The 251,724-nt window shown below is 43.2% G+C and overlaps 2 protein-coding genes across 6 annotated transcripts; one reads left to right on the top strand and one right to left on the bottom strand.

Moving 5' to 3' along the window:
• The first annotated feature begins 35,623 nt into the window (after positions 1–35,623).
• Positions 35,624–58,984, top strand: EIF4A3 (eukaryotic translation initiation factor 4A3). The gene is made up of 12 exons (XM_077486129.1): positions 35,624–35,895; positions 42,560–42,632; positions 44,743–44,809; positions 47,505–47,567; positions 48,323–48,455; positions 48,554–48,634; positions 49,372–49,513; positions 56,040–56,178; positions 56,878–56,993; positions 57,986–58,093; positions 58,182–58,309; positions 58,755–58,984. The coding sequence occupies exons 1-12, from the start codon at positions 35,721–35,723 to the stop codon at positions 58,769–58,771; spliced, it is 1,242 nt and encodes a 413-aa protein (XP_077342255.1). The 5' UTR covers positions 35,624–35,720; the 3' UTR covers positions 58,772–58,984.
• A 6,386-nt stretch (positions 58,985–65,370) lies between these two features.
• Positions 65,371–208,463, bottom strand: ATL2 (atlastin GTPase 2). Of its 5 annotated transcripts, XM_077486127.1 has the most exons (15): positions 208,302–208,463; positions 149,335–149,588; positions 138,083–138,217; positions 116,052–116,156; positions 110,993–111,043; positions 107,379–107,435; positions 105,781–105,873; positions 102,107–102,245; positions 98,828–98,955; positions 94,636–94,692; positions 94,490–94,561; positions 87,156–87,587; positions 70,353–70,367; positions 67,004–67,080; positions 65,371–66,580 (listed from the first exon to the last, which is right to left on the bottom strand). In XM_077486127.1, the coding sequence occupies exons 1-15, from the start codon at positions 208,381–208,383 to the stop codon at positions 66,574–66,576; spliced, it is 1,704 nt and encodes a 567-aa protein (XP_077342253.1). In that variant the 5' UTR covers positions 208,384–208,463; the 3' UTR covers positions 65,371–66,573. The 5 variants fall into 5 exon arrangements, with proteins under 5 accessions (XP_077342253.1, XP_077342250.1, XP_077342249.1 ...); XM_077486123.1 differs by lacking the exon at positions 65,371–66,580 and having other exon boundaries at positions 66,587–67,080; XM_077486126.1 differs by lacking the exons at positions 65,371–66,580; positions 208,302–208,463 and adding an exon at positions 155,036–155,114 and having other exon boundaries at positions 66,587–67,080.
• Between the last annotated feature and the right edge of the window lie 43,261 nt (positions 208,464–251,724).

Genomic DNA, 251,724 nt, shown 5'->3' with positions numbered 1-251,724 from the left:
GCTAATATTGTGAATGTTGATCCACCCCGGATGGGGTCCTCCTTCTGGTGAGAGCATAATAATTTTAACACCCTTTTAAGCCACCGAATGTGAAGAACACAGTTGGAAAACATCACCCCCCTCCTTTTCTGCACCTGCGGTTTTTTCCGCCACCCAATAGAGACTTGCTCCATCACGTCCAATGTTTAAAATTTGCCTGCATTGTTTGCACATTTCCTTGCACTAATTTTGCACGTTTTTTTTTTTTTTTTTTTTTTTTTTTTTGGATTTTTTAATTTTATTTAATTTTTCTGTGTTTTATCATTTTAGCACATTTATGCTTCATGTAGATGGTATTTTAATTTTTAATTTTTAATTTTCATTAATTTTATACTAATTTATGTAAAGCATCACTATCAGACCAGTTTATGCTACCACCGTGATATTTCATATATGTTTATTTATTATAGTTTGGCACCACAGTATACGTAATATACTTTAATATTCTTTTTTCACGACTAATCCACCAGCTATCACAATTAGTCTTCACCTATAGGTCTGTAAGAATTTATTTGCACGCGCACTTTAATAACTGCATATTGCCATTTAGATTAATACTTTAATAACTGCATATTGCTATTTAGATTAATAAGTTATATGGTTTGCTACATTGTAACCTGTTGCCATTGGCGTGCACTTTGAGTTTATTGTATTTTTATTTAATTTTCATTTAATTTTAAAATTTTGGGTTTTGAACCAGCACGCTGGAAAATATATATTATATACACTTTGGCCCAAAATTAGTCAGCACTTTAAGAATTATATATTGCCACACATGTGAAAATTGACCTATACAATACAATATTTTTACATATTGCACAGGACAATTGATACACGGACTAAGGCCTCGTGTACACTGCTGCTGGTAAACAGATGTTTAGGAGCAGTTGGGCATTTTTTTTCAACTGAACTCTCCTCTGTTATCTTATGAGTACGTGTATACAGGGTCCTTTATAGTCATTTCTAGGCAGTTGAGTTTAGAGGCCTTTATTGGAAAGCAAAAAAATGAGTTCAGACACTGAGTTTATCGGCATTTTAACCACTTAAGCCCCGGACCATTTTGCTGGCCAAAGACCAGAGCATTCTTTGTGATTTGGCACTGTGTCGCTTTAACTGATAATTGCGCGGTCGTGCGGTGTTTGAACCCAAACAAAATTGACGTCCTTTTTTCCCCACAAATAGAGCTTTCTTTTGGTGGTATTTGATCAACTCCTGTGGTTTTTATTTTTTGCGCTATAAAAAAAGAGCGACAATTTTGAAAAAAAACAAAACTTTTTTTTTTACTTTTTGCTATAACAAATATCCCCCAAAAATGTATAAAAAAACATTTTTTTTTCTCCGTTGAGGCCGATACGTATTCTTCGGCGTATTTTTGGTAAAAAAAAAATCACAATAAGCGTTTGGTTTGCGCAAAAGTTATAGCATCTACAAAATAGGGAATAGATTTATGGCATTTTTATTAATAAATTAAAAAAAATATATATATATATATATAAAAAATATATATATATATATATATAGTGTCCTGTCACTAGGCAGAACGGGGAGATGCTGTGTTTACATCGGCATCTCCCCGTTCTTCAGCTCTGTGACATAATCACGTGTATCCCCGCAGGCATAGAGTCCGCGGGCACGGTCATGGAGCCCGCAGCAGGCACACACAGCGGGAAATTCAAAGTAATGTATGGGTACGTTACTTTGCCCAGCCGTGCCATTCTGCCGATGTAAAAGTACAGGAGCCGGTCGGCAAGCAGGTAAGCTCCAAACGCTTCTAAACCTGGTAATTCGTGTTCAGCCTTGTTTTGTTTAGAGCGGTTTTTCATTTTTGGCTGTTTTGAAAAAAAGAAAATGCTTCTAAAACGCAAATGCGGCAAGTAAAAGTGTCAAAACGGACGGACGGACGTTTTAGACATGGGTTACTATCTGTCAAGTTAAATAGTTCAGGAGAGGTTGTAAAAAATGTCCTCTGTACATTAAGCCTGAGATTGGATACAGTTTATATCACATTATTGTACATTTGCACATTTTGTATCTATCTTGGTATTGCACAGCAATATTGATACACCAAGAGTTTGGATATATTTTATATCGTTAGTGTAGCATTATTTGTTTTTAGTTAAGTGATTAATAACGTGAAATAAAATGTAGACATTTGCTATGTCAATAGCATGGAAAAATTGAAGCTTAAAGAAAAATCTACAAGGCGGTCATCGATTTGAGAGAAATGCCTATCCAACTGTATATAATAATAAATCAATATTTAAGATAACACAATTAAAATATAAAGAAAAAATCAATACGACATAATTACCCTTTCCAAAATGGCTACTGGTTTGAAATGATAGTTACCAGAGTTTTAAAATGGCTGCGGTGGTTTCCAAGATGGCTTCTGCCTAGAGAGGGATTACGTCTCGCATCCTCCAGAGTTTCAAAGTATAAGGTGTCAATGAATCTTTATAAATGTGGAGATATGAGTTGATGAATAAAGTGTGTGTGTGTGTGTGTGTGTGTGTGTGTGTGTGTGTGTGTGTGTGTCTGAGTGTCCTTCCATGGCATCTATCTTGATCCCATATAACATTTTGGACAATAAGCTCATACAAATTTTATAATAAGCCTAGCCCAGAAGGTGTAACTTCTTTTTCATTGGTTGAAAGACCTATTGATTAACTTTTTGTAGATTTAGGTAATACCACTTTCTCTTTCAATAGTTTTTATTGAATTTTAATTTTTGACAAATACATCATGTATCATCAAAATCAGACATAAAGCAAATACATAAAATAAAATTGAGTCTGAGCAGGATTCATTAACCAAAGAAAAACAAGTTATAATAGTACCTTTTACGCCTATACTTGAGACTATGTTATGACATGAAAGACTTGGAATGTAAAGATGTATTTCTTTTAGGTGTACAACCCCTAAGTAAAAAATATTATTAAGGGTCTAGAACCAAAGTGAAGAAGCAATAAGCTACCTAAATCGTAATATGACTGTACTTGGCCTCTCGAGACCATAAAAGAAAGGCCACAAAAATTGTATAAAAGGAGAAGCCAAACTCTATCCTGAGCTATGATAACTTGTTATGAACGAAAAGCCTTATAAGGGAAAGAAATTTCCATCAAAACTTCTTTATGGCAAGTGGCAAAAGGATAAGTAGAGAAGACCTCCAACATATAGCTAGAGTCAGGTCTGCTCTCCTTAGTTTTGGTATCTATCGCTATAAGGCATCGGTATATACAAAGCTCAACTTTATAGTAATGATAAAAATTAAGGCCTAAGTGGGAGGATAGAAAGTTTTATTTGTAAACAGGGTGGAGTCTCCGACGGGAACCCCCGAGATCACCACTCCACCCCAATGGGCTCACACTATGGAGTGGGATAGCTCGGGGAGCGCCTGCCGGAGAACCCCCCACCTCCGTCCCTCCACTCCCCCCGGGAGCACCCAGAACTTGTGCTCCCCAGAGGGAAGTAGACAAACATACTCTAGAGCTCCCAAGCCCTTTCCGAATATCCTTTGTTGATCTGACCGGAGTTTACTAGTTCTACAAAGGTTAACTGAAGGCGAAGACACTAGGATAAAGAGAACATCAGACCTAGGTAATACCACTTTCAACCACTAAGCATGTCCAAGGACAGCAATGCTTGTTCTGAAATATCTTCCAAGTAATATGTTCAATCTTCATAATGTGTGTCTGCTTGGTTAAAAAAAAAGCTTATGTATTCTGAGTGGGAGCACCCAGATAAACATTTTTTTCCTCCAAAAAAGTTTTCTATACTTTATCCTATGAAGGAGGAATTATATAAGAAATGGGGGATTCCAGCAATTGATGCTGCTATATCCTCTGTAAACAAAAACCTGACTTGTCCTGTAGACAATGTGCAAATGTTGGAATTTCTTTTTAAGTACAACATTGTTCTTGCAGTTTCAGTCGTTCAGCCGGTACTAGTGGCGATTGGTGTATCTGGGTCCATAAAGGACCGGTTTGTAGAGGTACTCAAAATTATTCCTGATTAGCAGGCCCAGCAGATGGCTGGCATATCAGAGGCACTGTGTTTAACAGTGGATGCTATGAAATAATTCTAAATTGGTCAGCCGAAGCCCCATGTAAAAAGCTCTTGGCCAGTTTCCCATTTCATGGTGAACGGTTGCTTGGAGATGATCTGGATAAGTATATCCAAAGAATTTCTCATTTCTAATATTTTTTATTCATATTTTTCACAAAGAGAAATACAATTTCAGTATCTGACATCATTGATACACAGAGGAGAAAGAAAATAATAAAAATAAAATGAAGGGAAGAAAAACTGGATGTACATGTGCATAACTTTAAAGGTTATTTGAAGAGTAATTGGATCACAATATACAGGTGACTATCGTTTGTCTTACTCCATATGGGGGTCAGAATTGCAAGCAACTAGACCCCTGATAACTATCCCTCTGCCAAAGAATTTCTCATGGGAAAAGTTTTCTCTTTTACCAGTAAAGAAGTTTAAACGTTTTTTGTTTTAAACGTGCATCTTCTCCAGTGCCAGGAGCATCTGCCTCCAGGCAGTCTTGACAGACTCCACGTCAGGTTCAAGAGGAAGACCTTAAGGGCAGTCCCAGGGCCAAAAGAGGACTTGGGGCAGGAAGCCCGCAAAGCAAAATACTAAAGCCTCCTTATGAGGGGGGGGGGGGGAGGCTTCTTCACCTTTCAAAGATCTGGCAGGAACATTGTCAGGAAAGATGGGTGGCTTCCTCAATTTCTCTAGGTTACATACTAGAATTCCGAGAATTCCCGTCTCCACGTTTTTTAAGATCAAACGTTCCCAGAGACCCAGGGAAAAGGAAATCTCTCTTTCTGGCTCTGGATCATCTCTTGTCACAGAAAGTGATATCAGAGGTTCTCACAGAAGAGCAGGGATCAGGGTTTTATTCAAACCTGTTCACGGTACCAAAACCAAAACGGGGTGGTAAGACCCATTTTAGATCTCAAGGATCTAAACCGGCACTTGAATATCCATTCCTTCCGCATGGAGTCAATCCAATTGGTTTTTATTCATTCTACGAGGAGAATTTTTGGCATCGATCAACATCAAAGATGCCTATCTCCGTGTGTCAATTTTTCCCACTCATCAGAAATTTCTACGCTTCGAGGTAGAAAATCGTCCTTTTCAGTTTGTGGCTCTGCCTTTCGGTCTAGCCACCACACCTCGAGTGTTCACAAAGATCTTGGCCCCTCCTTTAGCCAGGTTAAGGGCTCAGGGTATAACAATTCTAGCCTACTTAGGCAATCTGCTCTTAGTAGATCAGTCAGTTACCTGTCTAAACCAAAGTTTAGTCTCAGCTGTGAGTTATCTAGAATTTCTAGGCTGGATTCTCAACCTAGAAAAATCCTCCTTAAAACCATGAATGAGATTGCAGTATTTGGGGCTGATCATGGATACAGTTAAAAAGAAGGTATTCTTACCCTAGGGAAGGATTAGTTCCATAAAGGAACTGGTTTAGCTATTCAAAACAAAGAGAAATCCTTCCATTCGGCTTTGCATGAAATTGTTAGGAAAGATGGTGGCCTTCGAGGCCATGCCTTGTGTGCAATTTCATTCTAGACTGCTGCAAAACAGTATTTTGTCTACTTTGAACAAGAAGGTCCATGCGCTTATCCCCCGAGGTGTGTCAGAGACTCAATTGGTGGTTGATATCCAGCAAACTTCAAAAGAGGAAATCCTTTTTAACAGTATCCTGGAAAGTAGTAACAATGGATGCCAGCCTTCTAGGCTGGGGAACAGTCCTGGAAGCAGCATTTGTCCAGGGGAAGTGAACCGAGTCAGAAAGGACCTTGCCCATCAATATTCTAGAAACTCGGGCAGTACGTCTGGCCCTAGAGGCCTGAATTCTCAGATTACGAAATTGTCCTGTCAGGATTCAATCCGACAATGCCACGGCTGTGGCCTACATCAATCGCCAAGGGGCCATGAGAAGTTGTGCAGCCCAAAAAGAGGTGAATCATGTTCTATCTTGGGCAGAAAGCAACATTCCTTGCCTATCTGCGATTTTCATTCCAGGGATAGAAAATTGGCAGGCAGACTACTTGATTCACCAACAATTGTTACGTGGATTAATCCTCCCGTCAGGACAGCCCCGGACCCTTGGGATTTGAATTTCGTCTTGTCAGCTTTACAAAAACAGCCTTTTGAGCCTATACAGGATATTCCCTTGATCCTCTTGATGAGCAAGATAATTTTTTTGGTTGCCATATCCTCTGCCAGAAGAGTATCGGAGTTGGCGGCTCTTTCTTGTAAAGAGCCATATTTGATCCTTCATAAGGATAGGAGGTATTACGGCCTCATCCTAAATTCCTACCTAAGGTAGTAGCAGGTTTTCATTTAAACCAGGATATTTTCCTACCTTCTTCTTTTCTCCAGAACCTTGATCTATGGAAGAAAGGTCACTACATTCCCTTGATGTAGTGAGAGCGGTCAAAGTCTATTTAAAGGTGACCACGCAGATTCGCAAAACAGTTGTTTGTTTGTGTTGCCAGAAAGAGGACAGGCATTGTCAAAGTCTAAAGAGGAAAATTCCTCCTTTTTTTTTATAAATAACATGTTTATTTTTTTTTTCAAAGAGTGCATTACACGTCATGCATTACTACGTCATAGTAAAACAGTAAGAAAAGAAATGAGTAGGCTGCAGGGACCTCCCACCCATTGGCCCGTCCCAGTGGGCCCCCCGGGGCAGCAGATACCAGACCGGGGGGGCCCCCCCGCGAACAACCGGGCCGACCCTGAGGATTAAAGAATGGCGTTACCCACCATAGGGTCCAGTAGGGTAGCCCCGCCCTTAGTCATGAACATCTACAAACAGTATTAACCTCTCATGACAAGCATCTTCCACAAAGTAGCATTCTAGAGGAGCAACAAGGCACGTAAGAGCACCAGCCAGGCTGAGTAGAGAAAAGAGAGGCTGACAAAAAGAAATAGGAATACCAAGCAGTAGAGAGAGAAGAAAAACGAGAGCAGAGATGGAAAGGATAGGAGATGAGAAGGATAAGGAGAAAGAGAGAGAGTATAGCAAAGGAGGAAAAGAAAAGAAAAAAGAGAAAGGGGGGGGGGAGGATGTGGGGAAGGAGGGGTAGGGAAAGGAAGGAGGGATAGGGAAAGGAAGGAGGGGTAGTCACCGTGTGTGGTCCTTGCGGCCATTTCACATCTGGTCCTCCCGGGAGTTCCATGGACTCCAGACCACATCATGGGCCTCGAGCCGGTCCTGTATCCTGGCGGTCATCCTCTCCATCAACTCCACGTCCTTAATTCTAGCATGGAGTGCTCCGATAGCGGGGGGCAGCACCTTTTTCCAATGTAGGGCTATTAGACATCTCGCCGCTGTCAGGATATGTCGTGACAATTTCTTGCGGGGCTTCGTCAGTTTAGGGAAAGGGATGCCCAACAAGAAGGTTTTAGGATCCAGGACCACTCGCCGATCCAAGAGATCAGACAAGAGGCGCCGGACCCCCTCCCAGAAGGGAACCACAAGGGGACACTGCCAGAAGATGTGGAACAGCGTACCCTTATGGGTCATGCACCGCCAGCATCTGTCAGAGGTGGTGGGGTAAATGGCGTGAAGAACGTCCGGAGTCATGTACCAGAAAAATAAAATTTTGTACGCGTTCTCCCTATAGAGCGTGCATAGAGAGCTTTTGGAGGCCTGGGACCATATCGTCTGCCAATGCTCATCCGTAATCTCCTCACCCAGCTGTTCCGCCCACTTGAGCATATAAGCATGTTTGCCTATTGGAGCTAATGGGGGGGCATTAAGTATTTTATATATAGCTAATATCAATCCCCTTTGGGCCGCGCCCTCTAGGATTATGGTCTCAAAAGCGGAGGGTGGGGAGAAGCGCAAGTCAGAGGATATGGTCTGGGCGAAATGCCGTATCTGCAGATAGCTGTAGAAGCTCTGTCTCGGGAGGTTGAATTTGGACTGAAGATCAGCATAGGACAACATTCTCCGCGATCTGGGGTCCAGTAAGGTCCCCAGATGGAAGAGATTCCGGGATGACCATGGGTGGGACATCGCATACGTCAGGCTATCTGGCATCTTAGGGTGGTACAGGAAGGACGTCAGGAGCGATTTGTCCAAAGACAGGACATATATCTTAGAAAGCTTGCGCCATAGGCCCTGTAGATGGGACATAGATCCTAGCAATTGGGTCCGGGGGGCCAGTGCTGGGGCACTCCATAGCATACTATTAGGGTGAACTGGAGCCAACCAAAGCTTCTCGATTTCCGTCCATCTGTTGTACGACCTCTGGGTGAACCAGGAGGTCACTGCACGGAGCTGGGCCGCTTGGAGATACTTTACAAGGTCCGGAAACGCCAGCCCCCCGTCTGAGCGAGAGGCTGTCATCACCGAGCGGGGGATTCTATGACGTTTGTAGTTCCATGCGAAATCCAGCAGGTCCGCTTGTAATTTTCGCAGGTGGTAATATGGTACTGGGATAGGAAGGGTCTGGAAAAGGTAGAGGAGTTTCGGGAGAATCGTCATTTTCACCGAAGCTATCCTACCAAAGAGGGAGATCTGGTGCTTCCGCCATTGGGAAAGTAATTGCCTAATAACGCCATACAGGGGCGGGAAGTTTGCCTGATACAGAGAGTCGAAGGTCGGGGTGATATGAATCCCCAAGTATTTCAGGGAAGCGGTTTTCCAGTGGTATGGAAAAGTGGCTTGGAAATGTTCGACCTCCAGGGGCGGCATATTTACCTGGAAGGCTTCCGATTTGGAAGCATTAATTTTATATCCCTATGTAAGTTAGGCAGGGATATCCTGGGTTGGGTCAGGGTGAGGATAACATCGTCCGCGAACAACGATACCGAACTGGGACGCCCCTGATATCCGGATTCCGCCGAATGGACGCTGCCGGGGGTTCCACACAAATAGCAAATAATAAGGCGATAGGGGACAACCCTGGCGCGTGCCATTGGAGACCGAAAATGCTGAGGAGGTAGCGAAGGGGGTCTTAACCTGGGAGGACGGGTTGGAATAAAGGTGTCGTATAGCCTGCAGGAACGGTCCCCTCATCCCCATGTGCTGTAACGTGGCGAACAGGAAGGGCCACCCCAGTCTATCAAATGCCTTTTCCGCATCCAAACTCAGAAGCAAAGACGGGATGCCCCCCCTATTCGCCACATCGACTAAATCTATGACCTTCCTGGTGTTGTCGCCGGCTTGGCGAAGAGGGACAAATCCCACCTGATCTTTATGAAGGAGGGAAGGGAGGACCCTATTGAGCCAGAGGGAAAGAAGTTTCGTAAAGATCTTCAGATCTGCATTCAGAAGTGCAATGGGCCTATAATTGGCACAGAGGATTGGATCCTTATCGGGCTTGGGTATCAGGGTGAGGAAGGAGCGTTGCATATCGGGAGGGACCGGGGTATTTAACAGAAACGCATTGAACAATCTGCCCAAGTATGGGAGCAGAAGGGGCAGAAACGTTTTATAATATTCGTAGGGTAAGCCGTCTGGACCCGGGGATTTATGAGCCGGTAGCGACTTGACGGTCAGTTCTATTTCCTCCTCCGTAATGGGCGTATTCAGGGAGGCTAGATCCTGGTCTTGGATGCGGGGGATCCCTCTGTCTGTCAAGTATTGGTGCATGCGTTGGGAGAGCTCCGCCGACAGGGGGGCACTGGGTATGTCGTCGCAGTTGTACGGCTCCTCATAGAATTTCGCAAACGTGTCTGCTATCTCCTTAGGGTGAGAAACTACGGTGTTGTTTTTAGTTTTAATCTGATGTGGGGTGGACAGGAGGGTTTTATCTTTAAGTTTCCTCGCCAAGAGTGAGTGCGCCTTGTTGCCCCTGTCATAATACATCTGCCTAATCCGCAAAATGGTCTTTTCTACCCGGCGAAGCGCCAGGTCCTTAAGCACCATGCGAAGCCTAGTGATCTTCCGGAGGAGTCGCAGCGACGGAGAGGCCTGCATCACCCTTTCTAACTGCCCAAGCTCCCTTTCCGTACGCAATTTAGCGGCCTCTGCATCTTTCTTCAAAGCAGAAGAAAGGGCCATGCACTTTCTACGGATGACCGCCTTGTGGGCCTCCCACAAAGTGGGGAGAGCAATGTCCGGGGTTGCATTTTCAGCGAAGTAGAATTTCAAGGTTGAGACCAGTTCCGCCTGTGATGGGGAATATTGCAGGAGAAAGGTGTTGAGTTTCCAATTGTAGGGTCTAACTGCAGGGGCTTCTAGATACAGTGTTAGTAGGATCGGTGCGTGATCCGACCACGAGATTGGTAGGATATGGGCCCGTCGGGCCACTCACAGCGTGGTATTGTTGGTAAAAAAAGTAGAGTGCAGCTGGTGCGGGCCGAGTAGAACGTGTACTGCCGGTCCGCCGGGTGAAGAGCCCGCCAGACATCAAAGAGAGCGTGTGTCACGTACCTTTTAAGCAGAGCCCGGAGTACAAGGAGTGGCCTCTCGTAGACCTCTGACTCGAGAGACCCTGGTAGTGGTGACAGGGGCTCAGGAGCACAGAGGGGCACAAGTGCCTGACTGGATAGCAGGTGGTAGAGGCAGAAGACCGTTGAAGGAGGAGGTGTGTTGTAGTCCGGTGTCAGAATGCAGGCAAAGGTGAGATAAGGTCCAGCAGACAGCAGAAGGGTTCCTGTAGTCCAGCAACGGCATACAAGTGATTGCAGGAAGTGACAAACAACGGAGGGGTATTGTAGTCCAACAACGGATGCAGGTGCAATGGATAAGCGGAAGTGGAAGAGTCCAGTAGTCTGCGGCCAGAGGTAGAAGGCTACAAACGCAGAAGGAGTACAGCCAAATATTGCGGAGGACTGGGAGGTGTCCTGTAGTACAACAGCAAGCAACTTACAGTTGACGGATGGTGTAACAGTCCAGGTCAGGCACAGGCGGGCAGATCAGGTACAGAAACGGAATCCAGAAGAGTAGTCGGGTACAAAGCCAAAGTCGGGGGGCAGGCAGCAAACAGCAGAGTCGGGAACAAGCCGGGTTCGATACGGATCAGGATACAGGTATAGGTACAGGTTCAGGTTCAGATTCAGATACGGATCACCAGGAAGCACAGGAACGCTGTTGATCAGGCAGCAAAGCACTGAAGCATGGCTCCAGTTTAAATAGCGCTATTGGCGCCAATTTGCGTCAAACGGCCGCGCGCGCACCCGCGTGCGCGCTCCCGCGCACGTGCACACGCACGCGCGCACCGCTGATCGCGGTAACGCTCCTGAAACTGGGCAAAAGATCTTCTGCGACTTTCGCCGCTCGGACGTCCGTGAGGAGGATCTTCCTGACAGCGTGTCTGCGGGTCAATTGGTGAAATAGTTTCGAGTCCCTAAGTGCTTTAGCGGAGGGAGGCCGGGTCGACGTCGCCAAACGGTCCGCAATAGCGGAGTGAGCCAGGTTAAAATCACCCCCCACCACTAAGTAACCATGATCCGTCTTGAACAAGCGGGACAGGAGTTTGGAGAGAAAGCTATGCTGGCGGACATTTGGGGCGTACAGGGTACATAGGGTAATCGGCTGGGATCCCCACTTGCCCTTAAGAATCAAGAAGCCTCCCCCGGGATCACCATAGTGATCGAGGTAGGTAAAAGGGGCTCCATGACGTATCAGGATGGCCACGCCGGCCTTCCTGTGAGGTCCCGAGGATAGGTAAGCTAAAGGAAAATATCTAGAGGCGAAAGCGAAGGACCCCCCCTTATCAAAATGTGTCTCCTGGACAAGGACTATATCCGCTCCTGACTGCCTGAATTCCCTCAGTGCCAGATGCCGTTTCCCGTTAGAATTCAGTCCATGGACATTTAGGGATAAAATCTTAGCCATCAGTCACGTCAGGGGGGTGGGGATGTAAGCGGGGTCTTACCCATATTCCACCATGCAGGACGACCGCCAGGAGCCAGGAGTTTGCTTGTTCTGGAGAAAGGGCTCTAAAGGGAGTTCCACGATGCCCACCGACCACGACATGGTGGGATAACAGGGAGGGGAGAGGGAGAGGAAAAAGCAGAGAAAGAGAGAGAAAGAAGAGGTTAGAATCACAAACAAAGGTGCACACATTAAATAAACATCTGTTGTACATTACAAAATTGACTCATAGGAGACCATGAACAGGCAGATCGCTCAGGTCTGATCGGATTCCCAGGGGGCCACCAGAACCCGAACCCATTGGGCGGGCCTGGCGGCCGCATGGGCGTCCAGCTCCCCCCGTCAGGAGGTGTAGATAAAGCAGGTGGTGAGAGGCGGGGGGGAGCTGAGGAAACGCCCTTGCGACGATAGTCGCCAGACATTTCCCAAGATCCCGAATGCAACACCAATGCATCCGGGTAGGAGGGGGGTGACACAGAGACAGGGAAAAACCCATGTTCTCAGTCTCCCAGTTGTATCAGCCTTAAGAAAAACAAAACTCAACGTCAGCAAGAAGACACTGGAAGGGGGAAAAAGACGGGAACTCTTGGGGCAGAAGTAGAGGGCAAGTTCGGAGTGTCCGGACATCAGTCCACCGGCCAACCAACAAACAAAACGGGCCGTGATCCCTTGCGCCCCACGGGCCTACGGGATCAAAAAAGGAAAAAAAGATATACAAAAATTGCCGCCATGCATAACTTCAGCCCTTTCCTTGGCGGGCCGTTTTCTTAGGTGCCTCCCGGTTGCGAGGGCGTTGACGGGAGGGGACCTTCTGCCACAGGGTTGGAGCGGATGGCTGTGCAGCCACAAGATCCCATTCCGGCAGCTGGGGAGGATGGATTCCCAGGTCCTTACAAAAGGTACGTAGATCTTCCGGGTACCGCAAGGTTGCCGTCTTGCCTTGATGTTTAGCTGTAAGAGCGAACGGATATCCCCAGCGGTATGGAATATGAGCGTCCTGCAATGTGCGGAGCAACGGTTGAAGGAGTCTACGCTTCTGCAGTGTGAGCCAGGATAGGTCTGGGAAGAGCTGCACTTGGGTGTTACGAAAGGTCACCACCCGGGCCAGGCGGGCCTGTCTCATTATGTCCTCCTTAATGTGGAACGAAGTAATTCTACAGATGACATCCCTGGGGGTAGAAGTCGCGCTTTTGGAGCGCAAGGCCCTGTGTGCTCTGTCCATTTCATCAAACTTGGAGGGGGGTTCCCCAAGAAGGTCATTAAATATTTCTTGCAGGATAATTTGGAGATTTTCCAGCCCGTCCGCCTCTGGAATCCCCCTCACTCTTATGTTATGCCGACGCCCCCTGTTATCCAGGTCCTCCACATGACGCTGCATGTCCCTTAGGAGCATTCGATGGTTGGCACCTTGTGCTTGGGTCCTGTGGATCGCTATTTTGGTCTCCTGTATCTCCTCTTCGGCCATCTCCACCCGGTCCGCTAGATGCTTGAGACCGGAATGCAACATTTGTATTTCTGATCGACAGGTTGATTTAACATCCTCGATCAATTGCTTAAAGTCCTCCTTAGTGGGGATTGCTTGTAGGTATTGCTGCCACTGCGGGTGCAGGGGCGGGGGGGGCCATCCAGGGTCACCCCCAGCCGGATGCAGAAGGGGCGGCAGTGGAGGTCCGTGGGGTTCATAGTCTGTCTCCCGTGAAACTGGGGGGGCCCGGTAGGGGAGTCCCACACCCCGTGCCGAGGAGGCGGTGGATCCGGGGGAGTCGGGCGGCTCTGTCTCACCTCCCGATGCAGGTCTAAGCCCGGTCTATGCGCAACAGGGGCCTGGGAGCCACTCCGGCGCCGATGCGGGCTAGGGGCCCATGCGGAGGACAGTCTCTGGGACTTGGGTGGTGGGGACCGGGCTCCTGGGTCCATTCGGGGCTCCGCCACTCCCCCATGTCCCCGCTGAGGCCAGGGTAGCGGGTTTCCCGGGGGGAGGGCTGGAAAATCAGTTTCCTCTATGGAAGGAGGGGGTCCGATGTCGCCCGCAGCAACCTAGGGAGGGCCCTCGTGCATTGTGTGTCCGTTGGGGGGGAGGGGATCCGTGCCCCAAGTACTCCGGGTACTGACCCGGCATGATGCGGCCACTTGCCACCCCCCAGGCCTCCCCACTGTCCTGCTCCCAGTCAGGTGCCTTGCCCGGAGGGGACCTCTGGCCCCACTGTGGTGGGCTCAGGTCCCTCAGGGCTGTGTGCTGCTCCGAGTGCCGTGGGGGGGTGGATGCACATGCGTCCGGAGTAAGGGGCCTCGTAGTAGGCCTCGGGCCTAATCTGGCGGCCTGGTGCGTGGGCGGGAGCGGTGTATCACTCACCGCAGCGGGGGTCCAATCGGCTGCCCTGGATGGAAGAGGCGTCCCGTCCTCCTCGGTGCCCGCGCGGCGCCCGCTCCTCTCACTCGAGGCCGGGGATGAGGCCTGTAGCGTCTCCTCCATCGCGGCCGGCGCCATCTTGGAAGGCCCGCCGGCCGGAGTATCTGGCGGCGAAAAATATGCCCGGAGGTTGGCTGCGGGCCCCGGGGGGACGGCGGAGGGTCCCCTGGCAGCCGTGGAGCGGGTGGCCCTCGATCTGCCCATCGGATGGGTGCGGATTGTCCCCCTATGTGCTGCTGTAGCTAGGCTGATAGGAGAGCTACCTCAGCAAGCGTCCATGCAGGTCCGCTTCCGGTCACGCCCCCCAATTCCTCCTTTTTCATGTTAAAGCGCACTCTACCAGGGCTGTTAGTGCTTCTTGGGCAGTGCATCACCAGGCCTCCATGCCTCAGATCTGCAAGGCTGCAACTTGGTCTTCAGTCCATACATTTACCAGATTCTATCAAATCGATCTAAAAGGTCATGAGGATATCGTCTTTGGGCGCAGTGTACTGCAGGCTACAGTATGAGTACTCTAGTCTCTTAATGCCCTACTTTTTGTTGTGTCTCCCTCCCTTCAGTTGGCATTGCGATGGGACATCCCACATAGTAACTACTATGCTCCTGTGTCCCGTGATGTATGATAAGAAAATAGGATTTTTATAACTGCTTACCTGTAAAATCCTTTTGTTTGAAGTACATTACAGGACAGTGGGCCCTCCCTTCTTTGGTACTCCCAGTAGTGGGAGGGCACTTTTTATTTTAGGGCGTGCCAATGTCCATCACCTGATGGTGGCCTATAACCCACATAGTAACTACTATGGCTCTGTGTCCCATGATATACTTCAAAGAAAAGTATTTTACAGGTAAACACCCCAAAATACATTCTGCTACTCCTCCTGAGTATAACGATACCACATGTGTGAGACTTTTACACAGCCTGACCACATATAGAGGCCCAACATGCAAGGAACACCATCAGGTGTTCTAGGGACACATAGCATGCACTTACCAAGAATTACACCCCAAAATACGTTATGCTGAGCAAAGAGGAAACAAAAGATTACCTGTGGTTTTAGTAGCGTAGTTTTCCACAGGAGGATAGCACTGGTCCAGGCAGCAGGCAGGGACTTAGTCAGCAACAGCGAACACAATTTTTCAGGCAGCAGGCAGGGATACTGTCCATATACAGTCCAGGGTCAGTGCAGAGATATTGTCAGCAGTGCCAAAAATATTGGTCTGGTAGTAGGCAGGTCCATGATCAGTGCGACAGAGACATGATGGCAGTAAGTCCTGCAGAAGTAGGGCCTCGTTCGGGACGGGGTAGAGGCTTCTCTCACCTAAATCTCTTTGAAGCCTCCGAGTCTCCAGACCCTAATCTAGGAATGAGAAAACAAATAAAATTGTTTCCTTCATCCAGAAAAACTATTCTGGAGCTCCTCACATATGTGTTGATTACCATTAGTCCAGTTGCAGGGTACAAGATCAGTCCAAGAGGCAGGCAAATATCATGGTCAAACAGTCCAGGGTCAGTTCCAGATCAGGCAGCAGTATGTACAGAAATGGCAGGCAGAAGCTGGTCGAATAACAAGCCAGGGTCAGTTACAGAGCAGGCAGTGGCAGAAGGGGTTTGAAGGCAGGAACTGAGAATTACGTTTACCATACTTCACTAATAATTTATTGAAGTATGGTAACGGCGAAAACAGTCACCTATGCAGAGGCCTGGTTGGGAAGGACATTGTGCAAAATAAAAAGATGTCTCTTCTGACTCCTGCTCTGGTACACACCTTACATCCTTTTTGACCTGTTGGTTTGGGAGGGATTTTATCGGGAAAGTGGCGCTCGGGTGGGTCGACTAATAACATCTGATCAGATATTTTCTGGTGGGCCATTCGGGAATATAAGTGCAGTGAAAACTTCCTCCTGGTAGCCAGAAAAGCGTTTGGGGTTTTGGGTGGAGTTGCAGTAAATTACATATGAATTGTATATGGCCAATTGAAAAAAAAATTGCAACTTTTTTATACCAATGGTATGTCCGTCTTGTGGCAAGGTATGGTTCCATCATTTGGTCATTGAAGTCGACTCCCCCCATGAACAAATTATATTCATAGATGCATTTTGGTTTTTGTATGGGGCCATGACTTCTGGGGATTTCCCTTCTGTCCCTCCACTTCACTGCCAGAATTTCCTTGTTTCGCAGACTTGCCGTTTCTCCTTTTCTCAACTTCTTATTGACAAGACTTTGAGGAAAGCCCTTCCGCTTCTTTTATATGGTGCCACATGCTGGCGTCTTCTTCCAGTAAAGTTTGTGGAACAGAGGCAGAGATGTGTAGAAGTTGTCTACATACAGGTGGTAGCCTTTCGCCAGTAGGGGGTATATGAGGTCCCAAACAACTTTCCTGCTGGATCTCAAGTAGTCCGGGCAATTAGGGGGCTGCAGCTGGGTGTCCTTCCCTTCGTACACTATGAAGGAATATGTGTACCCTATGGCTCGGTCACATAATTTGTACACCTTCACCCCATAGCGGGCCCTTTTGCTGGGGATAAATTGCTTCATTTTAAGCCTAAAGTTCAATAGCGCTACACAACAGTTTTAAATGCGATTGTCCATAAAAAACAAATGTGGGTAAAGACAACGATTGTCCATAACAAATAAATGTGAATAAAAGAACTTTAAATGTGATTGTCCATAGACAGGTGATGGAAATCTTCCACCAAGATTCAAAGTACGTATATGTAGCACCCTCGTGCTCTCAATCTGCTTAACAGAATGAAAAGAAGACAGGCGTATAATCATGCAATCAAAGATGGCAGATAGCAAACTTGGGTGGCCCCCTCCAGACTTGATGGATGTATCACAGGGTTAACCAGGTACATCAGTGTCAGATGCAACATCAAAACTCACATCAGGGAATGGATTAAAGCAATTATCACCTGAACAGAAGAAAAGGAGCAACAATAGTGAAGCCCGTAAGGGTATGTATTGTAGTCTACTTACAAAGTGACAGCAACATCAGAACATATAAAAAATCTGCGGTATATAACGTGCTTGCATCAGCCAGCCTGACATGTTTCATCCTATGTGGCTATCATCAGAGGCGTGGCCAATGACGCAAGCACACCAAATTTATAGCAAAATGTCTAAAAAAGCTGCCCAATTCTGGGACAGCATGACAAACAAACAGCTGACAAGAGTCATCGGCGGCTGCACATGCGCATTACGGCCGCGCCAGGGAAAGGATAAAAACCAATCGTGAACGCACATGCACACAATGCAACCACTTATGCACAATACAAACACGCGCACAGATGCACAAATATTGTGGCCAAAAATGCGCGCAGGCACAAAGATGCACCCATATTGCGGCCAAGTATGGGCAATACAGATGCCCGAATGGATACATATGCATTACGGCCACACATGCGCAATGCGGGCATGCAATTCAAATAAAAATGGAAATACAACCAGAATTAGACACATTTACTTCCGGTGGGCGGAAATACATAATCGCCGGCCAGAAGTATCATATCAAAAGCAGCTCATGCGCACAACATCCCATGGCTCAAAACAGGGGAAGTGAAACCAAAAACGCAGCTGCGATAAAAATATTCTAACAAAATTAATTGCATGGATAAATTTATCAAAATACCCCAAAATTTAAAAATATATATTAATAAACTATCCACAGTGGAGGATAAGGAGGCTCATCACCAAGATATAAAATACAATATAAATCTATATATGTAATCAATATCCCGAAATACAATTCTCATATTGGAATCCTATGTACATATATTCACATAAATTATGTACCAAATAATATTAACATTTTATATAGGCGATAACCAGCCATGAACACTGCCCACTAGTGTCCAGAGGGGAGAATGCATACATAATAAAAAATGCAAATAAAATATTTAAAAATAAATGAAAATAAAATAAAAAGTACAAAATATATAAAAAGCCCCTAACCATTATTAATAAAACAATTTACATCCCATTTAACATTCATGCCGAAGGGGATGTAATACTTGAAGTCATATATCCAGCGAGTTTCAAGTTTTGAGATTTCTTGCTTGGATACACTACCGCGCCAATGAGGATTAAAACGATCGATAGCCACAAAAGTGGTTCCATTAGGATTTTTGTTACGGTGCTCTAAATAATGTGAGACAGTATGTTTTGGAAAGACCCTTTTCATGTTACCGATATGCTTGTTAACCCTCACGTGCATAGCGCGTGTTGTGCGACCCACATATTGTAGACCGCATGGACAAATTAACAAGTATACCACATTAAGGGATGTACAGGTAATGAAATTATTAATATCAAAAATCCGCCCAGTAGCATGAGATTTGAACTGACAAATTCTCCTACTTTTATCCTTATTGATAGCACAAACACTACAATAACGGCATGGGTAATAACCTTTAGATTTTTGAAAAAAAGAGACTCTATTAGGAGCATCCAGAATATTTGGTGCTATCTGAAGCTTCAGTGGGGGAACTCCTCTGAAAATAACCTGAGGCCTTTCAGGGAGCACAGGACCCAAGACTTTATCATTTCTCAAAACACTCCAATGTTTAGTCAAGATTTTCTTAATATCAAAATATTGTTGAGAGTACGTGGTTACCATTGAGAAATTGTGATCTATTGCACTTAGGAGCCCTCTTTTTATCTTGAAGAATAAGGGCACGATGCATATTTTCAACCTCACTAATCACCACATTTAAGTTATCAGAGGTGTACCCTTTATCAATGAATCTTTCTTTCAAAGTGGCGGCCTGTGCCCGAAAATCTTTTTTAAGAGTACAATTTTGTCGCAATTGAAGAAATTGACTCTTGGGCACAGATTTTAGCCAAGAGGGATGGTGACAACTCTCTTGCCCAATATACCAATTCCTGTCAGGGTTAACGAGAATATCGGTAACATAAAGAGGGGTTTTCCAAAACATACTGTCTCACAACATTATTAAGAGCACCATAGCAAAAATCCTAATGGAACCACTTTCGTGGCTATCGATCATTTTAATCCTCATTGTCGCAGTAGTGTATCCAAGCTAGTAGTAGTGTATCCAAGCGAGAAATCTCAAGACTTGAAACTCGCTGGATATATGACTTCAAGTGTTACACCCCTTTCGGCATGAATGTCGAATGGGATGTAAATTGTTTTATTAATAATAGTTAGGGGCTTTTTCTATTTTTTATATATTTTTTACTTTTTATTTTATTTTCATTTATTTTTAAATATTTTATTAGCATTTTTTATTATGTATGCATTCTCCCCTCTGGACACTAGTGGGCAGTGTTAATGGTTGGTTATCGCCTATATAAAATGTTAATATTTGGCACATCATTTACGTGAATATATATACATGGGATTCCAATATGAGAATTGTATTTCGGGATATTGATTACAGATATAGATTTATATTGTATTTTATATCTTGATGATTTACAGTGGGGTGAGCCTCCTTATCCTCCACTGTGCATAGTTTATTAATATATTTTTTAATTTTTGGGTATTTTAATATATTTATCCATGCAATTAATTTTGTTAGAATATTTTTATCGCAGCTGTGTTTTTGGTTTCACTTCCCCTGTTTTGAGCCATGGGATATTGTGCGCATGAGCTGCTTTTGATATTATACTTCCGGCCGGCGATTACGTATTTCCGCCCACCGGAAGTAAATATGTCTAGTTCTGGTTGTATTTCCGTTTTTATTTGAATCGCATGCCCGCATTGCGCATTTTTGCCTGCAATATTTGTGCATCTATGCGCGTTTTTGTATTGCACATAAGCAGCTGCATTGTGCGCACATTTGTGCTCATCTGCGTTCGTGATTGTTTTTTATCCATTCGCTGGCGCGGCCGTAATGCGCATGTGCGGCCGGCGATGATGACTTTTGTCAGCTGTGTTTGTCATGCTGTCTCAGCATTTTTAGACATTTTGCTATAAATTTGGTGTGCTTGCGTCATTGGCCATGCCTCTGATGATATCCACATAGGATGAAACATGTCAGGCTAGCTGATGCAAGCACATTATATACCGTAGATTTTTTTTATGTTCTGATGTTGCTGTCACTCTGTAAGTAGACTACAATAAATTTTAAGTATTATACCCTTACATGCTTCACTATTGTTGCTCCTTTTCTTCTGTTCTGGTGATGATTGCTTTAATCTATTCCCTGATGTGAGTTTTGATGTTCCATCTGGCACTGATGTACCTGGTTAACCCTGTGTTCCATCCATCAAGTCTGGACAGGGCCATCCAAGTTTGCTATCTGCCATCTTTGATTGCATGATTATATGCCTGTCTTCTTTTCATGCTGGTAAGCAGATTGAGAACACAAGGGAGTAGTGTGCTACCTATATGCACTTTGAATCTTGGTGGAAGATTTCCGTCGCCTGTCTATGGACAATCACGTTTAAAGTTATTTTATTCACATTTATTTGTTATGGACAATCATTGTCTTTACCCACATTTGTTTTTTATGGACAATCACATTTAAAACTGTTGTGTAGCACTGCACTATTGGACTTTAGGCTTAAAATTAAGCAATTTATCCCCAGCAAAAGGGCCCGCTATGGGATGAAGGTGTACAAATTATGTGACCGAGCCACAGGGTACACATATTCCTTCATAGTGTACTAAGGGAAGGACACCCAGCTGCACCCCCCTAATTGCCTGGACAATCACATTTAAAACTGTTGTGTAGCGCTGCACTATTGGACTTTATATTATTGTTTGATGAATTATCAAACTGTGCTAGCCACTGTGTGTGTTTTTTTGGGTTAGCACAGATATTTGTTCACCTTGTTATTCATTTTAAGCCTACTGCTAAATTTAACAAGGGACTCATCCACACATATGTGTTGATCTGGGGTAAACAATTGGGGGAATATTGAAAAATAATTAAGTATTGGCCTAATTTTGTAAAGCCTGTCATAATTTGGGTAATTTCAGGGAGGGCACTGGGTATTGTCACTGAAAGTTAGGAACCTCGTGATCATGAGATACCTGGTTCTGGGCTTTACCGCTGTGAAGAGCAGCATGTGGTGCAGAGGGTGGGTTGACCAATCGGAACGCAATTGATTTTTTTTGTTGAGTCCCATATTAATTGTGAGGCCTAAAAAAACCTTGAACTCCTCCACTGTTAGGTCTCTCCACTCGTAGGGACGGGCATAATAGGATGTTGGATTTTGCAAAATAAATTGCTGTGCATACAGGTTGCACTGGGCCACAATTGACACTAACATGTCCTCCGTAAAAATTAAATGAAAAAAATGTATTGGGGTAAAATTCTCTGTGTCCACCTGGACTCCTGGCTGGGCAGTGAAAGGGGGAACGTTGGCTTCTCCTGAATTAGGAGGAAGCCACAAGGGGTTCTGAAGGGCATAGGGAAGGCTGGCATGGGTCCTAACCCTTTGGGGCTGAGGTGACACCCCACTGGTACTTGGCCTTTCTTGCTGAGGGACTGCGGTGCTGGTGGGTGGCACTGCGGTGCTGGTAGATGCCACTGCCTCCTCACTAGAATGCCCTTGTTTGGCAGGCTGAATATCTTCCTCCTCTGAGTCACTGTGTGTTTCACTACTGAGGACTGGCTCATAATTTATGTCAGATTCAGAATCTGAATTTGAAAGGGAATCTGAAAAAGAGAGCTCCCCGTTACTCTCGTCGTCCGTGGAAAGAATTTGGTATGCATCTTCGGCGCAAAAGCATCTTTTAGACATGGTTGGTTGCAGGCGATGATGTGACTGCACAGGTGCACTGATGGGCGCTGATGAGGTGGCACTCCTATGCACTGATTTATGGCACAGATGTACACTGATCAGGCAGCACTGATCGCACAGATGTGCACTGATGTAGCAGCACAGATGTGCACTGATTGATTGCACACATGTGCACTAATGAGGCGGCACAGGTGGGCACAGATATGCAGTGATGAGGTGACACAGATGGGCACTGATATGCACTGATGAGGTGGCACAGATGTGCACTGATGAGTCGGCACAGATGTGCACTGATTGCACAGATGTGCACCGTTGAGGTGGCACAAATGGGCACTGTTGAGGGGGCACAAATGGGCAAGTTTTTGGAGAATATGAAAAAAAAATCAGTGTGGAGTATTTTTACAAACTGAGTCATTTTGTTATATTGGGAACATGGAAGAATGCAGTGTATATAAAAGTATTATGCTGGAAATAAAAGTACAGCCTACTCAATAAACAAAACTTGCTTCTCAAAATGTAATTTTTCTCATTACAAATGGAATAACACGGACTGTATATATTAAGGCCATTTAAACTATACTGTACATGAGAACAGGTAAACAACCCCCCCGCTTTCCCTTATAATAATTTATAAGCTTCCTGCCGGTATGTTTTTTCAGTTATTGACTATGCTGATTCAGAAGCATATACAGTGAATCCGGGGGAAAGTATTTTACAACGCTTCACTTTTTGCACATTTTGTTCTGTTACAGCCTTATTCCAAAATGGATTACATTCATTATTTTTCTCAACATTCTACAAACAATACCCCATAATGACAGATCTGGGAAAGGGTACAGAAAAATTTCTGCAGCTTTGAAGGTCCCAATGAGCACAGTGGCCTACATCATCTGTACATGGAAGAAGTTTGGAACCACCAGGACTCTCCGTAGAGTGGGCCACCCAGCCAAATTGAGTAACCAGGTGGAGAAGGGTCTTAGTTAGGGAGGTGACCAAGATAGATAGAAATTTTGTTTTAAATGTTTAGCACGGTGGTATATAACTCCAGATAAAGCCCACAAGTTTCAAACGGAGACCTCGCAGGGCTGTTGGAGGGAGTGAGGAGAACAGGGAACTGTGTCTCATATTTGGTGGACGTGTCCTAAAATTAGACAATTTTGGAGAGAGATAATTCAGAAAATAAAAGAGATAACAAAAGAGGAAGTCCAAGAAGATCAGTGGGAGTGTTTATTCCACCAGACGAAAACACCAGTTAACCAATATCTGAAAACCCTGGTCCCCTCACTCCTCAATGCAGTCAAAAGTTTAATTCACAGACATTGGCAAGATCCAGATAGCCCCACGCTGAGTAACGGGATTAATAGAGTAGATGATATCTAAAATTTGGAGTACCTGAGACTTATTGGAGTGGAGGGTTGGGCGGGATTTGAGAGAAAATGGAAGGACTGGCACTCATTTAAGCTTACTTTGAAGTTCGCAGAGATGGTAGGAGCCTGATTGGTTTAGGAGCTGGTACCGAGATAGATGTAAGCGACATTAAATGTCGGCTCCAGAGCAGGAGAGGGGAGGGGAGAAGATAGTATGGAGATGGGGGGGAGGGATTTTATAATAATTTGAGGTAATTTGTATCTAGCTGTAGAGAAGAAAGTTTTCGGGTGATGAAATGTATGTTATTAAATTGTATTGGAACTTTTTTGTACTTAAATTTAATAATAATAAAAGATATTGAAAAAAAATAATCCAGTGGGTGTTGGGACTTTTTCCAGAATCTGTACACCTGCAAAGGTACTGCTGCCATTATGGTATTTGTGGAAGTGTCTAGCAACACATGTGGATAATTTTTTCTCAATGCTATACAAATGTTCTTGAAATCTATCCCTGAGTCTCCTAGTGGTATGTCCGATGTATTGCACATTGCATGACTTGCATGTAACAACATAAATTTACATACCGTGTGTTGCAATTAAAGCGGGAGTCCGCCGGGACTCCGCGTTTTTTTTTTTTTTTTAAAGCCAGCAGCTACAAATACTGCAGCTGCTGACTTTTAAAATAGTAACACTTACCTGTCCAGCGCGCCCGCGATGTCGGCACCCGAAGCCGATCTCTAGATCGTCTGTCGGGTGCTGCCGCCGCCATCTTGGGTATGGGAATCAGGAAATGGAGCCTTTTGGCTTCATTTCCCGGTTCCCTACTGTGCATGCGCGAATCGCGCTGCGCAATAAGGACGGTCCCCGCTGCCTCTGGGATCTGTGTGTTTCCCAGCAGGCAGCGGGGCACTTGCGGAAAGGGGCGGGCACTTGCGGAAAGGGGCGTAATCTACGCCCCTTTCCGCAGAGAGCTATCCCGGGAAGTGGGTGCAGAATACCTGTACTGTAAGGGTATCTGCACCCCCCTGAAAGGTGCCAATTGTGGCGCTGGAGGGGGGGGGGTTCCGATGAGCGGAGGTCCACTTTAGGGTGGACCTCCGCTTTAAAGATGGATTTGATCTGATGTGTTTTTTCATTGGAGAAGGATCGTATTAAATCCCCTTTAATGATGTGTTTGCAAAACGAACATCCAGTCACACTGCAACCATAACTTCCTTTGAAGTGCAACCAAGTGCTGGACCTCAAGGTGGCAGGATCAAACTAGGGGACAAAGAATTGCCCAAAGTAGGTGCATGTCTGGGAATGAAATTTATTCCATGTTTCAAGAGGTCTGCGCATACACCATCTTCAAAAATTATAGCCAAATATCGATGTACAATGGTTTTGATCTTATTAAATTCCCTACTGAAGGATGTGCTCAAAGTGGGTCTCTCTTTGTTGAAAAATCGTTTTTTCTGTTTATCTTTTGTTCCATATTTGGATTGGCTCAAAAGTTCTGATCTGTCTTTGAAATCCGCAATTGCGCACGCTCTATCTAACATATATTTGGGATATTCCCTCTGTAAAAACCGTAAGTAAAGAGCTCTCGCTTCTTTCTCATAAGATCATTGGTCACTGCACAATCTGCGAATACTCAAAAACTGGCCAACAGGAATACCCCTGACAGTATGTCTGGGGTGGCCCGCCTGAGCCATGAGCAAAGTATTGCCAGACATGGGTTTCCTGAAGAAACTGGTGTAAATGCTATTTTCAAAGCCACGCAGATATATGCCAAAAAAAAATCAATATCCCTTGATTTACACTGTCCTGTAAATTGTAAATTTCTGTCATTCGAATTGAGATGTTGTAGAAAAAGCTCTAGGGAGCCAAGTTCTCCATCCGTAATAAAGATGAGGTCATCTATGTAGCGATAGAATAGTTTAATCAATGACCTAAAAGGATTGTAAACACTATATATGTGACGGCATTCCCACCAACCCATACACAGGTTAGCCAATGACGGTGAGAACTTGGCCCCCATGGCTGCTCCACACCTCTGGAGGAACCAGTCTCCACTGAAAGTGAAAAAATTTTGTGTCAAGAGATATTGTAGGACATCTAAAACAAAAAGTCTATGCACAATAGTGTACTGTGTGCCTCGTTCCAAATAGAACGCTATGACCTCCAGAGCTCACGTGGAATGCAGGAATATAGACTCGAGACATCACATGTGACCCACAGTGAACTGTTGTCCCATGTCATGTCCTGGACAATACTCAGAAGATGGTTAGTATCCTTGAGATAGCTGGGGAGACTATACACTAGAGGCTGCAGGATGCTGTCTAACCATTCTCCCAATCTCTCATTGAGGGATCCAATCCCTGCAATAATGGGCCTTCTGTGCAGCGGATTTAACCCCTTATGAGCTTTTGGGAGATGGTGAAAAATCGGGGATACCGGGTATTCTGGAATAAAATTGTCTGCCTTTTTTTTTTTTTATCAGAGACACCCCTTCATTCACTAGGTTGGTCAACGACATTTTGTATTTTTTGGTGGGATCACCAGTGAAAGAAAGGAAAAAAGACTGCGTTATACCTCAAAATAGTGAAAAAATAAGCTGCCAACATTCAAACCAACAAAGTCCTAAACCAAGCACAAACAAGAAATGTGGCGCTAAAATCTGTGCACAATAGGGTGAAGGTATACACCATACCAAAACACCCAAATGTATATAAATCAATACATACAATTAAATGTCAAAAATTATTATCTAAGAGATGTTGCAACATAAACTGAATCAGTGTCACAAACAGGTATGAAGGGTAGTTGCATATAATATGTACTACTGCCAAAATAAGTGTAATCAAATGTCCAGTGAGTAACAAATATTCAGTGGATGTCTGTAGAAGTCTCTACACAGTCAAACGCTGACACTCGAAGAGGCTTGCCAGAGGATATCTCAAAGAAGGCTTGACAGATGATATCACAATAGAAAAATGAGGTACTCTTACCAGAAACGTTGGACATATCCACCTTATAGCAGTGTGTCATACAAGCTTGCAGCGCTCAACCTCTTTCGCTGAGGTAAGTCGAACTCCAAAACCGGAACCAGGCGATAAGGCTAATGATGGCCCACATATGGAACAGCGGACGTCCGGACTGGTGACTCACGATACCATAGCTCGATAAAAGTCCAATGTGTAAGGAAAAAGAATATAGAAAAAAAAAAAACGGAAAAAACTCAAATGGTGCAGGTCAAAATTAAAATTTTTGTTTATTCACATCAAAGTAAAGATATGACAATAAAATGAGATCTCAATATATATAAAAATGGCAATGTGAAAAGCACAATATAGGCTGTCCCGACGCGTTTCGATTCTATGGATCTTCAACTGGGGCATATCTCTAGCTTCCCCACACTGCCCAAGTATTTATAAACTAAGCCTAATGAGAGCATAAGATGGCCCCACCTCCTCGGCTATAACCTGGAAGTAATACCACCAAAACATGTGGTAGGGGTCAAATCAGGCCCACATGGTATTACATACACAAACAATCTGTAATGTAAATTCATCCATAAACAATATCATATGAGCATATCATTCAATATGTAATTGAGGCAGGACTGACCATAGGACATAGACCTATACATATGATGCACTCAAGGCCAGGACACTGGAAGGTGGGCTAACATCATTGACCTCTAACCCTCAACTAGCTCGACATTACCCACAAGGCAACTCACCCACCTTCCCCCGTAGACAAATCACCCAACCATAGATTAACACGAGCAACCGCCATTGCCCAGGTCCGGCGGGAGCGCTACGAACGTCTACCATGTGCCGCCCCGACCAATGGAACCGCTGCAATACACCACGTGAGACGCCGAGAGGTCTCCCTCCAAAACGGACATCCGTTCACTCCACCCAGAGGCAGAGGCGCCGCACCGTCACTACGGCAGCGTCTACATCATGACGTCATCACGGTGTCAGTATGGCGGCGTCCCTGCATCATCATAGCAGTGGCACAATAGCGTCACTTCCTCTTCATCTAATATGGTGGCCTCAAGGGGCTAATAGAAACTATCCCAGGTGTAAGCAAGGGTATACATTACAAAACCCAGGGATGGAAAAACGGTCCCCGTCCAATGATCATGTCCTCCATCAAGAACAGGTTAGTGTCCCTCAGATCATACAAACATCAAATCCAGATCGGGGACATACCAAAACTCAAAATGTAAATAGTTACACGGGCACAAATATACAAAATCTAAAATATAACGCTCATTGCCATGTACGCTCATAACTATTCCCTCAACTATAAAATATCAAAATTAAAATTATAATCAAAATTAAATGAATAGTATTTGGACATATTATCCCAGAAATCTTCAGCTCTATAATGGAACCGAATATGCCCAAAAAATACTATATTTCTCTTACAACCACTTAAATAGAAAATTAAGAGACCATGAGAGAAGTGCCACTCACCCTTGGTTGATGAAACTGTTGATGTCCCATTCAACATTCATACCAAAGGGCGAGTAGCACCTCAACTCATATAGCCAATAGGTCTCGAGTCTTGAGACCCCTCGTGCACAAGAGTCCCCAATGTGGGACAAACTTATCAATAACCTGGAACCGGCTACCTGTCGGATCCCTGTTATGGTGTTCCAAATAATGGCATGGGACACTGTGTTTGGTACACCCCTTTCTAATTTTAGCGAAATGCTCATTCACTCTAATGGAAAAAGTTTGAATAGTACGTCCTACATATTGTAGCTTACATGGACAAGTGATCAGATACACAATGAAACTAGTGGCACAAGTCATGAAATGTCTCATTGTGTAGCTGCAAGAAGTGACCGTGGAAGTGAAAGTGTCAGTCTTATGCCTGCCCAGCATATTATGTAGGCAGACATTACACTTCCTACATGGAAAGTAGCCCTTACATTGCTGAAAAAAGGACACGGTCTTAGGGGGATCAACGACATTGGGAGCAATGTTGCCCTGAATGGAGCGGGCCCCCCCCCCCCCGAAAAATTATGCCCGCCCGCTCGGGGAGAGAGGGTCCCAAGATCCGATCACTACGTAAAACTTTCCAATGTCTGGCCATAATTTTCTTAATCTCATTATGCTACATAGAGAAAGAGGTAAAAAATTACCATCTAAATTTATTCACTCTTGGTACCTTAGGATGATCCACCAACAAAGAACTCCTATCTACCCTCGATACCACCTCTATATCAGCATCAAGGGTCCTTGATCTATAGCCCTTCTCCAGAAATCTCTGTTTGAGAATCTGGCATTGTTGCTGAAAGACAGTATCGGTACAATTCCTTCTAAGATGAAGGAATTGACCACGAGGAACCGATTTCAACCACTGGTCATGATGTAGCCATTCCTGTCATAGGCTTGAAGTAAGTCCTGAATTCGAGGCCATCACCAGTGGCCAAGATCTCCAAATCCAAAAAGTGGACACTGGCGCAACTGGCCTCATAACTCAGGACTATCCCACGGTCATTGTTATTCAAAGTGGCCATAAAGCTATCCAAAGACAATCTGTCTCCCTTCCATAGGAGGAGGACGTCATCTATATACCTAGCCAAGAGGACTAATTCAGGTAGCTCACAATAGGGCAACCTGGAGGATTGGTAGGATTCTTATGAACCTTAGGGAGGTAGTAAATGATAGGAATTTGTGGGGCAATTGGAACAAGATATTCCTTTTCTTTCTTATCCAAGATATTCAAAGAAAAGCCCTCTTCCACCAGCTCTATCAGAGCCTTCTTATAACAGTGGGATCTCCATGCAGAATACTATAGGTACTACGGTCATCTAAAAGTCTCATCATGTCTTTGTTGTAATCCTCCTTATCGAGTGCAACTATCCCGCCACCCTTATCGGCGGGACGGATAATGAGACTTTTCCTCTCACAAAGTGATTTTAACCCCAATGTGATAGCCGGATCTTGGTGCATCCTCTTTACAGGTAGGGCCTCAAGATCATTTAGTACTAAATTCCTAAACACATTAATAGAATGAGAAGTGGTATTGGGTGGGTTGAATAACGAGGGGTTCGAAAATCCAGAATGTACGTTCGAACTTTGTCCCTCTATTCTCCCACTCTTTGAGGGTACTGACAAAAAGTCAAAATATTCAACTTATGGATGTACTTATGTATATCAATAAATGTGGCAAATTTATTCAATTTGCGGGGTGGGACAAATTTTAAACCTTTGTCCAACACACGTTTCAGCTTCCGTAAGTGTAACTTTACTTAAATTAAAAATGCCTGCGCCTAATGTACTCTTTTTCTTTTTCCTTTGAAGGCACCACCCCCCTCTGGTGCCTCGTTTCGTTTTTGGCTTCTGGAAAAATTGGGGGGGGGGGGGTAAAAACCAGACGGTTGTGATGGCCCTTGGAAGTTGGAATTATAGTTATAATTGTAAGGGTTCCTCATAGAATCCTCACCACGAGATGTATGTGGATAGTGTTCCACATATGTTCCCTGAGGACCATCATCCCGAAGGGGAGCATACCGATTCTGAGTCCTTATCGGTGTACTTTGGGAATAGTTGTCTCTATCATTACGCCATACCCTAGAAAGGGCACCATATTGTTCAACGCGATGAGAGTCTCTCTTATCCCTCTGCTGATTCCCTTTACCCTTTCCCTGGTAACCGTTACCTCTGGGAGTATGTCTACCACGACTGGATTTGCCCTGATAATATCTATTCTATTTTATTTCTTTGATCCTTTTCTTCCTTTTCAAGGTGACTTCGTAGATTGGAGGAGAGAGAAACATATTCTGGAGTTCCGCTAAAGGCTGTCATTTTAGCCTTACGGTCCTTGATCTCCTGGTCTATAGCTAGCAACCTAGCTTGTTTTCTCTCTACCAAAAATCTGAGAAGCTTAATACTGGCATCGTTAGACTTTTAGATGACCGTAGTACCTATACTATTCTGCGTGGCGATCCCACTGTTACGTATAAGAAGGCTCTGATAGAGCTGGTGGAAGAGGGCTTTTCTTTGAATATCTTGGATAAGAAAGAAAAGGAATATCTTGTTCCAATTGCCCCACAAATTCCTATCATTTACTACCTCCCTAAGGTTCATAAGAATCCTACCAATCCTCCAGGTCACCCTATTGTGAGCGGTATCGACTCTGTGACCTCGAGGATTGGTAGGTACATCGATTCTTACCTCCAGCCATTGGTGAAACTTATTTTATCTTATTTGAAAGATACTAGGGATGCCATTAGGCTCCTTGAGTCGGTTCAGTTTCAGGAAGGCCTTATTCTAGTAACTGCGGATGTTTCCGCTTTGTATACCATGATTTCCCATCATCTTGGCGTTACAACGGTAGAATTGTTTTTGTCTCACGCCTTCATCTTAGAAGGAATTGTACCAACGATGCTGTCTTTCAGCAACAATGCCAGATTCTCAGATGGAGATTTCTGGAGAAGGGCTATAGATCAAGGACCATTGATGCTGATATAGGGGCGGTATCGAGGGTAGATAGGAGTTCTTTGTTGGTGGATCGTCCTAAGGTACCAAGGGAGAATAAATTTAGATGGTCATTTTTTACCTCTTTCTCTATGCAGCATAAGGAGATTAAGAAAATTATGGCCAGACATTGGAAAGTTTTACGTAATAATCGGATCTTGGGACCCTCTCTTCCCGAGCGGGCGGGCATAATTTTTCGGGGGGCCCGCTCCGTTCGTGGCGACATTGCTCCCAATGTCATTGATCCCCCTAAGACCATGTCCTTTTTTCAGCAATGTAAGGGCTACTTTCCATGTAAGAAGTGTTATGTCTGCCTACATAATATGCTGGGCAGGCATAAGACTGACACTTTCACTTCCACGGTCACTTCTTGCAGCTACACAATGAGACATTTCACTGAGCGCGCCGCATTCAACAGCGATATGCCGCGAGTGGCGGCTCCCGTGCGCATGCGCGGGAGTGACGTCATTGCGACTTTGCCGAATGACAGCGGCGGAGCAGCGAGACCCACCGAGAAGATGGATGTGCCGGACTACCGGGGACAGCGGTGACTTCGCTGGCTCCTGTGTCAGGTAAGTGACACATAATGGACTACTATGCGATGCATAGTAGTCCATTATGCTTTACCTTTGCAGGGAATGAAAGAGGAAGTAAACTCATCAGGGTTTACTTCCTCTTTAAGTGCCACATTCCTAATAAATGTATTAATGTTGGTTCTGAACTTTTAATACCCAATGAGATTTAGCTTTATACATCTATTTACATACACACTTATGAATGTTTATAATGTGTGCATTGACATTTTGCATTCAGTGAACACGTGTGTTTTTGGTTAACCCTTTTTGGGCATTTACAAGCTTGGATTTGGACACTGTGTATCTTTTTTCTAGGCTTTATTGTCCTTTTCTTTACTTTTCTCCTTTTTCATGATTTTCTTATGATTTAATTTTGGATAAATGACCGCAAGCTTACATATATATATTTGTATTATGACTGTTACTGTTTTTGTGTGCATTTGTTTAGACATATGTATGCATTTTAACCGGTTCCCGACCAGCGCACGACGATGTACGTCAACAGAATGGCACGGGCAGGCATATTGGCGTACAGGTACGTCCAATATTCAATGCCGCCCTGCCATGGGGAGCGCGCCGCCGGCGGCACGCTCCCGCGCTGGTCAGGACCCCCGTGAGTCCGGTCGCAGGACCCGCGGACTCGATCGCCGCGGGCATCCCCGCGATCGTCTCACGGGACGGCTGAATGGAGGAAATGCTGTGTAAACAGCATTTCTCCATTCTGCCTAGCAACTAGTGACGCTGATCTCTGCTCCATTTGATTGGAGCAGAGATCAGTGTTCACTAAATGAAAGCCCAACCCCCCCACAGTTAGTAACACACCCCTAGGAACACTTAACCCCTTCACTGCCAGTGTCATTTACACAGGAATCACTGCATTCATATAGCAGTGATTACTGTATAAATGACAATGGTCCCAAAAATGTGTCAAAAATGTCCAATGGGTCCCCCACAATGTCGCAGTCACAATAAAAATCGCTGATCGCCGCCATTACTAGTAAAAATATAATAATAAAAAATTATTAATAAAAATGCTATAAAACTATCCCTATTTTGTAAACGCTATAACTTTTGCGCAAACCAATCAATAAAATACCTGATCTTACTGGATCTAACAAACCCACAATATTTTTTATATATCCGAGCCGATACTGAACATTTCCACGTGTACCAGTAAGGAGTAAAACAAGGAATTGGTTGCACACTGGAACTCCAAATTATCTCAATGTCATCTTTATTGTCAAAAGGGTCAGACAGATACAGGCAATGGTAGACGTTTCACAAGCAATAGCTTGCTTGTTCACAACCAATGTAACACTAAACAGGCAGGCCTTTTAAGGGAATCCACCCATATTGGGATACACCCACAAACACACCTGACTCTAAAAATGCCACATACAAACAACACTTCAACCAACATTTTAAAAACATTGCAACGTTTAACCACTTACAGACCGGACCATTTTGCTGGTCAAAGACCAGACCACTTTTTGCGATTCGGCACTGCGTAGCTTTAACTGACAATTGCGCAGTCGTGCGACGTGGCTCCCAAACAAAATTAACGTCCTTTTTTTCCCCACAATTAGAGCTTTCTTTTGGTGGTATTTGATCACCCCTGCGGTTTTTATTTTTTGCGCTATAAACAAAAATAGAGCGACAATTTTGAAAAAAACGCATTATTTTTAACTTTTTGTTATAATAAATATCCCCCAAAAATATATAAAAAAAAATTTTTTCCCTCAGTTTAGGCCGATACGTATTCTACATATTTTTGGTAAAAAAAAAACTGCAATAAGCGTTTATTGATTGGTTTGCACAAACCAACTAAGGGATAGTTTTATGGCATTTTTATTAACATATATATTTTTTTTTACTAGTAATGGCGGCGATCTGCGATTTTTATCGTGACTGCGACATTATGGACATTTTTGGGACCATTGTCATTTATACGCAATCAGTGCTATACAAATGCACTGATTCCTGTGTAAATGACACTGAAGGGGTTAACCACTAGGGGGCTCGGAAAGGGTTAAGTGTGTCTTGGGGTGTGTTTCTAACTGTGGAGGGACGTGGCTACGTGTGACACGTCACCAATCTCTGCTCCCGATCACAGGGAGCAGAGATCAGTGACACTGTCACTAGGCAGAACTGGGAGATGCTTGTTTACATTAGCATCTCCCCGTGAGATGATCGTGGGTATCCCCGTGGCGATCAAGGAATAAAAGGATAAAGGATTAGAAGTGGTACATAAAGCACTTCTGGGTTTAACTAATATTTGTTTTTGGATAATTCTCCTTTAACCACTTGGGATCCGCGCTATTGCAAAATGACGGCAATAGCGCGGACCCACATTTTCGGGACTACGTCTATTGACGTAGTCCCGGTTACGAGCGGCCTGAGGGGCGCGCGCGGCGCGCTCTGTGATCGGCGAGTCCGTGAGACTCGCCTGATCACCGATCCGTGTAAGGGGTCGATCCCGACCCCTTATCACGTGATCAGCTGTCAGCCAATGACAGCTGATCATGTGATAAAACGGAGCCGGTAATCGGCTAGTATTCCTCCTCGCGCTGACAGCGCGAGGAGAAAAAAAAAAAGCCGATCGCCGGCGGCCGTGTTCGGGACATCAGTCCCGATCACGGCCAGCAATTTAAAAGGACACCTGCCCCCTGCCAGTGCCCACCTGCCACCCGCAGTGCCATCCTGAAATAAAGTAAGTGCCCCCCTGTCAGTGCCACCCAGCAGTGCCCATAGTGCCCACAGTGCCACCCAGCAGTGCCCACAGTGCCACCCAGCAGTGCCCACAGTGCCACCCACAGTGCCACCCAGCAGTGCCACCCACAGTGCCACCCAAAATCTGCCTCAGGTGCTGCACCCCAGTGCCGCCCATCAGTGCCCAGCAGTGCCGCCCATCAGTGCCCAGCAGTGCCGCCCATCAGTGCCCAGCAGTGCCACCTATCAGAGCCACCTATCAGTGCCACCTATCAGTGCCCATCAGTCCCATCTATCTGTGGTACCTATCAGTGCCCATCCGTGCCACCCATCCGTGCCACTTATCCGTGCCACCCATCCGTGCCATCTTATCTGTGCCCATCTTTGCCCATCAGTGCCGCCTTATCTGTGCCCATCGGTGCCGCCTTATCTGTGCCTATTAGTGCCGCCTTAACTATGCCTATCAGTGCCCACCAGTGCAGCCTATCAGTGCCCACCAATGCAGCCCATCAGTGCCCACCAATGCAGCCCATCAGTGCCCACCAATGCAGCCTATCAGTGCCGCCTAATCAGCGCACTTCAATGAAGGAGAAAAATGACCCGTTTGCAAAATTTTATAACAAACTATTAAAACATGATTTTTTTTTTTTTTTGCATCTTTTTTTGTTTGTTTAGCAAAAAATAAAACTCCGAGCTGTAACTAAATACCACCAAAAGAAAGCTCTATTTGTGGGAAAAAAATGATAAAAAATTCATTTGGGTACAGTGTTGTATGGCCGCGCAATTGTCACTCAAAGTGCATCAGCGCTGAAAGCTGAAAATTGGTCTGGGACTGAGGGGGGTTTAAGTGCCCAGTAAGCAAGTGGTTAAGGGGTGTGGAGGAAGTGTGTCCTATGCCTACATACTTTTACTAATAGCTGTCCCTTGTTCCTATCTCAGAAAGTTGGGAGGTATATCTTTTGAATATTCAGGGATGTTTCTGCATTTTTTAAAGCTGTCACAAATCCGTACCACACCCTTTTTTCTTCCTGTCACGATACAGTTGCAGTAAATGAATGAATGAATGAAATACTTATATAGCGCACAATGCGAACTGAATCGCCTCTAGGCGCTGTAAACCTAATGACTGCAACACCCATGGTGGTAACAACTATATATATATATATATATATATATATATATATATAATCCTCTTCTGCAAGTGATTTGCTGCTCTGTAAACCATGAAGCGAGGAGAAACCTCACTGAAACCCCCCAGTAATATTAACCATTTACTACCCAACCCACAGGCAGAAACAAAACACACTTTATGCATGTGCTGCCTTTCAGCTATACTTTTCCCAGGCATAACAACAGCAGAAGCCGGGAAGCGACCTAAAATGGCGCCTAATGACCTCCGCCGTTCTCGCGTTGTTTCAGGGAGCGCGGTTACGTGACGCGCTGACGTGTACGTTCTCCGTCTGTACGTGCTGGGGGCTGCTGGGAAAGGGATTGGGTCTGGGGTGCGTTGTTGGTTTACGGCACGTTTGAGTCTTGCTGGTATCGGGCCTGTGTGAGGAAGAATGGCGAGCGCCGCGGTAGCTGGTGGGGTGACCAGCGGGTCCAGCCGAAAGAGGCTTATGAGGGACGAAGACATGACGAAAGTGGAATTTGAGACCAGCGAGGAGGTGGATGTGACTCCCACCTTCGATACCATGGGGCTGCGAGAGGACCTGCTGCGGGGCATCTATGCCTATGGTGAGAGGGGGTGAGAGGCGGGGGGGACTCCATTGCCGGCCGGCAAGTCTGTAGTTGTAGTGCACGTGGTTGTGTGCATGTTTCTTAGTAGACGGCGAGGGAGGTTATCCCACTTGTGTTCTGCTATTGCCTGTATTCATGGAGAGAACTGTGTTTATGGGTTCCCAACACATTTCTCCCATTTGGATCGGGTTAGAAAGGGTTAAGTTTGCTGTAGTTTATATTTGCTGTTTTCCTGTTCACTGCTGGTGAAGGCAGAAGCTAGAAAGTGAGGCAAACCCACACCCCCCCCCCCCTCACATGGCCTGTACACATGATCAGAAAATCGTACGGAATAATCGCTTTCGAAGCGATCGTACAATAATCTGATAGTTAGTACTCAGCTTTCGAGAGCCAATCGCAACAGTTCATCTGATGGGACAAGCACAAAAAGTTTTCTCGTACTATATCGGATCATTCTAATATATATATATATATATATATATATATATATATATATAATTTTTTTTTAAGGACGAGCTGATTTCTAACACTTGTTGTTTACAAGTTAAAAACCTTTTTTTTTCCTTGCTAGAAAATGACTGAGAACCCCCGAACAATATATAGAGATATATATCTATCTATCTCTCTAAAAAATATTTTTAGCAGACATCCTACAAGCATATATTGATTGGTTTGTGCAAAAGTTATAGCGCAGTGATGGTGAACCTTGACACCCAAGATGTTTTGGAACTATATTTCCCATGATGCTCATGTACTCTGCAGTGTAGGTGAGCATCATGGGAAATGTAGTTTCAAAACATCTGGGGTGTCGAGGTTCGCCATCACTGTTATAGCATCTACAAACTATGGGATAGATTTATGGACTTTTTTGTTTTTACTGTTAATGGTGGCGATCTGCAACTTTTTAGTGGGACTGAGGCGGACAAATCTGACCCCAATTGACACTTTTTTTTTGTGGGACTGGTGACATTAGTGATCAGTGCTAAAAAAAATGCATTGATCAATGTATAAATGACACTGACAGGGAAGGGGTTAACACTAGGGGGTGATCAAGGAGTTAACTGTGTTCCCTGGGTTTGTTCTAACTGGATTGGCTTACTGTGACAACACAGAGATCGCTGTTCCTGATCATTAGGAACAGCAGATCTCAGTATTGTCCCCTGTCAGTAGGGGGATCCACCTTGTTTACATAAGCAGATCCCTGTTCTGCCTCTGTGTCACGGGTGGCTGGTGGACATCAAGTTCACCGGACCTGTGGGCACGTGCATGCCCACACAATGACGTGCACAGACGGACGTACAGGTACGTCTGTTTGCACAGCCGAGCCTCCTTTGCCGCAGTATATATGTGAAAGGCGGTTGGCAAGTGGTTAATCAGCTGACATCCGTTACGTGGGGGGGCCATGCAAGCACCCCCCGGCTTAACAGAAGTCAAAGGAGGGCAGAAAATTGTTGGACAAGTAGTACAGTGGTATCAGGTGCAGTCACTGTTTGGGTATTCTGACAACTGTTGGACTGGGGGAACTGAGTGATTTCTCTTGTTCAGCCTGTTGGGCTAAATGATCAAATTCTTAGTTCTTAAAGTAGAACTATAGGCAAAACATTTCTCCTTTTTGGAGTGAGTAAAGGCCCATACACACAATCAGAAAATTGTACGTAAAATACACCTTTCAAGGCGATCCTACTGTAATCTGACCGCTAGTACACAGCTTTTCGAGAGCCAATCAGGACAGATCGTGTACAATTATCCAATGAGACCAGCACAAAAAATGGCCTCGTATGATACCAGATCGTACAATTTTTTTAGATTTAATGAGTACATTTTTCATCCGAAAATACAAAACAACTCATTACATTGCTTCCGAATTTTTATTCTGTCGTGATAAAATTTTCATAACTTTACTAACCTCTTCATTTTTGATATGGAGACTAGTATGCAACAAAAAGAAAACGATTATCGTTCGTCTGATCTTATCTTGTGCATTGGGTTTAAGGGAGGTTATTACCCCATCAGTTAATCGTCCCTTTGGGGAGATTTCACTTCCTGTCCCATAGCCATAGAGGAAGTGAGAGGAAATCCCTGCATATTAAGAGAATCCCTTGGGGACCCCCAGGTCACCAGAACTAGTGTCCCCATTGGATGATTTCCCCTTTATTACGTTTATGGGAATAACTTTCACTTTCAATGATGATGGTAAATGGGAGGAATACAGAGGGTGACACTCCCTAACAGGGACATAGATGGCAATAAAAACTATGGTGTGCCAAGACATCTCTACTCTGTCCAAAACTTAGAACTGAAGGCAAGGGATTTTTATTTTAGATACAAAACCAAAAATGTAATATACAGTAGCATAAGAAAGTCAGTTTGAATCGCTGTAAAAGTCCCATGCTATAGCAGCGCTTGTTAGTCCATCAGAATCTTGACCATCCTATATATGGTTCCCGAAATAGGTGATACTGAGATGACACTTGGTGAATACAGCTCAGAAGATAGCGGGTGATCCTAATAATTGCACCAAACACCCAGATCTTCACCACGTGAGGCAAACTCCCCTATGGGGTTACACTCACCAGAGATTAGTATATCGCAAGCCTTAAGGATAATCCTTATATCACTTTAGGACAGTGATGACAAACCTTGGCACCCCAGATGTTTTGGAACTACATTTCCCATGTTGCTCAAGTACACTGCAGAGTGGATGAGCATCATTGGAAATGTAGTTCCAAAACATCTGGGGTGCCAAGGTTCACCATCACTGCTTTAGGGCAAAGTCATCCACAATGCAGGCCGGGTTAAAGATGTAAATTGCTCCAATAATAAAGGATCAGAGGAAAAATTCCAACATAGCGTGATCCTGTTTCACATAATTGTAGCTGACCCGAACCCCTCATATAAAATACATACAAGCTGTTCAAATCAATTGAGCATGTAACTCTAAAGCGTAGTCACCAGTCTGCCGTACAGGAGAGCGTCGGTGTGGGTTACACAGCTACTCTGTTTCCTCCAAGTTGTTTCCCGCTGACTGACACGCAAACCTCACTTCCGGTTGCCGTAGAGGTCACATTGGCGCATTTTGTCTTTTCTGACTTCAACTGGGGGCCTCTATAATGGCTAATATGATATGCAAAGCCTCTTATGTGACTATTGTTGATCTGTTGGTTTATTACTTATAAACAACTTTAGCGCTACGTGGTGTTAAAGGGCCTTTTCTTACACTAGGTTTAATAAAAATATAATATATCGCAGTTATCTTTAGATGTGGCGAATGCATTTAATTGTTTTTAAGCTTTTTTTTTGCTCCCATTAGTTCTCCTGTTGATCCAGACAGTAACACACTTCCTGCCTTAGGACTAGTTTACCCTAGCATTGCTCTCTGAAGAGCAATATGCGTTTGGATCACTCTTCAGAGAGCATTTAAAAGGCAGGATGCATTTTCTCATTGCCCGGTTTAACCCCCTTAATGCCACACTGCAGTACAGGCCCATTCACTTGAATGGGTCGCATTTGGCAGATGGTAATGGTCGCCAAATGTCACGGATAGCATTGTGGCTGCAATGCAAGGAGCCACAGCATGTATACATCCTCAGCCGCTGCCTTTCCAGCTAAAGGGGAGCAGTTAAGGGGTGGTAAAAACACAGCTCAACTATGGTTATTAATCCCCCCCACTGTAAACAAGCAATTAGGGTGTTTTCATTCTGGCTGAAGTAGTAAGGCATTGTTTACATGGGATGCACTTGGGGGGGGGGGGGGGGGCTTCGTTTACCTGCATAGGTGTTCTATCTCCCTGCAGGTAGTCCCAGTGATGTAAATTGGGACGTGATGGCTGCTGCACAGATAGATACTGTTACAAATCTGTTGTCTGTGTTGGTGCACATCCGGGGTGTGTTTGGGGCTGTGCACCAGCGCGTTTGTCTTAGTTCAGGTGCTGTGTCCCAGTTAACGTCAACGGGGCTGCCAGCACGGGGATGCATGGGACACCTGTACATCCCCATGCAGGTAAGCATTGCTTACCACGGGTGTACAGTTTAGTACGTCCTGTGTGGACAAGGATTTAAACTAACACCTTTTGTACAGTAGCATTATCAGTCTGGGTAGAGGGTAGTGTCAGACTAACAGATTTAGATAGACTTGAAGCTCAATTCCATCTAACACTTTATAAACAGTTGCAGTAACTTTTTTTGTGATAAAGGTTCAATCTCTAACTGCTACTTTGTCTGGATAGATTGCTTTGCTAAAGGAAGTTGAGAAATAACAGTATTGGCTGAATCACCTGGTGAAAATGAAAGAAAAGAAGCCAAAAAAGGAAACAAATGCAGGCACCACCTCCTATATATTGATGAGCTGTAATTTAAAACATTCTTGTTTTTAGGTTTAATACCGCTTTCAATTGTATTGGCTGGCTTTAGGCAGCTGTCTCCAGTTGAAGATTATCCTTCTTTCCCTGTTTTGGGAACAACTATAAATGTTTAATTTTCCATAATTTTCTGATTTGATGGTAATAGCCAACAGGAAAAATAGGTGAAATGCCCCCAATGGGACAGGTTTTTAACCCTTCCCAAACAAAGACGTTTTGGTTATACATACAAGTTAAAACAGACCACTGGAAATGGATGGCCAGGGTAGAGCATTTTTATAGTATGCAATGCATACTTGGATTTTTCTGTAAGCATTTGTAGTCCTATTTGACAAAGAATTGGAGCAGAAAGGAAAAATGTTTTCATGGGTCATAATAAGCACTGAAAGTTATTCAAATAGTTATTGTGGCCTAAAAAAACCCTGTAGTTCTGTGCAATAGAAGAGGCACATAATGTCCTTTTGCAGCCCATGTGTCCTACCTTCTGTCCTTTCCAGTGTTTAGCATGGGACATAGGCATTAGACGCCCCTAAAAGTGTGGGATGCTGAAGACCTTGATGGAATGTAGGAAAGGTGGGGGGGGGGGGCTACACTGATGGAGAGGCAAACATTAAGGGATATGCTGACCTTTAAAATAAAAAATTATATATATATATATATATATATATATATATATATATATATATATATATATATATATATATATATATATATATATATATATATAATTTTTTTTTTTTTTTTCAGGTAAAAAAAAATGTGCATTTATTTTTTAGGAGCCTGGAAAACAATGATCAGCAGATCACTGGTGCCATGCAGGTCTCCTGTAGACTTTCTGTATTAGCTGTTTGTCTATACATCGTACAGCTAGGCAGTTTCACACTGACAGGAAGACTCAATGAACTAGAACACCTTAAGAGCTACAAGCCGATATAAGCAAAGGATGTACTTGTAGTTCATTTATTCACAGAACTCTGAATGAAATGGCTGTGTGAGTGGAGCCCCACATGGCTGCGCTCTTCTCGAAAAGTAACAGCTGGTACAGGGTAACTTTCCCCGTACTGCTGTCGCAGGTAGAGGGTGGAGTGGCTGCAGCAGTGGGGACATGTTACCTGTTCCACTCCAAAAATAGGTGGAACATGTTCCCAAAGGTGAACTTATCCTTCAGCCCAGGTTTACACTGATGCGGGTTTGAGATCATGCGACTTCACCTGAACTCACACGATTTCAAACTGACAATGCAGTTCAACTTGGGGGGCGATTTGACAGACATCTGGGTTCATGCACAGATGTCTATTCAAATCGTCCCTGAAGTCACCAAAAGTAGTACAGAACTACTTTTGGGAATCGGTGGAGTGGCGCACCAGTTCGGACAGTGCTATTTATGGAAATGGCCAATGTGAACGTGGAAATGGCTCAATGTGAACCTGGGCTTAAGGATGTTCTGTTGCAGGGAACTTCATGTGTGAGACTGATGGGATATCTTAAAATTGCAAGTCCAGCTAAAACCCGTCAGTTTTTACTGCTATCCAGGGCATCCTTAGGCTTCATGTACACTGGCCTACATTTACCGTGACTGCGGGAAAACGTAGCAAGTTTTTGCCGCGTTTTGCATTTTTCCCTCGGCTGGCGGTCAAACCATTCTTATCCTGAACACGATTCTTCTGTGTTCAGGAGAGGAAGGTTTAACCTCGACTAAATGCAGCAGCTCCTAAACTCTGCTAAAAGCCTATGTGTATATGGACGCATAGGCTTTTATGGAGTTAGTTGAGTTTAGGAGCTTTTGCATTTTTTTTTAACCAAAGCTCCTAAACTCAAGTTTCAAAGATGCCAGTGTTGGTTAGTGTATGTGAAGCCTTAGAGTGGCTTCCTCGGGTATATTCATATCATCTGTGTTGACCAGCACAGATCAACGCAAATTAACATGAAGGGCCCATAGAAAAAGGTTTTCTAAGTAACTTATTCATGTGATTTGCTATGCCCACACTGCTCCATTATTACCTCACCTAGTTGGCATTGTTTTAATTTTAAAACGGTAAGCATGCTTTTGCACACTTGGCGCTGCAGTGAGTTATTCATAACGTTTAAAATCACTTCGCGTTAAATGAGATATACATGATATATCTATCTTGACTAGCATCAATCATAAGAAGAGATTACAACTTCTGAATAGAAATGTGTAAACTCTGGCCTTTTCAGTAGCCTTATGTCATCCATCACAGGTTCAATAACATTTTCCAATTGCTGAAATCTTGTTTCCTTTGTTCATTATTAGAATGCTATTAACAATTGAATTTTTTTCAGGTTTTGAGAAACCATCAGCTATCCAACAAAGAGCAATCAAGCAGATTATCAAAGGAAGAGATGTAATAGCACAGTAAGTGACAGACTTCATCTATTTCTTTTGTCTAGTGATACACAGGGGAAGAATATTGCTATGCAGCATTTAGGGCTGCATGACACATATCTTTAAGTGCTTTTATTCCCATAAAAGGTTACTACCACAGGATAACTTCCAATAATATGTATAGGACCCCAATCCCTTACAAGAAGTTATTTATAGGTGGAGAGATTGTTCTCTTAAATTTTATAATGCTCTGGACATATGGTGTGAATTTACACTTGAACTTTAAGATAAAACACACTAGCCCCCTTTTAATGTAATCTTAGAAATCCACTGTAAGTTTAATGTAATGATTGGTTAAATTCTTTAAAGCGGCACTTTACCTATAAAAACTTGATAAAAAAAAAAATTGTTCTTTAGCAAGCAACATACGTTCCACATTAATAATTGTGCTACCATGTGCTGTAAATTGCCTCCAGCATTGCTCCCGTTTCTTTTTTGCTGAAGCTCAGAGCCCATGAACAGCAGTAAGTCATAAAGCGGAACTAAACCCATCGATTTAACAATTTAAAAAGTTACATTCCTGGAATGCCTGGATTGTGAACTGCCACATTTGCTTGTTTCCTCAACCAAACTGTCAAATCATCAAATTGCTGGTGTCATAACTGATCAGATGTACAGCACCGTGGCAACTGCAGATCAAACAGAAGCAGTTTCCTTGGCTGTACAGGATAAGAGGGTTTAATTCCACTTTAAGGCTGTTAGCAAACTTGCCTCTACAGATTCTGTAGTGCCTAAAAATGGAGAGCAACTGAGCGTGTGCAGAGCAGGGCGTGACAGTGTATTACTGGATTTTAAATGGTGCAGACACTTATTTTTTTTATGTTTTACATAGCTATACCTGCAAAAGGGGCCATCCTGAAGTCATCCAGCAGGACTTAACTTTTGACTAAAGTTCCATTTTAAATTATGACTCAATGGATACTATTAAAACTTAATTTACTATATTTTCTGCGCTCATCCACTGCTATTTGTCTTTTGTACATATATATGTAAATATTTGTGACTTTTGTACAATTATTGTATTTAAAGGGCAATAAACAGAGTTAGAAGTTGGGCCATTTGCCAGGGTCCCTATGTTAAGACAGGAATTCCGTTAAGGAAACTGGATGCATTAGTAGTACAGCTAAAGTACATTTGGCTGTACTTTTCCTGTGGATCACAGGAGTACAGATCGTTCTGCACAACTGTGACCCATTTTCAGCTGACAGTGGGCTAAAGCCTGCTGTTCGCTGACGTCTGAGAGCCGGTCAAGGTTGGGGGAAAGATCGTGACCATATGGTTGGGCTCCACCCAGGAGTCTGGACTGGCACACTGGCTTAGCCTCTAAGCAAACTGCTGAGAGCTTGAGCCATCCACTCCCCGCCCCCTCCACAGCCCAGGGGCGCATAGCAGAGAGTGGTGACTGACAGTCATTCTGCTCAGAGCGACAGGGAGAACTGAGCAATCAGTGGTGTGTGTTCGCTCAGTTCTCAGCCTTGGAGCCAGCTGGGACAGATGCAGCATCGGATTGATGCCGCATCCACCTGGGATGTATGATTAAAAAACAAAATATACTTGCCTGCTCTGTTGCAGTGGATTCTTCTTGGGTCCCTCTTCTGGCCCCTCCCTTCTTTTGAGAGCCCCCACAGCAAGCCGCTTGCTATGGGCGCACCCGAGCTGAGTCACAGCTTCCTGTGTCCAATCGGACATTGGGCTGCGGGTCTCTGTGTCTCTCTCTTGTTAGCCAGTAGCGCCTCTGCTGTGTCTCAGCCAATTGGGAGGGAGAGTCATGGGTGGCCAAGACACTCATGGACTTTGCTGGACAAAGATTGAGATCGGGTAAGTATTAGTGGGGCAACTGCACACAGAAGGCTTTTTATCTTAATGTCTTAAGATAAAAAAAAAAGTCTGCTTTTACAATCACTTTGTCTGTGATACTGGCAGCCTCCCACGTTCTGCAAATTAGCTCCTGGATCTCTTTATGTGCTCTTCACTATCGTGGGTTTGCTCTTTGGTTTCTAAATAATGAATATTGCATATTTTTATTTTACTTTGATGACTTCTGTTTCTTTTGATTAAATGTATGCATTTTGTCTTTCAGGTCACAGTCTGGTACAGGCAAAACCGCAACGTTTTGTGTGTCTGTTCTTCAGTGTTTAGATATTCAGGTAGTTCTACCTTGCTACATTTTGGTTTCATTAGATTACACCTTTTTTTTTTTTTTTTTTTTTTTTTTTTTCTAGCATGTTTTGTATTGTGCATATATTATCCAAAGCAAAGTGTCTACTTTTAGGGGTTAATTATTGAAAGTATGTCACTCTCTGGCCATATGCATGGGTCCTTTAACCACTTCAGCCCCAGGATTTACCCCTTAACCACTTAAGGACAGAGTCTTTTTCAGACTTTTTTTTTTTACCTAACACCCTAGAGAATAAAATGGTGGTCATTGCAATACTTTGTCTTTGAACTCGCTCTACCGATTGTGGCTATACCTCACGTCTGGTTTGATCACCATTTTCATACGTGGGCGCTAATCATGTATGCGTTCGCTTCTGTGCATGAGCTCGGCTTATTTATTTTTGCACTGTTTAAAAAATAAAAAAATGGTGTCACTTTTATTCCTATTACAAGTAATGTAAACATCACTTGTAATAGAAAAAAAGCACGACAGGTCCTCTTAAATATGAGATATGGAGTCAAAAATACCTCAGATCTCATATTTGGACTTAAATGCAAAAAATTTTTTTTCGATGTCCCTTCCGCCCTGCTATGGTATGCAGACGGGTGGGGGCCATTTTCCCCTCGCTCGTCTCCATACCTGACAGGAAAACAGACGCGATCGCCTCTGCTGTTGCCGATGGCTCTGGTAAGCGGCGGAGGGCACTGGATCGTGCGCGCGGGGGTGGGGTCCGTTCTTCTCCCGCCACAGATTAAAAGTGATCTTGTGGCGAATCCACCGCAGAGACCACTTTTATCTTGTAGCCGGCTGAACACGGATACTGGGGTTATGGCAGCTAGCTGCTGCCATGACAACTATATCCGTTCCCAAAGTAGGGACCTACATCGGCGTTCAGCAAGTGATTTTAAGACCAGGCCTTTTTTTTTTTGCTGTACGTTACTGCGTCGTTTTAACTGACAATTGCGCGGCCGTGTGTTATACCCAAACAACATTTGTCTTTTTCCCACAAATGGCTTTCTTTTGGTGGTATTTGATCACCTCTGGTTTTTATTTTTGGCGCTATAAACTAAAAAAAAGTGACCATTTTGAAAAGAAAAAAAAAAGTTTTACTTTTCTATAACTATCCAAAAAAAATAAAACAAACAAATTTATTCATCAGTTTAGGCCAATATGTATTCAATAGATATTTTTGGAAAATAAAATAAAAAAATCGCAATAAGCATATATTGATTTGTACAAAAGTTTATAGCATCTTCAAAACGGGAAAGATTTAGGGACTTTTTAAATTTTTTTTTATATTTTTTTAATGGTGGTTTTAGCGGCACTTTGACATTGGGGCAGACAAATCTGACCCTAAGTTGCACTGATCATTGTGCAAATGGCACTGGCAGGGAAGGGGTTAACATTAGGGGGGCGATCAAGGGGTTAAACCAATCTTCTGTGCCACTTTTCTGCAGCTAATCTCTCAATGTATTGCACAAAATTAATGAAGCATCTGCAACACTTTTGGTTCTGATAGCGATTGTGCACCACATTCAGGTAGTTCTAAAATGTGCCACATTTACATTATGCATCAAATTCAAATTAAAATCACAGTTCGTATCTTATGAAAGTGGAACTAATTAAGACCAACTCTTTTTCGCGTACAGAGAGAAACTGGCATAGACATATTTTGCAAAAGTATCTTGCGTGCATTCTAAGTGGCGCAGCATGCACCAAGTTCTACATGAATTTGTTGTATATTGAGACACTTTTGTAAAATGTGATTCATTAGTCTAAACGGGTCAGGCCCTGGGCCTTTATTCATCCGGGATTACTATCTTCAATTGTGCATTAATCTTACTGGCACTAAACTGTGTTTGAACCTTGTATGTCACTGTGATTTACTGTATTGCTTTCCTGCTGTTATTTTAACGTCTCAATACATTTTTTATTTTTTTGCAAAACACTTTCTCTACACGGTGTTACAAAGTCACCCCCCCCCCCCCCCCAATTGTGGGTTCTCTACATGTAATACAGGGACTGGTACAGATGCACAGTGGGTATAGGAATATAATATCGGAGTAATGGGTGTAATCTTGTATGAAGTTATATGTATCTCCATAGTGCCATCATGCAATGCATTTTATAAACACCCTCTTCTCACAAGTTGGCCTGTATCGTGTCACATAAAAACTGCCCTTATGGAGCGGCCCCCACTGCTGCCCTGGTACTTCACGCAAGGGGTGGTGCATTGATGGAGATGGTGGAGAGTCAGGATATTTCCTACATGTTTCAAGTCGTTACGTAGTTCAACTGTGAAACTTGCACCAAATCCACTTCCTTTTTGCATTGTCACAGCTGGTGAAAATGCTTTTTACCTCACTACAAGAAGGAATGATAGTTTATTCATATGCCTTGGACCAGGGGTCTCAAACTGGCGTAGTTTCACAACAGCTGGAGGGCCAAGTCCCATCATGCCTCTGCCTATGGGAAGTTATGCTTGTAACTGTCAGCCTTACAATGCCTCATGGGACTTGTAGTTTCGCAACAGCTGGAGGGCCGCCGGTTTGAGACCCCTGCCTTAGACTCTGGTTAATGTACTAAAGGCTTGAAAAGCTTAAAACAAGTTTTAAAGTGCATTTTTTTTTTTTCAACATTTGAAAGTACATTTTAACTTTTTTTTATTTATTTTTTCCTTGTAGGTTCGTGAAACGCAGGCTTTAATCTTGGCACCAACCAGAGAATTGGCAGGACAGATTCAGAAGGTAGGGGAACAGGCTTTTCATTTGTTTTATACAAAAATGCTTAAAATGAACCTGTGAAGAATCTTGTTCTTGCTTTGAATAGCAGCTGCCACAAGGTGCTCCCCTGTATAGGATTATTGCACCTCTAAAACCTAAGATGCAAGCTCTGACCCTGGTAGCTTCATTAACAAATAGTAATGGAAAGGGGTGTGGCCAGGGCTAGTGACCAGAAAGCTGGAGGGTTATTGCACCCTGGCTTTTTAAGACCCCTTTCACACTGGGGCCTGCTCGAGCGTTGGTGGTAAAGTGTGGCACATTTTATCGGTGCTTTCTGCCCGCTAGCGGGTTGCTTTTAACATCCACTAGTGGCCAAAGAAGGGGTTAAAAGCGATAGTGTTGCGGCGCTTTGGAAGCACTGGGAATTCATTTCAATTTGCAGGGTGGTTTGGGAGCACTGTATACAAACTGCCCCAAAGATGCTTCTTGCAGGACTTTTTTCCGAATGTCCCACAAGCGCACCGCCCCGTGTGAAGTCACACTGAAATGATTTGGAGACTGTTTACGGATGCTATTTCTAGCAATAAAACGTATGAAAACTGCCTCAGTGTGAAAGGGGTCTGAGGGTTCTGTTTTTCTCTCTGCAGAGGATCGGGAGGTGGCTGCCATGCAAAGTAAACCACACTTCAGAAAAAATGTTTTCTGCACAGTACATTTTAATGCACCATCATTGGGGCTTTTATATTCGTGTCACTGTTAAAATTGTTTGATTTTTACAGGTGCTTCTTGCTTTGGGAGATTATATGAATGTCCAGTGTCATGCTTGCATTGGAGGAACCAATGTTGGTGAAGATATCCGAAAACTGGATTATGGGCAGCATGTTGTTGCTGGAACACCTGGACGTGTTTTTGGTAAGGATTATAATAAAATGATTAACCTTATGATAAAGTTAAAACATCTGTTTTTTTTATATAGCTAGTATGTTAATCTTTATTGTTGCTATGCACAGATATGATTCGCCGCAGAAGTTTAAGAACACGTGCCATTAAAATGCTGGTTTTGGATGAAGCTGATGAAATGCTTAATAAAGGTAACATTTTTAAGTATAAACAGATTTAAGTTCTATGAAACGCTTAACTTAAGGGATTTTTTTTTTGTAATTTTACATGTGTTATTGGGTGTGGTTTGCCATGATCTAAAATGTTATCTGGGTAAATAAATCATGTGCCCCTTTTATTTACATTTTCTAATTGCTATTTCTTAAAAGAATGAGACTACCCAATTGACCAATGTAGAAATCAAAGTTGTTTGTAATATTGGTTGAGTTGTAGACAAAAGGGAAAGGCTTTTCTATATGAAGAGCGAGATTCGGTGTATGATCCCCAAAGTAAAGGCAAAAAAATAGGACTGATGGTTCTGCTGCGTATGACGAGGAGCTTGGAAGGGTCAGAAGAGACGGGGCAGTCCTGTCTTTCAATGTTGATCAGTGAGATCAATTGTTCTGGTTTGTAACTAAGCAAAACAAAACGGTGTATATTTGTCATTACCTGATTTCTCACATTGTGCGACTGTTTGCAAAACCTTGTATCTCAAAGCTTCATACTGAAACGTTTCAAAAGCGCAGCCTATTTTTGTGAAATGCCAAGTTTGGCTACACTGAACTTTTACATACTTCTGTGTGAATTATTTTTAAAACCTGTTTTTCATGAGCTGGTTTGCAATGCATGTTTTGTAATGCTTTAACTCTTTGCTTTTCCTCAACCTTGATCTTTGTATTTTGGTATTTTTTATTTTTATTATTTCATTAACTTAGATGTTGTCTTCCAGGGTTCAAGGAACAGATTTATGATGTATATAGATACCTGCCTCCTGCCACCCAGGTTTGCCTGATCAGCGCTACGTTGCCACATGAGATCCTGGAAATGACCAATAAGTTCATGACTGATCCCATACGTATTCTGGTGAAACGGTAAATACTATTTGCCATACAGGCACCTAGATTTTGTTCCTTTTTAGTAGTAGTTTTTTTTTTTATATTACATTGTCCCAGGCTGTAGCTTCAAGAAAGGCGCTTCATGCAGAACTAAAGTTCCACTGTTACAAACTGGGAGCAGCAGGCTGTTGCAAAATACATGTAATGTCTCTTCTGCAGTAAACTACTTGCTTGCCTGCGCTCTGTTCTCCGGCATGTAAACTGAGCTGTACATGAGCAGCTCAGCTTACATCGCTGTCGGTCCCAGTGTGCCAGGATGAATGACTCCTGTATGTGTGTGCAAGAGTTGTGTCATCCCTCTTCGGCCAATCAAGAGGCCTGAAGACCAGCACTCAGAAGGAGATGCAGGTGAGGAAAGCTATGTTTATCTCCGCTTTTAATATTAACCACTTCCCGACCAGCGCACGACGATGTACGTCGACAGAATGGCACGGGCAGGCATATTGGCGTACAGGTACATCCAATATTCAATGCCGCCCTGCCATCGGGAGCGCGCCGCCGGCGGCGCGCTCCCCCGCTAGTCGGGACCCCCGTGAGTCCGGTCGCGGGACCCGCGGACTCGATCACCGCGGGCATCCCCGCGATCGTCTCACGGAGCGGCCGAATGGAGGAAATGCCGAGTAAACAGCATTTCTCCATTCTGCCTAGCAACTAGTGACGCTGATCTCTGCTCCATGTGATTGGAGCAGAGATCAGTGTTCACTAAATGAAAGCCCAACCCCCCCCACAGTTAGTAACACACCCCTAGGAACACTTAACCCCTTCACTGCCAGTGTCATTTACACAGGAATCACTGCATTTATATAGCAGTGATTACTGTATAAATGACAATGGTCCCAAAAATGTGTCAAAAATGTCTGATGGGTCCCCCACAATGTCGCAGTCACAATAAAAATCGCTGATCGCCGCCATTACTAGTAAAAAAATTAATAAAAAATTATTAATAAAAATGCTATAAAACTATCCCCATTTTGTAAACGCTATAACTTTTGCGCAAACCAATCAATCGCTTATTGCGATTTTGGTAAAAAAAAAAAAAAATATGTAGAAGAGTACGTATCGGCCTAAACTGAGGGAAAAAAATGTTTTTTTTATATCTTTTTGGGGGATATTTATTATAACAAAAAGTAAAAAATTTGTTTTTTTTTTTTTCAAAATTGTCGCTCTATTTTTGCTTATAGCGCAAAAAATAAAAACCGCAGGGGTGATCAAATACCACCAAAAGAAAGCTCTATTTGTAGGGAAAAAAGGAAATTTTGTTTGGGAGCCACGTCGCACGACCGCGCAATTGTCAGTTAAAGCGACGCAGTGCCGAATCGCAAAATGTGGTCTGGTCTTTGACCAGCAAATTGGTCCGGTCTGAAAGTGGTTAAAGGTGCATTTGGGGCAGTCAAAACTATTTTTTTTCTCAGACTTTAGCACCTCTCACTGCTACCAACTGTATTTAATCAGTGGCAGCAAAGGGTTTTACACATACTCAGCCAGGACTTTGTGCATTTTCCACAAGCCTACTATAAAGCCATCTGATCGCTTTCATTGACCCCCTTCTCGTTCTATGCTCCATTCGCTTCAGTGGAGGGCAGATGGGACATCAGAGTTCTAATAGGCTCATTAACTTGATTGGAAACCTTTTTAAAAACTTTTTTTTTTCATTTATTTTTAATTTTTGCAAACATTTTCTAGTTGCCTGCTCTGTGCAGTGGTTTTGCATAGAACAGCCCAGATCAACCCTCACCTTGTGATATAAACAACATTGTATGGAAAGTCATTTACACCTAAGCACCTGGGGAAAAAAAAAAATTTTTGAGCCTGTTCTGCTCCACGTGTACACACATACAAACGTAAATACACCAGGGGTGGCTATGTATGAAAATGTTGCTTAACCAGTTGCCGACCGCCGCACGACGATGTACGTCGACAGAATGGCACGGGCAGGCATATGGGCGTACATGTACGTCCCTGCCTTCCCGCGGGTGGGGGGCCCGATCGCCCCCCCCCGGTGCCAGCGGCGGTCAGAATCCGTTCAGGAGCGATCCGGGATGAGGGGGCGGCCATTCGTTCATGGCCACCCCCTTGCGATCGCTCCTGACGAATGGAAGTGCAGCATGACATCACTTCCTCTGCTGTAATGTAAACACAGGCAGAGGAAGTGATGTAATACTCGTGTCGGTATTTTTCGTTCCAGCACCGAGGAGAGAGGATCGGTGAGTTGCACAAACACTACACTACACAGTAGAACATGCCAGGCACACTCTCACCCCCCGATCACCCCTGCACCCCCAGACACAGTGACACCAAATGCATTTTTTTTTTTTTTTGCATTGGTGTCATTTGTGACTGTAATAACTGTTAGGGCAGTTAGGGTTAGCCCCCTTTAGTTCTAGGGTACCCCCCTAACCCCCCAATAAAGGTTTAACCCCGTGATCCCCCCCCCCCCCCCCCCCCCCCCCGTCGCCAGTGTCACTAAGGCTGGGTTCACATTGCAGCGGTTTATGAGAACGGATGTGATTCACACCGCACTGCAGTGCAAATCGCATCCGATCTCTGTGCGCTTCGAGTTCAGCCATACAGATAGTATGGCTGAATTCGCATCGCACCCGCCGCAAACTCGCACGGGACCCTTTTTTTGGTCCGCAGCAGAATCGGATCGCATGGGTGTTCACACCATGCGATCCGATTCCTGTCCGAGTTTGCAGATCGCACTGCGATATGCGAACTGATCTGGGGGTGTCATTAACATTTCACTGACACTCCCAGCAGTTTGCATAGGGCAGTGTGATGCGGGAACCCGCCGCGTATTCGTGGCGTTCCCGCATCGCTCCAGTGTGAACCCAGCCTAATAAGCAATCGTTTTTCTGATCGCTGTATTAGTGTCACAGGTGACGCTAGTTAGGCAGGTAGGTGTTTAGGTTCGCCGCAGCTTTTTATAGCGCCAGGGACCCCCATATACTACCGCATAAAGCCCCCTGATTGCCCCCTAGTTAACCCTTTCACCAGTGATCACCATATAACTGTTACAGGTGACGCTGGTTGGTTAGTTATTTTTTTATAGTTTCAGGGCACCCGCCATTTATTACCTAAATAAAGGTTTAACCCCCTGATCACCCGGCGGGTGATATAAGTTTGAGGGTCAGATAAGGTCTGCATCGCCCCAGGCAGCGTCAGGATAGTGCCAGTACCGCTAACACCCACGCACAAAGCATACACCTCCCTTAGTAATATAGTATCTGATCAGATCTATATTAGCGTCGCCAGCAGTTTAGGTTTCCCAAAACGCATTGTTAGCGGGATCAGCCCAGATACCTGCTAGCACCTGCGTTTAGCCCCTCCGCCAAGCCCAGCCCACCCAAGTGCAGTATCGATCGATCACTGTCACTTACAAAACACAACACGCATAACTGCAGAGTCAGGCCTGATCCCTGCGATCGCTAACAGTTTTTTTTGTAGCGTTTTGATACAGTCGCTGACAGCCTAGGTGCTTTTTTACCTGTGAGTCTCACTAGTGTACCCCTAAATTTAGGGGTGTCTACTTTCCAAAATTGGGTCATTTGGGGGGGGGGGGGGGGGTTGTGCCATCTTGGCATTTTATGGCCTTCAAAACTGCGATAGGTAGTGAGGAGTAAAATCAAAAATTTACACCCTTAGAAATCCTGAAGGCAGTGCTTGGTTTTCAGGGCCCCGTACGCGGCTAGGCTCCCAAAAAAATCCCACACATGTGGTGTCCCCATACTCAGGAGAAGCAGCAGAATTTATTTTGGGGTGTCATTTCACATATGCCCATGGCATGTGTGAGCAATATATCATTTAGTGACAACTTTGTGAAAAAAAAAATAAAAAAAAGTTTGTAATATTCCTGCAACTTGTGGCAAAATATAAAATATTCCATGGACTTAACATGCCTCTCAGCAAATAGCTTGGGGTGTCTACTTTCTAAAATGGGGTCATTTGTGGGTGTTTTGTGCCATCTTGGCATTTTATGGCCTTCAAAACTGTAATAGGTAGTGAGGAGTGAAGTCAAAAATTTACACCCTTAGAAAGCCTGAAGGCGGTGCTTGGTTTTCGGGGCCCCGTACGCGGCTAGGCTTCCAAAAAGTCGACCACATGTGGTATCCCCGTACTCAGGAGAAGCAGCAGAATGTATTTTGGGGTACAATTCCACATAACCATGGCATGTGTGAGCAATATATAATTTAGTGACAACTTTGTGTAAAAAAATAAAAAATAAAAAAAATTTTTTTTTTTGTCATTATTCAATCGCTTGAGGCAAAAAAATAAAATATTCAATGGGCTCAACATGCCTCTTATCAATTTCCTTAGGGTGTCTACTTTCCAAAATGGGGTCATTTGGGGGGGTTTTGTACTGCCCTGCCATTTTAGCACCTCAAGAAATTAGATGGGCAGTCATAAACTAAAAGCTGCGTAAATTCCAGAAAACGTACCTTAGTTTGTAGATGTGACAACTTTTGCGCAAACCAATAAATATACAGTTATTGACTTTTTTTTTTACCAAAGACATGTGGCTGAATACATTTTGGCCTAAATGTATGACTAAAATTGAGTTTATTGGATTTTTCTAATAACCAAAAGTAGAAAATATCATTTTTTTTTCAAAATTTGCGGTCTTTTTACGTTTATATCGCAAAAAATAAAAATCGCAGAGTCAGTCAAATACCTTTTAAAAGAAAGCTCTATTTGTGGGGAAAAAAAAGGACGCAAATTTTGTTTGGGTACAACATTGCATGACCGCGCAATTACCAGTTAAAGCAGCGCAGTGCCAAATTGTAAAAAGACCTCTGGTCATTGACCAGCAAAATGGTCCGGTCTGAAAGTGGTTAATCTACACGTGAATGAGAGAAATGTCCATTGTCATGTTAACGCTCATGTAATGGCATGTAAAGGTTTTTAAAATGTAACTACACTGCATCTGAGCTCCACAAACGCTATTTAAAGAGCAGCTCCAGGCTCCCCCAAAAAAAATTAAGTCCGCAGCTACAAAGACTATAGCTGCTGACTTTTATAATTCTGGCACTTAGCTGTCCATGGATCCAACGGTGTCTTCACCCGAGCCAATTTTTTCAATTGGCTATTGGGTGCTGGCGCCGCCATCTTGTCTAAGGGAAACCAGCAGTGAAGCCTTGCAGCTTCTCAACCAGTTTCCTACTGCGCATTCGCGAAGCGCCCTGCCCTTTGAATGGTTCGGCTGCTGGGGAAGAAGGGGGGAGCTGGAAGTGGCAGCGGGTACCTTAACAAACCAGGTAGGAGCCCCCCCAATGGTGCCAAATGTGGCAGTGGAGGGGGATGAGACAGACGAGCGGGGCTTCATCTTTAATCAAAACAAACTTGTCCACCCATGTCTTTATGCTTTATTTTGCTGAGCAATCACTTTGCAAAACACCCTTCTAGCATTTCTGGCAGTGGCCATCTTGAGAAGAGGAAGATGATTCATGGAATCCATCTGCCCTTAGCTCAGGCAAGTTTAAGACAAGTAAACATGATATACTTTCCTATCTTTTAACTAATGCTGGCAGCATGAGGATTGCAAATAGTCAGTGTTTGAGTTTTTAAAGTGTTGCCTAAAATATTGGATACTGATGTTTGTCATTTTTTTGTGTGGGCGTGCATAATTTTAAAATTTGACATGTTGGGTATATATACTCAATGTAACTTTATATAAAATTGTGTATTTTCTGAAATTTGCACTTGATAAACCATTGCACAAATATTAGATCTACTACTATTATCCAGGGTCTCCACTTAAAAAAATAAAAATATGGTTTGGGGTTTTAAAGTGTTTATAAAAGATAATGTTTTTTTGTTTTTTATCTTAATGCATTGTCTGAATTGGGGTAAAAAATAGCTGCACCCCCCCCCCGCTCCACTTAAATACTTCCCTAAGGCCCCTTTTACACTGGGGCAGTGCGGGCGTCGGCGGTAAAGCACCGCTATATTTAGCGGTGCTTTACTGTCGGTTTAGCAGCGGTATGCGGCCGCTAGTGGGGCGGTTTTTACCCCCACTAGCGGGCGAAAAGGGGTTAAAAGTGCCGCTGCCCCGCTTTGCCGGCGGTATTGCCGTGCTTCTATTGCTAGCGCACCGCTTCACTGTGAAAGCCCTCCGGCTTTCACACTGGAGTGAAAGGGGCTGTGTTTTTTTTTTTTTTTTTTTCAGGCGCTATTTTAGCGATGTAGCGCCTGAAAACCGCCCCAGTGTGAAAGGGGCCTAAGTCCTCTCTCAATACAGTGCCGTGCCCATATGCAGCACCACTTCTCAGAGGAGACTCTGCAGCAGCGGGGATCCATTGGCTCCTGCTGTTGTCAATCAAGCCGAGTGGGGGGGTGGGGGGGGGGGGCGGCACAGTGCTAGGGGGGCCTTTAGAACCACTTTAATGGCAAAAGGCTTTTTTTAACCTGTGTAGAAGAAGAAAAAATGCCAAAATGACTGGCAGGTAAAGGTTTAAACCTCCTTTATTTTATTTATGATCTATTTTATATTTTTGCTTTTCAGTGATGAGTTGACATTGGAAGGAATTAAGCAGTTTTTCGTAGCAGTGGAGAGAGAAGAATGGAAGTTTGACACTTTGTGTGATTTGTATGATACGCTTACAATCACACAGGCTGTGATTTTCTGCAATACAAAAAGAAAGGTTTGTGGGTTTTTGTCTTTAATTTTTAATGCTGCCAAAAAAAATGCTGCCAAGCAAACAGCAGAGCCCGTGTGAACTCTTTTGTATTAGGTCCATGTGCTACTTTGTCTTTTATGAGTTTTATTACTTTTGCTCCTTTATGCATCCACTACTAAAGTGACCCTGTCGCTGGAAAATATCAAACCAAAGCACTGTAGAGTACGTTTTTGATGTACCTAGTTTGGCATCTGCTAATGGAATCTTCTCTGCACCACAAAGCAGCCTGAAAAATCTTCACAGCCTTCATGCTTCCAGAAGTGCCAAATGCCTCTCTTCCACTGTGCCATGCGATTCCTCCCATCTGCTCTTGTATCACTATTGGGCAAGGGGTAGGCAACCTTGGCTCTCCAGCTGTGGTGAAACTACAAATCCCATCAGAGGAATTACAGTGCACAGTGGGGCATGTAGGAATCTGACACGCTTTAAAGAAATAGATTATTCAGATGTCTTTATGGTGCAGTAGAATGATGAACCTATAAATTGGGCAAAGCGTGTGCCTAAAACCCCTTTTCCTTTACTGAAGTTTTTTGGTTAACTTTTTTCCACAAACAGAACAGGGTCACGTTAAAAAAAAAAAAAAAAAAATGTAGACTATAAAGCGGTTGTTTTAGGATAGACTTTTGACCTCTTCTCTTTTTTTTTTATGATCTTTGTATTTAGGTGGATTGGTTGACGGAGAAAATGAGAGAAGCCAACTTTACAGTGTCGTCAATGCATGGTGACATGCCACAGAAAGAGCGAGAGTCCATTATGAAAGAGTTCAGATCAGGTGCAAGGTTTGTATTACAGTATTTAACAATCCCCTCAACATGTTCAGAATCCATTCATCTTTATTTTATTTTCCTACTGTTAAGACATTATTGTAGCACATGGCCAATTTAATACATGATGTAAGGCAAGACTAGGCAACCTAAAGCACAGGTACCATGGTCCGTATGCAATGGAATTCTATCTCTATCATCTCTATCATCTCTATCATCTCTATCATCTCTATCATCTCTATCATCTCTATCATCTCTATCTCTAGAAACCCATGCAGGCAGGTTGTGCTATGGTTGGGATTCAAACTGATGACCCTAGTGCTGCTAGGTGTATGTTAACCACTTAGCCGCCATGCTATTTGCTCTCCATTTATGCACTGCTGTGTTAGGTGCACTGTGGACTGCCTTCCTTAAAATTATAAATGCTCGTTATGTTTAAAAAAAAAACGAATCATATTTGCCTCCTCTGTGCAGCTCCTTTTGCACAGAGTGGCCTTAAACATCCTCTTCTGGGTCCCTCTGTGGCTTCTCCCCGCATCAGATAACCCCCTAGGAGAACTGCTCTCCCGGGTGGGGGGTACTTTGCGGGCCATAGACAGGAATGTCCGACTGATTGACAGCAGTGGGAGCCAATGGCTGTGAGTAAAACTCCAGGGCTCGGGTAAGTAAAACAGGGGGGCTGGGGTGCCAGTCACTGCCAGGTGTTTTTGCCAGCATAGGATGCATTAAGGTGAAAAAACACGAGGGTTTACAACCCCTTTAATAAGAATAAGGCTGGGGTGTATAGCCAGTAAAGCCTCAAAGTGCTCTATTCAGTGGAGCATTGAGAGCTCTGTGATTGCTGTCTGCACAGATGTCCGACATTTAGCAAATACATTTGCATGCAATTCTTCATAAGCTGTACGTTTTTTATTCAAGTAGTAATTTGCCTCCATTCAAGTAACTTTGCTTTATTGAGATGTATTCTTAGGAAGACTGACTTTTTTATATATATATTTTTTTTTCAGTCGAGTTCTTATTTCCACTGATGTATGGGCCAGAGGACTGGATGTGCCACAGGTTTCCTTAATAATTAATTATGACCTCCCCAATAACAGAGAATTGTATATCCACAGGTGGGTTCTTGTGTAATTGCATATCATTTGACTTGATCTAACATTGAACAGGTTTGAAAAGGTTGTTTTTTTTATAATTTTAATACAGGATTGGTCGTTCGGGACGTTATGGTAGAAAAGGTGTGGCCATTAACTTTGTAAAGAATGATGATATTCGTATCCTGAGAGATATTGAACAGTACTACTCTACACAGATTGATGAAATGCCCATGAATGGTATGTACCCACAGTATCTTTAATATTTAGGCCTCTAACATTACATGTTTATTACTTTTTTTTCCACGTTCATTACTATTCAAGCTTATTTAGTTAACTAAAGAGCTACAGTAAAGGAAGAGGTGTTTTCTGCACATGCTTTGTCCAACTGATGGGCTAGTCATTCTACTGCACCATAAAGCCATCTAAATTATCGCTACTTGAAAGTGTCAGATTCCTACATGCCCCACTGTGCACTGTAGTTCCTCCTGGTTTCTAGATCACTACTGTGCCCTATAGCAGGGGGTAGGCAACCTCGGCTCTCCAGCTTTGGTGCCTACCCCTGCCCTGTAGTGACATAAGAGCGGGGGTGCACACTGCTCACCTTTCTAGCATAGCATGCATCTTAATGTCTCACTAATTTTGTAGAATAGTTATTGTAACTTTGCATTCTTTCTTTGAACAGTTGCTGATCTCATTTGAAGAGTGAAGTAAGAGGACTGGATGGCACTAAAGAGGATTGGACAGAGCTATCAGACATAACCATTTACTTTGAGTCTGGTATATTTTGTAGACAGTTTTTATTGTGGACCTTTTTTAATGTTATCTTTTTATTTAACAAATTATTTCACAAGACAAGCAGAGCATTGTAAATATTGCATTTGGTGAATTTTCAATAAATACAAATCCCCCATGTCTTCTGTATTCTGACTTGTTTTAAAATCTACATACAGTTGCAAAAAAAAGGTATTTGAACCCCTTTTGAATGATATGGATTTCTGCACAAATTGGTTATAAATTGTGATCTGATCGTCATCTAAGTCACAACAATAGACAGTCACAGTCTGCTTAAACTAATAACACACAAATAATTAAATGTTACCATGTTTTTATTGAACACACCATGTAAACATTCACAGTGCAGGTGGAAATAGTATGTGAACCCTTGGATTTAATAACTGACCCTCCTTTGGCAGCAATAACTTCAAACGTTTCCTGTAGTTGCAAATCAGACGTGCACAATGGTCAGGAGTAATTCTTGACCATTCCTCTTTACAGAACTGTTTCAGTTCAGCAATATTTTTGGGATGTCTGATGTGAATCTCTTTCTTGAGGTTATGCCACAGCATCTCAATCGGATTGAGGTCAGGACTTTGACTGGGCCACTCCAGAAGGCGTATTTTCTTCTGTTTAAGCCATTTTGTTGTTGACTTCTATGCTTTGGGTCGTTGTCCTGTTGCAACACCCATCTTCTGTTGAGTTTCAGCTGGTGTACAGATGGCCTTAAGTTCTCCTGCAAAATGTCTTGATAAACTTTAATTCGTTTTTCCTTTGATAGCAATCCTTCAGGCCCTGACGCAGCAAAGCAGCCCCAAACCATGATGCCCCACCACCATACTTCACAGTTGGGATGAGGTTTTGATGTTGGTGTGCTGTGCCTCTTTTTCTCCACACATAGTGTTGTGTGTTTCTTCCAAACAACTCAACTTTAGTTTCATCTGCCCACAGAATATTTTGCCAGTACTGCTGTGGAACAGGCAGGTGCTCTTGTGCAAACTAAACATGCAGTAATTTTTTTTTTTTTGGACAGCAGTGGCTTCCTCTGTGGTATCCTCCCATAAAATCCATACTTGTTTAGTGTTTTACATATCGTAGATTCGCTAACGGGGATGTTGGCATAGGTCAGACTTTTGTAAGTCTTTAGCTGACACTCTAGGATTCTTCTTCACCTCCATTGAGCAGTCTGCGCTGTGCTCTTGCATTCATCTTTACAGGACGCCCACTCCTAGGGAGAGTAGCAGCAGTGCGGAACTTTCTCCATTTATAGACAATTTGTCATACCATGGACTGATGAACAGCAAGGATTTTGGAGATACTTTTATAACCCTTTCCAGCTTTATGCAAGTCAACAATTCTTAATTGTAGTTCTTCTGAGAGCTCTTTTGTGCGAGGCATCATTCACATCAGGCAGTGCTGCTTGTGAAAAGCAAACCCAGAACTGGTGTTTTTATAGGGCAGCTGTAACCAACACCTCCAATCTCATCTCATTGATTGGACTCCAGTTGGCTAACCCCTCACTCCAATTAGCTCTTGGAGATCTCATTAGTCTAGGGGGTTAACATACTTTTTCCACCTGCACTGTGAATGCTTACATGGTGTGTTCAATACAAACATGCTAACATTTAATTCTTTGTGTGTTATTAATTTAAGTAGACTGTAATTGTCTATTGTTGTGACTTAGATGAAGAACAGATCACATTTTATGACCAATTTGTGCAAAAATCCATCATTCCAAAAGGGTTCACATACTTCTTTTATTTTATTTATTTTTTGCAACTGTATAGCCTTTCTAATGGCTTCAGAGTATTGAGTGCATTGTAATGTCTATGAAAAAAAAGTACACAATTTATCTTGGCTACAGTAGGTTGAGTTGAGTGAACCACAACATGTGCCATGGTGAATGGACTCCTAAGCATGCATGGGATTTGTATTACCCCAGACTGGCCAAACAAGAGGTCAAAGATGCTAAACCCAGAAGACCGGGCAAATATGCCGGCAAGGATATTGTGTCATTGTAGGATAGGCAAGTGTAGTTCCATTTTAGCAGATCCTACTTAACTAAAGTGCTATGAAATGTACTCTATAGGTTTCTGTAAGCTACAATTGGCTTGGTATTTTAATCTCATTTTGCACAGGCATGCATTGCCAGATATTTGCGACGTGAAAAGCTAGTCGCTTGGCTGTCTCAATTCTTTGACCTTTTTAAATGTGAATGCTTAAAGGAACATCAGAACTGCTGCTCCCCCATACATTTTACAAGTATTGAACTTGTAGAGCATTTTAACAGCTTGCCAGCTAGCATTCTCAAAAGGAGCTCAGCAATTACACATTTTCTCAGTACAGATTTTTAAAAGCGATTTTTATATGCACTGGGTAAAACTTGACTTGGTAACTAGTTCTGCCATTTTTTTTCTCCCCTTCTGGTACCACCCAGTCACTCTTCCCCTGACCTCCAGCATCAGCTTCTGTTGTAAGAGAGGTCCCTCGCCCTGCAGGGTCCTAGTGAGCTCTGCCAAAGCAGTCCTCCTGTTGATGGTCCTAGTGTAATGTAATGACGTGGCCTGTGCCCAATATACACACATCTGGCAGATCACTGAAAGCAGCTTGTGATGATTTATGGGACTTAGTCCCAAAGGAGGGAGATCAGAAAACCCTGAATTCCTAGAAACTTGGGGGGAGGGACCTGGAGGCTGAGCATGTGACACGTTCGGCACAATACATGAATTATTGCAATGAATTGCTAGAATCAAACTCATGCATTTTGTGCAAAAAAACATCCTTTAGTACTACTTTGTAATTGTCACACACAAATCGTGGCAAGAGGGCCATGGAAAAAGACTTTCCTCTAGTGATGTGCTTCTTAGCATCATATCAATAGGTATGTGTATTTTGAATATTATTTAAAGGAATGACTGACTTATCTACTGAGGGGGGGGGGGGGGAAGTATTTGATCCCCTGCTGATTGTGTACATTTGCCCACTGACAAATGATCAGTCAATAATGTTAATTTTAACTATTAGGGACAGAAGAACAACAAAAATCCAGAAGAACACAATTCCAAAAGAGTTATAAATTTGATTTGAATTTTAATGAGTGAAATACGTATTAGACCCCTTCGCAAAACATGAATTGGTACTTGGTGGCAAAACCCTTGATGGTAATCTCAGGAGGTCAGACGTTTCTTGTAGTTGGCCACCAGGTTTATATACATCTGGAGAGATTTTGTCTTGCTCCTGTTTAAAGATCCTCTCCAAGTCATTAAGGTTTTGAGACTGACATTTGGTAACTCGAATCTTCAGTTTCCTTCTACATATTTTCTATGGGATTAAGGTCTGGAGACTGGCTAGGCCGCTCCAGGTCCTTTAATGTGCTGCTTCTTGAGCCATTCCTTTGTTGCCTTGGCCGTGTGTTTTGGGTCAATATCATGCTTGAATACCCAGCCACAACTTTTTAATGCCCTAGCTTGCCTAGAATTTGACAATACATGGCCCTGTCCATCGTCCCCCTTAGCAGAAAAACACCCCCAAAGCATAATGTTTCCATCTCCAGGTTTGATGGTGTTCTTGGGGTCATAGTCAGCATTCCTCCTCCAAACACTGCGAGTTGAGGCCAAAGTGCTATATTTTGGTCTCATCTGACCACAACACTTTCCCCCAGTTATCTGAATCATTCAGATGTTCTTTACCAAACTTCAGACAAGCCTATACATGTGCTTTCTTGAGCAGGGGAACCTTGCGGACACTGCAGGATTTCAGTCCTTCACAGTGTAGTGTTACCAACTGATTTCTTGGTGATGAGCTCCGACGTGTTCGCACAGCCCACCAGGAAGTCGGCCCTGCGCTAATCACAGACAGACATTTCTCGATCTCTGCAGCCACACATCCGGACAATGTCTCACTGCCTGTGATTAGCGCAGTCCAGACAGGCGGGCTCTGCACGTTGGCTGTGCGAACACGCTGGAGCTCATCCTTATTGGACACTGGTCCCAGCTGCCTTGATCATTGAAAGATTCTCCCATGTAGTTCTGGGCTGATTCCTCACCGTTCTCATGATCATTGAAACTCCATGAGGTGAGATCTTGCATAGAGCCCCAGACAAAGGGAGACTGACAGCTATTTTGTTCCATTTCTGAATAATTGCACCAATTGTCGCCCTCTCACCAAACTACTCTCTCACTCAACTACTTTTTTCCCCTTCCACTGTATACTGAAGTATTTTAACTCCATTTACAAATAATTGATACATTTGCAATAAATGTACATTTCCCCCATTGTTTTTGTTTCTTTAAAATGCTATAGGTGCAGAAAAATACCAGCAGATCCTTCCAGAAATTCAGTATGCCTTAACATCCTGTAGTGCGCAGACAGTGCTGAATCTGCTATACTGAAATCCCATTAGTTCTGTAGTCCAGCAGCAGGGCTGACACTATGTAATGCCGTAACCTCACCTCATTTCCATACACCTCCTTGTTTACATTCTTTGAATTCATAACACTTCCCTGTACTGAGAATTACTAACGAGGAGTGCAGTAGTCCAGCAGTAGAGAACTTTTAGTGCAGCAAAGTCATTTCACTACAAGAAGCTTTTTTCCTCAAGGCATAACACTGAAAAAAAAAAATTCACACATTATCTCAATCTATATGAAATCAGTATAATGCAGATGTGCATAGGTTGGATATGCATGACCATTAAAATAACTGGCAAATTTTTATTTTTATCCTTCTAAAGGCAGATCAGCCTCCGCAGTTACGAATGTTATGCTTTTCACCAGGACTGTGGTCAGTAGTATATTTAGGTTTTGTGCTGCCCTAAGCCTGACTAAACCTGTGTACCCCATAATTTAAATATGACCCACCCCTTGCTGTTTAAGACCTGCCCTGACATTTTTGAGTGGGGGCACTAGTTCAGAGGGCCTGGGGGGGGGGGGGGGGGGGGGGGCACACCACACGCAATGGATTCCCTTAAATTGCATAATTTCCTCACTTCCTGTTTGGCTATTGGGCAGAAAGTGAAGGGAAATCTCTGCAATGGGACGGATGGTAAAAAAAATATATATAAACTGACAGGGGCTAAAATGAAAAAAAAAAGTGTTGCCTATAGTTCTACATTAAGCACAAATTTCTGATAATTTTATGGAGAGGACTAAGATATAACCATGGCAATGGTGCAGCAGAAAACATAGCACAGCGAGGAGGGTTTGTGGTCCAGGATGATACGACAGTCAAAATTAGAAGTCCCCCCCTACCAGTTTCGGAATGCTGCCTGCATACCGGAAGCAGTGTGGCGCTAGACTAATTTGCCTTTTCAGCCCAGTCTGCCCCATAAGACTGGCGCAAGCTGATGGGGACCCTTTCCGTGCTGGCCTGGGCCTTGTCGGCCTAGATCAGGATACAGCGTTGACTGTGGTAGAAGATATATTTTGGGACGATAAATGTTCAAGATGTTTTTCACCTTACTTTGGAGAGACTATGTGGGAATTCTCTACTTCGTGTAACAAAAACAGCAATATAAACCTGACCGGCTCTAAGACCACTTTCACACTGAGCAGCGTCGGTAGTAAAGCGGTGCTTTACAGTCTTTTTTTTTTTCGGCCGCTAGTGGGGAACTTGTTAGGAGTGGTGTACACACTGCTGCTGCAGCACTTCGCCTCAAAGATGCTACTTGCAGGACTTTTGTGAGCATCCTGCTAGCGCACAGCTTCAGTGTGAAAGCACTCAGGCTTTCACACCAGAGTGAGAGGAGAGGCGCTTTGCAGGCAACACTTTTAGATATATAGTGCCTGTCAAGTGCCTCAGTGTGAAAGGGGGGGTCTAACACTACTTGAAATAATCCCCTTCCAAGCCTGTGCCTGGTTGATGAGTCAGTTAAGGCATGGAATGGGAATGGAGCTCTCTACCTGCCTGTAGGCATTTTAACTTTGTGCAATATGCAAAGCATTGTAGCTTAGATTTGTTAAAACTGCTGGCACTCTTAGTCTAATTGCTGTTATACGGAAGACTTATACCAAGCACTATTCTGCTCCATTCAGAAGTAACAGCTCAGGTGAGGCTGGTCCTGGAGAAGAGCATATAATTGTAATAAACTGAGCACATCTGTACAAGGGCACACAATATATTTGTATTTTACACACTGCTTTGGTTCATATTGTGCTCTTTCCCTCTGTATACTTTGCTACATGCTATGGACCAGGGTGTGTGTTGTAGAGTGCTTTAAATATAGCGGCTATCACTGTTACATACTCCAGATTACTCCACTGTATACTGTAAACTACATGTTATGAACCACCTCTCTGCCTGCAGGACTATTTTTATTTTATTTTTTAGATACCTTATCCTCATTGATTATCACAGTAAAAAAAAACACAAACTTTTTTTTTAATTAAAATTGTCACACTTCTGTAAGTGCACAATAAAATCCAAACCTATACACCTGTTTACATTAAACAACAAATGCACTTTTGTTATAATAAGCCACTTCATTCAAAAAAAGGAAGAAAAAAAAAAAACCCACAGACTGTTGCTGTGCCATATATACAACAGATTTTAATTATACTGAAAATAAATTACAGGAAACGGCTTTAAATTTTAAACAGGACAAATAGGATTCACAACAAAAATGCTTTTTTTTTTTTTTTCCAGCCATTGGGCTGAGACAGCAGTGCTCAAGGCAGGTAAATATCACAAATATATCAAAACTTGAGATTGGTTGATGCATTCACATTTACATGAGTCACAAACAGTCCCCAAGCAGGGACTTCACTTAGCCTACCACAGAACCGGGATTTGGCATGGACTACAAAAACTTGATACAAAAATTGGTATTTATATTATTTATATATCATATACATGCCCTATCTGATTTGTATAGAAAATAACAAATGCTGTACACGTGATCTGAGCTCCTAAAGCTGTAGCCTATGCTTCTGGATGGACTGTGCCCCACCCACCCCCAATAAAATTAATGGCATACAGTATATACATGAAGGCTGAACAGATAGGGGGAACAAAAATCCACTGCCCATCTCCCCTGATATGCTTCTATGTTATGGCAGGTCCTTGAATTAAAAAAAGGCATTTGTTTTTACAAAGGTTTCTTTGTATTAAGCTATGTATACTGTATGTGAAAAGGGAACATGTACCAAAGGCAGTGAATTTACCAGGAGATTGCTTTATAACCCAATATATCATAAATAGCATAACTATATGGAATATAAATATTAAAATTTATAAGTGGACACTACATTCATTCTTTTAGAAGAGCATAATTTAACATTGTGGTTACATGTACTTAGACAAGAGGGGAGACAAACTGATTGGAACAAAGCTAAGTTGTAAGGTCAACTGATGTCAAAGTGCAGAGGCACTACTGCTGCACTTACTGATTTTTGCCACTAGAGGGCAAAGCAGCATCCATAACTGTGCTAAAAATGTGTAAAAAAAAAAAAAAAAAAAAAAAAGCTACATAGATAATCCACAGGGAACAGATGTGTGGCAGCATGTCAATTATTCAGTTTCTATTCCATCTAACTGTAAACTTTGGTTTCCGTTTAGAGTTGTCATTGTACAAAACAAGCACAGGAAAGGAAAGGATGCAGTTGGAGAAATGGCCTGTCAGTCTGTCTTTATCCGGGAAGCTTGAGTCACTTGCTCTGTAAGACCTGCCTTGATTGAGTTTGTCACAGATTGTCTTATGTTATCTTCCATCAAATTATCACTCAGTGGCTTCAACACCTAGTGTACAAAATAAAAAAAATAAAATAAAAGCAAAAAAAATAAAAAGATGAAAAATAAGGCATAAAGGGCATGCAATGTAAATAAAATGAAAAAATAAACATAAAACTTGTGCTCTAAAACACCTCTCACCCTGTGAATTTGGTTGCATATTAAAAAAAAAAAAAAAAAAAAAAAAGTACACATAGCATAATTCCATATGTCAAGGGCAGGGAACCTGTGACTCTCCAGCTGGCAAAGCATGCTGGGAATAGACAGCTGGAGGCACACTGGTTTCCAGGCCCGGCCCTGTAAGAACTCAGGAACTTGTGATAAGCTCGTTACACCAGTTTTTATAACTGTCCCAGAAACAAAATGTCTCAAAGAAGCAAAAGGAAAGGTGAATGTATGCTTTAATTTTTCTTCTTGTTATTGTTTGATGACCTTCTGTGTCTTTGTTTGGAAATGAAAGCTTGGCGACCCAGACGACGTTTACAAACTTCATATAGTTTGGAAAAGACCTGGAACATGAAGTGGTTGATTAGGTACAGAAAGTCCATAGAAAAGGATAGAAGGAAGGTAAAAGAAAAATTTGAGGTACACTTCAGTCCTGAAAGGTGTCATGTGTTTGGCCACAGTATTCATCCCACCATTCGTTTTCTACAGGGTGATGGGACAGGAGCATGGCTCTTAGCAATATATTATTGCTATTTGGCATCTAGATTTACAGATGCAAGACCCTGCTCAAAATACTGAACAAACATGCACATGGCATTAATGCATGTTTGACAGGCAGTTTGCGTGTGTGTTAAAGACGTAACCCAAAACACCTGCTATTAAAGCGGAGGTCCGCCCATGGCTCCAGAAATTAAAAGCCAGCAGCTGCTGACTTTTAATAATCGGACACTTACCTGTCCTGAGGTCCCGTGATGTCAGCACCCGCAGCTGATGTTTCCATCAGCTGTCGGGTGCGGGTAAGGGAACCCTACTGAACATGTGCGAGACTCTGCTTCTCTCAGCTATTGGCCTGGCAGTGGGAGGAGGGAGCCGAGCAGTGAAGTCAATGGCCGCGGCCAGGCTCTCGGAAGTGGGGGACAGGATACCTGTGAAAGACAGGTATCCTCTCCCCCATCAAAAGGTACCAAATGTGGCACCGGAGGGTCAGTCAAATTCAGACTCCCCTAGACCACTGAAGGGATGCTGTGGTACTTTGTACCAAGTCATCAGTAAAAGCACCTACAAGTCCTGTAAGTTGGGAGGCAGATCAGACTTGTTTTTATGGCACATCCCAAAGATGCTCGATTGGATTGAGATGTGGAGGCCAAGTCAACAGCTCACAGTCATTGTGCTCCCAAAACCATTCTTGAATTCATCAGACCAGGCTACTATCCTCCATCACACTTCTGGACCAGTTCTAATGTTCACATGCCTTTCAAAGCACTTTTGGCTGTAAACACAGATCAGCATGGGCACCTTGACCAGTCTGTGGCTATCCAGCCCCATACACAACAAACGGCGATGCACCGTGTTCACACGCCTTTCTATTGGAAACAGCGCTAACCTTTTTCAGCAATTTGCTCTACAGTAGCTCTTCTATTGGATCAGACTACACAAGCCAGCCTTCATTCTGCATATGCATTAAATGAGCCTTGGCTGCCTATGACATTGTTGCTGGTTGTCCTTTCTTGGACCACCTTTGGTAGGTTGTGACCACTGCAGACCTGTATCCTCCAACAAGAGCTGACATGTTGGAGATGCTCTGACCTAGTCATCGAGCCATTATAATTTGACCCTTGGTAAAGTCTCTCAAATCCTTAAGGCCCATACACACGATCAGACTTTTTGACAACAAACATGCAAATTAGCTGTTTTGGAGCAACATCCGACCGTGTGTACGCTCCATCGGACAAACTTTTTTGGTTTTCATTGGACTTTTGTTGGCTGTGCGAACGGACAAACTTTCTGGCAACAAAAGTCCAATGGAGCAAAGTCTGATCGTGTGTACAGAAAACCATAAGACTTTTGTACAAAGTACAAACAGGCATGCTCAGAAGCAATGCAAAAGATCAGACAACAATCCAGAAGTTGACCAAAGGTGGCGGTAAAGAGCAGAAAAACCACATGATTTGGTGAAAGTTGGCTGAAAAAGTCCTACCGTGTGTATGCAATACCAATTCAGGGCCGACGCCCTTTGTACAAAAATCCAAGGGAAAGTTTGTACAAAGTCCTATCGTGTGTATGAGGCTTTACACTCAACTATTTTTTGTCTGCTTTTAGCAAAGCAGCTTCAGGGACATGTTCACTTGCTGCCTAATATATCCCACCCACTTTCATATGCTAATGTAGAGCGATAATCAATGTTATTCACTTAACCTATCAGTGGTCATAATGTTACGAACGGTCAGTGTATGATTTGTGGATAATTATTGCCATATACTATAATTAGCAATAGAAATTTACAAGAACAATGATTATTTGCATATAAAGGCCTAACCCCTGCTGATTAACTTTCAAAGGGGCTTGAAAATCAGGAACTTCTTGTTTGAACAAACCAGTTTTTGTAATCATTTTCGGCTTGCAGTAGATTCATACCAGGACCAGTGTTGCAAACTAAATATTAACTGGTAATATTCATTTTATAGGGGAAGTAATGCAATGCGATAAATCTGCTATAAGATAGCCGTAGGATTAATGAATTAGAAATAGCACCAGTATAGATTATGCTCTGACCTCTTACATGAGTGTGAAGCTGTTGCCAGTACCATGAGATAAATGCCTGACTGTTCAGACCACTGTCTAAGATAACAGATGGCGATTGCAAAATAATAATAAAGTTTTAAATTCTTGCAACCTGAATCAGTTATACTAGATAAGCTCATCAGGTGAAACAGATGATTGTGTTTTTTTTTGCATGCTAGTCTCTATATCTTAAATGAAGCGGTTACGCAGATTTTCATACACCAGAGTAAAAATTCCAATCTAATGTATTTTGTGTTTATGGATGAAAACTGTACCGAATAATTGAAAATCATACAATCTGGTCTCATACGAGAAAATTTTCCATGCTAGTCCCGGCAGATAATTTCACATGACCTGTCCTGATCAACGATCAAAAGCTGTGTACTAATCAGATTATTGGACGATCACTTTGAAAGCTGCATCTTTCTTTTCTGATTGTGTGTACTAGGCTTAATGCTGTCAGTAATTCTCTTAATAAATCCCACTGTCGCTCACTTTAGAGCTATACTAGAGGATTTACCTAGTCTTTAGACAGACTGTTTACACTTAAGCTACCCGTAGATGGTGCAAATTTGTTTCCTGCAGCCACAGCTTGGAGGAAAGAAATTCACACAATTACCCATCAACACAGACAGTGCTGACAGGGGAATCCCTCCTGCAAAGAGACATTGTCTGCTCCTGACAAGGGCAGGCAGGGGAAGCCGTCCCCACTAGAATACAGCGATTATCGCCAGCAGCTATAGCAGCCACTGGCAATAATCAGAAGCAAATCTGGCAGGCTGGTTGTACCCAAGTTGATTGATCTAATTAGTACATTCAGCCTGCCCATTAATGGTTCGAACCTCAGCTGGTTTCTGCTGAACCGGCCAAAATATGAATTGTGTATTGCCAGCCCTAGACATTTTGCCAGCCTTCTATTGTCCTCTTCTTAAGCAACTGCTAGATCAGAGAGATCTTCTGGTTAAATGTACCTCGTATAGGATCTCCTACCATGGCCAGAGCACATGCCATTCAGTCCTGAACTATACCTCAAAGAATGACAACAGCACCTCACCTTTTTGGGACTCCTCTGTGCAGCAGAGTAAAAAGACAAAGAAAGAGGGAAAGGGAGAATTGTTAAGTGATTAGAAAGGTTACAACATTAGCAGGAAAATAAAATAGAGACCATAGGGAAAAATATACAAAACCGCATCTCAGAATGAGCTGGCACTCTCATGCTTACCATGTAGGAAACACAAATCAGAAACTGCATGCATAGCGTTCAGGACTATTATGCTGTTCTTTGGCAGCTTCCAATAAAAAATTTTATGTGTCCAAAGTCACATGACAAATTGCACAAGTGTAAACAGAGCCTATATCAACAAAATGCATTCCAGGTGCAACATTTTAGTTTTCTTTAGAAAGCAGCTACAGCCTTAAAAAAAAAAACAAAGATCTATATACACACACAGTATTTCTGAGGATTCATTTAGTTATTGAACTACAGTGCTCTCTGTCAATCCAAAACGTTAAATATTCAGGTTTGAGGTTTATTAAGAATGTAAAAGTGAGGTTTTAGCCTTCTTAGGAGAATATCGATGTGCACAGTTATTGGGCAACTATAAGGCCCATTTCACATAGGGTGGATATGCTCAGCGCGCAGGGGGAAGGGGGCTCGCGCCGTTGATCCCTACTGAGCAGGAAAACAATAGGTTCATGTCTGCTCACTGTGCAGGGATGGACCTGTCAGAGCTCCGCTGTTCTCTATGGTGAGATTGGATGAATACAGACAACCTGTCCGTTTTCATCCAATCGCCTGAATGGATGGCAAACGATGCATCACCAGCCGTTTGTTGTCTTGTCAGATCAGATGGCAGGCGGGGGTCAACGAACACATTTCTGCTGACATCTGCCTGCCTATATAGGTCCGTGGCCCGCTCAGACCCACCTGAAAAACAGACAGGCTTTGCAGGTCGATCATGTGAAAGGGACCTTAGTGTACAGAATTATTATGCAACTCAATTAAAATTTTGCCATTTTACTTGTTTGTTTATTATTTTCATCTGTTAAAATGAAAATAAACGTGACATTTCAGGGGAGGGAAAAAAAAAAATATATATATATTATAAAAAAAAAAAAAAAAAAAAAGAAGAAGAATTGGTGACCAATATAGCAACTCTTCTTTCCAATAGCAGTCATAAGCCTTCCATTCATGTGGTCTGTCAGTTTCTTGATCTGTTGCTCCACCTTTTTTGTCCAGCACCAACCATAGGCTCCCAGACACTGTTGAGAGAGGTGTAATGTTTTTCTTCACCGTAAACCTCCTGTTTATGAAGGGCCCACAAGTTCTCAATAGGGTTTAGGTTAGATGGAGAAGGGGGCAATGTCATTCTTTTCATCCTTAAGGCCTTTACTGGCTAGCCATGTAGTGGAGTACTTTGATGCATGGAATGGAACATTATCCTGCATAAATATCATGGTCTTCTTGAAGGATGCAAATTTTTTCCTGTACCACTGCTTGAAGAAAGGGTCTTCTAAAAACTGGTATGTTTGGAGTGGATTTAGAGTCAATCTTCAACTCAAAAAAGGTCCAAACTAGCTCATCTTTAATACTACCAGCCCCTATCAATAAACTACCTCCACCATGCTGGTGTTAGAGTGGAAGTGAAGCTCTGTGCCCATTTCTGATCCAGCCCCAGGCCCATTGATCTGGACTATCAAGAGTCACTCTCATCAGTCCAAAAAAAAAAAACCTTTGAAAAATTTGCCTTCAGCTATTTCTTAGCCCATTTCAAATTATGTGTCTTGTTCAGTGGTGGTCGGGTTTCAGCCCTCCTTACATTGGCTGTCCCTGAGCACTGAACACTTTGTACCTCTGGCCACTCCAGGTAGGTGGCAGTTCTGGAATATGACAGCACTGGAGGATAATGAGTTCCTGGTAGCTTCATGTTTGATTCTTCGCAAATCTTTGGCAATTAATTTGCACCTCTCTCAACTGTGTGTGTGTTTGTGTGTGTTTTTAAAGTAGTAAAAAAATTTTTAAAAAATCAGGCCCATTTTGCCTGAGGAAAAGTAGCTGCCTAATAATTATGCACACTTAAATCCAATAAGCATTCAAGGTTATACAGCTTGGAGTTGGACAATATGCATAAAAATGACGGTTTGGTCAAAAGACTCACACGTGCATGCGTACAGTACTGGGCAAAAGTCTTAGGCAGGTGTGAAAAAAAAATGCTTTAAATTGAGAATGCTTTCAGAAATACAAGTGTTGATAAAAATAATCTATTAACATAATGGAAAGTAAAACAGAAAATAAATCAAAGTTTTGTGTGACCACCCTTTGCCTCCTAACCAAAGAATTGATGCTAGGTACGATTGCACGAGAACCTCAGCAGGTAGGTTGTTCCATCAATGACATGGGTGCTCAACCTGCGGCCCGCCAGCTGTTGCAAAACTACAAGTCCCATGGGGCACTACAAGGCTGACAATTACAAGATGACTCCCAAAGGCAGAGGCATGATGGGGCTAGTAGTTCTGCAACAACTGGAAGGCCACATATTGTGCACCCATGGCGAACCTTGGCACCCCAGATGTTTTGGAACTACATTTCCCATGATGCTCATGCACTCTCCAGTGTAGTTGAGCATCATGGGAAATGTAGTTCCAAAACATCTGGGGTGCAAAGGTTCGCCATCACTGATCTAGGATAACTAACCACAGATCTTCTGTAGAGGTATGTACTACCCAAAAACAAACAAGTATAACTACCACCACTATAGGATGGAAAGTTTAAGCGCTAAAAAGGAGTGCTGTTACTTTGCTTAATAGTAAATAAACAAGCAATATGTGTATTGCAAGACAAAGTGTCCAGTGCATAAATCAACAGTTCATCTGATGAGTAAATAAAGTGCATAGAAATCAGCAAGATTCATCCACTGCATAAAGTGCTGTTTCAATCATCCAATGAATAAATAAGAATGTATAAATTTCATCCAATTAATAAATTGTAAAGTGCTCTGTTAATATCAAGTGCTCTGTGCGCTCCTCCAAAGCCATGCTTCACTTCAGTCTTATGTGCTCAGTGTCTCCACAGCACACTTTCTACACTATGTCTCAGAGTGATTCCTTCAAGGTGATGTACCTGCATACTATGAGAACTTGCCACAAAACATTGATCCCTCTCTTTTAAAAGAAAAAAAGTTGAGTCAACAGATGCAACAATCGCCGCTTGTTGGCTCCACCCTCATCAGTTTCAGCTGGTGCAAAAGTATTCACCCCTTTGGCTTTTTACCTATTTTGTTACATTGCTGACTTTACTTAAAAATTTTTTTATCTGAATTATATGTGATGTCAGAACACAATAGTCTAAGTTGGTGAAGTAAAGTTAGAAAAATATATACATGAAACTATTTTTCAGAAATAAAAAAAAAACTGATAATTGGCATGTGCGTATGTATTCACCCCCTTTGTTATGAAGCCCATAAAAAGCTCTGGTCTGTTATTAGAAGTCACATAATTTGTGAAATGATGTCCACACCTTTGTGCAATGTCACATGATCTCTCATTACATATACACATTTTTGAAAGGCCCCAGAGACTGCAACACCTAAGCAAGAGGCACCACTAACCAAACACTGCCATGAAGACCAAGGAACTCTCCAAACAAGGGACAATGTTGTTGAGAAGTACAAATCTAGGGATCATCAAATATTTGGATATTTTTTTTAGAACCTAAACCTCGGAGTACCATCAAATCTATCATAACCAAATGGAAAGAACATGGCACAACAGCAAACCTGCCAAGTGACGGCCGCATACCAAAACTCACAGATCAGGCAAGAAGGGCATCAGAGAGGCAGCACAGAGACCTAAGGTAACCCTGGTGAAGCTGCAGAGTTCCACGGAAGAGACTGGAGTATCTGTACATAGGACGACAATAAGCCTTACGCTCCATAGAGTTGGGCTTTATGGCAGAGTGGCCAGAAGAAAGCCATTACTTTCAACAACAAAAAACAAAATGGCACATTGAGTTTGCGAAAAGGCATGTGGGAGACTCCCAACATGTATGGAGGAAGGTGCTCTGGTCTGACAAGACTAAAATTTAACTTTTTGGCCAAAGAAAATGCTATGTCTGGCTAACCTGTACCACTCTGTGTGCGATTTGTGGCCAAAACGGTGGTTCACCTTCCAGCAGGACAATGACCCCAAACAAACCACTCAAGTGTTCCTTTAGCAGTGTAAGGGGAAACGTAAATGTGTTGGAATGGCCTAGTCAAAGCCCAGACCTTAATCCAATAGAAAATCTGTGGTCAGACTTAAAGATTGCTGTTCACAAGTGCAAACCATCTAACTTGAAGGAGCTGGAGCGGTTTTGCAAGGAGGAATGGGCAAAAATCCCAGTGGTAAGATGTGGTAAGCTCATAGAGACTTATCCAAAGCGACTTGGAGCTGTGATAGCAGCAAAAGGTGGCTCTACAAAGTATTGTATTGTGTGCTCAAATTTGTGAGTGCAATATTTATTTTATTAAATGTGTTTTAAAGCACTAAAGGTTTTACACTAGGAGCATTTTTTATATATCCTTCCTGTGATTGGCCCCTGATGGTTATGCAATGTGGTGATAACAGCAGTAATAAAAAGATAAAGGCATAAAATATCACCCCCCCCCCCCCCCCTTGTTGAGTGGTCAATATTTTCTGGCGAGTTCTCGTAGGTGTGGATGCAGGTGTACAGCCTTGAAGGAATCACTGAAAAGTGCTGTGGAGACATTGGAGGAGCACAAAGCACTTTATTGATAATAATTGACACAAAGCATTCAGTGAATAAAATGTGTTTACGCATTAGTTATTTATTCACTGGATGATTGACACAGAGCACTTTATGGCACTTTGGATGAACTTTGCCGACTTCTGCACATTTATCAGATGAACTTTATGTATGAACTAGACACTTTGCTTAATATGAGTAAAATATATATACACAGCAATACATTGGATTACGAGCATAATTTGTTTCAGAAGAATGCTTGTAATCCAAAGCACTCGTATATCAAAGAGGGTTTCCCCATAGCAAATAATGGAAACTCAGATAATCTGTTCCACAGCCACCACTTGTCTATGCAGCACTGCATGTGGCCAGCAGTGCAGGGGCGCCATAGACACCCGGCAACACATTTTTTCCGAGTGGCTCTGGGTGTCACCGGCAGCCCTGCACCCCTGGCTAAGTACTGTACGTCCCAGAGGCTTGAAGCCTGCTAGTCTAGCGAGACAACGCTCGCAAAGAGAGTCAGAATTAAAAAAACAAAACAAAAAAAACTGCTTGTATTGCGAAACACTCATGGACCGCGTTACTTGCAATCCGTGATTCATTTATAGCACTACAACTTTACGTGATATAGTGATGGTAGATATACTTATTTATTCTGGGTAGTCTTGCATAAAATAGTGCTGCATAATGAGTACATAAATTTGCGACAGTTTTAGTGCTTGGTGCAACAACTGAAATTTATTATAAAAAAGGTGCAGGTATAAGAATATATGTCTTCTGTGGATGAAGGCTGCTTCAAATCCTATTTCTTCATGTAATCGAGGTTCTTCATGGACTCGAAGTTGAGATCAGGGCTCTGTGGGGGCCAAACCATCACTTGCAGGACTCCTTGTTCTTCTTTACACTGAAGATACAGTCAGGTCCATAAATATTGGGCCATCGCCACAATTCTAATCTTTATGGCTTTATACACACCGCCACAATAGATTTGAATATGAAACAAGATGTGCTTTAACTGCAGACTTTCAGCTTTAATTTGAGGGGATTTACATCCAAATCAGATAAACGGTGTAGGAATTACAACAGTTTGTATATGTGCCTCCCACTTTTTAAGGGACCAAAAGTAATGGGACAGATTAACAATCATCCATAAAACCTTCACTTTTTAATACTTTGTTGCAAATTCTTTGCAGTCAATTACAGCATGAAGTCTGGAACGCATAGACATCACCAGATGCTGGGTTTCATCCCCGGTTGCTCTGCTAGGCCTCTACTGCAACGGTCTTCAGTTCCTGCTTGTTCTTGGGGCATTTTTCCTTCAGTTTTGTCTTCAGCAAGTGAAATGCATGCTCAATCGGATTCAGGTCAGGTGATTGATTTGGCCATTTTTTTTTAGATGTTGTTTGGCAAACTGATCTGGCCTTCCTATTTTTGAGGCTCACCAATGGTTTACATCTTGTGGTGAACCCTCTGTATTTACTCTGGTGAAGTCTTCTCTTGATTGTTGACTTTGACACACATACACCTACCTCCTGGAGAGTGTTTTTGATCTGGCCAACTGTTGTGAAAGGTGTTTTCTTCACCAGGGAAAGAATTCTTCGGTCATCCACCACAGTTGTTTTTCGTGGTCCTCCAGGTCTTTTGGCGTTGCTGAGCTTGCCGGTGTGTTCTCTCTTTTTAAGGATGTTGATTTGGCCACACCTACTGTCTTTGCCATCTCTGGTGGGTTTATTTTGTGTTTTCAGCCTAATTGAGGGCTTGCTTCACTGATAGTGACAGCTCTTTGGATCTCATATTTAGAGTTGACAGCAACAGATTTCAAATGCAAATGGCACACTTGAAATTAACTCTGGACCTTTTATCTGCTCCTTGTAAATGAGATAATGAGGTAATAACACACCAGGCTATGGAAAAGCAGAGCAGCCAATTGTCCCATTACTTTTGGCCCCTTAAAAAGTGAGATGCACATATAAAAACTGTTGTAATTCCTACACCGCTCACCCGATTTGGATGTAAATACCCTCAAATTAAAGCTGAAAGTCTGCAGTTAAAGCACATCTTGTTCATTTCCTTTCAAATCCATTGTTGTGGTGTATAGAGCCAAAAAGATTAGATTTGTATTGTCCCAATATTTATGGACCTGACTATAGTTCTTAAAGTGGTTGTAAACCCCTTTTTAGAACTTGTACTTATAGGTAAGCCTTACCTATAGGTACTGTAAATATCTCCTAAATTTGTGGCGTTTAGGAGATATTTACCCTGTATTGCACCGATACACTTTGAAGAAACAACCCTTGTGCCCAGTGAGTGCCGTGACTGGCAGCCCTGGCGCACATGCGTGGGAATGTCACATGGCTCCAGCCAGTCACAGAGCCAGAGTCCACGGCCCCGGAAGAAAGAGGGGACGAGATGGATGCGGCCACCAGAGAGGACAGCGCAGGCTTCGTTTGCAGGTAAGTGCAGTGCATACTAGCCCATTACGCTTTAACTTTGCAGGGAACAAAAGAGGAAGTAAAACCCAACAGGGTAATTTACTTCCTCTTTAGTGACATTGGCTGCATGTTTGGGCCATTGTCCTGCTGCAGAATAAATATTTGAGGCCAATCACACTCCTCCCTGGTGGTATGGCATGATAGATTGGGGACACTTCTGATCCTGACCAAATTAGCAGAAATGTAGCCCCAAATGTAACCTCCTGCATGCTTCATTGTTGCCTGCAGACGCTCCTTGTACCACTCTCCCACCCTTCTCAAATAAACTGCCTTTTGCTACAGTCAAATATTTTAACATTTTGACTATTAGCCCGGAGTACCTGCCGCCATATTTCTGCACCCCAGTGTCTATGTTTTTGTGCATAGTTTAGTCGTTTAGCCTTGTTCCCATGTCCTATGCACAAAAACGATTTAGATTTCTCTTTTGTTCATTTACTTTCCATTTTGATAATTGATTAAATCAAAACTATTAACATTTCTATGTCTGAAAGCATTCTTACGTTACAGCATTTTTCTCCCCTGCCTCAGATTTTTGCACAGTACTATATTTATATATCTCTTGCATAACAAGATTCTCCCCCCCCCCAAAAAAAAATCTTTCCCTTTGCTGTGGGTCTGTCCGCACCTTGCAGAGGTTTGGCTTGGTCCCGAACCTTCAAAAAAGGCAGTGCTATGAACAGCTGGGTCTTATTCTAGACATGGCTCAAGCCAGGAGTTTTATTTCTTCCTTGCGGGACAAGTCAAACCAATCTGTATACAGACCGATTCACTCGATAGGTTGTCTCTGACCTGATGATTCAGGGATTCAGCTCTGGAGTTTGGGGAAATCCTTCCTTCCGGTCCCATGGAAGATCCTTACAACAAATGACAGCCTGTTGGACTGGGAAGGAGTCCTGGATTTCTTGTTGCAGAAGAGTTGGACATTAGCGGAATCGGACCACCTGATCAACATCATGGAGCTCTGGGCACTATGGCCGTCTATGCAATAATGTACACTTGACTGGCATTCATCAATCAGGAAGGAAAGAGAAGTCTTATCACAACAAGACAGGTAAAAAATCTTTCCATGAGCAGAAATTCATGTTCCAGCCTTGTCCTCCATTTCGTTCATGAACAATTGGCAAACAGACAGAATCTCTGCCAGCAGCACTTGAATCCAAAGTAATGATCTCTACACCCAGGAGTGTTCCAGGACCTGTGACAGTTGTCAAATGTGGACCCCCTGCCTCCAGGTTTAAAAAACAAACAAAAAAAAAACAAAAAAAAAAAAAAAAAAAACACAGTTTCGCTCCAGGTACAGGGTTCCTCCAGTGGAAGAAGTGGATGTCCTAATGGCTCTGTATAATTAGCACAGCTTGATTGAGATGGAACAAATTCCAGTGATCCTTATAGGTCTAGACTGGTCTAGGCAGGTGCGGTACTCCAACCTGATCAGACTTTTGGTGAAGGCTGGACTTTTCCAGATCTTCGGTTTCAGTTTATCATCATGCTTCAGTTTTGTTTTAATGGCATGGTTTGAAAAGCCCAGGTTCCAACAGAGGTATCTCTGATTCAGTAATCCTCATGATGCAAAAGGCTGGAAAGTCCAATTCTAACAAGGTCTACCCTTGCATCACAGGACATAAAGGTCAGATCTCAGTGCATGTAATCTTGTTTCAAAGGCCGCTAACTTCCTTTTTCCTCGATTATGACTGTCATACAGAGTGATGGTTCTCTGTGACTCTGTTGGATCTAAATTTGGTTCTTTTGCCAGAGACTGCCATTTGAACCAATCATGAATGGTCCCAATTGCCATAAGGCTGCATTTCTAATTGTCTTCATCGCCGCATGGAGAGTTTCTGAACTGGCAACAGTATCCGGTAAACACCATTTGGTCCTGAGCAGGGACAAGGTCGTTTTGAAGCCAAGAAACTATTTCTTCCCAAGGTAGTTTCCACCTTTTACCTCAATCAGGACATCAGTTTTCTTCTGTCTGGCTCCAGTTCATTAGGAGGAGATCTCCCTGTATTATCTGGCTATAGCTTATGCTGGGCAAATCTAACTTGGGGCCACTGCTTTTATTAGACAGTGACTTTTTCCATTCCGGTTGGTCCCCTAAATGGCAAACCTGCTGCTCATTGTGAGGCTAGGATTTTGATGCTGTATATCTTGAGAAACTTGGCTACAATAGGAAAGGTAGGACTTGTTCCCTGAGGGCATAAACCCTAGGGGAGAAAATAGCTTCCCAACTGGGTGTGAGAGCAAGGAGGAAATCTAAAGAGGGAATGTCCTGTGATGAACATAAGAGGGGTCGTTCACAAGGTAATATGCAGCAGGCAACTTTAGGTGACAGTCGTGACTCCACTTATAAGGGAATCATAGCTGGTTGACATGTCTTCAAAAGTAAGACATGGGAAAGGAGAAGACCTTCCCAGAGAAGTGGATTAGAGGAGCTCTAGGAAGCATCAAGGACAACATTCTTAGAGACCTTTTTAAAGGGGGTAATACAAGGCCTAACAAAGACCTGTAGAATACTGAGGGCTATTTGCATGGAAGTTGTAGGATGAAGAAGAATGTTTAGAACAAAGTTCCCCAACATCACACTAGGGGATTATTACCCAATAAAATCTAGGAGTACGGGGGAAGTGATCTGCATACCTTCAGGAAAGAGTGTCCTCACATTCTTGTTCAGTGTTCTGGAGTATCCCACAGCCTCCTTAAGCCCATCCAAGTTACTACGCAATAAACATGGGAGGAAAAAAAAAAAAAAAGAAAAAGAAGCAAGCAACCCCTAGGCTGTTTGAGCCAAAAAAAATAAAAAAAATAAAAAAAGGTGAATGTTGAGGTTTGCCTGGCTGCTGCTACAAAGAGGAAAAGAACCAGAGACACAAATCAGGATCTCCTGATGGGGTAGCACTGCAGAATGTAATGGAGTTAAACTCCCTACATGGTGAGGAGTAGCCATTCAGTGACTTTTAGTGGATGGGCACTGGCTGTCCCAAAGGAGTTGACCAGTAGCGCCTGAAGGAAGTTATCATGGAAGAAGCAACCGAAGAGTGCCAATGACATGTGCCTGGGGACAGCAATAGAGCAAATGTTTTGCTTAACAGAATCTGAAAAACGTCAAGATCAAACCCAGCTATCCCAAGCAATATAATGTAGGTAGGTGCCCAAGAATGATTCAGTATCAACTTGGGGGGGGGGGGGGGGGGGGTGAATACATCATTGTTTGTTTTTCAACAATTTCACTCAGAAGCTAAGAAAGGGGTCTGTAGGGTGCTGGGATATGAAAGCTCAGGGTTTCGTTTAAGAGCCCAATGATAAAATAAAGGAAGGAAGGAAGAAAGGAAGAAAGGAAGGAATGAAAGCAAGCAAGCAGAGATGCCTTTGTTCTTGGGTAGAGCAATTTTGGAGGAGGCATTCCTTTGCATATGACCCTCTCCAAGGGTAAGGGCAAACATTAATTGTGAAGGTTTACGAGTAGGTGTGGTGAGCTTAGAAGTGGAGGGTGTGCTACAAGGGGAAGGACCTGCAGTAGAGGATTATGCCCTGCGGGGGTGAACAGATCATATTCATACAGTAGAGGAGCACTTTTTTTGCCGATGGCAAAAGTTATAATCTTGCAGCAAGATTAGATCTATATTTGGAGAAAGCTGCCCATCAATTTCTCAAGTCCGTCTGGGCAGCTGACAAGATGGCAATAGCCAGATGCAGGTAAGAACATTTTAAAAGCAAAGGAGAACTTAAAAAAAAAAGTCTCCAAATATCCATCAACTGAATCCTTAAAAGAGGGAATGCCTTCAATAAAAAAGTAGATTGATGATTTAGTGCAAGAATGGCTGGGTCCACAGTGGAAACAGTCAATTTCCATACTCCCTTTCCAAAGGGTACAAGGCCAAAAAGTTGTCAGGAGTAAGAAATAAGCTCTCCGGAGTTGGACCAAATGGCTTTATCAGGAATAGAGAAAGGCTTTCTAGAAATAGCCCACATTCGTGTGCAGAAAAATATTGTATGGAGGACGAGCAGCACTAGGTGCATCTATTCCAGGACTACAACACTTGCTTCAACCAATGAATCCACAGTAGCCAGAAGTTGGCATAACTTCATAAAATTCTGGCAGTAGAAAGCCTTCTGCTGCCTCCACAACAATGTCAGCATCCTCCTTGCCTTCTACAAAGAGAAGCGCACCAGGCAGTTTAAGTTGTAATATCTAAAGATAATCAAAGGGGAGGAAAGGCAGAAGAGCATTTAGCGATTTTAGCAACAAACAATTCCAAAAGTGGCCATAGCCTTTGAAATAGACCAGACGCAATGGCAGAGAATTCTGCTTTGGTCAGACAGGCCACGTTACAGGTCTGTGGGGGAGCCTAAATAAGGGGGCTGGAGTGGTGTCAGTGTCATATTTTGCCTCTAGAACAAGGGAACTAATATCAATCTGAGCAGAAAATGCGAGTTTCTTCAGGGCTTGCAATGGAATATCCACCGTTTGTCCCAGGTGCTCTTGCACTTGTATTCGGCCATTGCCAAGAGAGAAGTCTCCCCCGTGGGAATTCAGCATGTCTGACATTAGGGAATCACAATAACTCATAACTAGTCTAATCAACTTCCTGTGGCTGTTTCTGAGGTATTAGAAAACAGGTGAGAAGATCATCAATTTGTGTCTATTGTCAGCAGAAATTGCATCTGTAAACGCACATGAAGAAGTCTTATGCACACTATGTCACTAGCCAGCAAAACAGTTGTCTATTTAATCACCAGAAGGTTGCAGCATATAATCCGCTTTAAATAAATGGTCTAAGCATCAATTCCTATGTCCTGTAATGTACACAAATTAGGAGCCTACATGCTTGGCTCAGTACAGGTCTAGTATAAGTTTCCCAGAGAGGCAGGTATCCTCCCATCACAAAAAGGGAGACAGCTGAACTCACCTGCCAGATTGAAGCAACATACTAAATGGAAGGTAAACTAAATTGTGTGGAAATTTTACATACTGGGATATATGAGTAACAGTCATCACCCCCTGCTCCTCACAGTGTACCTGTAAAATTACTGTATTTTTGCTCCTAAGCTGCACTAAAAGATGACTTTCATTGCGGTAGCGGGACTGCCTTCTCTCCTAGCCTCATTCAAACTATGATTTGTGATACCAGAAGTCATTGATGCACGCATTGTTTTTCACCGATGGTCACTCTACACACATCAGGCAGGCTGCTATTTTGAATGGGCTGACCTACATGTGACAAATGCAGCAAAGGTGCTCCTGCACCACAAGCACGCCATGCATTTTCTGTGCCTTTTCGTAAATGCAAGCAAAATTATGCATGTTCACAAACTGCTATAGTAGGAATGTAGCCTAAAGCTGGGCATAGACAGTTTGACTTTTGGCCAAATAATGCTTAATTGGCTCAGCTGGATGAAAATTACTAGGCAAATTTGAATAATTTAACATTCCTCCATGTGGTTTAGAGTGGATGGGAGGAATTGAGTGAATTTTTTGGGTCTCCTTCAGGCTGAGCAATTGGAATTTGAGCCTTCTATGTCTAGGCATAACACTGTAGATTGTGTTCCCTTCATGACATGGCTTTAAGGAGCTGCTCTTCCCCTAATCTAAAATGCCCACATGCTTTTTCTGTCAGGAACAAAGCCTGATGTAGGATCTATAAGTAGTTAATGCTCAGCCTTGTCCATTCTTTAACCAGTAATAAAACTAGGGTAATTTTTATTTTATTTTTAAATAAAAGGGGAAAGGCTAAGACAACTTTTTATAAATAGGTGCCAGAGGACTACCAAAAGAAGAAGAGGATCTTTTTGATTAATAAAAAATAATATGAAAATAAAGACACATATTAGGGGTTGTAAAACTATGACATACATAGTGCTGCAATTTCACTGTACATCAATTGCTTTCGATTTTCTGCTTTATATACATTTTATGGGTTACTCAGGATTAAATTTTCAGTTTTATTTAAAGAATCCAAAAAAATATATAAAAAAAAAGTAAAAAGTAAAAAAAAGGTGTGTTGCTCCACAGTGAAGTAAAGCAAAAACTTTTCACCTAAATTCAATCCTTACAGGCAAGTCACTGGACAAAATTACAAGCACAAATGTCACCATTTACGAAGTGAGGCGTAAAAATATAGTCACAACTTATAGCTAATTTTGTAAGTTATCTTCGGGGGAAAAACAAAAAAATCTCACATTTTTGAAAATTTTTCATACTTTTAGATAGACAAGAATATGGTTAGAACCTCTGTCACATCTTTACTTCAGTCTATGTCCCTATTTGAGGTACTCCCACCCACTTTGTCTAGATGACCACTGCTAAAGTCATCATTGGAGATGGTGTCCCAATTGGGAGTCCCCTCTACTTGCTGTTCCAGCACCAAAATGCCTAGAAAGAAATTTGCTTCAGGGAGATTGCATCTCACTTGCTGGGTATCTGGGAAAAGGCACATTGGAAATCTCACCAATAGGGACAGAGCCAAAAAAAATAAAAAATAAAAATAAAATTCTTGCCAGGTTCTAACCCTTCCCCGATTAAGATAGAATACGGCCAGTATAGGGAATACTGAAACTGCACAGCAGTATATTCTAGGTTCTTCAAGTTTGGCAAATATTTGGGCGTGTTGCTTACGCCCGTTACCTAAAAAAAAAATTCCCCCCCTTCTCTTTACTGGACACTGGAGATCTTGATTTCGGACCACTGGAATGTCCCAATGCTGTGTTTAGAGGGGAAGGAGTTGGGAAAACAACTCCTCCCCCAAGTACATGCCGTGTAAAAACTCACAGGCTGCAGAAGTGTAACCACCCCCCAATAGTCAGGTTCAAGAGGATAAAGGCCAAGCACAAAAGCAGTCAGGCAACCACTGAGATATAACCCTCACAGCACAAAAAAATAAAGGAAGAGAGGACCTCCACAAGAGCCATGGGAGCTGGACAGAAAGACAGGGAACCACATCTTAACTGAGGTAAAAGCCAAAAACAAGTTAGAAAGGAAAAAGGCTCCAAGACTCCAAACCATAGCATTTATGTGTGGAACTAAAAGGGGTTCTTTACAGGAAAAGGCCAACAGCCCAGAATGAAAAAACCCTGCAAAATAAAGCACAGGAGATCAGAGCGAAAACAAACACACAAAGTACAAAGAAGGGAAGGCCACCAGGCTCTGGAATAAAGCCAGTGCCTAGAAATAATCCCTTGATGGCCATCAAGGCCAAAAGATTGAATTTTCTTGGGAGTTAAAAAGTAGAATTCCAGCCTAAACTAAGCTATTAAAAATGTTCCCTTCCCAAAACCTATGCGGACTAACCTGTGTAAAAAAACACATCTGGTTCAGTACCTTGATCCCGTGTGCTAGCCAGTGACTACTGCAGGGGAGAGTAGAGAGCAATAGACAATGACTGAGAAAGCCTGGACCAGTAACGTCCTCCATAGCAAAGTCAAAGGCTTGCTCTGCTGAGCTAAATAGGTACCCATACCCACAGGGGCACCCATCTCAAGGTTGTCTAGGGTAGCTGTAAAATTATGCTGTCCTCAAAAGGGCATACCAGCAAGTTGCCATCCAAAATCTCCAATAACTGGGAGTAATCTTTCACATCGAACAGGTCCCTTCTGCGGACCCAGACAGTGAAAATCTGACACGCAAATATCACTGCCAAGGCAGGTTACATAACAGGACTTATCCAGTGGAACAAGGTCATTAAGGGCCGATCGCTCCAAAAGTGGGGTCCTCAGTGCATCCCCACTGAAAAGGGCTACATCCAGTAGGGACGATCCTTGCTGGATCCACAGTTATGGAAGCCAACATTTATGACACCCCAATGGGCACAATTACTTCTTAGGAAGGAGAAAACAAATGTCAGGGTTCTTAATCTCTGAAGGGAGGGAAGATGGAAAACATGGAAGTGAAGATTTTTACGCCATCAGGGACACTAAAAGGTGCCTATATTTGTGGATAATACTGGTAAAAACTGCAAGATTGAGTCATCAGTACAAACACGGTGTGAGGCTCATCAATACAGGAGAAGGTGCAAAGGTATAAATACAACTTCTGCGATCAGGAAGCAGGGTGGCATGCGGCATGTAAGCCTGAAGGAGTGTAGGGAAATCCTCCTGGGTTGAAGCCAAGGGAAACAGCCACATCCAACTCAAGTAGAAGACTTAATTAAAAACGAGTTGTAAGATGACTGCAGGGGACCCAAAGATGGGGAAGGGGCAACATTGTTGCTATTCAGCTGCTAAATCAGTGCCATGACCAGGAAAAAAAAAAATAAAAAAAAAATAAAAAAAAAAAAAAAAAAAAGGTGCCCAAACATGTTGTCCCCCTGTAGACTAAAAGGAAATGCTGTGCAGATGGCATCCCAGATGTGACAAACCCAGGAACAACAGCTAGCAAAGAACGTGTGCCAAAGTGTAACCACTGTCTTCTTGCCACCATGCTTCCCTGGAGAGCTGCAGGCCAAAGTAAGTGACCACCCCAGCTGTTTAGCTTGCTGCACAGTCACACCTGCAGATAGCGAGGACAAGAGAGTCTCCCCATTCACATCACTTCCACTTCAAAGTTTACACAGCATGGGGGTAGGGGGGTGGCGCCCTAGAAGGGCAAAGCCTTAGGGAAAAACATGGTAGTTGCGGCATTCAGGTCCATCAGGTCACAAACCACAATCTCGCTCACATCACTTCCACCTTCTACAGATGCAGAAGGAATGTCACAGAAAGGAAAAAACATGGTGGCCATGGCTGCCGGTTGCAGTAGGCTTCAAGCATTTAAGAAGTGAAGCCCCAATTAGGGAGCAAGCAGAGAGCTCTCTCAACTAAACGAGTCCCCCCTGTGTGCCCCCCCACAGCCCCACACCTGCCACCCTGGACCCACATGCCATGGCTACCAGGTTATCAGCACACCTCCCCTAGCCAGAACCAGGGGTCACCTGCTTGCCTGGGGACTTTACACTTGGCTGACCTGGACTACCAAGTATAGCCGCTCAGGGAAAATAAAGGGAAAAAGGAGAGTGTGATTTGCTCACCATATTCTGAGATGAAAGATTTTTTTTTTTTTTTTTTTAGCAAAAAGCTTAAACCCTTACTCCTCAGCTTTAAAAACTGAGCTGTATCTAGCAGTTGGGGGATTTGACCAGCATCATGGGCTGACTCTAAGCTGTGTTTTTGTTTTGTGTTCCACTCCTGGAGGAGGCAGTATAACACAATGGTCAGAGATCAAGATCTCAGCTATGTCCTACAATGAATGGAAGAGAAATTAAAAAAAAGTCACACCATTTAACTCTATACTACATCCTGCAGCAAATGATCTGAATGATAGTCAGAATAGACCAACATATACCTTTTCTGGAGTCACAATTCATGTGAATGTGTGTACCCCAGGTCACTCAAAGCCCAAATAGAATGACATTTACAATAAAACATGTGACATTACCATTTGGACAATGAACACAACAAAGAAACCAAAAAAATTCAATGGAAGAAACATTTTACATAAGTGCTGTAAGGCACCCTTATACCATAGCCAAAACAAAAGATTAATTTAAAAAATCAAAAGAAAAAAAACAAATCAGCAAATCTTTTTAGTCAACATTTGAGTAACAGCATTTACTGAACAGCTATAACTAGAAATATAGCTGGAGATACTAACCTGCTCCCATATAATTTCAGCAATCTGATCTATTAAGGTTCCCAGGTCCCGAAATTCTCCGGAGTACTTCACATAAGCCCAGGTGCAGAAGGACAGTAGTGCTAGTCCCATGATCAGGTTACAAATGTTTGCTATAGAGTTTAGACCAATAAAACCAGTTAGTCCTGAGATAATGTACATGGCAAACATGACAGCAAACAAAGTGGCAGGGGTGCGAGCAGCATAAAAGATGTTTTTGCCATCGTTGTGTTTCATGAAGTTTGCATAGGATTCTTCTAGCTCAGCCTCCAGTTGTTCCTGGTACCGGTGACAAAATTCCTCTCCACCCATCTTCTTTACAGAGCGGAACTGTTTTATACACACATCCTTTGCATCCAAGTGCTTCCTCTCTAAGTCTGCAGGAGCGATGTATGGCTTGTCTCCACCACAAACCTATTGGAAAACACAAACACAACCATTTATCTTTATTAACCTTTTGATCATCAGGAAGTCTTACCCCCTTTATGATGACCAGGCCATTTTTTTGCTTTACAGCACTGTATTATGGCAATTACTCGGTCATACAACACTGTACGCAATTTTTTTTTTTATAATTCCACCCCCCCCCCCCCCCCCACACACACACACAAATAGAGCTTTCTTTTGGTGGTAATTAATCACCACTGAGTTTTTTTTATGGTTTATTATAGAAAATGAAAAAAAAAAAAGATCATTGGAAAACAAACCAAAATGTTCTACATTCTGTCATAAAACATATCCAATAAAATCACATTTATATAAATGTATGTCAAAATGTATTCTATTACAAGTTGCAAGTGCTGGGGACACTAGTATACTTTTAATCTTGATCAAGCTACTGATCCATATAGTCAGGGCCGCTGATAAGGCAGTACAGCCGACCCTCCTGTAGGGGGTCCAAGCCCAGGCACCTGCAGGATAGGAGAGTTGAATGCTGCCTTGTGACTCCTGTGGAACCCCCTGAAGAGCTGCTGGCTTTCTCCCTCTGGCTGCTGTGCAGGGAATCAATGCTACTTACAGTTTCTGTATTTAGCAAGCTGTCCCATGCTGGCTTTGTTCTCAGGTTGTGTCCCGATTTTGGAGCAGCAGGGACAGCTGCAGAACCCCTCTCTCTGCCATGAAATCTCTCTCCTCTGGGTCCTCCCCCTGTGATCAGCAGTGTTCTCTTGCAAGGAAGATAGATAACTTCTACAAGAAAACTCACAAAGGCCTTTTGGGTCTGAAATTAACCCTGACCCAGAGTTCTTCTGTGTCCCCTTCTACTGGAACATTCCACTCTTCCTTTATCTTGTCCAAACCTACACATATGCTCCAGGTCAGTGACTTGCTACGTAGTTAAAGTAGAAATGAACTCAAAAATTTAAGACTTGCTACGTTAAAAAGGAACTTTGAGATAATTTTGCTTAAGTAGCACTCTAAAATATATACGCTTTGTCTTGAATTCATCTGGAAAAATAGTGCACCTCCTGGTGTGCAAGAGTGCCTAGGCACTCCTTGCCTACGGATTCATAGTCATATCTGCAGCGTAAAATCTAAGGTACTGTGGCCCTTGACTGTGACTGCTATAGTAGTTGAAGATTTAATGATGTCACTACTGTGCTACTGTGTTGTTCTTAATTGAGGCTCTGACATGAGGAAGCGCAGTCCCGCATGTACCAAGATGTCTGCCTCCATGCAAAAACACAGTGTAGAACAAGGCATGGTTTTTCCAGTAATAGACAAAGATCAGCTGCAAAGAGTATACAGCTAATAGTGGTAACTACAACACAGAAAAAAAAAAAACACATTTTGACCACGGAACTTTAAAGCGGGAGTCCGCCGGGACTCCGCGTTTTTTTTTTTTTTTTTTTTTTTTTTTTAAAGCCAGCAGCTACAAATACTGCAGCTGCTGCCTTTTAAAATAGTGACACTTACCTGTCCAGCGCGCCCGCGATGTCGGCACCCGAAGCCGATCTCTAGATAGTCTCTCGGGTGCTGCCGCCGCCACCTTGGGTATGGGAATCAGGAAATGGAGCCTTTCGGCTTCATTTCCCGGTTCCCTACTGCGCATGCGCGAGTCGCGCTGCGCAATAAGGACGGTCCCCGCTGCCTCTGGGATCTGTGTGTTTCCCAGCAGGCAGCGGGGCACTTGCGGAAAGGGGCGTAATCTACGCCCCTTTCCGCAGAGAGCTATCCCGGAAGTGGGTGCAGATACCTGTACTGTACAGGTATCTGCACCCCCCCCCCCCTGAAAGGCGCCAATTGTGGCGCCGGAGGGGGGGAGGGTTCCGATGAGCGGAAGGTCCACTTTAAGAGTCACACATCAGACAGTAGATGTAAAAATATGAAAAAATATGAAAAAATGTGTTATTATACATTTAACATGTGTACCACAATAATAAAGAAGACAAATGATGAACATGAATGATGCTGCATAGAGTCCATATGAATTTTTTTTTACCCATATATTAAACACCATTATGTTTCCAGCTTTGTGGCATTTTTTGCCTTCCTTTGGTTGCCAGAATGTCAGATCTGAACACACCACGTTGTTACCATCTCCCCGCCCCTTCACAGCTCCCATGGGGAAAAGGAGTTGACTTCTGGACACGCCCAGGGAGACCCTCTGTATGTTACCTTATATATTGCTAGACATAAGCTTGCCTTCTTTATCCAGCCGGATTACTTTTCCGGCGAGAGTTGACCAACATTTGGCACTACTAGTAAGAGAGAGAGAGATAGATAGATAGATAGATAGATAGATATAAATGGCTCTTCTCCTGCCCTTTCCCCTCCCACCCCTTCCTCTTTTATTTTTCCAATTTTTATATTATTATCATTCATTGATCCATTTTCATCTCCAGATACCTACCTACACCTCTCCTGAGGAAGCGAGAATTACCCTGCGAAACACGTAGAGATCAGTCATGCACCAGCTCTAGATTGATTGGGGTATCTGTATGGTGCCTTCAGGTCCCACATATCTAATTTTTTCATATGAACTCTGCAGCACCATTCACCCCCCCCAAGTCTATTATGAATAATGCTGCTAGACTAATAGTGTACACCTCAATCGATCTGTGACTGCTGCCCCTCTCTGCCAGTCCTTTCACTGGCTTCCCCTACCCCACTGTATAAAAATCAAAATGCTAGCCCCAACATACAAGGCCATCCACAACATCGCCCCCAGCTACATCACCAACCTCATCTGCAGATATCGCCCAAATTGTCCCCTCCGCTCCTCCCAGGACCTCATGCTCTCTAGCTCCCTTGTTACTTCCTCTCATGCTTCTCTTTAGGACTTCTCAAGAGCCTCTCCCATTCTCTAGAATTCCCTGCCCGGTATATCCCATCAGCCCCTTTAGGAGATCCCTGAAAACTCACTTATTCAGGGAAGCCTATCCCACACCCCTTCCACCATCAAACCATTCCCCGCATCTAATACCTTTTGTACCAACCCCCCTTTTAATGTAAGCTCTATGAGCAGGGCTCTCCTGTCCCTTCTGTATTGAACTGTACAGTAATTGTGCTGTCCCCCCTCTACATTGTAAAACGATGTGTATACTGTTGGCACTATATAAATAATAATTCATGTTCATCATTTATGACTTTATTATTGAGGTACACTTTTTTAAATGTATAGTACGTTTTTCATATTTTTAGATCTACTGTCTGAGGTGTGATTTACTTAAAAAGTCCTGTGGGCAAAAAAAATTCTGTGTTGTACATACCAATTTGGGATCGAGACATTACCTCAACCCTTCTCACATTAGCTCTCATTGTCTGTCTAATAGTGGCAACTAGTCCTTTATCCTCTTGCCTGTCCTTTTTGGACACAGCTTCTACAGGTCTGTTTGAGCACAGCTCCCAGAGTTCAGTATTGGGATGATGGCTCCCAAGCTTTTGCCTTTACAAACAAGTCAGCTCCCATATTTCTAATCTAGCAGATTCCTTTTATGTCCCAAGGCCCCCATTCACACCTGAGCGTGGCAGTTTTAGGCAGAAAGTTGTGCGATTTTTCAGCAGTTTGACGTGTTTTACTGAGATTTTGTACAGGTCAAAATGTCACCAAGGTAAAAATCAGAAAACCACCCAAATCTGCCAAAAAAAATAAAATAAAAAAATAAAAAAAAAGTTCCAGAACGTTTGAGCTTCAGGCTTTTGGAGTAGAGATGTGAACCATGCTCAGGTGTGAATGGGGCCTAAAAGATAAATTCCAGGTCTGCATCACTACCCTCCAATGCCCTCTCCAAGGGCTATACTGAATGAGAATCTCATTCTCCCTGTCTGATGTTCCATCTCATTTAAGCAGAATGAAAGCCTTTACTATACCTTTCCACATAAAAGATATATATATATATATATATATATATATATATATAAAAAAAAAAAAAAAAAAACAAACACACACACACACACACACACACACACACACACACAAGGTGTGTAGCCAAAATAGTGGGATGCACTGCACGTAGTGCACACACAATTCAAATTACCTTTGTACCTGATGAAAAAAATACTGGAGTGTGGATAGAGATATAGATATATATATATATATATACACACACACACACACACATACACACACACACACATATATAGAGATATAGATATAGATATATATATATATATATACATACATACACACACACACACACACACACACACAGTATTTATGGCTCTGAAGATAGCCTCGAGTGCATAAAACATGGAGGTGGAAAGTAGCAAAACTCTGGTTTCTGGAGTCCACCAGTGTGGACTTGGGGAAACAGCTCTTACATAAGTGGGATGCCGGCTACTGCTTGGAGCTTGAGGCTTTTTGATGATGAAACTAGCTCAGCTGGAATTGCAATGGTGTGACCAGTTTCTGACCTGTTACCAATGCCTTCTACTTTAAGGGTGAGTGTGTGCTTTTACCCATTCACCTTTAAAAAGGCATTCAAACAAGTGGTCGCTTTCAGAGGGCAGCCTCTTGATTTGCATCTTGTAGAGAAGTTCTGCCAATCAACACTTGATCCTTCTCATGTTGAGAGAAATGGGGCCCATCAGGGAAAGCAGACTTATGGAGTCTTTCAAGGAATCAATTGAGAACTCAATATTCTTGGAAAATCTTCCATAAACTGCCAGATGACATGACCCCATGGGTCCTATTCCCTTAGAATGGAGCATATGCTTTTGCCCAAATTTAAGGGCTTTGCAAACTTGGCAGAGCCACTTCAGAAGGATACCTTAAAGAGAGCCTCTAACCTCTTTCTCATGGAATTTTTAAAGACCAGAACCTCACCCACTGGGACTATCAGGGTCTTATTCTAGTAGGACATAGTCGGGTCAACAGTCAGCAAATCACACTTGTTGTAGAACTTAATTAGGTACTGCCTAGCAACATTTTTTGGAAGTGAAAAAAAACCTTCTCTGGGTGTGCTTAAATCGGCATACATCACTTCTTGCAAATGAGGGTGCACTAGAAATGATTTGGGCATTTTTCAGCAGCCGCCAGGACCCAAACCTAGTGAGCATTCTGGCAGAGGTAACTTCAATTCGTGTGCACAACGTCCACCAGGAAGCCCACTGTGGTCTTCCATGTCTGCGACAGCCCCAGGCCCCAAGATTCCTTTTGGCAGGGCTCCCAATCCTTGATAACTTCCTCCTTTTTATCTTTCCGATCCTAGGGATGTTCCGCTGAAGCCTCATCCTCCCGCAAAAAGAAAGGAGGGGAGGAAGAGCACCCACACTTGTCCCAACTAGTGATAAATCCTGCCAGCTGATCTCACAAACCAGAAATGGCAGCAAAAACCTTCCTCCCTTGACACAAAGGAACCCGGAAGATTGTGTTACTGAAACAGTGGAAATACCAGATAAGGGAAGGGGTTCTGCATTAATCCGAACCTCGGCCATAGATGGATCGAAATTCGGCCAGTTGAGCAGGAACTGGCTGAGTTTGAATCTGTGCAAAGCTCTCTTTGTGCAACAAAAGCCAGTCATTAGCTTGGCTTCTGATGAACCGCCCTGCTGAAAAACCAGCGTTCGCTCAGCGCACTCCAATGGTGGGGTAGTCCCGCTGTCCGAATACAAAGCCATAGCAGGGAGAATTACCCGATTCATCTAAAAATGTGTGCTTCTGGAAAAATCAGTTTGTTTTTTTCTGTTCAGTCTGCTGGCAGAAATAAAAAACTGTGCCATATATGGCTACATTTAGGGGAGCCTCTATAGAGCAAACTGTGCAAAGGGTTCTCCCATATAAAAGAGGGATTTGAGATCTATTCCACCCAGTGGGTTCACTGCTGTGAACCTGTAAAGCGCCCTCCCAGCAAGGTAACTTGATACACAGTACCCTGGGGATCACTGCCCACAGGATTCAGCACCTACTGGTGGCATTACAGGCCTTCCTATTCTTGTATGCAGGGACAGGGAACAGTCCCTCTTTGCCATATGGTTTGTAGGTGACCGATCTGAATGAAGCTCTACTTTACCCCAGCAGAGGTGTTCAGATTAGTCTAGAAAATAAAGGACTAGGTCCACAAATAAAGATCTTTATACAGACACCTGTAAGGACATCACCTAAGGACACTAGCTAAAAACTGAGGCTTGGCTTAGCTGGGAGGGGGTATATGCCTGGGCAGGGATTACTGCTTTTTTTTGCCAGTGTTCATTCACCTGAGGGTGGTGGCTTATCCCAAGTAGTCATAAATATTAAGTGTCTAATGTGAAAATACACGCAGCCAATAAATCAATCAAATATACAAAAAAATAAAAAATAATCAAAATTAAACCAAATCACAATACTCATGTCCCATCAGCATATACATAAATCAAATTGATATATGGGAAAGTGCAGCTAGCTCTGATTCTCAGATGCGCAAATAGCCTATATCTATATATCCATCCCTCGCTCTCAAGTGTCCAAATAAAAAAAAAATAAAAAAAAGTTATGCTCCACCAATCTACCTGATCGACAGTTATTTGCGTGGCTGAGAACCAGCACCAGCTGCACTTGCCCCCACCCCTGCGCTCCAGTAAGTGCTGGAGGAGCAGAACAGAAAGCAATGACTGATAGTCACTTGTCTCTGCTCTGATCAGACTGAGAAGTGAGCGATCAAAGGTCATGTGATCTCTCAATTAGCACCAATGTGGCATAGTTGCAGCACCATATTGATGCAGCAGCATAGGGGTGTGTGTGTGTGTGTGTGTGTGTATATATTTTTTTTGCAACCCAAAACTTCTCCTTTAAAAATTACCTTTCCAGTATTTTATATCTATAAATTATAGCGGGGGTACGGAAAGCCAATAAAAGCAAAACATCTTCAAAGTAAATTTCTAGAGAACAAAAATCTCACCTGCTCCATGTGTTTGCTATATGTGTCTTTGGCTCCGGCAACAGCAGCCAGGTTATTCGCTTCTGCCGTTGCCTGTAAAATAATGAATACAGTTAAAGTACAAACCGCAATCTCCAAAAAAAATAAAAATAAAAGTTTAAGAATACCTGAAGCATTGACTTGGGATGAGGGAGCTCTTCACCTTGATAGATTTTAATGTATGCCTGGAGGGGAGAGAAAGATCAGCCAACATAAGAACAGGAAATGTCAAACGATTTTAGGAATTACATTCTATGCATTCTGTATGCAGCAGTATACACAGTGTAAGTGAAAACATTAGATATTACATCGATTTACCATCTCCAGGTATATTATATCTTGTTTTTCATGCTAAACTGGGTCTTCATGTGATGGTAAATGGTGATAGCGATTTGCTTTAACATCAAAAGGAAAACTGGCCCAAAATAGTAAAAATAAATTTACCTGCATCTTTCTTGCCACCGCCATGACCCACCACAAACACAAACCCCCTCAGAAAAACAAAATACATTCTTCTATTTCTGACACCATATAGGTGTATACCATTTGTTGTTTGTACCTATAGTGGTGAAACAGTGATGAAACAGTGCACTTTGTATTTTTACCCAACCTAAAAACCATTACAATGAAGTTTGTATCCTACAAAAACATATTGACCATGACCCCTGCGCCCAACCTTTGACCCAAACATTAACCTAGGTCAAACCCTCATCTAACTATTTTATTTATATAGATTTCTTTCTTCTTTGGGAGTATATCACAGGACACAGGGGTGTCTTCATCTCCATTAGAATATGGATATGCTGCCAAATTCAGATGACTGGACACTGGCAAAAAGACAGGAAGTCCCCAACTAGGCATAACTCCTCCCCATTAAGCAAGGCTTCAGTGTTTTGTAGCAAGCCATAAACCACAAAAGGCAGAGGGATGGGAACCTTTTGTCCTGAGATGTACCCCAAGTAAAGGATTTTACATGTAAACAAAATTACCATTTCCTTTATCATACATCCCACGACAAAGGGTACCTTCATCTGCATTACGATAGGGATGTCCTAGAGCACGAACTATGAGTGCAACAGAGGAACCACAGTACTAGACCTCAGGTACACCTGATGGCACTAACCATACAGGATGAACAGGACAAAAAGAAAAGGAAGCAATGTCCTGGTTGAGAAGAAACAGACAGCCACAGGTAAAAGGATAGCGGAGAACCACCTTGTCAGGGTGAAACACCAGGAATAGCAGCCTATTCCAAAAGAGCAAGACTGGAAAGAGGATCACTTGCTTGGAAGGAATAAAGGGTCAGATGCAATATTCAAACCTTTGAGTTGAGATTAATGCTGACTTCTATAAGTCAAGACCTAGTGGAATATTGTATAGGTGGGTTCTTGTGATGGCACCCTTAAACCTTTAGGCCCATATTACATATACACTCGTCGACTTCAGGTGCTATTTTGATCACTGTATTTGTTGAGATCTATGATTCTATAGGCTTGGACGGGGGGGGATCTGTCTATCACAGTTCCCCGGACAAGGGGGAGGGGCTGTATGCGACGGCGCGCGACGGGGGAACACACAGCTATTGAAATTAAAGCTGTGAAGTTCCCGGCGCTCTATTGAACCAGACGGCGGAGGCGGCTCTCCTCTCTTTGCTGCATCACTGGCTGCACGAGGGGACACCACACTTATCTCTTATGACACCAGTCTCTGACCACCTCCTGAACCGTGTCGCCAGTCTCTGACCACCTCCTGAACCGTGTCGCCAGTCTCTGACCACCTCCTGAACCGTGTCGCCAGTCTCTGACCACCTCCTGAACCGTGTCGCCAGTCTCTGACCACCTCCTGAACCGTGTCGCCAGTCTCTGACCACCTCCTGAACCGTGTCGCCAGTCTCTGACCACCTCCTGAACCGTGTCCCCAGTCTCTGACCACCTCCTGAACCGTGTCCCCAGTCTCTGACCACCTCCTGAACCGTGTCCCCAGTCTCTGACCACCTCCTGAACCGTGTCCCCAGTCTCTGACCACCTCCTGAACCGTGTCCCCAGTCTCTGACCACCTCCTGAACCGTGTCCCCAGTCTCTGACCACCTCCTGAACCGTGTCCCCAGTCTCTGACCACCTCCTGAACCGTGTCCCCAGTCTCTGACCACCTCCTGAACCGTGTCCCCAGTCTCTGACCACCTCCTGTATAAAAATATTTTTTAAAAACAGTCATTTTCGGTATCGGTTTTCGGCCTAGTGTATTTTTCATTTTCAGTATCGGTTTCGGCACCAAAAAACCCATTCGGTGCATCCCTAGAAATTTTTGGACATAAAGCTGTCACCACCAGAACAAATGAAGCTTTTCTTGTCCAATGCATCATAAATACTGAGACCTCGTCCACTGAAAGTGTGAGGGTCTTTACTGGTAAAAGTAGCTGCCAGATCCAAAGGCATACTTTTCTCAGTGAACTCCTTTTCCATGGGGAATTACTAAGCGAACCTTGTTTGGCAGAACCAACATCTTGTCGGAGTAAGCCCAGTTCACTTGCAAAACATCTTAAAATGAGGATGTACAGGAATGGATTGAGAAGTCGTGGTGGCTACCATGATCCAAATCCTGCAACCTTTGGAGCAAAGAATTTGTCATGTGGTAACTTTAATTGGACCGTACTTCTGTGAGAAAACTCACCAATGCTGAGTTTTGGACCTTTGGATGAGGCTTATTCTGGGTCATCTAAGGGAAACCACTCATCTACCTCATCCTCCACTGGTTCCTCATTTGTTAACATAGTAGGGGGGAAACAATTCCACTTGCAACAAAGGCAGGCCAAGCCAGCAAGCATTTCAGAAAGCCACTACTGTATCTCTGAGCTAGCATATGATGAGGATAACTCCCTTGTCACAAAGAACCAACTTTACAAGATGATCTCCTTATGTGGCTTTAACACACATTTTAGCTCCTTGGATGGTTTAAAATATGCATTTTTAACACTGTTGTGACTTGTGTCTGTTCCTAAAGTTGTGACCACTTAAAAAGTCCTGCATCTTTTGGTTTATAGTTATGTTTCCAAACACCAATGCGTGGTTTGCCCAGATATTTGTTCCTTTCTAATCCCACAACTGCCACAAAGAAAAATGTTGTGTGACCCCTTTAATACTGGGATTGTGGCTCCACACAAACACAGCACTGCTGCGATCTGAAGTACCACAGTGGTGGGCACTCTGCGCAGCACCACATGTCAATATACAGGCCTAGTGGTGGCATGAGAGGTGCTGTACAAGTCCATGCTCTCCTGATAATCGCCCAAGAAATAAAGGCAGAAAAGTAATCATGCCATACCATCGGGGAGGCGTGCGATTGGCCCCAAACTTATTTTCCATCAGGACAACCTCAAACATACAGCCAATGTCATTAACTTCTTCCCACCACACCTTCCAGCTCTTTAGTGGTTCAAATTGCTGGGAGGCAGAGGCAGGCATTCCGATCATGTGACCACTGTGATGGACTGTCACAGCAGCCACATGATCAAAAGCCCCCAATCGCAAGTACGCATCATGAGTATACCTTGACAGTTTAGTTACCATGTTGGGAGCGCACTCAGCACAGTACACTGTTGTGTTAAATCCCACCCATCAAGAGGCAGCATATATGCATGAAGCCGGCGCGATGAGGTTAAGAACTGTCTTCAGCATAAATGAGAACAAGTCATGGATGTGATAATTTGGCCCCCACAGAGCCCTGATCTCTACAGCAAGGCTGTTTGGGATTACTAGATGAGACTAAAGGATTTGAGGGAGCCTACATCCACAGAAGATCTGTGCTTAGTTCTCCAAGATGATTGGAACAACCTACCTGCCGAGTTCCCTTAAAAACTGCGTGCAAGTGTACCTAGAAGAATTAATGCTGTTTTGAAGGCAAAAGGTGGACACACCAAATACGGATTTTATTTTCCTTTTGTGGAATAAAAACAAAACAAAAAAAATAAAAAATAAAAAAACATACTAAAAGACAAAACTATTTTGTACCACAGTTATTTGCCTTAAAATATTGACACGCATCTCCTAAACTATGTCATGAATATTAATCCTAATTTCTATTGCAACTTTTCCATAAACAAGGTCTATCCACTCTATTTGTGCTCGGTTTTTCTACAAGACCCGGACCATGATAAAAGGCATGATGTTTTTTTCTTTTTTTTACTCTAATCACAGCAATGTGTGCTCACCATCTCTTCTTGCACTTCTTATGCTTGGATACACAGTAATGCAATACTTTGCATAGATGGTTTATACATCCCAGTTTTATACCCAATAAAGGCATGTTGCCAGGTGAACGTACCTTAAAATATTCTAAAAGATCTCGACAAGTCACCTTGTTGCCACTAATTTCTTTTTCGACCAAGTTCTCAGGAGCAAGTAGTAAAGGAACTAGATTTTGAAGCTCTCTTTTGAACTCATCATCTATATCTATAAAGGAGAATGACAGGATTTCAGAAACATGTAAATGGATTACATGAAAATGTACAAAACTCGCTAAAAGCTACATAAACTATACATATTTAAAATTCCAGGTTTGATGGAGTGGGTTAAGGTTAGAACTGCTTTCAGATGGCCATTTCTTTCTAGACGTCCAGACGAAGCTACGCATTGGTGTTCGCGAAACGCGTTGACGTAATTTCCGTCCGGACGCCACACTGCGGAAGCAGTGAGCGGGACCTCCCATAGGGTGACGAGCCGCACGTAATCTGAATGGTGTGTGACGGATGAACCAGGAAATGATGGATGTGGCAAAGCGCTTTATCACACGGAATGAGGAATCTTTATGTGTACACTGGCGATTAAAATAATCATGGACACACGCAAGTAACCACGTTCTAAAACAATAATCTTTCTGTGACATCCTTAATATACAAGAGACATTGTGAATAAGTCAGCATCTGCGATTCATGATACAGCCATATTAGTGTGTACCGAGCTGCCAACAAACACCACTATTCAATGTTGGATTTTTAAAGGCGACACCATAGTGCTCTATATTGCGACATTCATCTTCAATACCCCAAATCAACATAGACCCTGGATATTATTGATTGTAATACATTGTTTGATAACCGTATTAGTACATGAAGGGTCTACTAAAGATACTTTTGGGAAGTGCTCTGTGGTTGTATACTACAGTATATAATTACCTGTGTAAAATCTGTCCTATCATCTTTTTCTCTCTCTATTATAGGCTCAAGCCACCGGGGGGCATCAGACACTGGCCCTGGAATTATTTAACAGAATTGGGTTATAGCCTGTGTGGCTAAATTGTTCTAGTACATAGACAAAATTGTCAGACCAGGACCAGTGTCGGATCCTACGGGCGTCCGGACGGTGTGTATATGTTACATGTTTGTCACCACAAGTCTTTTGTGTATTTATGTCCTGCCCCAATTGAGTATTTTTCAGGATAGGCGAAGTACATAATTGTGGGAATTTACCCACTTGCATATGTATTTTTTCTATTTTTTCTTTTTTTTGTATAAGGTCATAAATTCTTCCATATACTTTGGTCCAGTGACTCGTTTATAATGAATATATGTATTTTGGATGGTAGATACACTATTTGTACTTAATACATTTTGGTAATACGTATACTTTGATGGTTACTGTTTCTCAGAGAGCCTCACTTTTTTCTGGGGGTTTCCGCCTTGTGGAAACTCTCACTATTTGTTGGTAAATATTTGGTTGTAGGTTAGAGAACTATTCCATCTAGTAGTCACTTTAGGACTTGATTGACCAATTTTATCTTTATTACCATTTCTTTCTAGGCCCATCTGGGGAGATCTGCCTTCACTTTTGATTCTAGGTATCAGAGATAAAAATTGGATATGGTATGGTTTTATATCAAAATTATTGGAAAGAGATAAAAATTGGAATTGCTCTTCTCACCATAAAATCTTTTTCTTGGAGTTCATTGAGGGACACAAAATTCAGAGACATTTGGAGTATACTGCTGACTACAGGAACATTTTTTTTTTTGCCAGTGTTTAAAAAGGACCAGCCTGCTATATCTTCTCCCACTCCCAGCATACCTCAGTTTTGTAACTAAGCAGTGCCAAGAGTAAGGCTACAAGCACAGATGGGCATGAACAAAAATCATGTTTCCTTTTCAGTCCTTAAAAAGGAGAGGTATGGGATATAAAAAGAAAACACAGCTTCATACTTACCTCTATTCTGCAGCATCAGTATCAAGATAAAGCAGTTCCATGCTAGCTCGAAGACCAAGAACTGAACAATTATATGACCATTGATTGCTCAGTTCTCAATATTCTCTGAGCAGCAGTGACTATCAGTCAATGCTCTCCGCTTCTCTAGTGCTTACTAGTGCCGAGCTGGGGAGGGGGTGGGAGTTGTCCGTCAGGCAGCGGGATGGATCCAGAAAATATTTTCAGGATCCTTCTAGAGCCTGGAGTAGCAACAGCCCACTTCTAGCTGACCCTGGGTCATAGGAGAATGAAAGTGTACGCCTGTGGCCCACAAATAAGTATGGCCAAAAAAAGCATTGGCCATACTTCTCTTTTAAAAGGGACACAGGATTCAGAGTCATTTGGGATATCCAAAAGCAGCCCAACCGAGGGGTGGGCAACGCAGCAAACAAAATGCTAACAAGTCAAACTTTAAACAAACTGAGGACTGCCTGCAACTCAAAGAGCTGCCTGAAGAACCTTACTCCTAAAGCCAGCATCAGACGAAGCCGGAGAATTCATCTGGTAAAACGCAGAAAACGTGTGAACAGAAAACGAAGTAGAAGCCTTGCAAATCTGGGAAACAGTTGCCTGATGTCCAAAAGCTCCCACAGATCCGGTCAAGGCACACGCTACCGGAAGGGATGGAACCACCAAAAAAAAAAAAAGTTGCTTCCCCTTTATGGGATCATCAGGGAAGGAAAAATAAATAAAATGAAAAGGAGTTGAACTTTTTAAATGGTGGTAGCAGACAGATATGAACAGCTCAGACTACATCCAGAAAATAAAGGGAAATCTCTTGATGTGCTTGGTCTGGGACAGAGACGAAAGCACAATGACCAGGTTAAGGTTAAAAGCTGAAATCCTGGAAAAGGAAGGAGAAGCAATGATGCAGGATTATTCACTGACCTGAAAGTGGGGGAAGGAGGACCTGTCAAAAACAAGTCCCCGTTTACCCCTCCCCCCAGAATGTTGCCAAATGTGGCACTGAAGGCAGGGGGGGGCTCTAGTTGTACAAGAGAAAGTTGTAATGTTGAAGGTGATCTCATTTAGAATTCAAGTGGCTATGGGCTACCACAAGCAAATGGAATAGTTATCTCCCAAAACAGAGGTCCCAGAGTGCAACAAAAGCCTGACAGCATTTCTATTCAAAACTAAAAAGAGGTTTTGCTTGAACTGGGCTTTAACATTCTGGTAATGTGCAAATGAAGGTTATGCCTGTCAGATGGAAAATGACAAGGCACTCAGTAAGCTGTAGGTAAAGAAATCCTCAAAAAAAATAAAAATAATGGGACTTGAAAGGGGTATTAGAGTTTCAACTGCCAGCAGCTCACATTCCCTATACATGGGTAAGAGGCTTTCTGTACAGAATGACATAAAACACTTACCTATTAATTTACCATCAAAATAGGGGTTGGTAGCAACTTTTAGACCAGGATGAGGCAAGAGGAAACAGCTGATATTCGTAAAACAAGAGTGTATGTGTTTCCTGACATTTTGAAGCTCTTCATGCTGGTTCTGTTTCACCTGTTGATCAATGTGAAATACAGATTATCATTTCATTGTATATTAAAAGAAATCTTATGGCTATTATTATCTCATCAGTACACAGGGTCGTTTCTAGGCAGTTGAGTTTAAAATCTTTTTTTGGAATGCACAAAAAAAAAAAAAAAAAAAAAAAAAAAAAAGGGTTCAGACGGATGTTCAGAGACATTTGAAACGCCGTTAACTCGCGTTTAGCTGTGTTTTGTTTACAGACAATTTCATTTTTTTACAAACGCTTCTAGTCGCAAACGTGGCTAAATGGCCATTTTTAGATGCCGGTTTCTAGCTATCAAGTTAAAGGGGGTTGTAAATGTTTGTGTTTTTTCACCTTAACGCATCCTATGCATAAAGGTGAAAAAGCACCTGGCAATGATGGCCTCCCCAGTTTACTTACCTGAGCATGTTAACCCTCCCTCCCCTCTCCTGAAAACTCCTGGGATGTACGATATGATTTGCTTAGGCATGAAAACATGGAAGTAACTGAAGACATTTAACCACTTCAATACTGGGCACTTATACATCTTCCTGCCCAGACCAATTTTGAGCTTTCAGCGCTGTCACACTTTGAATGACAATTGCGCGGTCACGCTACACTGTACCCAAACTAAATTTTTATTATTTTGTTCCCACAAATAGAGCTTTTTTTTTGGTGGTATTTGATCGCCTCTGGCATTTTTACTTTCTGCTAAACAAATAAAAAAAAAAAAAAAAAAAGACCGAAAATCAAAAAAAATACATGTTTTTTTTTTGTTTCAGTTACAAAACTTAAATAACTTAAATTAAGTATGTTTTCTCCTTCACTGATGGGCACTGACGGGGCTGCACCGATGAATGGGCACCGACAGGCGGCTAGGATGGGCACCGACAGGCGGCTAGGGTGGGCACCGACAGGCGGCTAGGGTGGGCACCGACAGGCGGCTAGGGTGGGCACCGATAGGCGGCTAGGGTGGGCACCGATAGGCGGCTAGGATGGGCTGGCTGGCATCCCTGGTGGTCTAGGGGGGCATAACTGTTTCTGGGCATCCCCTGGTGGTCTGGTGGCGTCCCTGGTGGTCCAGTGTGGGCATCCTCGGGGGTAGGGCTTATATTGCAGCCATCACCGACAATCAGGTCTTATTTTCAGGTAAACAGGGTAGGAGGAGTCCTGGTGCTTCCATTTACGGATGATGGAGGCCCCTGTCTCTGAGGTCTACAGATAATTCTTTGGACTGCATGGCTTGGTTTGTGCTCTGACATTCACTGGTAACTGTGGGCCCTAATAGACAGGTGTGTGCCTTTTCAAATCATGTCCAATCAACTGGTTGAAAGCAGGATCAACCATAGGAATGGATCGTTTCTTTGTGAACTCTTTTTCCACTGGATAGAGTTCATAAAGACTTTGAGCGGAGTAACAATCGTGTCTGAAGAGTTCCAATCCTCAAAAACTGCACAGTCTACCTATTCTTGAGCAGAAAATCTTTCACATTTTTTTTTGCATGTCTCCTTGCACCCAAAGGTGAATGACAAGATGGATGGGAATACCAAGGCTCTTGTGGACAGCAGCAATGAGCCTTTTCACATTAGCCAGTATGTTGCATGAAACTTCTTCAATTTAGAAGCATTTTGGGGAGAGAAATCTTCTATAACTTCTTCCAGTGCTGCTGCTATAGTCTCTTCATTCCTTTCTGTGCCTGCTGTCTAGGGCAGGCATATTCGACTTGGGTAGAGAAACTAAAGCGAGAAGCAGCATGCTGTTTTGGAGCCCTGGGCAAACAGGACTGTATTAAAGCTGCTATTTGTCTAAGAAACAGACACATATGCAGAAAATTGTGCTTTTGTCAAGAAGGAATTGCGTGCCTGAAACAGAGCTAGAATCAGATGCAGAGAATGGTTTTAGGGCCATTTCCTGATCCGATGTAAGGGGTATGTTGTGCAGACCATGGGCAGAACAAATGTTTGCTTGCAGTTGTACAATGGCTCCCTTTCCCCTGATTGCCGCATAGCTATGTGTAAGGGTATTTCTCTGTGGGGTACTCTCTAAACAGGACCCAAAGTATAGATTAAGCATGCCCAGAAAGAGAACACAGCAAATACGGGGTGTAGACAATCCTGTAGCAAATCCTCAGAGACAAAGGGCTGGAAGCACCTGGGTACCTTAAGGGCTCTTGGTGAAAGCTGCAGTAAAATGTGCGATCTGTCGTGTGATATGTTCATCCACCAGAGACTAAGCTCTGAGTGGTAGAGTTAGTGTCAAAATTTGAAACGTTTACACCATAGTGAATACAATTCAAATATCACCCTTGTGATTAACAGTCAGAAGCATAAAAGGCAAGCCTGTCTTACCTGTCCCCGACACTGGACTGTATATAAAGTTTGGGCTTTTCCCACCATCGTGGGCATACCTGGAAGGCATCTTTAGGACTGGGTTCCATAGGGATAGACCACAGCCCTGGACCTGTAAAGCATCCTGCAGCTGACTGAACGCATATTAAGGCGAGATTCCATGCAGGATCCAGTGCCTGATGCAACATTACAGGCTGTCCCTACAACATGGAGTCCAGGTACAGCTACCAAGATTTACTGAGGTTATGCAGATCCAGATTCACTGCTTTCATTTGTAATATTAGAAGGCAGTAAGGAATTTATTGAAAGCGAGCCAGTGAGAAGTCAAACATTAAAAAAAAAAAAAAAAAAAAAAGGAGGTTAGAGCAGAGCTCCACCCAAAATCTTTCCCCTGGTTTTCACAGGTACACACCCACTTCCTGCCACTGCAAAGAAGACTGCGGCCCACAAAGTGCAGCATGCTTCACGCATGCACAGTAGGAAAACTGGTTGTGAAGCTTTCCCTTAGTCAAGATGGCCAATGAAATAATCAGCTCGAGTGAAGACACCCTTGGGTGCCTGGACAGGCAAGTGCCCCAATATTAAAAGTCAGCAGTTACAGCATTTGTAGCGGCTGACCTAACTTTGTTCCTGAAGGAGCCTGAAACTCCTCCTTCAGCCAACAGTGATTTCTCTGTACAGCAGTAACAGCTGCCCCTGAACTCATCCAATGTTATCTTATGTGTACATGTACCCAGGTTCGTTTAATGTTGTTTAGGCAGTTGCATTCAGATCCTTTTCTTTGAAGGCAAAAAAATTAGCTCAGGCAGTGTTTAGCCGTGTTTTCAAAAAGGTGCCCTTTTTACATTACAAAAATGAAAGATAGCAAATGATGAAAAACCACTAAAAAAAAAAAATATTTTTAAAAACTTGTAATTGCTTGCAATGCTTCATAGACCATTTATATACACTGCTGATCTCTCAGCTGCTGCTACTCACTCTGGTCTCACAGATTGGTTGAAATAGTTAAAAATACAGTTTTTTGTGATTTGGGAGGGTCTGATGTCATTGTAAATAAACACGGCTAAACAGACTTTTTAAACAATGGTTTCAAGCTGTCAAAAAAATCGTTCAGAAGATGTCGTCTCAGCTTCCTATGTACATTAGGCCTAAAAACCATGACTTTGAAGCTGACGATTTGTTCTCCATTGGTTACCTGCAATCGCTTTTCTAGAAAGAGGTTTCCACCTTCTAAGCCATATTGATGTTCATAAGGATAACTCCAATCTCTGATCAAAAACATGAGTGTCTGAAATGACAATATATATTACGAATAAATCTATATTGTAATAAAAAACAAAACAAAAAAAAACAAAAAAAAAAAAAAAAAAACACACACACCGACAAGGCTTAATTAATCTAGTATACCTATGAAATGCCAAAAAATTATCTAGTTACCTAGGTTTGCTCGGATTACTAAATCAATAATTCAAACGTTAGATAAAAATACTGTTGAAGTGCTAAAACAATCATCACAAAATGCATTAATGTCCAACTAGAAATGTCTGCACATAGCTGAAGTCACTTTTACCCCTCCACACTGCCCAACTGTCATGCTATTCAGGATCAGCCAAGGCGGAGGTTCATACTGATCAAGTGAGGCATCCTATCACAGTGATGGGTTATTTTATTGATTTTTTTTTTTTTTTTTTAACCAAACAGTATTGTAACCTTGGCCAATTAGAGCTCCTCAGTATTTGGCTGAAGCGGGCCACTGAAAGCTGCTGCAAGTATATTCATGCAATTCCACATGCCCATACTTTGACAACCATGTACCACTTTAAAGACCAGCTCCATGTCATAAAGATGTATAGATCAGGGCATGCTAGTGCAATCATGTACATTGAAGTTACTTCTGTTCCCCTGATACAGAGATCTTTAGATTTATAAACTCAGAGCAGGAGCCTTCTGCTTGCAGCACACCAATTTGCAGGCAACCAGGAATAAATTGTTGACTGTACAGAAATTATGAGCATTTCACGGACTTGCTATGTGCAGAGTGGAGTGCTAGAAACAGGCACCTGCTGGCTGTCAGAGTTTACAGAAGTGGGTATCTGAATTGGGGGGAAGTAGGCACATGCAAGCAATATTTTTGCCACCATCTACACAGAGAACTTTCATACAGACCTGGAGAACTTTTATAACTTTGCCTACAATTTTTCACTTTAGTTGAATATTAAATATTTGTTGCAAAAGGCCATCAAAAAGCAATAGTTTAATAATCAAATCCATTAAGTACATCAGCTTGAAGACACTTTCCAACCCATCATAATGCCAGTGATAAGGAACCGTGACTGATGATTGGACGGTCACAGAATGTTTAGCTATTTTATCCCATTTGTAATGGACGTGTGTGACACAAAGTACTAGCTTGTTCCATATTCAGATGGCAATGATGAATCAAATGAAATTTTCCCACAAAAATTATACACTTGTGTCATCCACTGGTCTCCATACGATCTCTGCTAATGCACGCTAACAACGGTCACAAAATACTGTATGCTGTATAGTGCAACAAGCTCTCCCCGTGTTAGCAACAGTGTATATTCTGATACTAACTTACAGTTGTGCTTAAAAGTTTGCATACCCTTGGAAAAGTGGCAATATACAGTATGTACTATTTTGAAAAAACAGTAAAAAGGCAAAACACATTTTCACAATTTCGGCCACGGTATGCAAACTTTTGAGCACAATTATAGCATACAAAACAGCTCCTTCTATTGTAAAAAATGTTAATATAATTGTGTAATTCACCTGAAAGGGTTTTTTGTAGATTTCTTCCATCGCAAGGCGTCCATACTCTGTAAAAAGCTGGAAAACCAGTGTTAGTTTTGTAAAATCATATGCACACCAATCAGAAAATTCCCTGGGCGAAGCCAGGAAAATTTGTGCTTTTACAGTATAAGTGTTTGCTTCTCATCAAATATTTAAAATCAATAAGCTACCAATTAACCCTGAGTAGCACTAGATGCAGAACACATATACAGATACCAACACATCCAGCTTTGGTTATGCAATCCATTCTAAATATTATTGGTTATTTCTGTTTTGAAAAAAAAAAATAGGATAATGTGGGACAGGACATCTCATTAAGCTAAATGCCCATCCAAAAGGTATCAAAAATACACACATTATAATGAAAAATAAAATTTCCAAAATTGCACACACCCAAACATTACCCAATAAAAAGTAACAATGTTCCTTACACATACAGAGCCCCAAACCACACCTTATATACAGGCCCCCTAAAGATTAAAACAATCCTTAAGGCATAGGTAGAATTAGAAGAGAGCCTTCATTTCTAACTGAGCCTTGAGGATTTTAATAATCTAGAGAGTCTGAATACAAGGTGTGGTTTGGAGTCTGCAAGTGTAATAAATATACAGTTCTTACTTTTTATTGGGTGAACTTTGGGTGTGTTGTTGTGATTTTGGGGGGAAAAAAATTCAATAAAAAAGTTATTTTTGATACTTTTGGACGGGCTTTTAGCTTGCTGTACTAAAGTGTCCTGCAATGCAAATAGCGCTTTCCTAACTTCAAAATTTTGTTCTACAATCTACCAATTGTATCTACCATCTTCCAGAAGTGTAAACTAAACTTTTTTTTTTTTTAAGTGAAAACACATCCACTACATCCCCCCTGTGACCAGGGGGCCAGCCACCTCACTGGTATAGCTACAAGAAGCATAGGCACACAGTGTCCCTGAGCAACGCCCCAGCCAAGTATACCAATACCAAGTGCCTAACAGCAGCCGGGGGGGCTGCAGGGGAGGAGGAGAACCCTGCAGGGCCAGCCACCCGGTCATGAGTCCCTGCAAGAAGTTTAACTTGCTGGCCACCCTGGTCTGGGAAAGGGATGTTGCAGCTGACCCAACATACAGCTTAAGGTCTGCGTACACTCGTTGGCCACACTGGGGTAACCACTGGATCTAGATAATCCAGCTGTGGATTGAAAAGCAGGACAAAAATTCCAGGAAAACAGGAAAAGTCCACAGGTCCGAGCAGGGAACCGGGTCCTTACTCCTGAACACTAGACAGAGTAACTGGATTTCCTATAGCAGAGAGGGGGGTTTTACCCCAGAATGGACTGCCCCATAAGTGATGCTGTGTTCTTTTCTGTCTAGTGTCCTACTCTTGTAGGTGCCGCCATAAAACCCCATGGTCAAGAATCAGAAGAGCTGTGTTCATCAAGGAATGTAAAAGAAAATAGTTTACAGGGGTAAGTAGTGGATATGCATATTTTTGAACAAAAAGGTTATCCTTTCGTGTGACTTCGCTAAGACAGGGACAAGAAAGTACACAAGTAAAAGGACAAACGTACAAAATAGTCACAAAGCCTTAAATCCAGCTTAATAATCGCTCCAACATACAGCTCGATTCCACCTTTTACATGTAAGCATATGTAAGGCATGTCACACCATTGGGGGCTTACTCCTAGGGTAGAGATTTCAGGGCAACACTTGTAATCACTGAGAGCAATCGAACATGCTGAATGGATAGTTAGTTAGCTTAGGCACCTCAATAATACTTGGCATTAAAACACAAAACTTATTTTTTGGATTAAGCAGAGGTACATTGGGAAACATGTACAAAAACTGGTGCACTCAGAATCCAGTGCAGCTGTGCATGGGAGCCAATTCGCTTCTAATTTCAGCTTTTTCAATTAAACTTTGGCAATAAAACTTGGAAGCGAATTGGTTTCTAGGCAGAACTGCACCAGATTTTGCATGCTTTAATTTTAGTAAATAATCCTCTCTAAAACTATACCAAATTTAAGAAAATGCTACAATATGTAAAATTCCTAAAAAACCTTATTAGTCAATAGCAACTTTCATAAAAAAACATCCCATTGTTAGCTTCCATCAGTTTTTACACATCAATATTATAGCATAAAAAAAAAAAGTGCCAAAATATAGCATATCGGGATGTATAAATTATAACAGTAAACAGTACATATAGAGAGGGTGAATCTCCCATGGCAGCAATAAAAACGGACAGGTATTGTAATCCCTCTCCACTATATCCAAAAAAATAAAGTTTTACCTTTAGATATACTTTAAAGTGATTGTTTTTTTTTTTTTTTTTTAATAAATATGTTTTACTGATCTGCTTTTTTTTATATAAACCAAATCAGCCCTGAACCTCCTTTTCTGGAAGGGGGAGGGCTGTTAACCATAAAAGTTGTTTTTTTACCCTAATACACTTGGGTGCTTTGGAAAAGGGAAGAAGAATGAAAGGACTAGGTCCTCAATTTAGGTGGAAGATTGATAGCACCCTAGGAAGAAAAGAGGGTATTGTGCGCAAGACTTTGTAAAGAATGGCTCCTTATGCCGCGTACACCCAATCAAATTGTCTGGTGTACTTAGTCCGCCGGACCGCATTTCACCGGACAATCCGATCGTGTGTGGGCTTCAGCGGACTTTTTCAGCGTAAAGTCCGGCGGACTTGGGAAGTAGTTTTGCAGCCCAATCTTTCCGCCGGGCTTGGGTTTCAGCGGACAATACGTTCGTGAGTATGCTAGTCCGGCGGACTAAGAATGACGCATGCTCTGAAGTACGAAAAGGAAGCTATTGGCTACTGGCTGTTGAACTTCCTTTTTCTAGTCCCGTCGTACATGCTGTACGTCATCGCGCTAGCAATCGCCGGACTTTCCGTGCGTCAGAGTGTGGCCAAGTCCGTTCGGTAGAAAGTCCGCTGGATTGTTTGCCGGACTAAGTACGCCGGACAATTTGATTGTGTGTACACGGCATTACAAGACAGCTCCTAGCTCAAAGGGCACATCTGACTGACATAAGAGCAACCAAGAAGGCAACTTGAGGGGATTTCCTTGGTGGGTTTAAAAGATGGTTTCTGCCAGGCAGGCAGAATGAGATTGAAGTCCCAAGGAAGTACAGGGTGCTGTAAGGGGGAGCCTGATCAGAGATGCACCTTGAATAAATGTGCTGACAAGGGACAAAGAAAAGTCAAAGATGTTTGAGAATGAATGGAGAAAGCTGAAACCTGTAGTTTCCAAGTACTTAAAGCGGCATTAAACCCAAAAATAAAAATATATTGAAGTTTAATCATTCTTCCATGTGGTGTCTGCACTAGTTTTCCTTTTTTAGACATCATTTCCTTTATTTCACCTGGTGATTCAGCCGGTAGCATCAGACCTGCAACGTTGAACCAGGATGCACAGGACCCCTCTGTTGGGAGCCGCATTAGAATCCAGTGTCAACTGAGCATAAAGCTTGTTAGTGTCTCAACCCCTAAAAAGGTACAAGCCTATAACCCAGGGTCCACAAATGCATTATAGTGTGAACAAGTTATAATAAGAAAAATAAAAAAATATTGAGGCTGCCCATTCTACAGTCCTCTCAAAATGCATACCTGTAAATGCTGCAGATCATCTTCTTGAACGTTCTGCGATAAATTATATACCTGTAAGAAACACAATGCATTATACGAGCTCCATTTTCATCAGTAGTTGGAAAAAAAAAAAAAAAAAATTGATAGATAAATGTACAGTAAGAACCAAAATTGTAGCAGTACCCCCAATTAAATAATTCTACTTTAAACCTACCTTAAAACGTATAGCTCCTAAATAAATCTAAATTATAAATACGGTCCACTTTTCCTATCACAATGACCAGAATTGTCCTAAAAAGCACGACTCTTCAATCACCTAACCAGATTTTTTTTTTCTCCCCATTACAATATTTTTTTTTTTCTGTTTTAGTCTAGGATAAAAAATTAGTAAATTTTTTTGGAACCCAAACGGCTTTTAGAATAATGCATACATTCCTGTGCAAGCCTTTCACCTGACAATACGAGCTAGTCATTATTATAAGTGACCTGTTATCACTGTTGCCTTAAAGTGGAACTAAAGGCACAAATACTTACTTCTGCCTCAACTGTCTGATGCCTGATAGATCCCTCGTCAGTATCTTCTCCATTGCTTTCTGGTGCTGGTCTTTGGCCACCTTGATTGGCAGGCACAGGATGGAGTCACTCCCTCACATGTGAAGGAGTCATTCATTTCGGCACACTGGCACTATGCTGAAAACGTAAACGGAGATGCGCAGCTCCGTTTAAATTTTGGGAAGATTGCGAACAAGCAGGTAAGTGTATTTTATTGTAGAAGAGACATTGCCATTGCTTTTAAGTAGAAGCTTATACTGCTTTTTTTTTTTAAATACAAGTTTTAATAAAAGGATGGTATTTATAGGAAGCAATTTTTCTTAACGATATGGTATCGTTTGAGGAGGCAAAGCCACAAAATGCTTGCGATTTTTGGGGGAAAGGATTGTTTTCCAATTTGCCTGGACACGGTATCCCTAATTAACCCTTGATGGGAGAAAGTACTATTAAAGCCTACAAACAACTAGTTCTCTTGCCTGGTTGCAAGGGACCAAGTGGCGTTTTCTGTTGCGGAGTTTACAACGTGGTGAAGCACTGTGGTGTATCTTCAAGTCCTGAGTGGAGCTGCATGTATTAAAGATCCACTTGAGAAGCATTTTCTCGAATGGACACAATATGGATGCAACTCTCAAATGGGATGTTTATTATGTTCTTAGTTTTTTTTGCATGGAGTAATTGAAATGGAATGTTTATTCGATTTTTCGTTTTTTGTGGGTGGAGCAAATGAAAATCATGACCGAGATGTTGGATATTCACATGAATTTTTACATCTTTTGAATGCGACACATGGGTTGTTTAACTTTTTTTTTTTTTTTTTTTATAATTTTCAGTTTTGTGTGGGTAATTCTGATTTTTTTTTTTTTACTTTGGGCAGAACACCCGATTAAATTTGTTGGATATTCACATGGATCTGCACGAGGACACTTTTTATATTGATTAACATTCATGTTGATGGATATAGATGTTGTGTATTTATACACTTGTTAGTGGGTTGTATTAGCACTCTACCATATTTATTATTTTACAAACCTTTAGCTACCGAAGCCTGATGGCGAATAGCCAAGAAAACACCAACAATCCTATTTGGATGAGCCATCACCGAAAGAGCGGAACTCACTCGTAGAACTAAGCTGATGGATACGACGAGAATTTTAAATTTGAAAAAACTGCACCCCTTGTTTGGACCCTCAGGAAACAACCAAGGAGAGCTTGAAATGTGCATGTACTTTCAGAAGTGTCAAAGCCTAGTGCCCAACAGTCATATTTGTGATAAATACTTACAGCTAACAGAGCAGGATATAGACAACCATGTGAGTGGCAGCAAAACGCAGGCCAATTGGTTAATTCATTAATGGTTATTGCATGTAAAATTTGGGGTATATTATAACTATTGAATGCGGTAATAAATGAGCCAAATCATCCATGTAAATTTGGAGTATTAGAAAATTTAACAGGTTCAGTAAAATTGCAAAAGAAAAATTGAATTTATGAATTTTCAAATAGAATTTGCAAAATTAAAAATATATATTTTTTAGACATACTTTGTTGATAATTTGGAATACCAACATTTTGAAATTGATAAAATCCTTTAGTCTTATTGATTAAAAATGTTTTATTTACACAGGATGTGGTGTCCCAATTTATGGATGGAGGACCTTGTATGTGTACGATATAGATAAAATCTTAGTTAACTAACCCTTGGGTCATACAAGGAGCTGTTCCATGGTTCTCTCTAATTAACACAATATACAAAAGTTAAAGTAAGCGCCAAAAGCTGTGATCAGTGCCTGGAGATCATGTTACAGGCTATACCTGCAATCTTAAAGGCCTGTGGGGATCCAGGTAGAGCTTTCAAAGTGGTTACTGAATATAGACCAGCCCTTTTCAACCAGGATGCCCAGGCACCCTGAGGTGCCTTCAGGGGTGCTTTGACAAAAATGTAAAAAAAAAAAAAAAAAAAAAAAAAAAAAAAAAGTCCAAAAATGTTATGTAAGCCCGCGGGTGGATCAAGCCTGTCTTAGTTACACAAAGCCATGGCATTTTCATTGTGCACCATTACAACCTTCCAGCCGCCACCATCCTAACAACCAATGACATCATTGATTGATAAGGAGGACATCAAGCACCTGCAAAACATCCTTGCTTGCCCCTCCCCTCTGTTAGTAATGGAGTCACATTGAGTGAGGGAGAAAAACAGAGAGCTCACCTCCAACGTTGGGTGTCCTACGTGTGTGGATGTTGCGGTGTTATATAAAACAATTATTTTTTATACTTGAGAAAGGGTGCCTTGACTGAAAAAAACAAAAAATTGTTGAGAAACACTGATATAGGCCGATGTAGATCGGGGCTGTGAAGAGACTAGCTCATGTAGCTTATTTAGGGTCTTGCTTGATGTTACCAATGACAAAACTATCCACATATAAATAATGTATGTGTGTGTATGGTAAATATGGGCAAAAAAAAAAGTGAAGAGAAACATCAGATATATAGATATACACGGGATAGTTTCCTGTGTTCTGTACGTCAAGAAATGGATTTTACAAAAATCCAACTTCTTTGTCTATACAATACAGGACACAGGCGGACTCAGACAACTTTGACATTCCTAACGCAGTACTAATGACAGGAGGTTAAAATGGCAACAAGCCAACATTACCCTCATAACAAAAATATTTCCAGACACAATTCAAACGGCAAATTGAAGCCAAAAAAGGTATAATGTACTGTGAGGCAGAGTTATCTATGCCCACAATACATATAGAGTTCTGGTCTGGGGAGAGAGCCGCATGGGTTTATGGGAGAAGTGATCAACAACGCAGGCAAGGTAAAAGGTCACTGCTACTGATCAATGCTGACTCAATGTTGTTTCCACTGACACCAATGCAAGAGCTTATTATTGCATCCACCAACACCAATGTTGGGGGCTATTAATGCACGGACATCAATGCTGGCTTGTTATTGTGTCCGCCGAAACCAATGTCGGGGGTTATTTTTGCACTTACTGATAACAATGCTGGGAGTTCTAGTACTCTACCTTTGTCAATGTGCATTGCGATAGGCTGCAAAAATCACAGCAGGATTGATATGTTGGTGCTTTGATGTGTGAAAATGCTATATTACTGCGTAGTCTTCTGGAAGTGTTGGGGGCTATACTTGAAACTCCAGGAGTTTTTCCCACTGGTACAAATCAGAGGTCTGTTGAGGCAGGCAAGGAGACCTCTATGACAGTTTTCTCCAGGATTGGGTTTTGGAGTACTGGAGTACACAGAGACTTTGTAGAGACTTAGGAGGAGTAAAGCCTCCAACACTGTCAACATTTTAGTGGAAACTACCATCCTGGTTGTGCAGCTGTTTACAGGCTTTTTTAGTCCTGTAGACATGGGCCGAATGCTGAAAAAAATAAAAAAAGGTCCGACATTCAGTCGTGACAGAAGGTGGCCATTTGGCCGGCTATTGTCAGACGAGCATGCTAAAAAACCAGAAGCCAACTGGCTCCTGATCAGTGCTCTCAGCCAATGTTCTGGCAGGGGGGTTTCTGTCAGAACACAACAGTTCAGTGGGGGAGAGATTGCTCTACTAACGTCAGATTGTTAGTACAGCAACTCCGACCGGATCTATCCATTTTTTTTTTTTTACATTCAACCCGCATCACTTATGAACAGACACTAGGAGTGTGTCTACTGGTCTCAAGGAGAGGTGATCTGAGACTAATTAGACAGCAGCTTGTGCAGCCCAAGGCTGGGGAGTTGGTTTGTCACAAGGGTGAATGAGATGAAGCGGTGAGTCTATGCATTCTGGATAACCAGTATCATGGGAAATGTTTTTTTTAGATGAAGCTCAAAAGGAAGGGTAACGCTGCAACGGTAACCTTCCATGGGAGTTTTTGAACATTACTTTTGAATAAAAGTGGGCAAAAAGCCCTGAAACATACTTCACTGTCTTGACTGAAGTTTACGAAAAAGGCACTACACTTGAGTGAACCCCGACTATCCCAAAACTTGGCCTGACGTTTGCTGTGCAAATTGTAAGTAAAAATCTTGCTTTACACAAGCTGAAACCAATGTGCACACGGCCTTCTAGATTATCTTGACAGTACTTGCTTTGTTATTTAATATAAAAAACAAAAAAACAAAAAAAACCTTTTCAATCCACATAAGCCAGTAATAAGATTCTTGATTACAGAAATTTTTATTCATGTGGAGTTTACGAGTCCCTATTTATAACTAAAAACAAGGTTCTGTGCACTGCTACACACAAACCACAGGCCTTGTATAATATAATCAATTTACATTGCAAAGTAATCTCTGCGGTGCGTTTTGTGGTGTGTTTACAATTTATAAGCAGCAGCAGTTTGGACACATTTTCCATTAGGTAAGGGTCCTACAAGTACAACTTTCACTGCAATAAAACTTTTTTCAAAAACAAATGGGATACCTTTGAGCTCATTTCGATGTGCTACATAAAAGTTACAAACACAAATAAACATGATATATGCACACGGTAAAAAGTAGCATATGCCAAAGGTTACCTGGACAGAGCTAGTCATTGTGCTTAAGGCAAACACCGTTGCACAATCTTTGATTGTTGACTGGCTGTCAAAGGCCCCTTGAGTGTCCATGAGAATAACCGCAACCTGAGTGCAAAAACAAGAAACGAAATATAACAAGCATAATTAAAGTGATAAAAAAGGTGAAATCAACAAAGATAATGAATAATCAAGTTTAGCAGTATATGCCATTTTTCCCCACCAAGTAAAGCAGCAATCCATTTGTGGATGAACACGGACTGCCAAACCCAGTTTAAATCTAGAACTAAAAAGGAACTACCAGCAGTCTAAAGCATACCTTTTACTACCACAACGGCAAACTAAAGCTGGGCCTGTCACACAATAAATAAATAATTCTGTTAGATGAGTCTTTACAAACATGGTGATCATTGTCTGTACCATTGTAAATACATTGCCACAGCAGAAATTTCCAGATGGCCAAAAATCTACATTTTAGTATAGATACACTCCTGGGGTCAACAGTCAACCTGCCCTGATTATTAACCCCATTTTCACGGCTCTGCATGTGCCATCACAGTAGGATCAAAAATAGTTGTATATTGGCTTCCAACTAGCCTGTAATAAAATGGGACCTGCTGTCAAAGTTCCAGAGAAAAATTAGAATTGACTTACCTGTATATTCCCTGTTTTAAAGTACAGTACGCAGGAGTTGTATTCTTAGACCATGGATTATATGCTGCTACCTTCAGGTGATTGGGCGCTGGCAACATTTTCTGCTAAGGCAGCCCCTAACGCGCACCCATAAAATCCCAACCACTCTGAGGCTCCATGTTTTTTCCCCGCAATAAGGAATGATCAAGACACAGTGGGGAGGGGCAAAAACAACTGCCAACAGGAGCACAGGAACAAGGCGTTTAAGCAGTTAACGACCACCCGCTGTTGTACTGTAGCACAGGGCTTGACAAATTTGCTTGGAATCTAGGAGCCAGCTAAAAAAGTTAGGAGCCAGGTTTTTTTTTTTTTTAACGGACAACAGGTTTATTTTCAATATAAAAATTAACCAATCTTTAATTTAACATAGAAAGACAACTAGAACCAAACATATATAGGCATTTAACTTATGTAGGTAATTAATATATTCGGATGTGGCACCAAGTGTTTAATGCAATGTCTTTTTTTTTTTTGTGGCCATGAATATGCCTTGTACTTTTGCAATTAAAGTACCAATGGTCAACAGCCTTTGCAGGATCAAAATCGTTCACTGATGGTCCATTCATGTTGGTCATCAACAAATCACCTAAACTTTCTTGCTGCATTAATTAAGATCTGAACTTATTTTTTACAAAGTTCATCAAGCTGAATCCTCTCTCACAACATGCGGTTGAGACAGGCAAAACACACACTATAGACAACAAGTTTCCCAAAACTGGAAACCTGTCTGTGTTGGAGAGTGCCAAATCCAGAAGTTCACACAGTTTCTTTCCTTTTCCAAGAACTTTAAATTCATACCACTCATTGTGGATTGCATGCATGCATTTATAATGCATTTCAGGCATTGAAAGTTGTTTCTGGAAATGCTGAGCCAATGTTGTGATGTCATCAACATAGTCCTGTAGTGATTTTCCCGATGGCCAGGCAAAGGTATCAAACACTGCAGTGGAGCGTTCAATATTCCTTTGAATCAGAAATCGCTCTTCTAGGTATTTTGCATCATACTGAATCAATTTGTCCTTTTCATTTTGGATCAAAGAAGTTACAGTATTGCTGAGTCCGTGCAACTGTACATCTTGATACTGTCCTTTGAGTGATGTTCCAGTTCGAAATCTCTCCTCATATTTTTTTGGCACATCTTTGAGTGCTTTTAAAGAAGAAATTGTGTTTTTCACATGCAACTCAATTGTGCTTAAGAAAAGCTCTTCCCTTGAAATAAAAGGGAGAGGTTCTTAATAATTTCTAGATAGTCAAGCAGAAAATGGAGCATGTGAACAAATTTAAAATCAGTTAGTTTTTTCAACAAACCATGTGCAACTGCAGAAGCACTGTCTTTTTCTGCAGCAACACCTTCAAGGTGGACTGTCACACATTTCCAATCTTTGACAAGTGCAGAGAGAGCACTGACTTTGCTTGACACCCATCTTACATTATGCAAGTACTGAAATTTCTGGATTTTTTCATGAAAACTTTCAGCTACCTGCTTTAGCTGTCGCATTCTCTTGGGTGAATGCTGGTAAAATTGGTACAGCTTCTTTAAAACCGAGTCAAGGTCATCAATGCATTTTCCATCTTTCACAGAGCTTAATACACTTAAATTTAATCGGTGTGCAACACAGTGAATGCCAATTACATGGCTAAGATTTTGACGTACTTTCTGTACCAGTCCATTTTCAGCTCCAATCATGCTTGCAGCACCATCTGTACCAATTCCAATTAGCTGGTTTGAAAAAAGCCAATCTGAAAGACCATGTGTCTTCAGCTCTTTAGTGATGGTTTCTAAGTACCCATCTGCAGTTGCCATTTCAAGAGGTAAGACTGAAAAAAATACTTCTTTGATCCTATTGTTCTTGATGTATCTGACATACAATATTAATTCTTCCACTCCTCCTTTGTCAGTTGATCCATCTAGCATCAAACTAACATATTTGGCCTCCTTTAACTCGCAGATGAGTTCTTTCCGGATTACAGTTGCAATATGTGAGATGAATTCCTTGCATCTCTTGTCATTTGCATACTCTTCTCTCACAGCAACCCCTAGTTTCCCTGTCAGCTCTAACAAACCTTTAAAGTCTGTATATGGTTTGTTGTTTTTTGCAATATAATAGGCCACATTAAATAGAACTTTCATGTGGTTGAACATCCCTTGGTCCATTTTCTTAACGCATGCAGCCAATGGCGTAGCTTCTGGAGCCAACAGGGCGTGTTTGGCTTTTATGCATTTGTCATGCTGGAGTGACTTTCCATGTTTTTTTAAGGTCTCCAGTTTAAATGGTCCTGAAAACCCTTTCACAATCATGGATGTGTGGTCAGCAATGCCAGGGAAGGAGGCACAAATCTCACATATGGCTATGCCTGTATTATGGTCAAATTTAAGCCATGCGAGTTCCTTGCACCAATCTTGTTTAAACTTCCTTCTTCCTTCATTTTGAGGGTGACTTGTTGAAGGGGACTTCTCTGCTGGTTGTTCTTCTCTTGTGCCACTTGATTCTGCAGTAACATGTTGCACTTCACTTTCTGAACAAGAAGTCTTTGCAAAGAAATTTGTCATCCGCAGTTGCTTGGCATCTTCTGGTGTCACAGCTTTTGCGTCACGTTTCATTTTTTCCGAATTCCCAAACAAAGATGGTTTTGTTGAATTCCCCCAAAAAAAAGATTTAGTACACGTTATTACTTAAAGTGCAGGGCCACCCTGAAAAAAAAATACATAAAAAATTAGAAAATAAAAATATCAGAAAAAAAAAAAAAAAAAAAATGAAAAAAATATTTTTTTTTAACTTACCAGAAATGCCTGTTGCTAGGCACATTATCCTAATCTGCCTCTTCCTCCTCCGTGGAGATCTTCTATCTTCTCTCCTCCGTGCGGCATCTTCTTCTGGGTAATGGGTTGCGTTGTGTTCTGGGAACTGTGTGTCCCAGAACACAGCACGACCCATTCACAAAGCACTGGGCAGTAGGAAATGGGCAGTGAAGCCGCAAGGCTCCACTGCCTGTTTCCCTTAGCCAAAATGGCGGCGCCGAGGGACGGGTCAGCCTCGAGCGGCCGACATCGCGGGTGCCCTGGACAGGTAAGTGTGCTTATTAAAAGTCACCAGCTACAGTGTTTGCAGCTGCTGACTTAAAATTTTTTTTTTTTTTTTTTAAACCGGCCCTCTTGAATGGCATAGTCTCCAACATTTTAAATCTTAATATATATTTATTCTTTAAAAGCAAAGCACTCCTTCTCTTATGTAGCCCTGATCTGTATCTTTACAGATGCTATTGACATCTCAAGTGACACTAATACAGTGATCAGTGATAATATACACTGTCACTAATAATGACACTGGGTAGGAAGGGGTTAACACCAAGGGCAATCAAAGGGTTAACTATGTTCTTAGTAGCGTGTGTTTACTATGTGGTGCTTTTAACCACTTGCCTACTGGGCACTTAAACCCCCCTCCTGCCCAGACCAATTTTCAGCTTTCGGTGCTCTCTTTGAATCTCATGAATTTTACATGGTAATACATGGCACAGATGACAGGTGATACTAATGACAGATGGCACTGATACATGGCACTGATGACACATGACACTAATGACAGATGGCACCGATACGTGGCACCGATGACACGTGACACTGATAACACGTGACACTAATGACAGATGGCACTGATGACACGTGATACTGATAACAGATGGCAGGTGGCACTGGGGACAGGTGGGCATGTGTGTTTCAGTGTGTTAGTGTTCACTCATGTTTCACTGACGCTGCAGCATGGAAGCTCTCCCTCCTCACAAGCTGTCTCTGTGTGAGGAGGGAAAGCCGGCGATGAGAGATGATCTCATACGTTTACATATGAGATCACCTCTCGTTGGACACACTGTTCGAGTGCTAAATGGCTGCTGTGATTGGCCATTTAGCATGATCTGTGATTGGCTGTATCCAAGGGACACGGCCAACACAGAACTTCCCCGATGCGTGCCCATGTCGGCGTGCAGAGGGGAAGTAAACAGGAGGATGTCCAGGGACGCCTTCCCGGCAATTGTGTCCGCGCTGTAGACATCTTTCGTCTATAGCACGGGCACAAAGTGGTTAACAAAAGAATGGGGCTTTTATTTCCGCCATGTTCCCGCTTATTAACGTCATATCCCCGCCTGAAAAACTGGCAGGTGAACCTGATCAGACAGCCCTTGTGAAAGGGCTCAAGCAGGGAGGATTACAAATAATATTTTTTTTTCCTTAATTAAAAAAAAATTTAGTTTTTTTTGTAAAAATTATATATATATATATATATATATATATATATATATATATATATATATATATATATATATATATATATATATATATATATATATATATATATATATATATATATATATATATATTAATGAGAAGCCATTTACCAGCCACCACACTCACCGTTGGGCAAAAGGCACCAGACGACGACCGCAATCACTTCCTTCTCTTCACTTTGGGAAGGAAATGGGCGGGCAGTGAAAAACAGGCAGGGGAGCTTCACTCCATTAGGATTAGCATTATTGGAATAGAGTGTAATTTCTACATCCACCACAAGATGGCGCCAGACTACCGAAAGATTTTAGAAGGCCGCAAAGCCGCGGCCTCAATTACTGGCCGGCGCGGCCCGATGCAATTGCGCGGCGGAGTTCGGGGTCCAAATGGAGACAGGATACCCCAGCAGTGTTGCCCCAGGCGCCAGGACCCGAATTCTAGTCGCAAATGCGACCTGGCGCCCGGGGTTTGTTGAGCCCTGCTTTAAGGATGTTGGTTATGTCTATTTGTCACAGAAGATCTGATAACCAAGATGACATTGAGGTGGTATGGAGAGGTTTAGTGAACTTCTCGTTTAGAAGGCGATTATATATCCGAGATTGAATAACGTTACTCTGAAATCAAGGTATCAATGAAGGAAGGTTTGAACCGTAAAGTTTTGTTTGGGCATAATTTATTGATGAAATCCGCGTATTGCATTACATGTAGGAAGTGATGCGGAGGTAGACTGAACTCTTCTGCAATGTTTGCGAACGATTTAAGGGTGGTGTAGTCTGCTCCCTGGTAAAGTGTAAGCTTTGGTTAGTCCTGTATCTCTCCATTTGGAGAATGGTTCATATTGCAGGCCCAGTTGGAACATAGGGTTGGTTTGAATTGGTAGAAATTTTGAAACGTAGGGAGACGGACCCAGTTTTCCTCATCCCGCTCCAGGCCAAAATCATGTCTCTGAGTAGTAGATTTTGCTTTATATTTGGAATTTTCTGTAAGTTGCTATGAAGAGCCGCTAAGTCAAACAGGCATGCCACCACTGATTCCAGAGCATAGTTGGAGTATTTAGATGACTGTACAATCCAATCCACCCCATTTCTTAGCAAACAAGCTATGTTATATACTCTGTTAGGGAGGTTGGCACCCCTGCCCCCCTTCGCGAGATAGTTTGGATAAAGCTATTCTCGGTCTGCCCCCCCCCCCTTCCAAAGGAAATTTGTAATTGCCTTGTTGAGGACCTGTATATCTTTGTTGTAATAGTAATGTTTGGAGAGGATACAAAAGTCGGGCAAAACTAACCATTTTGAATAGCGCGCATTTCCCAAAGAGGGACACCGGTAGGTTCGCCCTAGCCTCCAACTCACCTAGGATTTTTGCAATCAGTGGAAGGTAGTTTAGCGAGTAGAGAGAGGAAGGTTCTTTGTCAATTTGTATACCCATGTAAGTGATATGTTTCTCATTTATGCAAAATGGTGAGGGTGGTAGCCATGAATTTGGTTTAACGCCAAGAGGGAGAAGTTCGCTCTTGGTGAAATTTTCAGGCCCGAACACTTACGGTAGGATTCAAATATTTCTTGAATAACGGGGATATCTGAGTGTGGCGGGGTGTTGAAAATTAAGATGTTGTCCGAAAAAGGGCAATGCTCATATTGTCTTGTCTGGATGGGATGGAAGGTGTGGTGCTAAGGTATCGTGACAGGGGCTTGATGGCTAAGTTGAAGAGCAGGGGGAGAGAGAACAGCCCTGCCTCGTTCCCTTGTGTAGTCGTATTGGTTTGGATTGTATACCTGCAGCTATCACTATGGCCGTAGGGGCAGAGTAAAGGCTGTGAATGAATTGGTGAAAGGGTCCTGTGATTCTGAATTTTTGCATTACTAGGGATAGCCATTGAAAGTTTATATGATCAAAGGCCTTTTCGGCGTCTAGTGTCAAAATTGCTACGTCTTCCATCGGTCGTTTTGCAAATTCTAGGGCAGCCAGTACTTTTCTAAGATTAGATGTTGCCGACTTACCATTTTGGCATAATGCTAGCTAGTCATGTGGCTAGGATCTTAGATATATTTTGGAGTCTAAGTTTAGCAAGGATATGGGGCGATAGGATCCGGGGTCCTTGGGGTCTTTTCCTTTTTAGCTATGAGTTTGATATTAGCTTGGTGTCCAGGTCGGGAGGTAGGGACTCCATTCCAGATTGAGTTCTAAATTGCTAGTAGTGTGGCGGTGATTTTATCTTTTAATAACTTGTAAAATTTGGTCAAGTATCCGGGCTTGGGGATTTGCCATTCCTTAGGCTGCTAATGACTGTTGTGATCTTCTCTTTGGTGATTGGAGCGTTTAGCATTTCTAAGTGGGTAGGGTTAATCTGAAGGAGGGGAGTGGAGTCGAGCCATTTGGACACGGTGTGAGGGTCCATAAGTTCCTCGGCATATAAGCTAGTATAGAATTTTTCTAGTGTGGTGTTAATAGCTTTGGGAGACGTGGAAAGGGTGCCATCTGGGTTGTGCAGAGATGAGATATGTGTAGGGGTAAAGATGCCTTTAAGTCTAGCCAACAGCTTCCCTGCTTTGTTTCCGTAATTGTGATACTGCAATTAGGCATAGGACATTTTCATATGTTCGCCCACGTATTGAAAAGATTCCTGGCATGTAGCCACGTTATGTGGTTTTCTGAATTGTTCTGCTCCTGAAGTTGTGTTTGGGCCCTTCCGACTAGAGTGCTGGCTTCTAAGTATTTTTTGTGGGCACTTTTCCTGTGAGCTGAGGTGAAAGATATTATCTTTCCTCGTATAAATGCTTTGCCTGCTTCCCAGAATAGATTTGGGTTCTCTGTGTGGGCTATTATTGTGAGCATATTCTAGCCACGCTTTAACGAGCATCTGGCTGAAGTCATCATTGTGGGTCAGATACGCCGGGAACCTAAGTTGCCTGTGTTCAGGGATAGATTGTCAAGTGTGACTGTAATAGGTGAGTGATCTGATGACCAAGTCGTGGATACAGGATTCCCTGACCTTGTGGATCAGAGTGAGAGCTTAGGAAGTAGTAAAGTCTCTCAAAAGATTTGTGAACTGGGTAGAAGAAAGTAAATTCTTTAGGGGGTGGGAGAGTCTCCAGATGTCTATTAACCCAAGGGCATGGATCATGTGGTAAAGGTGGGTGACTTTTGTTGGTCTATTGGACTCGATCTATCCTCTCCGTCATTAACGGTCGAATAAAAGTCGCCCCCTATGAGGTGGGGGTGCTGAGATTGTTCGCTAGTGTAGCAGTCAGCTCATTGAAGTAGGTCTTGTTTGGGGAATTTGGGGCATAGATGTTCTAATTTTGCTGGATGGAAATTTGAGATGGATATGAGCCTTCCCTCCGCATCCTTAGAAATTAAATCGTAGGTTAAGCTCTTGTGTAACAGTATGAGTGTACCTGCCTTACGTCCCTTAGAAGCTGAGCCCAATACCTTCCCTACCCAAAGCTTCAGCATACAAGGGAAGTCGTGTCCCGTCAGGTGGGACCACTTTTAGTCTTTTTAATCGTCTGAGCACTGCCATAATTTTCCTAGGGGAATGTAATCCCTTAACATTCCAACATGTTATGCGGATGGATTGCGTTGTTCAAGCGGGAAAGGTGGGATGTACAATGGTGTAAGTGTATCTTACCTCAGGGCTCGACAAAACCCGGGCGCCAGGTAGCATTTGCGACTAGGATTGGCGACCTGGGGCAGCACAGCTGGGGGTATCCTGTCTCCGTGGACAAACCCCCCCGCGTGATCACTTCGGGCCGTGCCGCCGGCCCCCCGTAATTGAGGCCTTCTGCGGTCCTATGGTTACTTCTAGAATCTGGGGCCCTCTTGTGGTGGCCATTGGTATGACAATCAGCAATGCTAATGGAGCTTCCCCTGTTTTTACTGCCCGCCTATCTTCTTCCCTTTACTTAGAACCCCTAAACATACACATATATATATATATATATATATATATATTTTTTTTTTTATTCTAACGCCCTAGAAAATAAAATGGTGGTCGTTGCAATACTGTCTGTCACACTATTTGCGCAGCAGACTTTTGGGGGGAAAAATAATTTAATAAAAAAAAAATAAGACAACAGTAAAGTTAGCCATATTTTTTTTATATTGTGAAAGATAATGTTACGCCGAGTAAATTGATACCCAACATGTCATGCTTCAAAATTGCGCCCGCTCATGGAATGGCGACAAACTTTTACCCTATAAAATCTTCATAGGCGACGTTTAAAAAAAATTCTACAGGTTGCACATTTGGAGTTAGGAGGTCTAGGGCTAGAATTATTGCTCTCGCTCTACTGATCACGGCGATACCTCACATGTGCGGTTTGAACACCGCTTTCATATGCGGGCGCTACTCACATATGCATTCGCTTCTGCATGCTTGGCGGGACAGGGCGCATTTAAAATTATTATTTTTTATTTTAACTTTTATTTCAATTTTTTTTTCACAGTTTTTTTAAAAATGGTCACTTTTATTCCTATTACAAGGAATGTAAAAATCCCTTGTAATAGAAAAGAGCATGGCAGGTCCTCTTAAATGAGATCTGGCGTCCGAGACCTCAGATCTCATATTTACACTAAAATGCCATTTAAAAAAAAATTGTCATAAAAAACAAAAAAAACAAATGAAATATGTCCCTCTAAGACAAGGATATGCAATTAGCGGACCTCCAGCTGTTGCAGAACTACGAGTCCCATGAGGCATTGCAAGACTGGCAGCCACAAGCATGACACCCAGAGGCAGAGGCATGATGGGACTTTTGTCACTTTTGACTTAGTTTTGTAACAGCTGGAGGTCCGCTAATTGCATATCCCTGCTCTAAGAGCTATGGGCAATGACTTGGAGACAAGTGGGGGGTGCGCTATCTTCCCCTCACTCTTCTCCATGTCAGGCCAGGGACAGGTCCGGATCGCCGTCACGGACCTGGCTCTTAACTTTTTTAGCTGGCTCCTAGATTCCAAGCAAATTTGTCAAGCCCTGCCTTAAAGGATATCAGATAACCAGAAAGATTACTCCGTGCGAGACCTGGAGGGAAACCCAGTTCAAGCTGATGCACAGGGCCCATTATCCCTTTTCTACGTCCCATCCCATCCCCTGCAGGGCCCACCTGCCCATTGTGTTCACATTACAAGCCCTCTCTACTGCACAGTCTATGGTTATGCCCACGAATAGACACATACTGGTCTTCAATTCTTCAACTTATTTAAGACGCAACAGCCTTCCTACCTAACAAAAGATCCTATGCTCTTACTATTCGGATTCTCACCACAAAGAAATTACTATTTCATCCACCAGCGCAATCCCACAAGAACATCTCTATTGGATACTTCTTACACTGCTCATAGTCCGAAGAAATATTTTCAACCACTGGATCTCTGCAACACCCCCAGTGTTGTCCGAAACAATAGCCTCAAATCACTACTATACCAGGAAAAATTGGACACCACGATCCAGAGAGCAACCACACAAGAAGTGGTCACACTTCATCAACCATTGCCTGACGGCTCAGGAACAGAGTCGGATGCTAACAATTCCCAACTCTTCTCTCATCTAATGAAGAAACCCAAGGAATGCCACATCCCGCTTAAATAAGAGTCCACTATCCAACATTACTACAAATACAGCAAATGAACATTGGCCATGCCTCTTAGTCACAAATCGTACTTCGTAACAATACCCCAATTTACCAACTGTATATTTTATAAACTGCAACATGATTTTATCTTAAAGAGGGAATCCACCAAAAAAAAAAAAATATATATTAAAAGCCAGCAGCTAAAAATACTACAGCTGCTGACTTAATAAATGGACACTCACCTGTCCCGGGTTCCAGCGATGCCGGCAGCCGAGGCCGATCGATCACTGGGCTCTCGGCTGCTGCAGTCACCATTCTAGGTGAGGGAATCAGGAAGTGAAGCGAATCGGCTTCACTTCCCGGTTCCCTACTGCGCATGCGTGAGCCGCGCAATAGGAAATCTCTGCGCTTTCACTGGGACCCGTGTGTGTCCCAGCAGACAGCGCGGCAGGGCAGGAAATGGCGTAGACTCCCACGGGAGTCTATGCCCGGAAGTGGGTGAAAATACCTGTCTTTGACAGGTATCTCCACCCCCCTCCCCCCTGAAAGGTGTCAATTGTGACACCGGAGGGGGGGGGGGGATGGATCCGATCAGCGGAGGTTCCACTTTAGGGTGGAATCCCGCTTTAAGCTAACCTTCCTAAATATCTGGTCTCTCCCTGAGTGAGATGAAGGACCAGCGACAGAATCTTTGCTTGCTACATACCATGTCACTTGCCCTCCATTTTCTCCCTCCCCCTTTCTCGGTCACCTACAGATTTACTCCCCCCTTTCCTTTTCTCCTTACACCCTTCTCCTCTCCTTTAGGCTGTGATGGTTTGCACTGCCATATATATCTACCCCCTCATCTTAGCGCTAACTCTTCCTTCTCTCCCCACGACTTAGAAAATTGTTTCTTTATTGTTGTGCTAAGCTCCCTAGACAAGCTGAATGTAAATACGAACAGTCTGTGGTCGCTTTTTGTATTCACTGTTGCTTTCAATAAAATTTATAATAATTATATATATATATATATATATATTCACACACATATACACACAAGCTGCTTATCGGCTCTCTGTCTCATGTTGACATCCGTGATCAGCCGATCACACGGTAAAGGGCCGCTGTGATTGCCCCTTTACCCTGATCTGTGATCAGCTGGGTCTGAAAGACTGGGAAATTACAGAGCACGATCAAGGGAGAACATCAATAGATGCTCTCCTGGCAAAGTAAGCCTGCGCTGTAGCCATCATTTGGCTATAGAATGGGCAGGAAATGGTTAAACAAGGATTCTAGCTTGTAGGTAGCTTAAAAAAAGTGCGTGCCAGTTGATAGACCTGAGAGAAAAGATATACCTGTGCTCAAATCCCAATACATGTACAAGCTATTAAAATGATCAGCTGCTAAAGGGGGTGTGACCACAAATTCTGGATGGACCTTCTGCACACACATCCACAATTTGTAGTCTAATTGATAGACCTGTTCACCAAATCCTAAAGTGCACCATAATGCATATAAGATTTGTATCCGTCTGTGTATGGCTAGCCAGTTAGATCTGTGTGGAGTCTTCCTCTAGTGGGGCCCCATGTATTGCAGGCTGCTATAAGTATAGCTGGTTTTACTTGCTCAAAATATTCTGCCCTCAATCCCTCTCACACCAAACAAATTAAGATATTTTTTTTTTTTTTACAAAGCCTGACCAACACTTTTGCTGCTAAGAAACTACAGCCTTATTTGTACAACTCAAGGTTAATTAGTTGCTGACCGCACACTGTAGTGTTACCGTTACAGTGTGGGCCGGCTGAGCAGAATCACACATAAATGCACGATTCTGCATCTCCAAACTAGGCAGGCATGCATGCCTGCCTGGCTATGCCGTTACTGGCTCCAGCACATACCGATCATCAATTCCCAGCCAATGATTTAGGGCTAGGACCCGCCGATCGTTGGAACAAGTGACAGGAAACAGCTTTGTGTATGTAAACACAAAGAGCTCTGACAGAGGCGATGTGACTATCTTTGTTCCCCTTGCAAGGCAGGGAATAAAAACCAGCACATTGCTTTATAAAATCAGTATACATAGTAAACATTGTTAGGCACACATTTGACCCTTTAAGTGCCCCATATGTATCTCCTTCCCAGCCAGTGTCATTAGTATAGTATCCGTGTATATTATTAGCACTGATCACTGTATTAGTGTCACTGGAAAGGTCAGTGGCATTTAGCCAGTTCCCACAAAGTGTCAGATTGTCCACTGAATAGGGATGAGCTTCGTGTTCGAGTCGAACAAACGTTAGACTTGAACATCGGCTGTTTGCACGTTCGGCGAATTCCGAACTTTATTCGGCCGTTCGCGCCAAATTCATGTGGCGCTCACGGCCCAAAATGCACTGCGATGGCGCGGTGCATTGCTGGCTCATGATTGGCCAAGCATGCACTGTGACCCCGCATGCTTGGCCAATCACAGCGCCGGCAGCGAGGAGAGCCATGATTAGCCACAGGCAGGATGCCTGTGGCAAATCATAGCTCAGGCTGTGTAGTACACGCCCCACACTATACAAGGCCGCCAGCGCGGCGGCCTTGTGTAGTGTGTTGGCGTCTGTAGCAGTTAGTGGGTGTTGTGTACCTTCAACACAGTATACACCGATCGTTATCGGCCGATTTTTCGTTCTTGCTCTTCTGTAGTGGTTGTTGTCTGCGTGCCCTGACCGCAGTATACACCGCTATATTCACCTATACAGCTAGCGATATATCTATCTTTTATAATAGAGCTTGCAGTCAGTGTTAGAAGATTGTGCGTGCTGTCTGCGTGCTCTGAACCCAGTATACACCGCTATATCCACCTACATAGCTCTTCTCTATTTGAGCCATCTGCAGGAGTTCTTGGAAGTTGTGTGTGCCTCCAGCACAATATACACTACCCAATTGCTGGTTTTCCCAACTCCCTTCAGGCCATTACCATGTCTGGAAGGCCAGCAAGGAGAGGCAGACAGGCGCGAGCCGATAAAAGAGGGCAAGCAGGCTCTGTGTCTAGAGACAACAGTGCTGGTCGTGGACGCGGTGCATCGTCATCAGCACGTGGCCATGGGACACGCTTGTCCTTTTCGGCAGCTGGACATGTTGAGCCGCAACATGCCAACGACTTGGTAGAGTTGATGACCAAGCCCTCTTCATCCTCCTCATCCTCTCTCACCCAGGCTCAGGGTACTAGCAAAGCAGCTGCCAACGCATAGTCTTCCCTCCTCTCAATGTCATCATCAGTGACTCCTTCCCTAGACCCACCACATCCTCCTGAGGAGTCTCCTGCACTCTTTGAGCACAGTGTTGGGTACATGCTCCAGGAGGATGCCCAGTGTTTTGTAGGCTCTGATGATGATACTCAGCTAGAGGAAGGCAGTAGCCTGAATGCAGAGAGAGGGGATGCTCAAGAAGGACAGCAATCTGGCAGTCATGTTCCACAGGCTGCAGCATACTGCCAGGTTTGCTCCAGCGATGAAGAGGGAGGGGATGATGAGGGCACTGACTCCACGTGGGTGCCTGGTAGGAGGAGGAGGAGGAGCATGTCCAACGAGGCAGGATGCCCTCCGGGGGCCAGCACACCGTCTGAATCACACTGCAGAGCTCCGCCTGTGCAGGGCGCTGCCTCTGCGCGTTATTCTAAAAGTTCTTTGGTGTGGGCCTTTTTTGAGACGAGTGCATCAGATCGCACCGCTGCCATTTGCAACATATGTCTCAAGTGTATCTCGCGTGGCCAAAACATCAGCCGCTTGGGCACCACATGCTTGACCAGACATATGTTGACCTGCCATGCAGCTCATTGGCAAGCGTACCTCAAAGACCCACACCAAAGAACAAAGCGGACCTCTCCTTGCTCCTCATCAGCTGGCATCGCCAACCCCACTAGACCTTCAGTCCTCTCTAAACCTGCCCTGAGAGGAATGAAGGTGTACAATTAGGTGTGTCACAGCCAAGTGCTTCCGGGCACCCTGCTAGCAGTACACCTACGTCCGATTATAGCAGGCAAATGTCCCTGCCCCAGCTGCTGGACCGAAAGAGTTCGAAAGAAGTTCACTCCCAGCCATCCACATGCCCAGCGGTTGAATGCTAGCTTGGCTAAATTGCTAGCACTTCAACTGCTGCCTTTTCAGTTGGTAGACTCGGCCCCCTTCCGTGAGTTTGTACAATGTGCGGTTCCTCAGTGGCAGGCCCCCAAACGCCACTTTTTCTCACGGAAGGCGATTCCGGCTCTCTACCGGCATGTGGAAGGCAATGTCCTTGCCTCGCTGGACAGGGCGGTCAGCGGTAAGGTGCATATTACCGCTGACTCATGGTCCAGCAGGCATGGACAGGGACGTTACCTGTCTTTCACGGCCCATTGGGTCACTCTTCTGGCAGCTGGGAAGGATGCAGGACAAGGTGCAGAAGTGTTGGAGGTTGTTCCGCCACCACACCTCCAAAATGCTACTATTGGTTGTGACACACTTCTCTCCTCCACCCCCTCCTCTTCTTCCTCCATGGCCTCTTCCAGTGCTCTGTCCTCAGAACCAGTGGTGCTCCGTAGGCGTTCCAGGGGCTACGCAAGTACGCAGGCAAAACGATGCCATGCCGTGCTTGCGCTGGTTTGTTTGGGGGACAGGAGCCACACTGGGGCGGATGTTTTGTCAGCTCTGCAGGGGCAGGCCGAGAGGTGGTTGGCACCACGCCAGCTTAAGCCAGGAATGGTGGTTTGCGACAATGGCACCAACCTCCTCTCCGCCCTCCGACAGGGACAACTGACCCATGTGCCATGTGTAGCTCACGTCCTTAACCTGGTGGTGCAGCGGTTCTTGGGCAGGTACCCGGGCTTACAGGATGTCCTGAAGCAGGCCAGGAAAGTCTGTGTGCATTTCCGCTGATCATTTAATGCCTGTGCTCGGCTGGCTGAGCTCCAAAAAGGAGTTGAACCTGCCCAAGAACCGCCTTATATGTGACATGCCCACCAGGTGGAACTCAACGTTGGCCATGCTGCAGCGGCTGCACACGCAGCAGAGGGCCATCAATGAGTACCTGTGCAACTACGGTACCAGGATGGGTCAGGGGAGCTCGGTTTTTTCTCACCACGCCAGTGGGGCATGATCAGGGATGCATGCACTGTCCTGTCACCGTTTGAGGAGGCCACAAGGATGGTGAGCAGTGACAGTGCATGCATCAGTGACACTGTACCTCTTGGAGCGTACGCTGCGTGGAATAATGGACAGGGCACTTGAGGCAGAACAGAGGCAGGAAGAGGAGGACTTCCCCCCCCCCCCCCCCCCCTTTATCCAGACAGTGTTCCTGCTGTGCCACCCATCACACAGGAAGAGGAGGATGAGGAGGATGATTGTGTCAGCATGGAGGTGGAGGCTGGCACTCAGCATCAGCAGCAGTCTTGTAGGGATGATTTACAGTCCCAAGAAACCCGTGGACTTGTACGGGCTGGGAGGAGGTAGCTGCGGATCATGTTGTCCTCAGTGACCCAGAGGACTCCGGACCGAATGCCTCAGCTAACCTACGCTGCATGGCCTCCCTGATCCTGCAAAGCCTGCGGAAGGATCCTCGTATTCTTCGGATCAAGGAGAGGGACCATTACTGGCTGGCCACTCTCCTTGATCCACAGTACAAGGGTAAGGTTGCCGACCTTATCTTGCCATCGCAGAGGGAGCAGAGGATGAGACATCTCCGGGAGGCCTTGCAGAAAGGTCTGTACAACGCATTCCCAGAGACTGGGAGGTTACAAACTCCTGGTCCTGGACAACGTGTTGCTGAGGCATTGGTCAGAAGGAGCGGTGGAGAAGGTGGCCATCTGACCGATGCTTTCACACAATTTTTTAGTCCGCAGCCCCAAGGTATGATCGGTTCCAGCAACCATCACCAGCGTCTGATTTACATGGTGCAGGAATACCTAGGGGCAAGGTCAGACTTGGACACCTTTCCCACCGAAAATCCTCTGGCTTACTGGGTCTTGAGGATGGATCACTGGCCAGAGCTTGCAAAGTATGCAATTGAGCTACTGGCCTGTCCTGCATCCAGCGTTCTTTCGGAACGCACCTTTAGTGCTGCTGGTGGCTTTGTTACCGATCACAGGGTGCGCCTGTCCACCGAATCAGTTGATCGACTGACCTTCATCAAGATGAATCAGTCTTGGATCACCCACAGCTACCAAGCACCTGAAGCTGATTTAACCGAATATTTTTTTTGAAATATCACATCCCTTCAAGACTGCCTATGCTGATGCTGAGTGACTGTCCTGTTATGTTGATTGTCTATCCTCTTCCTCCTCCGCTGATATGTTGGAAGAACATTTCTGGTTCTGGGTGATGCAATCAGCCCAATTTTTCTGCCCCTGTTTAACAGGGGCGTTTAATTACAATTTTTGATGCAATGCTTTGCAGCAGGGCTAATTCCTGCACTAAAACTAGAGTATATGGGGGAGGTTGCAGTGTGGTGGCACCAGCACCAGTGCCTAAGGCCACATTTTTCTGCCCCTGTTTAACAGGGACATGCAATTACAATTCTTGATATAATATTTCACAGGAGGGCCCGTTCCTGTGCCCACCCAGAGTAACTGTGAGGACTTAGTGTTGTGGCACCAGCACCACAACCACCAAAGGTCAATTTTTCTACCACTGTTCAACAATGGCATGTAATTACAATTCTTGATATAATCGTTCACAGCAGGGCACTCCAGCGCCCACCAAGAGTCACTTTGAGGGCTTACAATGTTGTGGCAAAACCAACACCTTGTTCCGCCATTTCTGCAGAGCATATAGGGCAGGCCCCTACTTTCAAACATCCAACTTACAAACATCTCCTACTTGCAAACGGAAGGAGACAACAGCAAGTGAGGTGAAAAAAGAGACGGCGAAACAAATTATACAGGGGTGATAACCCTTCCCTATGTTTTCCAAAAAGCGTAAAAATCGATTTTTTGACTGGAGCTACACTTTAAAAATGTACCAGTTGAAAATTACAAAACAGATTTAACTTAACACAACAAACCTACACAGTCCCGGTCTTGTTTGCACCGCCTGTATACTGCTGTTCTGAGTATATAGGGCCTGGGGGCCACACGCATTTCCTTTTTTTAATATGGGTACGGGGTTCCCCTTAATATGCGTACAAGACCCAAAGGGGCGGGTAATGGCCAGGGAGGGCTACCCATGCCATTTTTCTCAATGATTTTCAACCATATTGCAGGAACCAGATATAAAACATTAAAAACGCAAGCAGTGTTAAATGACGTTATTTCCGTTAAATGTCATTTTGTGCAGGGACTGTTCTAAACACGGGAAACACGTGGCACTTCACAGGCATACTACAGACACCCCCCAGGCACGATATTTAAAGGAATATTTCACTTTTTTTCACTTTAATCGTCATTAAAAATCAGTGCTCCCGCCAAAATGGCAGTTTTAAAAACTTTTTTGTGCATTGACCCATGTCCCCTGGTGCAGGAGCCAGGTCCCCAAACCCTTTTTAGGATAGTATCTTGCATATTAGCCGTTAAAATTAGCACTTTTAATTTTGAACGTTCGAGTCCCATAGACTTCAATGGGGTTTGTTCGAAAGTTCTGGTGCGAACCGAACCGGGGGTGTTCGGCTCATCCCTACCACTGATATATTATATAGATAGATATTCTATTTTATTTATCTCTCTCTGCACAGATTTTTTTTTTTTTTTTTTTTTTTTTGTACTCGCCGATACCAAATTACCAATACCTACCACAACCGTTTTGTTTACACTTCAGAAATGTAAATATTGCAGTGCTAACCAGGAAAATACATAAATGAAAAGAGGTGGTGGAGAAAATAATGCAACAAATCAGATATAAAAAGGGGCCAATAAGTGTATATAAACTCAGTGAATGAGTAACCAAACAAGGGAGCCCTGGAAAATGTGAAAAAATATATATATACACACAGGTGTGTGGGTTATAGTCCAATCAAGGCTGATCTTCTAATGAAGAGTGGTGAAGACCCAAACACTGTTAGATATGGTGGACATCAAAGATATTGCATCAATAATATAGAAGTGCGTGTGCCCTTACCGGAACAGGTGGACTCCTATGTCAGCAACATGGAGTCATACAGACATGGTGCCACAAATGGCCAAAGTAAGGAGCTCAGCAGGGTCCAGGACTTCCAGGGTAGGATGCAGAAAAAGAAACAGAAAACCTCTAAAGGGACCTCCAATCCTTGGTGCATCAAACTAGATCTTGATGGTAGGATCAACAGGACTCCAGAGCCACTCGCAGCGAAGCATTATGTGGAAAGAGTATGCCCCTGTTGAAGACCAGTGAGGTTACTCAACGCTGTTACTTTAGAGGGTAAAGAGTAATCTAACTGATTACTCTTCCCCTCATGGTAACGCCATTCCCGCAATTACATCTACCGCCACTAAGGGCGTACCTGCCACAACTCTCGGAGCGCATTGCGGCCTCGGCCTTAGGAAAGGCCGCGGCTTCGGCCTAGCTCTGGAGCGTGCCATCTTGGTGCACCCTCCGGCCGTTTACAATGTGATTGCTCCATCAAATGACGGAGCAATCAAACCAGCGTCATGACGACACCGGTTCCTCTCTCCCCTCTGTGTACAGATCTGTACAATGGAGGGGAGAGATCGGATGGCAGCAGCGCTGTGGGCTGCATCTGTAGTGCCCACAGTGCTGCTCTGACAAGTGCAGTCTCTGCCATACCCAGCCATACTCAGCCAATATTACAGCGGGGGAGACGGCGTGGCTATTACAGCGGGGGAGATTGTGGCGGAATTTTCACAGGTTTTTGCTAATTCAATTATTTGCTGATCTGAAAAATGATCCGATCCGTGAATGATCTGATCTGCAAGTTTGGGGGACGACAGATGTACAGAGGGGAAGCACGTGCGTGCGTGTGTCTCAGACGCGTAGTGGGGTACAGAGGGGGAACAGACGTCAGACGTGCAGGGGCGTACAAAGGGGAAAACTAGACATGCGGGGGGGGGGGGGGGGCGGGACGCTCCCCTTGCTTACAGCAATACTAGAACCGCCCCTTATAATATTAAAAAAAGTCAGTGTTGCTTTGCTGAGTAACTAATTACTTTTGCAATGTAGTAACCGAGTTACTAACTCAAGTACTTTTTGGGAGAAGTAATTTGTAACCTAATTACTACAAAAAGCGTAGGGTTTTTTAGGCTCATCGCTCTCCACATTGCCCAGTTTTTATTTTTATGATCACTTTTATACTTGATGGTATTTTATTTCTAAAAACCACTTTTTTGATCTACACCATATGGAAGCATTTTCTTTTTCCATATAATCGCTGAGACTGGCTCCCTGGAGTCCTGTTGATCCCACCATCAAGATCTAGTTTGATGCACTAAGGATTGGAGGTCCATTTGGAGGCATTTTTTCCTCGATCCCACAAAAAAAGTTTTTAATTTACAGCATTTTTAATGTACAGCATTGCATGACTGCGCAATTGCCAGTTAAAGTAGTGCAGTGCTAAATAGGGAAAAATGGCCTGATCATGAAGGGGGTAAAAGCTTCTGGAGCAGAAGCGATTAAAAGAAAGGTTGCAAGACAAAAACAATATAATTGGGTATGTCACACCCCTTCATATGTAAAGGAGGAGGACATGGTGACAAGTCTCTTGGAAGGTATGTTTGGTATTTATGAAAGTAGCTATACAACAAATTATATACGCAATGTGAACACCTTAGTAAAAATATTTTTTAGAAAAGGTATGCATAATTTTAGTTGGAAGCATTGCTGAGGTCACGGGTTCAATTCCCACCAGAAACATACTGTAAGGTTAATCAGTGCATGACCACACAGCCCGAGTAGATTTGCGGCAGGAACATGTCTGCATAGCCAGGCGGCTCTCCCCAAGTTTTCATTACTTTCCTGTGATCTCAATAGTGGTTAGGCTATGCTCTATAGAAGATACAAGCCACTGTGACCTCCTGTAAAAAACCTAGATGCCCGACTGCTTCAGCATTTCCAGAGTAACCGACTCAGAACAGATATGCTTTTAAACAAGCAAGAATGAAGTCAAAATTCTTTATCTGCAGACATGTTCAGGGTCAGCAACTATAACTATAGATGTCAACTAGCATTTTTAAGAGGAAAGCCCCCTCTTTTCTCTTATGTCAGGTTCTTTATTAGCATAAGAGGATTTTGTCAGCAATACCCAACTAAAATAAATAAAATAAATTATGTCAGGTGGACCATCTAGAATCACAATCCCTATGGCTTAATTATTGTTTCTTCTTTCCTGCCCACAGCGTGGCAGCCTCTGCTACTGGATTCTTCCAGCGGGAAAGCTGCTCAAATATTTAAGCCATGTGCACCTGATGTGACCCTAAAGTCTGCCAAGTGGAGCTCTTATTACCCATTTGTAAAAGGAAGCAGCACATAAATTAAGCTGGAAAATGAATGCTTGACAGTCTTAAACGAAGTGAAACAAATCCGCTTACTTTTCCTTATGCCTCCTGCACATAGGACTTTTTTTTACCCTTTTGCTTTTGCTCCAGGCAGGGTGGGAAGAAAACAAAAAAAAAAAAAAAGGATATAAATGCAAGCCAGTTATCGATTTTTCTTTTCTCACACTGTCATTGCACAAAGCTGATCATGTGGTAAAGGCTGCTGTGATTATCCCTTTACCCCGATCTGTGATCGGCTGAGTCCGAAAAGGGCGTGCGGGCAGCGCAATCACGGGAGGATGTCCATGTATGCCCTCCTGACATGTAAGCAGACTGCACCGTTGGATGCTTTAGCATGTTTCCAATAGTCTTCTGTACATTCCCACATTGGAGTGCCAGCTTTCAATCAGGTACTATTGTTCTGTAATATGCTGGTTTTTAGGAGCAGTTTAGAGCCACTACAGCTTGTTACTTTGTGATTTGATGTCTCCCTCTGTCCTCCCCTCCTGTTTAGTGCTAGTTTGTTCAGTACTAGCTAGACCGTTGCTTAATTCCATGTTACCCCAATCAGCGTTAGTACTTCTCAGCGAGATTCTAGGAAAGTCATTGCCTTCTTCAAAGATTGGAAAATCCTCCTATGTACTGCAATTAAATTAAATTTGCATTGGATTCAATATCTGTGTCTTACTGAAGAGTTAATCTGCCTGTGGATGCTGCCAAGGCAGCAGGTGACCATACTGCCTAGAAAGACTGGGTCTAAGGAGGCATGTCAATGCATAAAGTGGCATTTGAAACAGAACAATACCTACCAATCATGCAAACTACTGTCGTTCATATGATTTGGGCATGTAATTAGTCAACGTGTGCTACAATAATAATGGGACTTTAGTACAACTTTGCAAGTAGCTCTGGCTTCAAGACTATTGCAGGAAACAAAGTAGGTGGCATACACAGCACATTTGTGCATTTCAGTGCAGGTTAGAGACACAGGTATGGTCAAGAAACATTTCCTTTTATGAACTCAGAACTAGGCCTAGGACCATTGCCTAAACAGATATTATTGTATTAGTGGAGCACGTCAGCACATAGCACTTACCTTGGATCCATCCGGCTTTTCAACAACAAACACTTCACTCCAGATCTGTATACCCGTGGTCTCTCGTTCACATCCGCCCCTCCACGTAAACCCAACCAATGGCTCATGGCTTCCACCAATCCAACTTGATGCCCTCTGGAAAAAAAAAAAATATATATATATATAAATGAACACGAGTAATTTGTCCTTACATTTTACAGTCACTAGTCTAAGTTGTCTGTTCAATATAATTTCAAAATAACTGAATCCCTGGGAAATTTATAGAGGTGTGGCCACAAATGCTATTATACTAGTCCTTCAAGAGGAAGTCACTGAGATATCCCACTATGTGGATGAACGAAAATTATGTACAATCTGCCCAACTTCACCAACATAGTTACACATAAGGCTGAATAAAGACACTAGTCCATCCAGTCCATTGTGTCTACAATTTTCCATATCCCTGTACAATATTACATGACAGGGGAATACTGATGCAATGAAGTGCTTCGGTTCACCCAGACAGCTGAAGATGCAATAAGAGTTCCTATACACAGATGAAGTCACAACTATGTATTAATTTTCAGGCATGCAGCTAAAATCTAGAGAGTCTGCCAAAGTTAGACTGGAAAATGGATAAAGAATTTTGACGTCAGCTGTGTGCAGGAACTCTTCTTGTATCCCATTATGCAAATGCCCTGGGAACAAAGTACTGCTAGGACAGGAGCAATTACTTTGGTCCTAGGTCCCGTGGAAAGGCCAAAGGGTATGGCAACAAACTGAAAATGTTACATGCTCACAGCAAAAAAAAAAAAAAAAAAAAAAAAAAAAACAGAAGTGTTAATGAGGCAGGAAGATGGGCATATGTAAACAGGCAGCCTTGGAGGCCATTACTGATCTGGCCGATTCCAATGCAGAATCTGAAGGAACCTGCTCAGAATCATTTGATCCAGAATTGGTGAATGCCTTTGTTCGCCTTGGCGACAGGGAACAGGTTCTAGTAGAACCTCTGGACTCTATCCTCATTTGGAAAGGGGGTAATAACCCCTTGAGACAGGAGCTGCTGGGAAACAGCATATAGATCTGTCCATTTTTGTGAAGAGGGTGGCAAGGATAACGGCATTAAGTGGGGTGTAGGCAAAGACTGAAACCTCTAGTTCATAGCACCTGGATACAACACTCTGAATCCAAACAGCTTTCATTTCCAGGGACCAGATGGCTGATAAGGCTGATGCACCAATAAGTGGGGGAACCGCATCCTTGGCAGGAGTGCATGCACCCCGACTTGGCGGATTTTGAGGTTCAACTGTTCGGGTGGAAATGAATGCCAGTTTGGACTTGGAGCCCAAGACTTGAGAGAAACAGAGGGAATTTTAAATTTTTTTTATTTGACTCAGGAGCCAAAAGGCATACATGCAGGAGCTCAGACCGCCACCAAAGCCCCCCCCCCCCCAAAAAAAAGCATTCGTACAAGATGCTTCTTGCATGGAAGTTTACTTGACCAAAAGGATCATTCACATGTCCGACAGGAGGCTCATCCTAGAGGTTTGCATGAACACATCCTCTAAGCCAGGTTTACCAAATTAAAATTAAAGGAGGGCCAGTTGATACCATTTCCTTTCTGCAGAAGTCAGAATCTCACTTTTCTTCTATGACTTGGGTCTTTCACGTCACAGCCCCCTTTACATTAGTGTCCTTAGTCCGCCCCCCCCCTCCCCTCACAGCCCCCCTTACATCACAACCCCCTTTCACATCAGAGCACGCCAACATTACAGGACAGCACCCCCTTGAAATGACAGACCCCTCCCACACATCACAAAACCTTCATATAACAGTCCCCCTCTAACAAGACAACCCCCTCCCCCATATCATAGCGCCCCCCCCAACCCCCATATCACAGCTCCCCCCTTTCACATCACAGCCCCCATATAACAGCTCCCCATCTCACAGCCCCTCCCCTCCCAATTCTCATCACAGCCCCTTGTATCACCGCCCACCCAATAATCACAGCTCCCTTATAACATCTACAGGGCAGTGATCCTTAACATCTGCAGTGGCAGGAGGGGAAGAGTCCGCTCAGGCTGCTGGGTGGAGCGGCCGCGGTTCGGACTGGACTGTCACTACAGTAGGGCAAAAAAAGTATTCAGTCAGCCACTAATTGTGCAAGTTCTCCCACTTAAAGCGGGAGTCCGCCGGGACTCCGCGTTTTTTTTTTTTTTTTAAAGCCAGCAGCTACAAATACTGCAGCTGCTGACTTTTAAAATAGTGACACTTACCTGTCCAGCGCGCCCGCGATTTCGGCACCCGAAGCCGATCTCTAGATCGTCTGTCGGGTGCTGCCGCCGCCATCTTGGGTATGGGAATCAGGAAATGGAGCCTTTCGGCTTCATTTCCCGGTTCCCTACTGCGCATGCGTTAATCGCGCTGCGCAATAAGGACGGTCCCCGCTGCCTCTGGGATCTGTGTGTTTCCCAGCAGGCAGCGGGGCACTTGCGGAAAAGGGCGTAATCTACGCCCCTTTCCGCAGAGAGCTATCCCGGAAGTGGGTGCAGAATACCTGTACAGGTATCTGCACCCCCCTCCCCCCTGAAAGATGCCAATTGTGGCGCCGGAGGGGGGGAGGGTTCCGATGAGCGGAGGTCCACTTTAGGGTGGACCTCCGCTTTAAAAAGATGAGAGGCCTGTAATTGTCATCATAGGTATACCTCAACTATGAGATACAAAATGTGGAAACAAATCCAGACAATTGCATTGTCTGATTTTTGAAAGAATTTGCAAAATATGGTGGAAAATAAGTATTTTGTCAATATCAAAAGTTCATCTCAATACTTTGTTATATATCCTTTGTTGGCAATGACAGAGGTCAAACATTTTCTGTAAGTCTTCACAAGGTTGTCACACACTGTTGCTGGTATGTTGGCCCATTCCTCCATGCAGATCTCCTCTAGAGCAGTGATGTTTTTGGGGCAACATGGACTTTCAACTTCCTCCAAAGGTTTTCTATGGGGTTGAGATCTGGAGACTGGCTAGGCCACTCCAGGACCTTGAAACGCTTCTTACAAAGCCACTCCTTTGTTGCCCGGTGTGTTTGGGATCACTGTCATGCTGAAAGACCCAGCCACGTTTCATCTTCAATGCCCTTGCTGATGGGAGGAGGTTTGCACTCAAAATCTCACAATACATGGCCCCATTCATTCTTTCATGTACACGGACCAGTCTTCCTGTTCCCTTTGCAGAGAAACAGCCCCAAAGCATGATGTTGCCACCCCCATGCTTCACAGTAGGTATGGTGTTCTTTGGTTGCAACTCAGCATTCTCTCTCCCCCAAACATGACAAGTTGTGTTTCTACCAAACAGCTCTACTTTGGTTTCATGTGTGACCATATGACATTCTCCCAATCCTCTTCTGGATCATCCAAATGCTCTCTAGCAAACCTCAAATGAGCCCAGACATGTACCGGCTTAAGCAGGGGGACACGTCTGGCACTGCAGGATCTGAGTCCCTAGCGGTGTAGTGCGTTACTGATGGTAGACTTTGTTACGTTGGTCCCAGCTCTCTGCAGGTCATTCACTAGGTCCCCCCGTGTGGTTCTGGGATTTTTGCTCACCGTTCTTGTGCTCATTTCGACCCCAGGGGGTGAGATCTTGCGTGGAGCACCAGATCGAGTGAGATTATCAGTGGTCATGTATGTCTTCCATTTCCCAATTATTACTCCCACAGTTGATTTCTTCACACCAAGCTGCTTGCCTATTGCAGATTCAGTCTTCCCAGCCTGGTGCAGGTCTACAATTTTGTTTCTGGTGTCCTTCGACAGCTCTTTGGTCTTCACCATAGTGGAGTTTGGAGTGTGACTGTTTGAGGTTGTGGACAGGTGTCTTTTATACTGATAACAAGTTCAAACAGGTGTCATTAATACAGGTACTGAGTGGAGGACAGAGGGGCCTCTTGAAGAAGAGACAGGTCTGTGAGAGCCAGAAATCTTGCTTGTTTGTAGGTGACCAAATACTTATTTTCCACCATAATTTGCAAATAAATTCTTTCAAAAAAAAAAAAAAAAAAAAAAAAAAAAATCAGACAATGTGATTGTCTGGATTTGTTTCTACATTTTGTCTCTCATAGTTAAGGGATACCCATGATGACAATTACAGGCCTCATCTTTTTAAGTGGGAGAACTTGCACAATTGGCGGCTGACTAAATACTTTTTTGCCCCACTGTAGGTCCCTGTCCGGACCACGGTTCGCCATCTAGTGATGCCTAGACTAGGTCATCTAAATACATCCAGGTGTTGACAGAAAGATCTGTCGATCTATTCCAACAAGTTCAGACCAGACTACTAAGCCTTAAAGCCTACCTAGTCACAAGTGGCCTTGACCTACTAGACAGAACAAGGTCCTAAAGCAAACCTTCACTCAAAAGTGAAAGTACCATTCATCCTCTCCACAACAAATGTGAAGGTTTAGTCTCTTTTTCTGGGGGTGCGGGTAACTTTTTGTGAGGCGTACCCGATTTCGGGTCCTTAAACCTTGCCTAGGCATGGATGAGGTCACCTTGTCCCAGTGGCAGCTTCTTGGAATAATGTCATACATCCCAGGAAGCTGCAGGACCAGGCTGTGAATCATCAGGAAGTCACAGCCGGCTCCCAAATCCAAGATGGTGGGCTGGATACCCACGAGGAGGAGGAGGGAGGAGGAGACTGTCTAGAGCAATCTAACCTTAGCAACAAACAGAACTCCACCCAACACCAATAGGCATTTCACGACATCAGCCAGGTTCTTTTACACACAAACACTTATTTTTTGCATGTCACCGTTTTTTTTTTTTTTTTTTTGCACTCTTACAGGGCCTGTGTCCCATAGTAATATTGTGAACAGAGAAAGGAACACCACCCAGCAGGGGACACACCATCTTAACAAGCTTCTTTTACAGGATGGATTTGTTTTTATTGTTTTCTACACAGCAAAAGCCTTTTTTAAAGGCTATATAATCCCCTTAAATGGCTGAACCTGCGACTGTTTAATGTACTTTTAGCGGTGTACTGAATTTACAAAGATTTTACAGTTTTATTAATTCATTGGAAATTCCCATAAAGGTTATTATTTGCTACACGATTGCAAAGTCTGTCCACTACACATCCATGCCTTGAATAGCCAAGGATGAATAGTGCTGTACTAGGTGTAAACCATTAGTTTCTCTGGAGACCCATGTAATTTAAAGTATATCTTTATGGAAGAACAAAAAATTTAACATGTTCCACCTTACCAGTCCATAGATGTGGTGGCTGCATTATTTTCCTTGATTTTTTTCAGGATTTTTCTCTCCTCATTTTCAATTGGTGACAATTTCCAGCCCTAAGGTGGCAACACACCTTTACTAGATCTATGGAAAAGCAGTACTGTCATAACATTGGTCAAAATTTTTATTTGGTGCAAAAAGGTACACGAGGATTTTTTTGCAGGGTCGACAAGTATTTTTCGGTACTTGCAAAAGCTCTACTTAAAGTGGTATTAAACCCACTTTTTAAAAATTGTAGACACGTAAGGCTTTTATGACAGAAGAGATCCCATCAGTCTCTTCTGTCATAAATGCTTCACCTGCCCGTCAGCTGTAATGTACACAGAGCGGTGCATGCGCAGCTCAGCGTGTATGAACTGCACACAATCTGTGCTGTGATGATGCAACTGCCATGCACATGTGATGTCATCATAGCCCGGCCATTCAAGGCCAGAGAAACGGAACGAGAAAGAAAGACCAGACAACCATAGAAGCGCCCGGGACCCATGGGATCAGCAACACACACAGCACTGGAGGGAACGTTATGACAGGCAAGTCTGTCAGTCATATTTTAGTATGCCATGCACAGTTGTACATTATGACAAGCAGGGAGGAATTTTATTTATTTTTTCCAAAGAGTTTAGTACCACTTTGACCAAAAAAAAGAAAATGAATGCAGCCACCACATCAAAGGACTTGTCAGCTACAATATATTACATTTTTGTTCTTGCATTTAGATACATTTTAGTAAACATCATTTGCCTATTTAAAATTGAGAGCGGTATGACTAATTCTCAGACCACTGCTTTGATAACTCCACACTATGTCTGTATTTTACATTTCTAGAAACCCAAAAACAAACTGTGGATGAGTTTGCAGTCTCATATAGAAGTTCCTTCTTCACCACGGCAATTCATGCAAAGCATGGCTGTGCATTATAAATATATATTAATGTAGCAGAGATTTTTTTTATTTAGGCAGTATGGTTTCTATTAAGGGATACTGTTATGGATTGTTTAATACTTTGATTAACCACTTCAGCCCCGGACCAATAAACACCCTAAGGACCAGAGGTCTTTTTCCAATTTCGCACTGCGCTGCTTTAACTGGTAATTGCGCGGTCATGCAATATTGCACCCAAACGAAATTTGCGTCCTTTTCTTCCCACAAATAGAGCTTTCTTTTGATGGTATTTGATTGCCTCTGCGATTTTTTTTTTTTTTTGCGATATAAATGGAAAATTTTGAAAAAAAAAAAAAAGATATTTTCTTTTTTGTTATAAGAAAAATAGAATAAACTAAATTTTAGTCATACATTGAGGGCAAAATTTATTCAGCCACATGTCTTTAGTAAAAAAAGTGTCAATAAGCGTATATTTTTTGGTTTGCGCAAAAGTTATAGCGTCTACAAACTAGAGTACATTTTCTGGAATTTACACAGCTTTTAAATTTATGACTGCCTATCTCATTTCTTGAGGTGCTAAAATGGCAGGGCAGTACAAACCCCCCCCAAATGACCCCATTTTGGAAAGTAGACACCCCAAGGAAATTGCTGATGGGTATGTTGAGCCCATTGAATATTTATTTTTGTTGTCCTAAGGGATTGAATAATGACAAAAAAAAAAAAAAAAAATCTTTTTACAAAAAGTTGTCACTAAATGATATATTGCTCACACATGCCATGGTTATATGTGGAATTGCACCCCAAAATATATTCCGCTACTTCTCCCGAGTATGGGGATACCACATGTGTGGGACTTTTTGGGAGTCTAGTCGCGCACGGCACCCCGAAAACCAATCACCACCTTCAGGATTTCTAAGGGTGCAAATTTTTGATTTAACTCCTCACTACCTATCACAGTTTCGAAGGCCATAAAATGCCAAAATAGCACAAAACCCCCCAAAATGACCCCATTTTGGAAAGAAGACACCCCAAGCTATTTACTGAGAGGCATGTTGAGTCCATGGAATATTTTATATTTTGCCACAAGTTGTGGGAATATTACAAACTTTTTTTTTTTTGCACAAAGTTGTCACTAAATGATATATTGCTCACACATGCTATGGGCATATGTGAAATGACACCCCAAAATACATTTTGCTGCTTCTCCTGAGTACGGGGATACCACATGTGTGGGACTTTTTGGGAGCCTAGCCACGTACGGGACCCCGAAATAACTAGCTATCTAGCGACACTGATGCAGCGATCAGAAAAATGATCGCTTAGTGACACTGGCAAAAGGGGGTGAAAGGGTTAACTAGGGGCAATCGGGATGTTAAAACCATTATTGGGTAGTATATCGGGGTACCTAGCGATATAAAAACCTGGCGGTGAACCTAAAAAAATAACTAGCTACCTAGCGACAGTAGCGACACTGATGCAGCGATCAGAAAAATGATCGCTTAGTGACACTGGCAAAAGGGGGTGAAAGGGTTAACTCTAGGGGCAATCAGGGGGTTAAATCTTTATTGGAGGGTGATAGGGGGCTACCCTGGACCTAACACTAACTGCCCTGACAGTTTTTACTTTTACAACTGACACTGAATGCATTGATCAGTAAAGAAATGATCAATGCAATCAGTGACACTGTGACTGGGGGGGAGGGGGGGCGGGGGGCGATCAGGGGGGGTTTGTGTACCTATGTGTCAGTGTAGTGTTTTGGTGCACTTACTTTGTGTCTTCTCCTTGTAGTCCGGTCAAAAAGACTGCCCCGAGGAGAATGACATCACTTCCTCCTTCCTGTGTAAACAATACACAGTGGGAGGAAGTTCGTCATTGGCCAGGAGCGATCGAGAGGGGGGTGGCCAGAAACCAACGGCCATCCCCTCATCACGGATTGCTCCCGGAGGGAAACGGACCGCCGTATGCAGCGGGAGGGGGTCCGATCGGACCCCCCACCCGCTGGAAGGCAGGCACGTACATGTACGTGCTTGTGCCTGCCTGTGCCATTGTGATGACGTACAATGGCAACACGGCGGTCCTTAAGTGGTTAAATGACTATTTTCTATTATGTTAAAATATATGCTGAATCTCCTTACTCAAAATGCTTCACCTAGAGACCCCCCTCCCATCGGAGTGAGTCCAGGAGTCCACAAGCCATCAGCAGAAAACCTGGATGAAACTGGCCAGGACCCCTTAGATAAGGGTCCTCCAATCTCTGCTTGACAGCACAGAATACACCTGAGATGATGCTTTGCAAACAATGAGTCATCTTCTACTATAAAGGGGGCTATATGCCCAGAGCAATAAAGGAAGCTTTTTCACTGAACAGTGTGTGTCAGCGTACTCCTAAACATGCATGCATGGACATTTGAAGTAGACCAGGTGCAGATAACTCGGCCAGACATTTATCTGGGATCCAAAACAATACCTTATGTAAACCCACTCATCATTGCTAAACTACTGCCATAGTGCTCATCTCTAAGGATATACATACATCCTGCATGTATCCTTACCTGTCTAATATAGCCCCCTTTTCTACCCTGCAAAACTCTGGATTCTGTGGGCATGTCTGTTGAGCGGAGTCTAGACGCGACTCATTTCTTACACTGAACTTCTGCTGGTCTGGTGTATTATGCACCATGATCAGTAACATCCAGTCAAAACCCAAGAAAGGCATCACATGACTTCAACATGCCCAATCATGCTGAGGTGTGGAGCAGCCAATCCTGGGAGAGCTGGAGAAGAAAGGGGGGGGGGGGGGGGGGGGGGATGTGAAGTACACAGAATTCCTTATCTCATTCTGGAGGTCAGAGAGGTAATCACCTGTCTGTTACAACAAGAGGGAAGAAACAGACACCCATCTCTCTGTGTTTCTCTTTTTTTTTTTTCAGTAAGAGGATTGCTCAGAGCTGGATTACCTCTTTGTGGTAAAACACTGGGCAGAGATGACATGAAATCCTATAAAAAAAAAATAAAAAAAAAATAAATAAATAAAAAAAATAAAAAAAAGGTACAAGCCTTAAAGCAGAGGTTCACACTTCCACAGGAGTCTATGCCTCTTCCCATCCCGCTGCACTGTCTGCTGGGACACACACAACTTCCCGGAGACAACAGGGACCATTTGGATTGCGCTGTGCGACTCGCACATGCGCAGTAGGGAACCGGGAAGTAAAGCCGCAAGGCTTCATTTCCTGATTCCTTTACCAAAGATGACGGTGACATCATCCGAGGGACGGTTCAGCCTCAGGTGCCGACATCGCTGGACCCTGGGGCAGGCAAGTGTCCTTAAAATTTTTAAAGTCAGCATCTGCAGTATTTATAAAAAATAAAAAAAATTCACAGGACTCCCGCTTTAATGAAAAATATTTTTTGGGGTTTACATCCACTTTAAGGCTACTTTCACACCAGGGTGGGGCGTTAGCGGTAAAGCGCTGCTAGTTTTAGCAGCACTTTCCTGCTGTTATAGTGACGCTTTTCAGTCTCTAGTGGGGCACTATTAGCCTCCGCTAGTGGCCGAATAAGGGGTTAAAAGGGACCACAATGCGCCACTGCCAAAGCGTTTTGCATGCTCCCACGCTGCCCCAAAGATGCTGCTTGCAGGACTTTCCCCATCCTGCAAGCGCACCTCCCCACTGTGAAAGCACTCTGGCTTTCACTGTGCTGTTTTTAGCGCTAAAACACCTGAAAAGCACCCCAGTGTGAAAGTAGCCCAATAGGAAGGATACAGCTCTTCTGGAAGACAGACAAGGTTAGAACACTGAGGAGAATTTGAATCTAGGATATGGTGGAGTGGTCAAGTTTGAAAAAAGAGCGGGCATGGCAGCAAGGAAAAAGGAGAGAGTAGGATATAGTTGTTAATAAGGAGCTAATGATAGTCTAAGGGTTGTAGGACATTGTAGCCGTATTGGTACACTTGCAACAAGAACTGAGAACTTTTTTAATATGCATGAACAGCCAGGTTTTCAGGACAAGCTTTCAGAGTGGGCCTCCTTCAAGGTCCAAGCAGTACTGAAAGGCACCCCCTGAAAGCTTGTCCTGAAAATGTGGGTGTTTGTACAAGTTTTAAAAAAGTATCATGGTACTTCAATCAGTACACAATTGTTCCTGTTCTATGGGCTGTGAAAAGGGGAATGGTCATTTTGCGTTGAACACTGATCACTGTTTGGCTGTACATCTTGCACTTTCTGATCTGTAGGAATTAGTAACTATTGTATGCAGTTTAGCAATACAGTATGGCTTTCACAGCATCTCAGTTCAAAACAGCCCACAAAAAGGGACACACTGCCGTGAAAAAGATGCAAGATAAAAAAGGTAATGTGGAAAGCCCTCCATGACATAAAAGGATCTACCATTTTCAAAGGGCAACCTACCACACACAGTCAAAACCACCACAAAAATAAAAAATAAAAAAAACAAAATAAAAAATAAAAGCACCACACCACACGTGCCCCTTGGACTGCATTCACACATGGACTTTTTGAATCGCAGGCAGATTTGCAGTGATTCTGCAATTTCAAAGTGCTGAGGTGTGAATGACAAATCGTAGAATGCACATTTGAGATGCCATTCATTTAAATGGCACCTCAAACAGTGGTGCGGTTTTGCTGCAATAAATCGTGTTGCAATCGTAGCAACCCACAATGCATGAAGCATGTCTCCAAAAGTAGCTCCTGAAATTATTATTTTTTTTAGGATACATTCTTCATGCGATGCCGCAACTGCAGCGTGACAATACTGCACAGCGACATTCAAATAGCATCTCAAATGTGCTTTGTGCGATTTGTCATTCATACCTTGGCGCTTTGAATTCAAACGCAGAATTGCAGCAAATCTGCCCACTATTCAAAACCCTGGAATGTGAATGCAACCCTAGTGCACAGAAAGGTATATGTTCTTTATTGCCTGTAGTGTACTAGGAAAACACATTAAGCTGGTATATTTTTTGGTTCACTAAATGGCAATGCCTAATGCAGCATGTCAAAAAATGCTTGAAAACACATGCAAAAGTGTGAATTGCCCCCCCCCCCCCCCCCCCAAAGAAAGACAAAATAGGTTTACCTGACTATACATAAACCGGAGCATAAAATCGAGCAAAAACGATTTCCCTTTCCGAAACGCACCAGCTACAGACACAACCACCACATTCAAATCACGTATGTGTTCCTGCATCAAAACACGCTCCAGGGCCTTTTCATCAAGCTCAAAGTTATGGTCATCCTCATGAGCCAGGACTATCTGGATGGGGCATGGCTTGTCCATCACCTCAGCATCAGAGTCTGAACCAAGCACGAGGTCTTCCACATTATTTTCATCTGCAAAGAGAAAAAAAGTGATTGCTACCTCAGAAAAGATAACCTCTTTGTTAACAAAACATTGATCAGGTGACTAAAGGCAAAGTGATAGTACTGATTTATGTACACAAATACCAGAAATGAGAACGCTACATCTAAAGCCTCGTACACATGATGAGAATAAAATCGGACATATGATACATGCTAGTCTCATAGAAAATGAAGAGGTTACTAAATTTAGGAAAATTCTTATATACGACAGAATACAACTTTGGAAGTGATGTATTGTAACAGTCTTGTTTCAGAGCATGCGTGGTCTTGCTCCATCGATCTTTTTCTAACAAATACTGTACTGATTAAACGAAAATCGTACAAGAAAATATTTAGGTTTGTCCCTTCGAATAATTTTAGCTGAACTGTCGTAATCATCTCTCGAAAGCTGTGTACTAATGATTCCATTATCCTACGATCAATTCGAAATCTGTATTTTTCAACTGATTTTCTCATTGTGTGTACTAGGCATTATGCTAGCCTTTTGCAGACCATTAAAAAAAAAAAAAAAAAAAAAAAAAAAGATGTTTCTTGCAGACACTGGAAAGCTAAAAAAGTAAAAAAAGCAAAAAAATCTATGAAATGAAATGACGAAGAACAACTATTTAACATAATTTTAAAAGAGGAGCTCCAGTTTCCCCATGTAAAAGTTTAAATGTTAGCAGTTACAAAAAAAAAAAAAAAAAACAAAAAAAAAAAAAAACACATGCTTCAGTTTGAGCCAATGTCCGCTCCCATACATTTCTATCCTCACAGTTACCTTGCAAATTACATTTTCCAGAAGACAAAAACTTAGAGCCCATTTTTGTGACAAAAGTCACAAAACGACACATTTGACTGCAGCACTTCCACAGGAAGTCTGCACACGTGTTTAGTAGTACTTGTTTAGCATTCAAAAGCTGGTCATGCCACTTGGATAATCTTCTTTAGTGGGGTCAAATCATCATTCTTTCCAACCACAGTGAGAAGAAAATTAAGGGGCAGGAAGCAAAATCGTTCTCTATAAAAATCTGAAGTACTTTCAAACGACATTTTTCAGGTCTTTAAAGGTACTACCAACATTCTTAAAATGAATGCCCATTCAATCGCTGTCTTCTAGACCTGTGAGCGACCATTCAATTTCCTTGACATTTCTGAGCCATCTATTCTTCTGCAATGCTCCTTCTCTACCCTCTGACCCTCTCTAAAGCCTAGTAGACAGGTGCAGAATGTCAGGTGGTTCAATAGAAAATAGGCCGACATGCCACCCATGTGTGTGGCAGCAGCTGATCCGACAGGTCGAAGGGTCATGACCAAAAACGATCTGCCAACCGGCTCCCGTTTAGCACTCAAGCTCTGTTAATCAGAGGCCAGTCTTATGACGGGCTTCTGTCAAACAGGTATGCTGCAAAACCGACAGTCAATGGCTGCTAGCACTGATTAGTGCATTCAGGCGGGGGTCCCCATAAGAACACAGACACAGCAGGGAAGAATATCACATGAACATCGCTTGTGTTAGTATAGAAATTTTTTTTTCGTTCAGCTTGCTGGGTTAAATGGGGGAAAAAAAAAAACAACGAAAAAAAATAAATAAATAAATAAATAATAAAAAAAAAAACACACACCCCACACACCCTCTGGTGTGTATCCAGCATTACCTTTTTTACTCAGGCCTTTTTCTACCTAAAAACATACTAGTGTATGACCTGCTAAAGTTATGGTGCATACAGGTCACTATATCAGCCAGGCTACTAAAATTTTATGAATAAAAAATGTACAGAGAAAGGATATGTAGGTTATGCCCTTTACACTGCAATGAACCTCGGGTTGATCCAACTGGATAAGGCTCCAGCATTAGAAAATTGTTCTAAATACCTCAATATTTTTCTATCAAGAAAACATTTTAGCTGTATCTGTACCCACAGAGGATCTAGGGGGCTGTATGATCAGCAGAGGAAGCAGTTGCACTGAAAAAAAGGGATCTTGGGCTATTAAAGGACTTTATCGGTGTGGGGCTTATTAAAGCCTACAAAAGGAAGGATTTGTGAGGCTAAGTGATCTACAGGGCCACATTTATAGATCCTTCCTCCCCAGGCCAAATGTTTTATGCCCCTTTCCTTTCCATTGTGACTGGATAGTGTTAATACCACATTAACAGGATAAGGGGCCAAAAAGCCACACTTAGGCTGGGTTCACACTATTGCCACATGTGGCTTACAGCAGTGGTCCGATGCGTCCCCATCCACTGTTTCCAGTCCGATTTCAGTCTGACTTTTGGGCTGAATTCAGACCTCAAATGGACAAAAAGATGCATAAGGCCCCTGTGCAAATTCGCACCAGAGATACGTGAACCGGCTTCATAGAGAGCCGGTTACAATCTCCTACCATACGAATTGGAAATATGCATCCAATTTGCATAGGTGTGAACCCAGCCCAGGACTGGGTGCAGAGAAAAAAAAATAAAAATCTGCCCATTCTGCACCAGTATAACTGGAACTAAAAGATGTGAGCAAATGTCATCTTATTCTGTTAGCAGTTTAGTTCCATGTGTACAGTCTCAGTTATTTAACGTGGCTATGTGCCACTCCAGGTAGCCTTGCGATCTTAAGTCATGGCCTATTTCATCTATGCAGAATTCCAGGCCTGGTGATAAGCTGCACCAATAGGGCATAATTTCACTTGTGGCCTAACAAAGCACTAGTTTGACCCAGAGCATATTATACCCAACATAGGCATCAAAGACTGTTACGGAGTTTAGGCGGGTTCTCATCCAAGATATGCTTCTAGGTATTTGACCCAAGTTGAAGGACACTTTAAACCTGTTACCATCTGAGAATTCCAATTTTGCAGATATTTGGTACACAACTAAAGATGATCATTGCGACCCCACAGAATACACAAAACAGCAAGCTAGTAGTCCTTATAAGCAGCAGTGCTTTCATAGTACTATTTCTATCCTTCAGAGAGGAGACAGAAATAGCAGCAAGTTCTGCTTAAGACTTTGCATTCCTCTGGGACGTGCTGCTACCACAATATGCAAACAGTCAATTTGATTAGGACAGAGGACTGGAGAACCGAGCAGAAAATAGACCAAATTTCCCTGCTTGTATAGTGTAGAGTTAACCCAATTATGCCATCATTTAACACCATGGGAGAACTGCATTGCTTGGTCAGATATGAACAGAAATGAACATATTAAGCCAATTATGACAAGATATATTACTTGTATTTAAACCACATGCTCCCAACAAAAAAGCTTTTGTTATCAGCAAGCATAAAGCTGCTTAAAGCATATATGTAAAAAAAATAAAAAATTCCAGTGTACAATAATATTTCTTCTTGCATAGATTGCATTACAAACTTTTGGTTATAATAGAGTCTGTAGATGTTATTTGCGAATGTGAAAATACAGCCACCACAGTACTACAGTAGCAGAAATTCCTTGGATTACAACGTCCTCCAGAGAAGTATTTTTGCATACAAAACCTGACAAGTACAGACAAGCCAACGACATCTATTTGTTGATATGACTGATCCATCTTCCAGGGGATTTTTACTAAAAAGGCACACAGGGGGGATCATAGCTTCAAGGATCAGAGTGCCAGAAAGGGGGTGGGTGGCACAATTATTGGAACCAATTCCACTGTGTGGCTGTCCCTAGAGCAGTGATGGCGAACCTTGGCACCGCAGATGTTTTGGAACTACATTTCCCATGATGCTCATGCACTCTGCAGTGTAGTTGAGAATCATGGGAAATGTAATTCCAAAACATCAGGGGTGTCAAGGTTCACCATCACTGCCCTAGAGCAACTGAAAGCCAGCAGGGAGGGAGAGAAGACCATGCACTTAAAGAGGAAGTAAACCCTCAGATACAAGTTAAGCTTATCAGATACTACATAACACAGGCAGCTGATCGCTGCCTGTGAAAGTGCACTTACTTGTGTAAATATGATATAAATCGTCTTTTTAATGTTCGTGACGTCATGCGCGATTGCGCAGTATGCACTTTCAAAGGCGGCATGTATATAATGCCAATTCTGTCTTTCCTGCTTGCCTTGATTTTACTGTGCGTGAGATTCTCCTCTGAATGGCACAGAGGAGAAGTCTCGCGATGCAGTAATTATTCTGGTCTTCCGGATATTCCCCCTTGTGACTGAACAATGCTCTGTTGCTGTAGTAACGGCAATTGAGAACGAGGCTTGGTTACGATGCTACAGCGCATGCGCGAGATTTCGGCAGGGATACGAACTAAGGGCGGAAATGCCGTCCGTATCGGCTTCTGAAAACAGCACAAAGAATGGCGCAGACGATACCCGGAAGATACAAAAAATAAAACTACAAAAAAAGGTACTTCCAGCGCTCGTTTTGGAGTTATTAATATATCTTTTGCTTGGATATGTTAATAAACATAGAAATATTGTAAAAATATAATTTTTTTGGTGGGGTTTACTTCCTCTTTAAGGGATAGACAATAATTGTGCACCCAACAAGGCACTCTGATCACCCCCCTTCACTTTCCAACCACCCCTTCCTGCAAGCAGTGGGAAGGAACCCAATAGAGCCAGCGCGCCTGTATCCTCCCGAATATTTACTCGAGGATACAGGCATACAGACGTAAGTTACTGCAGATAAAACGTCAAAAATTCTATGTTTTGTGCCTCTGTACTCCATGCTGCTTTACTGATCTTTAGGCTGGATTCACACCTATGCATTTTTAGTGCTTTTTTTTTTTATTTATTTCGCAGATTTGCACTGCAGACCATTTACCATGGTTTCCTATGGAACACGTTCTGTAGTGCAAATATATAATTAATAATTGTAGTGCAAATATATAATTAATAATAGTGCAAATTATATATATATATATATATATATATATATATAGATATAGATATAGATATAGATATAGTTGAGGTCAAATTGATTCAAAATTTAAGCAAATTGATTATTTTTTTTTTTTTTTATTTCACCACCGTGCTGGTCCTGAGGAGCTGCGGGCAGGTGTTTTTAGGCGAAGCCGCAGCTTCAGCCTAGTCCGCGAGGCCAGATGCCGCAGAGAGATATTATCTATCTATCTATATATATATCCCAGCTTGGCGCTATATAAATCATGAATATTGATAATATTCACGGTTACCATTGCCTTCTTATTCAGCCAAGCTTACTATAATCATGGTTATACTGTATTTTTAGCTTAGACGCCACAACTTCCCGATATCCCACTGATTAATGTGAACGGCTCTGAAATGCAAATTGGATCGATAGTCCTATATTTAGGTAGAATGAAACTATAAATCAAATTTAGCTAGTAGTCTAGCTTTGGAAAAATAACCCTGTTGGTTTTTGGATTGGTAAAGTAATAATTACCTGTACAATAAGATGAAAGTACTGATCTCTTTGGACAGTCCTTACAGAAGAAAGTACCCACCAGATCTCACCTCTGCATTTCATGATTCCATATTTACAACCCAAGTAGATGCAGTCCAAGCACTGGTTTCCCATCGTAAATCAGTCATATCCAGCAAAGCTCCTCTGAAAGAGCAAACTTCTACAGGACATCACCAATATACTGCCTAGCCACAAACTTTGAATTGTAAAACCCATTTTCAGCCGTCTAAGCTAGGAAAAACACAGCTAACACAGCTAACACAGCACGTATAGGTTGAAGTTCACACCTTACAGCCGACACGATAAGATGACCTGATAGAACTTGAAAGTACTGACTCATGAATACCACAACTTTGAAGAAATTGGGCAATCTAGAATTTGTTTTTAAGATATTGAAGAAACTAAAGATAAAAAGCACAGTTTTAATAGCCACCATTAAATCAATTGCCAGTTGAGGACATTGTGTAAGGCTGAACCAATGACTATTCATAGGGAACTAGACACCTCTAAAGCACATAGGGGGTTATTTACGAAATACAAATCCACTTTGCACTACAAGTGCACTTGAAATTGCACTGAAAGTGCACTTGGAAGTAAAGTCGCTGTAGATCAGAGGGGGACATGCAAGGGAAATAAGAAAACAGCATTTTAGCTTGCACATGATTGGATAATAAAATCAGCAGAGCTTCATTTCAGATCTACCCCTCAGATTTACAGCGACTGCCCTTCCAAGTGCACTTAAGTGCAATTTCAAGTGCACAGTGGATGTGCCTTTCGTAAATAAACCCCCGAAGTGTCTATGGCATGAAATCTGAATTACAGCAAAATATAAAAAGCAGAGACAGACTGCTGATTTAGGCTTCATGTACATGGGATGTTTCTCAACCTCTCCTGAATGCTGGAACATCACAGCTAGTAATCCACATTTAAAAATGTGCATTTAGCAGCGTTTGCGCTCAGAAGTGTTTACTAAAAGAACCTCAGGAGACCCTCCCAAATGATTGGGCAGACTATGAGGGGCCCCTTAGAAACAGGCATATAGGAGGGGAGAAAAACCTCGCCAATTTTTTTTAATTTTTTTTATGTACATAAATGACAGTGTTTTTTTTTTGTTTGTTTTTTAGGGTGGGACTGCACTTTAAATTACACTCCGCAATCAGTTTGCAATTTAGATGCAGAGTGAATTCGCACCGTCTAGTGTGAACCGGACCTCAGAGTGAATTTGTATCAAGGCTTACCTGCCACTCCAATTCACACTGAAGCCATTAAAAAAATAGGGCCAGTGCAACAACCCTTTGGCCTTGATACTGGCTGCCAAGGCTCTAAAGAGCGGCATTATGGAAGGCAGGACTGCCACATGTGCTAGGTTTTCAAAGGGTTCTAGCAGCAGATTAGAACTGGGGGGGGGGGGGGGGGCAGTGGTTGAATGCCTTCTAGATACACAGAATACTTACTTGGTTTAGTTAACCTAAGAATATATGATTGTATGCACCGTGCTCAAGTCAAACAGGATTTTCAGTACTGAATGCCATTTTATTAGACGCGCACTTCTACTTTAAACTCCACACAGAAAATTGTTGGAACGATTTAGGATGAAAAGGAAACTAGATCTAAAGCACAAAAACAAGGGGATCACAAGGAATTACAATTAGAAGGATTAATGTGGATAGAAGGATTAAAAAAAAAAAAAAAAAAAAAAAAAACACGCAACGTAATACGGGAGATACTATGCACATTTTAAGTGGATTTATAATTAAACATTCACGCTGGAAGAAGCATTTAATAAGGATTCAAAACAGAAAAGCTGCCGTATCAAGCGATGAACTTTGACAGCAATCTACCCCATACATCCGTTGGTCACACACTGCCTGATCGCGGCTCAATTTGAGCGTGTATGGCCTGTGACAAATTGAGTTCCCTAGGAAGCACTATGGATAATTTTTATCAAGGCTCGGGTTCACACTAGTTGACTCCAAAGTTGAGCGATTTTTAGTGGCATTTTTGGAGTCCGACACTCATAAGCCTTTTAGGCTCGATTCACATATGAGCACACAGCGGCTCAAAGCAGGAGTCCGGTGCGTCCTCGTTAATCGTTTCAGGCCGAATTTGGATCAGAAGACACAGGATCCCTGTGCTAATCGCACCAGAGCCGCTACGGAGATATGTGAACCGCTTCCATAGAGAGCCAGTGTTCTATGGAGAAATGGCCTTTGTAAAAAAAAAAATGCCCTTGATGGGTCTGCTCATGCGCAGTACCAAATGTCAATCCAGCTGATATGTTGATCAGCTAGCGTGACGTCAACACAGCGAATGCGCAGATCGTCTGAGGCATTATCCGACGCTATGCAAATAGCGGAGTGATCAGACTATAGCCTCACTGTTGCGGAGCGGGTTTTGGGTGTGTTGTAACCTGCCCTTAGACACAGACAAAACCCACCTAAACACACCAAACCTGCCCTGCAACACAGACAAAATCCGCCCTTAAGAACACGGAAACCAACCCCCCCTCCCCAACAGCAAGGCACAATCTGACAAGTTCTCCCTCCACTATTTGCATAGCTTTGACTACTGCCCGTCGAATACTGTCTCCCGCTGACGAATGCCCTGTGTTGACATCACACCAGCTGGTCAACATATCAGCTGGAGTGACGTTTTGGTACTGCGCATGCACATGGGAGGCATTTTTCTATAGAACATCGGTCCCAATCTCCGGCTGTGCGAATTGGATCAGGGAAATTCACGTCCAATTCGCACTAGTGTGAACCTGGCTTTACACTCTCTGGAAATTAAGCCATGTCAAAGTCATGTCAAAGTAGTGCAAGAACCTTTTCTGAATTTGCAGCAATTTCATAAGTGTCAATGGGAATGGCTCTCAGACACATGGCATTTCACATATCCTGCGACTTTGGGTCTCACATGTCGGATCCTAAGTGGCAGGAGTGTGAACTGAGCCCGAAAGTGCTTTTCATTACAAACAAATCCCCTAAGGACTTAAAGCAAAACTCTCAATCAACACTGACCATTTTTAATCCTTATGCTGACAATATTAGTAAATAGATAGGAACGTATATTATATTTACTGGTTTGAAATTTTAATTTTTTTAACATTTATTCAGTTACTTCCTGGTTTCCAGGCCTAGACAAATGTTAAACATCCCAGGAGTCTTCAGGATGGGCTTTCCCAGCTAAGCACACCCTCCTGCCATCATAGCTAAGCTAAGGGCAGATGGATTCCAGGAAGTAAGTTCTACATGATGAATCATCTGCCCTTAGTTAAAGGTAGGGGGATGCTTTTCAAAAGTGATTTCTCAGAAGAAGAAGAAGGAAAAAAAAAAAAAATAAATAAATAAAAAAAAAAGGGAGGGATGGAGGAGTTTGCTTTGAATAAAAAAAATTAAATGAATGCTGTTTGTTTATGCTGCTCAGATGTAGTGTAGTGCAGATTTAACCACATACACTGACTGCTTAGGAACATTAGTAGAACATTAGAGGTTCCTGCCGTTTCAAGGACAAACATTCTTGGGAGTCATCTGCTCACTTGTGGTCACCTTTATTGAACTGATCAATCCACTATTAAAATAAAATTACAAATACATCACATCATTCAGAAAGCTACATCCTTTAAAAAGGCAAATTCCGGAAAGATATAAAAAAAAAAAAAAAAAACACCCCACATACCATTTTACGAAATTTCAGACTGTAGGTAGCATACAGTGCTGTGTTCCACCAGCGGTATACAGACTTCCCCCGTCTCTCAACAAAATCAAGTTGGGCTGAGCGCTGCGCAGCCACCAATGTCTCTGTTCACACTAGTGCGATTTCAAATGCAATTATAGTTGCCCAGAATTGCATGACAATGGAAATAACATTGAAAACAATGGTGCCCGTTCATATCAATGTAACCCAGTACGGGACATTTTGGAAAAGGTTCCTGTACTCCTTTGGTGCAATTCCAGTGCGATTTTGGCACCTGTGCAAACTTCATCCAAATAGAATCCACTATATAAATCGCACTGAAAGTCAGACCAAAATCTGATCACAGCAGTGTGAACCTGCCACTTAGTAACAATTTGTGATTATAATAGCAGGTCTATGTTTTTAGCAGTCAATTCATCCTTCCTGCACTGTTACCAGTTACATTCTCAGCTATGAGAACTAGAGAAACCTTACCCTCTATGTTACACAGTTTACACTAGCAGTACAATGCTGCTTTACCATGTACAGGTCAAGAACTAAACATTGTCACTATACAGGAAATGTGTTGCTTGCAGTTTACCAGGTGATAAAAAATGTATTAGACCCCTTTCACACTGGGTCGTTTTGCAGGCACTATTGTGCTAAAAATAGCACCTGCAAACTGACCTGAAACAGCCGCCGCTGTGTCTCCAGGGTGAAAGCTCCGAGGGCTTTCACACTGGAGTGGTGCACTAGCAGGACGGTGTAAAAAAATTAATAAATAAAATTTAAAAAAAAAGTCCTGCTGGCAGCATCTTTGAAATCAATGGGGCAGTGCGGCTATACCGTCGGCAAAGCGATGCTTCAACAGCGCTTTGTGGTGGTTTTAACCCTTTCTCACCGCTAGCAGGGGTGTGAAACCACCTTGTTAGCGGCCAAATACAGACGCCAAAATGACTGTAAAGCAGTGCTAAGACAAATAGCTCAGTTTTACCGCCGACACCGCTCCCATCCCAGTGTGAAATGGGCCTAAAAAGGAAGGAGGAAAACTGAAGTGTAGCTAGGGACTAGTAAGCTGCAGTATAATAAATGTCAAGTCCAGGAATGCAACAAAATCTACCCTGACAGTGGGGACCCCACTAGGTTAAACGAGCATTACAGCTAAGGGAGATGAAAAGGCCCCAAAATTTTTATTTTTTTAAAATAACAAACATGTCATACTTACCTCCACTCTGCAGCTCGTTTTGCACAGAGTGGCCCCGAACCTGCTCTTCTGGGGTCCCTCGACGGCTGTCTCTGCTTCCTCCCGAAGGTGCTTCTCACGTTAATGCGAGCTCCCTCGCATTGGTGAGAAGCACTGCGGGCGCGCTCCCGTGATACAGCCGGCGGCTATAGCCGCTCGCTGTATCACAAGGCCCCGCCCCCCGGCGCGCTGCGTCATTGGATGTGATTGACAGCAGCGCGAGCCAATGGCTGCGCTGCTTTCAATCCATCCACTCCAGCCAATCAGCGGCCAGGCTGAGCGGCGAAGAGGACGGCGGGGGCGAGCGCGGGATTTTCGAGGGGTCAGGTAAGTAAAACGGGGGGACTGGGGGCGCCGGCAGTGTGAGATGTTTTTTCACCTTAATGCATAGAATGCATTAAGGTGAAAAAACATTTACCTTTACAACCCCTTTAACTTACCCCAGATCTAGCTAGCGCAAACACACTCCTCTCCCGTAGACCCCTTCCACACTGGGGCGCTTTGCAGGCGCTACAGCGCTAAAAATAGCGCCTGCATAGCGCCCTGAAGAAGCTGCTGCTGTCTCTCCAATGTGAAAGCCCCAAGGGAAAATATATCTATTGCATATTCAATTGCAACTACACGGCCGCCTGCAAAACTTTGCGGCCAAAACAGGCATCAGCCGATGCACGAACGTCTACCTTGTAAAACTTGGTAAACGTATGGACAGATGACCAGGTCGCGGCCTTACACACCTGAGCGACCGACACTTGGTGTCGGAAAGCCCAAGACGTTTCGATTGCCCTTGTGGCGTGGGCCGTGACCGGAAAGGGGGGGGCACCTGCCCCTTAAAGGGGTAGGCTTGTACTACAATCTGTCTGATCCACCTGGAAATGGTGGCCGACGAGACCGCCATGCCTTTCTTTGGACCAGCCAAAGGGGAAAGACAGCTAAGGCTGAAATTTGTCCTTTGATGGTGCTTAATGCCCATCTCTGGTCTACTCCTTGCTAGAGAAACAGCAGGATCCTGGATATGGAAAAGGAGCACGGGTGCCATACTCCCTCCTCACACACGGAGATGTAGGCCTTCCAGGAAGAAGATTTCCGTGCTCAACATAGTTGGAATCCCCGAGTCTGACAGACCCCGGATCCTCAACACCTGGCTCTCAATGGCCATGTCGTTAAAGCCAGCGATGGTAAAGCAGGATGGAGGATCAGACCTTGAGACAGAAGGTCCTCTCACAACGGCAGTCGCAGGAGCGTCTGCCACCAGACGCACCAGGTCTGCGTACCAAGGACACAGAGGCCAATCTGGGGCAATCCGTATTACTGGGTTCACCTCAGCTTCCACGTTGCGAAGCAGACGCAGCAACAGTTTCAGTGGAGGAAAGTCGTAGATCAGCTGGGACTGATCCCACAGAGCCACCAGTGAGTCTGATGCGTCGGCCCACGGATCTCTTGTCCTGGACACGAATCTTGGCACTTTCCGATTGAGAGGGGAGGCCAGCAGATCCATGTCTGGTGTGCCCCATTTCAGGCACAGGAACCTGAATATCAACGGATGCAATGCTCATTCTCCTGGGTCCAGCATCTGTCGACTCAGATAGTCCACCTGCCAGTTCTCCACTCCCGGGATGTAAATGGCCGACAGGGCCGGTATGTGTCGCTCTGCCCACTGAAGTATGTGAGCCACCTCCTGTGCAGCGGCTGAGCTTCTTGTTCCCCCTTGGTGACTGACATATGCCACAGCCATGGCATTGTCTGACTGTATCCTGATCGGACACCCTTGAAGTCTCATCGACCATGTGTAGAGGCACCGCCTGATCGCTCTCAATTCGAGCGGATTGATCGGCAACTCCGATTCTTCCATTGACCAGAGGCCCTGAGCCGACTGAACCCCCATCATTCCACCCCAGCCGGATAGACTGGCGTCCGTTGTGATCACCGTCCATTTCAGAGGAAGGAACGATTTTCTGGACTGAATCACCGGGGACCTCAACCACTAGATCAGCGAGTCTGACTGACTGGCTCACCTGGATCTGTCGATCCAGGGACAACTAAGATTTGTCCCATTTTGTTAAAATCTCCTTCTGCAGGACTCTGGTGTGGAAAAGGGCATAAGGTAATGCCTCGAAGGAGGCTACCACGAGCCCCAGTACTCGCATGCAAAAAGCGGAGCGACGACCACATTTGCGGTTCATCGGCAGATCTGAGAGTCTGCAATTTGTCTGAAGGGAGAAAAACTCTCGCTTCCCTGGAGTCCAACAGCAACCCTAGGTACTCCAGACGCTGGGTCGGCACAATCACCGACTTTGAGGTTCAACAGCCACCCAAATTCTTGCAGGGTCTGCATGGTGATCGCCACATCCTCCTTTAATTCTGAGGCAGAAGATGCTCTCAGGAGGAGATCATCTAGGTATGCCACGATCACGATCCCATGTTGTCGCAGTAAACATCAAAACTGGAGCCAGTACCTTGGTAAAGACTCGGAGGGCTGATGCCAGACCAAAAAAGAAGAGCCAAACTGGTAGTGGGCTTCCCTGACTGTAAAATCGCAGAAACTTTTGATGCCGAAGGCATATGGGTATGTGCAGGTATGCATCCTGGATGTCTAAGGACGCCAGGGAGTCCCCTTGATGGAGTGCATCGACTATTGAGCGAACCAATTCCATTCTGAACCTCTGCACTTTCAAAGTGATTGAGGGCTTTTAGGTCCAAGATTGGACGTACCCTTTCCTTCTTGGGAACCACAAACAGATTTAAGTAGAATACCTGGAAGCGTTCCGAGTCGGGAACTGGTACAATCACCCCTCGATTCAGCAAATCCCTTACCGCCCAACAGGGCCTCCCGGTGAACCGGGGATACGGGTATGCTGGAGGGGAAGAATCTGTTTGGTGGCCAAGAGAAACTATCTTGTAGCCTGTGGAAATCAGATCGCAGACCCACTGGTTGGATAACTGGGAAGACCAACGGGCTGCAAACTCCCGAAGGCGACGCCCCACCCGAGACTTGGGTGGGGGCAAACCTTCAGGCGGTACTATTTGCAGGCTTGCGGTTCCAGGGACGTTTTTGACCATCCGTGGGCATCCTGTTGGGTTGGGGACGTTTTGTCGAAGCTCCGGGTGGACGAAAAAGCCATTTGTGAGCGGAAAAAGAGGGCCCTTGCCTATGGCGTGGCTCCTTAGCCTTCCTGGCCTGTGGGAGTAGGGTACTCTTTACCATCGGTGGCATTTTTAATGTTATCTAATGAGGCGCCAAAGAGCCGGTCACCAAGGAAGGGAAGATCCGTCAGGGCTTTTTTGGATGCCTGGTCAGCAGACCAGCATTTTAGCCAAATTAGGCGCCTCAGCACCACAGCTGACAGTGAGGCCCTGAAAAACAGGGGGGAGAGTATCCAGGGCCGCGTCACAGACTTAAGGCCTTGCACAAGTTGGTCTGCTAGTTCCATGCAGACAGGGGAAGCCTGTTGCTCTCCCAATTCGTGGTGCGCTTTTTAGCAGCTTTCTTCCCATGTACTGCCTCCATTTTGGCAGCGAACGAATTGAGGACCGCCGTCAGGGTGTCCGTGGGAACTGCTCAGTCTGCAGGTGACCCGGTTGCAATTGCCTGGATTTCGGAGGAAGAAACACCAGTTTCTGAAGCCATGCTGACCCTACCCTGTCTGCCACCCGAAGGGGACTTAGGACAGCGACAGTCCCACCCTCCTTGCTGCCGCTGACTGAGGGGCTCTAACCCACCGGACTCACCACCCTGAGGAGTTCTGCGCTGTTCACAGTAGTGCCTGTAGACCCCTAGTGCTCCCAGGTGCAGAGGAAACCAAACCTGTGTCGGTGGCAGTTCGCCAGAACGATCGCTAAGCTATCTGAAAAACGTGCTCAGGCTACAATAAAATAGCCGCCCAGCATCCAGTAAACAGACAGGAAACCGAGCACATGCTGCTGAACACTGAAAACGTGCTCAGGCTTCTAGAAAATGGCCGCCAGTGTCCCGATAGGAGAGCACTGGGAAAATGGCCGCTTGAAGCCCAGAAGGACATGTTGCCCTCACCCACACCCAAAATGGCCACCAGTCAGCTTCCATGAGGGACAGAGACAGAATGTGACAGACACAGCGCTGCACCGAAAACACAGCCAGACCCTCACAAGCACCCCCCCGGGAGCTTAACATACAGGATCCAGGCCACCACCAGCCAGCCTGTCCCCTATCCCAGGTGAGAGCCCTCAGGGATCTTACACACACCGCTCAGCACCACATGCAGCATCCCCCCCCCCCGTGAGGGGGAGGGGAGGGAAGATAGGGACAGGTCAGAGAAGAGAAAGGTGAGGGACCCCCGAATCGACCTCCAAAGGAATGCCCAGCTGCTCAGCCCCGCCGGGGTAAAGAGAGCTGTACTTACCAATCCTGAAGAGCTGGGAGACATTCCATTGTAGATCTACTCCTGATCGGTACAGGGTAGCTACTGGCCTCGGCAAACTGTGACGCAGACACCAGTAGCCCGGTCATATGTACACCCCGGAGCATAAAAGCTCACAACCACCTCTGGAGCAGAGGTATGTCGTGTCCTGCTGAGCCGTAGCTGTGACCTGCACACGCTCAATGGCCAATCTGGGGAGACTACAAGGATAAGGGTAGCCAGCCTGTCACCCAGCCGGATCACAGGATCATTCATCTTGCGCAAAAACAGCACGGACCGATGGGCCCGCAGAGTTCCTAGGTCCTTCTCCTTTACTAGGCAAAATAAAACGGATGCTGCTTTGCAGGGTGGAGGGTTGTAGCCTGAGGGACCTCCCCCCTGGGCGGAACTAATGCCACGTACACACGACCGGACTTTTTGACAGCAAAGATCCGACGGAACGAGTCCGGACAATTCGATCGTGTGTGGGCTCTATCGGACCTTTGCTTGACAAAAATCTGGCGGACTTTAAAAATAGAACATATTTTAAATTTTTCCACCGGAACTCCGCCGGACAGAGAAAGCCGTTTGTGTGCATGCTAGTCCGATGGCCAAAAACCGACGCTAGGGCAGCTATTGGCTACTGGCTATGAACTTCCTTATTCTAGTCTGGTCATACATCATCACGTTCAAATTCGTTGGACTTTGGTGTGATTGTGTGTGGTCAAGACCGTTCATTCGGAAAGTCCGTCGGACCTAGTCCCTCGAAAAGTCTGGTCGTGTGTACGCGGCATAAGAGTTCTGAGTGTTGTGTTACAACTTTGCCTAGTATTCTCCTAGTGATAAGGCCAACAACCCATTTGTTACAGAGAGGAGCTGTGTCGGTCAGTGAATACAAGAGAAAGCATTTTTAATCACGTATATAGTGGCTGAAATGTTTTCTGTGACTGGGCCTGACCCTGAGGCCTTCCTTTAGAGTCGGATGGTGGAAGCTGTCGCCACTGCCTAGAGGGTTATGCCCCTGGCACAGGAGAAAAAAAAAAAAAAAAAAAAAAAGCTAAATTTAATGATGGCCGTTTATACATTTTTTGACTGGCAAAAGTACTCTTTCCACTAGAAATCATCTGGATGTATTTATCCAAATCGCCAAATAGTCGCTTCCCGTGAAAAGGGAAACTATTCAGAAGTTTCTTGCAAGGCGCTTCGGCAGACCAATCTTTACCAAAGGGTTCTACGCGTGTGTATTAGCACAAGCGCAAGGTGGAATGTCTGGTGAATAGTATATTACATAGCATCTATGGCAAAACATAATGCTTCTGGTAACTCGGCCAATTGACAGGCTTGTTGTGCAGGGAGCTCTTTAAGAGCATTTGTGAATTGGTCCTTTAAGGACTGACAGATACCTATTTCTGCAACTGCAGGCTGTGTAACAGTCCCTGCTAAAGAAAGAGGATCTCAACAGGAATACCAACTTTTATCTGTTGGATCTTTAACCACTTGCCACCCGCCCTATAGGCAATTGACGGCTGCAAAGTGGTTTCATAATCCTGATCGGACGCCATATGACGTGATCAGGATTTTGAGGCGCGCATCGTGGCGATCGTTGTTGCAGGGTGTCAGTCTGACACCCTGCAACTACGATCTTGGTAAAGAGTCTCCAACCTCATCGGTGCCACATCAGTGAAGGAGAAAACGTACTTATTTACAAAGTTTTGAAACTGAAACAAAAAAAAAAAAAAACATTTTTTTCAAAATTTTCGGTATTTTTTTTTATTTGTTTAGCAAAAAATACAAACCGTAGGTAATCAAATACCACCAAAAGAAAGCTCTATTTGTGGGAAAAAAAATGATAAAAATTTAATTTGGGTACAGTGTAGCATGACCGAGCAATCGTCATTCAAATTGCGACAGCACTGAAAGCTCAAAATTGGTCTGGGCAGGAAGGTGTTTAAGTGCCCGGTATTGAAGTGGTTAAGCATTTGTAGATTGTCTACTGGACAAGTTAGACTTTTAGTCACACTGGAATCAACTGCTGGAAATTTCCACCCTTTTGTGAATTTTTCCTCCATGGGATAGAGAATTGAGAATCTCTTTGGAGGGAAACAATGCTCATCTGGATGATCCCATTCAGCATAAATAACCTTTTCTGGTAATGCATGGACTGAAAACACATGCAAAAGGTTTGTAAAGGTTATCAAAGAACACAAGAGAAAACCGGACCTTCAGCCAACTCTGTTAGGGGTTGTACGAAGGTGGAACAAACCATTTCTGGAAGGGTTTGTACCACAGATTGTGAAGCCAATTCATCATCTGTTACCTCAGCAGAGGAATAAATCGGCTTGCTTTTCCTTTCAATCATCTGGGGGTAACGCCTCAACTTGTCCCCATTGTTCCCTTAATAAAGGGTTTGGCGTGGCAGAGGGGGGGATCTAGCACGCTTCCTACCACTTTGGATGAAGGAATGCAATTAAAGCTGCTAATCTTCCATCTAAGCTCTGCAGGGCAGAGGAAAATGCATCTTCAGTCATGTATACAGGACTGAAGTGTGAGAAGCAGTTGCACCAATCGGTTCCAAAGACTGACCCTGGCTTGCCATATCTGGAGACATGGCTGGAGTTCCTAGTGCCGGGGGGGAACCTTGGTTGCATTATTAGTAGACTTTAGACGCCATAGTGCCAAACACAAAGCAGAGAGGTACTCCGAGAACCGTTTTATTTTCAGACAATAGCAGAAAAACACTAACAGCATAGATTAAAAACAATGTCTTTTCCTGTACTGAAAATGCCCGTGTAAACCCCCTCACATGCTCCAGCGTTCCTGTGTCCTCTGGCAGACAACTTTGTGTTCTCAGAGCATTAGCTTTAAAGCCCCTCAGGTGTGAACCTGATTGTAGTGCGCGTAATTCTTTCAGCCTTGTGACACAGCCAGAAAGAGGAGAAGGCTGAAGACACCAAAAAAAAAACCCACTCGATTTGAACAAAAGATGGGTACTTACAAAACGAAGGGATCAACAAGCATTAAGCATGGAACAGATGATATGAAACCATCGTTAGTAGCATGTGTTCCAAATGGCCGAAACTGAAGTCAGTGTTCCCGGAAACAACATTTCGCATCATCAAGGACCTGTTAATCCCTTTGTTTTGTAAGTACCCATCTTTTGTTCAAATAAATCGATTTTTTTTTATGGTACTTCACTATTAGTTCCCCCTTTTACTTCTGGGTATGTGTCTATTTGGCTTAAACTCTTCATTGAGGATCCCTGGATCTGCTGACCTGGCTTTCCGCACACCATCATAAAGACATCCATACCAAGCCTTAATTGACCCTCCAGACTGAAAAGCTGGGGGGTCATGTGGATCTGGTGAATGGAGACTCTTAAGGGGGTGTTGTGCACCTGAAGTTTTTAATCACTTTGGATTGGAGCACTTTCCGTGATTTATTTTGGACTATGTTGGTTCACCTATATAGAATTTCTCACATATTTGTTTGTAAGCACTGTATTTATGTTTTGTAATTTTTAAGACTTGGGACATGGGCTTCGTGTGACCATGGCTTTCAATAAGTAAAAATGGTGTTCAGATGGGTATTCATGAGTGAGGGGAATTATAATTTTGGAGGACTTTAATCTAGACCTGGGGTCTCCAAACTGCAGCCTGGGAGCCGGATGTGGCCCTTTCTTTCCACTGATACAATACACTGTTCCTCCCACTGACACCAGTGATAGGGCACTATTCCCCCCCAGTGACACCAATGATGCACTATTTACTCCCACTGATGCTAGGGTAATTTCTACTCCCAATGGCCACAGTCCAGCCCCCCCTAACGTCTGGAGTACAGTAAACTGGCCCTTTTTGTTTAGAAAGTTTGGAGACCCCTGATCTAGACATAGGATTTGTAAGTAATGATCAAAAGTTGGAGCACTTGTAAGAATTGTTTACATCAACGGGCCATTACACTGAATATGGGGTTCTTGCTGCATCTATAATTCCATCTCCGATTGCAGTGAGAGCTGCCACTAAAACCCAAATGCCATCATAAACAAACCATTAAAACGGCAAGTCTCACCATTGCTTCTCAAAGGGGATAGGAGGTACATGCCAGAGATTGTGAACAAAGATTATAAATATATATATATATAATATTATATATTACACACACACACACACACACACACACACACACACACAATAAATTGAAAAAAAAAATAAGTCAGTGCAGCGCATACAAAAATCGCATAAATATAACATACGAGTGAAAAAACGAATTATTCACGTATGAGTGTGTACATACAAGTTGAAGAAATTCCCTCTGAAGAGGGAAAGAATAATTGAAAAGTCCTGTTGTGTATAGTGAGAAAAATAGAGGCTGTATGGAATATCCTAAAAATTCATTTTTGACCTCTCCTTTTGTGATTGGTCAATAGAATCTGGTAAGCCCCCACTCTTTACACACCGTGGTGGTTCCATGGCTGAAAAGCTTGGAGGTTCCTGTTGGGATTCACAATCCATTTTCTCAATATACACAAGAGGACTTTTCAATTATTCTTTGGCTCTTCAGAGGGTCGTGATGTACACACTTGTATGTGACTATTTTTGGGGTTTTTCGCTTGTTTTATATTTGTGATTTGATTTTTTTATATTTTGCACTGAACATGCCAGAGATTTCCCATAAAGAAAGATACAGATATACTGGTAAGAATGACCTATTTTTTTTCTATGTAGTTCTTGCAGGCACTGAATCACCAGTTATCCCCTAATGCTGCCTCTCATCTTTGTGCAGCTGATGATAAATGTATTATACATCATACATCCATATATCTTGTAGACATTATCCAAACAGTGTGATGATGCAGATGTTGCAAACTAACAAGAAAACAATACATGATAGCCGTTTTCCCTCATTTTGTGCTTGCTGGGCACCCTTCACATTTTTATTAATGGTTTTAGAACGTCTATCCTTTGTGCCTTCTGTTGAGAAATTTAAAGAAATTGTTTAGTTACAGTAGTTATTTCAGGCTTTTCTCTACATGATGCAAAAAAGTGGGACATCAGAGGCAACTGTAGGGTAGGGTCAAGCGGTCTCGGGTAGAGGTCGACCGATATGGGTTTTTCTCTGGCCGATGCCGATATTTAGAAATCACGGCGGCCGATAGCCGATATATGATGCCGATTTTTTTTGGGCCGATATGTTAGGCCGATTTTATTTTATTTATTTATTTTTTTCCATTTTTATTTTATTTTTTAATCCCCCTTGATCTAACACACCTTTCCCACTGGGGCGTTTTTCAGGCGCTTTTGGGCTAAAAATAGCGCCTGTAAAACGGCTCCCCTGCAGTCTGTGTGAAAGACAGAGTGCTTTCACACTGAGGCGATGCGCTGGCAGGATCTTAAAAAAAAATAAAAAATAAAAAGTCCTGCAAGCAGCACATTTGGAGTGGTGTATACCGCTCCTCCACCACTCCTGCCCATTGATATGAATGGGCACCACTGCTGAAGCGCATGCAATGCGATTTGGCAGCAGTGCTTCATGGGCACATTTAACCTCTTCCTTGGCCGCTAGCTGGGTTATATGTGCCCCACTAGCAGCCAAATAATGGTAAAGAGCCGCTAAAACTTGCGTTTTACCATCAACGCCTGCCCGCTCCACTGTGAAAGCAGCCTTCATAAGCGATACAGAAAATTTCTTACATTTAAACATTTATTAAACAAAACAAACCTCCAATCAGTTTACTTGTATGTATGATTTAGATTAAAAAAAAAAAAAAAAAAAAAAAAAACCTATATATTAAATAAAAACAGGTAGTCAAAACTTTTGGACGAAAAAAAAAATGGGCTAACTTTACTGTTTTTATTTTATTTTTATTTTTTAAATAGTGTATTTTTTTCCTAAAAAAAAATGCATTTGAAAGACCTCTGTGCAAATGCCGTGTGACATAAAATATTGCAACAACCGCTATTTTATTCCCTAGGATCTCTGCTAAAAAAATATATATAATTTTTGGGGGGGTCTAAGTGATTTTCTGGCAGAAAATACAGGATTTTTACTTGTAAGCAACAAGTGTCAGAAAAGATTTAGTCTTTAAATGGTTAAACTGAGAACTTCTACACACTGAGATAACTTCATTCATTCAGTGTAAACATTGTATCATTTAGTTCTTTTCTTGGCAGTCTGCCCAGAGAGGAGGAAAGGGTTTCTATGATGACTCAGGCAACTTACACTGACTGAAATGACTTCTGTAATAGAAAAGTCCCGCTGTAGTTCTAAATCGGCTTTTTATCAGCTCAAATCGGCCGATGCCGATTATTTAAAAAACGGCAAATATCGGCCGATATATCGGCCGGCCGATATATCGGTCGACCTCTAGTCTCGGGCGCTTTGCATTGCTGGATTAGCAGTCCCCTGGCAACCAGAAACAGTGTCCAAGGACCTGGGCAAGTGGGCTTAAAAAGTGTTACTAAGCCAAAAAAAAAAATAAAAAAAAAATTACACAACTATCAATAAATGGTGCATTATATGCTGTTCATACTCAGTCACTATGAGATTTGTTTTCTGTATTCTGCAAAAAAAATAAAAAAATAAAAATAAAAAAGTTGATCCTGCTGTTCTCCACCTTCTGTTCAAGTCCCCAATTCAGCTAGGGATTTTTCAGCATTGCTGGCAACTCTGCACATGCTCAGTTTTCAGTGAGTTTCTATAAAAGGCATTTCCTCCCAATCACACCTGAGCAGCCCATGTGACTATAGTCACATGTGGGCGTATACCTATCCCTTCAACTATACATTTAAAACAGTACATTAATATTCACCATTTTTACTCAGTATTCCAAAAGCATTTTTTTTTTTTATTTTTTTTTTTTAAACATGTGACCAGCAGCAGAGGACTAGAAGCTCCTTCTGCTTATGTTCCCCTGCAGGCAGGCTGGGAAAAGATCATGCGACAGCTGTACATCTATTAGGAAAAATGTACTTGCCCGTTTTTGTAATTTAAATAATTACAGTGCCATCATCCACATACAGAAATTGAAGGGACAATAAAAAAAATTATACACAGTGTGCGTTTAGTATCACTTTATGGGAGTATGTCTTGATTGACCAGGTAAGAGAAACAAAACCCTTGCAGCATGGGTTAGCAGTGTGCGAGTTTAATCATAAGTTATTAAAATTATAGGATTTAGAGCATTGCATGGAACAAACTGCGTTGGCACATCCTCTGTAAAAGTATTTGGAAAAAATTACATTGCTCTTATAGAACAAGAAAAATGCAAATAAAAAGGAAGACTGGTGGACCATGATAACCCTTACAAGTGTTTTTTTTTGCAAACTTGTCGGCCTTTTGTTTTGTTTATAGGGCAACAAATAAAAACCTGCAGATGGTGATCAAATGAGCTCTATTTGTGCCTGGTCATTAAAGCAGGGTTCCACCCAGAAATTGTACTTTTGCAGATCGGATTCCTCTCCCCAATCGGTGCCACATTTGGCACCTTTCAGGGGGCATGTATACCTGTCAAAAGCAGGCATCTGCTCCCACTTGCAGGGAAAGATTGCTGCCATCCTGTACAGCAGTCTACGCAATGTCTGCGCACCCCACCGCCCTCTGGGAGACACACAGGTCCCAGAAGAGAGCAGGGAGCATTCAGAAAGCACAGCATGACTCACGTATGCACAGTACAAAACAAGCTGTGAAGCCGCAAGGCTTCACTTCCTGTTTCCCTTAGTAAGGATGCCAATGCCTGCACATGGGGCTGATGGATGGGTCGGCTTCGAGTGCCAACATCACGGGCTCCCTGGACAGGTAAGTGTCCTCATATTAAAAGTCTGCAGCTAAAGTATTTGTAGCTGCTGATTTAATTTTTTTACCCAGGCGGAACTCTGCTTTAAGGGGGTAAAATCTTCCAGGGCTGAAAAGGTTAAAGTGATTTCAAAGGCAGAAGGTTTTTTGTTATATGAATGCATCCTATGCATTAAGAGAACAAAAACCTGTGTACAGCAGCGCTTCCAATACTTACCTGAGCCCATCTCTATCCAGCGATGTCCATGCGTGAATTGGCTGTCAGGGACTCTCCCTCCTGATTGGCTGAGACACAGCAACTGCGCCATTGGTGCCTGCTGCTTTCAAACAAACTCAGTTAGCGAATCAGGAGAGAGGGGGTGAGGCCAAACTGCAGGTCAGCTTCTAAACGAATAGACGGAGCTGCAGCTCGGGTGCCCCTCCATAGCAAGCGGTTTGCTGTGGGGGCACTCGACAGGAGGGAGGGGCCAGGAGCAGCAAAGGGGGGCCTGAGAAGAGGAAGAGAACAGGCTGTTGTGCAAAACAAACTGCACAGAAGAGGCAAGTATAAAAAAAATAAAAATGTATTTAATATAAGAAAAAAAAAAAAAAAAAAACACACACGACTTTAATTTATTACCACCTTACCTTGCTACTAAAAAGTGGGCACCACGTCACAGTTAATGTTACGTTATTCTGGACAATCTCCTAGAGTCCTAGATTAGAAACTTTATTTAATAAGATTCACATTACCTCCTTAACCAGGGGGTATATGTATAAAGCAGGTAATGCACAGGTGTATCTTCCTGGTGCATGAAAGTACAGCAACTGATTTATCTGCAGTAGGGGTTTGGTGAATGTCACCTATGGAGCCCATAGCAGGCAGATAAGCAAACAAACTTTGTCCATAGATCCTTAAAATCCCAAGATTTTGTTAAAAACAGCCAGAAACCTGTTAACGCTGCAGGTCCCAAAAAACAGGATGCCTGCAAAGATAAAAAACTGAACATTTAGGCGTTTTCACAATTGCCATGCAACATTTAAACTCCCCTTTCTGGTGATTGCATACTGCACAGTTTCCATGGGAATTTCAGATAACAATAAGGAATCATCAACATCAAATCTGTAACAAGTACCCTGTGTGTTTAACGGCTTTCAAAGTCCAGCAGTCTGCATTAGTTGCTTAATAACCTTCACACAGGAGAGAGAGAGAGAGAGAACATGTGGCGTTTTCCAGCTGCTTATCAAAAGACAAGAAAAAAAAAAAAAAAAAAAAAAACGCGATAGCAGTAAAATACAACGGCTATGGAAAGAAACAGAACCTATGACAATCTGACCTTTATGGAGGAGAGAGAGAGAGAGGAAAAAAAAAAAAAAAATAAAAAAAAAAAATCAAAGGGCAGCTTTACACCTCCCCGTTGGGGTCCCGTTGCTCAGATTTCGTGTGGGATAGCTACATTTTCCCACAGACGTCTAAGGCCCCTTTCACACTGACGTTCCGTTCAGGCCCGCCTGTCAGTTTTTCAGGCGGACCTGAACGGATGCTCCATAGAGCTCTATGGAGCGTCGGATGTCAGCGGTGACATGTCCGCTGACATCCGACCCGCTCCGATCCGAAAAAGTGTAACGGAGGAAAAAGCTATTTTTCCATCCGTCTGCGGATAGGGGAGAGCGGCGCTGTGACAGGTCTGTCCCTGCGCAGTGTGCAGAGACGGACCTGTCATCTCCCTGCTCAGCGGGGATCGACGGAGTGATCCCCGCTGAGCAAACGGATATCCACGGGGCGGATCAGAACTGATCCGCCCCGTGTGAAAGGACCCTTAGCCCTTGTACACACGGTCGGAGATTCCGACAGAATGTTTCCTATCGGACCGTCTTGTCAGATATTCCGACTGTGTGTGGTCTGCATCGGACTGTTTCCGTCGGAATATCCGACGGACCAACTTTTCCAACTTGCCGGTAAAATTTTCAGACAAAATGCTCCGATCGGACATGCTCAGATCATGTGTAGCCTACTCCGATGAACAAAGTGCCACGCATGCTCAGATCAAATTCCTAGACCAAAGCTATTGGCTACTAGCCTGAACGTACCGTATATACTCGAGTATAGGCCGACCCGAATATAAGCCGAGGCCCCCAATTTACCCCCAAAAAAACTGGCAAACTTATTGACTCGTGTATAAGCCGAGGGTGAGACATGCCTGTCCATCCCTGTGTGTGTGTCCGTCCATCCCTGTGTGTCCGTCCATCCCTGTGTGTCCGTCCATCCCTGTGTGTCCGTCCATCCCTGTGTGTCCGTCCATCCATCCCTGTGTGTGTGTGTGTCCATCCATCCATCCATCCATCCCTGTGTGTGTGTGTCTCCATCCATCCATCCATCCATCCCTGTGTGTGTGTGTCTCCATCCATCCATCCATCCATCCCTGTGTGTGTGTGTCTCCATCCATCCATCCATCCATCCCTGTGTGTGTCTCCATCCATGTGTGTGTGTGTGTGTGTGTGTGTGTGTGTGTGTGTGTGTGTGTGTGTGTGTGTGTGTGTGTGTGTGTGTGTGTGTGTGTGTGTGTGTGTGTGTCCAGCCTACCTTTGTCCGGAGCCTCCGTCCCGTGCCTTGCCTCCTTGCCTCCGTCCCGTGCCGTGCCTTGCCTCCTTGCATCCGTCCCGTGCCGTGCCTTGCCTCCTTGCATCCGTCCCGTGTCGTGTCGTGCCTTGCCTTGCCCCCGTCCCGTCCCGTGCCGTGCCGTCCCGTGCCCTCTTCGTCGGCGGCCATTGTAAAGTTCAAAAGCTGCGCCGCCGCCTTCGCCTGTGATAGGCGGAACACTGAATTTCCCAGCAGCCTGTGTTCCGCCTATCACAGACGTCGTATCATCCTCGTCCGTAGTACGAGGATGATACGATGTCCGTGATAGGCGGAACACAGGCTGCTGGGAAATTCAGTGTTCCGCCTATCACAGGCGAAGGCGGAGCCGGAGGCGCGGCTTTTGAATAGAATGGCCGCTGTCTGTCTGCTCGACACGCTGATCGAGCGGGCAGACAGCGATGACTCGAGTATAAGCCGAGGGGGGCACTTTCAGCCTCAAAAAAGAGGCTGAAAATCTCGGCTTATACTCGAGTATATACGGTAGTCCCGTCCCAACGAAATAATGTCATTACGTTATGTACAATCGGATTTTCCGACAACTTAGTCCGACCGTGTGTATGCAACATCACTTCCGGAATTAATCCAACGGATTTGTTTGTTGGAATCTCCGACCGTGTGTACAAGGGCTAAGATGTCCACACATCAATGATGTGGCATGCTGGAGGAGTTTGAAAACCATGGGTTAGCTACGTTTTAGCAAAAGTAAAAAAACGGGGCAGTGTGAAGCCATCTTAAGCATTTACATATGAAGACAGGTATAGGAGTAGATGCAAACAGGCAGTTGGACACCTAGGCACAATGCAAAATTAAACACACCCCTAAACACTCCCATCGTTTGGAAGAGGTCATCTCGGTCTCCGATATGCAGATGCCATTGTGCTGCATATGATCAGTTATGAGACCAGCCATTTGATGGCTTGACAGTTTGGTTGAGGGCACAAGCAAAAAATATGACAGCTAAATTCCAGGCAAGCCATGAATGATTTGTTTTGGAAAACCATTAAATAAAATTTGGTTCTGCTTAAAACTTGAATACAAAAACTTAGTTTATTCACTAAGTTGACAAATGTCATTCAAATTGAAAATAAATGGACTTTACCAAAATGAGAACTGCATACAGTGTCAGAAATTTGTCTGATATTATGCAAAGCTCATACAAGTAATAATGTGCTTGAGGGGCATGGCCAGACCTGCTGCACATAGCTCCCGCTGGCGATCCTGTTAAAAATAAAAATAAAAAATAAAAAACAAAAAACAACACACACACACACACAACTTTCCTCGTAAGTGATTCTGCCCAGATTTCGCAGCCCACTGACACCCTGACCCATCCATGCCCACTGACTACCACAATTGAGCTGTTGCTAACCTGGGGAAAGGCCACAGCCTCCCAAGCTGTACAAGATGGCGCCTGGCAGTCACAGTCTCCTAAAACACCATGGGGCATGGAGAAGAAAAAAACGCAGCTAAGTTAAACAAACCCCCAAAGCCCAAAGCCCAGCCAAGGGATATGCTCTACTATACCCAGGAAGCTGTCTGGCCTTGCTGGCTCACCCCTGAATGCTTCCCAGCAAAACACTCTCCCCTGAGCCTGCAGACAGGGAAGATGTAGGCTTGCTAGATGACACAGTGCCATTAGACTATCACTGACCCTATGCCTGATCTATTTGATATACCTTCAGAGGACAGTGCTCAACCTACGATCCTGCATGCAGTTCACAAATGCACTGCCTCTGTGGATGACCTGAAAGAAAATTTCAGAGGGCTGAGGTAAACTGTCCCTCCTCCGTCAAGATCACCAGAAGATCAGGGAAAGGACCACTGCAGTGGAGGGCAGAGTTAGCAGCCCAGAAGATCAGCTGCCCTCGCTTACTAGGCATGTTATAATGGCTACCCAGCAGGCCTTCCAAGCCCTAAATAAAAACAGATGACATTATTGCCTCTCAGACGGTTCTCAATTTCTGCATAGTGGGGCTTCCAGAAAAGGTGGAGGTCAGAGACCCCACAGCATTTGTTGAAGGTTGCAAGCAAGACATATTTGGCAAAGAAGCCTTCTCACCGATCTACACTGTAGAAAGGGCCACGTTTCCTATAAAGTTTACCTTTTAAAGAGGAACTTTTTCTGAAATTTATCTACAGCGAGTAACACTTCCCTTTTTGTTGGTTCAGCTGCTTACACTGGCCCACACTGGAGAAGATACCGTGTTAGTTGCTTGTGAACTATCTGTGGTTATGGGTTACATGGCCTATGTTTCAGTGCCCGGTTGGCACAAGATACATAGATATGAAAGATATGATAGAACATACCTTACATCACCTGGGAAGCCTGAGCTGTGTCCAGTTGACCATGGCTGTATCCCAGGATGTCTTTTGCTTCAGTTTGTGCGTTTTCTTAAATTTATATGCTGCGCAAAATTGACTGCCTCCTATCCACAATGTTTTTGCAACATAGAGCTCCCTTGAGGGGCATGCTACGCTTAATGCATTTTAGGCCGATTATTCCAGGTTATCAACATGCCCAGACCAGTTGGCCAGTTAAGGGAAAGCTGAAGTCCACTGGACCGCCTTGTCCATATATACATCTATGAGTAGGCAATGCCATCCACGCCCATTGAGTCTTGGAATGTCAGAGGAGTGAATGATCCCCTGAAATGGACCAGGATATCATCTTGCTTACGCAAATTTCACCCAGCCATTATCTGCCTACAGTAGACTCACCTCCTGGGGGGCATTGTGGGGTTCCTGCGATATGCATGGGTTAGAAAAAGAGTATCACTCTACCTATTCTGCCTATTCCCGTGGAGTGAGTGTACTGATACAGATACACAAAGCGTTGCCCCACTACAGAATGAAAGAGGTTCTTTACTAAGCTTGCTTTCTATGAGGAGGGGGGAGGGAAACGGGTCGTCTACTGGCAAAACACGCTAGATCGCAGCAATAATCCCCAGGTATCAGGCAATCCGCTCTTCCAGTGGCCGGGTAGTTAACGATCTGCAACAAATCATATTCGAATTGGCATCCTTCTACACAGACCTTTATGGGTCGAGGGGTGCTTACTCAGATGCTGATCTTGACCATTACCTCTGGAATTGACTTGCCCTCCCTGTCTGAGGGGGCTAAACAACTATTAGAAGCACCTTTAACTTTGGGGGAATTGCAGATGGCAACGTGCTCTTTTCCCACATGCCTCCCCATAGGAGGTTTTTGCCCAGTACGGTAAACAGGTACTGCCAAGGCTGCTTCAATGCCTCCATTGAGGAGGGTCGCCTTCCACCCTCAATTGCCAGGGCAAATGTGATACTATTGCTTAAGCCTGGGAAGGATTAGGTTGTCCCAGGTTCCTATAGGTCCATCTCTCTTCCAGAGTGATGTTAGGACATCCTGATCAGGCTGGTTTTATGCTACAGAAGTCCACGGCCACTAACCTCAGACTCCTTTTCTGAACATACAGCTGGACAATGGGGGACACGGGGCTCTGTTGTCCCTTGATGGGAGCAAGGCCTTTGCTCTGGGCAGAGGCACGAGGTAGGGCTGCTCACTGTCCCCACTGCCCTTCGCTATCGGCATGGAACCATTGGCAGCACTGGTGAGGGCCAAATCAGGGATTATGGGGTTCAGGTTTGGTGATCTACATGAGAAGATAAATGTTGTATGCTGACGACATGATGCTTTTCTTGGGTTACACCAATACCTCTTTAGCCAAACAGCTGTGATTTCCAGTTTTGGGCACTACTCCTGTCTGACCATAAATTGGTCCAAATCGGCCTTAATGGTGCTCGACAGGGATTGGGAGGTGGAACCGCCTGATTCCTGTTCCATTCCAGTAGTGACCTCATTCAAATACCTAGGAATACAAATATCACCCAGACTTGTGGACTACTGCCCTTTTAGGCTGGATTCACACCTATGCATTTTTGGTGCTTTTTGCATTTTGAAGATTTGCTGTAGTGCAAATCTGCAAAATGCAAAGAGCACTAAAAATGCATAGGTGTGAATCCAGCTTAAATGTGTACCCGCTGCTATCCAGATTTCGGGACAAAATTAACATCGGGAATAATCTTAAAACCATTGCTGGTGGTTTAAGAAACTTAATAAAAATGATATTGATGACACATCTACTATATTTTCTACACAACTCCCCTGTCGTAACTCACAATATTCAGAGTTGTTAACGCCCTCTTTAGACGCCTATTGTGGAATACAGGACCCCCTAGGATCAAATTAGAGCAGTTGCAGTACCCCAAAGACAGTGGAGGATTGGCAGCGCCCAATCCATGGCTGTACTATATTGCAGCCCAAATGCAACATCTGATCAGGTCCATGGCCCATGATCCAGTGGGCTTGTCAACAAGGTTGATGCCGTTTAGCTTTGGAGCAGAGTCTGTTGCGATGGGCCTGGAGGCACAGATGTTCCATAAATCAAACAGATGCCTACCCTTACTCTACTTCAAAAAATCTGGAATAGGGGCAAACAGACGCAGGGGGTGCTAGGGTTTACTGAATACAGCCTGATATGGGATAACCTTTCCTATGTCGAATTGGCAAAACTCCAACAGGGACCCAAGTGACTTTCCTTTGGTGAAGCTTTGCTGTTCCACATATTTCAGGAGGGCAAACTGTCATTTTTCCCCAAGCTACAAAATAGGGGTAAAACATGGTGAGGGGCAGAGTAAACCTATCTCCAGCTCATGTACGCTGTGGGATGCCAACAACTGGGTTATGTCTAACATCCCTATTTTCCACCTCTTACAATCAAGCAACGAAACCAAAAAGAGATCATATCACATGGTTATCAAATGCTACTGACACACTATTTAAAAGCAAGCTAACCCCACTAAGGCAGCATCCCTATGGGAAAGGGATGTAGGGCCACTCACCGGAGACAAATGGGAGGCGGCCCTGTAATCACTACCTGCTCCCTTAACATTGGCCAAAAAGTATCCCAATTATACATTGTGCTTCAGGTGCACTACACCCTGCTTAAAATACACAAGAGGGGGAAGCTGGCAGACACCCTGTGTGGATAGTGCAGGCAGCACGGGGTGGGCACTCCCCAAAGCTCTACTTCTACTAGAGTGCGGTACTTGGAATGCTTAATCAAGCATTTCAGATGACCATCCCCTTTAGGCCCAACTCGCTACATCTTGGGAGTTTTGGAGGAGGCAATTCCCAAGGAGATGGTCAGAATAGCATTCTCTAAGGCACCGTTTCAAGCCTGAAAACATATTTTGATGGGATGGAAGGCAATATAATTTATCAGTCAGTGTACCTTAGTACTGGTTCACACCAATGCAATTTCTGATGTGTTCCTGTGCGAGTTGAGAACGGTGCGATTTTTATTTTCATAGACCTGAATGGTGACCGCATGCAAAACGCTTATCTGTCTCTAAACAAGACAATTCCAGTATGCTTTCTAAAAGTCCCAGGTTTCTCCTTTTCATGGATCATGGGAGAGACCGAAGGAAACAGATAAATAGCAAATCGCATGAAAAAAAAAAGCATTGGAATTGCCTCTGAACTGCATCAAATCACACTGCAAAATGGATTCAACTCACATCAGTGTGAAACTAGCCTGAGGCCCCTTTCACACTTCCGCGACTTGAAAGTCACGCAATTTTGATGAGATTTCAGGGAATGCCTGTGTAAACTTGAGGTCTATGGATCTCAACTCGCATCAAAGTCGGACCAAAGTAGTACAGGGACTACTACTTTGAAGTTGGTGCGACTTGAAGTCGCACATATGAATGGTACTCATTGGAAATCATGGGGTACAACTTGTCATGCGACTTAGCAGTCCCAAGTCATAGGACAAGTCACACAAGTGTAAAAGGGGCTTTGGGTAGGATTAAAAAATAGACACTATTGTTTTTGGGACCTACTACAGGTACAAACATCAAACAAACATACACGTTTTATCACTGCAATTGTCAGGAGCAGGAGAGAGCGGAACACAACCCACACAAAATTATGAAGGGGTTAAGCAAAAAATGCAATTACTTCAGTAACCCGCCCCCCACCAAGAAACACTGTCTGTGGTTTTCATGGCAGACAGCGTCAGCTGTTCTGCCTGTTAAACTCTGATTTAATATTTATGGACACCTTAACAGTCATTTAAAAAGGGGAAAGTCCTTGAGTAGAAACATGTAGGGGAGGGGCTGAGAACACGCACAAGGCAGTCACTGTGTGCGGAGCACAAAGCTAGGAGTAAGATTTTACATCAGAACAGGTGGATGAGAGACGCCTGAAGGCGGTTATATTGATCAGCAACAGAAACTCGGAGCTGCGTTTTGCCGGCGGTATCGCATCGCTGCCCCATTGAGTTCAAAGAAGCTGCTGGCAAGATTTTTTGTGACGCCCTGCCAGCGTACCTCTCCAGTGTGAAAGCCCTCAGTCTTTCACACTGGAGTGAATGGAGCCGCTTTTTTCAGGCGCTATGCAGGCACTATTTTTAGTGCTGCGGCGCCTGAAAAACACCCGCAGTGTGAAAGGGGTCTTAACCCCTTTTTGGCCGCTAGCGGGGGGTTAAAACCACCCCACTAGAGGCTGAATAGCGCCACAAAAAAAAAGTGGCCGCTTTACCACCAACGCCCTAGGGGTCCTACAAACCGATGCTGGTGGCCAAAGGAAAGGGCATTAGCATTTTTCAGTTGATTAAAATTTTTGCGTTTAATGATATAATGTGGAGTTCTATATATTTTTGCAATGCTTGAGGCAACAGTGCAGGGAATAGACAGATGGATAACAATAACCGGTAGACGTTAAGTCATCAGTATTGTATCTCTCCAGGCAAGTGTGGTCTGCAAGGTTTGCACTACATATGAGCACAGAAATATAGTCCATTTGTATATCCTTAGGCCTCAATCAAACTTGCGTATGGGCCCAACTAAAGTTTCCAGCAGGAGACTGGACAGAGTTTCCTGCAAACCACCATGGGAGGAAGCTCCATTCAAAGCAATGTGTGTGTTTTTCTTTTACAGAAGTGTTGAAAATCAAGATGACATTATTGCAATCGAAGACTAAATTTGTATTTTTTGCTTGACAATTACTTAGAACTCCAAACATGACGACTTTTTTTTTTTAGCAGGGCTAAAATGGCTCAAGCCTAATGTACACGGACGTTTTACAACCTCTTATGAATGATTTAACTTTACTCTGTCAACTGTGTTTACATACGTCCATTTTGCCGCATTTACATGCTGCATTTTTTTTTTGTCAAATAGTCAAAAATTAAAAACACCTGTAAAGCAAAAACGCGGCTAAACGTGAGTTACCACATTTACAAGCTGTTACAGGCGTTTTAACCATGCCTAGAAACGACCCTGTGTGCATGTACTGATAAGAGGAGAGTTCAGGGGCAGCTTTAAAAAATAAACAAAACCACACGCCCAACTGCTCCTAAATATTCGTATACACGAAGCCTAACGCTGCAATATTTTATGCCGCACTATTTGTGCAGCAGTCTTTCAAATGCAATTTTTTTGGGAAAAAAAATACACTTTAATGAAATAAAAACAGAATAGTTACTCCAACTTTGAGTAATGTGAAAGATGATGTTATGACAAATAGATACCAAACGTGTCATTCTCTAAAATTGCGCAAGCTTATTGAACGGCAAAAAAATAAAGATCTCCATAAGCGCTACTTTAGGCTGGGTTCACACCATTGCAAATTGGATGGGGGCAGGAAAGTTTGACCGTCTCTCTATGGAGCCGATACACATATCTCCGCAGCAGGTTCAGTGCATTTTGCAGAAATCACTGCATTTTTTGGTCCATTTCAGGTCTGAATTCAGCCCAAAATTCATAAAGTATGAAGTGTAAATTTTTTTTTTAAAAAGGCAGCCGTTGGAGCCCTGCAGAGGAGACAGCCAACAGCGGCTGTGAAATGAATAGGGAGGGACATCACACAGAGTTACAATGGGGCTTCCGTTGTCGGCAGCCTCCTCTGCAACGGCTTCCACACCGCTGACGGCTCAGCTGGGGGATCTGGTTGGTTCGGCTTCAGAAAAGGTACATATACTGATTGCTTCTTTAAAGGGCTAGATAGGTTAGTCTAAAGGCCCATACACACGATCAGACTTTTTGACAACAAACATGCAAATTAGCTGTTTTGGAGCAACATCCGACCGTGTGTACGCTCCATCGGACAAACTTTTTTGGTTTTCATCGGACTTTTGTTGGCTGTGCGAACGGACAAACTTTCTGGCAACAAAAGTCCGATGGAGCAAAGTCTGATCATGTGTACAGAAAACCATAGGACTTTTGTACAAAGTACAAACAGGCATGCTCAGAACCAATGCAAAAGATCAAACAACAATACAGAAGTTGACCAAAGGTGGCGGTAAAGAGCAGAAAAACCACGTGGTTTGGTGAAAGTTGGCTGAAAAAGTCCTGCTGTGTGTATGCAATACAAGTTCAGGGCCGACGCCCTTTGTACAAAAATCCAAGGGAAAGTTTGTACAAAGTCCTATCGTGTGTATGAGGCTTTAGATTGTGGCTGTAAATGCAAGGATTTCATTGTTGGGGTGGACTTCTACTTTAAACCCTAAAGAACATTTGTCTATTAAAAAAAAAAAGGCAATCTCTAGTATACTAGAAAATACTTTTCTAGCACCACTGAGGGTCCTAAGCACAGGTATAAAAGTCAAATTTTACACAGATGCAATCACTTTACCTACAAGACTAGTGAAAAGGGGGTTGATAATTACAGTATATCATTGTGAGACCTCCTGGGAAACAGTCCTGCAAAAGTAGGTCGGGAGGACGTTCTCCACTCGATGACAGAAGTCAGAAATCATCCTGCAATGTTACCACTTGTGTTGTTTTTAATCCTTCTAAGATCAATGCTAAAATACATCAGAAAAAAAAATATATATATATAAATAAATATGATTTTTTTTGCAAGCACTAAATTTGATGCAAACCACAACATAAGGAAAGCTAATGTCCGTCTGCTGAAAACGCTAAAAACAAGTATGCTACAGAGAAATTAATCTCCCTGGCGGTATGATTATTTCAGATTTTAGGTGCTGAAAGCGGTACCATTATTTTGCATGGAAATTTGACGTTTTATATTGTAAGCCTGTAATTCTTAGAAATAATTCACTTAAATGTGTTCAAACAAGAGTTCCCGGGTATGATAAAATTTGAAATATGAAATCATAAAATATATAAAAAATAATAAAAAATTATTCAATAATGTAATCAAATCAAAAACTCTGAAATGTGCTGAGTTGCAGAATTGTCGCCGTCATTATTTTTAGTGTTTGGTGATGAATTTCCCCACAAATCACCATCGCTCAATTCTGCGAGTGATTCTAATTTATTATCGCTGTTTTGTAGCTGGTCTAATAACCACTTTTGATGTATACGGACACTTTTTGATTGCTATGGACAATCTCCAGTTTCCTGGTATAAAGAACAGTATTTATAATATAAAACTGTATGCAGGACACTGGAGAAACCACTAGGGACAAAGGGGATGTGTAATTATTTGATGCAGTACTGTAATATTACTGTATCTATACTGTGTATTTTACTTTACGAATTTGGTGCCGAACTCTGTCCCTGTGCGTCGCAAAGCTCGCAGGGAACGGAGCCCGGCAATGTGACAGATTGAGCGGACGACGGTTCGCTGATCACATCGGGAGACAGGGGACAAGGTAAGTAAACCCCTCCATGCATCCAGCGCATCCAGGGAATACCGCTTATGGTATTTAAATCTTACCCCGAGCCAGACTCAGGAATACCGCCAGGGAGGCTACAATAGAAAATACTGCATTGGGCGAATTGCTATGCACATTTTTTTTCTAAATACACCTCTGAGCCTTTCATCCAACCTCTGATTGTGCTGTGTTTTTTAAGCTCACATGAAGAAAAAATAGTGGTGAATAGAAACTCTTATGGGTTTAGCCAATCATTTTTTGCATATCCTTCTAGGATGTGTTAGGGGTTTGTCCTTTGTCTACTTACTTTGAGTTTTAAAGGGGTCCCTCTTTCTCATCTCAGAAATGTGGGCAATATGGTTACTGTGGGTAAACGCAGAAGAATCTGTAAAAGTTTTCAGAATCTTACAGTATGGGGGTTTTTTCTTGCACATCACTGTAGTCACTTTTCTGTGCTTGCACTAAGTTTGTAGTTGTATAACCACTTAAACTACCTTTGCAGTGAGGTTTCCCTATGCACTGCAAAAGGTTAAAGTGGACTTTCACCCAAAAGGGAGAAGTTCCGCTTTTTCTCCTCCTTCCCTCTTCTCGCCAATATTTGGGAGGTAGCTTGTTTTGACAGGTACCCACTCCCATTTCCGGTCAGAATGCACATATAGCTGCTGATTTTTACATTTTTTGTTCACAGACTGAGGAACCTTAACTTTAAATGGTTTGTTTCTACCTAGGGTACCAGGAAAAAAGTTTCACACCTTATCCCTCACTCCAGAATGCGTCTGGACCCTGAAGCCTATTCTCTCCATTCAGCAACTGCAGTCCCAATATCATCACATCAGTAGTAGTGCAGCATTGTAAGTGAAGACTGCAAAGGCCTGCCTACAACTTAAGATGTCTGAGGGAAGTGGAGAATGTTGACTGCCTGGGAAGCTAGGGAGATGATTAAAAGTACTTTTTACTGGTACCTCAGGCAGAAAAGGAGTATTTAACGCTTGCAGTGTAAGTGGAACACCAATGCAAATTAGGATTTTTCACATCTCCAGTTCAGCATTTAGCAGCATGCAATGTCAGTTAGCAGCTTTTAGTGCTAATAAAAAACCTTTTTTGTGTTTAGGTATCGATCCAGCAAAGTCACTCAGTTTTTGGATAGATGGGAAGGGCTAAAACCACTGTCAGGCTTTTATTGCTCCCATTAGGGCTCCGCTAGAGAAGTTTACCACCACTTCCTCTCCTGCTGACGTTTTAACAGACAGGAAGTAAGGGGGGAACACTCCAAAAGCACAGTCAGAAATAAGGAGTTTTGGCTTACCTGTAAATTCTCTATTTCAACCACTCCCCGCCACTGCCTCCTGGCCCTTTGAGAGGTTCTATATGCCAGGAGGTGGAGGAGAGCATTCAGGTCATGTGACCTGTTCAAAAACACCCTACCCCATGTGAGACCTTAGTTTACAGGGACAACCTAACTGCCCTGAGCTCCAGGATGATGGCGGGAACATAGTTTATAGTCTTGACCATGCCCATTGAACTATCAAAAGATTGAAACACTCATCTGTTGCAAGAACTTTCCAGCGTTGGTGGAGGAAGGACTTCCACACCGTTAGTGCTGGGGTGGCGACTCACCAAGATAAGCAAGTTCTTGCTTTGCTGCATAGGAGCATCGGTAAGTTATGAAACAAAGCCTGCTTCTTCCATGCCAACAAAAGGTTTTTTTGAGCGTGTTCTTGAGTAGATTTAGATGAAAAGGCACTGCCCTTGAAGGAGGCTACCAAGCCTAGAACTCTCATGGAAAATCTCACAGGTCTCCATTCTTGAACATGGACTCTTACAGAAGGTTTGAAAATGTTTTTTTTTTTTATTTTTTTAAATAATTTGGATCACCCTCTTGAAAGCCTAGAGAATCTGAATTGTCCTATGGAACTATTCCGATGACTGAAAGGGGGGAGATGGGTCCTTCAGAAGAAAGTCTAGATGGCCCAGAACATTAATGCCCCGAGTGACCAGGGCCAGCTAAGGTACCATGACTATTAACAGTCTGGCAGCAGAGGATAGGTCGAAAAGCAGCGCAACAAATTGGAAGTGATTTTCTGCTATTGCAAAGCCAGAAAGTGCAGATGGAGGGCGTAAATGGGAAAATGCAGATAGGGATTTTTGAAAAAGAAAAAAAAAAAAAAAAAAAAATCCACTGATGCCAGGTATTCCTCTTGTCCAAAAAGAGGCAATTATTGACCTGGTAGAATCCATATGAAGTTCTGGAGTTTGAGGGGTTCTGGTGGAAGATTTAAGGTCCAAAATGCGGCAATATCCCTGTTGGGCTTTGATATCAGGAACAGATTTGAGTAGAAACCATTGAACATGTTTTGTGGAGGTCCTGGCATTACAAAACCCCCGAGACACAGTGGTTCAAGGCCTTTTGCAAGTCTAAGCCCTTGTACACACGGTCGGAGAATCAGTCGGAATGTGTCCTATTGGACCGTGTCGTCGGATAATCCGACTGTGTGTGGTATGCATCGGACTGATTCCGTCTGAATATCCGTCGGACCCAATTTTCCAACATGTTGGAAATATTTCCCAACCAACTGGTTCGATCGGACATACTCCGATCATGTGTAGAGAATTTTGATCGGACCAAGTGCCACGCATGCTCAGATCAAATTCCTACATCAAAGCTATTGGCTACTAGCCTGAATGTAGTCCCATCGTAACGAAATTACGTCATCACGTTCTGAATGATCGGATTTTTCGACAACTTAGTCCGACCGTGTGTAAGCAACAGTTTCGGACAAGATCCGACGGACAAAATCCGACGGACAAAATCCGACGGACAAAATCCGACGGACAAAATCCGACGGATTTGGTTGGCAGAATCTCCGACCGTGTGTACAGGGGCTTACTGTTCTTGGTTGATTTGAAAGAAGAAAGCGGTGAGGGGGGCAGAGATCTGAACTCTAATTTCGTACCCTTTTGAAGCCACAGTTCTGGGACTTTTGTGTCCCAGGGAGAGGCAAACAGAAGTTGCTCAATTTTAGGAGTGAGGGCATCCCTTTGGATGTAAAGAGGGCTTTGGGGCCAGATGGCATAAGCCCCAAGCATTTTAATATAAGGGGAAAAAAACAAAGTGGTTGTAAAGGCAGAAGGTTTTTTTTTTTTTAATCATAATGCATTCTATGCATTAAGATAAAAAACCTTCCGTGTGCAGCAGCCCCCCTAATACTTACCTGAGCCCATCTCTATTCAGAAATGTTGTACAAGAGACTTGCTTGTCCGGGACATCATTAGTTTACTTGCTTTGACAGCAGCAGGAGCCAATCAGGAGGGGGTAGGGCTGGGCTGCAGCTCAGTGTCTGAATGGACACACTGAGCAGGGGCTTGGCTCGGATGCCCTCATAGCAAGCTGCTTGCTGTGGGGGCACAGAGCAGGAAAGTATAACATGCTTGATTTTTTATTTTTTTTTTGCTTAAAAATAAAACACACAACAAGCCTTAAAAAGGAGAGTGTTTTCTGGAATCTCCCTTTGTGAAAGTAAAACCTTTCGTCCAATGACCTGATAATTTGCTCAAGTGCCTCTTCTTGGAAGGACATACAAGTGAAATACCTTTTGAAGGCACCTTCAGCTGTCCAAGCTTTAAGCAATATGATTTTGGACATGTGAGTGAATATTAGCCACAATATTAGAATTACAGCAATTATGGAAATTTGTATCAAGACAGGTTCTAGGGGATCTACACAAAAAAGCAGGAGCAGAAGTCAACTGCCTACAAAGACATTTTCCACCAACCTCAACATCTAGGGGTGGGGGGGGGGGGGGTGGGGGGGAATAAAATGGGGACTTTTAATGTTCCACAAAAATAAAAAATAGCATGTGGCTGGATCAGCAACAAGCACAGAGCTCCACTTCAACTAAGATGCCAGCAATGTGCAGGTGGGGCACGGGTATGGGCTGGAATAAAGAGGAGCCAGTTGGTCCTTTTTGGGTTAAAAGATGGACTAAAAAAAAAAAAAAAATATATATATATATATATATATATATATATATATATATATATATATATATATATATATATATATATATATATATATATATATATATATATATATATATATATATATATATATATATATATATATATATATATATATATTTATTAATAATAATAATAATAACAAAAAATAAAAAAATAAAAAAATAAAAAAAAACACACAACTCTCAAACCTACTGGCAATTTTTAGAAGACACTTTCTTCAAGCAGGAAAAAGTCTGCATCTTTCAAGCCAACCATGATATGTATGCAGGACAATGCTCCATCGCATGCATTAAAGTACTCCACTGCATGGCTAGCCCATAAAGATGGAAGAATGACATGCCCCTCCCCCTTCCTCATTTAAACTAAACCCTATAGAGAACTTGTGGGCCCTTCTTAAAATTGGAGATTTACACAGTGAAGGAAAACAGTACACCTCTCTGAACAGTGTCCGGGAGGCTGTGGTAGCTGCTGAACAAAACGTTGATCGTGAACAGATCAAGAAACTGGCAGACTTCATGAATGGAAGGCTTATGACTTATTGAAAAAAGGTGGCTATATTGGTCACTGATAATATGTTTAAATGTCAGAAATGTTTATTATGCGAGAATAATAAACCATTGGGATGGGAAAAGGTTTGTCGTTTTCCATTTAGTTGAATAATTCTAATTATAATAATAACACCAATAGTTGTCCAATAATTGCGCACACGTAGATATTTTAAGAAATCCAAAACTCATTTTTACTTTCTTAAATAAATATTCAGGTTTGAGGTTTATTAACGTCATGGATAGACCAAGAACACAGTAGTTGCAGACCAAATTCATGCAAATATACAATCCATTTTTAGCACATAAAGACAGACACAGTACATACGTCCTGACATTACAGATTAACCACTTCATGCAAATCGCTGTATCCGAAATGTCAATACTTTGATGCCAAACACCATTATGGCAGCAGCTGTCACATAACCCCCGGTATTTTCAGGAACAGTGTTGGCTTCTCTTTAAAATAAAAATTGGTCTTGAGTGCAGATTTGCCACGAGATCACTTATCAGTGGCAGGAGAGGGCCCCCCTCCCCCCATGCTCCCGTCATCCCCGCTGCTTAGCGGAGGAGATAATCGCGTCCACTCCCCTCACTGCCTGGATGCCGAGTGAGGGAAAGATGGCCCCTGCTCGGCTCCATAGCATTGGAGGGTGGAAGAGACGTCTGCTCTTAAAAAAAAAAAAAAAAAAAAAAAAAAAAAAAAAAAGGGTTTTTAAATGACATTTCAATTTTTATTTTTTTTGTAAAGGTCTTTGACCCCTGAGCTCACATTTAAGGAGGTCCTATCATGCTTTTTTTCCCCTATTACAAGGGATGTTTACATTCTTTGTAATATGAATAAAAGTGACCCAAATTTTTTTTTTAAATAAAAAAAATAAAAAATACAAACTCCCCAAACAGTCAAGCTTGCGTGCAGAAGCAAACGCATAGGCAAGTTGCGCCTGCAGTGTCAAACCACACATTTGAGGCATCACTGCGATCGTTAGAATTATTGCTCACATCTCACGCCATCTCTAGACCTCCTCTAACTCAAAACTGGTAACCTGTAGAAATTTTTAAACGTCGCCAATGGAGATTTATTAAGTGCCAAAGTTTGTCGCCATTTAACGAGCAGGCACAATTTTGAAACGTGACATGTTGGGTATCAATTAACTCGGCGTAACATTATCTTTCACAATAATGAAAATAAAAATAAATAAAAAATTGTGCTAACTTTTACTGTTTTTTTTGGTTAAAAAAAGACGAGTGTACTTTTTCCCAAAAACGTGAGCTTGTAAGACCGCTGCACAAATACAGTGTGAGAAAGTATTGCAATGACCGCCATTAAAAAAAAAAAAAAAAAAAAATTTAGAACCCCCAAGTACACACTTTATTTCTTTTTTTCCCCAGACAACCTAGAGAATAAAGTGTGTGTACTTGGGGGTTCTACATTTTTTTTTTTTTGGGTAGAAAATTAAAGGATTTTAACTTGTAAACAAGTGTCAAAAAGAGGCTTGGTCCTTAGGTGGTTAAAGAGAAACAAAAAAACGACCGTATTTCTTTAAGAGTTGGTATACAGGCAACGTTTATACAAGATTTGTAATGTTTTGATTTCTTTTCAAATCACTTTGTGATCCATGTCACATGGCATGGAGCGGCATAACACCTTACAAATAACATCTGATGCAATAAACGACCTATAAAAAGATACCTCAGCAATGACATGGAATATAAATGCAGAAAGGAAATTTACAAAAACACACTGAGGACAGCACTTCACTCCTGCGAGGGTGTTTTTTTTTTTTTTTTTTTAAACCACGATCACTTCCATTCCCTGTAACAGTGTGAGGAACACTCCCAAGTCCTTTCCTTCATTGTTCCCACAGAACATATACGGCTCTTCTCCATATATTTCCTATGGAAAATACACTAGGGAGCCAATGACAGCACAAAATGCTACCATCTCAGGGCTCCACTGGTTTTCAATACAAAATATATGGAGAGTTCACTTTAAATAGACATTTCCAGATTCTTGGGGGTCATGTACTTAAAAAAATAAAAACTGGAGTGCGCAAAATCTGGTGCAGCTCTGCACTGAAACCAATCAGCTTCTAGGTCTTAGGCTCCATGCACACTGAAGCTCAAAAAAGCTTTTTCTGGACGCCAGATTGCTGGCAGAAAACGCTGGTTGAAAAACCTGCTTTTTTTAACAGCGTTTTATACTAGCGTTTGAGCGTTTTTTATAAAAATACACAGAGGACATTCCAAAAATCCCACAATGCATTTAAAAATAGAATGCCGAACACTAATTAACGCATGTTTATGAGCGTTTGCCGTTTTTTGGCGGTGAAAAACGGCACTTTGAACGCAAATTTCTGGCGTTCAGAAAAAAGCCCATAAACTCCACTGCTCATTAAAGCTAAAAAACGTCCATGTGTGCATGGACACATAGGCTAACAGAGTGGAGTTTATGGGCTTTAAAAAAAAAAAAATAAAAAAAAAAAAAAACACCCAAACTCCAATAAACTGCAGTTTATGAGCTCCAGTGTGCATGGAGCCTTATTGTCAAAGCTTAATTGAACAAGCTGAAGTTAGGCTGTCCCTACATTATAGAACTTTCCTTCAGATTTACCAAAACCATCTAAAAATTATATATATATATATATAATCTTTTTACACACACACACACACACACACACCTCACATTTTTGGAAATATTTTATTATATCTTTTCATATATAATATTGTGTGGCCACCATTATTTTCCAGCACTGCCTTAACCCTCTTGGGCATGGTGTTCACCAGAGCTTCACAGGTTGCCACTGGAGTCCTCTTCCACTCCTTCATGACATCACTGAGACTGTGGATGTTAGAGACCTTTCTCTCCTCCACCTTCTGTTTGAGGATGCCCCACAGATGCTCTATAGAGTTTAGGTCTGGTGACCTGCTTGGCCAGTCCATCACCTTTACCCTCAGCTTCTTTAGTAAGGTATTGTAACGTTTAGAAATAGAATTTCAAAGGTAAACTTCAGATTTTTTTTTTTTCCACCTTTTAATGTGACCTACAGACTGTACAACTCAGTTGAACAACAAACTAAAATTTTAGGTGGAGGGAAGTTTAAATAAATGTATTATGGTTGCATAAGTGATCACCTCCCTAAACTAATAGTTTGTTGAAGCACCTTTTGATTTTATTACAGCACTCAGTCTTTTTGGGTACGAGACTATCAGCATGGCACATTTTGACTTGGCAATATTTGCCCACTCTTTGCAAAAACATTGCACAGACCCAGCGAGCTTACATATGTATTGCCCTTTGTACTGCATGCTGTTCTGCACAGTATTTGAAATATTTGATTGCTCTATAGGAAATTGTTCCCTGTGGGTCTGACTGCATGCCCAGATACCCCTGAAACTGTTATGGCTTCTCTTAAATTAGTTTCTTTGCAACACTCCAAATCTGTCAGATTGTGAGGGCATCTCCTGTGCACGGCCCTCTTCAGATCTCCCCACAGATTTTCAATCGGATTCAGGTCTGGGCTCTAGCTGGGCCATTCCAAAACGTTAATCTTCTTCTGGTGAAGCCATTCTTTTGTTGATTTGGATGTATGGGTTGGGTTGTTGTCATGCTGAAAGATGAAGTTCCTCTTCATGTTCAGCTTTCTAGCAGAACCCTGAAGGTTTTGTGCCAATATTGACTGGTATTTGGAAACGTTCATAATTCCCTCTACCTCGACTAAGGTGAAGAAAAACAGCCCCAAAGCATAATGCTGCCACCACCATGCTTCACTGTGGGTATGGTGTTCAGTTGGTGATGTGCAGTGTTTTTGCAAACATATCTTTTGGAATTATGGCCAAAATGTTCAACCTTGGTTTCATCAGACCATAAAAACACATCTATCACATGCTTTTGGGAAACTCCAGATGTGTTTTTGCAAAATTTATCTGGGCTTGGATGTTTTTCTAAAAAAAAAAAAAAAAAAAAAAAAAAAAAGGCTTCAGTCTTGCCACTCTACCCCCATAGCCCAGACATATTAAAAATACGGGAGATTGTTGTCACATGTACCACACAGCCAGTACTTGGCAGATATTCCTGCAGCTCCATTAATGTTGCTGTATGCATCTGGTTCTTGGTAATGTCACTGTTATGCCAGATTTTCTCCACTTGATGACTGTCTTCACTGGTATATCTAATGCCTTAGAAATTCTTTTGTACCCTTCTCCTGGCTGATACCTTTTAACCACCTCAATACAGTGCAGTTACACCCCCTTCCTGACCAGACCAATTTTCAGCTTTCAGCGCTCTCACAGTTTGAATGACAATTACTCAGTCATCCAACACTGTATCCATATGAAACTTGCGTCCTTTTTTCCACACAAATAGAGCTCTCTTTTAGTGGTATTTAATCACTAGGAGTTTTTTTATTTTTTGTGCTATAAATAAAACGTAAATTTTGTGAAAAAAAAATGCATTTTTATTGGTTTCTGTCATAAATTTTTGCTAATTAGTAATTTTTCTTCATAAATTTTGGCTAAAATTTATACTGCTACATATCTTTGGTAAAAATAACCCACATTAGTATATATTATTTGGTCTTTGTGAAAGTTATAGAGTCTACAAACGATGGTGCCAATCACTGAAAATTGATCACTTCTGATGAGGCCTTCAGTACATCAGGTGTACCTCATTTCTTGAGACACTAACAAGTCAGGAAAGTACAAATACCCCCCAAATGACCCCTTTTTACAAAGTAGACATCCCAAGGTATTAAGTAAGTAGTGGTGAGTTTTTTTAAGTTGTCATTTTTTCCCACAATTCTGTGCAAAATGAAGATTTTTTTATTTTTTTTTACTAAATTGTCATATTATCAGGTTATTTCTCACACACAGCATATGCATACAACAAATTACACCCCAAAATACATTCTGCTACTCTTCCCGAGTACGGCGATACCACGTGTGAGACTTTTACACAGCCTGGCCACATACAGAGCACCAACATTGATGTAGTACCTTCAGACGTTCTACGAGCAAAAATGACGCATCTCATTTCTCAACCACCTATTACACTTTTGAAGGCCCTGGAGTACCAGGACAATGGAATTTCCCATAAAATGACCCCATTTTGGAAAGCAAACACCCCAACGTATAATCTGTGAGGCATAATGAGTCTTTTGAATGGTTAATTTTTTTCCAGAAGTTTTTAGAATATGTGGAAAAAAATTAAAACGCATTTTTTTTTTTTTTTTTTTTTTTTTTTTTTTTACACACAAAATTGTCAATTTATAAGATATTTCTAACACATAGCATGTATATAGCAAAAATTACACCCCAAAATACATTCTGCTACTCTTCCCGAGTATGGCGATACCACATGTGTAGGACTTTTACACAGCCTGGCCACTTAGAGAGGCCGAACATTGAAGTAGTACGTTCAGGCGTTCTAGGAGCATAAATGACACATCTCATTTCATTCCTACCCATCACACTTTTGAAGGTCCTGGACCACCAGGACAGTGAAATTACCCACAAAATGACCCCATTTTGGAAAGCAAACACCCCAACGTATATTCTATGAGACATGGGCTGCAAATAGGTACTCGGGTACTCTGATGGCCTGGTGACAGGTACTCGGGTACTCTGATTGCCTGGTGACTGGTGACTGGTATTTGGGTACTCTGATTGCCTGGTGACTGGTGACTGGTATTTGGGTACTTTGATGGTTTGGTGACTGGTATTTGGGTACTTTGATGGTTTGGTGACTGGTATTTGGGTACTCTGAAGGACAGGTACTCGGGTACACAGATGGACTGTGACAGGTACTCGGGTACACAGATGGACTGTGACAGGTACTCGGGTACACAGATGGACTGTGACAGGTACTCGGGTACACAGATGGACTGTGACAGGTACTCGGGTACACAGATGGACTGTGACAGGTACTCGGGTACACAGATGGACTGTGACAGGTACTCGGGTACACAGATGGACTGTGACAGGTACTCGGGTACACAGATGGACTGTGACAGGTACTCTGATGGTTTGGTGACTGGTATTTGGGTACTCAGATGGGCCGGGACAGGTACTCGGGTACTCAGATGGGCCGGGACAGGTACTCTGATGGACTGTGATTGACAGGTACTATGAGGGGTGGTGACAGGTCCTCTTTATTGGGGGGGCAATAAGTGTGATTGGTGTACACTGTATGCGGTAACGAGATGTTACCGCAATCTCCTCCTCACACACGATCGGTGTATAAGAGGTTATTCAACCATATTATTTTAGTTTTTTTCTTTTTTACTTCTCCCCGTAAGGCTTCATGTACACAGGATGTTTAACCTCTCCTGAACTATTTAACTTGACAGCTAGAAACTGGCGTCTAAAAATGTGCATTTAGCCATGTTTGCATTGAGAAGCATTTGGGGAAAAAAAAAATATATATATATATAAAAAAAAAAAAATTAAAAAAGGTCTGAAGAAACACTGCTAAATGCGAGTTACTGCGTTCAGAGGCATTTGAAACGCCAAATGCCTGTAAACATAAACTGCCTATAAATAACCCTGTGTACTGATAAGATAACAGAGGAGTGTTCAGGGGCAGCGGAAAAAAAAAAAAAATGCCCAACTGCTCCTGAGACCCCATTCACACCTGAGGGTTTTGTAGCTTGAAGCCTGAAGCTACAAAACGCTAGAGGGGAAAAATTCTATTATTCTCAATGGAGATGGTTCACATCTCCACTACATGTCACCTGAAGCCGAACGCCTGAAGCTCAAACTAGTTCCAGACCCTTTTTTGTCGCTCGAATTGAGCAGATTTGGGCGTTTTTCTTCTTTTAACATTGGTGACCTTTTGCCCTGCACAGAATCGCGGCAAATCGCGGTAACAAACACCGCAAAAAACGCTTGAAAACGCAGCCTAAACATCCGTTTACCAGCAGCAATGTGCACGAGGCCTTAAAGATTTAATTTTGTTTTTCAATTGAGTTGTCCAGTTCATAGGTTACATTAAAAAAGGTGGAAAAGTTCTGAAATTATTTTTATCTCATTTGTTTTTACATCACAGAAACCTTACATTTTAACAGGGGTGTGTTGACTTTTTATATCCACTGTACCCATTTGTATAGTTTCAAAGCCACCCAACTTTAGGGATTATTCTGGGAGAAATTTTAAACATCTTGACACTTTAACATGCTCAATGAACGGATTCTTCCTAATACAAAATGTGCAATACTGAGACTGCTTGCTGTGTGAAAGGATACAGATGTCAACAATCCACACTTTGCCCTTATCATATGGTTTAACACACGAAAACACCAAAATGTGAAAGAACCATACAGGGGGGGGGCCGGGGACAAGTATGTGTGTGTGTATATATATATATATATATATATATATATATATATATATATATATATGTGTGTGTGTGTGTGTGTGTGTGTGTGTGTGTGTGTGTGTGTGTGTGTGTGTGTGTGTGTGTGTGTGTGTGTGTGTGTGTGTGTGTGTGTGTGTGTGTGTGTGTGTGTGTGTGTGTGTGTGTGTGTGTGTGTGTGTGTGTGTTCCTAAAATAGACATGTTAAGTCCAAATGCAGACAGACAAAAATGTGTTTTATTTGCTTTTGTTTGGAAAGAATAGGGTTAGAACCTCTGTTTTTTTTACTGCCATCTGTGTTTCTCGAGACCTTTTCTTTGCAATGCAAAGGGCATCACCGGAACAATGAAAAATGGGATCAATCTACAAAAGGCAAAAGTGTACCCGACATGTAGCGATTGACAAGCTCACCAAACACCATAACATTGAAATACATGGGAAAGCAAATGCACCACAACATGTTTGCGAGCAAAAATGGGGTTTAAACAGGCGGTGAGGTGTTGCCTCTCTTCCTTACTGCCTGTCAGTAGCCTCTGGAGCACGATTCAAAACACAGGTTGGACTTAAGAGAAAAAGGGGGGGGGGATTTAGAACCACGTGTAAATCTCTTTAGGGAAAATTCCCCCAGCAGAGTTAGAGAAAATAATAAAAGCTTATCAGGATCTCTAACATTTGCTCACTCAAAAAGTTTGGTTGAGCTTGAACTTTAAAATATGGGATGACACCATTAACAGACCAACTCAACATCAACGGAAGATGACCAAAATTAAAGCTTACATTTTTTGTTTTCTTTTACTGTCAGATACAGCACCACATACATTCATTACGTGTAATCCCATTACCTGAAGGTGACTGCTTTTGGTAAAATTTGTCCCTGCACTGCTTCCTTCAGAGTCCCCAGATACTGCCCTGAGCAGCCATCATCCAGTGCTGTGAGAGTTAGCAGCCGCTGCTACTGAGAAAAGTTGCACCACTCGCATGACCCCTTCTGGCCTCTCTGCCATTTATTGCTACTGTGACATAATGCATTGCATTCTTTAAATGAAAGAAAAGCAGCTGCAAAACAGACCTCCACCACTCTTTTCAAAGATAATGGGATACACACCATTACACACTAATGCATTTGGTGCTAAATACCAAGAGAGACAGAAGAAAATAAAAATAAAAAACTTCATATGGTGACTGCCTTCAGCCTATATTCATTGTAGCTCAACAGATCAACCTCACTGGCTGTAAGCAAGAACAAAACTTAAAGTGGTTGTAAAGGCACAACATTTTTTACCTTCATGCAGCCGTGGCTCCATGTGTGAATGGACACAGAGCCGCAAGTCGGGAGTGCTCCTGCTTGGGTGTCCCCAGAGCAAACTGGGGGGACCTGGTAGGAGAGAGGAGCCCCAGCATGGGACCCAAGCTGCTCCGTGTAAAACCCATGCACAGGTCAGTTAAGTATTACATGTTTGTGTATATATATTTATATCACACACGTGGACTTGAGGATAAAAATGAGAAGTGCGATTTTTTTTTTTTTTTAAGAATTTAAAGTTGTCAGTCTTTGGCATCACCAAGGAGATACTGACCTGAAAAAACAGCACACAGAATGAGTTCAGACCTTAGACTTTAGTGGCTGCAAGTTTATCCCATCTCTGTGACTCAGCACAAATAGTGAAGTCAGGATCAGGATAACATACCTTAAAGCCAGCTACTCCGCTTCCATCCTTCTGACGGGTTTTCTGTAACCAATTTTTTTCCATTTTGAACTTCCTTGAGATCATGTGAAAGGTTAAAGTGGTTGTAAACCCACTTTTTGGACTTCTACCTATAGATGAGCAATTATTCTAGGCTTACCTATAGGTAGTGGAGACTAGGGCTGAAACTAACGATTATTTTCATAATCGATTAATCGGCCGATTAATCGGATAAAAAAAAAAATGCAAAAGGGGAGAAATATATACACACATACACACACGTGTCCCCTCCAGTATCTGCCCCACCTCCTCTCAGTGCTCCTCTCCCCCCTGCCGGTGTCTCGGGTTTTCTCACCCCTTCATGGTGACAGCGGCTCCTCCTCTGTGTGCCGAGGTGGTGTGGACCGGAGTCTGTCCGGACCCGCCACACGTGACTCGGCCGACTCCTCCAAATGGAGCGAAAAGGCACCCCAAAGCCGGGAAATGGATGCACGCATGTGCAGAGCACACCCTCCAATCACGGCAGCGGCTTAACGCTCCTGCGCTCTGCGGCGGGTCTATCGGAAGGCTGCTGGGTAGAGGGGGGGAGGAGCCGAAAGCAGCGCAGGCGCGTTGCTGGCGGGACGTCAGCTGGGTGGAGAATGCAAGCAGGCGTAGCTGCGTGGTCATGGACGTGGTGCATGCGTAGGACACAGGAGGATACACAGGATTCTAACGGACCGGCGGGGGGGGGGGGGGGGGAAGGTGCAGACTAGGGGTGCAACGGATCAAAAAACTCACGGATCGGATCGTTCCTCGCATCAGTCACGGATCAATTTTCGGATCCGCAAAAAAAAAAAAAAAAACACTATCCCCGCCCCCCACAGCCACATTATTTAAATAAAAGGTAGAACACTATCTCCCCCCCAATAAAATGCAGCTTATTACAAGCATAAAAACATAGTCAGCATATCACTGATGATTTGCGCCGAGCTCAACACCGATCAAAGTTCCTCCAAACAGACCGCCGTTATGAGTCCCGGGATGCCTATTGGCGCAAATCGTCAGTGATATGCTATGTTTTTATGCTTGTCATAAGCTGCATTTTATTGGGTGGGGGGGGGGAAGAGATAGTGTTGTACCTTTTTATTTAAATCAACAATGTGGCTGTGCCAAGCAAGTGGAAAGGCATAGATAGTAGTTCGTTATTATCTAATCCTATCTAATAGATAGTAGTTAGTTATTAGGTAATAAATGTAGTGGTACCTGCATAAAAAGTTTTGAATGAGGGCAGGTAAGGCATCCAGCGTGACTCCTCCAGAATTCCTTCACTTGGGCTGACACAGGCTGAACGTCACCCCCAGCACGCAGCTCGCTGCCGCGTGTACCAAGATGGCCGCCAGCTCCGGAGCTAGGCCGAAGCCACTGCCTTTCCTAAGGCCGTGGCCCGCTCTGCGGATCGCATGGTGCGGACCAACTAATCGATAATATCGATTAATCGTTTCAGCCCTAGTGGAGACATCTCCTAAATGTGCGCCATTTAGAAGATATTTCACTTGTAGCCCACGGAAAGTTTCTGCGGTGCATGTGCGGGGAAGAAACTAAACGCTGTTTCTTCCCTAGCCTGTGCCGATAGTCGCAGGTGATGTCACACGGCTCCAGCAAATCAGAGGGCCAGAAGATGGACGCTTCCCACACAGGGGACATCGCTGGATTCTTTTTCAGGCAAGTGGCACATAATGGGCTAGTATGCTTTTCATTTGCAGGCTGCAGCAGCGAGCAAAAAAGGAAGTAAAACCCATCAGGGTTTACTTCCTCTTTAACAGCTGGATACTTAAAGAAGAACTCCAGCTTTTCCACCACAAAACAACGGCTGCATTGTGCATGTAACTGAATCATAACGCCAGTGTCAGATTGTGTACAACTTACCTCCTTTAGCTGTATACCATGTCTGTGGTGTCACTACTCCTAGCTGAATTTCAACAATCTCCGACTTCCTGATGACTTGCTTTTCCAGTCCTAATACTACATGTCTCATGATCCTTTGAGCCTCTGTAGCTTCAGGGAAGGCTATGGGAGTCACTTGTACCAGGTGTGGGAGTTGATGTAGGTGGGTTCTAGGGTCATTGTGGGCATTTCTGGGCCTTCATGCATTTGGGTGGTTAAAGGTATAATTGCGTCATACCTCCTCGTGTGTCATTCCTGTCTTGCAGCATGCCAAAGAATAATGGGTTACTGCAAGACAATAAAGGAAAGGCATTATAAAGGGTCTTCATTAATATGTAAATTAATCACTTCACAGAGAGCAGGGATCTGGGAGGTGGAAATTTCCCTGTTCACACTGGACGGCCCATTTACAGTGATTGTAAAGGCAGGTTTTTTTTTATCTTCATGCATGAAGATAAAAAAAACCTGTGTGCAGCAGTCCCCTCAGCCCCTTAATACTTACCTGCGCTCCATCTCTATCCAGCAATGTTGCACAAAAGACAGCTGCCTGGGACTCTCCTCCTCATTGGTTGAGACACCATTGGCTCCCATTGCTATCAAAGTCAGAGAGCCAATGAGAAGAGGGGGCTGGGCCTAGCCGGGGCTCTGTATCTGAATGGACATATCGAGCTGCAGCTCGGCTCAGGTGCCCCCATAGCAAGCTGCTTGCTGTTGTGGCACTCATCAGGAGGGAGAGGCTAGGAGAGCCCAAGAGGGACCCGGGAAGAGTAGGATACAGGCTGCTGTGCAAAACCACAGGGCAGGTAAGTATAATGCGGTTTTTGTTTTCCCCCCCCCCCCCCCCCTTTAAAAATAAGGACACACACATGCGTGACTTTAAAATCACTGACTAGGCAGGATTGACTCCAAAGTGTGATTGATTCAATCCTGCCCCGCAGCAGCAGAGCTAGCTTTCAGAACGATGTATGAAGGAGTTTTCTTCTTGAATAATGCTGTGATCTGTAAGGCAGGACTTGGGAGGTTTGGACTCTTCCTGTAGGTGCGACTGGGCGGGATTGAATGCCAATAGGATGTATTTAATCTCACCCCCATCAGAGCTGTGAAGGAAGTTACATCATCTGCAAAAGCAAGTGTTCTAGAGTCCATCTGCTGCAGGAAGGGGCTGTGGAAGGGCTGTGGAAGGGGCAGAGTCCATCAGCAGTGTCACATGATACAAAGCCACAACTAAACCCAGAATATCAGAGAATCCACAGACAACAGAGCAACATGGTACAGAAGTATGATCTATGCTGTGATTGATCATTCAGTTCTAGTGAAAAGAAATTTGGAATCCAGCTTTAGAGTCCTGCCAACAGCATAGTGCTTGCGATACCCATTTAGCGAATAAAACACAAAAAAAAAAAAAAAAAAAAACGCGCATTTAGTTTCCCTTTCTTACTAGTGGTTTCGCTTCCCCAGATTCCTGGGGTATGCCCTACACCAGTGATGGCGAACCTTGGCACCCCAGATGTTTTGGAACTACATTTCCCATGATTCTCTTGCACTCTGCAGTGTAGATGAGCATCATGGGAAATGTAGTTCCAAAACATCTGGAGTGCCAAGGTTCTCCATTACTGCCCCACACACACATGCTTTCATCCAGACCAATATCCACACTGTCTGGACATTGAAAAGGCCCCTATTAGTCATACAACAATAAATTAGACATTTATACAGGAGGGTTTAATGGCCAATTAAAGAAATATGCCTGCAATACCTGCTTTAAGCACAGGACTTTTAAAAACCTTAAAAACCCAATAAGTAGTTTTCTGTTTAAAAACAAAAAAAGCCAACAGGTTGATAGAAGGCCTAGTCAATGCAAAAAATAACGTAAACAAACTTCTAATATCTTTGGCCAGGGAGGGGCCCTTACTGATGCTGCGGGCCCGTTTCACCCCCGGGGGATGTTCGGGAGAGGTAGCTGGAGGCGATTTGGCCCCCCTCTCCTGGGCAGCCGTCGGGGGACGGTCCCATGCCTCCCCGACCCCATGCATGAAGGGGGGGGGGGGGGGGGGGATCAGGCTCCGACCTGCCCCCTCCCTTGAAATCAGAGGCATCCTGGGGCAGGGCCCTAGCTCGGGGAAACTAGAATAGGCAAGAGACACTACAGGCATTAATTACAAGTCGACCGCTTGACTCATGTGTCCGATTTAACCCGCCAACTCTCGGTCACCTGGAAAGATTCTATGGGTGTCATTGTTTCATACAATTTATTTGTCTTGATTTTGGTCCCGACACACCTGTCTAATGTATACTCAAGTGTATTTTTCTGTTAAACTGTTTCAAAATAAAGATTTTACAAAAAAAAAATAAAAAATCTTTGGCCAGACCTCATTGCACATAGCAGCTGAAAGGAATCCATACGCAGCTCTAGAGTATCTATCCTGATGGTCATGATGGCAAGCGCTCATAGGTCAGCACAACTTTCTGCTAACACCCTCCTAACAACCTGGTATGCCCCATTAGGAGTCATTTTTTTCTTGGGGGGGGGGGGGGGGAGAGAATTTGACAGGCACCCAGCTCCCCATTTGTGCTGGGGCCGCCTAGGCGACTCAAGCAGAAGTTCTCCCCCCCCCCTCCCTGCAATCTTCTGGGACCTGTCACAGGTCCCAGAAGAATGCCAATCAATTGAAGAGCCGCAGGGCGACGCACGCATGTACACCTGGCTGTGAAGCTGCAAGCTGTCACAGTCAGGTTCCCACACTTGTGATGCTGGGGAGAGGCGAGGGAGAGAACCGAGGGTTCAGGCGGTCACGTCGCTGGATTGCGAGACAAGCGAGTGTGTTCTTTTTTGTAGCCGCTTACTTTTGATAAGCACAAGAACTCCGCTTTAAGGATCAGCAGCTGCATAGTACATGGAGCTACGCAGGTCAGCTGAGGATTGGGTTAAAGCTCCTTTGGGCACAGTTCCACCTTAAGAAAAATCTAATACTACTTAGTTTTACTGTTTGTCTATTTTTGGTGACAATTCTACCCATCATTTCTTGTATAAGCATCATAGGGCTGGAAAGGGAAAAAAAAATAAAAAATAAATAAAAAATAAAAAAAAAGGAAAAGGAAAAAACCTCAACAGGGTCACAAAACAGAAATAAAAATCTGGCAAATAGCGCCTTTTGCTTTTCTATCCAAAACTGAAAAAAACTTGGCTGGAGTTAGGCTTTAGCATTAACATTCCTTTCATTTCAAAATAGATCTGTTAGCAGAAAAATATTTAGATGCTGTTTGGCACACAGGTGTTCTACTGCATTCCTTTCCAGTAATAAGTCTTGCCATGTGTCTATACGCAAATCAATAAACTGAACTAGTTATGTCTGCATGCCATTTCCTTCACATTAATAAGCAGCACATGGCAATGGGAAGCACAGTGACAGTGTTTAGTTCTAACCATGTGGGGGGGGGGGGGGGGGGGGGTGAATGAACTACAATCCTCATCCCTGCCCTGGGTTACAGAAAAGCTCTATTTTTGCTTCCAATGTATATCCTCAATGGCACCTGACAACATTTGCTGACACTTCTAGAGGTCACATTTCTTTTACTACATAGAATCAATATTTAAGGAAATATTTAAGGAGATTCAATATTAAGGATTCTACATCTGCTCATACCGTACATACAGAAATGACATCTTAAATATGGTAAAACAGATAGGCAGCATGACAACTGCAGATCACTGTCATTGTAGCTGCAGCTGTCCCACACGTCTTTCAGGATGACAAGTGTTACTAAGCTGTGTATGTCAGTCAGGGGAACTAACTGGAAGTCATTCCAAAGACACAACACTTAGGCCCTTTCACACTAGCATGCACGCTAAGGCCTCATTCACACAGGACGCACAATACCACAAGCCTGCATTTATTCACACAGGGGTTACTTGCATGTCTGTGCAGGCAGTCCCATTGATGTCTATTAAGACAACAGCTGCACGGGGACACAGCCGCCGTGTCCCAATAAGACATCTGCGTGGGTGCGGGTCCCTGAACGCAGACAGCGTAAGTTCATGGACCCGTACACACAAAGATTTAAATATTGGGACACAGAAACTATGTCATCGTAGGCCCCATGTGAACAAGGCAAAGATGCTTGCACACCTGTGTGTGTTGTGTATATGTGTAATGAGTTGTTGCAACACATTGCTCAATTTACTTATTTCTTTACATAAATGTATTGAAAGACCAAGCTGCATTCAAAATTATGCATTTCACTGCCAATGCAGGAGCAAGCAGTATCATGCTACATAAAAATGCAGACACGCGCCATTTGTATGCAGGTCATCGCAGCATTATGATGTGAACAGGGCCCACAGAACTAGGGCTGAAACAACTAATCGATTAAATCAACAACTAATCGATTAATCAGTCAGTAAAACAATGGGGTAAAAAAAAAATAAACAAAATTAGCACTTTATAGTACAAAAAGAGCAAATAATCACTACTGTAAATATTACTTTCACTGTTCTAAGGTAAAAAAATGAACCCCTTACAGTAGTGATTATCTGCTTTTTTCTACTATCAAGATCTAATTTTTGTTTTTTAAACCCCATTATGTTAGTAAACATCTTAGATCTGGTTCACATCTATGTGTTGGTGCTTTTTGCAGAAAAGCACTACAGTTCATTTACATGGTTTCCTATGGGACACGTTCACATCTGAAAGGGTCAGGGACTTTTAACGCAAAATGGTGCGTTATTGGTTCAAAATACTTCAATGGAGAAGCTGCAGAAAAGAATGCAATGCATTTTTGCATCAATTTGTGTTTTTTTATCTGCCCCAAAAAATAAAAAAAATAAAATGCAAAGATGTAAATTGCAGTAAAATCACGTGCGCAAAAATCAAAAACGTACAGCAAAAAGCACTGCAGAAACAGATCAAAAGCAAACTGCATAGGTGTATACCGAGCCTTATGCTGGCCATATGGATCAATTTTCAGATGAGAATATTCAGACGAAAAATCTTTGTACATTCGTTGAATGAAAGAATTTTGTTTGAAATTTTCACTTGTTTTTAACATTCCGTTTTTAAAATGAATGCAATTTCTGAATGCAAACCACATAAACTGTCTGAAAATTCCTTTGACTAAGAAGTTTTCTACTATTTCCAAATTTTCCTGTCACTGTGGTTGAAAATGATCAATTTGACCCACTTTTTTTTTTTTTTTAAAGGTTATTAACCGATTAATCGAAAACAATAATCGGCCAACTAATCAATTATGAAAATAATCGTTAGTTGCAGCCCTACACAGAACACAATTGTTTTGTGCTGATCTATGCAGATCAATAAAGCTTAATTAATATGGTGTGAAAAAGCCCCTAGTGTAATGCTGGGGGTTGTAGCTGCATGGAGTTTGTATGTTCTACCCAGGCCTGCGTATATTTCCTTTATCTGTGCGACCGGTTCCCCAAGCCTCTTCTGCAAGAGTCTGGCCAGCAGTCACAAGTACAGTACATCAATATCCCTGAACTAGGGCTGGGGAAAAAAAAAAATCTATTTGAATCGAGTTGAGGTCAAATTGATTCAAATTTTCAGCAAATTGATTATTTTTATTTTTTTCCACCACCAGGCAGGAGTTTTTAGGCCGGAGCTGTGGCCTCGCCTAAAAACAAAAAAAATAAATCGATTTTAATCGTAAATTGGAGCATAAAAATAAAAAAAAAAGTCGTTTCTGCGCACACACAGATCTTTTGTTTGGGGGTTCTAAGTCAGCTGTGTAGCGGCTGTGTCTTGTACTGTTACAAAACAAGGAAACTTTCATTTCCTTTTATTTTTTTGTTTACTTCATTGAAATGTCACAAAAATAACATTTCATTAATTTCTTTCCACCACAGCGGTGCAGAGACACGCGGTACAACAGAGACGTGAAAAAAAAAAAAAATGCAGCCTGTCTGTATTTTTAACACAACGCACGCAGATGGAGGGAAGCTCACATTAATAATGAGGAGCTCATACAGCTGGAGCATGAACGCCCACTTTGCAAGACACCTGTGATCCAACATATAAAAAGCCACTGCTGTATAGGGATTTGGTTGCAGTTACAGCCTGATTTTGGCCCATAGACTTTAAAGAGGAAGTAAACTCTCCCACTCTGATGCTTCTTTTCATTTAGTCCCATTATAATAATTATCAAACTATAGCCACTGTAATCCAGCCCAAATCGCATATTACTTACTGTTTAAAGAAACATTAAAAAAACTTGTTTCCAGGGTTTAGGCAGCACCATCTTAAGTATTGTTTTCTGAGTCCACAGTGGAGTGTATTTCCGCCCTTACACTGAGCACTTCCTGTACTGTTAACCAAGCCTCCTTCTCAATCCAATGTTTCTATGGCAACCCTGCTTCCCTGTTCATAGCCAACGTTTTATTTCATAGTATTTACTTGTGCCGATTGTCTAAGTTTTGCCTTTGTCAGTCTTATCGAAGCTGATAAGACTGCAGTAATGGCCAGGTTTACACTGCATGGTGATGTCACATGGTGTGTAGGAGGAAGCTCTGAATGATTATGCAGCCTCCTGGGATTTCAGTGTTGTGCCATAGGAAGTCCTGATAACAGATAGATAAGTACATAGAGAGTGTGCCATAAATCAGGGGAGATCTGGGCATGCTCAGTGACGTCATTCTAAAGAATAAAAAGGATTAGAACAATACTAAGCAAGGAGATAACAAGCAGTAATCATTAGGTTTTTTTATGCTGATTTACATGTGACAAATTTGTGGGAGAGAGTTTACAACCATTTTAATGGAGGAAAAAAAATGCATTAAGAATGAAAAATATACAGTGGCACTACAAAAACCACACCATGCTGTGGCAGCACTACCATGAACCAAGGTTTAAAGCAGGTTTCTATTAAACCATTTGCTGACCGCTCTATAGCGGTGTTACTGCTACAGGGCAGCAGCTCTGTGCCGTATCACATATTTATACACGTGATCCTGCACTTCTGGCCTGCAGGGGCATGTGCCGGAATCACAGCAGAAAACCAATCTGTGGGTGACAGCACTCGATGTCCACTCACTGGCACCCTCTGATCATCGGGCAGAGACTAGGAATGGAGCTTTGCCTATGTAAAAGAGGCAGATCTTTTTTCTGCTGGGGGGGGGGGGGGGGGGGGGTAGTGATGGATTCTGTGTTCCTTCAAAGCAAGGACTAAAATTCATCTCTTCCCCTAGTATACGTGGCACGTAAAAAAAAAAAAAAAAAAAAAAAAAAAACACACAGACACACACACACACACACAGTTAAGCCCTTTGCGCGTCCTTGAGGTTCGACCCCTTCCCCAGCCAGTATCATTAGTACAGTGACAGTGCATATTTTTTAGCACTGATCACTATTAATGTCACTGGTTCCCACAAAAAGTGTCAGATTGTTCGTCGCAATAATCGCAGCCCTGCTATGTCACTGATCGCTGCTCATTACTAGGATAAGAAGAAAAAAAAAAAAATCCATAAATATATCCCATAGTTTGTAGACGCTTAATGGATTTTCTACCAAAAACCATGTAGAATACATATCGGCCTAAATTTATGAAGAAATGTAATAATTTTATTGGATAAGTTATATAGCAGAAAGTATTTTTAACAAAAAAAAAAAAAAAAAAAAAAATTTATATTTATATATATATATATATATATATATATTAAAAAAAATTACATTTTATTTGGGTACAATGTCGCACAACCACACAATTGTCAGCTAAAGTAACGCAAAAAATGGTCTGGCCATGTGTGTATTGTGGGGGGGGGGCTTAATCTTCCAGAGGTCGCATTTTTTGCAGAGTTTAATCATACTTTCATTGATGAACCTGGGGGGGGGGGTCACAAAACATGAGGGACAAACAAACTCCATGCAGACAAGTGTAGGGAGGGGGTCAGGTGGAAGGTGGGGGAGATCACCAGCAGTCTATGGTACAGGTTGATCCTCTAGGAGTTTGCCATATGGCAGAGGTGCAGACATACCCGGGGTACATAGTACCAGTACAGGCCAATCACAGTGCCAGGCTCACATCTGTTATGGTGCCCGCCCCTCCTCATTGGAGAGCGGGAGAGGTGGAGGAGGGGATGACAGGTGTGAAGACAGGTCACGTGGCCGGACTGTCACACTATAGGTCCCAGCCATCATCTATAGGTAGGCGCGCGCCTGTCACGTGACCTCCCGGGCTAACAAATGGCCCATATCGGTTCGCCGCACGAGCGCGCTCTTAACCCTTTTAGAACCGCAGCAAATGCCCAGCTGACGTCCACAGGCGCGCACCGTTCTCAGCGTCCCAGTGCCCCCCACATACACACAGCACAGGAGAGGCGATACGGCCAAGAAGCCCGTGACAGCTGCCTAGCATGTCTCCGCCTACCAGCGGGAACCATCCTCCATTCGGCCCTCTGCTATACAAAGCGCTCCTACCTGGCCCGTCAACGTGATTCATTTCCCGGCTTCTCTTCGAATCGAGCCGAGTCCTATTTCTCAGCGATCCTCTCTCCGCCATCTTGGCTCTTGGTTTTGAAATTAGGCCCGCCCCCTCCTGTGACGTTTCACCCAGTCTCCGCAGTCCAGAGATAAGCTCCCGGGTCCTGGGACCGACTCGGCTGGCTGTGCGCATGCGCAGAAGGCCTCGCTGTACTGATTGTGTCCTCTGCTCTGTATTGGCAGTTTCTTAGCTGGGTCATGTCATATCTACACTGGGTCATCCTAACATCCAGACCCCCTGCAGGCCTCAATCACACCTATGCATTTTTGTTTTTGATCCGTTTCTGCAGTGCGTTTTGCATTTTTTATGCTTTTATTAGTTTTTTTGGCAATTTTGTTGTTGGAGCAGATTAAAATCCGCAAATCGCTGTAAAATCACAGCAAAAATAAAAATAAAAAACATGCTTTTCTGCAGCTTCTCCATTCAAGTTTGTTGAACAAATAAACTTACATTTAAAAAAGTCCCAGACCATTTCCAAAAACGCATCAGTCTAGGTTCACATCTATGCGGTTGCAGCCAGGGTCGATATAAATCAATGATTTTTTTTTATTTTTATTTAAATCCTTTTTTTTTTATTTTATTTTTTTAATCGATTTTTTTATTTTTATCCATTTTTATAATTTTTAATAAAACGCTTTTGGAGTAAAAATCTTTCTAAAGATAGTTTTCTATTTAAGATACGTTAATAATTGAGTTTATTCAGCATGAAATAGAGCTTGGTTATGTAGCATGAGGCTGTATATTCTGCAATATTTAAATTTTTTTGTAAACTCATTCAATTAATCCAAGCTCTGCAAGCTGAGATAACATGCACTGCATTGATGTATTCACACAATGTCACAATAACCAGAGATAAACCAAAGTTCAGGAATATTCAGTTTTCCCATTGTTTTGCAAATCTATGTACACTACAAACTATATGATTGAATCGGTTCTGATATCGCTGTTTTACTAACCTGACAGCTTATTATTCTAAATAGGAAACCATTTTGTTTGCAAATATTAAATATTCTAACTACGAGTCCTTATATTTAAAGAGCACCTGTCATTTCAGATCCATCATGGCAACGCCTGTTAGCGGGCATCCACTGACCTGCTGCCAACATGTCCCTCACCTTGTTGTGTCACTGCCGCATCACCAGCCGTCCCATTGAAGTAAATGAGACTGTTGGTGAGTCAACGGCGGGTCAGAGGAGGAGTCGCTGCGGGACACGGATGACAGTTGCTCTTTAAAAATAAGGATTTCAATTGAGTTTATTTAACGACCTGACATCAATGCTATGGCCGAATGACGGCCACAGCGCGGATGTGAATTCCCGGGAGGCCGTCATATGACGGCCTCCCCTGTGCATGCTCGCTGCGCGCGCCCTGATCACCGAGTCAATGAGACTCGGGTGATCCGAGTAAGGGGCCAGTCCCGGCCCCTTACCATGTGATCAGCTGTCAGCCAATGACAGCTGATTACATGATCAAAACAAAAGCTCGGTGATCGTTTTCATTTTCTCACGCTGACAGCAGAGGAGAAAAAAAAAGTCGATCACTGGCTTATCTTAAAGGGGCATCGGTCCTGAAAAGGAAGAGGCGATTATGCCTCATTTATGCAGTCTAACAGTGCCCACAAGTGCTACCTATCAGTGCCCACAAGTGCCACCTATCAGTGCCCACAAGCGCCACATATCAATGCCCACAAGTGCTACCTATCAATGCCCACCAGTAGTGCCAATCAGTGCCACCTAGAAGTGCTGCCTATCAGTGTAACCGATCAGTGCCCATCACTGCCACCTATCGGTGCCCATCAATGCCGTCTCATCAGCGTACATCAATGACAGACAAAAATTACCCGTTAGAAAATTTTAAAACAAAATAATTTTATTTTTTAATTCGGTCTTTTACATTTAAAAAAATAAAAATAAAAAATTGCACGGGTGATCAAATACCACCAAAAGAGAGCTCTATTTGGGGGAAAAAAATGATAAAAATTTCATTTGGGTACAGTGTTGTATGACCGCGCAATTGTCATTCAAAATGCATCAGCGCTGAAAGCTGAAAATTCATTTGGATAGGAGAGGGGTTTAAGTGCCCAGTAAGCAAGTGGTTAAATCAAGCTATTTTACTAGTGATTTAAATCAAATCCACCCAGGGTTGCAGGTGATGCGTTTTTCAGGCATGTTTTTTATATGCAGCAGGGGGAACGGGTGGGGAAAGAAGACCTCGGAAGGGGAAGCTGAGAAAAAAGACATCAGCAGAGAAAGAAGATATCGGTGGAGCAAGTGGAGAAAGAAGACATTGGTGGAGCTACAACATGAGACCTTATTTTTAATAAAGGACTTGCCAAAAACAGGCTCTTGGCTTTTGTAACACTACACTGCTTTTTTTTGGTGAGTGTGTAGGGTTACAACAGGGGTCAGCAACCTGTAGATCGTGAATAGGTGACTGGTAGATCTCAGTCTGGTCTTGCTGACCCGCCATTCCAGGGCATCAGAGTGCAATGTAAAGTTGGAGCTGTAGTAGGGAGCAAGAGCCGATGCCTCCTCTGTAGTGCTCACTCCTGTCCCATGCGAAACGATACCAACTGCACTCCACCTCTTATCCTGGCTAGAGGCCTCCAGAGTGGTGCCAGCAGCAGGTCAGTGTGAAGCCATACACTGGGCATATTAGTATAGGGCTGCTTTCACACTGATGTGCTGCGGTTTACCCACTCTGGGGTGGTGCAGTGTACCTGCAGCTTTCCTGCGGGTTCTGCACCTACCCATAGACTTCTATTATATCCTGCTGTTTTACCACCCCCAACTTTACGTGTGGGTGCTGCTGCTGGATGCAACTAAGGGCTCGTTTACAAGTGCAGCACAAGTGCTTCTCCTCTGAAAAGTGATTAAAGTGAGTGTTGATAGGTGGTGAGGAGGCAATATGTTTCCCTTTTACAACCTCATTTAAACCCATGATTGCTGTGCAATGCACGCATTTGCGACATGGTAGTATTGCAATTAGAGGTTTAAATCAGGTGTGAGGAGGTGACACTGGGGGGGTTATTTACGAAAGGCAAATCCGCTTTGCACTGAAAGAGCACTTGGAAGTGCAGTCGCTCTAAATCTGAGGGGTAGATCTGAAATGAGTGGAAGCTCTGCTGATTTTATCATCCAATCATGTTCAAGCTAAAATTCAGTTTTTTATTGTCCTTGCATGTCCCCCTCGGATCTACAGCTACTTTACTTCCAAGTGCACTTGCAGTGCAAAGTGTATTTTCCTTTAGTAAATAACACTCCTGTGCCCGGTGATCTTTGAATTCTCCCTTGTTCAGGTAGATCTCCAACTCTTTAAGGTTGCCTACCCCAGATTACAATGTACCCAATCAGCGGTGGGGTGGCCCGTGCACTATGGGCGCCGCCCCCATCAATGCGCCGGCCCCTTTCAGGACGTATGGATTCCTATGGCGTGGGAGGGAGGGGGTGGTACTTTTTGAAGCACCTGATTAGAGCCAGAGGCTCTACTAGGCTTCAAAATAGGGTGGGCTCGGGCGCAGAGAGTGCACCCTGATCCCACCCTATTGTGTGACCATAGCAAATACATTTTCCCTATTTTCACACTAACTTTCCTTCCCGCCAATCAGGAGGCAGGGCATCAGACCTGTTTCCTGATTGGCCAAAGCGCCAGGCCCCCCTATTGAATGCCTGGTGCTTAGGAAGAGGAGCAGGGGAGACACATGCTGGAGCGGAGGTCACTGCCAATCTGGTGCACGGAGCTGCTGCCTGGCGGTGTCAGGGGTTTGTCAGAGCTGTGTGCGGGGGGGGGGGGGGGGCTTGGTGGTGCTGCCTGAGCCGTGTGTGGGGGGGAGTGCTGCCAGAGCCCCGCGAGTGGGGGAGGGGGCGGTGGGCACAGTGGCTGCACATGAGGGGCACAAGTGGCTGCATTTGACGGCCACAAGTGCCTGCATATGGTGGACACAAGTGGCTGCATATGATGGGCACAAGTGGCTGCATTTGATGGGCACAAGTGGCTGCATATGATTGGCACACGTGGCTGCATTTGATAGGCACAGTGGCTGCGTTTGATGGGCACAATGGTTGCATATGATAGGCACAATGGCTGCATTTGATGGGTCGGTGGGCACAGTGATTACATATGAGGGGCACAAGTGGCTGGATTTGACAGGCATAAGTGGCTGCATATGATGGGCACAAGTGGCTGCATTTGACAGGCATAAGTGGCTGCATATGATGGGCACAAGTGGCTGCATTTGAAGGGCACAAGTGGCTGCATATGATGGGCACAAGTGGCTGCATTTGACGGGCACAAGTGGCTGCATATAAGGGGGACAAGTGGCTGCATTTTATGGGCACAAGTGGCTGCGTTTGATTGGCACAAGTGGCTACATATGATGGGCACAAGTGGCTGCATCTGATGGGCAGTGGCTACGTTTGGGCACAATGGCTGCAATTGATGGGCACAGTGGCTGCATTTTATGAGCACAATGGCTGCATTTGATGGGTTGGTGGGCATAGTGGCTACATATGATGGGCACACGTGGCTGGATTTGACAGGCACAAGTGGCTGCAGATGATGGGCACAAGTGGCTGCATTTGATGGGTACAAGTGGCTGCATATGACGAACATAAGTGGCTGCACATGAGGGGCACAATTGGCTGAGTTTGACAGGCACAATTGGCTGAATTTGACAGGCACAAGTGGCTGCATTTGATGGGCACAAGTGGCTGCATATGATGGGCACAAGTGGCTGCATTTGATAGGCACAGAGTCTGGTATGGATTTGGGGGAGGGAACCCCACGCCATTTTTTTCTTATTATTTTGGCATGGGGTCCCCTGCAAATCCATACCAGACACAAAGGTCCACAAATCACCTACAGTTGATGACTCGTCGGTTGTCAAGGGTGCGGCGGACGGCTTCCCGGTCAGCTCCTTAGCAACTAGCTATATACAATGTTTTTAAAGCGGAAATTAAAAACAAATAAAAAATCCAACACTTGTGTTTATGATGTGACTCCATTGAATGCTATTACACGCAAAATGCAATCTGCTGCGAGAAAAAAGTGCCCAACCCTTTCCAAAAACGCACCGGCTGAAAAACGCATAGCTGTGAATGTGTACCATAGGAAACCATGTTAAATGGTCTGTAGTGCGTTCATGGAAAATGCACAAAAAAGCGCATCCCATCGGCCTTGCCCCCCCACCGCTCTCTCCTCATTGTCTCACTGGCTGTGATTGAAAATTGTCTCCCGCTGCTGTGTCTCAGCCAATGAGGAGAGAAAGAGACCAGGGACAGCTGAGGCTCCCGTGTACATCGTTAGAGCAAGAGGGGGCTCAGGGCCCCCTCTCTTGCATTTTGTACATGAAGGTAAAAAAACCTTCATCCTTTATAACCACTTTAATTTTGTATAGATGCACTGCCCACCTTTTTGGGATAAAAATGATAAAATTGTTTTTTGATTTAAACGCTGTACAAATTCAGAGAGACAAGTGAGCGTATGTCTGCTTTAACCTTTTAGGTAGAAATAACTGGCTTAGCTAACTTTTTGTTTGTTATCTGAAAAAGCAATGTCTCTGTGTTGGAAAAACTTATGTAATAGCTTATTATCTCCCGGAGAGCAGAGTTCTATAAATAGAAGTGTCAGGAGGGGTGTTTTATAAGTCTGGCATGACCTGTGTGTGTGTTCCTGTGTGTGTGTTCCTGTGTGTGTGTGTGTGTGTTCCTGTATGTGTGTTCCTGTGTGTCTAGATCAGGGGACTTTTAGTCCAACAACTATTTACCAGTGTGCTGGTGAATTTTTGAGATGTTGACTTTCATTTCTTTGTCTCTGTGACAACAAAAATAAAACAGTCAGCGATACATGAGGTTTGGTCTTTAGCAAGTATGCATCTACACCTATAGGAAATAAATATTCAGCACTGTACTTTGTACAGTATATATTGTGTTTCAGTAAGGAACTTTAATCAGAAAATTAAGTCCTGCTAGGTCACTTCAGGCTGGCCCCTTTTGCAGGTATATCTGTATGTAAAACATAAAAAAATAGGTCCGACTCCCTATACTGTTTAATCACTTGCTTGCTGGGCACCTAAACCCCCCTCCTGCCCAGACCAATTTTCAGCTTTTAGTGCTGTCACTCTTTGGATGACAATTGCGCGGTCATACAACACTGTACCCAAATGACATTTTTATAATTTTTTCCTACAAATAGAGCTTTCTTTTGGTGGTATTTGATCACCTCTGGGTTTTTTATTTTTTGTAAGAAAATTAAAGAAGACCATTTAAAAAAAAAAAAAATACAAAACTGTTTTATATTTTGTTAATATATTTTGCAAATAGTTAATTCCTTCCTTGGTGTCTGCTGGTGAGGCTACACTGATGAGCACGGATAGGCTGCACTGATGGGCACCAATAGGCTGCATTGATGGGCACTGATAAGGTGACACTGATGGGTACCAATAGGCTGCATTGATGGCACTGATAAGGCGACACTGCTAGGCACTGATAAGGCAGCACTGATGGGCACTAATAGGCGGCACTGGTGGTAGGGTTGACACCTGTCCAGGTTTCACCCGGACAGTTCGGGTTTGGAATCATTCGTCCAGGTTTCAGACTGTCTGAAACCCAGACACATTATTTAGACTGGACTATGGCTTCCCAGCAGCCTCAGATCCATCTGGATGAGAGTTGCTGACTGCCAAGTGAGCTCACCATCCATCCATCCATCTGTCTGTGACTGAAGTCTGCCCCCTCTCTCTCTTGCCTCTGAGTGAGTACACTAAGGCCGCGTACACACGGGCGGATTGTTTGGCCAACTAAGTTCGTCAGACAATCCGACAGACAGTCCGTCCTACTTTCGAATGAACGGACTTGACCACACACGATGAACAGACAGTCCGCCGAAAGCTTGCGCGATGACGTGTACGGCACGTACGACGGGACTAGAAATTCGATGTCCAATACACTGCAATGCAACCTTCGGCGTGTAAATCCTTTCTGAGCATGCGCCATACTTAGTCCGTCCAACTTGCCTACATACGAGCGGACTGTCCGCTGAAACCAAGTTTGGACGGACAAAATTACGGAAATTCCGAAAGACTTAGTCCGCCAGACTGTCCGCTGAAAAAGTCAGCTGAAGCCCACACATGAGCGGATTGTCCGCTGAAACACGTTTCAGCGGACTAAGTTGGGCAGACAATCCGCCCGTGTGTACGCGGCCTAAGGCAAATCAGGGTTCTCAGAGCACCCCTTACATCAGAGTTCCCCTTTACATCAGAGGCCGCAGTGTTCCCCCTTACATCAGAGTCCTCTCCGTACATCAGAGTTCTCAGTGTTTCCCCTTAAATCAGGATTCCCAGAGCATGCCTTATGTTAGAGTCCCCAGAGTTCTCCCTTACATCAGAGTCTGCAGAGTTCCCCCTTACAGTGAAAGGGAACTCTGCGGATTTAGATGTAAAAGGAGAACTCTGATGTAAAGGGGGACTCTTGTTATTAACTTCATACGACTGGAAATGTTATTTAGTAGCAAAATATATGTATAGTTTATACTATAAAAAAAAATTGCTGTGCAATAAAGTAAAGTAAAGTGTTCGGGTTTGACTTGAAGAAAAGGTGGCAACCCTAACTGGTGGGCATTGATGAGGTGGCACTGAGAGGGGGCACTGATGGGCAGCACTGAAGGGCATTGATAGGTGGCACTGAAGGGCACCAATATGTGGCACTGATGGGTGGCAGTGATGAGCACTGATGGGTGGCAGTGATGGCCACTGATTGGCACTGGTAGGTGACACTGATAGGCAGCACTGGTGGGCATTGTTAGGTGGCACTTGTGGGCACTGATAGGTGGCACTGATTGCTGGCACTTACATTCTGTGGGCACTGATTCGTGGCACTGTGGGCACTGATTTGTGGAACTGGCAGGCAGTACTGGTGGGCACATATGAGTCTCTTCCTCTTCGGGACCGATGTCCCTTCAAACAGAAGCCAGTGAACAGGTTTTTTTCTCCTCACGCTGTCAGCGTGAGAAGAAGAAAAAAAACAATTACCGATCTTCTGTTTACATCATGTGATCAGCTGTCATCGGCTGACAGCTGATCCCGTGGTAAGGGGTCGGCATGGGCCCCTTACTCGGATCTGTGATTACCCAAGTCTCATTGACTCGGGTAATCACAGCGCGCAGCACGCCCTTAAGGGGGGAGTGGCGAGCCTGCAAAGGGGAGGATGTCAATAGACGTACTCCCGGCAAAGCAGATTCGCGCTGTAGCTGTCATTTGGCTATAGTGCGGATCTGAAGCAGTTAAAATCCAGCAAATACACTGCCTCACCCTACTCTGCACATGCTCAGTTGCTCCCGATTTTTGGTCACTATGCTGAAAATGTAGAGGCCGATCTGCTGACAGCTTAATGATTCACTGCTGCTCATGGGCTCTGGGCTACAGCAAAATGGCAGCCTCTAAGAAGATGAAACAGGAACAATGCTTCAAGCAATTTACAGCTCAAACTAATTTTGATTGCATAATTGTTAATGTGGAATGTATATTCATTTCTAAAGCACTTTTATTTTCAGGTTGTAATGGATAAAGTTCCCGCTTTAAACTCCAGTGTTGCCATATGCTATGTTGCTTTTCAACCTTTTCAATAAAGGCACTTCTTTGTCATCATATATGTTTAATACCAGGATGGAACACTCACCAGATCCAATGACCCCCTACAATGTAACAGAGGTCTGGTCTTTTTTTTTTGGTATCCATCACTGTCTGAGTATACCACTCCCACACCTCTGTACTCATTACAGGTAAGAGTGGGTTCTTTCAAAGTCCTGGTTCCGCGGACTGTGGAAAATCTTGCATTTCATTTAGAAAACAAGGTCACAGAGTCTGGAGGAAGAGTGGAGAGGCATAGAATCCAAGTTGCATGAGGTCCAGTGTGAAGTTTCCACAGTCAGTGATGATTTGGGGAGCCATGTCATCTGCTGGTATCGGTCCACTGGGTTTTATCAAGTCCAAAGTTAGCACAGCTCTCTACCAGGAAATTCTAGAGTACTTCATGCTTCCCCCTGCTGACCAGCTTTATGGAGATGCTGATTTCATTTTCTAGAAGGACTTGGAACCTGCCCTCAATATCAAAGCAACCTGGGCTTCCATAACACCTCAGCAGTGCCACAGGCTGATCACCTATATGCCACTCCACATTAATGCAGTAATTCATGCGAAAGGGGCCCCAACCAAGTATTGAGTGCATATTATACTGTACATGGACATACTTTTCAGTGAGCCAACATTTCTGTATTAAAATTCATTTTTTTCATTGGTCGTATGTAATATTCAAATTTTCTGAGATACTGAATTTGGGGTTTTCACTAGCTGTAAGCCATAATCCTCAAAATTAAAAGAAAGAAATGCTTGAAATCTATCACTCTTTGTGTAACGCATATACTGTATATAAAATATATGAGTTTCACTTTTTGAATTGAATTACTGAAATAAATAGACTTTTTGATGATAGTCTAATTTTATGAGATGCACCCGTATAATACCTCTGTAGCTAATGGGCCTCTATTCACTTGGAGCTGCTTGCTCCTCCTATGGACATCTATAGCAGTGTAGGCAGGGTGAAATGTGTTGGTTCTAGCGAGTTATCAGCCAGCCCACCTGTGCTATAAAAGGGGGGAAGGCCGAGGTCCAGAGCCCTTTTGTGGCTGGAGGTACTGGCACTTCTCTCAGTCAAGCAAGAAGTGCCAGTACTGACACTTCTTGCCTGACAAAGGGGTCCTGCGTGTCTCCGAAACATTGCACCTTCCTTTGTGATGTGATCTTTTTCATGAAAACTTTTTGGATGAAAATTGCCGATCCACGGTGTGCTGGCGAATATGTACGCTTGTTTGATGTTTCCAGGACCCAACTGGTAATCGCTGCAGCACCCACCATTTTAAGAGCCATTCCTACCAGGAACGTGTGCGATAGGAATATTGATCAGTCAGTTTAGGGACAAGGACGTTGTTCATATTGAACTGTTCTGCTGCATCTTGCTCAGTAAAGTTTCATTAACTGCTCTGAGCCTGGTCTGAAGTTATTCAAGGAGTGCATGCTGGTTCTGGCGTATCAAAAGAACCAGGGTCTGTAAAGCGCTACTGGGTATGAAGTAACACCACTATAAAGGATTTACAAGGAAGAGGAGTGTAGTTGCTAAGAGTAACCAAGTACAAGTTCAAGACACAAGGCACCCAATTGTTAGGCGTGGTACCTGGCAAGGTGACAACTTCTCTGGTAGTGAGGAGGTCATTGTCTGGCTTACTCTCTAGCAGTTAGTATTCAGAAGCAACCAGATCTGAACTTGCGTTACAGAGACCCATGGCCTGGTCACAAATTTATTTTGATAAAATGCTTTTGGAGTAAAAATCTATCTAAAGATAGTTTTCTATTTAGGATACATTAATAATTTAGTTTATTCAGCATGAAATGGAGCATAGTTATGTAGCATGAGGCTGTATATTCTGCAATATTTTAATTTTTGGTAAACTCATTCAATGAATCCAAGCTCTGAAAGCTGAGATAGCATGCACTGCATTGATGCATTCACAACATTTCATAATAACCATGAGATAAAACAAAGTTCAGGAATATTTGTTTATCCTATGGTTTTGCAAATCTATGTACACTACAAACTGGATAATTGAATCAGTTCTGATATCACTGTTTTACTAACCTGACAGCTTATGCTTCTAAATAGGAAACCTTAATTTTGTTTGCAAATAATAAAGATTATAACTACCAGCAAGAATAAGTGTTTATATTTAAAGAACACCTATCATTTCAGACCCATCATAGCAGGGCTTGTTAGCGGACATCCACTCACCTGCTGCCACCATGTTAAAGTGAATGGGACTGTTAGTGAGACAACAGAGATGACAGTTGCTCTTTAAAAATTATAAATTAAATTGAGTTGGTTTAAATCAAACCCACCCTGAGATAGATTGAACATAATATTGGCATTAACTAACATACAAGGTATTGGCAGGCAAAATGTCGAACAAGGTGGACCAGCAGTAAATGGCATCTGAACCACCAACTGTATGGGCTATATTGCTAACGTGCACTGATGGTGGCTATACTCGGCCTAAAATGATCGGAAAGGCACAGACCATATGTACTGTAGATGATAAAACTAAAGGGACTAAGGGCAAATGCAGAATGATAAACGAGGGGGGAAATATCTAATAGGGCTCCTCTGCTGGCTATCATTGGTGCCCTTTAAGAATGGTGCTATAGTCTCTTTAGGAACCTGCAGACAGTGAAAAGTAATAGGGGCTGGCCTAATTGAATATCATGTTTATGGTGGTAGTTCAATATTCCCACAGTTCAAGCTTAGAGAGGATGTAGTATGGCATTAACAACAAGGTGCTGATTTTAATCAAACGCGGTATAATTCTAATGCATAGATGTCCTGCTCTCAGCAGCTCTGTGTATGCAAGCAGGAAGAAAAGTGAGCTTGCTGCCTTCTCAACCACTCCTAGTACATGGCAATAGGCTCTTGCAGTGGAAGGGGCCCCCTTCAGCTCTACTCTATTGAAGCTGGTGTCCGGCGGTCTGTAGCAATGAACCTGGTGGATGCTCAGGTCTCCTGGCAGCAATGTGGAAGGAAACTATGATGCACGCTAGGCTGCTGGATATCATATTCTCCCACATGTGGATGGCGCTGATGCCGACCAGCTTGGCCTCCCTTCAGGCAAGAATCTGATTGCTGCGTCTGCCTGGACTGTTGCAGTGCCAAGAGAGTGGGCTTTCCCAGGCAATTGTTTTTAAATCTCCCTTAGCCCCTCCTGTGCCCAAGAGCAAGTTGGTATCTGTGGTACTGAAAGTCAGTTGCTCCTTTACATGGCCATCAGTATGGACTACACCTCCCCAATTTCCTAGCTCTTTGCATTAAGGTATTTGGCTAACTTAACTCTGGATCTCCCCCTCCAGGTTGGAGGATAACAGTGCAGGATAACATCAACATTTAATTGAAGAGAAAAAACACTGCTTCCTTATATATACTACTATAGTCTAGAACATTGGCTATAATCCAGAAAAGACTGAGCTGCTGCTGGCTGAACAGATCCCTGCCTTAGCTGACTACAATCAGATGAGAACCTAGAGAAGCAAAGAGACCAAGAACCTTCTCCCTGGGAGGTTGTGAAGTGTGATTTGGAAGCCTGGTGAGATTAGACGGTGCTGGAGAGTGCTCCTACTGCTTGTGAGGAAGGAAAGGAAGGACTGTCTCAGCAGAATTGAAAGAGAGATATCACAGCGATTCCTATCCCTGTCTGAGGACTTGATTTGAATCAAAGCTTGTGTCCAGAGACCAGTTGGAGGGTGGGGAGGTGTGCCTTGGGTCTGGTAGGAGACCAACATTGCACTAATTAATCTGTTGTCTGCTAGGAGTATTTGCGCTTTCCTCAAGGGCCCCAACTTTGCTGGGCAACAGTTTCTTTTTTTTTCATCAATCGCTGGTCAGTGGAATAAAACTGGAACTGTTATAGCAAGCTAGGACTGTTTTTATATACTGATGGTAAGTAAATGCAGTTCAGTTCTGTTAATTACTGTTAGAATACTGCAGGTGTTTAAGCATATCTGTCACTGTAACATTATTGTCTTATTGTTTGTACACAGGTACACTTGCTAATCCTCTCTTCTCATAGGCTACGCTTGGCCTAATAAATTCTTTGAAATATCTCAAGGTGTGTCGGTAAGTGCTGGGTGAGCAAGGAGCATAATCTTCAGGTATGCAGAGAAATCACAAAACAACTCGACAGCTCCTCTGGGGATAGCGCTACATTAATGTTGTGTTTAATGCACCCATGCGTTAACCTGCTGTATATTAAGGCAGCCCATTCATTTAAATGGGCTACCTACAGTGGCGTTGAGATGGGGGGCTGACCGGGGCTATAGCCCCGAGCGGACCCCCAAAAAGCCCCGGGTCTCGGCATTCATAATGAGAATTATTAGCCCCGATGGTTTACACAGAGTGCGGAGGGATCAATCTCCCACTTAACCGGAGCGACCGAGTGACATACAAAGTCCCTCCTGGACCCGACTCCTATGAAGGACATCACACTGGTCCAATGCCAGGACTTGTGACATCCATCATAGGAGTTGGGTCCAGGAGGCGGGGGTGACACTGTGTCCACGCCAGGTGGGAGATCCTCGCTCTGTGTAAACCGGGGGGCTGGCAGCTGTCATATCATGGCTGCAGTGCTGTCTAATCATGCATGGGCGCACACTACAGGTAAGGCTGAGCTGATGCCTGGCAAATATGAATCAATAGCATTGGCAAGATATTTCCAGAATCAGCAATTTGTTATCTGTAATCCATGAAAGTTAAAAACATACCATGCGGTAGGGCTGTTGACCGCAAAATATTACTATATGGTGAATGAATGCGCCAGCAGTTGTGCTTTTCGGTGCTTACTCTAAACTACAGGAAACATCCAATGGGCATTTAGAGAGGAAATATACATACAAATATGTCCCTATGTAGAATATAGTTTATATACAACAAATATAAAGCAAAAATGTATCTCACAACTATTTCTATACATATGCTAATTAAGAACAATTGCTAGATTTGGCATCACAATGGGTTCATTTTATGGTGGGGCATTGGGCAGGGGTGAGGCCCAGTAAAGAAAAGGATACAGTTCACTAGTTTGTGACATGTCAGGAATTTATTAGAGAATACATGTAGTTACTAATAGGTCCACTTTAACACCAGGCTTTAATGGAAAAACATCTTTGTGTTTCCAGGAAATACCAAACTACAGCAATATTAATTATTAAGAAGGGCCGGGGTTTAGAGTTTCTGTTTTTAAATTTTGTGGTAAGAGTAACATCACATTTTTAAATTATTTACATGAGAAAAAAAACTGTAAAACCGTGACGCAGCAAAATATTTCCGCGTGTAGATCTCACTAGCTGCATTTGGATTATGTTATTCTCAGATGTAATTTCACTTAAGTAATAAGAGACCTGAGCGTTGATATGTTGATATGTAAAGAGGACATGGCAGACAAAGCACATTTGTTGCGGGTTCTCTAATGTCCGCTCAGTATGACACACCATGTACAAAAGTGACTGGCAGGGCCAGCTGCTGTGTGGGAGCATTTTACCTCTGTTTTTTCCTGTCAGACATACACTGACAGTGACACTGACACTCACAGTCATGTTTAAGGCAATATCAGTTACACAGAATAGGCCTCATGCACACCGCTGCTCCTAAACTGATGTTTTGGGGGCTTTTGGCATTTTATACTTAAGCCCCTGAACACACCTCAGTAAAAGCCTATGTGTCCATGTGAACATAGGCTTCTAGAGGAGTGTTAGGAGCAGAAGAGTTTAGAGGCAGTCAAAGCTCCTCTCCTGAACGCAGAAGAATCACGTTCTGGAGAGGAGCTTTTGGGCATAAAAATGCTGAACATGCCTAAACGCATCTAAGGCGCAAAGCATTCAGCACTACAGCATTTATTCATTTCAATAGCCAGAATAAATAAAATTTCTGGCCTATGACGTAAATAAACAACTAATCAGCAAATACTGCTAAATTTGCCTAAAATGCAGCTTAGATGAGTTTTAACGCTGATTTTCTCCTGTCAGGGGAAACAGCTTTTGCAATAAACCAGTGTCCTTGAAGCCTAAATGCTAATTCCTCTCAGCTTCACTCAAGTATTGTCATTTCTGTATTTGAATTTGCAAAAGCATAACCCCTAAAGCAAGTCATACACTATGAAATCTGACTGTACTGCATAATGTCCTTTATCTTTACTAAAACTATGCGATATAAAAAAAAAAAAAGAAGCTATGCAAAATTAAGACAACAATCAATCAATTAAAATCGGATGCAGGCAGGCATAGTTTGTCCCAAGCTGTCTCCTGTCATTTTTACTTTTTTGACACTTTTTTGGTGAATGTGTAGGGGTATAATGTGCCCGATACTCATTCACATAAGGGGGGCCAAGATCTGGGGGTTAAAGGGGGCTTTCAGATTCCGAAAGCCCCCTGCCCGAAGACCTCCACAACCACCGGGCAAGGTTTGTGAGGAAGAGGCCCTTCTCCCCATCGACATGGGGACAAGGCGTTTTGGGGGGACCCCAAAGCACCCTCCCCATGTTGAGGGCATGTGGCCTGGTATGGTTCAGGAGGGGGGCGCTCTCTTGTCCCCCCCTTTTTCCTGTGGCCTGCCAGGTTGTGTGCTTGGATAAGGGTCTGGTATGGATTTTGAGAGGACACCCACACCATTGTTTTTTACATTTTGGCGTGAGTTCCCCTTGAAATCTATACGAGACCTGAAAGGCCCAGTATAGAATTTGTGGGGACCCTCATGCCATTTAAAAAAAAAAATTGGCACTGGGTTCCCCTTAATATCCATACCAGACCTGAGGGTCTGGTATGGATTTTAGGGGAGACTCCCACGCCATTTTTTAAATACATTTTGGAGCAGGGTTCCCCTTAATATCCATACCAGACCCAAAGGATCTGGTAATGGACTGGGGGGTAACTCACGCTGCTTTTTTCAATGATTTTTATGTATATTGCTGGGATTCGGCAATGCATTACAGCCGCGAGCGGTTTTAAAATGTTACAAATGTAATTTTGCTGCTCTCATTCATAACACTACATACGGCCACTATGTAAGCAGCCTTACATAGTGTGGGGGCATCCCCCTGAGCCATGATTGGCCAAAAGCACCCTGCCTCTTGCCAATCATGGCTCTCACAGCAGAGCATGTTGTGATTTGCCAAAGCATGCAGGTCAGGTGCATGCTTTGGCCAATCAGCAGCTGTCAATGCACTGCTATCTCACAGTGCATTGATGGTCTTGCAGTTCATTATGGGGCTCATATAGAGACAGTGAGAGCGATAACACCAAATTTAACACACCTGCTCCCTATTCACACCTGAGACCTTGTAACACTAACAGGTCACATGACAGCAGGGATGGAAAATGGCTAATTGGGCCCAATTTGGACATTTTGACTTAGCGGTGTACTCACTTTTGTTGCCAGCAGTTTAGACATTAATAGCCGTGTTGAGTTATTTTGAGTGGACGGCAAATTTACACTGTTATACAAGCTGTGCACTCACTACTTTACATTTTAGCAAAGTGTCATTTCTTCAGTGTTGTCATATGAAAAGATATAATAAAATATTTTCAAAAATGGGAGGGATGTATTCACTTTTGTGCAATACTGTATATCTGTAAGCAACAGGTTTGCAAATTGGTAGCATTATACATATAGTATACTATTTTATATACAGTTATTTAGACAAAGTGATTGTATGTTTTAGACTATACATTTTTTTGGTTTGTTTCGATTGGATTTCGTAACTTTGTTAAAGTAAGTCACCCACAGAAGGAAATTCCCTGTCTGCATCTCCCCAGCATCTATAAGTAATATATCTCGATCTCATCATTAGCTCTTCCATAGCACTGTTTGTTAACTGTAATTTTATATTTAGTATAATGTGTATTGGATCAGTATAAACCATTGTGCTTGACTCACAGAAATAATGTGGGTTAAATTGCATTAAATAAACTGTGTTTGTGCAAAGAAGTGTATAATCTCATTAAAGGGTGGATAAGGCAACTCTGATCCAATTTTCTGAGGAGTATCTAGTATTCCTGCAGCTGAGCTCTTCTTCACAATTTTTCTTGCATATCCGTAGCTTAGCTGACCCTGCATATCCTTGGTGTTCTCAGCAGAAATATAATTTATCATTTATCATTTATAGTTCATCCACAGGCCTTATTTATTGTATTTATGGTACATAACAATACCCATGGACATTAAAGTGATGCTAAACACACACTTTTTAATTTATATTGTCCCTCTATTTCTGTATATGGATGATGGCACTGGAATGATTTTGATAAAAAAAAAACATACATTTACATACATTTTTCCTAATCGATATACAGCTGTCACATGATCCAGTTCTTTCCCAGACTGTCTGCAGGGAAACATAAGCAGAAGAAGCTTCTAGTCCTCTGCTGCTGGTTACATGTTCAAAATAAAAAAAGCAGCCTTTGTAATACAGAGTAAAAATAATAATAATACTATTAATAAACTGTTTTACATTATCATACAAATATGTACTCACGGGCCACTTTATTAGGTACACCTTGCTAGTATCAGGTTGGACCCCTTTTTGGCTTTGAACTGTTTTAATTATTTGTGGCATAGATACAACAAGGTGTTGGAAACATTCCACAGAGATTTTGGTCCATAGTGACAAGATAGCATCACTCAGTTACTACAGATTTGTCAGCTGCACATCCATGGTGCGAAGTTCCACCACATCCCAGAGGTGCTCTATTGGATTGAGATCTGGGGACTGTGGAGGCCATTGGAGTACAGTGATCTCATTGTCATGTTCAAGAAAACAATAGCAGATGATTTGAGCTTTGTGACATGGTATATTATCCTGCTGGATGTAGCTATTAGAAGATGGGTACACTGTAGTCATAAAAGAATGGACATGGTCAGCAATAATACTCAGGTAGGCCGTGGTGTTTGAAACTATGCTCAATTTGTACTAAGGGGCCCAAAGTGTGCCAAGAAAATAATCCCCCACATCATTACACCACCACCAGCCTGAATCCTTGATACAATGCAAGATGGCTTTATGCTTTCAGTTTGTTTATGCCAAACTCTGACCCTACCATCAGAAGAAAAAACAGAAAAATGGTGAAGAGTCCCCAATTAAGGTATATTGACCGCTCCTACAAAAAAAAATCCAATTCTGTTAGTAATGAGTAGACCAATTGTGTTAGTAATGGGTAGAAGGTGAATGGGAGAAAGTTGATAGGGAGAGTGAAGGTCTGGTTGTGCAGAGAATGCATTAAGATAAGGAACCGTCAGTCTTTAGAACCACTTTAAAGCGGGAGTCCACCGGGACTCCGCGTTTTTTTTTTTTTTTAAAAAGCCAGCAGCTACAAATGCTGCAGCTGCTGACTTTTAAAATAGTGACACTTACCTGTCCAACGCGCCCGCGATGTCGGCACCCGAAGCCGATCTCTAGATCGTCTGTAAGGTGCTGCCGCCGCCATCTTGGGTATGGGAATCAGGAAATGGAGCCTTTTGGCTTCATTTCCCGGTTCCCTACTGCGCATGCGCGAATCGCGCTGCGCAATAAGGACGGTCCCCACTGCCTCTGGGATCTGTGTGTTTCCCAGCAGGCAGCGGGGCACTTGCGGAAAGGGGCGTAATCTACGCCCCTTTCCGCAGAGAGCTATCCCGGAAGTGGGTGCAGAATACCTGTACTGTACAGGTATCTGCACCCCCCTCCCCCCTGAAAGGTGCCAATTGTGGCACCGGAGGGGGGGAGGGTTCCGATGAGCGGAGGTCCACTTTAGGGTGGACCTCCGCTTTAAGGCTGGGTTCACACTGCAGCGGTTTATGAGATCGGATGTGATTCACAGCGCACTGCAGTGCAAATCACATCCCATCTCTGTGCGATGCGAGTTCAGCCATACAGATAGTATGGCTGAATTCGCATCGCATCCGGCCCAAACTCGCACAGGACCCTTTTTTTGGTCCGCAGCAGAATCGGATCGCATGGGTGTTCACACCATGCGATCCGATTCCTGTCCGAGTTTGCAGATCGCACTGCGATATGCAAACTGATCTGGGGGTGTCATTAACGTTTCACTGACACTCCCAGCAGTTCGCATAGGGCAGTGTGAACTGCCGCCGGGTGGCATGCGATGCGGGAACCCGCAGCGGATTCGCAGCGTTCCCGCATCGCTGCAATGTGAACCCAGCCTAAAGAGAAAGTAAACCCTGATGGGTTTTACTTCCTCTTTGTCTCCCTGCAAAGGTAAAGCATAATGGGCTACTATGCATCGCATAGTAGCCCATTATGCGTCACTTACCTGGCACAGGAGCCAGCGATTTCATCGTTGTCCCCTGTAGGACGGAGCATCCATCTTCTTCTGGGTATCGCTGCTCCGGCCACTCACAGCACCGGAGCAGCGATGACGTCACTCCCGCGCATGTTAGCAGCGGCAGGCTCAGTGCACATGTGCGCCGATGTCTACGGTGCATGCGCCGTAGACAGGGTGCCTGTCTTTTCATAAATATATCCTAAACCGTGTAAGTTCATGAGATATTTCTTGGACCTACAGGTAAGCCTTAATCTAGGCTTACCTGTAGGTCAAAGTGGTTTCTAAGGGTTTACAACCACTTTAAGTAATGTCAGAAGACTGCAGTTGAAGAAGATGAAACATTCTCTCCTTTCTCTTATTTGGTGGACTGTGCAATTGAAAAATAATTCAGCATACATAATATAGACCATATGCTACTTACAATAAGGCTCGGTTCACACAGGAGGCGGCACGACGCGGCACGACTTGCAGCGCCACGACCTGCCGAGACCTCAGCGGCGACTTGCAAAATGACTTCTGTATAGAAGTCAATGCAAGTCGCCCGAAGTCATGCCAAAAGTAGTACAGGAACCTTTTTTCTAAGTCGGAGCGACTTGAGTCGCTCCTCTTAGAACGGTTCCGTAGTACAGAACGGGGGCGACTTGTCAGGTCGCGGCGCGGCAAGTCGTGCCGCGTCGTGCCACCTCCTGTGTGAACCGAGCCTAAAGCATTCTAGTGGAGCTGGTGCAAAAAAGTTTCATTATTCGGGTGTGCCTGAGAAAGCATGATGTATGACCACATACTTCCCAAATACCTGTGGCTCAAAAGAAAAAATAACAACACTCACAAAACTGCCTTAAAGTGACCTTGTCACCAAAGGGTCACTTGTAAAAAAAAGCTTAGGCTGTAAAATAATAGCATGTATACTTGCCTTTCAGTTGCCTGTCTTAAAATGCAACCTCCTTGCTTCTCCTCAACTACTATTCATTTGATGCAGTTATGATGCATGGAATAGGGAGCAAAGGCATCCAGGACTCCCAGAGTTGTCAGATGTGGGGATTCTGTCAGAGGCTGCAGCTTTGAGCAGGGTGTGAATCATGTGGGGTGTTCTCTTCCTTACCGCCATTCTTAAGCCCCGTACACACGAGCGGACTTTTCAACATCCAAAGTCCGACGGACTGATTCCGTCAGACTATTCGATCGTGTGTGAGCTGCAACGGACTTTTGACTCACCAAAGTCCGAAGGACTTTAGAATATGGAACATGCTTCAAATTTTTCCGAAGGAACTCCGCTGGACCCGGTCCCTTCGAAAAATTAGCTCGTGTGTATGCTATTCCGACGGACTAAAACCGACGCTAGGGCAGCTATTGGCTACTGGCTATGAACTTCCTTATTCGAATCCAGTCGTACGTCATCACGTTCGAATCCGTCGGAGTTTAGTGTGATTGTGTGTGGCCAAGTCCGCTCAGCCGAAAAGTCCGTCAGAACTCTGTCGGAACTCCGGCAGAACTCCGATGGAACTCTTTCGGAAGTCTGTCGGACATAAGTCCTCTCGTGTGTACGGGGCTTTAGTCCTATAATATATTATTTGGATATACATAGTAATGTAGTTGACTTACTATTAAAAATCTTATGTTTCTGTAGCCAGGTGCTTGGCTAGAGACAGAGAAATTTAGGACACTATATTACTCTCTGTTCCCAATGGACTTCAACTGAATGGGTTAACACTACCCATCCATCCACCTGGGGGAGCTGATAAGTAGAAGGAGCTCAAGAAACATATTGGTCGGCAGCACTGAATTATGGAAGATGAAATTTGGGAAACAAACTTTACCATTGCAGTCTATTGACTACAATTCCCAATGCAAGCTGAGTATAAGGGGAGAGAGGGTTATATTTTATCAGGCTGAAGACTGAGCAACTTTCTCATTGCTGTGAAGAGCCCAAGGTGTGCACATCACTGCTCTCATGTGCACATCAACCTGTTACGAACCTGCAGCCATGTGCTGAAGATCAGAGTCGCTCCACTGAGATCGAATAGAGAGGTGATATCTGAACAGTGAAACCTCTGTTGCTGTATCACTGGGGCTGGTGAGAGGACACTGAATTAACCTTTTGCTGCTAGCAGAGACTGAGGGACTGGACACCTAACTTGCTGCGTAGTTACTGCATGTGGATTTTGCTGGGACTGTACTCATGTGCACCACCGCAAGGACTTGGCCCCAATGCTAGCCGAATGAGGAACTAGAGCTAAAAACTGCTCCCTCTGATAGCTGATTCCCAAGATCTTTACCTATTGTAAATAAGTGGTACTTCTGGGGTGGTTTTACATCTCATTGCTGCCATTCATTATCGCAGTATTGATTATCATTGTTGTTACTGTTTTCTGATGCCATTACTTAGTGCTGATTTTGTGGATTAGAGGGCTTACTCTAATTTAGCTGTACAGAACTTTATTCTATGCTGCTATAGCCTAGTGAAAATATTGTCTAGTGAACTGTAAATCACCTAATCCTTTACGTACTCATTTAAATGCATACTGCTATTTACTGCAACCCATGACAATATATTAGGTTAATTTACCACTAACCTAGCCTGATGTTTGCTTTTCAATACTGAACCCAAGTCATGTGCAGGGTACCTATACTTGTGCTCCCAATAGTAGTGCAGTATCCATTTGCTGAACCTGGAGCGTTAGTGGGTCTGAGGTTGTTCTAAGGCCCCTTTCACACTAGGGCACTTTGCAGGCGCTACAGCACTATAAATAGCGCCTGCAAAGCTCCCTGAAAGAGCCGCTCCTCCCACTCCAGTGTGAAAGCCCGAGGGCTTTCACACAGGAGCGCTGCACTGGCAGGACGGTAAAAAAAAAGTCCTGCTAGCAGCATCTTTGGAGCAGTGAAGGAGCAGTGTGTACACCGCTCCTTCACCGCTCCTGCCCATTGAAATTAATGCAGTCCTTTGCGGTAATTTTAACCCTTTCTCGGGCGCTAGCAGGGGGTAAAACTGCCGCTAAAACTATGGTAAATCAGTGCTAAAAACAGCACCATTTTACTGCCAGCGCCCGCACCGCCCCCGTGTGAAAGGGGCCTTAGAGTCAAGGCAGAAGAACAGAGAAGCCAGTCTACCAAGTGGTTCCTGCGGGGGGTAGTTCTACATTTGTTCATTTTTTATTTTATGGCTATGCATGACAAATCTTTATAAGAATTATTACCTTGGGTTTCTTTGTGTGATTTATCGGGCTTTAAAAATGAAATTCAGCAGGACACTTTCCTGTGCAGAATAGGAGGAAGTGATAACAATCAGGAGGAGTTTTTATTATAGAAATGTCTGAATGGATTTAAAGGAAGTAAAACAATGGTTTAATTGATTGTCAGGGGCTCATGTTGCCTGATTAGAAGACCATGGAAAATTTGTAAACAAGGGTGACATATACGTCATCATTCAGTGGTCCAAATCCATTAGAACCATTAATAACGTACTTAAAATAGATCTAAACCAAATCATTAAACTACTTATAGCTTTAACATGTAAATGTAATATCAAACATTGTTTTCAATGTCTTTAAGGCTGGGTTCACACTGCTGCGGGGGGAGATCCGGATGTGATTCGCACAGCAAATCACATCCGATCTCCGTAGCACTGCGAGTTCAGCCATACAGATAGTATGGCTGAACTCGCAGCTGTCCCGCAGCAAACTCGCACAGGACCCTTTTTTGGGTCCGCAACGGAATCGGATCGCATGGGGGTTCACACCATGCGATCCGATTCCTGTGCGAGTCGGCAGATCGCACTGCGATATGCCGACGGATCTGGGGGTGTCATTAACATAACATTGACACCCCCAGCCGTCCGCATAGGGCAGTGTGAACTGCCGGCGGGAGGTATGCGATGCGGGAAAACGCCGCGGATTCGCGGCGTTCCCGCATCGCAATAGTGTGAACCTAGCCTTAATCTGCAGTTTTCATTTAAAGAACATTTTGTGATCCTGCCCTGAAGATTCTTGTTCATGCTGTCACCTTGTCACATGCACCTACTGGTAGAGACTATACGTGTCTGTACCAACACGCATTGTGCAGGGGTGCTACAACTTTGTCAGCATCATTTAACTGGTTTACAATAATGATGTGCAGCCAACACTGGAGCATGTGCATGTGGGAAATGTGTGAAAAAGTCTGAAGGCAATCAGCAGCACTGACATGCACCAAAGGATGAAAAAATTGAAGACTAATATTTTGGGCAAACAAGAAAAAAAGGTAATTGTTTGATACACTGTGCTTAAACTTAATGTGATCCAGATAAAGTTTATATATTTACTGTAAAGAACTACAGAAAAACAAAAAAGGCTGCCCCTGCACTGCAAGGGTTAACTGCTCATTTATGTCTAGGGGACCATGAAAAGAACATTTAATGAGCTGATACTCCACTCCTGCAGGCTCCTCTGCACTGCTGGACTGGACTTCGTAGCCTCTTCTCCCCGAAAATCCAACTGCATAATGCAATTACCTGAATGAGAACTACATTCACTGTTATGCCGCGTACACGATCGGAATTCTCATCTGAAAACGCAGTGACGTACAACGGGACTAGAAAAAGGAAAAGGAAGTTCAATAGCCAGTAGCCAATAGCTATAAAAAAAAAAAAAAATAGTTGTCCTTTTATTGTTCCCTCTCTCTATTCTCTCTCTATTGTTCTGCTCTTTTTTACTGTATTATGTTCTGCAATGTTTTATTGTTATTATTTTTTATCACGTTTGCTTTTCAGGTATGTAATTTTTTTATACTTTACTGTTTACTGTGTTTTATTGTTAACCGTTTTTTTGTTTTCAGGTAAGCCATTCAGCTGCAGTGCGGATTTATTTATCTTGACAGCAACAGCGTTTGCTCCCATAATGCATAAAGCCGTAACTCCAGCGCTGTAGGAGGTGATTTTTGGTCAGATGCTTTGAGGGCAAGGGAGAGATCTAGGGTCTACTAGACCCCAATTTTTTTTAAAAGAATAGTACCTGTCACTACCTATTACCATCATAGGGGATATTTACATTCCCTGAGATAACAATAAAAATGATTTTAAAAAAAAAAATGAAAGGAACAGTTTAAAAATAAGCTAAAAAAGCAAAAAAAAAAAAAAAAATCCCCCCCCCCGCTCTTGCGCAAAGGCGAATGCAATTGGTCTGAAGTCAAATGTAAACAGCAATTGCACCATGCATGTTAGATATCACCGTGAAGGTCAGATAGAGGGCAGTCATTTTAGCAGTAGACCTCCTCTGTAGATGTAAAGTGGTAACCTGTAAAGGCTTTTAAAGGCTTTTAAAATGTATGTAGTTTGTCGCCACTGCACGTTTGTGCGCAATTTTAAAGCATGTCTTGTTTGGTATCTCATTTCATCAAACATTTGGACAATATAGTGTGTTTTAGTGCATTCAAATTTGAAAAAGTGCGTTTTCTCCCCAAAAATGCGTTTGAAAAATCGCTGCGCAAATACTGTGTGAGAAAAAAAATGAAACACCCACCATTTTAATCTGTAGGGCCTTTGCTTTAAAAAAAAGCGCTTGTAAAAAGTGGTTTAAGTGGTTAGAAGAGTGGGTGATATGTGACATAAGCTTCTAAATGTTGTGCATAAAATGCCAGGACAGTTCAAAACCTCCCCAAATTACCCTATTTTGGAAAGTAGACACCCTAAGCAGTTTGCTGAGAGGCATGTTGAGTCCATGAAATATTTTATATTGTGACACAAGTTGCAGGAAAATACTTTTTTTTTGCACAAAGTTGTCACTAAATGATATATTGCTCAAACATGCCATGGGCATATATGAAATTACACACCAAAATACATTCTGTTGCTTCTCCTGAGCACGGGGATACCACAAGTATGAGACCTTTTGGAAGCCTAGCCGCATACGGGACCCCGAAAACCAAGCACTGCCTTCAGGCTTTCTAAGGGTGTAAATTTTTGATTTCACTCCTCACTGCCTATCACAGTTTCGGAGGCCTTGGAATGCCCAAATGGCACAAAACCCCCCCAAATGACCCAATTTTGGAAAGTAGACACCCCAACCAGAGAACATTTCCTGGTTGATCAGAGCTTTTCAGGTCACATGATAGTGACATCACACATTTGGGTGGCATGTCACATCTTAATTGATGGAAGACCCGCCTCCCATAACAGCATGAGGACACAGGCTGTAGTGGAAATCCCCTCCTACCTGAACACTCAGCACTCAGGCAGACCCTGCAGTTTATCACGTGACCGTGGTATACAAATTATACTGTGGCAGGTCAGCACGATCCCGCAAACTGTTGTAGCTGTACGTCGGTCCCTTTAAGAGGGATAGCAGGTGTCCGCTGCACAGCGGGGAGGTGCCGATGCCCATGACCGATGGTCACGATAACCGCCGGCTATGAGCGATTGCAGGCACAAGAGACAGAACAGGGACATGTTTGTGTAAACACACACATCCCAGTTCTGTGAGGAGAGGAGAGAGAGATTGTGAGTTTCTACGAGCTGAGAGCCACAATCTCTCATCTCCTATAGTCAGTCCCATCACAGTTAGAACACAAATAGGGAACACAGTTAACCCCTTGATCGCCTCCTAGTGTTAACCCTTTCCCTGCCAGTGACATTTATACAGTAATCAGTGCATTTTTATAGCTCTAATCGCTGTATAATTGGCAATCGACCCAAAAATGTGTCAAAAGTGTCTGATGTGTCCGCCATAATGTCGCAGTCTCAATAAAAATCGCAGATTGCCACCATTACTAGTAAAAAAAATAATAATAATAAGGCCATAAATCTATCCCCTATTTTGTAGACGCTATAACTTTTACGCAAACCAATCAATATATGCTTTTTGCGATTTTTATAATATGTAGAAGAATACATATCGGCCTAAACTGAGGAAAAAAATATCTTTTTTAAAAAACAATTGGGGCTATTTATTACAGCACAAAGTACAAAATATTGTGTTTTAAAAAAATTGGCGCTTTTTTGTTTATAGCACAAAAAATAAAAACCGCAGCGATGATCAAATATCACTAAAAGAAAGCTCTATTTGTGGGGAAAAAGGGAAATAGATTTTGTTTCTGTATAAAACGACGCAGTGCTGTCACGCAAAAAATGGCCTGGTCAAGACGGGGGCAAATCCTTCCGGAGCTGAAGGGGTTAAAATATAAACAAAATGTATCAACCAAAAAATGACGTGAAATAAATTGATTAGACGCTAAAGCATGCTTTTCCAGAACTATAAGGCTGCTTTCACACTGGAGTGTCGGCAGTAAAACGCCGATTTTTAGCGGCGCTTTACCCTAGTTTTCGTGGAGGTTTTTTTCGCTTTTAACTCCCGCTAGCAGCCGAAAAAGAGTTAAAGCGAACTGCAAAACGGCGCTGCTTTACCACTCCAAAGATGCTGTTTTCAGGAGTTTTTTGAAAGTCTTGCCAGCGCACCGCCTCAGTGTGAAAGCACTCGGACTTTCACACTGAGACTGCAGGGGAGCCGTTTTTCCGGTGCTTTTGTTAGCTCAAAAGCTCCCAACCCGATTTGGAGCAAATTCCCTCTTTCCCCCTCATTTGTCCCTAATTTTGGTCTATATAGTATATAAAATGTACTTTTTATCTTTCAAAAAGTGTTTCCCAGTGCTAAACCTTTCATCCAATTTCTAAATTGCTGCATGTGTAAATTTACAAGCCAATATAAAGGAATAGTGGTAAAGAAAAAATGTGTGGGTATAACAAATTACTTTTTTTTTTTGCATAATACTCCTTTAACCACTTTCAGACCGCACCATTTTGCTGGCTTAAGACCAGACCACTTTTTGCAATCCGGCACTGCATTGCTTTACCTGACAATTGCGCAGTCATGCGACGTGGCTCCCAAACAAAATTGACGTCCTTTTTTTCCCACAAATAGAGCTTTCTTTTGGTGGTATTTGATCACCTCTGCCGTTTTTATTTTTTGCGCTATAAACAAAAACAGAGTGACAATTTTGAAAAAAGCATTATTTTTTTTTACTTTTTCCTATAATAAATATACCCCAAAAATATATAAAAAACATATTTTTTCCTCAGTTTAGGCCGATATGCATTCTTCTACATATTTTTGGTAAATAAAATCGCAATAAGCGATTATTGATTGGTCTGCGCAAAAGTTATAGTGTTTACAAAATAGGGAATAGTTTTATGGCATTTTTATTAATACTTTTTTTTTATTAGTAATGGCGGCGATCAGCGATTTTTTTTATTGTGAATGCGATATTATGGCGGACACATCAGACATTTTTGACACATTTTTGGGACCATTGTCATTTATACAGCAATCAGTGCTATACAAATGCACTGATTACTGTGTAAATGACACTGGCAATGAAGGGGTTAACCAGGAGGTGGCAGTGTAGGGGTTAAGTGTGTCCTAGGGCAGGGGTCATCAACCCCCGGTCCGCGGCCCACTGCCGGGCCGTAGACTGTTTGCAGCCGGGCCGCAAAGGCTGCACTGTCTGACGAGCGGCGGCGGAGCGAGCAGAGAGATGACATCATCTCTCACCGCCCGACCGCATCACCGCTGTTACGTGCTCACAGCGGGGCCGCTATACTGAGGCAAGCGAGCAGAGAGATGAGATCATCTCTCACCGCCCACCTGCATCGCCGCTCTTCCACACTATAACGCTGGAGGGAAGGCAAAGGAGCAGAGAGATGAGATAATCTCTCACTACCGGCGCCCCACGCCCCCCCATTACCACGGTTCTCCCTTACTACCCACTACTCCAAGCTTGCCTTAGAACTAATGCACACACCTGTGCTGTCACCACTGCCACCACTGGCAGGTGACAATCCACATCCGGTGGCAAATGACAAGCTGCATTTGATGGCAGGTGACGTGGCAAGTGACAATCCAAATCTGGTGGCAGGTGACGTGGCAAGGGACAAAATGCATCTGGTGGCAGGTGACGTGGCAAGTGACAAGCTGCATATGAAGGCAGGCAATGTGGCAAGTGACAAACTGCATCTGGTGACATGCGACGTGGCAACGTGGCAAGTGACAATCCACATCTGGTGGCAGATGACATGGCAAAGGACAAAATGCATCTGGTGACAAGCGACGTGACAATCTGCATCTGGTGACAGGCAACGTCGAAAGTGACACTCTGGCACATTCGGCATTATGGTGAGCAGAACTATTTCATTATATATTACAATGTAATAATAGAAATAATGCGCTTCAATCATCCTGACATCATATCAATGATGGTGCTGGGATGATTGAAGCGCCAACGCCAGCCATTGCCCCGATAAATTGTCCGCGAAAAGCCGCATACATCCCCGGGCCTTGGCACAATTTTCTTCAACAGCGCCGGTCCCCGGTGCCAAAAAGGTTGGGGACCACTGTCCTAGGGGCTTGTTGCTAACTGTGGGGGGTGTGGCTGTGTTTTACAGATCCCTGATCTCTGCTCCAATCACAGGGAGCAGAGATCAGTGTCACTGTTGCTAGGCAGAACAGGGAGATGCTTATTTACTTTAGCATCTCCCGTGAGACGATCGTGGGCATCCCTGCGACGCTCAAATCTGCGGGACCCGCGATCGGACTCACGGAGGTCCCGACCGGCGCGCATGCGATGGCACGGCGGCACATTTAAAGGGACGTATCTGTATGCCCATGTGCCTGTCTGTGCCATTCTGCCGAACTACATTGTCGTGGGCCGGTCGGGAAGCGGTTAAGAGGGTGTGAAAGGGGGCGTGTCCTATGCCTACATACTTTTGCTAATAGGTATCTGTCATTCCTATTCCAAAAAGTTGGGTGGTATACAAATGGAGAAGAACAGCAGCTTCAGGGGACCAGCATTCAATACTGGAATCAGTGGGCAGGAAGGCTGTGGAACATTCTTCTCTATTATATTTTTCATATGTTGGGGGTGACAGACAGCTTTTATTTTTAGGGCCAGCAAGGAGTTGGGCTTTAATATATTGTATGCTCACTGAAAATGCACTGTATTTGTTTAAATAGTGGGCAAAGCCATGCCATTTCTTTATTCTTCTGCAAGCACTTCTGCATAATAGCATAGAAAGATCTAAAATATAGAGCCATTAAACCAGCCTGCAGAAAGTTGTTGTAAGCTGTACTGCTGTCCACAGCCTAACAGGCTGATAGAAATACTTTGCATTAAAGTGTATGGCGCCCACAGTATACATGCGTGGGTACCTCTCAGGAATTCTGTAGATCTTGGGCAGAAGCTTTTTTTTCCCAAGACTTGAGTTGGATTTAATATTTTCAAAGTCACTGACCTTGGAGAATTATGCATATCAGGAAGATTTGAGTAGAGTTAGAAGTTCTTATCTTCATACTTGTTCTAGGTCAAAGGCTTAGTAAACAGTGGACTACCATGCAGCCAGGCAACTAACTTTTGCAAGAGAGATAAACTATGGCAATGGTTATAAAGAAAAATTACTGCACTACTAGTCTAAATAATATATAAGCTACCAGCATCAACAAAAAGACTAATTGCAAATGGAAATGTGATAAAAAAGTATAAACTAAGTAATAAGTCAACGTGCACAACAGCAGTTATACTGTAATGTTTTGGCAGAAAAAAAGTGCATTGATTGTTAAATTCAGTGCTATTATTGGTAACCTTAATCCAAATAATACCTAATGTCGTGTACACACGACCGGACTTTCCGGCAGACTAGGTCCGACGGAATCAGTCCGTTGGACAATCCGATCGCGTGTGGGCTAATCTGATCGTTTTTCATTGAAAAAAATCAGACGGACCTAGAAATGGAACATGTTTCAAATCTGTCCGACGGATTCAATTTCTATCGGGAAAACTGTTCGTCTGTATGCTGGTCCCACGGACCAAATACGACGCAAGGGAAGCTATTGGCCACTGGCTATTGAACTTACTTTTTTAGTCCCGTCTTACATCATCACCTTCAAAACGAACAGACTTTTGAATGGACTTAGTTCGTTCGTGTGGGGCGAAGTCCGTTGGGAAAGTCCATAGGGAAGATCGTCGGACCTAGTCTGCCGGAAAGTCCGGTCGTGTGTAGGCGCCATAAGGGTCAAGTGACTCCATATAAAAGAAAATTAAAAATAAGTGTCAGTAGTTAATTAAATCAACCTTAATACAATATAAAGTCCATCAATGATGAGTGTCATGATGGCCCATGATGACATGAGAAACAAATGGATCTCAAAAACATAGATGGTAAAGTTCCAATATTCCTAAAACACCCAGGACTGTGCTTCCACCACCCAAAGAAGGGGTAGGTACTTTTACCATAAAAGGTTGATGCACACACCAGCAGCGGTGGGTCAAACAGGCGTGTATGGAAATCCGGATCTCATGCCATGATCTCCAATAGTTGAAAAGGTACCCTCAGCAATGGAATAAACAGGCAAACTGGAAGCAGGAAAGCGACCACAATCTCCTAATCTGTATGATATATTTAAGGATTTCCTCCAGCAGTGGGTAAACGGTGATCATAAAAGAAAAATGGAAGGCTTCCATATGACCTAGATCAAACAAGGTATGGATTTAACCACTTAAGGACCAAGCCTCTTTCTAAGCCCTTGTACACACGGTCGGAGATTCCGACGGAATGTGTCCTATCGGACCGTTTTGACGGATATTCCAACTGTGTATGGTCTGCATCGGACTGTTTTCCAACTTGCCAGTAAAATTTTCCGTCAAAATGCTCCTATCGGACATACTCCGATCATGTGTAGCCTACTCCGACGGACAAAGTGCTACGCATGCTCAGATCAAATTCCTAGACCAAAGCTATTGGCTACTAGCCTGAACGTAGTCCCGTCATAACAAAATAACGTCATCACGTTATGTACAATCGGATTTTCCGACAATTTAGTCCGACCATGTGTATGCAACACCAGTTTCGGACAAAATCCGTTGGAAAAAACATCACTTCCGGACCAATGTATTGTAGACTGGGGACCATTGTGCATACAATTATAAGTTAATATTTGCCCTTATTTGATCTGTACTTTTCCATGAGTGACCTACTACTGTTATATTATGCTCCCAAACTCTATTATGCAACTAAGTCATTGGTTTTCACAATTATTTTTAGGCATAGTAAAGCTGTTGCACAAAGCTTTGTTCTTATTAGGAAATGCGAGCAGACATGCTGGAGAGGATAATCTACACATTCCATTACATTCTTAGGGATAATTATAAAAGAGCATGTTTAAACCCTTAAATTAAACAGTGTCTCTTTCACACACTGAGTGATAAACAGTGTTTTTCGTCTAGTAGATGAAAAAGTGTTACTAAGAAACACATTTTCATTTCAAAGAATGTAGAAAGTATTGCAGTCTCGTAAGACTCCAGCAAATTTTGGGTTAATGTGTGTCAAGTGTGTATTCATTATGAATGTTTTTTTTATGTTCTTTTGTGAAATGAATATGAAACTTAAAGTGGTTGTAAACTTGAATCTTTGACTTGTACCTACAGGTAAGCCTATAAGGCTTACCTGTAGGTACTGTAAATATCTCCTAAACCTGCACCATTTAGGAGATATTTACTATATATGCAGCCAATGAAATAATCAGTGCATGCACTCTAAAGGTACGGCCACCCGGGCTGTTCCTTCAGAATCCTGTGCTGTAAACGGCGGCTCCCCCGACCATGCGCGGGATCGAGGTCATTTCGGCTCTGGACAGTCACACTGGACAGTCACATAGTCAGAGTCCATAGAATGGGAAGGAAGGTAAAGATGGAAGCGGTCTCCAGCAATGACAGCACATTGCTGGAAAGCTTTGTTTTCTGGTAAGTTTTACATAATGTGCTAGCATGTGGTGCATACTAACACATTATGGCTTTGCTATGCAGGTCAATAAAAAAAAAAAAGGCACCCAGTCGTTTACAACTTCTTTAATCTTTTACACACTACCCCTTTCTGTAAATCTTAATCCCTTTTTTTTACAACAAAAAAAGCAATTGTTCACAAAGTACAGCCTGTTTTGTTGTAAGTCTTCTTCTTAAAAAAAAAAAGAAAGAAAGAATAAAAAATGCTTGGCAGGTTCTGAAGCTAAATGTCAGTTAACCGCCTGATGTATTGAACACCAAATTAAACAACCATGAAAACTTATTGGATCCAGACACTTATTCAGAGTCACAAAAAACAGCCCCTGAAATTGCCAGATTCGAAAGCCAGAGATTTGGATGCAGGGGTGTTTTTTTTTTTTTTTTTTTAAAGCAGTGGGCCTGTGCGCAAGACTATAGACTGGGCCCCCTGGGCAAAATGTTTCTAATTGCACTGAATACGTCTCTCTTGTATAAAGAGATGTGGTTAAACAGAGTTGGAGTTGACATATATGGCATAAAATGAGAGTGTTGAATAGGGAATGTACAGCACAGTATCTGTGGAGGTGCTTTGGAGGGGCCAGGACCCAATATTAGACATTGGGACACTTGTTCGGGGGTTATTAGTAGGTGATTTACTTACTACTGACCCCTGATCTCTGCATCACTTACTACTGACCTCTAAATGTTGTCATTTACTACTAACCCCTGATTCATTACTGACCTCTGGATTCTGTGTAACCTTCTACTGGCCCTGAACTTGGCATCACCTACTACTGATCCCTAAACTCTGGTCACTTACTATTGACCCCTGAACTTTTTGTCTCTTACCACTGTTTCCTATACTCTGGTCACTTACTACTGACCCCTGAACTCTGCGTCTCTTACTACTGAGCCTAATTCATTACTGACCTCTGAACTCATTTTCTACTGACCTCTGAACACTGCAGCACTTAATATTGACCCCTGAACTTTGTGTCACTTATGATCCCCAAACTTTGCATCACGTACTACTGACCCCTGAACTCTACATCATGTACTGATGAGCCCCAAACTTTGTGTCACTTACTGATGACCCATAAACGCTATGTCACTTACTACTGACCCCTGAACCCTGTATAACTTACAGCTACCCCTGACCTGAACTTACTACTGACCTATGTGTCCCTTTTTGCTGACCACTTAAGTCTGCATCACATACTCCTGACCCCTAAACTGCACATTACTTACTACTGACCTCTGAACTCTGCATTACTTACTACTGACCTCTGCATCGCTTACTACAGAATTCAGGGGTCAAAAGTAAGTGATGCAGAGTTCAGAGGTTAGTAGTGACAGAGTACAGGGTTCAGTAGTAAATGACCTTCTGTCTCTGAGTACAAGCAGCCCTCCTCTGCACTGCTTACCTCTGTTCTCTTTCTTCCTCCTGGACTCTTCACGGTACTCAGGGTACTGCAACTCTAGTTCTTCACCCTGTGGGTAGGCCTTTGGTTAGAACTGCTGTTCACTTACATGCACTCATCTACCATGAATTTTTTTACAGATGGAATCTCATGATGTTACCATGTTATTTCTCTCATGTGTATAAGCACTTTCAATCATTTATGTTACTCAGTCACATCTTGCCCACAGAGATAATCCTTTAGAATTGTAATACTCTTTCAAGTTTCAATACAGTGGGGTAGAGTTGTGGGAACTGCATGTTGATTTGAAAGAAAAATAGGTTAAGAAGCAGTGCTCTTAAAGATGGAGTCCACTGGAAAAAAAAAATTATTAAAAGCCAGCAGCTATAAATACTACAGCTGCTGACTTTTAATAAATGGACACTCACCTGTCCCAGGGTCCAGCGATGTCGGCAGCCGAGGCCAATCTATCGCTCGGCTCTAGGCTGCTGCCGCCACCATTATCGGTGAAGGAATCAAGAAGTGAAGCATTGCGGCTTCACTTTCCGGTTCCCTTATGCGCATGTGCGAGTCGTGCAGCACAATGGGAATGGTCCGCGCTGTCTCTGGGACCCGTGTGTGTCCCAGCAGACAGCGCGGCAGGACAGGAAGAAGCATAGACCCCCATGGGTGGAAGTGGGTGCAAATACCTATCTTAGACGGGTATCTGCACCCCCCTCCCCCCTGAAAGGTGCCAACTGTGACACCGGAGGTGGGGAGGGTTCTGATGAGTGGAAGTTCCACTTTAGGGTGGAACTCCGCTTTAAGATACATACTCCTCAACACCAAAACTTGACATCTGGTGTATGTTATTATTGGTTGTTATGGCTTATGGCAGTTCATTTGTATTTTGTCAGATACACAGAAACTAAATGGGCTGTCCATAACTTCTATCTCTGCTGTCGATGCACATTAGAGTTTGGCTACAGCAACAACTTTTGGTCATGCTATTATGTATTGTAGATTAAAATCTCCAACAATAATTACAACAAGCATGGTATCATAGTTTACTACTATGGGAGAAGAGAAACTGAAGTAGTGCTTCTACCCCACTCCCCAACACACACATAAAATTGTGGTATTGCGCAATCATATAGAAACAAAATGTGCATCACGGCTCTTATTTAGCAAGCTAAGAAACTATTATCTACTGTAAACATTTGGCCTTCCACACGCATTGATGTGTATGCATTGAGATGTTCAATGTCTCCTGAGTCTCTCCAAACATGATGCCCAAATAAGCAATCACCACCCTATACAGATTTGCTCCCAACACAATAGATCAGGGATCCTCAAACTACGGCCCTCCAGCTGTTGCAAAACTACACATCCCATGAGGCATTGTAAAACTCTGACATTCACAGACATGGCTAGGCATGATGGGAATTGTAGTTCCTGAACAACTGGAGGGCCATAGTTTGAAGACCCATGCAATAGGTTATTACACAGAATCTAATATCTTAAAGAGCTAAAAGTAAAAACAATCACTGAAGTGTTAATGCATTTCAGCACTGCACCATATTGACCTTATTGTTGAATTTAGCATCATCCCTTATAGTATCTTATTTGGCTTTTCACTGTGCTTCAGACAGTGACTGTAACCCCTTCACTGTATGATTCTATATTAAGCAGTTTATTCACCTGCATGTGGGAAGAGTCTTGGTAGTCTCAAAGAAAGCTGTTCTTATAGGAACAACCAGGAATCCATAATCAAACTACCCCCAGAGCTCCTGATAAAACATTACACTTGATCACTCTGCTCAAATGTGGAAATTAACCACCAGACTTCTAGGAGTTTGTGAACATAGATGTGATGAACCACTGGCAACACAGCCTGGGTGTCCCCACCATGTACATCTTCCTCTACTCTGGAACCTGGAACCAGGTATTATAGCTGGGAATTGCACACAAGAACTAGATGACACTAGCTTAGGTGCAAACTGGAACTCTTTAGTGAAAAAAAAGTCACCCAGAATATATACCACACAAAATCAGATAAGAGCTTGATCACATTACCCTAAACAATGCAAACTTTAGATAGTTATGTCATCAATAAATCTAACAGTACATATAATGAACACCTAACAAACAAACAGAAAGCTAATCAACAGCTAGCAACTAACAGTTAACAGTGATCTAATTAACAGTAAACAAATTAACAACTAGTCACTAGGTGACTCAGGTCAGTACCAACCCAGAGAGTTTGGCGCCAGTATTCAGGACGACCCAGGGCTGTCCAAATCTGATTAACCAGTTTTCTTTTCACATCCATCTTCTCATTGAGTTTCAAGTTGGCAGTGACCATCAAGGCTTTCTTACTGTTAAATGTTGTAATGTCATCTTGTTTTATATAACAGGGCATCTTCCTAAATGCTTGTAGCTCCCTCAAATGCCAGGGCCCATAGTCAGTAGGCAACCGGTGACCCTGCAGTCCCCTCCAAAAGCCCCTGTCCTAGTTGGGTCTGTCACAATAGATTACTCTGGTCAGTACTTCCAGGTTTAAGTTGGCTATACAAACATTTGTGTAAGAAAGAAAAAAAACTGTATGGATTTGTCCATTAAAATCTTTTGCTGTAGGCTACTGTATACTGACAGCCAGAGATACCTTCTGTCAAGATACAGTACCTAAACAGAGCCTGCATCTGATTGGATTCAGGTGCTGTTCTACCAACAATTCAACCACTTGTGGACCGCCCACCATACATGTGACGGTGACGAACGCGCGTCGGAAAGAGAGAGAGAGAGACACCGGAAGTGATGTCCGAGCCTGACGCTCGTCTTTATTTACACTGATGCCTGTTTTTTATTTCTAAAATGTGAATAACCTGACAATTTTTAATTAAATAAATATTGGAGTTTAAAACTACACTATCCAGCACCATCTTTTATACTTTGTGAGGTACATTCGTTTCGAGACACCGTGGTATAAGATGTGAGGAAACCCCTGTTGCGGTTGATACATGTTGATACATGCTGTAACCTTACAGCTGTAAGGTAAGGGGACACCCATCCACTTATCCAACGGAGGGAAAAGAAGCAATGTGGCACTGAATAGCCTGCATGGTTTACACAGCACCTAGACACTATTTTGGAATGCTTTATGTTTGAACGTTGCACCAGCAGCATTGACACATTCTACACTATTTGGACTGCTTTATTGTTTGATTTATTGTTTGGTTTTATTGGCACCAAGCACTTTACTTTATGGACTTGTTTTGGCTTGCATATTCTTGTTATGTATGTTTATTAACTACTATATATATATATATATATATATATATATATATATATATATATATATATATATATATATATATATATATATATATATATATATATATATATATATATATATATATATATGCAGTGTGTGGTATTTGCACTAGTCACTTTAATTGTCCATGAGTTTCTTTGCACTATTAAGTTCTAGCACTTGGCACTTTGTTTTATAGTGGAGCTAACTCTTTAGCACATGTGCACTTTGATCTTTTATATATGCTGTGAAGAATTACTATTATTTTGCCATTATTTTGTGATACCATTTCAATTGAGTTGAGCATGTTTTATATAGTGAACTACAATTATTAACTATTTAATGGTAACCTACTCTCCAACACTTATCATTAATTAACTCCATTCACATGAATTAATTATTTGTACATTCCCCCCCCCCCCCCACCCCCCATATCTTTATACGGCACAGCACTACCACATATACACATGTACTTGAAAGTACATTTGGAAGTGCAGTCACTGTAGATCTAAGAGGGACATGCAAGGAAAATAAAAAACAGCATTTTAGCTTGCACATGATTGGATGATAAAATCAACAGAGCTTCCCCTCATTTCAGATCTTCCCCTCAGATCTACAGTGACTGCACTTCCAAGTGCACTTTCAGTGCAAAGTGGATTTGTCTTTTGTAAATGAACCCAACTGTGTTCATTTAGAAAAGGAAGAGGCCGGTAAATGACATTTATTTATGTATTAGAGTTACTTATATAGCTTTATCAATGTATGCAGCACTTTACACAATATTGTACATTATAATATTATGTTGAAAAAAGATTTTCTATTGTATACATGTGCTACACTTCTCTTGATGCTATGCAAAAACAGACGAGGGAGACAGGAAGAGGGGAGAAGGAATTCTGCACAGCAACAGCTGGTGTGATGCATGTTACCTGAAGCCATTTCATTTCCTGCAGGGACAAATTCCATTACATCAAAGCCACTTTCAACTGTTATGTCTGATTCTAACAAGTATTTAGAAATCTTTCATAAGGTAACCACTCGAATGTTATTTTTAAGGCTTTTTCCACAAAACAAAACATCCTATATTTAGGAACTTGTTAAATAAAGTGGCTCATTTGTTTTTATTTCTACTTTAAAGAGGGATTCCACCAAAAAAAAAAAAATATTAAAAGCCAGCAGCTATAAATACTACAGGTGCTGACTTTTAATAAATGGACACTCACCTGTCCCGGGTTCTAGCGATGCCGGCAGCCGAGACCGATCGTTCGCTCGGCCCTCGGCTGCTGCCGCCACCATTCTAGGTGAGGGAATCAGGAAGTGAAGCGAATCGGCTTCACTTCCCAGTTCCCTACTGCGCATGCGCGAGTCGCGCAGAGCAATAGGAATTCTCCGCGCTGTCTCTGAGACCCATGTGTGTCCCAGCAGACAGCGCGGCAGGACAGGAAATGGCGTAGACTCCCACGGGAGTCTATGCCCGGAAGTGGGTGTAAATACCTGTCTTTGACAGGTATCTCCACCCCCCTCCCCCCTGAAAGGTGCCAATTGTGACACCGGAGGGGGGGAGGGATCCGATCAGCGGAGGTTCCACTTTAGGGTGGAACCCCGCTTTAATTACTTTGGGTAAAATTATATGCAGCTCAGTTGTGGTCCAGAGCATGATCATGGTTGGAGCTGTAGAAGGTGAAGAATGGCATTGTTATGCTGCGTACACACGACCGGACTTTCTGGCAGACTAGGTCTGACGGTCTTCCCGACGGACTTTCGGCCGAGTTCCAACGGACTTTCCGAAACGAACAGACTTGGCCACACACGAATGGACTAAGTCCGTTCGAAAGTCCATTCGTTTTGAATGTGATGAAGTAAGACGGGAGTAAAAAAGGAAGTTCAATAGCCAGTAGCCAATAGCTTCCTTTGCGTCGTATTTGGTCTGTCAGACCAGCATACATACGAACGGTTTACCCGATAGGAATTGAGTCCATCGGACAGATTTGAAACATGTTCTATTTCTAGGTCCGTCTGATTTTTTTTAATGAAAAATCAGATTAGCCCACACACGATCGGATTGTCCGACGAACTGATTCCGTCAGACCTAGTCTGTCGAAAAGTCCGATTGTGTGTATGCGGCATAAGTCCCTCTTTGGGAGGCCCATTTGTGTTGCATGTTATGGCTCTGCTGAAAGCCCAGAAAAAGTTATTCGTAGTGCTGTGCTTTAGCCCTGATTCACACTGATGTGATTTTGAATGAGTTCAAGAACACGTTGATTCACTCTACAAGGGAAATAACATGTTTCTATGGTAGCTGTTCACATATATGCAGTCCAGACATAATGCGACTTCAAAAAGGGTCCTTTGCAAGTTTGATGCAATGCGGTGAGATTCTGAGGTGTAGTTAAATGGAAACTGTATTGAAAACACATAGGTGTTCAAAGAAAATGCAATTCCAGAGCATTTTCTAGTACTCAGTGCTGTGTTTCTTAGGTGCTTTCCAAAGAGAAAGATAGAGAGATAGAAAGAGAGAAAATTAAAATTGCATCTGCATCAAAATTGCATTGGAACTGCAGCTGAACTCGCATGAAGTCTCAATGACTGTGATCCTTCAAATCATACTACAAAACTCATTTTAATCAGACCACAGTGTGAACCTAGCCTTAGAGATGCATGGTACATTTTATTACACAGAACATGAAAGAACACAGTAAAAGTATGCAATCATTACAGTAACTTAAATTCATACATGACAATAATCTGCTTAAGGGGTTTATATACAGTAGTGAGATGTGACGAAGGAATGTCTGCTGATTATATTATTCCTGAAACCTATCTCCTCCTAATGTATTTTGAGCTTCAGCTTTTTCCTGTCAAATTTGTTTATTGAATTTTAACAATTAGCACATATATAAGTACACATAGTGGAAGCAAAAGAAAAGATCACATATATGGTAATAATATTGAGTTGTAGTTCCAACATAAACTAAAAGTAGTTTAACTAAAACTTATTTAGCATGGATCTAATTACTCAAAAGATTACATTATACATTGTACGGTATAAGAAAGGATAAAACCAACTTAGACCAGGTTAATATAAGATGACCTCAGATCAAAAAAAAGGTCTTAATTATTATCAAGAGTATCGTTTTTAACCACTTCCATACCGGGCCTATTCTGGCACTCCTCTCCTACATGTAAAAATTATTATTTTTTTTGCTAGAAAATTACTCAGAACCCCCAAACATTACACTGGGGAATAAAATGGTGGTTGGTGCAACTTTTTATCTCGCACAGTATTTGCTCAATGATTTTTCAAATGCTTTTTTAATAAAAAAATAACAAAACAGTAAAGTTAGCCCAATTGTTTGTACTTCGGTACTTAAAAATCTTCATAGGCGAAGCTTTAACAGGTTACCAGTTAAGAGTTACAGAGGAGGTCTAGTGCTAGAATTGTTGCTTGCAGTCTAATGCACGCGGCGATTCCTCACATGTGTGGTTTGAACGGCGTTTACATATGTGGGTTGGACTTACGTGTGCGTTCGCTTCTGAGCACGAGCTACCGGGGACAGGGGCGTTTACAAAATGTTTTTGTTTTTAAATGTTTTTAATTTTAACACTTTCTTTTAAATTTATATTTTTTGATGTTTATTCCTATTACAAGGAATGTAAACATCCCTTGTAAGGGCCGGTTCACACTGCGGCGCGAGGCGAGGCGACACGGCTCGCCTCGCCTCGCTCCCGCAAGTCGTCCCCATTGAGTACAATGGAACCGTTCTGAGAGGAGCGACTCGAGTCGCTCCGACTCAGAAAAAAGGTTCCTGTACTACTTCGGGGCGACTTCGGGGGCGACTTGCATTGACTTCTATGCAGAAGTCCTCTGCAAGTCGCCGCTGACCCCCCCTGCAAGTCGCGGCGAGGAAGTCGGAGACGCCTCGCCGCGGCTCGCAGTGTGAACCGGCCCTAATAGGAATGGTTTGTGACAGGTCCTCTTTTTGGAGAGCATAAGATCGGGAAAAAGAAGCCACGATCTCATGCTTACCAGCCGCGAACGTGGCTTTGTTTACAACCACGGCCCAGGCATGTCATAAAGTCATGCCCGGGCCTCTGACAGTCATAGAGATGAATGGTGACCGGATATGTCTATGGTCGTCATCCTGCGGCGCCCAATTCTTTCTCCTGGTTCCCGATGGCACAGGAGAGCCTGGAGAAGCACCAGATGGCAGCAGGAGGGGGGGGGAGTCCCCTCCTGTCACCTGTAAGAACGATCAAGCGGTGGAACTGCCGCTATGATCATTCTTATGGTGCACAGAATTGCCGGCTAAAAATTAGGATATCTGAATTATGCCTGTAGCTGCAGGCATCATTCAGATATTCCCACTCAAAGTCTATGATGACTTATGACATACCTTGGGCTGGAAGTGGTTAAGTAAAAATAAAAAAAGAAATAATTTATTTTAGAATCTAAAACATACAACATACATACAACATATTGGAACTATGTACAATTGATATAATGATAACCAAGGAAATAAAAGTTCTGCTACCAGAACTATATAAAGAGCAAATTGAAAGAGAAGAGCGAGAATAGGCCCCCCCACCCCAAAGCACCTTGTGCCCATGTTGATGAGGACAAGGGCCTCTTCCCAACAACCCTGGGTGTTGGTTGTCGGGGTCTGCGGGCGGGGGGGTTATCAGAATTAGGTAGCCCCCTTTAAAAAGGGGGCCCCCAGATTCCAGCCCCCTACCCTATGTGAGTGAGTATGGGGTACAATGTACCCCTACCCATTCACCTGGGGAAAAATGTGTACATAGAAAAAACACAACACAGGTTTTTAAAATACTTTATCTGACAGCTCCGGGGGTCTTCTTCCATCTTCGGGGGTCTTCTTGCCAGACTCCTCCGCTATCTTCTGCTCTTTTACTAGCGGAGGAGCCCCGGCTTTCTCCTCCGTCGTTGCCGCCATCCGGGGGTCTTCTTCCGACTTCGGGGGTCTTCTTCCGACTTCAGGGGTCTTGTCCCACTCTTCGGTTCTTCTTGCCGGGCCTCCGCTTTCTTCTTCCAGCTCTTTTACTAGCATTGGCCCGGTCTTCTGTCGCTGTTGCTGCCGCCTTCTGCTTCTTCTGCTTCTTCTTCCTTCTTCGTCTTCTTCCTTCCCATGTTGACACAACACTCTCTCTGGCCGTAATGGCAAGGATGCGTTGTGCGGTGACTTGTATAGAGATAGGGGGTGGGGTCACTGGGTGATGTCACATGGTGACCCTGCCCCTTATGATATCACAGTCCCAGAGGATGCTGGGGCTGTGACATCATAAGGGGTGGGACATTGACTTCCTGCGCTAGTTCCGTCTACCTGGCGCCACATTCAAAATGAATGGACTTTACTCCGTGTGTGGGCAAGTCCGTTCATTTCAAAAGTCCAGCGGACTAGCACATAGACGCAGTCCGGCAGACAATTTTGAGTCAAGACTTCTTTCTAAGTCTTTTGGGAACGGATTGTCCGACAGATTCTGGTCTGCCGGATAATCCGATCGTGTACGCGGCATAATAGGAGCTTGAATTGGCGGTAGGAAAGAGTGGTTGGTTTTAAGTTTAAAAGTGCTTTTCCATGCCAAAACAGAAGATAAAATATCCAACTTTGAGAATATATGGAATCCCTGGGTGGCTCACTTTTTGCCTTCCAATTTTGATGCTTCCTTACTAAGACCTTGGTAATCTTGATTTATACTTCCATGCTCTGCATTCAGGATTGATAGGGATTTCAAACAGTGTTGAAAGCATAAAAAAATGTCTTTACAGAAATTTTTTGCTACCGGCAATCTCACCAAGTATGGAGATGTGATCTAAGATCACCACAGCCACGAAAACAAGATGGGGAATAATTTGGAGCATATTTTGCAATTCTGACAGGGACCAAACACCATTGTGTGAGTACTTTGTAATTTGTCTCTAATGCCCCGTACACACGACCAGACTTTTCAACATCAAAAGTCTGACGGAATGATTCCGGCAGACCATTCGAACGTGTGTGGGCTGCAGCGGACTTTTGATTTGCAAAAGTCTGACAGACTTTAGAAATGGAACATGTTTCAAATTTTTCCGACAGAACTCTGCCGGACCCAGTTCCTACTGAGAAATCCGCTCGTGTGTGTGCTAGTCCGACGGACAAAAACCGACGCTAGGGCAGCTATTGGCTACTGGCTATGAACTTCCTTATTCTAGTCCAGTCATACGTCATCACGTTTGAATCCGTCGGACTTTGGTGTGATTGTGTGTGGCCAAGTCCGTTCATTCGGAAAGTTCGTCAGAACTCTGTCAGAACTCCGTCAGAACTCCGTCGAAAGTCTGTCGGACTTAGTCCCTCGAAAAGTCTGGTCGTGTGTACGCGGCATTAGGCAGCTATATTTTGTGAGGATGACTTAGTTGTGAACCAAATCTTATCCCAATCAGCTGCTTCCCATGAAAATCCAAGATCCATCTCCCATTTAGCCACATATGATGGTAGGTCTGAGTTGGGTTTAGTAATAAGATGAGTGTAAAGAGTTGAAATAAGTGCCTTAGTGTGTGGGTCACGTTTACATACTGTATATTTTGAAAGCACATTCATTCATCTAAATGAATTCTTTCTTATATATAGGGCATAACATTTTTTTTTAATCTGAAGATTTCGAAAGAGCTCTGACTTAGGAAGTTTGTGACTTTCACATAAGTCAGGGAAAGATTTGAATAAAGTAGAGGATGCTAGTTCACAGAGTTGAGTTACATTAGTGGAAGTCCATGCTTTAAAAGATTTAGGGGAAGACCAAGCAGGATAGAAAACAGAAAATTTATTATCAAATACCGTAATTTTCCTTTCTTGAAGGACTCCATGGCAGCCTACATGTGGGTTAACCCCGCCTCCTCTCCAATGCTATAGGACCCCATAAATTTGAACTCACCACTAGGGACTGCGTTCCGTAACTAGCCCAACTCTTTTACCAAATGGATG

This window comes from Lithobates pipiens, unplaced genomic scaffold (genome assembly GCF_037356315.1).
Source record: "Lithobates pipiens isolate NorthernLeopardFrog02 unplaced genomic scaffold, aLitPip1_a1.2 Scaffold_18, whole genome shotgun sequence".
NCBI classification, from domain to species: Eukaryota; Metazoa; Chordata; class Amphibia; order Anura; family Ranidae; genus Lithobates; species Lithobates pipiens.
This window is presented reverse-complemented; position numbering and strand designations above follow the sequence as displayed.

Bases quoted from the DNA above. Each gene is read 5' to 3' on its own strand.
- EIF4A3 (XM_077486129.1), top strand. From the start codon at position 35,721: ATGGCGAGCGCCGCGGTAGCTGGTGGGGTGACCAGCGGGTCCAGCCGA. The intron at 35,896-42,559 runs GTGAGAGGGGGT...AATTTTTTTCAG, and splicing joins GCGGGGCATCTATGCCTATG to GTTTTGAGAAACCATCAGCT. The intron at 56,994-57,985 runs GTTTGTATTACA...TTTTTTTTTCAG, and splicing joins GAGTTCAGATCAGGTGCAAG to TCGAGTTCTTATTTCCACTG.
- ATL2 (XM_077486123.1), bottom strand. From the start codon at position 208,383: ATGGCGGAGAGAGGATCGCTGAGAAATAGGACTCGGCTCGATTCGAAG. The intron at 111,044-116,051 runs GTAACCTTTGGC...TGTTTCTTACAG, and splicing joins CAATGACTAGCTCTGTCCAG to GTATATAATTTATCGCAGAA. The intron at 98,956-102,106 runs GTAAGTGTTTTA...TCTCCTTTATAG, and splicing joins TTTTGATGGTAAATTAATAG to ATATAGATGATGAGTTCAAA.